Below are 240,344 nucleotides of genomic sequence, written 5' to 3'. Positions count from 1 at the left end.
TGCAATAACGCAAAGTTGTCGCAAAAATTTCCTGTATGATCATACTACATTATGACATACCTGTACATGCTGCATGTGATCAGATAATAATACCATAACTCAAAGGTGTTTGATATACAACTTTATCCCAATTATCAAAGTATTAGATATTCTTCCATTAGGAGGTGTTGATGCCAATTGGAATAGTATCTTTAGAGAGGCATTATATAGGAAAAAATCCTAATATAGCAATCTTATTCAGTGTAATGAGTATTTATTTCAGTGAAAATTGTCATATTCTGATGTGGCTTTAACGTAAAAATAAATTTATTCCCAAAGTTTGAGAATTTAATGTTCAACTTGAACCTATGAAATTTTGTAAAGAAAAATACATGCGAGAGCACAATATTGTTAACAAGAACACTTCAAGTTAACTTGCCCGTCAAAATATATTTATCATTATTGCATGTTGTATTAATGAGAACATTTTTCATGATATCATCACTGTTTGTCACTGTAGCATTTTGGGAAAAAATTAGGCCTGAAAAATGGGTCTCCACATAATCATTTGGTATTGTATACGACATGGCTGGTTTTTATCAGCCAGAATTTTTATGTATTGTATGTACCTTCACAAAGAAACCTATGCTGTCAAAGCCTGTCATTCCTTTTCTGTTATTAAGGATAAATTGCCCATGTATGTCCAGATTATACCTAGCACATGTACACTTGACAGTTTCTAGTATTCCTTCAAAATAATAACAGTGTTCGCGGTGACTTTTTTCTCCTCGCGTACGGCATACGCATTAGTCTGCTAAAATTGCGTAATGGCTGGATTTGAGTGCGTAATTTCACTTCCGCATTCGATTGATGAAAAAACTGACTGCAAAATACAATGTGCCGTTGAATAAACCTACACTACATATTCGGATTGTACGATGTAACATTATTTTAATGAAAACAGTTTAACGAACAACTTGAACAATGTTGAAACGTAACAGCGAAGGGTATACATGCGACCGTCAAAACACATCGGGCAACCCAAAAGTTAGAGTTATGGCAGCTTATCCAGACGGTTTCTGGACGTTTCGGCACCAAGTCGTTTCGGCCCAAGACGTTTCGGCCTTCCAATTTCAGGCCCCAAGTCGTTTCGGCACCGCAACCAAAGACGTTTCGGCACCGCTGAAGGCTACCTGTGGGAACTAGTGCTGGAGCGTAATGTTACAAATCAAAGCACTAAAAAGTATAGTGTCAACTAACATTCACGTACATGCTTTAATCTTTGTGAGAACATGGGAAGAGACCGTAAGAAAAAACTTCATATCATTTTCAGATCTGTGACACAAGTTTATCGATATCAATAGCCGCCGACACGGCAAAAGTTTGAAAGCGGTGACGAAACAGCACGGCAAAATTCACACAAAATGCACATAAAGTACTGGTCAGAACGCAAAGGTCACGCTTACGAATATGACGGATCAGTCAATTACTAAATAGTTTGAAAAAATCGAAACACAGATGCCGAAACGTCTTTTGTTGCGGTGCCGAAGTGACTTGGCCGGAAATTGAGAGGCCGAAACGACTTGGGCCCAAACGACTTGGTGCCTGAACGACCAGTTACCATCCAGACACTTCTGCAGTGTTCAAAATTTATCGGGATTCCGACGAGCTCTACCGATGAATCATTTTTTTCACGGACTCGTAGAGCAAAGTCGAAAGAAAACAGATTTGTCTGCTTCGACGCCATGCTGCATGTGTGCTTGATCAAAATTTGGGAACAGCGAGACGTGATGATCGTGCACGGTTGGCATTTATATAATTTGTCGCAACATTTCTGTCAATCACTCACTTTCAGAAACTATCGCTCTCCTGAAAATTAGCAACGTAATTCATAGGCATAGCTGACATGATAACGTGCCTAACGTGATAACGTGTGGACTACGATGCCGATTTTTCAGACAACGACCGGAGAATCCGAAACTTTCCACACAAAATGAGTGATTGACAGAAATGTGTTGCAACAAATTTCGCCTGGTTGTCGCCTAAGCTCAGTCGTGGGGAGTGCTTCCGATGTTATCCTTTGCGTATAGAAAACGCATAACGATGAAAAAAATGCGTAGAGAGTCAATTTCAATGCGTAAATACGCACGATTTTTGCGTAAACGCGAACTCTGTAATACTTTGTAATTTTAATTACAATTCATTATCAGACATTGGACTGAAAAACACTAACTTTCTGACATATTAATAAAATAAAAATACATGGTTATAATTCAATACATGAAAAAACATCAGGAGCTATGACAGGTTGGAAAATAAAAAAGTATTCCTTCAGACCAATACTTTAATTACAATCATCAGACCCTGATGCATTGGACTGAACACTAGCTTTCTGACGTGTTTTAAAAAAAAACTACAAATACATTGTTGTAATCCAATATATGAACAAATATTCGGAGCTATTAAATGTTGGAGACTAGACATTTGTGCTAAATGTCTGTGTTTGAAGGTCAATCATGAGTTTTATAGGGCCAAATGTGGCTTCAAACCATCTTTCAGTTATCAGTAAAACTTTATAAACGTTCCAGTAAATATTCAAGCTTAAAAGAAACTTAGTAGTGCCAAATCATGGTCCCTCAAAATGATTATTTGAAATAATGGTAAACGAATTAATTTTTACTGGTAATAGTCAATTTCCTAAGAACCGGGGATAGGAATGATTAGTACGGTACGACCACAGGCGTTCTGTTGACTGGGTAGTTTGTAAAAGTGTAGTTTATGCTATGTTCCGATGTTATGTTCTGTTCCGTAGCCTTATCCGTAGCATAAACTACACTTTTTCAAACTACCCAGTCAACAGAGCGCCTGTGGGTACGACAGTCACGGAGATGCGTTTGGTAGATATATATGATGAAGCAGAAGTAACCGTCATAAATAGCGCCCTCTGTCACTCTTTCCCCGAATAAGCTTCTTTTGCACTTCAAAGATGGCAGAACCAGAAGCGAAGAAGACGAAGGTATCGGACAATGGTTGCAATGATAGGTAAGATTGCGTCGTGAAAGGATTGTTTTATCGGTTGCATAAGTTAAATGTACTATCACAGCGTGTCATTACGTCACACTTCACCTGGCATGTTCTGCGCTGTCGCCAATCGGAGGTGACACACACACACGTGGTTCAGAGGTTAGTTGACATTGTGTATGGCTTCGGTATTTGCATCGATTGAATGGCCTGAGAAACACATGTCCAAGGCATGCATCTTTGTCAAACAAAAGGCGCGAAGACGCATACATCCTGTCATAAACGGGTGAAAACGAGCTACTTCCGTTGAGGCAGGTCGCCACAAGATCGCCTGACAGGGCAACTTTTTTTGTAAATTATTTGTGTACAAAGCTTTGCTCGTTTGACACTCGGCGGACGACTCTGCCTTTTGTACGGAACTTGTAAATGGTCCGGTCGACCGTACGTGTTACCTCCGAGGCTCCATGGTCAACGATTAAACGATGGGGTCAGTTTCATAGACATTATTGAATAAGACAAGCGAGCTGCCAACTTTACATGTAAACAATATCAAATCAGTTAGCGTTGTGGACGTACTTTTATTTCAAAGCATTGGATGTACTTCACATTGTCATGTAACAAAGGAAAGGAAGTTGTATCAAAGCCGAAATGGTCAACTTTATTGTGCTGACCTACAAGTACTAGAATCCCAGAATCAATTTACATGTAATAGAAAGTCGGTTTGGCGATTCACAATAAGAAAAGCAGCAATACTTTGACCATTTCCATATGCCATAGGGCTTAGAACTACTAGTTCAAAAAACGGGTATGATTTCTTTGGGTAGTCTATGATTTCTCACGCTTCAGGAAACCCTGCATAAAAACCAAACATCTGCTTTGGTTTTCAACAATAAGTAACAGTATAGGAAGTAGCATATTTTTGTTCAAAACAATTAAGTTCCTACCTGGTTCCTCTGTCACGTCCAAAAACTTTGTATTTTACTACAGCTGATGTTTCTAGTATCTTAGCCAAGATAACCATCTGATCTACAATTAAGTTACAGTGTCATGTGGTACATATCTCTTGTCAAAAGTATAGCCATTATCTTCAACAAATGCTGCTATCACTAGATATTATACTGTACCCAAACATACTATAAATTTCAAAGAAAAGCATTACTATCAAATAATAAACTAAGCTTACAGTAAAATAATTTTGGCATAAGGAATGATAATTGAATAACAAAAGGATATTAATTAATATCTTCACAAAGCAATGACAACAGACCTAGCATGGAACAAAGTACAATTTTAAGTGCAGTCATGTGGTGCAAAAGGGGAAGTAGTAATTTTTTAATTTGGAGGTCTAGCAAAATCTCATAAGAGCTCATAAAAATTTGAGTGTGCACAGGTTTCAGCATACAGTCTCAGTGCAGGGTCAGTTTTTATGTAAGTAACTCATAGTTACACATTTTAAATTGCCAGAGAATAATGGATTTTTATTATGTAGGTTTTCTCTTTGCCTGATACTTTGTTCGATTTTATTTCTTATCAAAATATTTCTAAACACCAAATCAGTATATGCTGTCTGTGTTTTAATCCATCATTTTGTGAAAGCACCTGATTAATATGTAGGTGATATCACAAAAAGATAATGCACTTAAACATATCATTATCAGGATGGATGGATAAAAAAATTGTATGATAGGGAATTCACTGCATGAAACCTATGTAAGATATTTTTCTTGCGCTAAATTTTGATAAAGTTTTCATGAAATATTTAAGGGAAATAGCTGTCAGGCTGGGCCTTATACATACTACAAAAGCAATGTGATCGGATATACACAAGTGTGCGTAGTGTATTGTAGGTTAATGTAGGGACTATATGCAGTCATAGTATCCCTCCAAACTATAAAGCTGGTGTCCCCTTCCATCGTAATGGTTATGCCCACCTGTCATGTGACAGCAGACTGTGCTATAACAATGCAATGCTATCCGTATGACATGTCCATTTGAACATCACACCCAACTCTGCGCCATCACAGGCAGCTGTCTCTCTGCTCGTCAAAGGTCCTTGACGTGGGGTCATAGTTCATCACACACGTGTACTAGACACTCCCCTGTGAATTTATATCCAAATACAGACAATGCCTCTCAGGTAAGCCCATTCCGAGTGTAATAAATCTGCAGCTTTATGTATTTATTAATATATTTATTATCTTACTTGTTTATTGAATCATAAGATGAACAATGAGCAAATGGCTGCCGTGATGAAATGAAGACTGAGATGTTAGTAATTTTGTACAGATATAGCATTGTCAGCCAAAAATACCACCACCCAGTGTAAAATGATAAAATAATCTGTGATTGTGCCGGTACATGTATGATTGCTGCCTGACTCTGTACGAGTCAGTAGAAAGACATACCACAGGGCCAGGACTGTGTCATACTTAGATTATATTTGGAAATTGTTTTACCATAGCTGTGTTGTCTTTTCACTGAGTGCAGGTGCATCGCAAATACAATGTAGGTTTAGTTACAGGTAGTAGTGCTCTGTGAAGGGCTCAGTGTTTGCAGTAAGAATCATGAGAATATATCAGGAAGATCTGGACAAACAGACGAGATAAAATTTGCTTACCCTCTTTGTTATATCCTTGGGTGGTTTTAACTTTGGCCTCTGTCAGTGTATGTAGTGATGCACTTCATGATAACAACACAATCACAGGTATAATAGGCGCGGCTAACTTACCATGTTACACAAAGTATCTTTTTCACATGCAAATTTCCATTTTGAGAATAGTGATGTCAATCTCTGCTTATAACTTTTGTCAACTACTGTGTCGTTTGAATCTTTGAGGGGAATCGGTCACTTTGTGTGCAGGTCATGAATGTAAATATGCAGATGTAAATGTAGGTGCATTAAAAACTATGGTACCAGTAGCTATCTTATTCAGCCTGGTGTGCTGATATGTTCAGACTTGTTACACTATAATCTGAATGTGCTATTGTAGGCTTGTATTGAGAGATATGTTTTCATGCATAAAAGAGTGTTTACAATGATGCACTCTTTCTGATCATGAGAAAAAAATTGTTCAAATTAATGAAAATATTGAAAGCAAAATAGCATTCTGCTTTCAATCGCAAAAATGATGAAGGCAAAGTTCATGTACACTGTATCATGCAGGACTGTGCGTTCATTTCTGATGGAAAAGTTCAAAATTTAGAAAATCAAAAACCTACTGAGATTTTTCAATGTTTGGCCAGTGTCAACATGGGATCAAAGTTTTTTTCTTGTTCTTTTATCAAGATATTATTTCGACCATAGTTTACAATTTTTTTCCAAATCCTCTTTACCACTAACTCTCCCTCCTATTATTCTGCATAAAGATTTTCCAATTTCAGTTTTAATAGTTGGAACCTACCAAAATCTGATATTGAAAGGGTGATATGTTCAATCAAATGTCCCTGTAAACAAGACTACATCCACCATGTATGGCTAGTGTTTCTTGCTAAGGAACCCAGTAACATTTCTACTGTCGCCAAATCTGATTGCATTGATGTACTAAGGCGAGCCCTGGTAAAATGACTGGGAATCTCTGTAATATTATTTGGACTGACTATTGGTTTTGGCCAAACCATGGTTGTGAAAGAGTTAAATTTTAAATGTTCAAATTCAAAGCAGGTGACCCAAACAATTTCAGAATAGCTCCGTTTTGGCACACAAGAAAACCTGTCATTTATGCAGACCCCTCTGCATTAGGGCACCCCTGCAACTAGAGTTCATAAAGCCCAGCACTGTAAATTCCACAGGAGTTATGCTTTGAAATCCACACATAGCTTCAATGGGGACATAAGCAGTGTGTCCAATTGTTTTAGTAGTTGTAGTACTGTAATTGTTACCATAATCTTAATGCAACATTTTACCAATCTTTATGAATTTTCTCCAGTGTTTTTATTGTCTTGAACCAAATAGACCTAATTTTTCAATTGCTAATTTTTATTAAAATTTTTGGAGAACCCTGAAAAAGTTGTCTGGATTTGAAGAAAAAAAAATTGTCTGCATCATATTTTGTAAAGGCGACAAAAATTGACTTTGGCACACAAAGCGTTCATATATATATATATATATATATATATATATATATATATATATATATATATATATATATATATATATATATATATATATATATATATATATATATATATATATAAATTTGATGTAGGAAATTTCATTTTTGATTTGTGTATAACATGAATACATGAATCTTCCTCATTATATGAAGGATTATTTCCAGATGATCAAACCTAGCAGACACAGAAGGGTTGAACGCCCATGATATATAGCCATTCCTAAAATACGCACAATTGCCATTAAATTATCTAGCAGCTTTTCTAATACATGGCTGTGGAACAGTTTACCAATGGAAATGAAGTCTCATGTCAAAACATCTGTTTACCAAAGCTTTAAAAGAATATCTTCTCCATGAAATTAAAATAGTGATTATAATGCACATTCTTGTACAGTTAGCTCGATTTTAATCATATTCTATTCAGTTTAGTATAGCCCCTATTGATGTTAATGTATTGAGTCACTGAATTTGGAACCAAACTTGATTCTTTTGGCCTCCAAATTGCCAATCTTGTACTTTCTCATGTATACACTATCACATACATTGTGATACGATATACCTATTTTGTACTTATAAACTATTAATTATGTACTTAGTTTAAATTGGCAATGATGAACCAGCTTTTTTACAAATATATTTGCTGCCAAAAGTAACCCAACCACTCAGAATATAGCCATGATATCTTTCCACTTTAAATTATTTTGATTTTTCTCCTTTGCAGTGAAGGAATTTTGATGGGACTTGGTAACCCACTCCTAGACATATCAACAACATGTGACCCTGCCTTTCTTGAAAAGTAAGTACCAAGTAAAGCTAAGTTAACAACAATTTATCTCATAACATTTAGAATTGCACCGAGAAATGAAGTAAGAATTGCTCATATTCTGACCACCAGGCATCACTTCAAGTCTTTTCTTTTGACAAATCCTTCGCACTTTGAAGTAGAATAAGAGAGTGTACTCTCAAGCTGATATGGCTTCAAATTTTGAGTTTAGTTATTAGTTTCTGTCAATTTCTTTGCTCCAAGCCCATTACTAGTATGTAAACATGTAAAGTTTTCTTTCATAAAGAAAATTTAGAGAGTAGGGAATCAATTTAGGTTAGAGGGTCTCCTTGTAAGAGATCACTGTTTTAGATGATTTTTCTCACTTCTTTTCTCCAATCTTGAGGAAATAGAAATTTTGTCGTTATGCTTTCAAGCACTCATATTTGTTGTCAAGTATAGTTCTTATAAAAATGTGACATATGTACAGTAGATGAAAATGGTAAAATACTCAGTTTGACTTTTTTTAGTTACGTAAATGTTTAACAAAGTATTTTTCACTTGGCTATTGCTGATGTGCTGTCTGTCTGCTTGTCTGAATATTCTCCAAAAATTTCCCGCTAATGTTCACCTGTCTGTTGCTTTGCTTTCCAAGGTACGGCTTGAAGGCTAATGACGCCATCTTGGCGGAAGACAAACATGTTAAAATGTATGACGAACTTGTAGAAAATTTTGAGGTAGAGTACATCGCAGGTGGTGCGACACAAAACTCAATTCGTGTGGCCCAGGTAAGTCAGTGTCAATGCACCATACAACAAACACATTGGCCCCGTATGTCCACATCAGTTTGGAGTGTTCTTACCCATTGGTAGGAAAGCATTCTGCATCGGAGCACAGTTACATCCTGAAATACTGCATCTGTGTATGGAAAAACTTATAAATCTTTTTGATTTGGCCAAAATGAAAAGCCGTTTAGTTTGTCATGCTTTTCAGTCTATACCAACCATGTCAGCCTTTCTGTTCATGTTGGCGTGAAAAACAATTTCAATGTAAAAATGACAATGTGCTGCACGTGGCACAAAATATTTGTGTACAGTGAGCTACAGTGGCACAAAATGTTAATATCCGTAGTATACATGTAGACACTGTACACTTTTTAACATTGAAAATATAGTTTTCATATCATCTTGCAGTGTGTTAGAAGTACCACTTTGTGCAAACATCAGTGTTTCATCCAGGATGGCATCAACAGGGGCGATTTTCCCCTTTACCAGAAAATTTAGGGGGGATTTCACCAGTTCATGTGTTCTTCTTGTATCTCTAAGGTGTGACTGATACCATTTCATGAGGGGTGGTCCCGCTAGACAAATTACTAGGGGGTGCCGACATGTCAACAGAAAGGGGAATCCTCCCATTCCCCTGTCTAGATGAAACATTGAAACATCCCTGTTTTTGTTACATTCATGGTGGTAGATTGGATCATGTAAGCTCAAAAACATTTTTAATTTAGAAAAAAAAAACTACACTATTTTTAATAGACCTAGGATGAGAAATAGATAAGAATTTCTGCCTTACTGACAAAATGGAAATTTTCTCAGCTCGATACTCAAGTATTGTATGACTTCTAAAGCTACAGTTGATACATTTTAAGCCAGTGTGGCTCCAATAAGTTTCAGCAACATACATCTCTTGAAGTCACTAAATATGGTGCTATCTTCTCTCTTTAGTGGTTGCTTGGTGTTCCTCACTCAACCACCATATTTGGCTGCGCAGGCAAGGATAAATTTGGCAAGATTTTACGGGAGAAGGCTGAGGAGGCCGGAGTGAAAGTGAATTACATGTTAGATGACGAGAAGCCAACAGGGACTTGTGCTGTGCTTTTAACAGATCACAACAGGTGAGTTTTCTATCCAACAACTGTAGTCTTAAGGTAGTTTGCGCCTCGAAAATGAAAGACCTAAACTTTTACTCAAATTTTCCTCAAGCAAACTTCCATCCATTCTCTTTCAAATAAAAGTTGGGGGTCACTATGCAAATTTTGGTACTGAGAGGAACAAATCACCCCAAATGCACTGACATTTGAATTTCAAAATGGCCGCCATCCCTGTGTTATCACTATGAGGAAAAATTAGATTCCTGATTTTCACAAAACTAAGCTGTGAAAAATTTATTTACTCCATAAGCTTCAAAATGACCCCCCCCCCACCCCTACAAGTAATAGGCCAAAAGAATATTGTAAAAGTTTAAGAGTCTGAATATCTGTTACTGAGGCGCATTATACCTTGCTGCAATTTCATTTTAGATTTCTGTTTCAGGGTTATTCTTTCACATTTTCACCAATACTAACTTAATTTAGGTCAATGTCAGAGAAGGACAGGTGAAGATATCAAAGTTAATAATAAATGTTACTCAAAAGGGAGTTCTCAATAGGGTTAGAGATTTTGAATATTTCAAAGTCAATAAAATATGTTACTCACAGGCAAAAGGGGGATTGTTGCTAGGGTTAGGGACTTTAAATTTGGTTAAAGGTATAGGGTATCACCTGTTCCAATTTTGCCACAGTTACCATGGAAAGAGGAAATCTAACCAATCACAGATTTTAAGCGGGTGGCCGCTTTTTAAAACCAGTGCCCTCACTTGGGCTTTTTGAATAACTAGGAACCATATATTTGACCATATATTGGCATATTTAGATTACAGGTAACTGTATACCTTTAATACTATAGTTATATCAACAGGAAACATACACTGTGTTGGCAATGTTGTAGTACCTGGACTCATCTTGTCAACTTGCAGATGCAACAGAAAGCCATGGGTTTCATGGATTTTATATTTTTGGGTTTTTTTTCCTACAGATCTCTCTGTGCATATTTGGCAGCAGCAAATTGTTACAAAAAGGATCATCTTGACATTGCAGAGAACTGGGCCTATGCTGAGAAAGCTAAAGTTTTCTATGTTGCGGTAAGTTGAATGGCAGACCAGCCCTAGCTTCCAATAACCTCAGAACTACCCCAGATGAACCTGAGACATTGCCTTTCAAGTTCACTGTATGGGAAGACACTACATAAACTTATTTCACTCCTTGTTGCAAAATTAAAATTTCATTTAAACACAGACTTAGAGTGAAAAAAAACGGGACAGTGCCCTCATTGTTGTAATTCAAAAAAAGTGTTCTGTAAATATTTTTGCCGTTGTGGATAAATGATGAAGTATTCATCAAAGTGAAGGTTTTCACAGCATACCAATCTGTAATTTTTGCTGAGAATTTCATTTTTTTTCTATTGATTCCTATAACAAACTTAATGTTACTCATCTCCCTTTGGAGCATACAAATATGATGAGTACATGACTGGGTGTCAAATATACAAAATTTAGATATAAAGATCTTATACTTCAGTTTCATCAGCAGTAAGTGATTACCAATTTAAACTCTTTTGGTCCCTGTGTGCCAAAGTCAAACTAGGGGCCAATGAATAACTCTATCAGTCTGTGTGTGTGTCAGTCTGTCGGTCTGTCAATCCGGCAATCAATTTGTTGAGGTCATAATTCAAAAATTACTTCACTGAATTTGACCATATTACACAAAGCAGGTACTTGTGACAGTGAGTTGAGATCATAGTCTCTTTGGACAGCTATACCATCATACAACACAGGAAACTCTGCTTCTTGATTAACAAACACTACATTTTTTTTTTCATTTTGAACAGGGATTTCATCTGACTGTGGCACCTGATGCAATCCTTACCCTAGCAAAGCATGCCCTTGAAAAGAACAAGACATTCTGCATGAATCTGTCAGCTCCGTTTCTATGTCAGTTCTTTAAGGAACCAATGATGGATTGTATGCCCTATGTAGACATCCTCTTCGGAAACGAGACTGTGAGTAAAGCTTTCATTGAGTCAGTCTGGAAATGAAGCCTTGGTCATTGAGTCACAATGAATTGATCAGTGTGAGAAGTTTTGTCATTGATTGAAAATGAAATAGTCAAATGACCTATTTACTGTAAACGCATTAAATATTAGCGGGGATTAAATTACGCGTTTTTAGCGAACAACTTTCATTCGCGTAATTAAATCCACGCGAACAATAAGGCCTGTGAAACTGGCAATGCTATACTACGTCGACGGCCATTGTGACATATATAAAGACAATGATACGGGTACTAACATGCTCATACTCGTAGTACTCACACCCACATAAGTACAGAAATGAAGGACAAGACAGTGTACGATACAAAACTAAAAGATCTTTTATTTTAAAATCCCGACTGTACTCATGTGTTCATTTAAACTTACAAAACTTGAGAAAAAAAATGTCAGCGTTGTAACAAAATGGCGGCCGTTATCGAGTCGATTGTACTCCTTGAGGGTGATGTCTGTAAATACGGTACTAGTTTTATGCAATGTTTAGTTCTGTTCTTGCTATACTACACTTTCCGAAGTGTGTTGTTATGCAATAAAGTGATTGAAAGTGATTGAAAGTAATGTCTCGTTTGAACCATATCGAATATTAAATAAAAAATACAAATTAGTGCATATTATAGAAAAATAAGGACGAAATACATTTAAAGTTGAATACTTGTACACTGTAAATAACGCAAACGGATCACAGTTCATAATGAGTACGGAAAGTCAGAGTTCTACGGGAAACACGACAAGATGCCGGCCTCTCTAAATCCCTCGCAAAGCTGATCTCGGCGACGTGACAACCCTGAACAGCGGAGACGACCCACTTGGCATGGACTGGCTTCAAGTTGGTGAGCTTCATGTCGAAGGTCGGGTCTTCATTGCCATCGGTGATCGCATCACAAACTTTATCCGCGTACCACTGTTGAAACTCTTTCTTCAGCAGATCTTTGAACACCTTGTTAACAGACAAATCGAGGGGCTGAAGTCGATCGGTGCACGATGCTGGAACAAACACTGCACTAATGTTGAGGTCGCGAAGTTTCTGGAGTAATGGTTCGGTGCGATGAGCTTTGTAGACATCGAAGATGGCTATGGCTTGTTGATCAGTCGGAAGTTGAAGCGCGGAGCGAGTTTCTTCGATGTAGGGGGCGATTACTTTGTCAACGTAGCGGAGCATCGACTCTTGCGTAGACCAGTGGCTTTCGGTGTGATAGATATCCCATCCTTCGGGGAAACTGTAAGACGGGTGACATCGCTCTGTCTTGCCTTGGTATAACAACTGCGGCGGTAGGAAGTGACCATCTGCAGAACTCGCGAACACGGCTGTGATCTGACGCTTGTCATCAAGACCGGAAATCGTAACCTGGCTTGACCCCTGCTTCTCCATAGTCCATTCTCCGGCTGGAATGATGGAAATGCCAGTCTGGTCCCAGTTCAGAACTAGTTTTGGTGGAATACGGTGGTCGGTCGTGATGATGGTCTTGATTCTGGTCAGAAAATTCTCTTTTATTGCTTCGAAGTCGTCGCCGATGATTTTTTTCGCTGCCTTGGTGCCTTTGCGCTTCACGTAGCCCATGCGCCGAAGTAACGACCGGGACCATTCACTGTTCAGTGAAATGTGTCCACAAAACTCTGACAGGAGGCTACGGTTGTTGCTTTGAATTACACCCCGAGCGATACCAATGATGACGGATGTGTTGACGACTCCTCCCTTGATTCGTAGCTGCTTGATGTACGACTGAACTTGTGTGTCGAGGTCCTTCCCAAGTAGCAACGGCCGGCCACGCTGGGTAGGTGCGCGATTTTCACAGTTGATAACATTCGCCGTGTACCACTTTTCATACCATGGATCGTGCTCTCATTGATGGGCTTGTCTAGACGTTTCTGGAAATGTCGAACAGCATTAGCGTTGCCGTTTTCGACTGCATACTTGGCGATTTTTGTTTTGAGTTCATCGTCATAATGCTGGTACGTGCCACGTTTTCGTTTCTTGGATGCGTGAGTAACCGCATCATTGACGACAACCATGGCATCAGGAGACATGCCGCACTTCACAAGATCTTCTTGGTTGTTCGGATCGGGTTGACACGGATCTGCTGGTGGCTGATAAGGCTTCTGGGCGAAAAAACGTCGGATATCGAGAGAGGACATGCTTGCTGTTCACTTGTAATAGTGATAGTGATAGAAACGTCAGGAAACTAGCTGTATTTATATGATTTAGTCCTTTCATGTTGCGGCTGTGAAATGTCTCGTCCTTTTCGGCAACATGTCGGTGTTGAATGTTTACAGAGATAAAACCTTTCATCTTGCGGCTGTAAAAACAGCTTTTGTTTTAAAAGTAACACCTCCTTTTGAGGTTGGGCACTCGTTATACCCGTAAAGAAAGGTGTGAATTTGTACCGTTCTCGTGTCAAACAGAGTGGTACGGTGCGGCAGGCTGGTTGATCAAAAGCCTAGCCATAACAATGGATGCAACAATAGGTCATTTGATTTTGCGTTCGTGTATCCGCGTAATTAAAAACCCGCTAATTGGTCTTGAAGATTGAAACCGCGAAATTAAATACGCGCGAAATTAAATGCGTTTACAGTAACTCTTACTCAATCTTTCTAGAAATAAATCCAGGATCATTGAATCATCGTGTTTGAATTGAAGCTGCTAGTGTGGGCAATTTTATCATTGTTGGAGTTTAAACAGAAGAAGATCATGAAATCATTATGGAAATGAAACCAGAGTCATTTAGTCTTTGTGATGGAAGTATACTCTGAGTATCGGTTGTTACCAGATCATTATTGTCCATGAAATGTAACAGTGGATTCAGTTGTCATTTAATTTTTCTTCAAGAAATGAGCAAATAAGGACTGATAAACTACCAATCAATCAATCATTTTGATTGGGTGATATTATAAGGTATTCCTACTAGAGTTTATTACCTCTGGAGGATATAGATAATGTAATTCATCAGAACACAAACAGTCAATGCAGCAGTTTCTAGAAATGAAACTATGAGAGCAGTGATACTATAATAATAGAGCATATGACATCATTTTTTCTCTCGTTAATATGCATAAATAAATATTTGTCTACATTTTCCGCACAAGCTACGAAATTAAAACCTGCTAGTGTTACATTGGCTACTAAAAGTCACATAAATTTATGGTTGAGGCTACAAGCTGCAACAATAGCCGTGCATACAACAAAATTTGTCCGAATTTTAGGCAACATTGTGCGGTGTCGTGAGTGTGCAGATATATTTAGTAACAAACCTAAATTGCAATCAACGCTTTTGTTCAGTTTTGAATATTTTAGTATTCTTGCATACTTTTCAGATAAAATAGGTTCCTGAAAGTAATTTGTGAAAGTCATGTGTCAGCGGCACTCAAGTCTTTCTGTTTGTCTGTGCATGCACTCAAGAGGACATAATTAATAATTATAGGCTCAATTACATCAGCGAAACAAACATCAAGATCATGACAATCTTATTTATTTTTTTTACTTTTGTCGTCTTGTAGGAAGCAGCAATCTTTTCTAAGGAACAAAATCTAGGCGTAAGTATTCCCGTAGACTGTCAAACAAACTAGTACACATTCTTTAAATTTACCATAGAAAACAATGGATTTGGGACAAACCATGGTGGTGAAAGGGTTAAATGAATACTACAGATCTGGTGTCGCATACAAGTTATTATGCGTTGGTTAATAAAATTATGAGTCATTGATGCAGACAATTATATTATAGCTTTGTCAATACCTGTGAATTTTGTGATGTCATACCCTCGGATTATTTCTGATAATGTATCTTATGGTATTATCCTGCATTGTGGCCCAAGATGTTTCTACATCCACAAATTCACTGGCATTGCCAAAACTATAAAATAATAGCAATAATGTACCCCCTCGGGGTCCATAATGGACTCAAGCAAACTTTGCACTCCATAATGTACTCAGCTTCACCTCGTACATTATGTCATGCAAAATTTGCTATCATCCATTATGGGCTGGGAGGGGGTACATTATTGCGTAGATATTGTTTGCATTGATTACTAATAATTTGATCAGGCAAGACCATTTTATAATTTAGATGATGCCCTCTTGATCTCTTAGACATTCACAAAAAATTCATCCAAATTTGGAGGTGGTGGGTGTAACCTCGATCACTCATATTTTCTTCATAGAGTGCCAACTGATGAGTGGAGCTTTTAAGCTACTTTGAATTCCCATGCCCATAGAGGGCCAACTTTGCTATTGAAAGCCCCCACGCCACCTATAAACATCTCTGCCCATAGAGGGCCAACTTTGCTATTGCTGATGAGTGGATCCCCTAGGCCACTTAGAAATGCCTCTGCCCCAAGAGTACTCTCTTTCATGCAAGAAAATTCTTCACAATGCGTGTATTTGTCATGGGCTGACTCAAAAGAAACTTCCAGGCCCACATACTGGTACTATGTTGATAAGCTGAATAGCAGATCTTTTAACATGCTTTTGGGAGCAGAACAAGAACTTTTAGTTGACATACAGAACAAAAAGAGTGAAAAAAATCATTTAAAGTTGCAGCTACTGTCCCTTAAATAAACGTGCACTATGCTTAACCCTTTCACCCCCTGTTCCCTGTGTACAGGTCCAACTTTACCATAGAAAACATTGGATTTGGGACAAACCATGGTGGTGAAAGGCTGCACTATGCTTAAACAACAAGGCTCAACATAGTCATACTTCCATGCAAGTCTTGTGACATTTGAATTGCTGATGCAAAATTTGCGTTAAAGTATGTATAGTGACATTATGGATATTCATGAAAGTCTTTGTTGATTCTGGATCAGACTGAAGACTGTAAGGAAATTGCCATGAAGATGGCAGAACTGCCCAAGGAAAACAAGGAGAGGCCAAGAACAGTGGTCATAACTCAGGGATGTGATCCAGTCATTGTTGTCAAAGGTAAAAACAATCTCACTACTCACGCCATGCTGAAAACATACTGCTCTGTGCTTCTTGTCAAACAAACTCCATTGTCAGAAGAATTTTGACCTAAATTATTAATTTCCCATTTCTCTATTAAATTTATAATGCCGTCAGTCATCAATATACCATGAATTAGCCCATAGCATCGATGATGTCAATATGCTAAACCCACAACTCTAAAGTGTGTGTGTGTATATGATAGATAGATAGATAGATAGATAGATAGATAGATAGAAAATGCATATAGAAGCTAAAATTTCAATTGGCACAACTTTTATAAAAGATATAAGATATTTACTGCGTACACAACATGGCACTAATCAAGAGAGTCAAGAATTGAATTTTTCTGGTATGTCTGTCAATATCATGACATTTTCAAATTATTTGCCAGTCCAGAAGAATATAGTTTGTGCCATTTGGTCAAAAACTTTGTCTTGTTTGATTTTAATGCTGCACTTTTCACTGTCCAGCATATGAGTTCATGTAACCTTCTGATAATTATTATAAGTCAGCACATCACATATTCTGTGTGTTTCAGATGGTAAATTGAAAGAATACAGCATCATTAAACTGTCAGCGGAGGAGATCGTTGACACCAACGGCGCCGGTGATGCATTCGTTGGAGGTTAGTTAACATACACGGTTTCCTTCTTTTAAATGCTTTATTTTATCCACATTGTAAACTTTTCATGGTTAGGAGAAGCTCAACAACATTTTACAACAAAAAAATGATCTACACATCATCATCATGCCATGAAGTTGTTCAGTGGCTCTTTGAATTTCAAGCTGATCATAACATTTTAACCCTTTCACCACCATGGTTTGGCCCAAACCTGGTTAACCCATCGTTATGAGTGGTGATTATGGACCTTTTGACTGGGAATTGGGGATGGACAGGTTAAGGTAATATGCGCCTCAAAAGTGAAAGACTTAGACTTTTGCTGACACTTTCAATGAAGCTTTCAACCGTTGTCTTACCAAAGCAAAAATAAAAATCAGGGGTGACCATGCAAATGTTGGAAACAGAGATAAAAAATACCGATATTTGAAATTCAAAATGGCTGCCATTCAAGTGTTAACTCTATAGTAAAAAAATAAAATTTTTGACTTCAAAAAAACTTTGATGGTGAACATGTTTCTTACTACAAGAGCTCTAAAATATCCCCTTCCCCCACCCCCCAGTGCTAGATCAGAAACAAATTTAAAAGTTAAGAGTCAGAATATCTGTCCCTTAGGCACATTCTAACAAGCAGATATCAACGTAGTGAGTTTTTACATTTCTAAGATTTTCAGTTTGGTATCACCTACCAACGTGAGAGAAGTTTGCGCTGTAAATTTCAAAGGAAGCTTTGTTACTAGCAAGGTTTGTAAATAACGGTCAAATTGAATGAATCATGATCATAGAGAGTAAGCTAGGTCATTCCTACTGAGGGGGGTGTTAACTTTAGTAACTCTAGCAGCCGAGTTAGATGGGATCTTAATTAGTACCCTCCTGTAATGTCCCTCCTCAACACATACTGAATCACCTACTTTGTAGTCAGATAATGTATTCTTCAAAGCCTGGCCAAACCCCCTGAAAGTAGATGGGGAAACTTTTCCTTTGAGGTATGTTGTTATGAGGGGCTTGGAGACACGTCATTCCACTGGGGTGCAACTCATTTGCAATATGGTATGGTGTAATGTAGCCATGTCTTGCAATGATGATCCCACAGCCAGAGTAGTGATGTGTGTTTGATTGGCATCGTGTCAATCACACACAAGTGACCTCAAAATCAATCTGAGCAAGACGGTCAAAAACAAAGTCATACGCACTGCTTTGGTGTTGGTCTGCTTGCCTATCGCTATACAACCATTGCTCTACACTGTGTGTCAAACAGCTCACCGTTATCAGTCACACTGACTATGGTGCTCACCACAGTTGACTGAAAGATCCGTCATTCAATGGATCTCTACATGTAGAAAGCGCCCTCGAGTGACAGATCTTTCAGTCTACAACCTCAGTCGCTTGTAGGGAATTTGGAGAAAAAATGGCTGCAATGCACACATACCGCGAGTTCTGGGACTGATTACCGTCACAAAAAGGCACACTTTATTCAATAAGCTAGCATCGATTGCTCCCATTCCATGCCTAAATTCATACCTGCTATCCTCATTGCCACAAATTTGATCTTCTGTGCATTTTGGGGTGCGATTTCCAAAGCAACCTTTGCTCTCAACATAGAACAACTACTTTCAGGCCACATCTGCCATACACTTGAAAGTAGCAGTGCTTATGATTGGCTATCTACTTGGACATTGGCGCTATGCATCACCCAATGCGATACACTGTGCCAATGTCCTCGTGCGTCCTTTGCAGTATTATGATAATAACCTCATAATGTTCTGATTTCTTTCCAGGTTTCCTTGCTCAGTTTGTGCAGGATAAAGACATTGATGAATGCGTCCGCTGTGGAATCTATGCCTCCAACTACATCATCAAGCAGTCTGGAGTTACACTGAAAGACAAACCCAATTTCCAATAGTCAGATATGCAAAAATGCTGTCTCTGTATCATGTGATAGGAATTTTCCATCATGTCGTATGAGAAGAGGGTGATTTTTTTTCACAAATCCAGACTCTCTGCGACCTGTCTGAAATAATCAGTCAGATAGCATTAAGGTAGTAAGTGCCCCTAAAATGGGCAATGAACGCACACCTATAGTCTGATAAGAAACCATGAAACCATCGTGAATGCAGTATGGTAATTACGCTTGGCAGCCACCCATATAAATTCACGTGTCTTAAATTTCACAGATACAGTGAGAAGAAAATAAGTTGCTTGTTGTCTCTGAACACAAACAGTATATTACCTATTGTTTCTAAAATAATTCCAGTATGGCAAAGAAAAGATCTTGCAAGGATTTTAATATTCTTGAAGTTTATCAGTTTTTGAGGCACCTTCTACCTTAAACAAAATTTGTCAAGTTCACTTTTGAGTTCACAGTATGACAGGATAGAGAAATACATCAATGCAGTCGTTTTTGACAACAATTTAATAAATCAGAATTTTACCAAATCGGTTGGTAACTTGAAATACATCTGTAAATATGGATTCTTCAAAGCATGACATTTCTGTAAAGGTCGACAGGATACAATGAAATATCTGTGAATTTCCTTTTGTCTTTCATTCTTCATTATCTTCAAAATTGATCTTTGATTCTTTGATTCAGCTCTACTTTTTCAATACTCAGTTACAAAGCACCTTCAAGAACAGTATCTTGAAGACAGTAAACTATAAGACACTCACTACAGGGCAACTTAGTGGGCATTGAATTTTTTTCCTGTTACATTTCAAGGCAGGATGGAATATCCCATCATGCCAGTTGGGGTTAAAGGTCACCACAGGCAAAGGGTCATTATGAGGTCAAATTTAGTGCAGAGGCAATGCTGGCAAATGAAAAAGACATTGACACTTCAAATTATGCAAAAGAGTATTGAGAAAAACTGTGAATTAGTTGCAAGAGAATATATTGCAATCACAAACTGTCACACAAAACCGTCTTCCAAACTCTTGTCAGCATCTCTATTTATGAGCAAGAAAATACGTGTACACTATCATTGTATCTAAGAGAGAGGATGGACTCTGAAATGCCAGGATCCATGATGTTTAAACTCAGTCTGTAAACATTATAACTCACTTATTCAGTAACAAAGCAGGGTTTATGTTCCAAAGTTTCTTTTGCAATGGAAAGTCATTGCAGTTGTAGATGTTAAGGTTATTTTTTGAAATAAAAGTGAACATGATGTGAACTGAGAGATGTGTGACAGCGTAATGCTTTCATTCTTCTATTGCCCGGTTCAGAAAATGACCACAGAGGGCGCCAAAAGTGGTACCACTTTTTCTGAGTATTATAGGACACGGTCCCTCCACAAAAGGAGGGACCGTGTATAGGAGGAGTTCAGTGCCGTTAATGGTGGTCAGCTTTATTCACAAGATGTAAGATAATGTTTCGACCTTTCACTTTTTTTGAAGGTGGATTAATTCCAGCATTTCCACATCAAGAAGGGATAAACTGATCATCAAAGAGAAAGATGTCTGAATTTTGTTGTCAGTATTACACAATTATAATAATGATCCCAATATTTTGCTTTACATCTTCTGACCCACTGACCCCAGTAGGAAGCTATTAGTCAGACCACAGTGATTATTGCAGTCCACTTACACATCTTGGGCAAATATTAACCTGATTTGCTCTGCCCACTCATATTGTATCACTATGAAATACACTTATATCTTAAATGTAGTGAGATTATTGACCATGAAAATTCCAAAACCAGCACATTGAAAAGAAAAATTCATGGACAGAAATGAAGTTATTTTTATGAATAAGTTCACTCACTGTTAATAATCTTTAGTTCATTTCCTTCTATCCCAAATCTGGTGAAACTGCTCCAAATATTTATGTTTTGAAATGTTCAACAATTTCGTATGATGGAAAAATTTTTCCAAATTTTGAGCACCAAAGTCAAGGTGGATGGCATAATAGACTGCTTTTAGAAATGTTACACAGCTCCTTTCATAGAAATAGATCAGGAGCTTCTTGCAGAAGTCATTCTCAAGTTTTAACAACACCAGCCATACTGTTAACATTTTCTCGTTTTCCACACACAACCATGGCAGTAGGAATTATATATTTAAATTAAGTGCTGACAGGGAAGTTTAAGTCTTTGCGTGTAGTTATGGTATTGTCTTTCAACCAATACCAATGAGTCAATGCATGAAATATGAAAGTATTTCAATAATTTGTAGAATGTGGGCCAAACTGGTCTGTAAGATTGAAAACTGCACGCCCTGTGATTGTTGTACGTATGCTTGCTATACCTAAAATCTTGCCTGTGGCTATCATGGAGGATGCACCAAGTGTCAGATTGTGAATATGAAATTAATACTGAAGTGAAGATTGCAAGTTTCTTGAGTAAACAAATATTTGCCTGAAATTTCAGAAATAATTAAAGTAATTATTCCATTCTCACTTGTATTAAGTAAAGTGCTCGATGCTATTGTCTTGTGTAAAAATTGTGACTTTGAAAGTACATTAAACTTACAATATTACAGTTCTTTTTAACTCTGGCACAGTGGCTAGCCATGCCCATTGCATTGGGCATTACATATATGCAAACCATAATAGCAAGTGTAACATGACCAAGATTGTGTTGTTTACTCCAAATGTGATGTAGGTCATGTTGGAATTGCTCCCCCCCCCCCAGCTGTATTGATCCATTCCATCAACCTTTGATGGAAACCTTTTTTGTGCAACTTAGTTTGTATGATTATAGCGGAAAAGTTGTATCCCATCATCAGCAGAGGATTGCCCAAATAGCCTTGGTAAATTTATTACCACTCATTTTAGTGTTAATTGACTCCAGGCTCTCACTCAGCATGAGTTGCAACAGTGTCTTATCTCTCAATCAGTGACCTTAAGTTCAAGTGGACTTTGCGTCCTTACAAAATGCAAATCAACTGCTTTCTGGAGTAACAACAGCTAGCAACTGGATCTCACATGTCCTTGACGGCATGCTTTTAAGACTGGAGTCATGAATGTCTCCAACAATGTTCAAATTAGTAAGTACAGTCTTGGTTGAAATATGATCCTTGGGGTCAATAAACCGTTTAATTCCATCATTGGCCGCGGGACTGTATCTCTAGAATAGCCACACGTCCAGTTGATCCAGTTGAGAGAGTATTAAGTTTGGTTCTATCGCTACAGCAAAATCCAATGGAAATCAATCAAATACATATATATCTTAGTACATAATCGCCAATCTTGATTGTATACTTCCAAAATATATTCAAATTTTGTTGTAAATTTTGCCTATATTAAACTTCTACTGCTAGGTAAAGACAAGAGTAACAACCTTAATCACAATGTTTTTAAATCAAAAAATGCTCTTGTAGATGCCTAAGCTTGTGCCCAACTATAACATGTGTAATAATTGTAAAAGTCTAATGAAATCTGATATTGAGCAATTCTCTATGTAATACACAGATTCAATGAAGCATTACAATAATTACTTGTAACTGTGTCTAATCAAAACCACACAGGACCAATCAAAGCCTGTTGCAGTTATCTGGTACGTCTGGGCTCACAAGTGTCATACAAGGATGATATCCCATTTCACTGGCCCAAATGCTAAACAGATGCAAAAATACAAAATTTTATTGCAAAAATGTCATCTGAAAGTAACCATAGGTTGCAAAACTTGCGATAAGACTTGCTGCTTCACCTCTCGTGGTGCAAATAAATCAAGCACAAATGCATGTCTGGCATGTGAGACTATATATATATGTACCTCAGAGACTGCTGTAGATCCAATCTTCATTTTTTCTGATATCATCAACACCATCTCAAATTTATACATAAGAAAATATTTGCCTATTAATGTGAATGACAGAAGTGGAAAAAATATTTTGAAGACATGAAATGAACTCTACAGACAACACTGACCAAAATCATCATCATTTGATCAAATTAGAATTCAGTCCTACCAAGGAACCAATAAGCCAACTTTATCAGCACTTTGATGAGCATTTGAGGGAAAATATGCAAACTATTTGATCATTTGAACCACGGTCCCACTACTGATAGAGGGACCATTGTTAGAACAAACTTTAATGAGACTATCTCGAAAGTTACCGCAGTTCAAAGCCGTCAGATGTGCAGAAATAAGATAGCTTTTACAGGTAAATGCAGAAAAAATGCTCAAAGCTGTTTATATGCAGGTGTTAATTATTAACTCATAGACCCTAAAAAAGAACTACAGTTTCAACAAGTAAATATGAGGCATATTCCCATAGGGGAGCTATCAAATTCAAAAACTATTCAGTGGAGCAGAAGTACTCAGAGAAGAACATATGCTTGACCACGAAATGTTGAAATTGACCCTAATAAATATTTGCAAACAAAAAGAAAAATGAGCAAAAAATTCTTCAAAAATTGCATATGCAGATAGCTGTGCAGAAAAATCTGGAAAAGGCAACTCAGAAGAATATGCATAACAAATTTGAAAGCTATCAGACAAGGATTATCAAAAGAAACGTTTTGCGCAAACATGAAAAAATTTGCCTTCCAAATTGCATGTTAAAATTTGTCATTAATTACTCATCACCCAAATCTATTAGTTATCACTAACATCCTGTACACCAAACATGAACATTTTCCAACCAGGCTGAAGTAGTATGTGTCAGTGAAGAAGTGCAAAGTTCAATGGAGGACATGAATCGTGATTATGAACGGTTAAAAGAATCTGATGTTCCATATGGCAGTGGGGTTTTGTTTTATTGCTTTTAATATGTAGCAAGCAACTTAAACTTTCACTTTTTCATAACTTCCATCAACAGCTAGCTTCTAGGCTTTACAAAGATTCCTATTTTTGAGCAAAAAAAAATATTTCTACATACTTTAGGTTGATTTGGAATCAGTTAGCAAAAGTGTTGTATCATAAGGAGAAAACGAAGAAACACTTCAAAACTGTTAAACATTTACTGTGAGACAACTGAATGGTTGCAAAAAAGAAAAGAAAAGAAAAGAAAACAAAACAAAACAAAACAAAACACAAAACATTAAAATTATGACAACAATATAAAAAAAGTCTGAAATTTTGTGTAGTACTATCTCCAAAGCTGTCGCTCATAGTTTGCTCCAAATCGCTCCCGACAATATGTACATCTTCCACTAGGGCTTCCTCTCTCAGCTGTCGAACAACGATTCCCCGATACTCAAACTATGCCCCGTTTCCCTAGAGCGCCATCAGCAGTTGAAGATATTGTACAAGGGTCGTCGAACTTCCGTCCCGAATGGCGCAACCCAAAGCTTGGCCTCTTGCACGTAAACACGTTCAATCCTTCTTCTTTAGCCCCATTGAGTCTATACATCCCATTCAGTTACATCAGACACAGCTTACTTTAATGTTCACGCTCCCGTAAAAGTGCTCAATAGAAAACAGAACGCAATTAGACAAAGAATGAAGCCCCAGACAAGAATAATTAAATCCCACTTAAGGCGTATATGACTTCAAAGGAACCAATCAAAAGTTTCGTTACGTGTTTCTTGACCAATCAACGTTAAGATTACATCTAATAACTCGCAAATTTTTCTCTGCGTAATATCTGGTATACTGCCAGAAATATTATCTTTCACCCAAATTATTGTGCAAATTAAGCATAACTTTGTAATCACGGTAGAATCTATCTATTGTGTACAGTACTCATACTATAAATTTACTTTTAGAAAAGTAATAAAGTGGTGATTCTTGGTATGAGGGTCATTTCATTTCGAGATCAGACTCTAAATTCTCCTAAGCTAGAGGCCCTCAAAGGTGACGTTGGGAGCTAAACTGTTTGGCGAGTCACTATTGAATCTTTTGTTGAGTAGTCAGAAGAAATTATATATTCATCAACATTTTGAGCTACGTGTTCCCAATATTACCAGAAGAACTTATAATAGGACCTTCAAGAATTTGTGAAGTTTTTTAGGCATTATTTTGTAGCAGTAGAGGAGGACTGGGGCCAATCGAGGGTGCTTTTTATTGCTGGGTCGTGGACCGTTGAACCTCTGTAGTAGAAACGCAGCTTTGTTTTGCAATCTGAGCTGCCAGGATTTGCCTCCTTCCCATCAGACCAGGATTATATATTTGAGCTATTTGCTGAACGAAGACCATGAGCAAGGAGTCTTGAATAACACATGGTGAGTAAAGGCAACGCTAAGTCCACTTTTACTGGAAAAAATCGCCCGGTGCGTGACCTTTGCTTATTTGAAATGTAACTGGACTGCGCCATGTTGTTTCTTGATTTGAATTTGACCTCCAAATACCAGAACCAAACTGAAGCAGGTAGTGCAAATTAATGAAAATTATTACAACATTGTATATTATAATGGACTATGTATAATTTTATCTTGTGATCCGATATCGTATCGTGCGGCTTCGCGCTATTTGGTCACTTATGTTTACGTTTGTTCAACGAAAGCTATCCGGAGCGAGTGTAAACAAAGCTGGGCAGTGAGTTGTTGGGTTTTTGTGGTCTTTGTCCGGGGTCATCACCTCCCCAAAACTCTTTTCAGTGCTTGTAACTGTAATTTTTATTATCCATAAGCGATGTGACAGTGTGTATATATTTGTCCAAAGTCATTTTTACGTCGAAATTCGGGATGTTGTGAAGTTAGACTCGGTTGATACGATGAGTCACGCGCGAGCTCGTACAACCAGACCCAACAGCAGACGCGTAGTACGCGAGCTGCGAGTGACTCACACACAAAAGAAGCCCATCAAGTTCATGTTGGACAAAGACATTTTGGAAACTTGTGGGTAACTTTTTTCTTCACCACCAGATTGTTTATTCTTGTCGCAGATAAATGCTCGAAGTTCAACGAAGGGAAGAAGAGGGGAACGATTTTATTTTCTATTTATACGTCTGTTGTGTTTCGAAAACCCGCCTAATATAAGAGCTGACCAAGAAGAAAATACCCCAATGGTTTTGGAGCCAAACTGTTAAGTATGGAAACCTGTATACACACATAGGCATAATGGTGAAAGAGAGAGAAACATGCCTAGCTAATCCTAATTTCACTGAATGGATTTTGCAAGCGATTAAGAAAATAAAAAAACAGAAGCAGCGACCATCAGAAGAGCGCATCTGCAATGTCGTCAGTTCAAGCCATGGTCTCAGCAAGGACACTATTCTTGAACAACTCGAACTGAGTGTACAAGATGGTAACGTGTTGAGAGTCTATAACAAGGGGGTTGCTTCATACAGGGATCCAGCTCAAGGTGGCACCATGAGGAGTCGTACCGTGCTTATCAAGAAAAGTACGGAACTCTTCAGGTTCATCAAGGCTGCCTTGAAGGATTTACGAGAACCAAAAGGATCTTCTTTTCGGGGTATTGAAAAGTACATACGAGAGAAATGCACAGTAGAACTCGCATCTGGCGTAGACTTGAACGCTCAGTTAAAACTTGCGTTAAAGCGTGCAGTCCAGTCTGGTAACTTGGTGAAACAAGGACGTCACTACAAACTGCCCCTAAACCGTAGCAGCAAAGCAAGCAATGGGCTAGAAGTGGGTAGCTCGCGTTCGTCAAGCCCAATGCCAGGTAGCCACTATGCTGATGATGATTCAGATTTTGGTGACTGGTCTCATAATAAGGTAAGTGGTATCTTACTGTGAACACACAAGTAAAAATAAAAAGCTCAAGAGAAAAAACGAAAAAAATCACCTTCAAGAATAAAATACAATGTGTTTTTCTATTATTTTATGTCTGACTTTAACAAAAATGTTTTGAGACACAAAAAATCAAGGATACCTGAAATTTTATGCATTGGTACATTTATATATTGCTCATCTTACGAATGAAGAAATAAGTATCTTACAAAATAGTTAATTAGTGCATCAGAATGTGAGAATAGTGTATGGAGTTCAATACAGCAGCTTGTGAATGTTTGTATGTGCACGCCATGCATAGTAACTTCGCGTGAGCATGTTGTAGTACATGTGCCTTCATGAATGAGTGTAATCAATATGTTTGGGTCAAAGGCTGGAGTTGAAAGGGTATTCCCAAATCACAATCCTGTCTGCTGGGAGGGGCCTTGCTCAATGAGAACTCATTTGTACCTTAAGTGGCTGCCCGCCAATATTTTATTGAAAGCCATTCATCTGTGCAATGAAGAGGACTCAAGTGTAATAATATTTCAATTCCTCATAGAACTTGACAATGGGGAGGAAAGTCAAGCATGCATTTTGCATGTAAATTCAAATTGAAATCATTCCCAGGGAAACAAAGAAAGCCAATTTGTGTAATGTATACCTTAAATCCAACAGTATCACCTTATTATGTTTTATTTGCCATACAACGTGCACAAATAATGTATTTTACGCGCACCATTTTCTCTCATGTCATCTTGTATTGTAATTATTTTTACGTGATTCAAGAGGTTTCTGGTTTGTGATATGCATGTCTGTCATATTATAGATGAGATTTAATTTCTTCATGACCCTATCTATTGATTGATCACAATTACTTAATCAGTGTTTGTAGCTCTCGCGGGAATCGGATCAAGTGAATAATACCCATGAGGAGAATCCATATCATGGATAGGCAAGCTGCCGCTTTTGTTGGAATAGCAAATCTTGTATCAAATCAAACAGGCAGAGAAGGGTGCATCATTTTGTTAAACACATTCATTGGTGTTCAGAAGTCAGAATGAGTATGTAGTGGTATTTATTGACCCTTCACATGTATTTTCTGCTGTCTTTTCAAGACCAAATGTGCAAAAACAGCAAATTGCAATTTCGCTTTACTTACTGTCTTGCTACTGTGTTTCTTGTGAGTGCTGTCAATGATTTAGTGTTGTTTATGTTGTGTTTTGTCATCTTGATGATTCCAAGCAGTCACTTTGCCACGTCCGATGGACCCACTCACAGCAAGGATGTATTCTAGTGTCAACTGATACCTCCTCTGAAGGCAGCCAATGCCCCAGTGTGTGTGTGTACAGACTTTGTTTTTCTTGGATGTGTTTTGATGGGAATCAGGTAGCATACGGGGATGTCCTTGGATGTCCTCGGGCCATGTACACATCCTGTCTAAGTTTAAAAGTGTTAGGTAACAAAAGCAATTCTTGAGGAAACCACTAAGGAGGGAAATAGAAACCTCAAATCAGGGATCAGCTTCTCTTTTATCACCAGGCTATATCCTTTTGTGGTATTTGAACTGTTGATTCATGAGAAGCCATCAATGGCTTGGTGACATCATGTCACAGCACTTTCTCCATCATCGCAGCGAGACTTTTTTGTGCATCTCTGACATATTATAGAGGGACCTATTCCATTTCATTGCTGCAGTAGTTCATTTGAATACATATCAAGATATGGTAGTCTAGTTTTATTTTGTTAGAATGAATTATTGCTTTTCATATAGAAGTTTATGATTCAAGGAATATGGTAATTCATTTGTATGATTCACTTGTAAATAAATCTGCAGCAAATCCAATATTTTGGTGTGCACAGGTTTACTTACCACCGATAATACAAGAGAATTATTTATCAAATCAAAAACTTCTATGAAAAGCAATAGTTCAAGACTTTGCATTAGAAGACACATACAACTCTATTTGCTGTAAATTGGGAAAAAACCTGATACACTTGTGTCAACTTTCATGTTATATTTACCATGATAATTCAACCATTTCTGCAAGAAATGGCTGAACAGAACACCAGCTTTATTGCAACACACCAATACTTTCAACAAAATTTGACCTGCATTTCTGTTTTCTTATTCTGAACATCATTTATTCTAAACATCATTTATGATTTTATCTATGGAGTTTTTTTTACATAAAATTTTATCAAAGATTTCACAGTGTTTGAATATTTGCTGACAACGAACTTTGCTGTCATCAAAGATTCATGATACACAAATGTTGAGTGGATGTCTGCTTTGAGCTGCTGACTGTTGCTGTCCATACATCTCTTGCATTGGTTGTAATTTTTTACTTTATTATTGAGTTTACACTTTGTTTGGCAAACATTATGAATTGTGCATCCTGAAGTGGACATGGGTTCATGAAGAAGTTTAAACATTTGGTTCCTGCGACCGTAATTGTATGAACATTTGTACCAATTATTGGGATAAAGAAGCCACGACTACACATGGAGGTTGCAACCGCACGCCATAAATCAAAGCTTATAGAAGCATGCAAGTGACTAGAATTACAGCAGAAAGAAAGTTGCCAAACAAAACCTGCCGTGTCAAAGTTCAGAGTTAAAGTCTGCTTCAGAAGATACTGCTGTGGATGGGATTGAAGAGCTGTATCGTTTGAAAGGTGTGAAATGTGATCCTCAGTGAAAGAGAACACCGCAATGTTTGGCTGGGTTTGACATTCCACACAAGGGCTATTTTCTACTGGACAGATACTTGCACAGTCACTACGCAACTGTGTAGTGATGTGCGTGATCTCCAACGTAATAGCCGTTTAGGAGACGGCATTTCAGAAAATATCCACAGGGTGGAACTTAATGATGTGCTGGGATGGTAGGAAAGTACAGGAATTCAATGTATAGGCACATGATGTTTAAAGTGTGGCAGGAATGATACATCTACGAAGAAGAAAAGACCAGAGTAGTCCCTGCAGCTTCTTTGAATGACGTGATTGTTACTGTTAGCAAAAAGCAAAATTCATACCATAACAGTATGTGTGACACTGACTTGTAAGGACAACTTCTCACCATCTGTTTATTGATGTTAAATGACGCATGAGCAGCTGAGCTCGCAAAGTTGCAGGTTGTCTTTTGGATATATTGATGGGAAAGCTGTATGGAATTATCAGGGTTGTTGATTGCCGGCATTGATATTTTCAGAGAATATGAATGTGATCAATGAGCCGTTCTATTGCAAGTTTTGGGGTGAATTGTGTATCATTGCAAATACTGCAGTGACAGGCTACCCACACATTTTTCAGAGCCCTTGTCATTTCCAATGTAAACAGTCCATGTCTTTTTTTACACACTTTGCTTAAAGGATGCCACTTCACCCTGATTGTCGTTTAACAAATCTGTGATCGATAGCTTTTCTGAATACAAGCCACAGCAAAGTTGCCGCGATAAGGGATGATACCATGAATGAAAAGAACACACAGACAGTGCTATTATCTGTTGGATCATCTATCCAATTAATGTATTCCTGAAAACAAGCTGTCAGTTGATTCATTTCATACACAACTATCAGAGATCGAGTACCTTTCTGTAGTTTATCCTCGTGGCTGGACAAATGATTGGCGATGATATATTTATTGGAAGATATTCAGCATAAGGCGATGATTAAGTAAATCTGGATTTAGCCAGCAGATTCAAATTTCAAGCCTTTATTTGAAATGTTCCAGTTGCCCATCCATGTGATAAGAGACAGTTCTGTAGCGTCGAGAGTGCCTCTCTGCACACAAACAGCCAAATGTTTTCGGTTTATGGAGTATGATACAAAGGCTGGTATTCATGTTCAGGCCATATGTTTTTGTGAATTATGTGAAGTTGAAGTACCCGAAAGAGTACAACCAGATGGCATTAGAACTCAATGTACAATGCAGAATAATGCACAAACGTTAAAAGCCCTTTCTGTTGAGTATTTACAGCATATTAGAATCTGCTCAAATCTCTGAAAGGTGAGATGCATTTTGTCACAGTATTTCTACTTTGTTAACAGTGTTATTCCCGTAAAGCCTCCAAAGTAAGCCACTCAATAGGTGTCCAACTCTTCAGCTACTGTGGCTTTGTAGTTGTTCATCCTCCTTGCATGGGATAAACTTCCGTTCTTTTAGCCATCTTCTCCGGTAAAAAGATTTTGCCTCTCAATATATTTCACTCAGCATTTGCTCTCAGATCCATGAGTTGCAGTTCTCACTTTACAAAGTCTTATGCCAAAGAAATGAAAACAATAATACAAACAATATTTTTGCTCTGATTTTTAAAATCAATTGTGGAAATTTTCAAAAAATAACCAAGAAGAAACCTTTTACATTTTATACACTTTTACATCTATTTTAAAATGTGCGAGATGACAAAACTAAATATCTTTGTTTTTGGCAGTGGAATTTCAATTTGATAGATGTGGGAATAGGCCATTTTCATCACAAGGTGGTATGTTCATATCATATATGCGGGGGGGGGGGGGGGGGGGGGGGGGGGGGAAGACACCTTTCATTCACCTGTTTGGTTATTCAGCTGTGAGACTGATAATTTGTTGTCTATGGAAACTACAGCAATAACACACTGTAATTAGCGGAAATGAACCAAGTCAGTGAAATGATCTCTCAGCAGCACTGTGACCAGACTATCAATGTGTCAGTGCCTATAATAAAGCATACTTTTTTTTCGCTTGTCTGTTATCGATCTGTGTAACTTTTAATTTCCCCTAGGTACAGGGTATGTGTCTATCTTTCTCTGGCAGTGAATCAACTCATTGCCTATGCCAGGCCATGCAAGGACACCGTTTATTGACAAAGTGAGCAGTGATTTGCACGGGTTTCATGTGAATGAGGCAGACGAGAACACACAGTGGCACACATGAAAAAAAAACAACAGTTAACAGTTTGAGTGACCTCATGTAGCCCACAGCAGCATAAACATGTGATTGAGGAGACTTGCAAATATCCAGCGTAAACACAGATGTAGGTGTTGTTATCACTTTGCAAGCACCAATGAATCCCAAGACACTCAGTACTTCTAATTGATGCTGTGTTTGTCTTCCTGAAATGCGTTCTTTGACCGATTAAAGAAAACAAGTGTTCATTATCCGCAGTCATGCCCATTTCCCTGCAGACCGGTGTGTATACATATTATTTCTTTCCTCCAGTGAAGAAGCCTAGATGAACCGACATACAAAAGGATAAACCAATTTTACATGCTACTGTTTCATCAGGTGAAAGGTCTCCGCAAGTTATTGCCAAGATTTCATTGGTGTTTTGATATTTTGATGAGAAAAATACTTATATAATGTCTGATATAGTTTCTGTTGCAAAAAACAGCAGGGTGATCATAACATACTGTCAAGGTATACTTTTATATATTTAGGGTGATTGAAAACAGTAATTATGAGATAACCTTGTTTGTAAACAGTTTAAGCAATCATAGTGGTGTCATGTGACTAGTGGATACTGCAACATTCTGTGATTTATATTCTCTGATGTTATTTTTAGCACCTGCCCTGCTATTCAGAAAACCATGGTTGATGTTTTCAAGGCCATTAGCAAATCAAATATGTAGTCTGTTAAGCCCAGGACAGGCCAAGCCATTCCACAATGGACGCTGTGGTACTGAACAGTTCTGGCCATCGGTATGCACAACACGTAGCTCACAGACAAACACTTGTCTGTGGGGCATGTACATAATCCACTGAACTGTTTTGTCAGTGAAGTAGAGCCTCAGAGTTTCCGCTCAGAAACAATCAACACCCATGCCCTTTGTGAAACCCATGCAGTATTGCATCTGTCAACGAGAGCTGGCCGATCTGTGTATGGCAACTGTAATATGCTTAGCCAAACTATTGACATATCGGAATTGCTTTTTGTGTGGCATGTACAGAAAATGCTCCACAAGGATTTCCCCCATTGAAGTAATTTACGTTCTAATATATTCACTGTGTACAGAATCCAATGATTGGGGGTGTCTTTGGTCAGAAGTGTAGCACAGAGCCGATATCCCACTGTGAATGCTTGATCTGATAACACACCATTCAGAAAAACCATTGTTGAAAATGTCAGTCTCCCAACTGCAATGAGAAGAGAGTATTTGACCCATATGGTGAGGTGACCATTTCAATTGATTGCCGCTTACTGAGCAGTACATGTATATTAAAGGTAATCCTATTAGGGGTGTGGGCCATCTTTGTATAGTTAGTTTGTCATTGTGACGAAAATTTTTCAGGTGTATTAACATCAAAGTATGTGAGATGGACATTAGTAAATTACACGATAGTACGGCTGTTCTTACACTATACCTTGTGAGCAGTATTCAAACTATTCACAGTCAAGCATTCGTTTGTTGTAAGGTACAGCGGGCAAGCCTTGAATTGTACTGTAGATTGGCTTTCGAATGTACAAATTTAGTAACATCACTTGTGTATTTATCCAAAGAATTAAGTTCTTAGTGGTGACCCACTACTAGAACCATTTTTCATCATGTCTCCATATACATATGTGCATGTTATACGTATTGAATTACAGCAGGCAGAAAGTATCACTGTTTGGCTATACCAAGTGTAAATACAAACAAGCATATATCAAGCATTGCAGCCACTTGTGTACAAGCAAGCACATGTATGAAGTGTTAAAAAAATCATCCACAATCAGTGGTAGCGGTTTGTAAAGACAGACACAATGGCGTTATTTGTTCATTGGCCAATCTTTACCTTTGTCACATTGTTAATATGGTGTCAGCTTTAGGCGGAGGAATTTGATGTGTTTTGTGTTGTCCACACAAGAGTTATAAATTTTGTGTCAGCTTCATGTCAATGAAAAATTGATGTAACAGGCCTGAAAACAGCTTGTGCACACCAACCATTCAAGTCAATTGTGATGGTGTTTGATTTGCTGGCAACTGCTGTGTGTGATGAAATATCAAAACCTGTGACATTGATAGGAAAATTTACAAAATACATCTAGGTCTCTGTTACATTGGAATGGGTCCACTTGTAGTTGTGAAAGATATAATTTAACAATGAAAGAAAAAAATTGCAGTTGTCTTTGTTGATACTTAGGCTGCAAATCTATAAGTGAAAGAAATCAAATCTGTGCTGATGTATTTTATAATTATAAAAAGTCAACGTGGAAAGAATGCACTATAAATACTTGAGCAATGCTGATTTTTCCATTTCCAAGATTTTGGGAGAGTAGGTTTTAACAGTTACAGTTAGCAATTATTAGGGATGAGCAGTGAAATATAATTGCATATTTGTATGAAATGGATGATGGCTTTTTATGGCCAAGCGTTGCATTGGTATTTATTACAAGTGACTTGTGCGCCAGTGTAACTGATTGATGGCTCTGTGTACAGTACACACAATATTGTATCAATAAATGATTTTGATAGCCGGCAAAGAGCTATCAGTCTAATACCAAATCTGTTCTCTGGTTATTACATTCCCAGATTAGCTGCCAATCACTATTGTACTTGGTAGTTTGCATGTCAGTAAGTTGATATTGTGCGACATTCGCCATTCAGAGTATTTAGTGAATTTTTTTTACAGATTTGTTCTCTATGGAAGTGGTCTTTTCAAATCAAATAATCTCAATGCAGAATAACGCAGCATGTCACCACATGTCTGCAGTCTGAAAAGGTATAATTTTTGTAAAGAGGAAAATACATGTCACCAGGGATGAAGTGGTATTAGTGTCTAACAGTATCGTTTTATTCTTGTATTCACCTAAAGCACAGGAAACCAGTTCATACTTTTCATCAGGGTATTATGTCACCGTACATGTACACGTACGGTTATTGAATTGTTTGCTGCAACAAAAATAGTGAACATATTACAAAAAGTTACAGCAATTGTCCCTTTTCAAATAAAGAGATGTTCATAAGCTTCTTTAACAACAAGGGCTGGGAAAAAAAATGATGCAAGTCTGGCTCCCGCATATTGTTACACATGGACGTGGGTCTTTATCTTGATGGCTGATAAACCTCAGTAAGCAGACAGACACAGAGAATACCAATTAGCTCGTCCAGAGGTGACATCCAGATCGCAACTTCATCTTGGAGTCTGCTAACAAACCGAGTAAATTACTGTCTTCTGATCCGTGCTGTGTGCAGAATTTCAAGCCTCCTTTGGAGACTGTCAGCAGCACTTGTCGGCGACTCCAAGGGTGTCTCGATGATGTTCGGAAAGAACTGTGATTTTCCGTGGATTTTGTCTTGTATCGTCCATGGGGGATGGCAGGCATCTTTAGGCAATTGTAAATTTTGAAAGTCAATAGAAAATTTGCTTCATGCACTTCAGATCTGACAACACCATAGGGTTTCATTTCTCATGCGGTGGTACAAAAATACAGGCTTTCTCTGTCACAACAATGAATAAATCATCTGAATAAAATATCACAGATCAGTGATGGCATTACAACAAGTACATTTATCTTCTTTGCCCCTTATTATCATGTTGAAATATAAAGCACTCGCCTTGAAAACACCACCTTTGTGTACAATAGGCAATGTTACTGTTGACAAATGAATTCTAGTATAGACTGAAATTCAGTGGTCAACAATAACATCAGACATACACACATGCACACAGGCAGTGTTTAACAGCTTTAATGTCAGACGTTACAGCATTGTTCTAGGAACAAAATTATCAGATGAGATTATTTCACAATTATTTAATGAGACTATTTCACAGAACAAAATATTTGAAAAAAACCAAAATTAAAGCTTCCTGCCAGGCAGTATCACTCTCCTTCTGCCAGGTCAGTAAAAAATGGTTTTGAGCCATGTTTTTTTAACCCACTTCACTTGATCTGTTATAGCAGCTTTAGTCCATAAAAAAATAATGTTTACAGTGTCTCTGTTTTCAGGGGCCTTCAAATGTTCAGTTTGTTGTTACAATGCACCATATGGGATATGTTATGCTTCACTAGCTCATGCCAATTTGACCTGATGGTGAAATATGAACTTGGCAGGATAGGGTAGACCAAAATAAGTATAATACAGTCATAGGATACATAACAGGCATATTGAATCCATAGGACATCAATAATGGAGCTTGTATCAATCTCTAAAAAACTGTAGTTTATTTGTGACAAGTATGATATAGATGTATGTGTCACTCAGCAAATAGTTGTTTGCTCAAAGCAGTTAATCTCAGAAAGTATTGTGGGCTTTAGCGTTTGCTCAGGAAATATGTCCTCTAAATCGATTTCCCAGATTGTGTACGTCGTCAGTCTGACTAGGGGGAAGCCATCCACATCGTTTGCATTAGAGTGAAATAATATCAGAATGGATGTTATTCTTCTGTGGGGAAATGACATTCTGTAAGTCCACTTGAATGTCATCATACGATCCTATCTGATAAGGAGAAAATGTAATTACATCTGACAAAAATTGGCGAGATTCAATCAGGAAAGCGGAAAGTGATGTCGTGTCAGATGTATTATCGCTAAAAGGAAAATAATCCCAACTATCGATAATCAGGGCCATTTGTAGTGTTAATAATGTATTTTCTACCCTTCTATGGAAATTACTGTCTTCAGGCGATGGCCAGCGCTGCCCTGAAGAGACAGGGTGTGAAGACAAGTTCCAGCAGATTTTGAAAGTTATTAAATGTAACAGACATTTTCACAAGGGGTGGATTTTGATGATTGTTGCTGGCAGACATTCATGTAATAATTACAAGGGAAATGGGTGTCATCACGTCGTGCTGACAATCAGCAGTTTGATTGCCTGGTGAAGTTGTCCGTGAAGCCAGGAAGAGAACGATAGTTTCTCAGAGCAGTTGAGTACTTGTAACTTGATCTATGGGCCACAACCTTGCTCTTCAGGTTCATTAACACATGAAAGTGGCCACTGTGTAGCCGGTGCAAAGGGCAGTATATATGGGCATAGCCTCAGGCAGGCCATTATGGCAGTATGAACACACAGATTCTCCAGGGTAGTAGGCCTTGATCTGTCAGATGGCCTTCAGCATGAAACTGAAAACAAAGTGTCTTTTAGATGTGGGTCTCTACCCAATTGAACGCTGAAATACTGATTAGCACTGCTTTTCTGGCCAATATACACCGACTTTCATGCGCTTGTTACTAATCTTCACCGTAGACTGATATTATGTGATTCAGGACACAGCGCGAGTTACTTTAACTCGCCCGCTGATTAAATTATCTGGTAATGCTGTTACCTCTATCAATGAGCTGCTTTGAAGACTTTGCAAAGAGGAAAGCTGCCTTTTCAGAACTGTATAAGCTTACCGTCCATGTCTTTTAGCAGGCCATATTGGTATCATTGATGGGTTATGGACTCAATATATAGCATACAAAGTCAATTCTCACTCACCGCAAAAAATACTCAGATTTGTAATATCCTAAACCATCTAAATATTATTCAGAAGGAATAAAAAGAAGTTTTACATTCAACATGCATGTTAGTCAATATTCGCTGAATATATATTATAGGCTATAAAAGCGAAATTAGGTATCATGCATACACAAGGTCTGGCAATAAATAGAGGCAAGACCTTGATGTAAGGGAACCCTATCGTTTTGATAATTCAGTCTGTTATCAAATGCATGACTATCTCAAATCCGTTGTGATCATGCACGCTTTTTCCATATCACCTCTCCTAAGTGTTTTGCAGTCGCACCAAAGAAAGAAATATTAATCCTCTTTCCAGGCAGATGAGAAGACTATTTATAGCGGGTAGTGCAGAATTTGAAGGGACTCGCATTTAATTCACCCCTGAAGATTTCTGTTGACCGGCTGAAGTAATCACACTAGGTTTCTAATCTGTCATCTTAACTGAAACCACTGACAGCTCGTTGATGTTTCATGATGTGCTTTCAGGTCATGGAAGATGCGGTTGCCATGGTGACCGCACCAAGATGTGGCGAGTGTTACATTTGTGTCGTTTGGGCAATGAGAGGATATTTAAACTTCCCCGAGATACTTATCTGGTTAAGAGTGCATGTTCAATTTAGAAAGAAATAGGCAACCTCTTCATTAGTTGGCGTCGGGTTTCAATTTGCTACAGATCCTGATCTCAATGCAAGTGTTGCCGTCGTCGCTCATGAAAGCCCCGGGAAGACTTTGCCCATATTCGCAGGCTGTGTTTTAAATTTCAATGACATTTAAGGGAGCCAGCTTTTCAGTTTGTATAATTGACTCGCTACCATTGCCATTTGGCCATATCGAACTGCCTTGAGGGAATTTGATGATTGCGTGTATTTGTATCGGAGCACATATATGTATATATAACATTTAGAATCACCACTTATCCCGGATAATCATCTAACCTTTTCAAAACCCGACTCCCTGAGAGTTTGTTCCTAAATTATTTACCAGCTCATTAGTGTGTAAATTTTTTCTGTCCGCAGTTTTCCTTCCCTTCTGTTTAACCTGTAGTATAAAATCAAGACCTGCGTTCGTTGTAGCATTTTTAACATTAATACAGCCAATCTAAATAATGCAAGGGAATGATAAACCATTGATTATTCATCGAAACCAATTAACTCAGACATGAACTGAAGGAGCTATACTTTTGCCTCTCCTGCAGTCTAGGATCAACTTAACAATAAATTGTGTAAACTCGTCAAACTTGATAAAGACGGCCTCTCGCATACCTGTCGAGATATCACAGTCAGACGGTGTATGTCGTTGCAATGAAATTGGTTTGGCGCATTGCTGCATCATTTGGTCAGGATATTTTATTAAGCTGCTGTATTCATTACGGTGGTTTGGTCTTTGTGTGTCGGCATTATCACTGCCTCGCAGCGTTGGCAGGTTAGCTCCCCCGCAATAATCTAAAGGTCTGAAAATTTTCTGTGCCAATTTTCACATCTGTGAAGGCAGTTTAGCGCCGATTCTCAAAAGTAAATGAAGTAAATGAAGGCGAGGTCGGGGCAGGTTGCCATGGTAACAAGATTTGCGCGGGCTGCGCACACACAAGGGCATGTTAATTTGAGGCGAACTGTCAGTAATGATACCCACTTTTCACTTCATTCTACAAGAACTGATCCCCGAGTAATTGAGATTGAGAAGGCAATGGCAATAGCGACATCCATCTTGCCAAGGTTGTATTGACATAAAATATCGCTAATGGTGTCATAAGGTCGCACGTCAGATAAGTTAAAAAGGAGACTCCAAAAATAAAAAAATCTATAAACTGCAAGACTTGTTACCATTTTAACAGATTTTCTATTCCGACTTTATAGTGGATGATAAATTTTAAGTGCTGTTTTACTCGTACAATTTCCTTCTTGGAAGTTGGAATGAAAAACAATATTCATTATAAGGTTGACCTCACATTTAATGTAAATGCTCTTTTTCTTGTCAGAGTAACATGGTTAAAGGATTATCTAAATGGGATATGAAATGTAATTAAAAAAAAAGAAAAACTTGAAACGCTTAATTAAGATCCAATTAGTGGATGCAAATTCATAATTAGATTAGTCTACGTGAATTTCAAAAAGTGTAAAGTAGACAATTAAAGAAATGAAGTGATAAGGAACATAAAAACAAGTGGAGCAATGAAGGGTTTTATATTCAGGAGGGGATCAATTTATTTGAAGAAATCCACACGTCAGTGAAATGCACGGTAACACAAACGCGGCTTTTTATTGGAGGAAATATAATCCCCAAGATTATGGCTAGTAATAAAACTCCATGTCAACATGTCTCCCTATGCGGATGCTCAGTGGGACAAATCAATGGCTAATAGCTGAAACAGTATGGCCAATTTGCCGGCTATTTCATACCAATTGCACACTCAGTAAAGGAGAAGTCTAGCTCTAGGGTATAAACACTTGTTTTTTTTCGCCTCCTGTCGTTTTTGAAATCCAGTGGGCAGAAGCACAACAGGAGCTGACATGCCGATTTTTTTGTGAAATTGATTCAACGCATTTCGATTATTGCCATGAATTTTGCCGTCGCTGACACAGTATATAAGGAAGTAGGATTATGATTTCTGGCGTTATGACTCAGGTGCCATGTCTATTACATTGTACATTTCAATATCGTGACTCAAGTGGGGCATGGGAGGTTTGAAACACGAGGGGAAATGCAAGACATATTAAATGTGTAAATAATTCTTGAGGAGTTAGGGAGGATGATAGAGCATCAGTATCATGACGTTATAATGTTACCAAGGAGGCAGTTAGCAAGAACATATTACCTGTGTTTGCCTAGATGTCATAGGGTCATTGTCTGCATTAACTGTATACACCAATAACTCACGGTTTCCTTATCTGTGATTATGTACTACTGAGGCCAATAAAGGGGGAAATAATTTTTTTTTCTCTCGCTTCTTGGAAATATCTGCGTGAAATATGCCGGGTAGGCAGCAATTTTTTGTAAATTATATTGCCACCATCCGTGTATGTAAGATGGACAACAATGAATAACAATACGGCTATCAATCAAGCTTTTGTTTCACTGCTGTCCTTTGAATTTTATACTTAACATGTCCGCCCACACCTCAAATAAAACTAGTGTGATGTGCTGGGGGCTAAGGGAAGACATGAATAATTGAGCAACGATTTCATTCCATTAATTCAGATCTACTTTGTATGTATATCCCTGCAACATGATACTACCCACATTTATAGATGTATTTATTTATAAATTTTATAGCTTTCTATAAAGGGATTACAACGTCAATGAAATCGCGTAGATTTTAAAGTTTATTATTGTGAGTTTGATGTCAAAAGTAAATGTGTCGTTTTGTCAATTTTGTGGTGCAGACACTTCATTAATTTACTGATTTCTGTATCAATATTTTTTTTTTCAAAAGTGCAGAATGACTCAATAAAATGAAACAATATTGTTTCATTAGCCCATGGCCTTACTATTGTTGTAGTATTTACACTAAAATCCTGTTCAGAAATCAAAATATTTTCTTATGATAAGCTATTTTCACTCATTGGTTTATCATTGATGAGAAGAGAGCATCAGGAAAAATTGGTGATCATTAATTTTATTTTCACTTGCTGGTTTCTACTTCTCTTTCTAATTTCTGATTTGCAATAAGACACTCTGTATTCTACACTAATGTTGGTATTATTATTATTACAGGAAAATATAGCCTATTGAGGTCCACAGCAATTTCCACTGCCTCTCAGTTTCTTTGTACTCTGGAAATGCCTGTTGTAAAATTCATTTATTTCAAAAGTGGAAGCAGGGATGTTGTCAAAATGTGTAATCAACTGTCATGGATATTGGCAATTCTGAAACTTAATGTCCTGCACAAATAAAGTCCCAATTGGTGATACAGCAAAGGCTGCTGTGATAAGGATAATGGATGAGTTGAGGACATCAGGCTTGTCAGCTAATTGAATCTGTGATATCTGTACTCTCTAGCTGATACCTACATTGATGTAATGAAATATACTACAATGCGGCCATGATTTCAATATTGCCATTGCCCTAAGAGTAATTATATTGTTGGCGCAATCAATAAACAGTCAGGCAATCTAGCTTGTCAGTCACTTTTCCCTACATCACCTCACAAGAAAAAAAAGAAAATGTTGGAATTGAAAAGGAAAGAAAGAAAAGTGGCATCTGTTTGTTACCTCTGCTTGAGTACACTGTGACTCAGTTTGACATCCACAAACACTGTAAAATATTTGATTGACACTTCATGAGACTCATGTTGTGTTGTTAACTAAGCGGAACCAGAAGTGATACATTCTTTGTAAAGTCTCATTTCACTCAGGGATGTGTATGTAATATAAATAACCAGAGCTCGACATATTTTGCCCTTCATTCAAGAGCCAAGCATTCTTGCATATCATCTTGTTCTCATAGTTGACTCTCGAAAGAATCCTCCGCTGAGTTTTAGGAGATATTTGGTATTTGTCCAAAGATCATTAGATATTACGGTAGTTAAAGTAAGTTTCACCACTCATTCAAAATGGGAATATTTTATTACCATGAGGAAAAAATCAGATTGCAAAAGCAAGCACACATGGTATGCAAGAGAGGGCCCTCCTAAACATCCCATCATGAAAGTTAATCCTCTTTCTACCAGGCTCCATAGACAAACCATAGATCTGAAATAAATACAACTTGGGAGAAAGGATTAATGAATTAGATAAAAAAAGTTACATTACTTGTTAATGAGAGAGTAATCCATGAACCTGTGCTGTCATACTGCGAAATACTTTGAATAAGCATCATACTTTTCCAAGGTGTTCAGATTTTCATTGCAGTCATCAGGTTTTTGAGTTTATTGTAGATGATCATAACCATTGTTAATAATTTAGGGAAAAGCTTAAATTGGGATCATCTCAAATTAGCTGATTGACAGAGTTCAGTGAACTGTGCAAAAAACAATGCTAGCTAAAACTGTGTTTTACTGTATGATGAATTATAAGGTAAGACAAAGTATTACATTTATGAGATTACAACTTCATCATGTTTGCATGATATTACCATCATTTGTAATCATTTGAGGCATCGTAATAAGGGCAACACAGTTGTGAAAGTGTGGTACATTTGCATAACTCCAAGTTCCAATAGGTGTAAACTGCAAAGCTAATCAGCGTATGCATAGGTGATGCTGTGCCGCTTGACTGAATAAACTGTCATCCGCATGCTTGAGGATTCCATGGAAACAGACCGTGTGCCGCGGATCAGTTCGGGATGATTGGAGTATCACAAGTCTGGATCGGCAAAGTGACGGCTTCTGGAGCATCGCCCAGGGCGCTGCGGCAGCAACACCCATAGAATGATGATGCATTCTGAAGTCAATTTGTGAAACGGTGCCAAATGCACGAATTATACAGAATGATATATTCGACCTCTCATAGAAATTTGCAGTTTCTTGAGATACGCAGATAGCGAAACAAACTTTCAAGAGCTTTTTTTATTGGCTTAAACTGGAGGATGTGATAAGTTTTAAGGAGTAGAAGTGCCCAATAGATTGGGAAAGATTACATGTAATATCGTCTAAACAGAATATGTTCTTCTGCATGATAAATACAAGATCAAAGGTAGCTTGGCATCTTTCCATCCAAAGGTGAGGACCCCTGATATCAGTGCACACTGAATAAAATGTAACATGTCTCTATGATCAAGTGAGAGAGATAGATAAATTGTTCAGTTAGTCAGATAAGAAACTCCTTGGCTGTTCCCAACCAGGCAGTAAGGTTCAGCATACCAACAGTGTTTGCTCAAGTGCAATGTAACCATGGCAACTGAAACTGCATCCATTTTATCTATCTTATCACAGTTCCACATCTACAAGAGAAACTTTCTCAAATGCAACTGCATGTTGTGGATTTTTTTTCATTGCTGTCATTTACTGGGGAGTAACAGTCAATATGTTCCTGAAAGCATGCAGTGTGTTATTCTATAAATCCTGGTTTAAATTCCCTTTGAGTTCAGGATTTTATGGTCAAAAATGTCACATGAAATCTTCAAAGTAATCTTTTGAAGAAAAAAAATGTTTTCATATACATTTGTAGGATCATATAGACTGAGCCGGTGTCTCTCTGTAGGTCTCCCTCCCTCCCTCTCTTCCCCCTTTTCCTTTTAATACCCCCAATAACTCTCTGCCAGATGTTTGACGCGATACGAAATGCACACACATATCACCATGAATTATTACATATGTTGTGCTGTCATGCCATGACAGCCATCTCGAAAATTAATCTCACCAACTCCGGTAAAACCCAGGGATAATGCATTTTCAAGTATTCCGCTGTGATGTGCATGCACAGACAATGTAGTGTGAGCACACACCTGATGTCTTTGTTTGCCTGGAAGGCCGCAAACTATTCCTCCTAATAATAGATGTGTAAGAAGACCTTTAAAACATCATCAAACAAATGCTTCTGTCATTTATAATGGTATCTTGTATTACCATTACATAAACATACATGTGTCTGTTAGCATTTACAGTTTATGAGCACAATAAATGTCAAGCAAAATGCCAACCCCCTGGGCACCCCAGACATTATATTAGCAATGCTTCTAATTTCATAGTGAAATTCGCTGCTGCAGTCCAGTAATTTTCCTTCTTTTACAGAGTGATTTATTATATTTAAATGTTAGCAGTCGGCTGTTTTCTCTCCATACCTGATCACTGACCGGGAATTGTTCAAAAATTAATTTCTTTTGAATGGCCCTACCATATTGCTATAGTTAAGGCATTCTGTGGCTATCGATGACGGTGATGATAATTTATGAATCTGAAGATGATGTTTCGTGGCTGCCTCCTCCGCACAGTTCTGAAATCATCATCATAATGTGAGTGTGTGTGTTGGCATTCAACAACAAGGCATTCAAGTCAGCCCGCTGTCATTTCTTTGGATATTACATTACCGTGGCGGGTGTCGTTTTCAAATTGCATGCATTGCAAATGCCAAATGAAAGCAGCCCCACTGAATTATGCATGACAGCAACATACCAACAAACTGATAGGATTGCTGGTTTGATATCTCCTCAGTACAATCATAGTGAAGTGGCTTTTCTACCCTCTATAACAATATATAGACCTTGAAATACAGCTGCTTAGGTCTTTTCACTGCTAGCAGATACAATCTGAAATAATTTCTAGAATTAGAAATGAATTGTATCGTAAGTTTTCCCTCTAATATTGAACTAACCTTTTACATACATATATGATTGCTCAGATACATTCTGTAATAAATCAAGATCACCTAAAAAAACATATTACATATGGAAGCCCCATGAGAAAATTATAAGAAATTTAATTCATCTGATTGTTGCTGCAGAAAGCAAGACCCATGTCGTGTGCACACTGTGTTTGTTCATCACAGTCAGATTTCCGACAGTCTGAGATGCAACATTTATGGAATACAGAACTTCAAATGAATAAATACACGAAAAAAAATTGGCAAGTGTATCAAAAGTACTGGAGTTAGACACGGTTTATTTGGCATGTTTTGTCATAAATGATAATGAAAAGTATTAAATGCTATGCTTTAGCAGTAATTACTGCTGTATTAGATTGTACATTTGACATGCTTGACTTGTACCTTTTAGCTGTGCTATTGATTAAATGATTAAGCCTGTTAGTTCAAAAGTCATCAACAACAATACAGAATTTTTTTGCTAATTGATTTTGCACATGTCAACTCCAGTTCCTCCTTCACAGTGTTTGATGAAATTTACCCTTTTAGTCAAAGGCACTTTTTTTTTAATTTTTAACTTTATTTCTGATTAAACTGTTGGATCGAAATATGCCCACAGTAACAGACTTGCAATTTTATGTGTTCAATTGGTTAAAATATAATTCTCTTCAAAGCAAGTTCATCAACACTTCACAGCTGATAAAATCAGCGTGATAATGAAATTAGCCTGATGATAACAGCAGTGCAGCACCTAATTAAAAAAAAAACAACCTTGGCTTTCACCTGTACCGGCTGAAAAATTTGGATGACTTAAGTATCGGGCCAGAGCACATGTATTCTAATCACCTAGAAATGGCTGGGTATTTTGTGCTCCCATTACTGCTAATACATGTGCTGTACTTGGGAAGTGGTTGGTGACTTAGCTTTGCTTCCGTGATTAATGCAAGCAGGACATGTAAATATAGTGGAGATAGCAGCGTATCCCAGGAGAGGTGTTCTTTTATCTCCAATACAGTTTCCTCCAGCACACAATAATTGAAATGGGTTCAGTAAATTGCTGATACAGGCATTGCCTGTCCATATTTTTATTAAAACAGCGATTTTGAGAAAACGTAACAAAAAGATGAAAGGTTTGGCGGCACCTTTAGTGGTATCAATAACTGCAATAGCTGGACAAATTACTATCATCAAAACTGTCAATTTAAAATATGTAATCAATGAAAAATCATTATATGAACATCTCCAATATTTATCCCTATTGAATGAAATTTCTTTTTGAAAAATTGTTTTCTTTTTAAATGCATTCGATTCCTAATTGTTGCTCACATATATCTGTTACGGCTGCATGGCAATATAATGTCAAAGGGATAATGGATTTATGGCTGCAAATAGCCGTCAGCCAAAGTAATGGAAAGGCTAATGTAATTTAAATGTCCTGACAGCTCACACTGATCGCGTGTGAGGGGGCGGTTTGTAAGTGGAAGCCATCTTGCACCATGTACGCTATTTGAGTATTTTGAGAAGCCTTAATGAGAAATATCTCACCTTGTATGCCATTAGAAATAGAGGGGAGAAACATCATAGAGTCATTAATCATTGGACTCTAGTAGCCAGTATACTAAATTTGATGGCCCAGGGTTTTATCAGTTAATTGAGAAGTCAACCTCTTTTTTTTATCAATGGCTGTGGGTAGTTATCGGTTGACCTTGTCTAGGGTTATTGCCTTGTTCATGCTATTTAATCAACTTGTTGTGGCTCCTGGTGGCACTAATTGCCTAATGAACTGATGTCAACGTAGTGTATCAGTCCGGACTGCGTGTAGCCTCAGTGCAAATTTTAGACAACAGCAAACTGTCACAAGTTGAACAAATTAATTTTGTATAATTTGATGTAAATGACTTGATATCATATTATAGGAAATTCCCAAGATTGTGAAATATAAAATACAGTATGAAGTAACCAGATTATTTGTCCTCACGTGTAATTTGAGCATATGTATGTGATAATACTGAATTTTAAAAGAGCGATTCTATTTTGGTAATTCGTTAGCTCAGTGACATTACATTGAACTGTGACATCATAAGAATACCAATAGTTCTGTGTTATTCCAAGAAATTGAGTCGTGGTTGGCTTTCCTTGATTCAATTTAAGTAACAGATTCTGAGAAGATGTGGTTTACAATTGCTTCAATGGAAGTCTATTAAAAAAACTATATTTGCTTTTCCCGCTGTGTGTCTGTCTAGGAATCAGTAGAAAGCTAATAGTCAGTATTATGTAAAGATCGGGGGTACATGCATGGAAAGTGCTCAACCAAAGCCGAGTGCACACTATTTATGCTTGGCTAATTGGCAACTGTGGTCTCACTAATCACGACGTCCCCATAGGTAATAATGATCACAGGAGGCGTATTTGCGCCTTCTCAGTTCAGAGGACTAGCCTCCTCGCCTTTCAAGAGGCGGTCATGCTTTTTAAAGCGAGCATTTAATTTGCCAAGCATGATTCATGCCCCGATACGGGCTATGCAGCACCAGGGGTGAAACTCCCAGGGCGATGGCAGCTAACTGATTGCACAAATTGATATTCATTGTGATGTAGATATATGCCGACTTCCACCCTCAAATAAAACCACAGTCTGTCCTCTTTAGATATCATTTACAGACAATAAAAAAACATCTATCTTGTTATGTTTGTGCCGATTTATCCTCCCTCGTGCACATGAATGAATTGGTTTCTTCAAATATTGGCAGCCTATATCCCCCTACTCAGTAGAACTTAAATACTCCAGTTCCTATGTGTAATTTATCAGAAAGAATTGCTAGGGTCTGTATTGGGATACATGTATGTATGTGTAACTCAGACAGTACATGGGTATTTGTATTTATTTGGTTTGTGGTTGTGCATGTATTGTGTGTGTTTGAACGCGTGTAAATATACATGGATTGAGGGCATCCTCGTGTTTGATTGATTGTGAACTTCTGAGTGTCTGTGATGCCATGTATGTGGTTTGTAAGTGCAAATGCAATTTTCCAGTTTACAAGCAATGTTTCGTGTCACATCAGCTGACAACATGACTGCCTGGTTGTTTATTTGCAGGATTTGCAATTCTATGGTTCAAGTGGCCGTAACTTCCATGTGCAATCATCGAAGGGTAAGTACCGCTCCATCATCACAGTTGACACGCAATTTGCAATAATCACCGACCTGTTTTCACAAGGCCGTCGGAATAATTGAAGAAAGAGCCTTTTTTTTCTCTCCCTAACCTGCAAGGACAGAGCCAGGCTATCAAATCACCCAAAGCTCATTCCCTTTGCCCTTTCAGTGTAGTGTAGATTGACACTGTGAAATGTGAGCAGCTGTTTATGAAGTTTTGATGAGAAGAGCATGCTGTCTGGATGTGGCTGTCTGTGTGATGTTGCATTTTATTTGCAGTGCGTGAATTCCATCGCCTGTCAGACTGGAAAGAGTACAACAGTGATCAGATCTCATGTAAATGTGACTGACCTGTACTTGAGAGAATTCAATGCTAATTCTTTGATACCTCATACATGTGGCCTGTTTTGTCAGATTGGCAATAGCCTTATCTCAAATGACTTGTCAAGAAGGGTAGACATATCTAAGCTATAGCAGCTCTGATTGACTCATATGAACATGTAAAACATCAGGTCATTCAACACTCTAAGGATCTAGTTCTAATCTGGAACTCAAAACTAAAGAATTTTTTCAGTTGAAAATGAGAGCTAGACACTTGACAAGTCAATTCAAGATACGACTTGTCATCTCAAGTCAACTTATTTAAATTTTTCTCGTGATTTGACTGCTCCTTGTCCGTGTAAGCTCATCTTTGCTGTTAGCGGATTTCCAGTGACAAATCAATGAATGCAGTTATTAGCTGTAGGCTGTGTAATATGAATGCCCTCCAGTTAGTTTGTATGACACATACTTCGCCTGATGTACTTTGGTGGGCAGAGTGTATGTGCAGCGTCAATCTCAGTTCCTAGCAATCTCATAATTGCTCAGTTGTTTGTGAGAACATACTGGCATGCATGTTTCTACACCCGCCCGTCTCTTTTCGCCAGGTTCTAAAATAAAGAAAGCAGGTAGAAGGCATGTGCTCACAGCCGCCGCCAACGTCAAGAAGAGGTACCAGAGCAAACTGGGGAAAAACAGTAAACTCAAAATCAAGGCAATACAGGATGACAGCAAGTAAGTTTCAGATCATCGAAGCAGTGAATTTCAATAGTGCCTCCAGTGACTGTAGGTTTATCCCATCAAAAAACCCACACGGCTGGTTCTTGTAAGGAGAGATATCTCACTTGTTAATGGCAGCAGTGACACAGAGGTTTAATCTGCAACCATTCTGCAAACAGATTACAAGTGGTTATTTTTCACTTCTATGGATACTTCTGATAGTCAGTGACACTCCACTCAATAGTGGATCATTTAACTCGTTGTCAGCTCTTTTTACACCCATTAGTCTCATTACATTCAGTGGGTCCCACTGTCATCAGAATGCCTGATGGAGTCATCTGGGATTTGAACAGGGAAGGGTTTCCCCCAAATTGAGAAGGACTTTCACTGATGTTATCTGCCCTTGTGGAAAATGATAAAATAAACAGGCAAATCCTTAATGTGTAACATGTGGACGTATTCTGTTCCAATTTTGCAGGAGTTTCTCATGTCCGTATCCAGGCTGTGATGGTTCAGGCAATCTTAATGATAAGTTCAAGTCACACAAAATGTGAGTAGTATGTTCTTGTACTGAAGGATTGATATTCCGCCAGAATTTCTATAATGCAAAAGTTCCAGTTTGAAAATTAGAGGCAATGCTTGCATATTGACAAACAGCAGTGTGTTATTTGATGTACAAAGCAATCGTCAAAAATTCTCTTTATTTTAGTGTGTAGTCGTGTCCCAACAGTATTCACTCTCTCAGTAAGTATAATAGTTATACCTAGAATTTAATGTCTCAACTTTGATATGAGGAAATATTGTATGACCATGAAATAAGTCCTAGAGACTGAGTAAATTCTTCTTTCCAATTTTAGGTTATATGCATGTCCCAAGTGCCCACCCGAAGAGAGGCCGCCACGTCCAAACAGCCGGAGGTCATCGCTCTCCAACCTTCAGTCACCTGGTAGGGGTCACAAGCAAAAGCAGTCCTCATCCCCAGGGAGGAAGGGGTCTGTGTCAGAACCTGTGACAATCAGCAGTTCAGATGAATCCTCAGGGGATGAGACACAACCCGCATCATCCCAGCCAAAAGAGGACAATCTCTATAACCCTAAAAAGAAACCGAAAGGCCTCATTGATGGCCTCACAAAATTCTTTACACCCACAAACAAACGGAAACCCCGTATTTATGTTTCTCCGTTTAGTGTGAGAAAAAGATGTAAAAAACCCAAAGTTGAAAAAGAAAGTGATAAAGACAGGGACAGGGATAGTAACAATAAGAGTACTGATAGTTATAAATCTAGTTCTAATGCTAGTTCACTGTCATCGACATCTTCAATATTATCACATCCACCACAAATGTTGAAGTCTGGTAGCGGACAGTTAAAGGGACTCTTTGATGGGCTTTCACATCTTTACACTACTCCGACCGACACTCGAACACGAGGGGCTCCTAGCTATGTACCACCAAAACGTGGAAGGCGATCATACTCAGCCTCTCTGTCAGCATTGGCGACAGCACCAATACAGCCTGCCAAATTGTCAAGTGCCTCAGGACAGGAGCATGAACCCACGGCCGCAAAATCAGAGTCCACACAGAGTGCAATGGTCAATAAATCAACCCCGTCAACAGCTTCATCCTCAGCGGCACGGGGCAGGGTTGAAACTGCACTGCTCGGGCGCAGGCCCGCAACCCCAACCCAGCAGTCGACAGGCAACAAGCTGGGTGCCAGATCCAGTGGTACATCAACAACCTTTGCAACCTCTGCCGGTCGGGGGTCTGCTGTTCGTGGAAGGGGTCAAAAACTCTCTGGTAAGCTGCTGAGTTTGCTGATTGACTGACTGACTGACCCCCCAAGTAGAAAATTAACTCCTTGTATTGATAGTCATCATGTAGTTCTTAGTTTTAGTCCTTTTTTTTTTCTTTTTTTCTTCCACCTGTTTGGTGCCTTGGCCATCTTTTTGTCCTCCTATCCTCTGCCTGCCTCCATGTACCTGTTGTCGCTATTCCACTCCTCTGCAAAACTGAGTTTGAATGTCTTCAGCGGTTTGGTCGAAGTACAAAGCTTGGAGTTCGTCAAGTAAAAAGACATAAAGTACCATCCACCCTGGAAGCAGTGGAACACACATGGAGGCAAGACCCACTAGAATTCGGGACAGGACAGAGTGAAGACTCCACTGTTATGACCACGATGCCAAACTTGTCAAAAGAACCATAGATCTTATTTCAAGTGCACATGCGCTCATACTGAATACAAGCCAATATACCCAGAACATTGCAGATCTCAGGATCCCCTTTAGAAGTGCCATTGTTTCGGGGTGGATGTGTTTTTTGCTCCAGAATCCTTGAAGAACTCAAAACCAGGACGGAGTCCTCCTGACGGCATTTGAGCTCAGTTTCTGTCATTGTAAAAAAAGGCCTTGTGGGTGTGCACCTTGGCTTTCCTTAACTTCCGCGGTAGTAAGGAGCACGACGGTGGCTGCATACGCATGTCACATCATCTTCTCACTTTTTGAGTCTCTTTGTTGTTGCTATCCCCTGTTCATATATATATATGTGTCGTGTAACTATGGACATTCCAACCTAGGTCATTTCATGGTGCATGGAAAACTAGACTTCTCGTGCATGCATCAAATAAACAAATATAAAAAAGGAAAAAACAACACATCTCCCTCCAAAAATCTCCCTCCAATAGTTTCTAGATTTTCAATTAACAAGCCATAATGCATGATTAAAATAAAAACCAACATCAACAACAAAAACACATCGTGATCACCGTGTGCTAGGGAAGAGGCGTGTGTGGACCCGTGTTGGTTGCACTGAATGGAGAGCAATATCGTGGATGGTAAAGTTCAAGAGCGTTAGAAGACGTGTGAAGAAAGAGCTCAAACATTTACGTGAATGTAGTGCAGACTTTAGCCACATACAGAGTATAATGTAGTGGTGGATGACCCTATGAGAAACGCAATCTCTGAAACTCTACGATCAGGACACCAAATTCTTTTAAATGCTTTTTTTTGAGTTATCGACGCCATGCTCAAAAAAGCTAACGCCATCTTATTATCAAATTATTTAGTTTATTTATGAAATGGTTGTTGATAGTTGTAAAATCACCAGGAAAGTTCGAAGTCCATCATTTGTCCATGAAGAACATGGTAGAATTGGAAAAGGGGTCAGCCATTAGTTTCATTAACCCCTGTATGGTGCTATTGTGGATTTTTTGGAATAGATGGGCACTCTCATGACATTTCTGTAGTACTGTACAGTCCAACTTTGGTGATCTGAAATTCTCTGCGTGTTGCAACCCACCCATAAGCTGTAATCTGGCCAGTTTAATGTTATTTAGTGAGCGTGGATGTTTGCCATCATTTAGGAAACCATGCAGGGCGTCAGGTTGTCATTTTGACGTTCTCGTAAATGATGATGTTTTTGCCACGTGACGTACATGACACACGCACACATTTTCTGATTGTTTGTGGTAGCATGCAGTCAATTGTAGAGTGCTTGCAGCAATTTTACAAGGCACTTTCTGATTGGCTGACCCAATCCCTAACCCTTAACACACAGCTCAGTGAATTAGCCAATCAGCAAACGCCTTCTAGCTCTGCACAGGTGTGCTTGACCTCTTCCAAAGAGCCTGTGGATAGCGTATGACAAACAAAATTCAAATCACCGAGTGCACAGACACATTGTATCCCAGAGGCATTTGGATGATCAATCTTGGACTGTGTATTTCATGTTAGCGACAACTTTCTTTCCTCCAGCAGATATTCACCACGAGGAAAATCAATAATACGTAATCTCTGTACATTTCTAAAGGTTCGCCCGGATCTCTGCCGGTGAAGTCCACGTTACCCCGGGGTGTAACAGAGCACGACGTCAACCTATTCAAGAAAGCGCAGGAGAAAGCCTTAGCGGTAATTATGCCACAGTATAAGCTTGGTGTAAGTGCCCATTTCGAGACCCTCTCATGCATGTCAGAATAAAAAAAAATGACAAATAATTGCATGTAACAGTAGATTAGATGCATGGTATCTCTCTCAGTGAGCCAGTTCAAAAACCATGTCAGAATGGTCTCTGCCAGCTGCGTTCTCTGAGATGTTTCAAACCTATATTTCTTGGGAGACCTTCGGGACATGTGTCCTTTCTGACTATGTGGAGTGTTGGAAAACAGTCTGCCAGCAGAAATAATAGGGAGCTCTTTTCAATCAGATTTCATTCCCCAACAGAGAGCATTCTCATTATAACTAAAGGCCAACAGAATTGTTACTTTACAGTCGCCGTTTAGGGTTATGTTTAATACAAATGTCTTCTCCAGTGGTGATTTTATTTTGTCAAAATTATGAATTGCAAAACAAATGAGAAAGAAACATATGCAAGAAATTAGGGTTGCAGTCTGCCGGGTATAAAGCACATATTGTTGGCTATCCCAGTTCTGTTAAAACTGATAGCAGTACAGTAGCAGGCCCGCAGGTTATTGTATCTCCTACCCAGTGTTGCATGTGTAGTTTCAACTGTTGTTGCCCAGATAGCCTGTTTTGATGCCCTCTGCCTACTCCCTGACCTCTGTCAAGAAATCTGATTGGAAAGAACTCCCGGAGTACAGAGTTTTGGTCTCACTGAGAAAAGGGGGAAAAATATCCAGCGCAGTGACTGTAGCTACCGTGCATGATAACTACACAGCTGTGAGGGTCAGCATGTGGTCCCTTCTTAAAAGATTAAAAGACTCCTCCAGTCCTTCTACACTTACACCATCCCGTTGCCCGCCAAAAACAAGAGTCCCTCCTTCCTGTAATGTTGAAGGAATTTGGCATACAGAATTATTCTACTTTTTTCACATTTTGAAAGGAGAATTTATTTTGTGCAATTGTAGCCATTTTGGCTGAAAATAATGAAGTTAAAGTTGGTCTGATAAAGCTGTAATGACCCCAAGAACGGGAGACAAAAACAAAAATGCAGTTTAGACAGACAAATTCTGCTGCCTTTTGTAGCTGCCTTTTTGACGGTAATTGTTGGAGACAGGTATCTGTCAGAGTGCACATCATTAACTATAAAGACTGATAACTGGAACTCCTCTTCCTCCCTCCCTCCTCTTCCCTTCCTTTCCCGCGACAGAAAACTGGTGCCCAAAGTGTGCAGACAGTGGAGCCACAGGCCAGGTCACCAGGAGCAATTGAGTTTGGCTGTTATGAGATCCAGACGTGGTATTCATCACCCTACCCTCAAGAGTATGCAAGGTAAATCTAGACACTCAGCTCATACTGAAACACAGACAGACAGACAGACAGACAGACACACACACACACACACACACACACACACACACGTGCGTACATGCATGCACACATATATACAGACACACAGACAAACATACATGTGCGTACATATGCCCACATATTCTGATACACAGACATACACACGCATGTGCCTACGTGCACACACATACTGACACACAGCCATTTTACCATCACATACCATGTTGAAAACAGTATCATTTTCAATATTTACAAGAATACAGACATAAGTTTGACGCAGCCACATGTTTGCAAAAGGTACTCATATTACAGCAAACTGACATTGAATACATCAATTCTGAGTGAATCAACTTCAAAGAGTCCCTGTTTCAACTATTGTGACTTGTGTAAATCTCTGTGGCTCATTCAGCAGTTTTGAGTGGCATTCCATGTGAGATTTAGATATTTTAGCCCAGTGTAGCCAACATGAATATTTCACTACTGCTTTACATAAGTGACAACTAAAATATGATACAAACAAAACAGAATTTTATTTCTACAGCATAGATTTTTCCAGTGATCAGTTTAATACACAGAATGTAAATTCCATTACTAAAAGCTAAACCTTGACCATTTTAGTCATGTTACAATCATGTAAAACTGAAGGTATTTGTATTGGTTTCATTTCATCTTTGAACTATTTGTAGAAGATACCAGAAATATCAACTTCCTCATTTGTTTGTAGTCCATCAGTCATGTAAATAACCATTTACAATCATGAAGTGATAGTATATGTGGCATGATGGCATATTTATGAAATACGAAAATGAGATAAAATGTTTAAAAAAATATGAGTAATGACATCGAGTATAAAAAGATATTTTTATATACGATGTTAAGATAAAACCATTTAGAGCCCCAGAAACTTTAACCTAAATAAAACAACAATAGTACGATAAATGGAATTTTTAGTGTATTCTGATTATACGAGAGCATCTTGTCCTAGTCCCTACGGCATGCTCATATATCTAGAATTTATGTTATCAGTGTACTATGTTGCATGTGTAGCCAGCATTAATATTTTATCTAAAGTTTGTTACTTGGGCTTTCATACTTGCAAGCAATTTGAAGCCCCTGATATATTCGATCTTAATCTTGCCGATTTCTGTAACATCTTTAGTTGATAAGGTGTATCATTACATTGATTTTCTGTGCTAGGTTACCCAAGCTGTACCTATGTGAATTCTGCTTGAAGTACATGAAGAGCCGGAGTATCCTTCAGAGACATATGGTAGGAATGATCACACCATTGTACTGTCTGTACGGCAGTATTGGTTTAACATTTGAAAGCAAACAAGCTCCCTGTGTAAATTGACAAATGCCAACAACTGTGGTAATATTTGTGACCAATTGTAATTGAAAAGGACAGCCAAACAAAACTACCAGCAGTGTTGCTAGATGACAGTCATAGTCAACTACTTTTGTATTAGCCCCCATGTGTAAATCTTATTGAAAGACCGCCCTCATGTTTTTTAGTCCCCACGGACACCGTCCGGGGGGACTTATAGGTTTGGTCATGTCCGTGCGTGCGTGCGTGTGTGCGTCCGTGCGTCCGTCCGTTCACGCAGATATCTCAGAGATGCCCAGGTCAATTTCTTTCAAACTTTGCACAAGGATAGTACCCTACCCCATACAGATGCACGTCGATTTGTTTCACAATGCGATCAAATTTGGCCGTGTTAGAGGACTTTTTAGTTTTCACCTCCATAGACTCCCATGTATAAGGCAGTCTCCATAGACTCCCATGTATAAGGCAGTCCATAGACTCCCATGTATAAGGCCGAGAAAAATAAAAATTTAGTTTCTCATCGTATTCATATTGCAAAAAGGATGCAGTGACACAGTTTTTAGTCCCAACGGATGAAGTCCAGGGGGCTAATAGATTGGGTCATGTCTGTCCATGAGTCCATCCATGAGTCCATCCTTTCACGCAGATATCTCAGATATTTTGACAAAATGTCACGTGACCTCGGTGACCTTTGACCTCAAATATACATATTTGTCCATAACTCAGGAACCACAAGTGGTACACCCTTCATATATGGTATGATGGCACAGCTTATGACGCCACATATTGTACCTCATTAATTATGCGCATATCTAATTTTGAGCAAGCCAATAGAGCTAGAGGTCTGATTTTTGGTATGTAGGGATAACTTAGCAATACAATTTTTTTGACAAAATGTCATGTGACCTTGGTGACCTTTGACCTCAAATATGCATATTTGTCCATAACTCAGTAACCACAAGTGCTACACCCTTCATATATGGTATGATGGGACACCTTATGACGCCACATATTGTACCTCATTAATTATGTGCATATCTAATTTTGAGCGAGCCAATAGAGCTAGAGGTCTGATTTTTGGTATATAGGGATAACTTAGCAATACAATTTTTTTGACAAAATGTCATGTGACCTCGGTGACCTTTGACCTCAAATATACATATTTGTCCATAACTCAGTAACCACAAGTGCTACACCCTTCATATATGGTATGATGGGACACCTTATGACGCCACATATTGTACATCATTAATTATGTGCATATCTAATTTTGAGCGAGCCAATAGAGCTAGAGGTCTGATTTTTGGTATATAGGGATAACTTAGCAATACAATTTTTTTGACAAAATGTCATGTGACCTCGGTGACCTTTGACCTCAAATATACATATTTGTCCATAACTCAGTAACCACAAGTGCTACACCCTTCATATATGGTATGATGGGACACCTTATGACGCCACATATTGTACCTCATTAGTTATGTGCATATCTAATTTTGAGCGAGTCAATAGAGCTAGAGGTCTGATTTTTTGTATATAGGGATAACTTAGCAATACAATTATTTTGACAAAATGTCACATGACCTCGATGACCTCAATATACATATTTGTCCATAACTCAGGAACCACAAGTGGTGCACCCTTCATATATGGTATGATGGGAGACCTTATGATGCTTCATACTGTACCTCATTAATTATGCATATATCTAATTCTGAGCAAACCCATAGAGCTGGATGTCTGTCATACATATGCACATAGATTTGTTCTGTGATACGATCCAATAAGGCCGCCATGTGGCCATTTTATTACGATTCTTTCATGTCCTGAACTACAGCTCAGACATGTATCAAGCGAATTTATTCAAAAGTATTTTTATCACAGACCTAATGAAGAGGACTCTATCCTCTCTGAGGACCTGTAATCAAAGTACCCATTAACAAGTGGGGACTGTGTCATCAACGATGACTTGTCTGGCGTAGGTCCTGACCCTATTTTGCAAAACAGAATGACTGCATAAAAAAACTGAAGTTCTGTCCCGCTTGTCGGTAGATGCATTTCTGCGTGTTGGAATTTTTTTCTGAATAAAGCAAAGCCAGCATTGTATAGGGGAGTTTTTGTAAGTCGATAGGGTGATGAAAGCTTTGACAGTGAAATGTAAATTTTGCGGCTGAATTTGCTCCATGGCCTCGTGAGAGAAGACACTTCTAATATATGACATTGTTCCATAGACAATATGTCTGGATTATAAACATTGCATGTAATGGCAATCAACAACATCATATTGCCACATTTTCAGAACGTATCACCAGCCAGTAAGGTTAATATACCAATCAGCATCGCTGTAGTACTGCAAATCAGATGCCCCCGCTCAGATTGTGAACAAATCATTGTTACATGTAGTTACCACTGTACAGGGCAATAGATACTCCCGAGTGCAATAATCGGATTCTGTAAAAGCAATGAGTGCCAGCCAACAGGGCCATGATATTGTGAACTTCAAGTCAGTAATGTAATTAGGCTAGGTAATAACGCAGCCAAGCTGAACACTATTGCCACTCTGTTTGAGCAATAGTGAAATATTGAATTTGAACAAAACATTGCATTGGAGGAAATAGGCAATGAACAGCAATTGTACTTGACTAGAAGAATTTATCACTTCAGTGGTCTGCTTTCTATATCGATGTAGAGCAGATATTTTTTTTATTAAACATTTTCTTGTCCTCATTCAAAATGTCTGTGTAATATTTACTCCCTAGGCTAAATGTGGTCTGTTTCATCCACCTGCAAATGAAATCTACCGAAAGGGAGATATATCAGTGTTTGAAGTGGACGGCAATGTAAATAAGATTTATTGTCAGAATCTGTGTCTGCTGGCCAAGCTGTTCCTGGATCATAAGACCCTCTACTATGATGTGGAGCCATTCCTTTTCTATGTACTTACTGTCAACGATAACAAGGGATGCCATCTTGTGGGATACTTTTCCAAGGTAGTAGTAAGTCCAGCGTTCGTGTGTTCATTTTGTCAAACATCACTGCTCAGATCTGCCATTTTCATCTTGCCTTTAGCCATCAGTCTTCCAGCTTTTGCCGGTAAACGGTCGGAAATATTCCTATGCCATATCAAGGATGTTTCAAAAAAGATTTGAATATGTCTAAAAAAGGATATTTTGCTGAGTATGAAATTTAGGAAGACAAACTTCAACGAAGGCTACACTCAGTTTGGTGTGTGAAAGCATCTGTGTTTCCAAATTACACTTGCCTTACTGTTTATCAAGATGACTCTGAATACGGTGCACAAACTGGTAAGATGCATACACATATCTGATACTACACTCAACGAAGTGGTTGCACAGGTTGCTCCAAGTTCAAAGCTCAGGAACATCTCACATGTAATCAAAATCTGATGTTATTCAAATCCCGCTGTTTCTGCTGTCTGTACAAATCTGCTGTCACAAATTTGGCTCTTTGCAATGCTTTCTCAATTTCTGCTTCACTCAGTAATCCTAGCATCTCTTCATCTCCAAAAAATAAACATCTGTGTCACTCTGCTAAACAAAGTTACATCCACATGCACAGTTGTAAAAAGTGTCAGCATAACCCCGTCATAAGATAAATATAACATCCAGCGATCCTCCTCAGTGTATTTATTGTATGGAATCACAACTGAAGAGCCGAGGACGAGTTCAAGTGTGTTTGCTGTGGTCATCAAGGAGTTTAAAGTAGCCATATGAAACCATTGTTGTACAAGGAAGCATTCATGAACATATTGTTTTCTGTGCATTCTGTATTTCAGGAGAAACACTGCCAACAGAGGTACAACGTTTCCTGTATCATGACACTGCCACCCTACCAAAGGAGGGGATTCGGAAGGTTTCTCATAGATTTCAGTGAGTACTTCACCCAACACCTTCTGCCAAGCAATGAACAGAACAGTCAGTTCATAGGTTCACCGGGTCCCTCATGACAAAGTTAATGACCAGACACAACATTATTAAAATGTTTTATTTGCAGATACATCTTGTCTGCTCAAATGGTGTGCTTATAAATTTAAAAGGGTACCCCATCCATCAGATTTTAATCCACAGCTGTTACCTGTAACATGGCGACATAATTTTCACTGAGAAAAGCAGAATGCCACCCTCGGTATAAAGTATATTTGATCAATTATTCTATGCCTTCTTCAATAATCCAGAGATTGCTGTTCAATTTTACAGTGGTATTTAGCATCCCAATAATCTGTAAGGTCCATTGCATTGATATTTAACATACCACCATTGCAAAGTACATGTTTCTCATAATTGTCAGACAAACACGTCCCACCAGTGAACCAAGTCAATATATTCCAAAGGTGTTGCTCAACATTCTGATGTTTCTCAGCAAACTCCATGTTACTGAGACAGACCATGAATTTCACATTTTGCCACTTATGTGTGTGTGTGTTTGCACACGTTGTAGTAACTGCCGTTTACTTGTCTGATCAGGCTATCTATTATCAAGGCGAGAAGGACAACCAGGGTCACCGGAGAAGCCTTTATCGGATTTGGGAAGGGTCACATACAACTCCTACTGGAGAAGTGTCATACTAGAGTACCTACACAAAAATCACAATTCCACCATAACAATCAAAGGTGAGGAAGCAAAAAAAATAAATCCCAAGTTATCATGTGGTAATATAATATCAGTATGTAATTTAGTGCACATTATGATAAAGTATTATGATTGACAACCGAGTATTTAGAGTCTGTATCAGATGGTGGGAATGCTGCCATCACGCAGACGGCCGTCTCTGTGTGAAAGGTCATGATCTCATGAGGGCGCTGTAACTGGCTACATACTCTTCCAATGCCAGTGTTTTCTGTACAAGTTGTAACCCAGTGAGGTTTTGGCATTGGTTATTGGTACTCAGAAATGTTAAGTTGTAATGAGGGTAGATACATTAAATGCAACGCTAAATTTTAAATGAGGGTGAATTTCTTGACTAATTTCTAAATTTCTCTATTGCCTCCAAGTTACAGTGTGTCCATGATGGAACTTTTCGTAACAAGATTACATACATCTAAAACAGACTAGTTGTGAATATAATTCCATCTGTTAGATCTATGTTTATCATACAGCAAGTATCCTTTTAAATCCTATATTTTGTGTTTCAATATCAATAATCAAGAAGTACGCCAACCTACAGATATGTTGTGTATATCTTGTTGTTTTTAGGGATAAGCCGAGCCACGGGCATGTGTCCGCATGACATTGCTGCAACATTACAAAATCTCAACATGGTTGCAAGAGTCAATGGAAAGTAAGTAGACCTGTTGAATTTATAACTGTTAGTGTAGGTAAATTTCAGATGCAAAGCTGTTTATGATGTTGAATGTACCCGCATCGAATCAACTATGTAACTCAGAGTAATAAAGAGAGGTCTCAGTATCATGCATTCCAAAATTTGGAAGAAATCTTGTTTTGTCAGGTCCAGTTATTAAGTCCGGTCAATATTATTTAAGGTTTATTTCACCAGGAAAAGGAACACTACAATCTGTCTGTGCAAACTAACAAGTCTCCAATTGTGCTAATGGGTGAAATGCGAACTTAGAATGGACCACAGTAAAAAAGAAAATGCACTTAAAATATATGTATTTCAATACACATTTGTACACATGGGGTTTTTTGTACTGTTCATCCTTTTTTAATAAATTTTAAATTTCATTCCAGAGAAGAATTAATTGCAGTTTTAGGTTATTAGCTAAATATAGGAACGCCCACATGACAGCTGCTACTGCCAACAAAATTTCAGACAAATTTGTCTTTTTGTACTGGTTGTTACAACAGATTATGGTTGAATACTTTAATTTATCAATTTTTTTCAATTTGAACATTGGTAAAAACAAAACGGTGCTTTCAAGATTCCCTAAAGATAGAATACCTTTGTGACAGATATTCAGAATTCCAACATTTTACAGTAGCTATTTTGGTCTACCATTTGTTGGAGCTTATTTCAAAGCTCATTGAATAAATAGTTTTCATTGGCTTATTTTTGTTAAAATCAAAAATTTGATTTTTCCCTTTAGTGTTAACATTGAATGGTAATTATTGGGTAATTTGTTTTTCTAGTGCCAAATTTTGCATGGTAACCCCTTATCCCTTTTCCTCCCAGACAGTATCACTTCCCCATCAGCCAAGTCAGTAAAAAGTGGTATTGAGCCAAAACATGACGTATTTTCACCCACTTGGCTTGGTCTGTTATAGCATCTTTAGTCCAAAAAAATCAAGTTTACAGTATTTATCTTTTCAACAACTTTCAAATGTACAGTATTATGTTAAAATACACCATATGGAATATGTTGTGTTTCATTAATTTTTAACCATCTTGACCTTGTGGTGAAATATGGACTTGGCAGGAAAAGGGTTATTATATTATTCATAATCTTGAATTGTTTAAAGTTTAACAATATTCTTTATTTTGAATGGGAATGGTTTGAAGGTAAATTACAGGAATATATATATATATATATATATATATATATATATATATATATATATATATATATATATATATTTTTTGTGTTTGTCTCCCACTGTGATAGGATTGTGCTGAGTATACGGAGAAGTGTCATCAATGAACACGTAGCTAAACTGAAAAAGAACAAAGAGAGGAGAATAGATGTGGATTCGGATTCTCTGAGATGGTCACCGTTAGTTGTCAGTGGCTCAGCAGTCATTGAGGAAGAGAAAGAAGCAGAGAGGGAGGTGAGTGTACAGGGCTTCTTATCAAGCTCTGTTTTACACCAGATTCAGTCAAGCCTGGCAGTTTGAAAATAAGTGACACACATCCATCTATGCATACCTACATTCATATTTTTTTGGTACACCTCAAGTACCATCTCTCTCATGCAGCCATTCGCTCATACATACAAACGTAGATACAAACCTATATATATATATATATATATATATATATATATAATATATATATATATATATATATATATATATATATATATATGTGTGTGTGCACAGGTACACACATTTGTATTATTCTGTCTTGCACTGATGATACCAAAGCCAGAGTAATGATGTGTTGTTTAATTGACATCTTGTTGATTGAATATACACGAGAGATCTCAGCAGATAATGTATCTGAGCAAGAAGTTAAGTGTGACCGTTTCTTTCTTTTACCAGACATACAGCTCAGGGATTGTTAGATATGTCGTTTACTTCGAGATTGGCACTACAACAGTTTTCCATTCTTCCGATTGTATTGTGATCTGACATGCCTTTCTTGACTGGTTTGATTTTCTATCAGGTGGAAAAGATGGGAGAGTTGGTGGATGGCCTCAACGAGGACCGAGATGCAGCTGTGGCACAGGAAACAAAGGAAAACAAAGACGAGGTCAAAGGTGAAGGGGTCCCTGGAGAAAAGAACACGAACAAACAATCAGATCAGTCAGCAACACCACAAGGCCAGGGAGACACTCTGGAACTACAGAAAAAGGTAATCTTTTAACCCTTCCACAACAGCATTGTGCCTAAACCTATCGTTCTCAATGGTAATTGTGGACCTGAGAGAATTGGGTTGGACAGGCTAATGTAAGCTTGTTTTGTTCAAACTTTCAACACCACACTTTGGTATGCTCTGCAGTTCAAATTAGGTCGCTGGACTGGTATATACTAGGAAATGGAGGAACAAATTATAAACAGTAATAGTACCTCTTACATTCTTCACTGAGTGGAATATTTTTTAAATTTAAGCTCACATTTGCAATACCTATGTATAACATGGGGAGTTATTGAGATCAGTTACTTCATACTGTTACAAAATGTTTAGTCTATATATTGTCACAAGATCACCTTGACATCCTTAGTTCCATGGTTTTACTTTTTGATCAGAAATAATTTTTTGACCAATTGATTTTCAATTCTGTGAATTGCAGATGACAGATAAAGTGAGCACTCAAAAGTGAACCATAATTGATATGTTCAGCTGTTGCTGATAGACATGAATTTTTTTCTGAACTAAAGAACAATTTTCAACTTAACTAAATATTAGGACTGATTACTCCTGTGAAGATTTTAATCACATACTTTCAAGTGGAGTTGAGCCATCTTGTAATAACCATGGGCATACTCTTTCAGGTAATGCCCAAAAAACGAGGTCGGAAGAGGCGTCGACGGCCAACAGGATGGGGCCCTGAGACAAAGCGGCCTAAGAAAAGCAAACCGAAGCCCCCTCCACCACCCCCACCACCAGTGGAGCCTGTTGCCAGCCCAACCAATGACAAAGCAGAGGAGAAACAAGAGGAACCAGGTACTTGACAAAGATAATTTTCCCTCATCCAACTGTTTTCTCTGTAATTCATCCTCCATGGTTATTTCATTGACACAATGGCATGTCAAAAAAGGTTCATAGTTAGATGCTTGCAGTCTAATGATTGGAACAACTCCTCCGTAACACATTCAATATCATTGAATCACTGTGAATTTTAGGGCGTGAGATTCTCAATGTATGAACACTTCTATAATCTTCAGTTGCACTAAAAATCAGCAATTTGTTTACTGACATATGTTTATCTGTTGGATTGGAAGTCATTCTTGTGCTAAACAGTGACTGGCCAAACCATAGAGAGTAGACCCCCCTCTACTATCTATGGCAAAGTTACAACTGTTATTCAAATGGATCTAATATTCCTTTGTTTACTTTTCAGCCAAAAGCGATGACAAAATCGTGAACGGAGACGTTGCAGAGGATGATAAAGTAGAGGAGAGTGAAGTCAAGGAAGACAAAGAGGAGGACACCACTGAGGAAAAGACACAGTCATCCACAGAAGCCTCTCAAGAGGAACCCAAAGAGAGCTCTGAAAATCCACCAGCTGATGACGAGTGTGAGGAGTCGAAGGATGAGACAAAGTTGCCAAAAAACGAGGAGCCCGTGATCCCTGTTAAACGAAAACGCGGATGGCCAAAGGGGGTCAAGAGGGGCTCTATCACAAAGCGGTCATCCAGGAAATTGGGACGTCCCCCGAAGCGCAAACCATCGGCTGAGCAAGAAGACAAGGTGTACGATGAGCAGAAGTCGCCAGAGGAGCAGGAGACGGAACCCACAACTGATGATGTCACAGAAGAGGCAGCTTCCGAGGAGACCTCTAAGGATGTGTGCCCGGACTTGACAGCGGAGAAGGAGTGTGAGGGAGATGATCCCAAAGAGATGGCAGAAGAAGAAGCTCAACTTGAAGAGACGTCTTGCTCCAAGGAGAATGACTGTGGTGATGAAGATGAGCAAGAGGAGGGAAAAGACGTCACCAAGGACAACAAAGAAGAAGAGAATGATAAGGAAGAGGCAGAGAAAGAGGATGATGATAGCAAGGAAGAGAAAGAGGAAGATGAGAAAGAAGATGACAACAATGAGTCAAAAAACGAGGAAGGGGAGGAGGAGGCGGGGAAGGACGAAATGTCCGAAAACATCGATCAAGAAGATCAGGATCAAGGAGATAGACTAGAAGATGTGAGCTTTGAAGAAGGAGATCAGGTCGATCATAATGATGGGGATAAAGATGAGCAAAAAGAGAAAGATCAGACTGTGGTTCGGAATGAGGATAAGGATTTAGAAATGCCTCAGTTAGAACAGGAGGTTGAGGCTTTGTCCAAAGAGGACGAGAATGCGCAAGGTGGGAATTTTCGTGGCTTTCGTGAGCCATCTGTGGAAGAGAGTCAGGAGACTGGTGAAGCAGTGAGCAACTTACAGGCAGCAGAGGGACTTGATGAGGACGCGGACCAAGAGGAGTTGGCAAATGAGGAGGGCGATGATGAGACAGACGACGCTTTTCATGATACAGCTGAAGAGAACAGCTTCCATGCAGAAGCTGAAAGTCATCTCGAGGATGAACTGGCAGCGGATTGTGACCTGATGACCACACATTTTCTGTCATGTAGTAATCCCACTCAAAGCCCAGTGAAGACTTGTATGGAGATCGCGCACAGCCCCGTGAAAAGTTGCATGGAAATTGCGGATATCACCTTGCCTGTGGAAAATGAGAGTGGTCCGGTCAACCCTACACAGGTAAATCTCGGAAGCACTCAGATGCACGGACCAAGGGGGCCGGCTCCGCCACCTCCGCTACATCACAGCAGTAGCCCACAGTTCAGCGCAAGTTCACCTCAGGTTCCCATGAGCCCACAAGTGCAGATGAGCAGCCCTCATGCGCAGAGTCCTCAAGTGCAGATGAACAGCCCGCATGCTACTAGTCCACAGTTGGCCATGCACAGTCCACACGCCAGCAGCCCGCAGATGCCCATGCACAGCCCTCACGGTGGTTCTCAGGTGCAAATGCCCAGCCCTATGTCCACAACCACCATGCCGAGTCCCATGCCTGCGACAAATATGCAGAGTCCCATGACAACCACCAACATGCAGAATATGATATCAAATACGACGATGCCGAGCCCAATGCCAGCGTCAAATATGCAGAGCCCAATGCCCAACTCATCCATACAGAGCCCCATGCCTGCTTCCAGCATGCAGAACATGATGACCAACTCCAACATGCAGAGTCCAATGTCAAGTTCATCGATACAGAGCCCAATGCAGAACTCGGCCATGCCCAGTCCAATGCCCAATGCAAGCATGCACAGTCCCATGCCAAGCAGCCCACAGATTTCAATGCAGAGTCCCCACTCAAACAGCCAGCAGGTTCAAGTGAACAGTCCCCAAGTGGTGTACTCGGAAGCACTGCCAATGCCCCAGAATGACAACAATTCAAACAACACAATGATGTACAGTACTAGTTCATGTACAGCGCCTGCAGAACCGCCCACTAGTACTAGCTGCAGTCTTGCCAAGCTTCAACAGCTGACCAACGGCATCATGCAAGACTCAGAGTTGAAAGTGCCCCGGTCACCGCACGGCCACCCGAACCTGACGCCGCCGCCAAACCTGACGCCGCCACCCAACATGACGCCGCCGCCAGCTTTGCAGAGGAACATGACGCCCCCGATGACCCAGACACCACCTCTGCAGCAGAGACCCCCTCATTTACAACCACAAATGCAAAACAACGTGCATGGTATGGTGATGCATGCGCCCAACATGCCGCCCAACATGCCATCTGGTCAGTCAATGCAAGTGGGAATGCAGCATCCGAAACCGTCGCTCACCCCACAGCCAATCATGAATCAACAGCACCAGTCACAACTCGGTATGCAACAGCGCGTTGGAAGTGCTCCCCCACAGTTCACCACTATGCAGGCACCAAGCCGCCCTCACTCTCAGCCGCCGCAGTATCCCCAGAGATCGACAAGCTCACACACCATCCACCATCACTACAAGCACCCTCAATCAAGACCAGGGCCCCCTCCTCCTCCCCCAGTACAGCACAGACAGCAAGGAAACCGAAATCAGAACACTTACAGCTATCTCCAGAACTACAATCACATGAACTCAGTCAACGGCTACCAGATGCACCACCAGCCTATGATGAATAACAGCTACCATGGCAACACGGGCTACATGGAGCAACCTCCTGTCGCCATGCCAGCAATGAACGTCGTGAACATGCATCCTCAGCAGCCTCTCCAAAACACAAATCGCTATGGAAACAGGACAGTGTATCCAAATTACATCATGAACCATCAAATGGGCAGTCAAGCAGTCATGAGACGGTGAAGAAAGGAAAAAAAATTATTATAAATAATAGTGCAAAAGATTATAATGAATAATAGATATTGAACTGTTCCAAATCCTATTTATTTCTCTTTTCATAAAGAATGAACTGAAACACGTTGACCTGATGAAAAGTAGAGTCAAACAGTTTTGCTTGACTCTGCAAAGAATGTGTTTTACTTGATGTAAATTTTCTTTTTTCCTTTTGTGTTTCTCATTCTGACGGATCAGAATTTTTTTCTCAACAAATAGGAAAAAAAAGTGAGAATTTAAAAGCTGTAAAAGAGCTACTTGCAGATTATATAAGTAGTCGCATCATCAGCATCAAAAACAAAAAAATATTCCAAAAACATTTAAAAAAGATTATTCTGCCTTTTCTCAGAAACATGTAGATAAATTTTGCAGAATATTCGAATGTTTTGTGTGGTTTCATTACATACTTCTAGCCTTATTGCTGTATATAATGTGTTGTAACTGTGATGTTGATAACAAAATATGAGCATTTTTCCCCAGTGCGTCTGTAGTATAATTTCTATAAAAAAAAGACACCAAAAAAAAATTTTTTTTAAATTCCTGTAGATTTGTGAATGTGGATCTATTGTGTTATGTATTTTTGTGAAGTTGGCTTTTTTTTCTCTCAGAATCTTTTTATGTGTACTCCAGTTTGGTTTTATCTGATGGCACTATAATTACAGCAGAGCTGTTTTCTTGCTATTTAGTAACTTCTCTATTTTCTTACCACAGTATTGCCTCAGCGCTCTTCAAATGCCCAAACTGTTCCTGTCTGTTTTGCATGCATAGCTCTCTGCCAACCCAGGCGTAAAAAATTACCAATTAGGCTGACAACATTGTAAATTTTTTTCTGTACTTTTTATTTTCAGTCCTCATTTCACACAAAGCTTTTTTAGATCAGAAGTTGTCCGCTTCTGATGGAGGTAAATAGGGAATTTTGTTGAGTTCTGTTGGTTTGTTGGGCGCTTTCACCTCAATGACAAATAGATCTGTAAACTGCCATATAAATAAAAGTGAGTACACAATAATTTAGAGATGGGAACACATAAAAAAATTGTTTCATGCAATTTGCATGTCGGTGAATCACACCTGGGATAAAGAGTAAGGAAGCATTTGCAAGGAAATTTGCCCATTTGTTGTCAGGATTACCATTTTATGAATAATTTGAATATTATTTGCATAAATTAGGTCACCACAAGCTGATGTGCTCAGCTATGTGTGTACGGTGTATGCACAGAGTCTCTCCATCAAAATTCATCCATTGAGAGTTGGTTGTGATGGTAAAGTTTTCAATGCTGCAAAGAGAACAATGTTTCTTCCCATGACACACCCTACCATTCAAAGTCCAGCATCTTAAAGTTGTTTTTAAAATCTGTCAAAATCACCAAAATAGTTGTTTTAGAAAGTTATTATCACAACAACGTAGAGAAGACTTGTTTTATTACCGTACTTACCAAATCTGAGCGGTGTAGGGTTATAATTTATGTGACTCGACCTCAAGCTGACCCTCTTAGATTGTTCATTTTCATGTGGAAAGTTTTGTTGCGAATGCAGTCACAAGGTTGATTTCCTGACCAGAAAAACTGAATCCAGTGTATATTACCGCAGTATCTCTTAACAGTTTATTAAAAGCAGTTTAGGTCCTAACTGGCTGACAAGGCCCATTCCACACCAACCGTTTTGCCGGATCTACTTTATATGCAGCTAATAGACACCTGGTAAGCACCATATCGACCACGCACCCACATGGATATGAATGATCAAACCATCACTCAAGTTCAACACATATTATGCATTATGTTCTTCAGTGAATTATTTACAACAAAGATATGGTATTCTTGAATTAGTGTTCTGGGCTCTGATGGATTCCCGACTGAGACAGGTTTTTTTCTTTCTTTATAGATGAATCAATCTTCATAGAAAATATCAGTGCTGTCATCTGCCTTGTACACATATTGTTTATTGAAATAAATTATATACATTCTTAATATGCAATATATGTTGTTTCTTTCTCACATTGTCATTCCCCAAACAGAATTATATATTTAGACTCGTTGGAGGGACGTATTTGTTGGTATTTAACAACATGTGAATATGTTTATTTCGAACCCGAGTTTGTGAAATAACTTGCAACAGGAACACATACTTGGTATAATATCTTCCATCCATGCTAGTTCTCGACAGAATATGGAAGTGCAAGTGATGCTTGCAGGTATGACAAGTTTATGAGGACTTTGGGGAGAGGCTGCCCTGATGATTGGCTTCAATAAAGCGCCCTCTTGTGGTCAATGTATTGTCTTGGCCGGAGTTTATGAGATTTAGTTTGTCAGAATCTTGTTTTGTCCAGGGCTTTATTGATATTTTAGTAACTTTACTGGAGAGAAGCACTGAACGCATTCTTACCCAACAGAAATTCAGAATGACCTAATTATGCATGCATATGGCACTCTCGAGCACTTGAGGGAGTGTATGTTCCTATTTTTTTTTTTAAAAGATGCGTTGAGGATTCCGTCTAGTTTCATTGCTCATATGGTAAATTATCCAAAATCTGACAAGTAGTTATCCTCCTTAAAGGAATAGAATATCTCAGTTTTTAGAAATGAAAAATTCGTAAGCTTAAGACTTCCATCAGAAGAATATTTTGGATCAGCATGAGTCTCGTTTAATTTTTGATTTTCTCCCAGATTAATTTACAGGAATGGTGCTTTTCGAGGGAAAGTTAAAAAAAAATCATTACTTATCTCGCGTAAGTTAACTTCGCGAAGAACTCGTCAAAGAGAGGCAATATTTATACTCTTGAGTGCCACCATCGCTGTTTCCTGTGTCCCGAACTGAGAAACGACTGAAGCAAAAACACGATTGGAACAAATTTGTTGGGACAATTGGATCTTCATATTTTTCTAATTTCTCAAAAGTGTTGGGTGCCATACAGCTGAATTTTGCGATAGTACAAATTACTCATAGAAACAAGTGTATAACTTAAAAAGAAAACAGATGAACTACATATGCAGATTAAACAGACACTACTTCTCTATCCAATCATCTGACAATTTAGTTCCAATCGTGTTCAAAGTAGACTCCGAAGGTCCTTCAAATGAAGATAACAAATTGACAAGATGGCGCAAAACATTGTAATCACTTTCAGTTGCAATACACCGGGCAGATACAGAGGATAATTCATAACACGCATAGCAGTCGAAATGAAGGGAAGACGTGTGTAACCTCGCATGGCCTGATGAACACCTTAATAGGCGGCCTGTGTGTTGGGGAGGAGGGGAAGCGGGTGCGACAGTATCTTACAACTCTTGTGACACGTTTACAATAATGCTATGCTCCTTTGATGGCAGGTGGTGAACAATCGACCAGATGTAGATGTTCTGTCGTTGCCGCTCCAAATTCGACCCGACCGCTTGGTACCCACCCACCCATGCTTGCATTCGTTGACTGTTCACTTGAACGCGCCCGGCGAAACGTAAACAGATAAATCTGAGAAAATCAGTGTAATGGGATCGTATTTCGAAAGTCATTTTTGAGACTACCCCTTTTTTCCTTATTTTCTTTGATATATATGATGAGATTTAAAACACCGCCTTTTTGCCAGAAATTTGGAAATTCAAATTATATAGAAGATATGTCGGATTGTCCATTTTCCCCTGAAGTGCCATCCCAAAATAGCTATCAGCTTAAGGTAGTATGCACCTCGAAAGTGAAAGACTTAAACTTTTGCTCTAACTTTCCTCAAGGGATCTTTCAATTATTCTCTTTCAAAATCAAGAATAAAAATAAGGGGTCACCGTGCAAATTTTTGTACTAGAGAAACAAATAACCCGAGATTTACCTATATTAGAAATTCAAAATGGCCGCCATCCCTGTGTTAACTCTATGGAGAAAATTAAAAATTTTTGAATTTCGAAAAACTAAGCCGGTGAAAAGTTTTCTTTCACCAAGAGCTTTAAAATGAACCCCCACATGTGGTGCATTAGAAGAGAATTGTAAAAGTTTGAGAGTCCGAATGTCTGTCCCGAGGTGCGTTCTACCTTAAAGGGTGCTCGATTTCATCGTCTGTAACTTCAAAGGATAAGAAATGCTATTAAGATTTAGCCCTGCATGGAAGTCAGACCATAGGGAACTCAGTCTCCGATGTTCTTTTGTCTATATTTGTTTTAGCTTCGTGAACACCAACGTTCAACCACAGTCACCATAAAACTGTTGATGTTTATAATGTTCTACACTGTGACATCGACCACCTCTTACTATCACCACTTCTCTAGTAAGCAGAGATTTATCAGTATTTTACATGTTCAGAAGGTTGTCGGCAAGGGCACAAAGAAAATACGCTCTAAAGGGAAAAACCCATCAGGAAGAAACAAATTAAGAAAAGACAATCTTGAAGAATTGTTAAACAAGCTAAATTTGTCTTGATATTGAAACAAACATAAAAAACCCTACTGGAACAAAATCAGTGATTTGAGGAATGCAGATGCGTGTTTTTTATCGTGAATGAATGTCTTGCTGTATCACGGATGTATCTGACTCATTAAACTTTCTTTAGTGAGTCTTACAGAGCAGGGTACTGTATTTCATTTTTGAATCATTCTCCGACATCAAATTGTGCTTGATAAATACAACGCACACTTTTGTGGCTGAAACTGACAGTGGCAGTAGCAGTGTCCATGGCAGTGATATATCGACAGTGATGATGAAAGTGACAGTCGATAATGAGAGTGATAAATGAAGTGAATCATGTGATATGAAAGGGAGATGTCTTCCAGCAAAGTTGATGCATGTGCGATATTCATTTAAGGTTCATGAATGTTTATCAATGACCAAAATATCCATACACAAAAGTATTTGAGCAGGTAAAAATTACTCCTTGATCGGTATACCAGGCCTAATGGAATCAAACCGTGTATAAAATACCAATAGATAAAGTGCCCCTGAATTTGTTGTTTTCATTGAAAAAAATGACATGAGTTATTTGATATTTTACAGTGACAACGCCACTTGTGAAGGTAACTCCGAAAATGCTTCGCACACTGCCCTCAGACTGAATAACGAGCAAATAAACAAACACGCTAAACGACAAGTAACGTATAGACAATAGTAAAGAGAAAAATATGAAAATGACAACAAATAGACGATTAAACAAACAAGTGAGATAAACAAAGAGATAAATAATGACGCACAAACTTAACGAATAGACTAACTGACTGAAAAAAAGAACTATATGAAAAAATACAACAGAGCAGTTACGAGACTGCTGATCGACGCCACAGTCACCTGTGGTCGGTCTATTCCGCTCGGCGTCTATGCCCCCATAGACGTGTGTACATATGCCTGAGAAGTAGAAGCAAAATTAAGTATCATGTATGAGTTTTGAAGACGATAGGGAACGATCGACGGTTACATAATAGATGAACTTGCTAATTTTCACAGTAAAATCGAACGTCGAAGATGACATGTTGGCATAATCCCTATACGAAATAGCCATTTGGTTTCCTGACTTTCTTTTTCTCCGGCATATGTACACACGTCTATGGGGGCATAGACGCCGAGCGGAATAGACCGACCACAGGTGATTGTGATCGACGCACACATATTATCATCCCGCTTCGGAATGATCCGTCTCTCTCTAGAGTAGGATCATTCCGAAGGAGGGAGACAACTTTTTTATGAGTTTATTGGAGGACATAATTGCTCTATAGTATTACATGTAAAGCTTACTTGTTTTATGTTTTTTTGCAGTCAGAATGTCTGTTTTGTATGTGTTCGTTTTTTTCGTTCGTTGTTTTTTTCTGTCTTGTATCTTTTATTTATTTTTCTTTTCTTTTGACAGTAAGCTTATGTTGTTTATCCGTCTTTTCTACGGTAGATGTTGTGAAGAAATACGACTTTTCTATCACTAAAATGATGAATGACAAACTACTTTTTCATCACTGATAGAGTTATTAATTGGCTAGTAAACTTATTAAAACTTTGACAAAATATGGCATGCAAGCAGGTACCGGGTACTCTTACCTATTCCGGATAACCGTTGCCACCACTCACTAAGCTTATTACTCGTTTAGGATGGCCAATGTCGTAAATAATGTCTCGTGGACCTGGACCAATTTTTATGTCGTAATCCCGAGATTACCGCCCCCAGTCGGTTGAAAATGATCGTCAACAAGTCAACTGAAGTCTTCTCTTGCATGCTAGACTTCGAACCTCCGTTTGTGCGTGATTTGCGCCGCGAGTGGCGAAATGAACCGCAATGCGCGCACACGTTTCATACGTTTTGCTCGTGCGATGCTCTACGTCGCTCGCAGCTCGCAGTTCGCGGCTTTGCCGCTCATGGCGCAAATCATGCGAGGTTCGAATTCTTACATGCGAGAAAACGGAGTTTTGGCCGTCGGTGAACCGAATTAAAATGTAAAAGTTCAGAGAAGAGTTCTTTCATAGCGGGCAATTTCCGATCGATATGATCACCATCGTATCCGATTCCACTCTGTAATAGTACTCAGATTACTGCCAAATGACATTTTCAACCATTAAAACCTTCTAAACGAGCGAAACGTGTGAAACTAACAAATTACAGAATTTTATGTTCAACCAAAGTTCATCTCTGAAGCTTCCGATTGTGTCGAGGAGAACACCACATACCAGTAAATCCTTAATAAACCCGTTTCCGGTCCTGTTGGCAACGATCAGTCGTTAGGATATCTGAAAGATTTCTCATCTTGTGACAACATTATGTTCGATTCTTCAGGCGTTTTATATTTTATTCGCTGAGTCGTAATTATATCCGACTGTACTAGTAACTTTTATTCTTGATGGTGTTCATACAATATAGAACGTGTTCTTGTCTTTTTCGTACGAATATTTTCTGTGCGGCAGGGGTAGTGTTGTAGGATCTCTCTGGCGCTTAGGTACCCAATGAATCCCGAAAATTCGAAGTACTGAAACACCTGGGCTAGAAATCAGAGCTTCGATTGTCAATTCTGAACTTTCACATGCATGTACTCAGACTGCATGACAAGCGCTCGTTCGCTGGGTAGTCTGCTAGATCGATCGATTTTCGGCTCGACCCATCAATCATGCCTAAGTATTTCTAAATAGATTGCAATGGCGGGCAGATCGAGTACGGGATCGATAGATCGAGCAGAAAATCGATCGATCTAGCAGTCTACCCAGCGAACGAGCGCCTGGGACTAAGGGAGCGTTCAGTTTTTACGGCCTGGGGGGGGGGCCGGCAAAATCTTGTCGCAGGTGTTCAAAAAAATGTAGACCCCCCTGCATTTTTTGTGAAAAAAAGATGACCCCCCCTTTGTCAGACGAAAAAAATTGATGACCCCCCCCCCCTGAAAAATAACCAAAACCCATATGTCAAATTTACCCGCATGGTTTGGATTTGAACTCCGGTACGCGGCGCACTTTATTCGATGCCAGTGCACAAACTTCTCAGCCACATTCATTGACATTGTATAAAGTAAACTTTATTGGAGTGGTTCGCCAAAGGCAGCCCTTTGGTTAAGAGGGTCATGGGCCATTACGTAAAGTCAACTTTATTCTACTGGGCCACCAAAGGTGGCACGCCGGTAAAGAGGGTCAATCATGGCTATTGCATAAAGTAGACTTTACTGGACAGGGCCGCTGAAGGCGCACGGCCATTACCATTATTCAGTGCGTGATCCCAGAGGTCCCTCAAAAATGTTTCTAATACAAGCCGCGGCTTCAATTGGGAATTTTACGGTAAGATTGCTGTGGGGTATTACATAAAGTCAATGTATTGTAGTGGGCCGCCGCAGGCGGCCCGCCGGTAAAGAGGGTCAATCATGGCCATTGCATGAAGTAAACCTAATTGGAGTGGGCTGCCAAAGGCGTCTGCCCGTTAAGAGGGTCATGGGTAATACATAATGTATATTTATTGTAGTGGGCCGCCGAAGGCGGCCCGCCGGTAAAGAGGGTCAATCATGGCCATTTCATGAAGTAAACCTAATTGAAGTGGGCCGCCAAAGGCGTCTGCCCGTTAAGAGGGTCATGGGTAATACATAATGTATATTTATTGTAGTGGGCCGCCGAAGGCGGCCCGCCTGTAAAGAGGGTCGATCATGGCCATGGCATAAAGTGAACTTTATTGTTGGTATTATGTTTTTGAAAATGTGGTGACCCCCCCTTTCCTACCAGTGAAAAAGCGATGACCCCCCCTTTGCGGATTCCAAAATTATGATGACCCCCCCCCCCCCTGGATTTTGCCGGCCCCCCCCCCCCGGCCGAAAAACTGAACGGTACCTAAGACTGCATGTACTACTACGTCACTGGCAAATCAGTCTCATATATCTGAGCAAAGCGTATAGTTCCTAACAAAGATATAGCCGCTGTGGGCTTATTAAACATAATAGTTTTCAAAAGTGTGATTTTAATTTCTCATCAAATTTATATTCGTATGTTTAATTGATTGCGTTAAATTTTTACTACGTACTTATGCCAGTGGCCCGTATTTAACCTGATACATGGCTTGTGCAATATTATTGTCCAGAACACAGTTTCTCCACACGTGTGGATGGACTGTGTCCAGAACTACCCCGTAGTTTTGGTATCAATTCTAACTTTTGATGATTTGTTCATTATCTTTATTTTATATGTCGATGGCAAATCGTTATTTTACCCCCGAAAGAGTGCTGAAACTCACTATTTAGCTTGTCAACATAGCATCTAATTTTTTTGTGTAAAATGTACTGTTATTGTTTACATTTGGATTCTTGTCCGGGCCAGAATTCACCCATCAACAATAACAACACAGTTAACAGCACGCCCAGGCTGAATTCCTGAGTTCCGAGTTGTTGAAAAGAGCACTTTTGTCGCTTGAGGGCGCTGCAATGACGTCATCATTTTTACAAACCGTTGGGGGTAATGGGACCAAAATTCAACATGGCGGCTATTTTGAGTTGATGAAACACTGTCTGCCTGGAACTCGATGTCATACTTCCTGTGAAACGAAATTGCCTGAAAATGGTGAACTGGTTTTGCGCTGCCCCTAACTGTACTATTAGTTTGCGCAAAAAGAAGAACGTTGCTAAGTATCCTGGATTGCGTGACGTAACTTTTCATGCTTTCCCAACTGAAAAGCATCGTCGACTTCGCCAGCAATGGATTTCTATGATGCGCCGTAAGGATGACTGGTCACCCAACAACTATTCCCGCGTCTCTTCTAGACATTTTCTAAGTAATAAGGGGCCGACCAACGAGTTCCCAGTTCCAGTGCTCTTTGACTATAACAACTGGAAACAACCTATCACGGTGCGTTCCACTGGTGTGATCACGAAGCTCTCACAACATCGCGATCGGCAAGATCGATCAGAGTCTGCCGATGAGGATGTCTGCGATATACCGATAACGGAAGTGGACATGGTCGTAGACGATCTCTACGATGGCGTTGGTTATGAAATTCAGTTAGGATCAGACGATACTCCTTCCAGTAAGTGTGGAAATAAGCATGCTTAATTCAAATTAGCGTACACAATCATTGTGTCAATCCATGGACTCTTCTCTGTACGTCCATGGTCAAGGTACAATGTTTGATTTCGTATGGTATTGTATGTGTGCCAAGAAAAATAACATCCTAGCGTTCTGAGCTCCATTTGACATAGGTTTAGCCTGTAGGGATGATTTATACATACCGTAACCAGAGTGATACCTAGCTGTCATGACATCTTCCATATTTAAATATTTGTGAAACAAAGGCTAATCTTTTTGCAGCCAAAATAAATGATTGACAGAAAACCTTATCATTACAATTTGCAGGGCAAGCCAAACCTGAAATTCATATTCCATTCAATTTTTATTCTGAGGAAATAAATTGAATTGCATTATGAACAATTGCATTAACAAATATTGCTGTCATTTTTAGTATAAATAGAAATTCACATAAAGATAAGTTGGCCTGTTACATACCTTAGATGTATAATATTGTTGGTGTTATGATGTAGCTGGTAAAAATCACATCATATATAGATAGTTGCCAGTTACATGTGAACCATGTTATGAATAAGCAGTGAGCCCAGTGATACAATTTGTATTCTTGGAAATCTGAGATTATCTGTGAATGTGTAATTTTCTGTAGTTAAGTCTTGCAGCACTGCTTGTTACGTAAAATTATTCTTGAGACAATGGGTATACTGAGCTAGTTGCACATCATACAAGGTTAGAGGGCACACCGGTATATTTTGGAATGGGTTATGAATTTGTTTCAACAAATTATAGCTAATGTCTTTTGAGTTTGGCTTTCTGACATTTTTTCAAAAAATTTTGGATGTTTATATGTTAAATTGTTCACAGTGTCCAGGTTTTCCAACAATACTTAATTTTAAACTCTGCCATATGTGTTTTTGAGTCATGAAGAGTTCAGTCTTTTTATGTATGAGAAACTTGTAAAATATGACTTTCCATTAAATATTTCTTGTCAAGTATTGTGATCTTATTTATCAAATATTTGTGTGTTTATTATTTACAGAAATGTACTCTGCTGTAAAATGTGCTGATGTGTGTGAATCACCCAGCAGTGAACATGACTACATCTGTGTGGTTGGTGATACAACAGTTAAAGCAAACTTGAGTGGCGTTTCAAGGACTAGAGTGATGCCCATGTCAGGAGGAACACATAAACGACATGCTGTGCCATGTGAAGATAACAAGTATTCTATGGGCGTACCTAAACACTGTAAAATGACAGTAACTTGTGATCGTGAAACACAGACAGATTTGACAGGAGAACAAATCAGTGATATGTCTGAAGTTGCAAGTAGATTTAATGACAAAGATGTACTACGGCGGGATTTGCTCCTTGAGAAAGTGTTTGAATCGGACAAATCAGTACAAAACTATACAGGATTTCCAAATCGAAAGTCACTGGATGGTTTCTTTGGTATTCTAGATAAGGCTGAAACGTATTTGAAATACTGGAGTAGTAGCAACAGTTCTGAGAACAAAAAGTATCAAAGGCAGGGCAAAAAACCAGGGCCAAAACGAAAACTAACAAAATATCAGGAATATATTTTAACTTTAATACGGTTACGCTTAGGGTTGGTGGCTTTCTTTGTAGCTGATCTGTTTGGTGTTTCAAAAACACGTATATCTCAAATATTTACAACATGGATTTCATATATGGCAGCAGTATTTGAAAATCTTCCTTGGCCGAGTCGATCACAAATTGATAAATATATGCCCCCATCATTTAAACGAGATTTCCCTAGGACTAGAACTGTTATTGATTGTACAGAATTTTTTATTGATAAGCCACGAACACCCAAAGCCCAAATTACAACATATAGTAGCTATAAGTCTCACAATACATACAAGTGTCTTGTTGGTGTTACACCTGATGGTGGTTTTAATTTTATTTCCAGGTTGTGGGGGGGCAATGTTTCTGATAAGTACATAACTGAAAAGAGTGGCATTCTAGATTTAATTGAACCTGGTGACTGTATAATGGCCGACAGGGGATTTAATATCCATGAAATGCTTCTTGATCGTGGAGCAAAGTTAATAATCCCACCTTTCACTCGTAAGTGTTTCAGGGGAAAGGGAAAGCGACTGAATGTTAAGGAGATCATTGCATCTAGGAAAATTGCTAGATTGAGGATCCACGTTGAGAGGGCCATTGGGCGAATGAAAAATTTCCATATGCTTTCACAAATATTACCCTTGTCTATGAAAAGTATAACAAATCAAATGGTCCAAGTTGCTGGTGGGATATGTAATTTTCTTCCCCCTCTTTTGCGCAAATAGGGTTGGTATATCAATAGAATAATAATCTTGGAGGGGCAATGGACTTTAATCCACTCTTCAAACAGTCAATGCAGGTGCTCACACTATCATTTCTACTTTAACCATTGCCACAGGTGGTGATTTACATTGATGTTAATTTGTGAGGAATGAAAACTTGTACTTTCCTGTATAGAATGGATGTATTTGCTTCCAATAATTATAATAGTGTAAGAGTATGACTTGACCTAGCCTAACCTTCATGTGCTTTTGTTATGGTAATTCATCTGTGGAAGTGATGAAAGGGGGGATAACAGTGCGGGTGCCACATCACTTTAGAGTATGATTCCAACGCTTCTACCGTTGAACTGGTTATAGTAAAACTACATTTTATACAGGGTGGGGGGGGGGGTGTGATTTTGAGACTTGAAATGACACTTTTCCATTCTGTAGGGGCTTTTGAAATTGTTGTATGCATACAGATAGTTGGTGTACAGATGACTATGCTAAGAGTAATTTGTAGATAAATGTTACCGGGGTTCACAAGTCATTTTACTTTGGTTCTACATGATACCTCATTGCAATCATATCAGGGGACATGAGAAATATCACTAGAATTCCCAAAACTATTTACAAATGTTCCACAAAGTGCCATTCATTATTAAATTCATTTAAATTTGTTCACTTTTATTGTAGGAATAATGTGACTCACTTTTTGCTTCTCTTGTGAAATCAAAGAGGTTATGACTGTACAGAGGTCAATACAAAATGTGTTGTAAGGGAAGAAATCATTTTATGTGTTTACTTACTAATACTGATTTACTTACTAACCAACTAACCCATGCAAGTATTCCACTGAACTAACCTACTAATTCACTAACTACCAGTACAAAATTTCTCTTACAACATATTTTATATTTGATACCTCTTTACAGCCATTCCCTCTCTGATGTCACAAGTGAAGCAGAAAGGGAGTCATTGTACTCCTACAATAAAAGTGAACAAATCTAGTTGCATTATAATCCTTTCACACCACAATGTAATTAAGCATGTTTTTCATGATAAGAGTGAACCTTTGTACAGAGCAAAAGAAAAGATTAAGACAATAGACAAACAATTCAAGTTTCAATAATGTACATCCTGATACATGGAAAATTTATTCAACCAATAAAATATGACTGTACACTTTCTTTTTGTATTTTTCTTATACAATGTCAAAATAATTAAAGGCTATTGAGTCTATCTCATGATAGATCAACATTTACTCAGCTGGCGTATGTTAGCAAACTGGTTTGCTTCAGAAATTTTCCAATCAGAACTTTAGAACAGTACAAGTATGCTCTGGGTTCAGTCACATCTAATTACCTTTACACATTGTAATGACCAGAACCAATACCTTTATGATATCATCTTTTCACTGAACTAGAAACCGTATGCAGTATACTAGATTACAAAACATGGGCTTTGGTTTAGAATAAAATTTTAAAACAAGAAACAAACTCTGCCAACTGCTGACTTTTTTACTGTTTTTGCCCTCAAGCCTTACATAGAGCAAGCCCATCAGCCCCCCCCGATCATTCTCCTCCCCTACCTTTGCTCCTGTTGCACCATGGTTATTTTGCCCCTCCCACCAATTTCAATTTCAAGATTTCCTGATGAAGAAGTGACTGCCTTTACACTGCTTTCACAACTACAATCTTATGTTTAACTGAGAACATTAGGTACAATGAAATTCTTATAAAAGGTGGTAAGTTTTACTTCAGTGGTTTTCCAGAAAGTTTCATCAAAATGAATTCTCTCTATTGAAATAGATTTTCTCGTAAACAGTACAAAGTCACACCATTGTAGTTTACATGTAGCAAGCTGCACTTGTATCTGGGTATACCACTTTGATGACTTCCTCAAACATACTTTACCATCTACATCCAAATATACATGGTATTTAGGATCAATGTTTGGTATATCACATGGAAATATATTTCGATGTTTACTGGAGCATTTGATTTCACACAGACCTGTCCCACAGCATGCACATGACACTCTCCCATCAGGACTTGAACTGAGATATGGCTTGTCAGAACTTATGATTAAACCAACATCTTCAAAGTTTACTTTTTTGTGCAACGCTTTGTATTGTTCATAGTACAAATGCTTAGCAACAGGCTCATGTTTAATACCAAAATCAATGTGGGTTGATGGTATAGCCCTGTGACTTCCAGACATGATTTTTTGGACTATGTAATTATTCAAATCTTGGGTTTCTTTCATGTGAAGAATGTCATGTGCAATGCTAGCTGTAATTCGCCCTTGTCTGTACAAAAACCAATCCTCACAATCTCTCTGATCAGATGTCAGTGTTGAAATGAAATCAATATCAGCTTTTGTCACAGATTCACTCAAATAGCTAATGAAATTGCCATCATTGTAAGCATTAAATGAGTTGCCTATCTGAAGAACTGTTTTTGGTTTTTGTACATCAACTGCTGGAAGTGGATCTAGCATCCTCTTCCAGCATGAATCATCATCTGCTATTTCATACATTTCTTTTGCTAACTTCATGTCAAAGATTTTTTTTTCCTCGTCATCTCGAATAGCACCTGGATAATAGTTTGACATGGTTGGTTTTGGTTTATCAAGTTCTGACTTATTCTTTCTGATATCAATGTCATCAATTTCCATAGGCTTTGACTCTTTTCTGGGTTTATCCCATTTACAAGGAACATCTGTACCAACTTGAGTACTTCTGTCTTTGTGGCGTGTGTCGAAGTCATTGATGCTGAACAATAACGCAACACAATGTTTGCATGTTCCATGCTCACTGTAAAAGAAAACAAATAAACAATTTGGTAAATGTTAGTTATCATTTAATCTTTTCAATAGTTGAGGCATGTTTAATCAATGCACAAGAGTTTACATAGCAAAATTCTCAAACAATTGCCATGTTCACATTGAGCAAATGTTTCAAAAGCATGTGTCTAAACCCTGTTAATGTTTTGCTCTGTGATGTGTTCTACTGTTGGACAACACTATATGCTCCGGTGAACAGATGTTTTTCTGTTTTCATGTTAAGGTTTCCAAGCTGATAGAATCTCTGATGTCAAGTGGGAGTTCAAAAGTTTAGAGGCACTGTAGGAAAAGATGCATCCTTCATATGTGATGCTTTAATAAGTAGCGACTGTAAAAATTTGAATCTATCAGAAGTCATTTTACTCGGTTTTATTTGTCATTTGAGAAGCGTGAACGCAAGATTGTAGTGTACGTGTTGACGCATATACACAGACTGGTATATCGAAATCAGTTTGCGTTGCTATAAATAACTCATATATGACATCATCTTTAAGATGACAATGAATATTTGCATAGTCATAAGCTATGTATAACCTCTTGATCTCGCATAATACTCACATGGCTTTTGTTGACAAATTGGGACGAGACGCGGCACACAGAGTTAGTGAGGTAATGTAATGTTAAAAGCGATTACATCGAGAAAAAAAGCACAAAAAATAAAATCTGCATTTGTCTGTCGGAAACTGAATAAGTCGGAAAATCGTGCGACAGTGAATTACGCTGATCACGTACGCGCTTTCACGTCAATTTACGGATTCCCCCACTGAAGTACAACTACTGATTGAAACTGAACACATTTATACGTACATGCAATAAAGAATATGAAGTAAAACCATTGACTTACGCTACGCAATTGCAGCCACCAGAGATGATTTTGGAGTTCGTCTTCATAAGAAACCATGTACGATATGGTTGTTCACGCTGTGATGTTTCGCGTACACAGTCTGACATAACATAGATGTATTCCGTGTTTGCGATCCGGTGGATTTTCAAATCAATGATGTGTCCATCCCTGAACAGCAGAAATCCATTATCGTTCCGATAATTACTGAGCCTTTCCCGTGTCCAGTCACATTTGTCCAATAAATAAATCAAAATATCGGCAATTTCTACCGCTGGAAGAGAATGAAGGTCACTCGACCACCTCGTAATCGCCATCGGGTCCGGCAAAGTGACAGCATTGGCGGGATCTCGATCGTCTGCTACTGTCCGGCGCCTTTTGCTCGAAATTTCGTGATCGTCAGGCTCTAAAGGGCGAACATCTAGTTCTGTTGCTAGCAGTACTAGCTGAATAAGTCTGTCTTTCCGGGTGTTACTGCATGTTATTCCTCGCTCAGACAAAAATTGTCTGAGTTCAGGAACTCGCTTCCGATGAACGTTGTCCATGACGCAATGTAAACATTGCCCAAACATACCGGAAATACAGTGGTCCCAAGTCGTACGCCCTCATTGACAAAAGTCATGTGAACTTTCTTCTTCAAAAAGATCTCGGAACAATGGAATTGTCAAGTGAATAAGCTTACTATGTACTCAACATGCTTTTTGGAGTAGTAAGAAATTATGGTTGACATATAGTGGAAAAAAATCATCAAAACTTAACATCACTGGTCCTGAAGATAAGTTTTTAGAGTATTAAACCACAACTACTGAGAGATTGTAGAAAACTTGTGCCATTAAAGCTCTGTAATCAGCAACCTTTGATGCATTTGAAAGAGATAGCTTAGACGGCGCAAATAGCATATAAAATCAAGAACCTTTAATGGGCCTTTAAACTTCTTAACTTTTCAAAACTGAGAGAGAGAGAGAGAGAGAGAGAGAGAGAGAGAGAGAGAGAATTAGAGATTATAGGCCTACTGCACTGTGACTTGGAATGAAGTTGTCCGACAAGAAATGAAAGCATATTGCAATATAATTTTCCAGTTTAAAATTCTGTTGTACTTTGACCAAAGAGAAATTCAATAGGCCTTCCGGAATGTACAGATGACCAACTTATCATTTGAATTACACCGGCAGCTGCCTTCCGTGTTCAGCACAGTGTTACATATAATGACAGCTGGATGGATAATTTCGAGCACATTTTTATGTAGGAGTTAGTCCAACTCTACGATTGCTTTCTGACGAAACCTCGAAATAACAAGTAAGTTCATAAATTAATGAAACAATAATATGATAATTAGCAGTGCAAGATGTGGCCGCACATCACTAGTAACTGTGGGTTATGAATTATTCATAATTTATGGGACCTCGAGGGGCCTTGTTCTCCGCGTTGATTGGCTTATTACGTGTTCACTGAGGATACGTTGTCAAGAGCGTGTGTGGGCGCTATTTCATCTGTGCAACTGTATACACATGCATCTACGAGAGGAGTGCAGCGCAAAATTTCATCTACCCGCGTTATTGCATGCCGTTATTTCATCGCATTGTTTTGGATTTAATTGAAGTGACCCGTCCGGGTAGCAAGTAGGATGGTTGAGTGACATTTCAGCGAGCCTTTGATCAACTGACGAGTTTTCACAACGATAGGTGAGTGAAATATTGAACGAAGAAGATAGCTTGTACCATCACAGGATACAGTGAAAGGGCCCCGCTTCATTATTGCCTACTGTCTTTTGTATGCTCCTGTCTTCCATGAACGCACATCCCCATTGCTAAGCAACAACACAAGTCCTCTGAATATTTTGCAGTACGGCTGTGTGTGATCGTTTTATCTCACAGCTCGCCCGATTTATGACATGAAACAGACGTCACAGATTCCGTTCTAACCAGTAGTGGACAAATCTGTACTCACATCGATAACGTAGCCTCCGAGTGTTTATTCCGGAGTCGTACGCCAGATGCACCATACGATCAAGGTTACTCCACAGGCAGGACATTTCATGGGCCCGTACATGTACCATATTTAAGTCTTGCCTCGTGTAAATGTACCGTGCTTTCGACCTTGCCAACACACAACAAGTATTCGCAGTGTAGAAATACTCAGTTGAATGTTGAGCTTCCAAAACATTAACTCGTTATATTATGAAATACTGTCTGTCACACCGATGTCAACAAACAAAGTAATTCGTGTGTAAAATTACCTCCTTCATAGCTTCTGTACTGTAGCTTGGCTTATCATAATGAATATCTCGAACTAGAGTTTCATTCATTTATTTGAAATGACGTAGATAATATCCCGGCGAACAATTTACATATTCCTCATGTAATCCAACAAACAACTTGCAATATGCATTGAGAGCACAGTCAATAAAGTGTTCACTGCCGATATCATCACTGTTCATAATAAATAGAAAGGTGTGCGATTCATGACGGAAGACGAGACTATCGAATACAAACAAGTGGATATGCGCGACCAGAAATTTGGTTTATCGCCACATCATGCACGTCGGTACGCGTACGGTCAATAACTCAATTTTAGGATTACGATCAGTCAGCGTTCTGCAATCTGTGTTCGCTGTTAATTACGAGTCCTGCCATGTTGTGCCAGCCCAATATTTGTTTTTTGCAGAATTTAATTTCGGACGGCCAGTGCGCAGTTTTGATTATAAATACGTAAAATTAACAGAAAACGTCCAATATTTGACGAGTCGATAGCAAAAAACGCCTCAGTGCATGTGATGTGTAACGATTGTTTAGTCTCGATAGCAAGCTTTTCAGTTCGTTGATCCAGTTCAACTCGCTGAACCCTCCGTCTTTATACGTGTCAACGACAAAGTCGATAAATTACATAAATAAGTGTGTTATTAAAACGGCGTAAATCTAGCAAAATGTCGAATAATGAATAACGAATGACCCGCCCACTCATCAGTTGCCATGGTTTCTCATCTAGCCATGTGTACGTTCTCATGTTCAAGTATTGCAAAAAAACGTCACATATAATCGTAAAAATTCTATCCTCAGACAGCGAGTTCTTGCCCTCTTAATTTACTGGACGATTTATGAAAGGTTTGTGGTAGCTATCAGCAGTATAGCTGCTTCGATATAAATCACTATTATAAAACGCTTGCCTTTGTTTACAAATTGCGGTGATTGCGTTTATACACCGAGTTCAGCATGCGATCACCCGAAATCACAGGAGATTTTTTTTTCTGTCAAACATATCATACAACCAGACGGGGCCTTTATCAACGAATTTGAGCAACTAATGTCGGTTTTTCGGCAGAAAAGTAATATTTTTGTCGAAGACTAAACAAATATCACAAGATTACATTTTGTAACATAGCTATTTGTTTGTGGAATTTGGAAAGAATAACTACATAGTTTGAATGGGATTTCGTGGTTTTCTGTTTGCAAAGAAAACAAATGTAATATTGACTACTCCTGTACTTGTAAAGAAATATCAGCTGGTACAGAAAGGTTGTTTACCCTCTAATTATTTTACTGGTATTAAAAAGGAGAATTCAAAATCCTTGAATATTTTATACAGTCCTGCTGATTTGAATATTGCCTGGAAGGGGAATGGAGACACGACATTTATCCTACTGAGAAAAAAGGTCGCTTTTTTGGGTCCGTGCCCTTTTGAAAGTCTCAAATGGATTATTTTTCCAGTCCAGTATGTAAGGTACCTGTTATTAATAAAATGTCTGTGTAAGAGTTCTAATTACAAATTATTAGTGTTGGTAATGCAAATCATTGTGTACAATCCATATGCTATGCCATTATTGATAAATGAATTCTAGTCCTTACTTAAGGTAGTATGGGCCTTGAAAGTGAAAGACTTACACTTTTGCTCAAACTTTCCTCAAAGAATGTTTCAATCTTTCTCTTTCAAAATCAAGAATAAAATTTGCGGGTCACTGTTTGAATTTTGGTACTAGAGTAACAAATTAACAAAGATTTATTGATAGTTGAAATTCAAAATGGCTGCCATCCCTGTGTTAACTCTACGGAGAAAAATAAAATTTTTGATTTTCAATAAACTAAGACAATGAAAATATTTCTTACATGAAGAACTTAAATTTGAAATGAGCCCCCCAAAAGTGGTAGATCAGAAAAGAATTGCAAAAGTTTGAGAGTCCGAATATCTGTCCCCAAGTTGCATTCTGCCTTAAATTCAGAAATGACCAAGAACATTTTGACATTGCACACATACGGTACTAGTTGTGGTGAACGCCAGGTATTTGATGGGATTTTGGAGTAGAATAAGTATACATATAAACCCTACAAATCAAAAGTTACACAGGTAATGGGAGGGGAGGTTGATGTTTTCTCCTCATAAATAGAATATTACACAAATAAAGTGATCCAATAAGGTCCAATGTAATACTCCAGCACACTAAAACTGTGTCGTTTTTTTTTTATGACACTGTTCTTGATTAGTGCTGTTAAAGCCAAAGTCCTCAATCCCAACGTTGTTCTCACATGATGAGTGGTTAGTGACATCGACTGTTTATGTACTTTGTAATCCTTTGTACTTCTTTTGAAGTTGCGTACGGTTAGTCTATTTGAGATAATACTGATTAACAGAACCAAACCCTTCAAACGTATACTGCAATTTTATTTCACAACTTTCTTTGGAAAAAAGTCAACATAATTATATGATCTGAACAAAAGAGTATAAATTTGTTTTTGATGCAATTTGCATATAATTTACATATGAATTAAAGGATTTCCAGTGGTGATCAGTCAAAAAGAGGGGGTTTGTTATAAGGAATAAACCAACACTTTGAATGTGACCACTTTGTTTCTGTTTCAAGGTTCAAATATTCTGAAGCAAATGGGATTGGGTAAACCCTGATTGTAAAAGAGCTAAGAAATGCAATTTGATTTTAGACAGAAGTTGCTTGCAGATTCATTTAGAGGTTATAAACGGCAAGCGAGGGTATTTGGTTGCGGATATAAGACCTCTGAGGTGAAAATTAGCATATTTGGCGGGAAATAATCACCGAGCGAATAATCACTGAGCGAAGCGAGGTGATTATTTCACCCCAGAGGTCTTATATCCGCAACCAAATATCAGAGCGCACCGTTTATAACCTCATTATAATATGCTAAAGTTAAAAACAAGTGGGCAATTTCGTTATTTAGGGCTGAAGTTGGAACGAGAGTTCAGGAGCGCCCAGCCTCATACAAACTCTAAAAAAGAACGTTTCAGAACGCGTGCGCAGGCACAGTTGAATTCATAACATACGGTTACGCAACGCATCGATATCGCGATTAGACATCAAACTTGAAGAATTTTACTTAAAAAAACTCAAAAAACTTTAAACAATCACAGAAACTCTTCATTTGTTGGTTCGTCAAGCTGCATTAGACTAAAATTTAACAATCACGATCAATCTGAAGCCATAGACTTGTTCGACATTATGGCGCGTTGAGCTCTCAAGTTGGCGTTCGAAATTTGCGCGAGCTCAAAAATGTTACGCGGCGCGCAGGTCTTCTTGTTGAGAATATAATCCCCGGCTCCAGCCAATCAGATTGCCGGATTCCAGCTAAGCATATTATAATTAAAAGAACAAAACAAATCATATTTTCCACAAAATCGTTTACTATGAATCTTATTCCGATGAAATGATCAGCAGTGGGAGTTATATAAATTTATGATCAAAGAAATTTGCAGTGATGAAGTGGCAGGGTTTAAAGGCACAGTAGTGGGTTACATTAATGTGTGTACGTATGTAGAAAAATTGTTAACACTGACAGCGAGCATGATTTCATCAGGCAAAAACTTCTTGTAACTTTGTTCAATAATTTTTTTACAACAGGGCTATGTAAACATCAGTTGATATTAAAGTTTGATCATAGACCCCAGAATTAGCTGGACTGTTATGGTTTGACAAATTTCTTGCCAACATTTAGTTAAAAACGGTATGTCCTGATAAATCTGTGATTTATGAAGAGCAAATAATTGCACAGTTGACTTGCAAACATGACCCACATCTGATGTACAAGTACGGTGAACCCAATCAATATTTCTTTTCTTTCCTTCTAACTTGAAGTGATAGATTTATGATAGAGAGGGCAACTTCAAGAAACCAAAGTTTTGACAATACCTTAAATTTGCTCGTCGCAGCATCAACCAATATTCAGTCTCATTATATTTTTTCACATTATGTATTGGCATATCTTCGCACAAGTTCTGAGTTCAGCCTATTGTGAGTAAAAACACTGAACAGCAAGTGAGAAGCTATTCAGTCCAGGGTGCTGTTGGTTGAAGGCGTTAGAAGGTGGTCAGGTTTTATTTAACACACAAGTTCATGTAGTAGAACATCTTTGGTCAAATTCGTAGGTCACATGTTAGTTTCCAGCTGTATAAAGCTCGGTCGGGAGGGACAAGTTTGAGGGACTTGGTAACGTGGGGTGAAAAGACTGTTGTGAATATTGAAGGAGTTGTTGACAGTAGATTTGATGTTTGTTACTGTATCAGAATTATAATAATATTGATTCACAGCAGAATGGTTGAGGGATTATATCAGTTATAAGTTAAACTTTGTTTTTGGTCTATGGCATTTTAATGAACTCCACCTAGCTTATGATATTAAGTCAGTTAACTTTGCTGAGGAGATAAAACCCACTCATTGACTGCGGTGAACTGACATTGAAGGTCAGACAGACATCATAAACATGTACAAAACAGAATTTATAAGGAATCTCACCGGGTACCCAGGTTTTATAACCCCAGGTTTTATAACCCCAATTCTGTCAAACTTGCTAGGGTGCAGTTCCCTATGGAGTGTGGCAAGGATGTTTCATATTTTGCAGGGTTGAAATTTTGTATCTCCTCAGGTCAAAAGAGCACTGGTTGATCTTCTGTGTGTTGTGGGTTTGCACTGTGCTTCAGCCTTGCCATTCCAATTGTACTCACACACTGATAAAACACCTGCATGTGAGACTTACATTGTGAATTTAAAAGTTGTTTGAAAACTTCAAAGTATGGCATTACATCTGGCTATATGGCTGTGACTATTCTTTTGGAAACGTTTGAAATAATTTTATTTGTTGTCAGTTTAAATGCCATATAGTATAGGTGCAACTTTTAAAGCAGAAAGATATTTCAGCGAACCATGTGCAGTAACACAGAAATTTGATTATGCATGGCCTATGCTTCTCTTTGTAGGGAAGTCATGGCATAACTTTGGCCACCCAGATCAAACTTTGCGGTGAAAATTTTCTGACTGGCATGACGCTGCTGAGCTATTTAAAATTCAAGCCTACATGATAAAGTTTACCTGGTACCCTTGATGGCAATGTTTTTAGATCATTAGCGCTTTCCTCTTGCGAGAAAACTGATCAGGACGTTAATCAAAGAAAGAATTGAGAAAGCTAAGCTTTGAATACTATGCGTTGAAGATTATCCTAAGCAGTTTTGATCTTTTTGGCTATTTTTCCTAAAATTACAGGGAAATTTAACCACATTTGAAATCTAATTTGATTCTACAGCTTTGCTTAAAAAACAATACATGGATATATACACCGCAATTATTGCAATATAACCGAAGACATTATGTTCCTTGGTGTAAAATATTGAGGTGCATGGAAACCTGTAGTTCCTCAAGTTTGAATGATTTTGAAGTGATACAGTTGTGTCAGTTTGCCTGATTTTGCTGTTCCAACCCTTTCACCACAATGGTTTGGCCCAAATCCATTGTTATTGGTTGTTACTTTCTAGTCTGTTTACAGGGAACCATGAGTGAAATTGGGTTAAGCAACTTAAAAAAGCATCGACCAATCACAGGATCCAAGATAAGTTCCAATTATTGAACAGGCACACAGTGAATTTTAATCTAAATGGATATGAGGCAGATATAAAAATAGTAAATTTAATCTCTAAGAATATGAATGCATTCTACAATGCACGAAATCTGATGATTCACGAATATAAAAAGTGCGCAGATGTGTTTGGAATCTGGCACCTTTATCGTGAACCCAAGCTCATGGACTGTATAATATTGCAATAACTGTTTCTCATGAAGTATGAATGTGGAACCTCAGAAAGAGCAGACACTGTGCAAGACTGTGTATTTTAAATGAGTGGTTTGTTAAGAGCTTGTTGTCCATGTCATTAAAAGCTCTATTGACTTTATTTACTGATGTTTTTTCCAGTATTTGTCTCCTGTTTGCGACGTCTCGTTGAATGCAAAGAAACGTGTTGAATTGCATCGTCTTCAACTTGTCAACTCAGCCCCTTTGTGTGCCATGTTCAATGTTGTTTTTGACATCTACAGTTTAGTCCAGACTAGAATTCGTTTTCTGATGAGACGGTGTATGGCACACAGTACGTCGTGTTTTCATCGGAAATAGTCCGCGGTTCACTATAGTGTAGGCAGAAGGGTAAGAAAATGTACTCATTTTCAAATTGTAATAACGAAAATGAAAGTATTATCAAAAGTAAGTTTTAATCCCTTTTTTGTAGAAAAAATTAGTACTACCATAAAAACCTTACCAATTGGACCAGAAAAAAAATAATTATGATTTTAAATAGTTGAATTATTAGAAAATTAACAAAGGCAAAATAATTTTAGTGGTCGAATTATTAGGTATTTGAACTATTTTGACAGTTCATAAGTGATATACTTACCATGTTGGATGATGAAGTCTTGACGTAGACATTCTGTGCTGTAGATTATTTGTTTTGTGTATTTTCTAAAAAATGTTCAAAATAGTTTGTCATGATAGGTTGGTTGAATTAAAAAAGAGATTGAGAAAGTCCCAATCTCCATGAGAAAGTCCCAATCTCCATCTGTGGTTGAATTGATAAGGGTAAAATAAAATTACGTTTTGAGAAAAAAATAGGGTGGACGAATTAATAGGGTTTTTATGGTAGTTGAAAAATCTCATTGATGAACACTACCATGTTATTAAGTATCTGATTGCAAAAACTCATCAAATGTATACGGCTATAAAACAACATTAGGTAATTGCTCAATTGTGAGCAATATTGTTTTTCATGTGAGTGATTTTATTGGATTTTTCTCATTAAGCTAACAGAAAACATTAAAATGGTTTAATTAAATTTTTCTCATTTTAGTGAAATGGGGTCAACCATTTTGGAACAATTGTTGGATATATATTGATTGTCACGTAAAGCGGACTTTGTTTTAGCCAGATATTATAATATTTTGGTATGAATGGAAGGAAAAATAAGTTTAAAATGAATTTAATTATTGTGCTTGTTTATCTATACAATGGTGATAGAAATATTATATGTTGATGTCGATGGTATAAGATTTTTTTTGTCTTGACAATGATGAAGTTGCGGTGTGTAAATTGCCTCTGAGGGGGGATTGAGGAGGTTGGGAGGGAGACAAAACACAGTTTACACTGACAGGTCATTATAGTCAATGATAGGGAGTGAAGTGTGCAGGTGAACATTGTGTTTATCCAACATCTGTAGCGGATTAAAACCCATTCCATTATGCCGCGTAATGAAACCTCAGCCGGATCAGACCTTGACTTGATACACTAGAACACCTACTTGTGTGGTCAATAACCGAGGGTAAACAAGACTACTTGTCTACAAACTATGAAGCTTTTGGAAATGGTGAGATATTTCTAGAGGTGATATCAATTGTGGAGGCATTTGCCATGAATGTCAATCCCATCCAAAAATTCTCCTTACAAGTACAAACTCCTTCCTCAAAGCAAAATAAAGTGTTATTTTTATGCCATAAAGTGCTGCATCCCTGTTAAAGTAGACTCTCTGTTTTGACTGAAGAAATGTGATTCAATGGGATAAATAGATCTGTCATTGGTGACAATTTGTTGACAATAATCAATGGTTTCTCAAGTTGCATTGTGTGTATTGAACCATTTGAATACATACTTTGGACAATCATAATTTTGATATGATTCTGTATGTCTTCATCATCATTATATCATGATCATCATCGTTATCATTATCATTATCATCACCAACAACATCATTATCATCATCAACATCATCATCATCATCATCCATATCATTGTTATCATCATCATTATCATCATCATCATCATCATCATCATCATCATCATCAACAACATCATCATCATTATCATCATCATCATCATCATCATCATCATCATCATCATCATCATCATCATCATCATCCTCCTTATCAATGTTATCATCATCATCATTATCATCATCATCAACATCATTATCATCATCATCATCATCATCATCATCATCATCACCGCTAACAGCAGTTGGTTAGTTTAGAATTCATAGACCCCATATGACACAACAGAATTACCAAATGTAAAATACACACAGAGTCCCTACGTAGGAAAATTTTAATATAAGCAGTTTGCTAAAACCCTAGCTATTCTTTGTATATTGAAACTAAAGTGGTGTGCATTTTTTGGAAAAGTGCAAATGATATTATCTGAAAGAAGGTATTTAAACGTAGATATAGTGTGATTGGTGTTGTGAATGCATTAAGAGAATGATATAGTCAGCTCACATAATTACAATGTACACTTCTTGTGAAAAAAGAGTGAGGTAAGCCGTATTGTAAAGGGATTTATGAGTAATGCATTACAATTCATACAGGACTTTGAACTTCTCTGTCTTTGGACACAAGGTCATTTTGATGTGTGAAAGGGGCAATATCCAGCTGTAACCCCTCACAAATATTTGTTGTTGTAAACAAATTTTGTTGTTGTTTTTCCTGAAGCATGTTGAAGTAAAAGTATCGCTTTGATGCAATGCGTTGTATACAATATGCAAATTTTTTTGCTTGTTGGTTTTTGAAATGAAGTCTAGTCTGGACTATAACTGAATCACAAAAAATGATATTGGAAATTACATATATATGGACTTATATAATGGCCTTATATCACCAAACGTGTTTAACTCCTTAAATTTTCATCAACTGTTTGCTTACATGTATATACAGATTAAAAGCACTTGAATACATGTCTCAAAATATACAGCTATGATTAGGAGCTGCAAGCGCTATAAAAATGTAAATTTTTTACGATACGAGTAGAATTACACCTTTTTCTCAGAAAGCATCAATTCATTGCCGTTAAAGATACCTTATTTTCACAAGGGCACCCAGTGTGTCTGCAGCTATAATTTTATTGTTTTCCATAGTTACAGAGACATAGCTTGAAGAAAATTAGTTCAAAAGATTCACTCTGCTCCAATTGATGACACTCAAAGAAGCTGTTCTGTATTTAATAATGAAGTTATTCATATTTGATGGACAAGGCTACATCCGTTAAATTCTCAATTTTTTTCACTTTCAATAATTCAATGCCATGAAAAATTCACATCTTTCAGGAAGTGTCCAGAGGTTGTAAACCCATTCAACAAAAAATGTCCCCAGCAAAAGATCTAGGCAAGAATTTGTCCCTGTTATCTTCAAGGTGTTATACTCTGCATCTCTGACATCACGCCAAGAAATATTCTTCAGTTGACAGTCTTCGCAGTCTTGTCCATGACATCTTTTCTGTCAAGATTTTCTTTTTAAAGAGATGTATTTGGAATAGGGATTAATCCAAATTTTTTATAGTTTTGAAACAGTTAGGATCATTTAAAGGGAAACAGTTGTCAGAAGTGCACCTCTGTGAGTTTCTTGTTTATAAACAGTGTATTTCGTGCACGATATCGATGCACTTCATCATCATAGCTGCATCATTTGGATTATACGATGTAGATAATGACAGACATGTTTTAACTTTCATCAATCACCATCGTACCTTGGATACAGTGTTTACATTGGTCGTATGGGTCCCATACGACCTTTGAGCGCAGTTCCGACGACTGCATCCCTGTAATTAGGGAGTCTTGTTCTGTGTTAAAAATGATCATAGTATGAAATGAAATCCAGTCTGATATGACCAAATTGTTTCTGGTATTATATTTAGCAATATGTTTCCAGAAATTCCATTTTATATTGTGTGGGCAATTTACCTTAAAGTTTGTATTGTCTTTTTCAACGAGCAGAGTTTTAGATTTTGAGGCTATAGGGGACAACCTAGTGAGTTTGTGTTCATGACTGATTCTTTAAGTTAGTAAATGGGAGCAGTCTTTTTGATCAATCAATAACCAGTGGAAGAATATTCAAAATAACTGCTACCAATGAATACCATTCTCTCAATTAATTCATCTTTTTTTGAATACCAAATATAACTATCGCTGAGTTTGTTTTCATGATTTTACTGAGATCGTAAGTGAGAGCAGTTTTACCGACCGATTGATAAGCTGTTGAATTTTCAAACTGACAACTATCAATGAACATCATACTCTCCGACTCAATTCGTCATTTTTTGGAGTATGAAAGCTACATGATACATGACTCGCTCAATGCCTATCAAAATTCATTTCATCTTCATAATTGACATCCAAAGGACATATCTGCTCAGGGCAACAAAAAATACAAAAGTTGTGCATGCGTCATCGCTCTTCTGGGTAACGTGATGATGTTTTACGTCTGTCAGATAGACAAAAATTGATCCTTTCGAAAAGCGCAGGTATGGTGACAAAGCGGTTTCATTTAAATGTATAATTACCATATTGCAAGTGGCGCATTCTTGTTAAATTGGAGTCAGCGAAAGTCATATTAAAAGACACAAGCTGATGGAAAATAAGGAATTGATAGTAGAAAATGAAATATTCACTTCACCGTTTTGCTTACAGTCATTAAATTGTCATCCAAACACCAAAATTATCCATGGACAAAAAATACATCAAATTGCTCTGTCACGATGAGTGAGTTTGTTACTTTTGCAAGATGAACAGACAGACTATCCAGGATGTAAATCAGTGCCCACAGTGCTAATCTGAGATCCTATCACCGTTAAACTAACCTCACAAAAGATTGTTTTGTTTGGTAGCCATGCAACATGTGTCGCCATGGAAACAGCTCTTATCTGGCGATTGACAAAGGGAATTGTACAGTGCCATGAATAATGGATAACAGAAGGAAGCCCTGGCACGTATGACAAGGGATTGTTTCAGGTTGCATGTCCTTTCAAATGTTGCCATGGTGACATCACCTAGGTGTGTCAGTTACTTGTCATTTCAACGATTCTTGTTGATGAACAGGACTTCCTTTCAGAGGAATAGTGAAGTGATGTACCATTATGGGTGTAGTCTGTAAGATACTCGTCTAACAGACAATGGCACAGACACATGTATATACCATACATATATATTTTATACATGCATGTTCACAGTTTCCAATTTTGTGAATCCTACAAGTTGTTGTCACTAAATTTGTCATATCAAAGTTCTATAAGCATTATCAGATGTATGACAAGCCACACGATTCTTTCAAAATGAAGAGAAGATTTTATGAATTATGAATCTTTGGAATAAGGTAAAGTGCATGCTATCAAAGATCAAACTATACAGGAATTAACAAAAATGTTGATATAGTATTACAAATGTTTTTCTCTTTACAGTAGTATAAGTTACATTCAGTAATTTTGTCACTTGAATACTCTGCAGCTCAGTATCCTAAAATTTTAACCTGTTCACCCCAATTCCCTGTAAACAGGTCCACAATCACCATTGATAACAATGGGTTTGGGCCAAACCATGGTGGTGAAAGGGTTAAAGTCATAATGTGTTGAGGATGGGGTTTCTCTCTTGGTAAAAACCAGTCACTTTGTCACTACTGTTTGCATGTAAGAAAAGACGAACCCATCCATTGAGAGATAATCAGTATTGTGGTTTCTATCAACGTCAGATCAGATTATGGCATGTTTGCTTGTGCTTTGGATTCTAAATAAAGAGGATAATCTGTAGCCAAAATCAATCTAATCAGACTAGATGTTTCTCAGCCGACTGGAACTGTGATGATAGCTTTGTTAAGTTTTCACCACCAAACCATAAATGCTATGATCTTGAAGTCATAATATTTCAGTACAGTCTATGATTCTGTACTTGTTTATATCCTGGCACCTTTAAATTCAAAAAATATGGTTACAAACTTTTTTTTGTTGGCATTGCATATGAACATGATTAAGTCGGATGTTTTAGACAATCACAACATTTTGACAACCTGTGAATTCTATCACATGCATCAGTGGTGCTATGTGGTCTTCTATGAAAAGATTTTAATCAGACATGAAGACTTGGTAGAACATTTCAGGCTGAGTAATCACCATGCAAGCAACAAGTAAACCTAAGTTGTAAGTCGGTTCATTACATAGGTCATTGTCGATGATACAGTCCCAACATAATCAAATTGTGTGTTGTTGGTTCATCAGATGTAAAGCAGCTGTGACTAGCAGTCAAGTTTATGTCATGTACTTATTGAACTTGAAGGGTTGATTTTACAGAATAATGGATTTTTATCATATTGGTATGTGTTATATCCTGTTTTGTACTGTAGTGTATTAACATGTAGTGTACAGTAGCACTTTGTGAGAAAGTTTGTGGTTGATACATTTTGTAGAGGATATATAGTGGAGGTGTGATCTGAGAAGTGATGGATGGTATGGGAGAGGAAAGAAGAAGTGAAGAAAGCAGTTATGGAAATAACAGCAGTGTAATTCTTAATTTGCTCCAGAATGCAGAATGTATGTACTTGTAAGGTGGTGAGCATTGTGGTGTTATTTTGCAGGTTAACTGTGGTAACATTAAAGCCCCTGTAGCTGTAACTCTTGAAATTTGTCGACCTGAAAAAGGCTTTCTTTTTTCTCTGGTTTTCTTTAAATTCTACATATTTCAAGGATATAGTCTTTCACCACTGAAATATTGGAAAGTAAATTTAAATTTTAACCGTTATTTTGATTTCCCGCCATTTTTAAAAATTGGTAATATTACAAAGAAAACATAGCATATGGTGTCCTAGTGGAAAACATTCAGCACTATGCATCATCTTGGACTTCTCTGTTGTTTCTGTGAAGATTCCAATGCATATATGCACTGAGTACTGTGTTTTTGCTTTATTTGCATGAGGGTGCCATTTTATGTTTGGGCAAACATTTATTATTTATCTTGCTCAAAATTGCACATTTAGTCTCAGTGGATAGTTTGTTCTACCTGTATAAACAACCCTCAATGAGTACATTCCCATGAACTAATTAGTTTGAAAGTAAAATCACAAAAATAATGTGAAAAAGATACAGGTATTGGGCCTTTAAGCAGGTACATGTATAGTTGTAACTTGCGTCGCATTGATTTTTGTAAAACGATACAGGATTCAGATTCGTGCCTAGATTCATGAAGTTTCTTCATCGAATTCTGAGAATTTCACATTGGCTCATATCATAGAATGCATAGTCATAGTGTATTTTCCTTGTGCTAAGCTTCAAAGAATTGAATCAGCAAGGCTTGTCAGAATAATAACCCTGGCTGTAAAAATTCACAGTAAAGTGGCCTCATGGTGGCCAGATGCACGTATGTGTATGTCATAGTGTGTTGTCCTTATGCCAACTTTGAATGAAATCAGTCCAGGTACATCCGCATGATGCCTTTAGACATGAAGAAAATGGAAACAAAATGGCTGCCAGCTGGCCATATTGGATTATATAACAAAACCAATCAACATGCATATGTATGCCAGAGTGTAATATTCTTGTACCAAGTTTAAAAGAAATCGACCCAGGCATGTCTGAGATATCTGCGTGAAAGCGTGCACAGATGCACGTACAGAACCCAATCTACAAGTCCCCCAGACAACTAAAACGTCAATGCTGAAAAAGAAGGTATATGATAGAATTTTTTATCGGATATTGCATTTCTGTTGAATATACTCTACATTGCTGGAAAGCAATCCGCTATAGTTCCAGACATTTAATATCGGTTTGCTATATATAGAAGGGGATTAAACCAACAAAGAGTCATCATGTTGCCATAGCAACTGGTATGGAAATGTCATTGTAAACTTTCACAGAATAGGCAACCAGATGTTGCTTGGCGGGTTGCCAGGGCAACGGGAAGATCACTGGCTTATTGTGTGTGCACCGGTTATCATATTGTGGAGATAGTTGTATTGACGTGACTATACTGACATTTATTTAAGAGAGAAAACTAAAATAACTGCTTTGAATTCGCACGCACTTCAATACCGGCTTGAAAAACTCATCCATGCATAGGATGCGACTTTCGGTTGGTAGATGATGGAAAATAGAAATGAAAATTTTAATCACAGATGACTGAACTATGTATTACTAGGGACATGGCTATCAAAATTGTTTGGTGGTGCGTAAAAAATGTCAAAAGAGTCAGTCTTTCGTGTGCATGAATTAACAAATGTTCATAATAAATAATATTAATTTTTGATAAATGCATGAATAAATCGTGGCAAAATTCGTGAAATAAAACAAAAACCACCTCTGTGTACAAACTATTTTAAAATAAGCGTCATGTGAAAACTCATTAACAAGATGTTTGCCATACAGTGTCAAATAAGTTTACTGTCACGACCATCCCGTCATCAATTATGAAAAACACAGAATAATAAGAATATCCTTTGTCAGTTTGTGAACATACCCCCAGTATACAGGTCTACTAATGTATGCAACACATCGTAAAACATCCTTTCAAAACATAAAGTTGATCAGCAGCAGGTACAAGAAAATGTCGCGAGTAATCTGGTTTGTCAGCTGTGAGACAGATCTTCCTGCTCTCACCTTTTTTGACCAACCAGTTTCATTTTGACCAGAGGTGGCTCACCTCAAAGTGAATCACTAACATCTTTTATTGAAATGCAAAGAAACTCTGGATTCAGTGACACACCGCTAGAAACACATTTCCACATATTTAGGTCCTTCCATTAAATTGCTTTAGCAGGTGGAAACATTGCTTTTCTAAGGCAAAAAAGGAATAATGCGTGTCGTGCCACAGGTGGCCAGGATTGCTTTCACTGAACGAGAGAGTCAAGTTTCTACAGCCAGCAGACATACACAGAGGCAGCAAAGGGTGGAAAAGATGTCTAACTGACGTGATTTTGGCATTTGAACAAGATTATGTTTGCATGCAGGTAGCAAACCGTGCAAATTTTCAATTGAATTTTGAACCACAGCACACAACACCTAGAATTGTCAAGTAGTGGATCACAGCCAAAACCATCTAGACCTTTGTGAAGAGGGGTTCAACAACCGAACTAAGTCGTTACAAATTCTCTGACCTCCACACGTTGTGGATATCATGAAGCACTTGCATGCACACATACTCGCTATTGTTCATATCACACACCAAAAAAATATATCTGCAAAAAATATATCTGCGAGGAAAGTCTTGAAACTAGAAACAGCAAATCACTTTTTCCTCAACCATCCTTCTCCTCCACCTCATTATCATCAATCTATCACCAATATCATCATCATCATCATCATCTTTGTCATTGTCATCATCATTATAATCATCATCATCATCATTATCATCATCATCATCATTGTTATCATCCTTATCATCATCATCAACAGCATCATCATCATCATCGTCGTCATTGTCATCAACATCATTCACATCATCATCATCATCATCATCGTCACAATCAAGCAGTAGAACGGTCACATTGATTTGAAATGTAGAGTGCTATCAAAGGCTTGTCAGTGTGAACACAAAGACAATTTCTGAAACTTCTGGATATCTCTTTTAAAAACAACATCAGACAGCTGTCACGGTACTAGGGTGAAGGGGATGAGAGGGCAATGTTTGGGAGGGAAAAGTGTGAAAACAAAAATAACTTTCATCAAGATACATTAAAACAAGTTTATAATTGTTTCATTGGCAAGCATGATTCAAAGTGATTTGTGCAGCATATTGGAGAGAAGCATATGAGTCAATATTTCACAGACAAAATGACAGCATATGAGAAAAATCTACAGAAATGCTATGGGAACAGCAAAAGATTTCTCATCATTTATGTGGATGACTACTGAGAAAGATCTCGGGCATTACTCACGTCGAATAAGTTCATATTTATGAATGATTAAAATGATGCAGAATTCAATTCAGTCCTAGTTTCAAATTGTGGCATTTTATTTTGTCATATAATATTGTCTGTTTTTCGCTAGAGACTTTAGTGTATAGTACTACACGATGCCAGATATTGTGAAACATATTATGTACAACAGTTGATGTGTTACTGAAGTAAGACCATGGCAACGTAAGCTATAGTGCAATTTTATAGTCTTGTTTTAGTGTGTCTTATATTCCTGACTTTTTGACTGAAGATATTTCGGAATTTTGGAAATCAGATTTTTTTTTTGATAAATCCGTTTTATGAGGTCTCTCAAAATGTGCAGTGATTCCCCAGTGATCCCTAGCTTATATGAGAGATTTACAGGTACATGTGATATATGTGCCGTCAAGCCTAACTTTAATTTTTACTGTTTGGAAGTGAATAGAATCGTGACGTCAATGTACAGCTGTAAACTTTGCAGATACTCATATTCGTAGGTTATTTTAAGAATTAATCGCAGTAAATTTCCCATAATTATTTTACTTTAAACATTCAGCTCTTTCTGAAACACTGATATCAATAAGGTAAATGTATTAATGATGTTAGCGTATGGAGTTGTGTTGCTGCATGCGTGTGTTGTGTTTACATTATCACAAACCACGCTATGTATATTTGAATATAACTCTTTAAATTGAGATTGTAAATGAATAGATAAGGTCAAAGCATGTCAGAAATGAGGAGAGAATTTAAAAACGTTCAGCGCTAGATTGTTATTTCCTAGAGGCACTGAGAGAATCTAGCATTCATTGATGCAGAGATAGAAAATAAGCCCCCTGTCATATCGAGTCAAAAATTGCCACATTTTACTTTCGGTTTGCAGATAGTTTCAAGGCATTCTTAGATCCAATAATAGGTGGATTTATTAATAATATTTTGTGACTTTGTCTTTATTGTACATATCTATCTGGTAAATTGATATGTAATGTTCATCAGTGAGATGAAAACTTGATATGCAAAAAAATTTACAAACATAGATTGCATTTATAAACAAATGATCATAAAGTATACGTAATATTCTCAACAGTCTCGGTCATCTGGGTACTTGCGGGTTCTTATGTTATTTTTATGTCACAGTGCGGTGAAAACAAATAATTGAAGTTCAGATTTTTCAATCACCAAACCAATATTCAAAGTTTTAATATACATAAATGACATAGCTTTTAGTTCTGCTTTTTCCACACAATTTCTGTATCATTCGCTCTAGCTTCTGTATCGTCTGATTTCTCATTCGCCTCGCTCACGGGCGTTTCACCCACTGACGTCACTCTGCGGTCAAGAATAATGTGAAGGGAGACAGTGGACAGCCACGTGCCAGTTTGCCAGGTGTTACAACTTACATAGGAAATTCATTCAACACCTATGTACCACATTACCCTCGCCAGATATTTCACATTATGTCAGTGCCACTTTAACCCTTTCACCACCATGGTTTGTCCCAAATCCATTGTTTTCCATGGTAAAGTTGGACCTGTATACAGGGAACTGGGGGTGAAAGGGTTAAAGTGATCCTCCAAGGTAGATAATGCCCCCAAGTTGGCACAGATGAGCTGTTGAAACCATCAATGCAAAATTATCTCAGCTGCCAGAAACAAATTGTGTGCAGATAATTTACCAAGTGTAAACTTGTTTCATGGCCAGTGTTTACCATACCTGTTGACCTGTTTACCTCAATGCCTTCTAAACAGGTCCCTCAGTGACGTCATCGTCAATAAAAAATGGGTTTGGGACGTACCATGATGGTGAAAGGTAACTTGTAACAGGGAATATACAGCCAGGAAGTCGATGTACAAATACCTCTGATTCAGTACTATATAACATTCACGAAAACTTCCCACTCAATGCATTTTCTCTGTTTTCAAAGAGAACAAACCCGGCATCAAACAGTGTTAAAATATTTCAACAGTGGAAGAAGGCACACTAGTTGCAAATTCTAAAACTAAATTTTAGCATTGTTGTCATAACTAAAATATATTGTTGGACACACAAAAAATCAATTTTAGAGCCCCCAGCTGCAATTATTTTAGTTTATGATTGATAATTCTGAGTTTTCCCACTGAGTTATTTGTCATCCAACTATATATTAATGACATTAGTGGCATACAATATTTGGCTCCCATGGAGCTAGAAAATGTGTTTTACGGACACTCGTGAATCAACAGATTTTGTCTTTTCAAAAGGTCTTTTACATCCTGTTTTCTTATCATTGCAATCTTTTTCAGATTTAAAAGAACAGCAGGGGGTAGAATGTTTCATGTAGCAAATGTTTGATCAGATCGGAATGTAATCATCCTAGATTTCTCATTTCATAATGCGATGCTCCTGATGCTTCTCCAGCCATGAGGCTGCAGTGTTTTCATTAAAAGATTTATGGACTACCTTGAAAAGCAAAACCTATTAAGTGATTGTTTTCCAGATTTTTCAGCTTTTACTAATTTTTTTGTTGTTGAATGCATCTACTTTGTATTCACCAAACCACAATTTTCATTATTTCAAATTTCTCATTATGACAAAGCATATAGCATATACCCTGGAAAGAAGGACTCATGCAAACGCTTTTTAAGTCAGCAATTTAGTTCTTATGTTATCACTCCTTTTCTTCCCTGCATTGTATTAGGTTGTCACCATGGGGACTGGAGCAAGCTCCTCAACTCCTGTGATATCTCCAGAGCCGGTGGCTTCAAGAAAATTCTCACCAAGGATTCAGGAGCAGAACTCGAAAAATTCCTTTGAAAGCAGAAAACACGACAAAGGGAAAAACGTGATAATGAACGAAGTTGCTCCAATTATCATCAAGGACAATCTTGAGGAATACCAGTGTAACACAAAACAGAACTCTCATGCAGTCAAAGGAAGGATAAAAGAAGGAATGCCAGAGCACAATCTAGTACAGGTAAGATTTTCATTTGGCGATATATGCATATTATATATTTTATTTGCATATTCATAAATTATGCAAATTACACCATATGAAAACTTGTGGTATTTTTAAGTATGGACTGGATAACATCAGTACAAATAAGGATCTGGTACATAGTAATTGCTACTACAGTAAACAAATAATGAATCATAAAAACTTGAGAGTATTCCTAAACACCGTAGCTGTTGTTGATTCTCAATTTGAGAATCTTCGCTAAATTGTATGAAATTGGTTTCTGTAATTCCAGTTTTAGTATTTGCTCAGAGAGTCTGATAGCTGTAATTTAAAAAATATATTCATAATTTCTGTTCTGGAAAACAAGTATGTTTTCTTTTTCCGTACACCTTATTTAAATATAAAGTATGTAATAGCCCAGCCTGTACAAGGAACTCTGCGAACGCATTAATTCAAGTGTAGACTTACAGAAATTTCACTCATAACATTGGACAATGAACTCCTACTAGGCTCTGTGGCCTGTTAAACACACCTTTGCATTTCAACATTATGGGTGGAGTAGATAAACAAACTGTATTACTCAAACAGAACACAAATGTCGGATAGTACATCACAATGTACGGCTAATGGAGCTTTAAGTGAGTGCTTTATTCAACCTTCTGAACTCAACTTTTAATACTTGCAGAATTTTTACGCTGATGATTCAGAGCAACAGCTGTCTTGTCGGGAGTGGCAGGTTATGTTTTATAGACAGACATTGGTGACCTCTCTTCATTACCTCAAATTAAATAAACATTGCAACACAAATAATTTATGTTTTCATGCTGATAAGACTGACCAAATTGTCAAAGCCATTGTATAAATCCTATAGGTTGACTAGGTCTTCTAGTTGGTAGCTTAAATTTTTAACTGTCAGATTTCTGACGCCAGTGTTCTCCCACGAGATATGGTGATTTTACCTCTGTAATTCTGTTTATTTTTGTATTTTTTCATCATCGATAGTTAGATACTGCTTCCTTTCTTGTGAAGGGGTGTGTACTTTAGGACGATGTGGATTTTAATGGAGTGTACATATAATCTGCCTGCTGTACTTTCCGTATAGTTGTATAACCCCAGCATTCAGAAATGCAGATATTTGATAATCATGTAAATTAATCTCATTTGGAAATATTCACATACAAAATGTTCTCTTTGCCTCTGATGTGATGTAAATTTATTTTTGCCAAGCATGGACTTAATTCAGGTTTTAAACTGCACCAAAGGTTTGATGCCCTGCTATTAATAATTAGTTTTTAACTACACTCTAAGTGTGTTATATTATTGACTTGCAGCAATTCACCTAAGTAATGATGTAATTTATCATTCATCATTGTCATTTGCTGGTATGCATAGAACAGAGGCATCAGATGTTTTTACATTGGAGAAAAAAAACTGGCAATATGGTATTTAGGGGAGGATACTGTCATGTGACAGGTCGGCTTTGACAGAGCTCTGTGTGACCTTCATGTGATCTTGGCATTGTCAACATCAAATGCCAATGTAGAATGTGGCAAATCTCACGTCTGTTTTGACAGAAGAAGGACAGGCCCACTTAACCTACTACCCCCCCTCCCCCTTCCCAGTTGTCTGTCGGTGCTCAACATTGAAAACAACCGTGTTTTTTGGCCAAACCAAGGTGGTGAACTGAACTTATAAGCACAGGATACCAACCCAAGCTGTGATTGATTTGATGTAAAGGTCAGAGTTCATGACACAGTCACAAAGCCTCCTTCATGGGCTGTCATTTCTCAATCAATTTGTGACAAATAATTCAATATCTCCATGGTAGCTTTCTCGACCTCGATCCCATACTTGGTGAAGAATATCATGCTACAATGTTATTAGTCCTTGACAGAATCAAACTGTTATTGAAAGCCATGGAATATGCAACTTTATGAAGATCTACCCTTTGAGTGCTGCAATCTTCCCACCAAAATTTTTGTGCAACATTTAAGCACTTTTTATGATTTCTCTCTGTAATGTTCTTGATAATTTTGGACCAAATGGACAGCACTTTTCATAGGCTACAGTTTTTGACCAAGATTTTTTGAAAAATTTCAAAAAACAATGTTTGGACCTAAAAAAAATCCACCTAGGTTGTATTTTAAAAAGGTGACAAAATTTGACTTTGGCACTCACAGAGTTAATGATTTAGGTTAATGATTCAGAATACTGACATAAAAAGATACTGTAACATTATATTGAAATGATTTTTGTTTTACAATACAATGTGGCCAGTGTGTCTCAATGTGTAATGAATAAGGAAAGTTTTCCGGATGTTTCAAATATCATATCTATAGTATTACTGGGTGTAAAAATATCTCTGATTAAAAACGAAACGTAGATCAGTGTGCATTTCCTAAATACAATTCTATGGCAATTTAAAAAGGAATAAAATAAGTACAGAAATAAATGCAAGGCACTTTTACCGTTCTCAAATGTAACTGATGTATAAAATAGTTTTCTAGATTTACATAATTATAGACCTGAGTGGCTTGAATGGGTCAGAAACAACAAAACTTTTGAATTTCTGCAGCTAAATTTAGTTCCCTATAGAAGAATATGTTAGAGAGATAGGAAACTCAATTTCATTGAATATAGTGATAAGATATCCGGAAACAATATTTATACATTATCCTTTCTTTATGAATACTTTTTATGGGTATAAAGATCAAATGAAGAGGTAGATAAGCAAAAAAGTGCCTAGGATAAGAGTAATTACAAAATTTGTCGTCAGTACACTGTGCAAAGCGTAACTGTGGCTTATCGGTTGTGGTTTTGCTTTGAGGAAATATTACACTGTAACTGTGGATCACATTGTCTTATCTTTCTTCCACAATATGTTAAGGTAGTATGGGCCTCGAAAGCAAAGGGCCTTAACATTTGCTGAAACTTACTGCAAGAAATCTTTCAACTAGGCTCTTTCAAAGTCAAGAATGAAAATTGGTGGTCACCATGCAAATTTTAGTACTAGCAAAACAAATAACCAAATTTAAGCTTTGATTTGAAATTCAAAATGGCCGCCATCCTTGTGTTAACTCAATGGAAAAAAATAAAATTTCTGATTTTCAAAAAACCAAGATAATAAAACTTTTTCTTATACCAAGAGCTTTAAAATGAGCCCCCACAAGTGGTAGATCAGAAAAGAATTTGAAAAGTTTGAGAGTACGAATAGCTGTCCCCAAGGCGTGTTCTACTTTAAATACGGCAAATACTAAGTATTTGTCTTGCAAACTCAAGACGTTGTGCACAACATGGAGTGTTGTTTTTGACAAATGAATTTCTAGTCCAGACTAAAATTCAATCATCATCGATCACATTGCACAGTATACATACTATAAGGCTGTAGTTGACAAGCTGAGTACCCAACATTTAGACATAATTGGGGGAAGAGAATAAGTAAATTTATTTTAAAAGCAGAATTAAAATTAGTGAAAAATATGTCAAAAGGTAGAGCCAATGCAGCCAAGTAATAATTCTCAGATGCACTGAAGTGAAAGTATTATGGTTTAAATTTTTGTGAAGTTTGTTGACTTTTTCTTTGGAAAAAAACCAAAGTTAGACTTAAATAGAAAGTTCTGTAACCCCAAAAAAGTACAATTAGACTGAGGTGAAGTTTAAATTCTTGGCTGTAGCTATCGCAGCTTCAGTTGTCTCAAGCATTGTACCTTGTTTAACTTAAGATACTGCCCATCGGATTGTTTTTGCCATATGTGAAATCAGCCAAGATTTGATAGTGGCCATGGTGCCATCAAGATTTCTGTAGAAACACGAGATAGCAATGTTAAACATGATACTGTAGATTTAATTGAAATTGTGACCCCTAACAAACAAGATTTGTGATAGCCAAATTTTTTCTGGAGGGAATGCACACAGTCAGTAAGTTCATTGGCTAAAGGAGAGAGAACATCATATTGTGTATCATTTTTGGTTTGATCACGAATTCAATGGAAAGGCACTCCTCATGGACTATTTTTGGTAACTGTGAGCGAAGGTCAAAATATATTAATTACAATCAGTGATATTATCATTAATAATGATTAGCTGTTTATCAGTGAATGCAATCTGCAAACCAGCCTATCACAGTTGGCCAAAGTTTGTCATCTTGCGTACAGTGTACATATCCAGCAATAAGGAAGGAAAGAAATATGCTTATCATAATATTTCTCTGAAACACATCAAAGTAATAAAACTTAAATTTTCAAAGCAATTTCTTGTAAACGATTTAAAACACATCCACAATTCCCACAATTATCTTTGTGAAAGTTCAAAGTCTCAGAGTATAGAAAGATAGTTACACAACTGTTTATTTAAGATTTAGATTGAAGACACAGCCACTAGTGTTATATTATGCAATTTAACTTTGTCTCTTCTTGTCAACTTTTGTGTCTGACTGACGGCTGACACAAATCAGTTCTGTTAACAATGGCAATCAACATGAATCATCGTAGTCAACAGACGAGGTATTATCAAGCCATCAACAAGGACTTTTTGAAAGCAAATTGAGGTCAAAGGTCAGAGTATAGGTATTCTTCAAACGTATACCAAAGAAATCAGCTTGATATGTTTCTATGGTAGCAAGGTAGTTGGGGGGAAAGCTATGGAACAGTGCAGCTGCATTTTTCTCAAAACACTGTAGCATGAGAAAGACACTTAAGAGCTCTAGTCAAGCCCGGCACACAGCATTTAATGTGTACGTACCACCTGGTGTGAATGTATGATATCCCACCGAATGCAAACTTTGAACATTCTCTCCTTGAAGAGCAGATCACAAGAAACTTTTCAAATCATGTGTCACAGGATTTACAACTCATGCAAACTCAACAAAGAAATCTGTACTAGTCCTCAAACTGACTCAACCTAGTATATCTGTCTGCTGAGTTTCAGATCTCAAAGACCACAGTACACTTTGAATTCTCATGAAAGACTCTCCTAGCTTTGAATTTTATTGTCACCTGTGATCACAATACACTGTATCAGAGTCTCTTGAGGCAGATAACATCACTTTGAAAGGCAGAGCTTAATTGTCAGCTTTCTTGGTGACAGAACTTTGCAATTTGAAATCAAGAATAATAATCACCTAGCAAAATTTAGTACTAGAGAAACAATTTTACCGATAATTACCATCACTTGAAATTCAAAATGGCCACCATCCCAGTGTTAAGTGTGAAAGGGGAAAATCAATTCTTGATTTTCACAAAAATTATCCAGTAAAAATGTTGTTACTCCTTCAGCTTCAAAGTGATCCCCTACAAGTTGCAGATCAAAAAGTGTTATTTGATTCGAAACTTTCAGAGTCGAATTGTCTGTTCTTGAGGCGCATTCTGCCCTTAAAGCATGATCCAACAGAGTGTGGCATTCAGCATGGCATACGATTAATCATATTTTAGTAATTGCGATGACTCATCGTTCCTTAATTGCAACAATTCATTACAAGGGATTCACTTTTTATTCCCATTATACATCTTAGGCTTTCTTCAGATTGTTGTCATGGCAACTCCGTAGACAACATCAAGCTTATAAAGCTTTCCCTTTAAATTAATGAGGGCATGACTAAAGCTGAATGAAAAATTTCTTTAGAAACTGTAAATTTTCTTCTCAATAGTTTCAAGTGATGGGATCTGAACACTGTCAAGGCCCTGGGTCAATTTAATCAGGCCATGTTTTTGGAAACAATTAATATGAAGTTAATAAAATGAAAGAAATATGCTGGCTTTACGTGTCACATGGTTTAATATCAATGAACAATGTAGTGATGTAATTTACCCCCATCTGCAATAAAAATACATCAATTACTGATTCATAATGGATATACTGACATGTTTCCAGGCAAATTGGCTATTGCACACTGGGACAACAAAATGTTATATGCAGTCACTGTTACATAGACAGTGATATACCCTCTGAGATATAGTATAAGACATACACAGACAGTCATCAGAACAGTGACTGATTGTATCTGTCACTGCTATAGGCTATTACAAACAATTTTTTTTATCAAAAACATTGCATTATGTGTAATGCATTGAGGACAGAGGTAACGGACGATGGCATGATCCCTAGCATTGGCTCCACTGGACTTGAGCATCAGGCATAGACTCCGGATACCAAACAATAGACGTGTAATTTTTTCACAAACCCTGTGAAAAACTCTCTGAAAAAATTGGCAGTGCGCGTGTGGAAGCAGTGATTGCCCTGTACAATAGGACATGGAATAGCCAAGATTGATGTGGCAATTGGACGGCGGATTTCTACGGAGAGATTGTCAGCAGACCGTGGAATGTCTTGCATAAGTGCAAACGTAATTACTGATATCCAACATTGATTGCCACGCAATTTGGCTTTCAGAATATTGCATGGAAAATTGATTCTGTGTCCATGTTCACACCCTGATAAATTATCCATCACAGTACCATTCCTGTTTGTATAGACTTGATTTAATTCTATGTAAATTAGGGTAAAGAGCAGTATATGCTACTACCAATTGATGAATCCATACAACAGTATTTTTTATTGCATCAGGACTAATTTGTCTAACAGAATCGATGCAGACATTACTGCATGAAAAATTTCTTTTTTAATGGTATTGATGCAGACGTCTGTCACAGAGTGTTCATATTACGCCACCAATATACAGTGAATTTTCACAGTCACGATGGTACCACACTGCTGTGACAAAGTTGCATGATGTGAAAGTTGTCAATGCCGAAGTGTAATTAATTCTCAAATGTATAAAAACAAGTCATCGTTGATGACACAGTCTCCACTTGTTAATGGGTACTTTGATTACAAGTCCTTGGAGAGGATAGAGTCTGGTTTATTAATTGGATCTGTGATAATACATGGTGGTAAAACATAAACCCAATGTGGGCTGCCACCCTAATTACAAAAGGTCTTTAATAAGTCAATTAATACTTAATCGACAGGATGCTGCCAAACATTTTTGCATTCTATTATAACGCTGACAGATTATCACGTGGGCCACATTTCATAAGCGATACCACAAATATTCAAATAAACTGCGAGGTCATTTTAGCGAAAAGCAACATGTTTTTGAGAAATCTGCACTCAGGGTTTTGGTCGATTGAAACAGTATGTCTTTTTAACAATAAACATGCATAGACTTGGCCAGGTCATAGGTCAACTCCGACAACATGAAACTCAGCTCATCCAAACCATCAAATGGGAATAACTGCAACTTCTAAACTGACACAAAAGTTGCTTTTCTTTTTTTTTCCAGAACAAATATTTCATGGTGAAGGATCATTTTAATGGTATAGATGAGTTGAACACGTGGAAAGCTTTTGGAGCACCCAATTTACGTCGCGCACACGGCGGCTACCCTGTGTATGGCATGGGACAGCCAACTCTTGAAGGCCTTAGACAGATTCTGGAGTCTCTTTTGGATGATGGATATGTCGTAAGTTTTCCATTTAGATTTTATACATGAAAAGTCGTTTGTCAGCTCAGCACATGATGTGAAAGCAAACTGCGAAGTTTTTATTGAAGAGCAAGAAACATATTCAATGGATAATCGCAGTATGACAGGAAAGTGTTTAAGATACATATATTGGTGTGCTTTATCAGGCAAACTTTATAACTCAATAGAAATAATGGTTTTATGGTACACAAGATTATTACAAAAAATACAGCATTTTTTTAACGACACTACTTTGAAGGTGTTACTGAGTCAGAATGAGGTTTTTGTAAACGGTTAATATAATCAAGATGTTGGAAGAAATTGATATAAACTTAAAAATAGTTTATAGCCATTGGGACCAGAGAACAAATTTATCGTTCTTTTAACTTTCTTGGCCACAGAGCAAAGAAAGCTTATTTTACCAGACTGCAGAATAGTATGCCACAGTACAATTCATCATGATCTTAGGGGGCATATTTGTACGTAAACGGCTTCCTAAAACAAGCACAGATTTCAACCATGAGGTGGACGTGGATTGGTGTCTTTCTGGCGTGCCCATTATTAGCGACGAAGTTACGTAACTGAGGAAGCTTATAGGGTTGGGAGAGGCAAAGTTGATGTCATTTCCGTCAACAACTTCCGTAAAACTATTTTGTCACACCACGTGATCAGTGTTATCTAACGACTACAGCATACCATTCACGCTGCACACTCATTATCAGCAAAAATAGTATCGTGTTGGATTGACATTATAATTGAACTTAGAGCGTACGTTTACATGGCTTACATGAAAATGCGATAGACAATGATGCATTTACGTTAGAACGTCCATGCTCGATCAAATTGTTTTTGTTCAGTCGGTGTAAATTACGAGATTGGTTGATGTGGATGGACATCTTGCGTGCGTTTGGTCTTTGTCTGACATGCATGTCGTTTCGATCTCCTTTTTACTGTGCAGGGGAGAATGAATTACGTTCCTCATGGGTTTCAACTATGTAAAAAAATACGAAGTTTTGAGTGGATTTACGATTTCGTTTGCAAAATTACGAGCGAAAATTTCAGCTTCCCATTTCATCGGCGCGACCGTGCAAGAAACCTCAGTCTCCTGCTACCTCCATGATCACATGTTGTACCACACGAAAGGCCTCTGAAACACTCAGTGTGTAGCTAAGCGTGTGGAAATTTTCGTAGTGTTTTTTCTCATTTAATTTGGCAAATTATCAGCAAAAAACTCAATAATTCAAGGTAACCCTTTCTTCTCAATCGCTTCCTGGAGTTTCAAAGTCATACCAACGAAAATGAGTGAAAAATTTCGGTGCAAAAATTGTGCATCGGCGAGAGTAGAGACTGAGAGTATTCATACAGAAATAGCCCATGATTCGAGCTTGGTTTTCGTGTTTTTCGTTTGAATTTTGGCCAAATAGTCGCTTTTTAGCGGGTTTTGAAATTTTTAAAGCATCTAAAAACATTAAAATGACTTTTCATTAACAAACGAAATAAAAAACTGAGAAATTCAATTATTTATCTACAAAATAAAAATATTTTTGGCAAGTGAATCATGCAGCTAAAAAGTGAACAATCAATGTTTTGGATGAGTACGTAGTGTGAGCGATTTTCGTGGGGATTCCCCGACCGTTCTTTCATTGCTGTGGCGCTAGAATACACAGTCAGTTTCTGTGAAACGGGATGAAATTTTCTTTCAGGCGAGGCGTTTCAAGTTACTCTTGAGAAAAGTTACTTATTTATCAGTTGTTGTTTTACTGTTTCATGACACATGTTTTTGATTCAATCACTTGTTGACCTGAAAAACAACGATATTTAGTACTCTTTTTCAACAGACTTTTTATAGTAAGTAGCCGCGGTAACAGCTGTCAAAATACTATCGTTTTCAAAAAAACATTTTGAGTGAACTTTGTAAATGAACATTCTGAACCATCGTGTAATGTTATGCTTGTCACAGTATCTGCAATTGGAGAATTACTTCACATAGAATAATTTGTAAAATTGTAAATCAGTGCTGTTGAAGATTATTTAAGTGTCAGGGTGTTGCCAAATCTTGTGTGTATATAAGTATGTCCGGTTCTGAGATGAGCTGTATTGGCATCGAAAGGAATTTGTTAATAACTGACAATTTAATTAATACAATCAATTTTGAAATTTACTCAAAACTTTTGAGACTGAATTTGTAAATTTACCAAGAATTTTCGGAAGCTAGAGGGGAAACAGACATAACAGTGTGATGGGCGGACCAGAAAGTCCATGGAAATCAAGCAGGTTGTTCTTACATGAACATTGCTGTTTGGTGTGTTGATTTGTAACACTTACACTATGCTAACATGTTTCAACACCCAAGGAAACATTTGCAACTTTATAGTCAATGCGACATATTAATAAAATTATTTTAATTTTGTATCGGAATATCACAAAACAATGTTGTGATCATCGCAGTCCAGCTGTTATGAGTAAGCATGTGTACTTGGCTGGACCGATCAAGTTTCTGCAAAAAATCATTTCACTGTCAATGACAAGCTAAAGTGACGTCTTTAATAAATGTGTCCATTCAATATCCAAGGCCATCAATGACAGGAAGAAAGTTTGTCAGTCCCCACGGACGAAGTCTGGGGGGACTTATAGATTGGGTCATGTCCGTCTGTCCGTGCGTGCGTGCGTGCGTACGTCCGTCCGTCCGTTCACGCAGACATGCCCTGGTCAATTTCTTTCAAACTTTGCACAAGGATAGTACCCTACCCCATACAGATGCACGTCGATTTGTTTCACAATGCGATCAAATTTGGCCGTGTTAGACTTGGAGGACTTTTTAGTTTACACCTCCATAGACTCCCATGTATAAGGCAGTTCTCCATAGACTCCGATGTATAAGGCAGTCCTCCATAGACTCCCATGTAAAGGCAGTTCTCCATAGACTCCCATGTATAAGTCAGTTCTCCGTAGACGCCCATGTATAAGGCCAAGAAAATAAAAATTTAGTTTCTCATCGTATTCTAGTGCAAAAAGGATGCATTGACACAGTTTTTAGTCCCCATGGATGAAGTCCAGGGGGCTTATAGATTGGGTCATGGTGTCCGGGGTTATTGTGTCCGTTCGTCCATCCGTTCGTCCATCCTTTCACACAGATATCTCAGACATTTTGACAAAATGTCACGTGACCTTGGTGACCTTTGACCTCAAATATACATATTTGTCCATAACTCAGTAACCACAAGTGCTACACCCTTCATATATGGTATGATGGGATGACGCCACATATTATACCTCATTAATTATGCACATATCTAATTTTGAGCGAGCCAATAGAGCTAGAGGTCTGATTTTTGGTATATAGGGATAACTTAGCAATACAATTTTTTTGATAAAATGTCACGTGACCTCAATGACCTTTGACCTTAAATATACATATTTGTCCATAACTCAGTAACCACAAGTGCCACACCCTTCATATCTGGTATGATGGGAGACCTTATGACGCCACATACTGTACCTCATTAATTATGTGCATATCTAATTCTGAGCAAGCCAATAGAGCTGGATGTCTGATTTTTCGTATATAGCGATAACTATAGGATAGAAATTTTTTGACAAAATGTCATGTGAACTTGATTTTTTACCTAAAATATACGTTTATGTCAATAAATAAGTCCGACAAGTGCTATGTCCTTTATATTTAGTAGGATGGGAGACCTTATGACAACACGCGCTTTACCTCATTTATTATGCACATATCTAATTCTGGGCAAGCGAATAGAGGTAGAGGTCTGATTTTTGGCATATAGGGATTTATTAGCAATACATTTTTTTTTTCAAAATGTCACGTGACCTCAATGACCTTTGACCTTGATTATACATATATATGCATATCTCAGTAACCACAAGTTCTATACCCTTCAATTTTGATAGGATATTAGACCTTAAGATGTCACATCTTGTACCTCATTTATTATGCGCATATGTATTTTTTGGCTGGCCAATACAGCTACAGGTCTGATCTTTTTTCCCAATTTAGAACCATAACTTAGACATGCCTCATGTGTTTCAAATTGGGAACAACGACATAGACCTATGTGCCCATAGATCTCAACATATACACTCCAGTGATACTTCTTAATGACCACATTTCCCTGCCCCATCAAGAATAATACTCCTATTACTATGTCATTGTCAATGACTTGTTTAGAACTATATTTTCGTTTTAAACTACAGTTCTTTGATGCAGTGTGGTCGTCTGGCAATCCATCATCATGGCAGATGGAGTGCATCCAATACACAGTCCACACTGTCCGATCATGCGTGCATGTTTTCCTGTTATAATTCAATTGGGTCAGAATTTTGTAGCAAGGAACATACAAAATCTTGCAGATAAATCAATTTGGATGATCTATGTACATCTATGCAAATTCCAAGTTTTGTGGACATGTGAAAATTATGTTTTTTGCCTTCATGTACAAGATGGCGTGTTTACCAAGCTGGACGCTCACTGCTAAAAAAACAGGTTTTATTACAGTTTCACATTTCAACCCTTTCTTTGCATCTTTCTCAGCAACATTTCCCAAACCTCTCTCCTTGCATCCCTACCGCTAAATGCACTGAGGAGCACAGTGTCATCATTGACGCTATTTTATATATTAACGTTCTGTTTCACAAATAAATTTCTTGAATTATTATTGTGATGTAGGATATCTAGTCCCCACCAATTACACACAATGTGAATAGAAATAAACTTTTAACGTTATTTCCAACATGGAGTGTCAGGTAACGAAGCAATGATAACATAATGACAAAGTAAGCACAAACAATTTCAAACAATACCTCTTTGTATGTCTTCGCTATGTCAATTCAGATGGCAGGACTCATAAATTATCACCCTGGATGTGTTAGTGAGACCCACAAAAGCTACCGCAAAAGCAAAAGCTGGAGTAATTAACTTCCATTAGATTTTTTTAAATGTCACATTTAGCAAGATCGTAAAAAAGTACCTCGGCAGTGTTATTCTCTTACAGTATATACAGATGGAAGATCAATATTGTAACGTACTAATACAGTGTATCAAAGTACAAATTTAAAGTCGATGTCATATTCATAACACAGTTTATTCACCGGCTGAACACCATCCAAGTCTATTTTACGAGGCAGAGATGAAGTTTCAAATGATTTTCTGAAGGATTGAAATCTGATGTGTTGTCTTTTGATGAGGACAGATAGCATCATTCATATTCATTCTTTTCAACTTTACTGTTGTGAAATTTGCAAAAGGGTTATTTTCGGCGGCTTTACGGATTGAAACTTGTTTAAATCAATCTTTCTGCAGAGAGTCACAAATTTTCAATTGGTGTGAAATCAGCAGAGTGGTCATATTTAAAATCTCATAGAGTTCCACAAGAAAAATTCCTTTTGATAACAAGGAAGAGCAATGTGTGATTTTGCAACAGTAAGATCGAAAAAAGCTTTTCTTTCTCATCTTCATGTGTGTTCACTAGACTAGCCACGTCAGCCCTTTTCCCAATTAATGGAAGTGTAAACAAATTACCGCGAGTGCTACACACAGTTGGAAATATCTGTAGGATTCAATATACACAATGTGCAGTAAACTGTTATGAACAATGAACAAGTTATCATGTCATCTCGCTGCAGGTCACAATCACCGATGCACAATATGCCAAAGTTTTATGATTCTAGTAAACATTCCTGTTTCACTGTCCACACATCAGTTGTGGTATCTTATAAGCTCAAAAAAAATAAATAAATAAAAAAGTTAAATATAAATTCCTGTGCCTCTACATCACATTGCAATAGACTATGGATGAGAAACACACAATTTTTGGACCTAAAAAAATTTTAAAAGTAGCTCATAATATTGCCTTGCAATTGAGAGTTTTAAACTGTAGATCATACTTTGCTCAAGGAAACATTGAACTGTCATCAATCTTTTATAATCAAAAAATAAAAGTAAGGGGTCAAATTCAATGGCTACAACCAGAGAAACAAATCAGATAAACTTTACTGATATTTGAAATTCAAAATGGCTGCCAACCCTGTGTGTTAACTCTATTGAGAAAAATAAAATTTTGATTTTCACAAGAAAAGATCGTAAAAACTTCATTGATTGCATCAAGGAATCAATTGAAAGTCAGTCCGTAGAAGAAACAGAGGAGAAAAGTTTTGTGAAAATTTGGAGTCTCTAAAATCGTTGTAAAGGTACATTTTACTTTAAAATGTGCCGTAAATTCCTGAAAGTAGACAAAATTTTAATTTCAGTGATTTGTAGACAGATTCAAAGCCATAATTCTTTTGCTCTCTGATTTGCCTTGAATTCTACAATCATGCATGGAATGGTTGGACCTGTTAATTAGAAAACAGGGGTGGAAGGATTACCAGACACGTAATCATTCTGTCATTTGATTTCAGGACATTATCATATGCAATATGCGAGAAGAACCTGTCATTTTTGTGAAAAACAGAAATGATATTATTCCGTACACCCCTAGGGAAGCTGATAACTTGGGTGAGAACATTTCAACCAATGGAAAGACAGTTGATGAACTGAGGGAGCTTGAAGTCCAGATAAGGAAAGAGGTAAGCTTTGGGGGAAAAAAATGTGATTTGATTCAGAAATGATGGCTGTTGTAAATCTGAGATCAGTCTGAGCTCGAAAGATGATGCTGGTTATTTCGTATTTGTTGATTGTAACTTCATGATTTAAAGGGAGGTGGTCATCGGAACTGCTCATGTGCGACTTTCTTGTTTGCAAACAATGCAATCTCATGCATCCTGTACAGATGCATCATGTCAACATGGCTGTAACATTTGAATTTTACGATGTACCATATATGACAAACATGTTTTAACTTTCATAAATTGTACCTTTGATACGGTATTTACATTGATTGTAGGGTCCCTAGTGACCTTTGAGCACAGTTCCGATGACGGCCCACTTTTAATTGATGTAACGTGGACACAGGTAAAGCTGTATGAAGAAAGTTAAAAGATAATTGTTCTATGAAGCTGTAGTGTAAGGATTGCACCTCTTGTTCTCATTGTTTGTAAAGAAAATTTGTACATCATGTAGTTGACAAGAATCCGTCTTAGGAGATTCACAAACAAAACACCGTATCAGTAATTTTGGGATTGCATGAATTTGTACTACATTTTAATTGAGTTTCTGTCATTGAAAGAACCTTTTTTCAGTCCCCACGGACAAAGTCCAGAGGGACTTATAGATTTTGTTGTGTACGTGCATCTGTGCCGTGACTTTTGGTGAACTTTTTCACTTTGTGTTTGATATATATCAACTGCCATTCAACTATCTTGTACCAAAAGCACAGTATTGAGTTTTTCAACTTAGCCTAGATATGTATTGACTGCATTATTATATTGTTCAAGCAAATTCTGGTCCAGACTAGTGCATTTTACACGTACAGACGTTGTGTCAAGAAACTAAATAGTACGTGGTACATTTCAACATGCCTTTGAAAGAACAACAAGAAACTTGTAGACATACAAAACAAAAATAATGCCAAAAAAAATCATCAAAGTTAGAGCTACAGGCCCTAATTAACACCTAGGGAAAAATTGAGTTTTTGAAATAAGACAGTTGAAACTTTGAGGTGAGTCTACAAGTAGCAGATCAACAAAGTATTGTATTGTATCCCTGAGGTGCACTGTCAAGTTCAAGTTTGTAATTTTAGTGATTATCAGCCTGTAAACTAGTGTGCAGCTTGTGTGCACATAGCTTTATTGAAAACAAGGCTTCATTGGTGACGCCTTGGATCCAAAGGCTAATAGGATAATTGATGAAACATGTAAATAAATGTGAATTTTGTGTCAGAGGTGGTCAAATCAGTTGTACAGTGTATGGTTTCTCCAGAAATTGGTTGCATCTAAGGAAATTGATACCATCATGAAATATCCTGACACGTGCTTGCCCAGTGGTACGTATATCTTAACAAAGTCTTGGCCAGATACGGTTTCCATGTTGTTACATGTAAATAGCACATCACATCTACAACTTATCTGAGCTGTCTATCAGTATCTTGACTCTGATACCACTGGTGAAGTTCTTCCCCTAGACCTGGGTCCATGACCACTTCCATTTGCGGTGTGGCTGCAGCTGGAATTATTCCCACATGCGGAATAAACTGACCCAGTTCTTCTGTACTTTACACAATAAATGGTTATACCCAGATAGTAAAAATCATACTAAATTCTTGAAGCTGCAGTTTCTGATACACCAGTCTGGTTTTAGTCGCATGTCATTTTGTGTTTTATCGCCCTGGCTGTTTCATGGTAGCATATACGGTAGTGCATAAAACTTTGAAATGATAATAGACTTGGGGAAGTTGTTACTTTTTTTCACCGCTCACTGAACATGATAACAAAGGTTAGCTTTAATTTGATAATTTCTGTTTCGACGGGTATGTCTAGAATGCAATGTACCCATTATTTTATGTGGTGATACAATGCGTTATTTTTGTGTGGAATGAATCTTTTGAATAAATAAATAAATCTTTTAAAATGTTATCTTTTTCAGATATTTTCTCTTCATGTAGCTTTTTTGATTGATTACTGTGATGCTTTCATTCACATTTTTTTCCCACTTTTCGCCAATTTTACCAGTATGTGTAACACTTTTTTTATGTGTTTACTTATATTACGAAATATCTTGAGAAATCGCTCATCTGATCACTGTAATGCTTGATTTGAAGGTCTCTAGAAATTTTCCAAATCAAGGTTGAACATAGTGGTCAACTTGTGACAAGATGATACAATTTGCTGGTGCCATTTATTAATAGCGTTATTGCCATATTTAGAGCGTTTTCATCAATGATTTGTGAAATAAGTGACCAGAATGAGTCACATGATTTTTAATTATGATTATCATTAAAGGTTACATAACACATTGACAGGGTACAGTAGATCACGTGTGGAGTGGAGACACGTGAATCTTTCCTGGACACTTTCACAGCCTGGTTCTTGTTAGCTATACATGTGTGATGTCTGTTCTGCCTGTACATATATATATCCAAAATAAAATTAGGGCCAGTATTTTAGCTGTAAATTTTGGATGATTTTGTGACTAGTTTTATTTTTAATGTCAACCACAGGTTCTTACTCTACTTCCCAAGTTTGTTGAGATACACAGTATTCAGCTTGTCAACTCAGCCTGCACATGTGTTATTGTTATTGTTGACAAGTGTAATAGAATTGAAACATAAACAATAACTGTGCATTTTGCATTTATACTAAGGCGCCATGTTGACAAGCTAAATAGTAGGATTTCAATATGCTTTTGGCAGTAGAACAAGGAATTGAAGTTGACTTTAATAGTGGAAAAAAACAATAAAAGTTATAGCTGCTGGCCCCGTAAAGCTGAGAAAATTGAACCCAACTCAGTAAGACTGTGGCAACAAGTCTATGGTACCCAAGCGTGAGTTCTTGCCCGCTTTGTGAACACAATTTGACCAGACCTTTCATCGCCTATTAGACTGTTACAGCAGAAAATATTGAGCTGTGAACAGTGAGTCAGGGAGCAGGACAGAGAGTAAATAACAGGCCTTGTGTCCATTTTTGGATTTAGAATCCAGAGAGCAATTAGAAGCGATTATTCTGCAGGTCCCTGATGTGAAAATGTCAACCTTGTGCCAGTGTTACAATATGTAATTCATTCCCAATGCGATGGAAATGAAAATTCAATCAAGATGTTGATTGTAAACCTTCTAAAGAAATAGAATGGTATTTACTTAGCGTTTTTATCTAATCTGTCACCTTCATTTTAATTTTGGAACATCAAGAATAAACACCTTGTCGCCAATCTTGTTGAAGATGATTGTGCTGTAGGGTATCAATCTGTCTATGTTGTGGTCGTTGCCATGGGAGATGTGACCTTGCTCCACTCTGTAAAGCACGGGAATTTAGGTATACTGGTTTGCGGCTGGACAGTTTGAAAATCAGATGAAAACGTTTGAACAACTACAATTGTAGCTTTATATCTTTATTTCAACTCAAAGTTGTAAAAAATATTTTGTTAGATATCACATTGACATTAATGATACACATTGTGTATGATGATAAAAATTGTTATCTCACTGGATGTAAGGTGATATAGTCTGTCACATGCATGGTGCCGTATAGATCATTACAAGGGCTGGTATTTGTAACTTTTGATGATTTTTCAATTTTCTTTTGCTTTTAAATATCAACTACAGTTTCTTGTTCTAACCCCCAAAGCATGTTGAAATATGAAGTATTCAGCTTGTCAACTCTGCTTGTACATGTGTCAACTGCATTGTTACCACTGACAAGTGAATTCTAGTCCGGACTAGAATTAGCATTTGAAGATGCTGTGTTGACAATCTAAATAATGAGTGCTTCAACATGCTTTTCGGAGAAGAAAATAACTTGCAATTAGCAAAGCAAGAGAGAAAAATGTCATCAAAAGTCGCAGCGTACAGGCTTTAAAAAAATTGCCTTGTTCAGTAGCTAGGCATAGATATAGCTGCCTAGCAGGACAATAAAATAGTTCAATCCGAGATGTACCAAAAATTCTGAAGAAAAGCAAGCTTGTCCCATCGATCAAATGCTCAGATTTGTTGACAAAGAATTTGAGTGGTCGCAAGGTGACAGAAATCTTTCACATTTTATTTAGGAGATGAAAGAAAGGAAAGAAAAACAGTAGCTCTTACTGTGTCTATAGCCATGTCTCAGATATAATACTAGTTGATATCTGAATATCTGAAAGGGGGAGATCCCAAGATTAGGAACAGAACATTAAGACTCGTGAGTAGGGGTGGTCAGGATGCTGAAATGCAAAATTTTTGTTGCCAAAATTTGAGAAGCGATTTTTTTGCATTTTGCATGCTATGTATGATATTATATTTCCAAATGTAAACAGTCACTCATTTTTTCCACTGACCATCACTTTATTTGTAGTTTAATCTAACCATACGCGTGGAGCATTGATATTGCACATATGTTTCTCAATATTATTTATGAGCACTGTTGCTGCACCGACCATCAAAAACGGTTAATTGCCAAACACCACAAATGTAATTTTAAATGACCTGCTGCGTGGCAGACGACATAAAGAAATGGTTGTTAATTATGGCATCTTAATAACAGGAGTTAATGGATTGTTAAATTAAACTGTGATATATTTGTTCTGTTTTCTTGTTACCATGCAACATCAATTCCCTACAGATCAGATCACTGGGTTAAAACCACATGTTGTACCCGGTATGCTTCCTGTCGTGTGCATAGAATAATTCTCATATTCTGAATGCTGGTATTTGAAAATGTGAAACAATTTCACTGTAACGTGTACGCTTGTCAAGTTTCATAGGGAGGGATTTTAGTGCAAGTTTTATAAGTAGACGTCATAATTGTAGAAGGCTATCCATTTAATATTTTTGGCTTTTCTGGCAGACTTTTTCCTAATCAGGTGGCAATTAACTTCTGTTTGAATTCCCTTGACAACCCATGTTACAAATGAATAAGTCGTGGTGCTATAATTATCATTAACCCATTCACTGGAACGGTTTAGCCCAAGCCCATTGCTATCGATGGTGATATGTGGACCTGTTCACAGGGAATATGGGGGTAACAGATTACAGCTGTGTTTTTCGTTACATATGTTGATAGGGGAAACTTTATAAAGAAATGATGATGATAAAAGTTTGATGATGGTGATGATGATAATGATGATGAAGATCGTGACGGTGGTAATGATAATAATAATTCATATTGCAATTGTAATAATAGTAATAAGCTATTCTGTGGAATGAATGGTTGTTTTATCAAAAGATATAAAAAGTATGGGTGGTGAAAACCCTGTACTTGAGGCGGAGTGATGGGCCAAGTGATAGGCGACAAGGCATGTTTACTTTATCTTTCAAAAAAGCAGGGATCATCAGTTACCCACATAGACTGATGTTGCCAGCTTGGGAATTCACTGTCACCACTCCCCCCACCCACCGCCTCCCATGGTACAGAATGAGGCTTCAGTGAGTGTACATTATGTTTTAAGTGCCTACTTTTGATTACTTTATAGACATTTAGTAACTTTTGAGAAAGAGCGGATTATTCAAAGGTACAATAGGATATAACTGACTCTGCAGATTTCACTGTGAAACCGCTTACCTCCACAGGGTACGATTTAAAAAGTTGTAAAAGGTTTTGTTAATTTTTGATATGCCACAGGACACACAGAGGGAAGATGATCACTCATTTGTAAATGACTGGGTTTCAAATTTTCTGGACTTTCAAAAATGTTCTGATTGTATTGACAAGGTATAACTTTCTGATTCTAAGTCTTGAAAGGACTTTGTGATCGTTTTGGAGTCAAATGTCGGTTCTGGCGATTACGTTGAAGACATTTTTCAGATGAATAGTGTAAAAGTGAACAGAATTCAAATTTTTTTTCGTTTTTCGTAAGACCTTTATCATTGAGCATTTGATGAGATCAAAGGATCCAAATATGGTCGTCAGATTGAATGGAGCATTATTCCGAGCAACTATGTAACGACTGCTTTACCCCCAAGGGTTCTTGGATTCTGCCAAGACTTTAAGAAATTTTCGAAAGAGATGTGAGAATTCTTCACTCAGCAGTTTTGTCAGGATTAAACTGTTCCAATATGATACATGCAAGTATTGTCCATCCTCTTATTCTCTGCGGGCAATACGTATATCTAAATTTCACAAAAATCTTTAGAAGTATGTATGAAGTCATAGCATGGGAAACGCTCCAATGTTTTTTTTCTGGAATTCAGGTACGGATTTTAAAAAAGTGATGTCATTCATTTTAAAAGTCTGGTCTGCAGTGGTTTTTAAGGCTGAATTTTAAAAAGATTCTAGAAACATTATCTATTAAATTTCATTTTCAGGAAACTTGTTGCCAAAAATTTTTTTAGTTCCAAGTCTGTTCACAGACAAGGAGCTAGTAGATTTAATATGTAGAGTGGCTTTCACCGCCGTCCATTTACATCCCAGTGGTGCATGTCATAGAGGTGAATCAAAGCATATTGTTCACCTGTAAGTTGTTCAAGGTATGGGTTGAATTGTTTGAGAATGATTTTGAGTGCATGGGAGGGGCGTGAGGATGATTTTGAGTGTTTGGAGAGCATTTTAACTGTTCCAAAAATCCACTTGTCTGGTTTGTGACCATCATTCAAACCGTTCACTCCAAATTCACTGTGAACAGGCCCACATTGACCACTGATAACAATTGGTTGGGCAAAACCATTGTGGTTATGAGGGGGTTACGTTTGGAAATTTTGGACTGTCAGGTATAGGGGTTGTGGTTTGTATATTTTTGTTGCCATTGAATGTAAGGTATGGTATGTCCGTGTTGTCACCCCTTTGCCCTTGGTATTGGTCCTTCTTTGCCATACAAAACAATAGGACTGTACCAAAATTCAGAAGTGAAAAGGTTGAACCCTTTATGTTGAGGAGCTTGCTTTGAGATGGTTAGTGCGTGAGCAAAACATACTGCCTACGTGACTTCATGAAATACAAATTCATCAACAATTTTTTCCAACTGTCAGTGTCATTGAATCTATAGTAATATGGCTTTGCCATGACAGATTGGAGGCAAAAGAATGTTGGTTATTGTTAGTCTTCTACGGAAATAATACAAATTGCAAGGCTAGCCCATAATAAGTCTGTCAATGATACAACTTTGGTTTTATTTTCATTGTCTGTTGAGAGCCATCACTGTAAGTGTTTCCATGGCAGAATGTGGAAATCACACTGTCTAATGATGAATGTTGTTTCTAGGAAACAGCTCCATCTACTAACAGTGTAGTTTCCATGGCAGCCAGTGTAAACAGTGGCATATGTGTAAATCGGTGTTGCCTAAAGTGTGTGGCTGACAGGTTGCCATGGAAACATGCTCCGCCAAGAGTTGACACTGACAATCAAATGAGGAGATTTTTGAGAAAGTGTATTCTGAATGTCTAAATGCTGTGAATTTTTACATTAAATGTCTTCTGAAGTTAGTGAGTTTCTGAATGTAACACTTTTGTCATTAGAACACATTCACCACTGACTCCACGAACAGTAGGTAATATTAATTGGCAGTGCGGCAGAAAAACTAATTTAGGTTTTCAGAGGGCTGTTTTGGAGCGTATGTTCCCCTTGTGTATTGTGATATAGTTTTTTACCTACGTAGGATTTAATATAGTGTAAATATATAGTAATTTAGCATGAACAAATTGATACTGTTTATCAAGGTAGGACATACCTATTTTGAACCATTTAGTTCGTTTGTTCTCTCTTTGCTCAAACAATTAGAAGCGCCCTTCAGTGCTGGCAGTGTTTGTGATTTTCACATATCAAAATCTGTAGCTGTCAGTCTCTTTCTCCTTGATAGAAAAGAATTCGCAGTAAATAACATAAATGACAGGAGAGCTGTCAGTGCATTAAAGTGCGCAGCATTATTGACATCTTGAGAGTGAAGTATATTTTTGATGTAGTGCTGTTTCCTTGACAACTGATCCTAGGTAGGATCCGATGTTCTACGATTGAATGAATTATGACAAATATCTCGTCATGTACACCAAACATCCCCACTCTTCCAGCTAAGGCTTTGTGTGCTTGTTTTTCATCTGCGTAACAAAATTTCTCGGGACTTACAAAATGTTGGATTGAATTCGAGGAAGTGACTTTTGGGTGTGTGAATTAATTTATTTGTTGCTGTAACGTGTTTGTGACTTGTACAAAAAAATAATTTTGGGTTTTCGTGTTGTATAAATTTCACAAAACGCCCAACATGACCCACAGGCAATTCACTGATCTCTTTAACGCTTTGAGTGCTTCAGCTGTAACTTTTCCAACAAAATTTTAGTGCAAAATTTTACCCAACGTTTATGAATTTTTCCGTTATTCTTTTGATACTTTTGTACAAAATGGACAGCACTTTTCTGATTTTCACGTCTCAACCAATCAGATTGCAGTATTTTCACCAGCAATATACTGGTATGATAAAATTTCAGATAACACTCAAGTGCAATAAATTAATGTGATTCAGGATAAGTTTACTGTTATCGTCATTTTGTATTTGGTCCTTTGACCAAGTAAATTATTTATTTACCTTAAATGATACTGATTATTTGACCTGTTTTGATGTCTTATTACCAATGAATTTCAAATATAGTAATTATGTCAGATTCTTACCAAATAATGTAAAATGATACAAGCAGCTTCCACAAAACTTATTAGACTACAAGAATGCTAAAAGATTATTTTTAAATACAATACTTTATTAGAGATTATCAAATAAATTTGATAGATGTCATGCTTTGATTTTCATAATGCTGACATATTTTGCATATTTTAGTGCTTTAATGCTCATAGTATCCAAATGAATATGCCTCCCAGGTTTTGATTGTATCAATCCTATACATTTCAACACTGGCATTTGTGCTTTCCAAATAATCAGATTTTTACCCAAAATAATTGTGCAAAAATTGTGTTTTGCCTTAATACCAGATGTTTCTGCATTGAATGTTAAATTGTGTTGGATTGTAACCAAATGCCTTTCATTTTGACTGGCTTCATAGAGCATATTTAACCCTTTGAGTGTAGCAGCTGTAATTTTTCCCACCAAAACTTTAGTATAACATTTTACTTTTATGAATTTTTCTGACATTTGTTTGACAATTTTAGACCCGATGAACATCACATCTTATTGGCTACTGTTTGTTATCAAAATTTTGGCAAAAATCTAAAAAAGGTGTGACAGCTTGTATATTTTATAGAAGCAACAAAAATGGACTTAGGCGCTCAAAAAGTTAATACAGAAGTCTGAGTGATGATTGTGATATCTTCTTAAAATGAATTTGTCACATCTAGCCATCATGTATGCAAGAGATTTCACGAGCGAAATTGTCAGTTATGGTTATTTTTGGTTCAATACAAGTATCTATGTTTAATCACAGAACTGTAACAATTTAATCAATGTCACATTACAACAGCACAGGGCACTCTAAATGTCATAAAATTCACTCATAATTAATGTCGTGTCATTTTTTGCATCGGTGAAATATTTAAGTACGTGCAGCGCCAACAGAGACAAGGATCAGGGAAGTTCTTTCTCACCGGGGATCAACTTTTCCATTTGGCTAAACTGCATAACTTGTCAATATCACTTATGCTCAAAAATGAGAAAACTTTCAAGATGGCAACTTGAAATTTGCATGTAGAGTCAAGTTTGACATTGATGAAATATAGGCATTATGAATTTTCTTGTGGATTATTCTAAGCAGTCGTTATGGTAATGTATTATGTTTTTGTCTTCCTGGGATCATTTGGTCCACACCTGGGAAAAAAAAATGAAAAACAGACATTTTACGAGGAAAATAATGTACTGGTTTTTGAAAGACTTAGGTTTTGTGTGTTGTAATATGCATGTATAAATGTGTTCTTTGTGTGTGTGTGTGCCCCATATTAGAGTAATATTTATTGATGTCAGAAACTTGCATTGAGAGTAAAATGCTAAAACTCCATGTTAACAAAATAAACAAAGGCTTCTATCAGAGACGGAATCAATATATTTGCACTGCAAACACGCAGCACAGTGAAATGTATTTTTAATGTTAAAATGTTCAGATTATGACATATTTGAGAAATTAATGTCAAAGGTATCCATAGCAACCTACGATAGCAGTCCTAATATTGACCGCGCTGTAATTTACGCGAGAAATTTATCTGTGATTTATATCTAAAATTGCGATTTGTGACTTGTCAGTTTATGAAAAACGATGTCGGACTTACGCCGTGTAAATTGTTTCTGGGGCAAGAGTATGAACAGTCTTTGACATTTGAGAAGATCCATCCTTTAAAGATCGCAAAAATGTCAATAAAGTTGAAACCTGATGAAAATTTCAGTAGCTGTGGACTAAAAGGGAAATATAATCTGGATCACTGTGTCTCTGTCGCAGTTTGAACCGCGTAGCAATTGTGTCAACCAAATTGGAGCTGTACTCTTTCTCATGTAAGGTTACAGCAGCGTTTTGAAAAAAGTTGTCTTTGCACACCCTGTCTCCATGGTAACTGCCCCCCCCCCCTCACCAGCCCAGCTTTGCAGACTGTAAACTGTTGAATGGCGGTGTTAACATTTCTAAGATAGTTGCTCTGATAAAAAAAATACCAGAAAAGCTAACCACTGTCCATTTCGATAGAACACGCACGCACTTTTTAATAGGTGAATGACACAGATTTATCGGTGACCCAGATAACTAGCGAAAGTTAAGTCTCCACCTATTAACGACACGACTATGCAGATTGCTATCCGGTGTTAACATTTTATGATCAGTGGGATATTTTACCTTGCATCGGCACATTCAATACTTTATGACAAGATGATCTGGGGATTACAATTCCTCCAGGTTTTGAGACATCAGAAATGTTAAAATAGACTTAACGATGAAATGTGAGCTTTTAGCGACCATTTCTTGGTAGAAACAATTCTGTCTTGTGTAGCTTTTATGTTACTATGAGAAAACTGAACATCAAAAGCAAAAATGTTGAAATGCTGTGAAATGTGGCAAAAAGTGCTTGGAGGACAAAATATTAAATGGAGAATCAAACAGTTTTAATGAATGTCTTTTGTGAAATATCGTGTTAAAGTTGTCATATGCAGATCATTTTGACAGGATAATTGTAACAAGGGTGATTTTGTTTCACTCATGATGAGGGGGATGTGTTCACTTCATTCAAGGGAAAGTCATGATCTTGTTCATATCCCATGGAGCTGTAGTATTTTTTTTTCACTGCTCTTATTAAATCACAGTTGACTTTCCCGGTTTCATGGTCATTCCCAGGGTCTGTGTTTGGTGCCTTGAAATGTTGATTTCACTGTGTTGATATATACATGACCTGATTAGACTCCGAAAAATCCAAGATCGTAAAACATTTTCAGTTAATCACCTCAGCCCCTTCATAATCAGATAATGGTTCAGCCCCATTGTCCTCTACAATATGGATGCACCCATGTCCAGGGTAAGTAGGTTGTGAAGGACGTGGGCACCAAATTTACCACCGGAAGAAATCCTTTGTGTGTATATATATGTGCCCTGATCCGCGTAGATGTTTATACGCTGGTATGTATTTGGAGTCAAACAGTGGATCTGCATGATAAACATAACTGACATTAGTTTACATTGGTCTGGATCAAGTGATGTTTGCAAAGTTCAGAGCAACATTTTAATAGCTTTAGAAGAAAATATATGCCTTCTCAGTGTGTGCTGTACTGTGCCAATCTAGTGTATCGCTGACTCATGAATTTCATTTTGACTTAAAAAAAATTTTACATGATGTACGCTGATGAACAATATGGTAGTGCGCTGACTCATTGAAATTTCAAATTATTTTGTTCAAGTCCTCCCTTCAGAAGATATGCTACCACTGATTTCTTTATGTAAATATACAATCAAATAACTTGCTTTACTATAATTGGCATAGCTCTCACAGTATTCGCTGTAGGCACTTAAATGTGATGAATCGTACCAAATTCCACAGTCATTTTAGGGAATTTTCCCGTCACATATCAACGTGATTTAATAATGGGAGACAGCAGACATATCATATATTACTACAGACATCATTTGCATATGTTCTCCAACCTATACGCAAGCAATGAATTAACTTTCCTCAAAAATTTGTTCTCTATGTTCAAACTAAGGATTTAATGGTAATTTAACCCAGTGTGTTTATAATAAACACCTATTACTTGGTCATGAGGGCTATAGGGCCTGTTTATTAATCTGAAGGACCATGCGTTACCAGAAGCATATTCCCAGAGGCTCGTAGGCTGAAGGGTATAGCGATGTGTTTCTGGTAAGGCCACTAGGGGTAATAAACAGGCATTATAGCCCGAATAGCGGCCAGGTTGTAGGTGTTTTATAATACACCACATGCTCATGCTCAATGTTATTATTTTAAATGTGCTTTGATGTGTGGGTACTGAAACAAAACATGATGATAAGTTTACTTGGTGATTCTCCACCAGGGGAACAATAGTGCCAATTTCTTTGCACGAAGAAGCAAATACGTCCGTAGTATACCGTATAACGTCCTTGGCTATATTTGAATCTTTGTTGTCAATGAACTCTTCAAGTTCCTACACTTTGAAATAGAAAATCTGGCTGTTTTAGTCAGAGGCTAGTTACTCATCCCAGGCACTCATACTGTAATTATACCTGCCATATTGTTTGAAAGCTGCAGACGACACAAAATGTATGGTCACATGACTGGACATTTTTTCAAAAACTTTGGAAAAATACCCTCCAACATCACTTTTTTCAAACCAGTAGGTACGAGTCATATCTATTTTCTCATCACGTGACATGTTTTGGCAAATTGCAACACGGAATAAGCATGTATATGTGGCGTGTTATAAAATAAATTATGTAAGAGTAGCTTAAGTATCATGGTAGTTCATTGAATAATTATAGATTTTCCTTTACATCTTGAAAAAGTGGGGATAGCCGTGCATTGTGAATGCATAACATCAATGGATTATAATGTCACGGTATCTCATCATTAGAGAAACGTGACCTTGCACAATTGATGGTAGATCAATATTAGTAACATTAATTGCATATTTACAATAATAGAAAAAAAATTGCATGAATGGATGATGTAATTTTGCTCTCAAGCATCCAAAAGATTTCTGATTTGGGTACATCCTCCCTTTCATTATGTTTTGAGCTGTGCTGCATAATATCTCAGGATTTTTTCCCCTTCTTCTGCATGAATTCAACTCATTCAATTCTTTAAAAAATGCCAATTTGAGATGCCAGACAAGTGGCATATCCATGTTGAACAGAAAATTATAAAAATATAAAAACTCAATTAGGTCTGTAAAGTGCAAAATGAATGTAATTTTGACAAGACTTTAATTCTTTCATTCAGCAGTGTTGATTTATCAAACAGTCCTATACACTGTATTGTTATTAATGTCAGCGGCTATTCAGATGATAACTGTTTAATAACTGGACGGTCTTTTTATTGCCTGCCAACCCATCTATTGAAAGTTTGACCTATTAATGCACATGCGGTCAGTATCATGTGACAAGGACCCTTACTAATGATGCAGCTTTGTGGCAGATATAAACACTTACAAACAAGTGACTGCCACAAACACTACAAGGACAGTGTTTAAGTTGAGTGTAGCATTATTTGCTACCTTGACATCCACTTTTCCAAATCAGTTAAAGAAGTAAATCGTGACAGGCGAGTATCTAGTTGAGTTGCTGTGGAGTATATTAAAACCACCCTGATTTGATTCAAGCATATTTGCCGTATGTCTTCCAATCAGGGCATTGTTAGAGTGGTTTAAGTGGTCTTCAAATTTGCAACTCACAAAAGAGTGTGCGTGACATTTTCACAAAATATATTGTTATGAGTGCTGTCTTGTCAATAAACATGAACCCGTACAAATTTGTCTTTGGGCTATTTTTGTTTGAAGGTTCTTGATAGTAAAGAGTTGCGAAGCAGTGTCCAAGGTGAGGGGGTTGACTTTACTGTGCTTTTCAGGGTCTCTAGGCCAGTTTATTGTGTTATTTCAACTCTACCTTGGTTGTTTAGTCAATGCCATGAGAATTTCTGTATGAAAACACACCTGCAATAATAAGTAATGACAGTGCAATTGAGAATCACAGAATTACTGTTCGTAATTCTGCAGTTGAAATCCTGGGTGTTAACTACCATAGAAAAGCCTAGTGTATTGATGGTACAGTGCAACCATTTCATAGGAATTTTATGATTTGGTCCACTATTATTCATAACTTTGGTCTAGAATTGAATCTATTATTATGAAGCTGTTGTAGTGATTCCAATACGATAGCTTTTCTTGAAATAAATTCATCTGTAACTCAGATCTGTATGGTGTAATGATGGGCGATAAGCATTGCATAGTTTCAAATTGATCAGACTTTTGGTTTAAATGAGAAATTCTGATTTTGTTGTCTTGGTGGAAGTCCTACACATTCATGCCATATTTTACGTATGATAAATATCCTATATGTATCATATGTGTGATATATATCATACAATATTCGTATCGTCTGTATATAAATAATTATAATGCACACACACATGTACCCCGGTACACCTGCATCTAATCCCCATGCACCATGCTGCAGAGGGCCATGCATTCTCCTGTAAAGTTAAGAAGCAATTTATATAGTGTGGTCTGAATCACTACGCCCGCCCAAGCTTTTCATCCAGATTTGATATTCAAAATGGCTGGCTACTGAACAGTTTTTGAGTCAGTGGGCAGTTGACCATCCTAAATAGTTGATTATAGCCTGTGTAGCAATTGTAATGTGAGTTCAGCCTTTGCACAGTATCAAGAAATATAGCTTTGATTTCCTGCAAATCTGACCCTTTGGCGCCTTTCCATCCTATCAAAGATATATACAAAATATTTTACATAAAATAGCAAGGTTGAATGGAATTGCAGTACTTTTCATGTAGAGATTTCATTGGAGGGGATATTTTCTCAACAGGAGTCCCTTGTGTCCAACACCTAATTTCCTCACAGCTAGGAAAACTGCCTCAATTCAAGCATCTAGCAATTACAGTGCAGAGCGCATGTACCGTACTATTGTGTTTAAGATCTTAAAGCCCCAGATGCTAGAATTTTATGCATTATTCTCATGATTATATTTTCAAACCAAAGTTGATTCATGTAAATGTGCTAACTGAAGTACAAGTTATGGAAGTATCACTGCTTGCTTATTTGGACCATGTCTAGGCGTTTGAACAGGTTGAATAAGAAACGGTCGCTGCACTCATAAAATAGTGCCCCCATGGAAATTTTAAAGTACAAAAAATGCAGTATTTCCTGCACATACACATGGTGATTATAAATTTGATAAAAGAAACAAGCATGATGTCATTTACTTGCATGCATAACACACTATGGCTAAAATTTTGTTGTTGTAATATTTATTTTCTCTGTCAAATGATTAGTTCTTGAAAATAACGGTAAATCTTAAATGATGTTCAACAGTTGAATTTACATGCCACTTTCAATACTTATGACAGTTTTATACATTTTTTTAGTCTTTCAAAGAAAAGTCTTGGAAAACTTGGGGTATTTTAGATCGGTTTATTACACATTCGCAACCAAGTTGGGGCTTTAAGGGGTGTGTTCATATGTGTCACTGTTTCCAAGATCGCAGATTTTGTTTAAAAATGTGCAGCCAGACGAGAGTTGAATTCAGTAAGTGCCACCATATGTTCATGTTTGTTCATATACTTGTGTTTTACACAGCCGGCCGTGTATGCCGAATGCAAACACTCTCTTGCTGTCGTGAGACAGTTTCTATGCTTCTGTTGTTTGACTAGGATGAAAGCAAACATACTCACGGCTTTCCGTGGCAGCAAATCATAAAATACGTGGTCAAATGACATTGATCTGACATTGCATTCTTGAAAAGGTCATGCTCTGGCTCCATAGTGTACATTCACCTTTCCTCAACCTTTTTGGAGTTTTTCCTGGTGTTTTTTTAGCTACTATAGACTATAGTCTATAGAAGCTATTGGGATGGGTATCTGTCCGGCGTCCGGCGTCAGTCTGTATGTATGTATGTATGTACCGGTATGTCCGTTTGTGAGGCGTCCGTCCACTCAAATATCTTGAGAACCGCAGTACTTACTGATTTGATATTTGCTGTGTAGATGAAAAATATGATTTTGAGAAACTGTTTTTTTTAATTTTTTGATATTGTTGAAAATAGGCAAATTAATGCCAAAAAAGGTGTTTTGGTAAAAAAATCTTCTTCTTCATAACCGCTGGTCAGACAGCTTTGTTATTTGGTATACAGGTCGCTAGGGGTAACCCAACTCAGATTTGTTCAAATTGTGATGAAATATGCAAATGTGTATTTTTAAGGAATTTTTTGTCATTTTTGGTCAAAATTTGACTTACATTGTATGTAATTCTTGTACTGTATAAACCCTATCAATTCACCCAGGAAAAATAATTAATATGATTTTAAATAATTGAATTAATTAGGAAATCATCAAAGCCAAAATAATTTTAGTGTAGAATTATCAGAAAGTTCAACTTTTTTTGACAGTTCATAGTGAAATGCTTACCATCTTGGAGGATTAAAACATGTAAAGGCAACTTTCCTGAATCCCAACTTTGACATATTCTGAACCGTCATTTATTGTGCCCTGTATGTTATCTAAAAGAAATTGCTCAAAATAGTCAATAGTCAATAGAGATAGAGATAGAGAAAGTTCTAATTTCCATTTATGGTTGACTTGGTAAGGATAAAATAAAATTACTTTTTGAGGAAAAAAAATAGAGTGGTCAATTAAAAGAGTGGTCAAAGTGATAGGGTTTTTATGGTAAAGCTGGGCTGTAAGATTCCTCATGTGCTATTTATAGCAATTATGCAATCTGTGTATACAGTGCAATGAAAGTTACATGATTCCTTATAATGCTTTTGATGACCTTGAACTTCTTAAGTTTCAAACATTTGTCTCTTCAGTGTGCTTTCTCTGAGTATGTACAGTCTCAGCTTATTCAACAGAACTCACTTACAATGTTAATCAACGATATATCCACCTTCTTCATCAATACATGTGTCACAAAATGTTATTCTCTACATAACACAGCAGAGCTCTGTCAACTGTTGAGTTGCTTGTTCTTTCAAAACCGCTGGTCAGACAGCTTTAATATTTGGTTTACAAGTCCCTAGGATGACCTAAGTGAGATAATTTCATACAGTCAGGAAATACTTAATTTTGTATCCATGTCTATAGTAGCTTCAGGGACTTTGGCCCTATGTTTTTAATACAAAATATCAAGCAACACAAGAAATAGTTTAGGATCTCCCTTACTTTTAGCAGTTTTAGGAGAAATCCTAGGCTATACGATAAACGGTGACTGCATCATAATTCTCAAAATAAGTAGTTTCATACACAAAACTTTGAATATTTAGATTTCCATGAAATTTCTGACTGATTTTGTGTAGTATATCTGCTGTTATTACCACCTGGCTTTTTTCAACTCTATTTAAAAACTACCCAGATTTGTATAGGGCGCTAAAAACGATGAACATCAGAGACTTGTCTGTTTGTTATAATGTGCTTACTTCCCCACTCTGAAGTTATAGCCTTTCTCCCCTACATGTGGACAAACTTATTCCAGTAGTCATAGAAACCAAAGGCATCTACCTAAAAATGTTTTGTTTGGAGGGTTGATATCTCATGTGAATGCCCAGTGGATGGGCTAATGTTTTATTCCATATTCGTTACTCACTTGTGTATATACTTTTGAGTTTCTGATATTTGTTTTGTTTTGATTTTGGCTTGTGTATTTGTATTTCTCAAAGAACAGAGTTAATCTATTGTGGAAAACAAAACTACATGTATTAAGACGCAAAATTTACATATTCACAAATTGTTTCTACATGTAGATTCTTGACTTTGCAACAAGAGAAGAAAACAACCAGTTTTATTTCTACGACGACGTCGATGACTTCGCCGACGATCCACACGTCTATCACCTTGAATTTGAGGAAGAGCTCTCTGTAGTGGAAGAGGTCTATTCAAGATACACAGTGTCAGTGCCTGGAGCGCAATATCTCCGTTTACCAATGCCATTTGAGGGTTTCTTGGAAGAAAGAGACATTGACACGTTTGTCAATACTCTGAAGGTACAATTTTTGTGTATTCTTCAATAGAATGTATGAACTGCGTGCTGGGAATTGAACAGAGGGATTCTGGGTGTAAAATTCAAACATGAAAAATTTATGACAAAGATTAATTATTTCATTGTTGAACATCTGTCTTTTAGAAACTTTTTGTTTGCTAAAATGTCAGAAGACACGTAAACTGTTACCAGGTAACCATGAATTGCCTTGTATATTTTGTTTTCAAATGCATGATCCATTTGACCATTGCAAAGATTTGCCTCATGCTCAGTATACGGTGTCAAAGCTGTCAGATTCAAATCCTCAATTGTGCTCCATATTGGTCTTTGAAATATGATGCAAAATTGTTCTAACCTAGTGTGAAAATAGGCAAAACATGGCTCATTTGATGGCAAAACACAGTTGATTTGATGGCAAAATATGGGTGATTTGACACCCTGTAAGTCAGGAATGTATAGTTACAAGGGTATTACTAAATACAACAAAGTATTCACTCAGACTTGTGCTGTTCATCACCTCCACTGTGCAATAAGAAGCTCTTTATGCTAATTATCCTCATGTAATCATACGTTGTAGTGTTTTGGTCATTACCTCACAAGACCTTATGATATAAAATACTGTACAGGGTTGATATAATGGTAGGCATGGTGATTTTATAAAATGATTCAATGGAGAATAAGTTATCTTTGTGTCATGGGGTAAATGTACCATGTGATGGCCTGGATGAAATACCCAGCTGCTACAGCTGCAGTGTTGACTCAGTGCAGACAGTCTTCAACTTTCAGTCAGGTACCACACTCTCCAAGGGCATCTTTGTGTTATGGTGGAAAGGAATTCTAGACAAACCAAATCATCTTTATTTGGAAGTACACTGTATGCAATCTGTAGGAAGGATTCCAACCAAACCAAGAATGGAAAGATTGAATTCTCAGAACAAATCTTAAATGATTTACAAGTTGTTTTACCTGATAACAGTATATCTTAGGGCCCTGGGGAAGATAAGCATCTTTACTGAAGCTTACCAGGCTACCCTCCTTAAACAAGGTTTAAAAAAATAAAATAATAAAATAAGATAAAATATCATGGATACAGTTCATACAGAGCAGCAAAGGAGAAGATTCTTGCTTTGTTTGCTATTGTATACCGTACATGAAGGGATAGAGTCACAAAGGGTCTACATGATTTTGATATTTGATACATATTTTATAAGTGTCTGTGATAGAGGATTATTTAAAAATTTTATTTAGACTTATTTTCTGGAATATTTAGATATTGCATTTGTTTGGGATCCAAATCCAAGTTGTAAACTGTTATTAATGAAAAGTATAGAGGATGAACAATACTGTTTGGAAAATATTCATTGCATTGTCATAGGATGAAGGAGAATTATATAGACGTAGACATTAATCGTAGAAAATATAGTAACATGTGGGAAAATATTGAGCTCTTGGTATTTCTTGTTGTTGAAGATTTTGCCCGACTTTAATAGAGTAGATGATGATTTTCTTGGGGAGAATGATGTGAAGAATGGGCTACGTGCTGAAGAGTGGGTAAAGTGACTTTGGTTGAGAGAGGTCAATAAACTGAGTTATATTTAAGGGTATCTGGTTCAATGAGATCGAGATCACGTACAGCAGTCTTTAGTTTGTCAAGGTTGCATGTACAAATTACATTTTATAGGGAGAGAGGTGTTTCATTGCTTGAGGAGTTGAGCAATTTATTTGGGAAGATAACACCTGCATGACACGGTGTGTGACAGCTAACAGAGTCAACATTTTATCGCCACAATTTTCCATAGAAGTACTGTTGATCATGGCCATATTCATGTTGAGACTCATCCGCTGTTCAGCTTTGCTGCATCAAGCTCCATTGTATGTCTGAGAGTTGCTCTGAATTTTCACAGTTTTTGAAAAATAATTGCCAAAGCGGATGTTGCAATCCTCAACTTGTTCACGAGCTAAAATTCATACCCAGGCAGATTTTTGTTTCATCAAGACAATTATAATAACATAGACAGAACTGTTTGTTATATGTTGACTTACCGTGAGAATCAGTGAAGTCTTTCCTCAAACTGAGAATAGCTGTTTGTTTTAGCATATGTATTGTACGTATTGTGATATCGATCAATTGTATTATCTTTAAAGCATTCCTGAGATATTTCGCGTGTGCATTATCAATTTCTCACAGAAGAAAAATCATTCTTGAATATACAGCCTGACTTATTTCATTTTTTAAAACAAATCTCCAATATCCATGTCCGTATGCGTGTAAGCTTTGTGTGAGCTTTGATTGAATGACAAAATAAAACCAACAGTTGTTCACTTCCCATTTGTGGGAGAATTCGGCAACTTTTCTCTCATTCCTGAAGGAGTTCTCTTATTTGTTCTTATTACCCGGAATCAAGAAAAAACAATAATCCTCAATGCCGGACAATGCAAGCCCAGATGGCATGTCACGACAGCAGATTGTATGTGGGCAGGACTACATTTCCTTTCACTTGTCCAATTAAATCAGATGGGCAATGGGCAGTTTTCAAGATATCACCAACAAGGACATAATGCATCAGAAAAATTGTATTTATTTTACTGGTACCTGGGAATAATCCTTTTAGACGGATAAAAAAAACCATAGAAATCAGTCACTTGAACCAAATTGAAGCGGCTATCCAATTGATGGGAGAACTTATATCGGTATGCTGCTTCTTGAATGTTTCAAGTGATCATGAAGAGTTGGGTTAACGTGTCGAGGTTAAGGTGATCATGGTGTGAACCTGCTTGTTACCTTCTCGTGTCTATTTATAGACAGAGAAGGTATTAGAGTTGAAAACCAATATGCTGCTGTCAAGAACTTCCGTCTGTCAAGACTTCCGTCTGTCAGATCCGTTGACGTCATGCCATTGTGATGGGTCATATCATAAACTGGTGGGGGTGTTCATGGCTCAGGTTGAGGTGTGGGAGAACGATTTTGAGCTATGACAAAAATCAAAAGGGACTTAGCGGCATAGCCACAGTGTTAAGCCTTTCTCCAAGGTTTCTTAGTTGACTACAATCTATTACAGACTACTGAGCTGACGTTAGGGGTACTCACTTTGTGTTTGCTCACTCTGTGAGCGCTAGTTTTGGTACTGAGTTGCGTGGATATCCCTCATGGCCTCACGTGATCTGGGCCTGTTGCATAATCTGCAGAGATGATCATATGCCTCCGAGTCTGAAAACTGTCATTGTGTAAGCCTGTCGGCATTTCCTTGCATTTTTTCTCATTTAATTTTGCAAATTATCGGCGAGTACCTCCATATTTCAAGATAACCCTTTCGTCCCAATCGTTTCCGTGAGTTTCAGAGTCATATGAACGAAAATGAGTGAAAGTTTTAGACAGGTACACTATGAGAACCTGTGGTTGAAACATAAAACCCTCATTAAATATGTTAATAGATCCTGACGTCATCCCGCCAGCGCCCTCTCGCAACAACCGTTAGCAAGATCATTTTGCTTTGCCCTGGAAAAACATGCAATAGCGTGGGGTCAACTGACTACGCATGCGCAGTCGAAACATCAATGTCCAGAGCTATTTTCGAGGCTTCTTTTGCCGAAAACCGCTTGAAAATCGACCGATTCTACCGTAAGCAATCGACTTTTTCCCAATCAGTGTAATTTTTAACGTCCAGTTTGGAATTTTGGGCCGAAAATTTAGGGTATTTTCAAGATTATGCTGTATTTAGGGCTGATTTTATTCGTGACCTCCAATGTTTTTTCCGGGTCAAGCATTGCATGATCTATCGTTTTGGCAAAGTTTGAGAGCCGAGTTCGCCCATTATACCATCGAGTTCGGTTTTTATTCATGACCAGTTTTCTGATTATTTAAATTTCCAGTTTATGGTGTTTGTCGAATGCACTGGTGAAATAAAGTGTTTTTACGATAATTTTGTAATTACTCACGATCGTTCATGCCACAGGCTCTTGACCCAAAGTACAATATAACAGGCGAACCGCCAGCCGTCACCGATACAACAAAAATCAAACTTGATTTTTATTGTATCAGCGACGGCCAGCGGACCGCCTGCACCGAGTCAAGAGCCGTGTTTCATGCTAACGTGCATGTGTCCCTCAGCAGGATAATATTCTCCGAGCTCAAAAAAGCGTTTTCTGGTCATTTTTCTGTGATCGCCTGTGCCTTCAATCAGTGGAATGAATCGAAATTCATCGCACGGCCACGATTTTGCAGCTTCCACGGCCGATCGTAAACTTTTTAGCGAGCGTTGTGATTGGCGAGATGAGTGACCTTTAAAACTTTACACAATTAAAAGTCGTATTTTTGACATTTACGTCAAATTCTCGCGAAATCTGCTCACGGGACTCGACGAGAACAGTGACTGAGTGTGCGTGGCGTTGCTCTCTTGTTTGTTTTATGATTCCCTGGAGCCTACGGGCGACTTTTCATAGTGGCAGGAAAATCGGAGTCGGCCATGTTCAATGTTTACAGTACAATCAGAAGTTTACGTGGAGGAATTAACCAACAAACACAGGAGTGTTCATGATGCCCGCCCTCTAGTGGCAGACCCTCCTATATGAAGTACCACATTTGATGCTTGTGGAAAGCTTGACCACACGATGGAGCATTTAAACTTTTAGAAAATGACAAACTGAATAAGAAGGTATTCAGAAAATGTCAAATACTGAGGAAAAATGCGCAAATATTCAAAATAAACAGGTTAACTGATTGGTCAGCTATAAAAAACTGAAAATGTTTATGATCAAAAGTTTTTGAGATGCGCACATTTTAACAAATACAGAAATTATTAACATTATAAATATAAGACCAAACTTTTTTCAGGGATGGGACAGGTTGGAAATGAGGGGTGAGAGACAAAGGCCTCCTATTGCTGCATGTGGATGCAGCCACACCATTTCATTTACAGCATACTTATTCACTGTGTTGTGTTCAAGTTCCATATTGTACTGACTATCATACAAGGATAACATAAGCAAATCAAATCAAATTAGAAAAGGATCAATGCTGTTGTGTGGATTTTGCTGAACATGGCTGATATTTCGCCCTATATATTTGGTATCCAGCAAAGGCATATTTTGATGTAAAGTCAAAATTAACACTACATTGCTGACAATATATTTACCGTTTCTGCATGAATTTTTCTTTTTTAAATTATAGTATATTTTAGTACTTCAAACAGATTAACAGTTATCGTGATGTCAACCCATAATTTTACATCACAAAGACTGTAATTCTGCCAATTTTTTTTTGTTTTTCAGTCATTTTATAAATTTTGCACTGCACAAGATGATTGAACAAATTGCAATGTTGAATTTGTAAACTCAAAGAATAAAAATCCTTTGGTCACAAATTAAATTATTTTTGAAAAGAAATTTACTCTTAAACACTTTTAGCATATGTTCTTTACACGGTCATGTATTTCAAGGAAAATATGCCTATTAAAAACAGTAATTTCTTCACTCTCAATTTTTTTTCATACTATGACAATTATCAGCCATGAGGTTATACAAACACAAGACCAGATAAGCGTTTTTCATCATTTCCACAGGACTCTTTGGAAAATCCATTAAAAACAGTTAAAAGTGACTGGAAATGATCACTTGGTATACATTTAATTTACAGATGCCAGGTTGTGTATTTCACATGCACTCAGGTCAGTAAGGAAGTGCGTCATTACTATTTTGGACTGTTAATTCTTATTTCTGAATTGTTTAACTTTTTTACACTTTGAACTATCTTTAGGCAGTTTATACTGTAGCTTAGAATTTTTTTGATTGATGTATTTAATCATCTTTTGGGTTCTTTGGGTCCATATCCCACCTCATGCCCCTACATCATCAACTATTTACCAACAACTCCATGCCAACAACCAATTACCTGACCTGGCCACACATTAGAGAAGGTACAGCGTCATTGACGGTATTTTACATGAGTTTCCGAGCAACTTTTGTTCAGTCACCCATTCCCATAATCCTCCATTTCAGTAACTTGGCATTTTCAAACTTATTCAGCAAACCAAGTAGCAGGATGTAACCTTCAAATTTATGAAGTTGTCCCAAATATCATTCGATGCATTTGTGTTTCACAAAGGCAAAAACAGTGAACAGACTTTCAAACCTTGTGCTGAAATTAATGTCTTGTTTACTCCGAATTCCAGGAATATCCGCGGCTGTTTGAAAAAGATGACACATCATTACCAGCATTTGTCTTCAATGGACATGTTGGCATCACCAGGACGACTGTTGGCATGGTGATGGGATGTCTCGTGCTCTCTCACAAGCGTGGATTTCCTCAGGAAGCACAGTAAGCTTTGTGTGATATTTTCCTTACACAACCTAAGGGATCCAAACCAAGAGTTTTCTTGGCTAGGGGGTCATAACTAAAAGTTTGTTTTGGCGACCTGTTTGTCTAACCATATTTGGGGCACCACAATTGCAATGATTACCAAATCCTACCGTAACAAATATCTGTTGTATTGTTTCTATGTATTTTCTCAACATTTTTTACTCAAACACGACGTGTCTACTGTCTGTAAATACAGTAGTTTATGAAACTCTACATCATCAAAAGTTAAGGTAATTAGCATAGATTTACAATGAGAATGTTGTGATTTTACGGGTTTCAAAACTTGTAACACAACATGATGATACCACTACCTGTTGAAGGAATCTACACCTAAATTCACCAAAGACTCTGAAAACCCACCTCCGAAACAGACAGTTCAGTGACTGAGCTGAGCCATTGCAATCTCAGTATCTACCCAAAGACGCATACATAGATCTGAATTGAAAGCAAAGTGTGTTAACGTCCAAATACTAAATGTTATTTCATAGCATTGTCTTTACCTCGATTTCAGTAAAGTGCCGTACCCTGTCAATGACAGAAACCCTAACTTTGAAAGGGGAGAATTTCACATCATTCGATTGCTGTTAGAGTACCTGCCAAATGGACCTAAAGTCAAGCAAGAGGTATGTTCACTAAAAGTGCATTTTGTGGTTGTTTACATTATCATTGCACTGTAGTCTTTGATCTGCCATCAGTGAGTTTTGTTCACCTTTCTCTTTGTAGATTCTGCGAAATTGTCCATTGCATAATTTATCCATCAGTCGATTTATTCATCTGATCTGTCCATCCACCAGTTCGTCTGGTGGTCAATCCAAATCCATCCATTGAACTGTCCATCTTCCCATGAATCCATCCATCCTTTCATCAATCCGGTCACATATGTACTTATCCATCAATCACTCTATCAATCCATGCAGCTATCTATCCATTCTTCCCTCCATTTATCTAACATATCCAACATCTATCAGCATCCGTCCAGCCTTCTGCATCCATCCATTGAATTGTCCATCTTCCTCTTCATTCATTCATTCCTTCACCAATCCAGTCACCAATATCCTACTTACAGTATCCATCGATGCAGTCCATCCATCTGTCCATCCATCCCTGGTTCCCTCCCTTCCATCCATTCCTCTATCATCCATCTGTGTCTGTACGTATTCAGCGCTCATGCCATCCATAGACTTTCCCATAAATCATGTATTCCCACCTCCTATAAAATGAATTGTGCAATTATTTACGCTACATAAAAATCTCTTCCTGTTAATGCTATCTCCTCTTATGGCACAATTTATACATAATCGCATTTGTTTCTCATTTTCCCAATAGGTTGACGTGATCATTGATCTGTGTGGGGATCTTGAAAATGTACGCTGTGAAATATTGGAATGCAAGAAAAAATTAGAAGGAATAAAAGAAGACTATGAAATAGATGTAAGTAATATATGATTGCCATATAATATATATAATATAATATATAATATATGATTGACATATGATTACTCAGCATTGCATGATTAAGGAAATACATAATTCCTTCGTATGTATCAAAATACGTATTGTTTCTTCCTGACCAAATGGACAATGTAGAAGTTTGGTTACACAAGTTGTTTTACGGTAGAATTCCTCTAGGATGGATATTTGGACTTTTACAATTCTTTTCTGATGTACCACTTGTTGCGACTTATTTTACAAAAAATGATGATACGACTACCTGTTGAAGGAATCCATAAAAAAACGTTTCTTTTCACCATCCTGTTGACATCAATCTTAGTTTCGTTTGCATATATTGAGATGATATCCTTGTCAACATGCTACAGTAGTCATCAGGTGTGGAATTAGACTTTTGAAAAAACTTATTATGTTTTCAGTTGTATTGATGTAGAGGTAGTGTTTAAGGTATTGAGAAAAATCTAGCAATTGGAGAACACTAACCATTTACACTTTTTATCCACTTGTAGGGTTACAGTGCCAAGGAATACTTCCAGAAGAAAGCTCTCAAACATTTGGAAAGATATTTCTTTCTGATTGTCTTCAACTCCTACCTTCACGAACAGGTAAAAATCAGAATTTGTTTATCTCTCTCCCTCTTTGACTGGTGTTGAACTTTTCTGTACCAAGGTTACAGGGATTTTCCCAAGAATGATGATGTACCAGTCTGACCTTGTCTCTTGAAGTCACGTCTGTTGACAAACTCATTATTTTGCAAATCACTCTTACCCACAATAAATTAATCCTTTAAGGTAGAATGCTCCTCAGGGACAAATATTCGGACTTTCAAATTTCCACAATTCTTTCTGATCTACCACTTGCTTTCGCTCATATGAAATTGGTTGGTAAGAAAAAGTTGTCTTAATTTTTCGAAAATTAACAACTTAATTTCCCCATAGAGTTTACTCAGGGATGGCGACCATTTTGAATTTCAAATATCGGTAAATGTCAGGTACATGTAATTTGTTTCTCTTGTACCAAACTTTGCACGGCGACCCCTGATTTTTATTCTTTATTTGGTAATTAAGAGTATGGTAAAAAGTTTCATTGAGGAAAGTTTGAACAAAAGTTTGAGCCTTTTACTTTCGCGGCCCATACTGCCTTCAATTTTTTTTTATCTCAACGCAGTAATATTGATTTTTCAGTCTTTTGTGTGAAAGATAATTTTTTTAATTTCATCCGTTTAAATACTTATGAACACATGTTGATGTCACATAATCATTCATTTCTTTCCCATAAACTCATCTGATTGTTCCACTTCAAGTGTAAAAATTGTAAGATCGATCACAGGTGTAGTCAATCATCAGTCAGATTCCTTGTAGGTAGTAAAACACGACAGTTGTATACACCTTGAATTTTTCTACAAAATACGTATCTTGGCATTAGAAGAGAAATATCAGCTTTATTGTGATATCATAAAAGAAATCAAAGTTAAATTAGAACATCAAAATTTTAGCAGTTCTTGATTTTTTGAATTATAGTCAAAGAGAAAATAGCTGCAACATTTGATAATATTTTACTTGATATATACAGGCTCTGTGGTCAGGTTGAACATTTGGGAATTTCTGCATATTAAACAAGAAAATGTATCTTACAAATTGAACGAAAAATATGGAAAGTACATTAAAAGTTGCGGGGAAAAAAATGAAACTTCAGCCTTTGAAAGCAATGCTGAAAATACCTTGACGTTCACTGTTCAGCAAAGAACAGACGTATTACTTTCAGACAAATGACCGCATTTATAGCGGGATGTAAAGGCCATTACATTCCACCGGTTTGCCGGAAGACATGTGACCGTTCTCTTATTGAGTATTGGAACATTCATCAATGACAAGTCCAGGGCTAGCTAACAAGGCTGTTCATACAAAATAACTGTTTGTAAACAATTTCTTGTGGGTATTCTGGCAATTTTTCTTCTGTGTAAGGAGGAAAAGGTTGAATGGGCAATGTCATTCTCTAGGCAATACCGAGAAGGCCAAGCAGACAGACAATGTCATGTAATTTGCCTGTTTTGGGGAGTTTGCTAACAAGGAGGGAAAACGCATGTTGCGAAGAGATGGCAGGAAGTTTATCAGTAGGAAGAAGGGGAAGGATGAAATTTTATGAGGGGAGGAAAGTTATGAACAGCTATTATTTATCCTCTTCAGATTTTTAGCTCACATTTAGTATATGTATAGATCTTATCTGATGTCTGTGGCACCTGCATGCATGTATGTATGTATGTATGTATGTATGTATGTCTGTGTGTCCATATGTCCGTCCACATCAAAAACTAAAAAACCACAGCACCTACCACCTTACAACTTGGTGTACATATGCACCAGAGGTGGAGATGTGAATTTCTTCAAGAGCATGTTAGTGTGAAAAATATGCAACTGAGGTGGAAAAGGCAATATCCTGCAACTTGCTAAAGTTCTGTAACCACAGGCCTGATTTTGTTTAAACTTAGTTTGCAGGTTTCTTAAGATTACTTAAGATAGATTTGATAGAATTGTGGTGAAAGTTTCACATTTGCATTTTAAAAGCAATTTTTCTTGTTTTTGGTCGGAAGTGGTCGGAAAATCTTCTACTCTAAAACTACTGGGCCATTTGTTTTGAAATTTGGTATGTATGATTCTAGGGTTGATCTCTGTTAGCTGTGTATAAATTATGGAGGCATTTTCATATTTTTTATTTTTGTGGCAATTTTCCGCATATTTGGTCAAAAATTCATTTTATAATTCTCTTAAACCATGTGTCCAGGGGCAACCTTAGTTACAGAGTGTCTTCAAATTTTGGTGAAATTTTCATTTTGTATTTTTTGGCAAATATTTTTCCAGTTTTGGTCAATAAATCATGTTCTCTGAAACTGCTCGTCAGATTGCTTTGTAACTTGGTATGCATGTTCCTAGGGGTTAACTTAGTTGAGGTTTGTTCAAACTGTCTTGAACTTCGCATATTTGTACTTTGGGTCATTTATTTTTTTTTTTTTTTTTTTTTGGTGGGGGAAGGGTAAAAAATCTCTTAAATTGCTGCTCCAATTGTGAAATTTGATATTAAGGTTCTCAGGGGTGATTTATATCAGTTTTGTTCAAATTGTGACAAAACGTGCAATATTATATTTTTGGGACTATGTTTGCTGTTTTTGGTAAAATAAATGTTAAATAATTCATTCTTGAATTCCCTTGTCCAATTGCAAAATCTTTAGAATTGCTGCCCATTTTACCTTTATATTTGGTCTGTAGATGCATGCTCAACTGTATATGGGAATTTATTCAAATGAGGTTATCAGGTACCAAAAGTATGCTAATGAGCAGCAAAAGTGTAAACTTGGTGAAAATCTCAATATCTGTAAGTCAAAATTTTACATGTTGGTGATGATTTGTACAGAAACAACCAAAATCCTCCAAGCCAATAATGAGTTATTTTCTTAAATATTATTGTTTGATGAATTACAAAATATTGGTTACATGAATTCCATGTGTAAAATATTACAAAAGGACATCTTCACTTTTGTTATGTAGATTGTATCAATAATTTTGATGTATCAGGCTGTATGGTGTTGTATATATGTTTGTCCATTGCAACAGTTACCAACCATTACGTACATTGCCTTGGTATTTGATCGACGGTGCATCAAAATGTGTCCAGATGCACTTGACATTATGAATATTACAAGCAAAGGCCCACAAAAGAGTGTCAAAGTCAATTTTAGTTGCCTTTATAAAATATACTCAGTCAATTTTTTATCAGATTTTTGCCCAAATTTTGATAAAAAAGTGTAGACAATGAAATATGATGTCCATTTGGTAAAAAGTTATCGAAAAGTTACAGAAAAATTTATAAAAATTTGCAAAATTTTGCTCTAAATCTTTTGAGGGAAAAATTACAGCACTCAAAGGGTTAAATATTGTATGTACACTCACTCCGGCCTGCAACAGCTAACAAAATGTGAGCGAAGTGTCATTGGCGCTATTTTTAAAATTGTAGCGGGAAGGGCAGTGACCAATAAACTTCCCTGTGGAGATGCCATTTTGTTCAAAATATTTGGAAAAGAGCATAACAATTATGCAAATATATAAAACCAAATATGAGCTAAAAATCACCTCTGCTCTGGCCACCCTTGTTTGATAAAAAACTAATCAGTGCAGCATGACTTTGCAAGCGACCATTTTTTCAAGGTCATTACCATTGAAAATATGTGGTAACTTCAGAGAATAGAAAATGCCTCAATCAACTTCTCTTTCACCCTTTCCTGATAATCACCATTTTCATAATTACTCATTCAAGACTTAGTGTAATTATCCTTACAAATTGTTCAATTGATGCAGTTACATCATCACCATTCAATCCAAGATAGGCACTTTATAATGAAAGATTTACGCACTTTAAATGGTTAGATACGCATTTCCTCCAAAAGCAGAAGGTCAGGTAAACAGTTACATGATGTAATGTCAACCTACTTTTTTGTGAGTTCACGTCAACATTGTCCCTCAGAATTCCTTGACAACAAATGAATGAGGAATGACAAATGCACTTGATTCTAATTACGATGAAATAAAGCAATTAAATCATTCAAAAGAAACTTTTAATGATATACAAGACTGCTCTCTACTCTTGATCAACTTCCTGTGAACTATTTTCCCGTTTTTTTAATGATTTTTTTCCCAATTTTTGTTTTCACTGTTAACTACTTCTATTACTTCCCAATATGTATACATTTCTCCCTTTTGGGAAGTCATTTAGCAGCTTGGTCTCAAAATGAAGGTATAAATTTCATTGTAATCAGGGGTCTAAAGTGGTGTCGGGTTTCTTCCACCAAAATTAAGATGGCGTTTAAAATGATCTTTCACCCCAATTTTTAGTTTTTCCATAAATGTTTTTGGCATATCATGGCTTGGCCCGGACCAACAATAGATTTGTCATAGTCTTTGATTATGCCCCTGCTGTGTTAGGGTAGTGCTCTAAGTTTTTGCTCCATAATTCACTGTATAATAATTTCAACGATATGACTTGCGATCAGGGTCAGAGGTTATAGAGGTCTAAAATTAGGGTCCTAGAATAACAAGGTTTTAGGTAAAACATGGGGTATGGGTTTTTTGTGCCGCTACACACCCTTACAATTTTTCGAAACATGTACTGTCCTCCTGATTAAAGGATTCTTTGGGATTTGGAATGAAAGAATTCACAGATTTTTTAATTCCAACATTTTCAAAAAGAAAATCAGGTAACCGAGAGGAGGAGCTTCTACATTTTTAAAACGTACATTCTAGCTGTGCCTTTCCAGCCAACAGAAAATGTTCAAATGATGAAGTGAAATGCCTCGGTGTTCATTTTAGAGGGAAAATTAGTCAGAAAGTTTGATGAAACTATCAAAATTGTTGTGTAATATTTGATGACATCAAAATATTGAATCAGTCATAATATTTGATAATATTATGACAACTGTTATACCATAAATGCATTCTCATCTTTGTCTTTTATGAATGTTGAAATGCAGATGCCAAGCAGATGCTGATGCCAAAACAGTTCATTTGTGTTTGACAAAGATCTTAAACAAATGAATTCTTGTAGTCTGCACTGAAATTTAGTTTCAAACAACATAATATATGTCATACACATACAGGCTGTACTTACAAGTTGTACACTGGGCGTTTCAACATGATTTCAAAAGTAGGACAAGTATTTTACAAACAGAGCAAAAATAATGAAAAACGCATCAAAAGTTACACAGCTAATTGAGCTCTAATTTTTGGAAAAACTGAGGGTTTTTCTTATTTTGATGTGTTTCAGTTTCATCTCACCTTTACGCTGTCCTTCACGGACTGGATGTACAGGCGACCCTACTTGTACCGACTGTTAAGCAATATTGACATCTCCGAGAGAAAGACAGGATCAGATCTCATCACCAAAGGAACCAGATACCTGGTGAGTTGACATCGCCCTCTTGTGGCAGAGATCATAAGTCACCATACACAGGACAAATAATGGTGAAAAGTAACCCTCAGTGAGTGACAAAATTAGGCTCTGATTTCAGTGACGTCACCATATGTTAGACTTGAATTACAAAAAGCACTTATTGTACGGCTTTGGGCCGATATTCAAAGGTTATTGATTTTTATTCCTTCCTGACCGGAAGCAGTACATACAGCAAATGCGTCCGGCCAACTTGATATATACATGTGCATCCTTCAAATGATCAGAAAATTTGTAATTATCCCCAATGTTCCATTGTTGTAATAGGGTTTCCCTTGAGGACACTTGCTCCAGTTGTCTTCCTGTGCCAGTTCTTTGTTCAACATGTCATTGAGCAGTTGCCTTTGCCAATATTCTTTGACCTGTTTAACACATAATGGAGACTTAGACTTAAATGAAATCATTTTTCTTTTGGTTTCATTTTGAGGTGTTATCAGAGCTGAAATGTTAATCTAGTGCATGATTGTAGGCTATTCATACTCTCAATAGACAATTATTCAATATCATTTCATCAAACATTAAGACTACATTGTGTTTTGCAAAACTGAAACTATTAATATGTGTTGATTTGAACAAAAATTGGCTATTCTCCTTGCAGGTTGCAGACGATTTCATCGGTCTTGATGTCCTAAGTTCATTCCGCGAAGTTAAAGTGGCAAATTTCAGGAAAGTGCCTGGACTGAATGTGTACGGCATGGCCCAGCCGTGTAGAGAGGTTAGTAACTCGGAGTTGTCCATTGTGGTCAGCATTGATGGCCATAATGTGGCCAGCAAGACTGAAAAAGACATGGCTCGAATTGTATAAGTTTGCTAATCAACATTATCTTAGGGTCCAGTTGCTTCACAAAAGCACAAACTTTAAGGATGACCCCGAAGGGAACATCCATTGTTTTCACAATGGTAATTGGGCTCTCTGTTTTTTTCATACACACCATGATTTGCATCTTGAATCATACAGTTCAGTAAACAGAGATTCTAATCTGAATCTGAATCCAAAAATTTTATGCATTGAATGGCTTACTGGGGTGGAGAGCTAGATCACTCTAGGTAATGATTCACAGAAGTTTATTTTCTACCATTTTGAAACTTATCACAGTAACATTCAAGGCGAAACCAGATGAAATTTATGCAAAAGTGATGTACAACTTGCATGTCATGCATGTGTATGATATACTGTAAAATAGCTGCAGGCGTTCTCAGCATTTGCAGATTATCATTGGAATCAGAAAGTTTTTAATTTAGCTGTACATACATCTCACCATTGGTAATGTAGGGAAAAGTTTAAAGAAGTGACCTGTCAGACCTAGCTTAATTTTCTAAAGAAGGATGCTTGCTAAAAAGAGCTGTTTTACAGCATAAAAAAAGATTTCTTAAACGTATATATGTAAATCTTTTACTGTGCATACCAAGGATACAAAGCCTGTATTCCATATTCCCTATGTAAATCAGATATTTTGCATATGTATGATATGTAAATTGTATTTCATGGATAATTATAACATGTTGTAATGATATATGTTCCGTCTACAATCATATATCTCTCATATCATGTTTTTAAGAATCATATGTCTGAGCATTTATCTAATCGTCTCAAAACGGACGAACTACGAGCAGACCTACGAGCTCGTACGAGCTCGTACGAGTGACGTAATGTGCCGTACTTTCAAAGTACGAGTGACGTAATGCAGGTCCCAAAATCGACAAAGTGAGCGTCAAGCTGAGCGTGGAAAAACAAAAACAGCGTGGATATGAGCGTTGAAAAAAAAAGACAAAATAGGATTCGAAATGAACGTAGAAACATGCCAAACAGAATGTCAAAGAGGGGTTCTGAGTACGGGTGCTAAAATATAGCAAATATGCGAAATAAACACGTAATGACTTGACTGATTTCAGCTTGAATATAGCAAGTACGGGAACGAGTTCAAAACGTCTTTCACGTGGGTAGGCCCTACTACTGACTTTGCAGCACTATATTTATAACACTGTTGACAAAATCTCAACAACAATAAATTATGGGCTCATCGTAATTGGTATTGCATGCATAAGTGAATTTTCAAAAATGACATTCATAATTGCATATATTTCAACTCTGAGTGACTGGCATTGGGCGTTCGTTCGTGTGCAAACATCGCGTGCAAGTTACAGACGATGGGCGGTACGGTGGGAGTAGGCAATAATAGCGATAAACAAAACGGCCAGTTTAGCCTACCCACGATATTGTAATACATACGTCATCCACCCTCTGATGTGATTTTCCTCTAATTAACGCCAAATAAATAAATATATTTGTAAAAATACATTATTACGTCGACGCCGACTTCATTGACGTCGACAAATCGACGTCAGCATTTATACTGCGACTGATTCCTGGAACTTATCTACCGAACTGAGTGTAGCTAGGTAAGTTTGGAATGTGATGAGTTGGTTTTGAGTGATTTTTTTGTTGTGTTCAGGAGCGCGAACGAACGAATTGAATATAGAAGTATCGAGCATCGATATCTTGTATGGCTTCTGCAAGTTCCGCGATGACAAACAGGAATATTGACCCCACAGTGACCTGACTATACCATTATTCAATAGGCGGGGCGTATTCTCAACAATACACACCAATAATAGTGTGGTTCCGATAATGTGCTTTTTCAAAACTTGAAGTTGAATGCGAGGTCAAAAAAATGTTAGTCTTTAAAATCATTGTTGAGTAGAGGTCATTTTCAAATAGACTGTACACATGAGGTACACACGAGTGCCACAAAAACACCCGCCAACTCATAAAATCCTTCATATTATTCATTGTACACTGTGATGAACATAATGTGGGATCAGATTATTTCGAGGTCATAAGCTGACTCGCGAGCCACGCAGGTTTTATGTCTGTGAAATCATTGCACTTTCAAATTCGAGAAAGTAAAAAAGATTTACAACGGCGGTAGGTTCAAGTGCATTACAACCAATCGAGGTCTCTTCCTTGATGTTCGGACATTGCAACCTCTTCTTTGGTTCTTCTTTAACAGCTTAATGTTACAATCGACGTCTGCAAAAAAGTCTACCATCGTGGCGTATAATAAGTCAGAGAGTGTCGCGTCGTCTCCAGTCTTGACCCGTACGTACAGACTCGTCCGAAAGTCAAAGCCTAAAAGTATTCCTCCGCACTGCACTGAACCCGCTCTCACGACCAAAAAAATAATCATACGAAGTTCACACCCGCTCCTACTTCCGAGTTTCGAATATACACAGAAAATGTGTCTAAGCGTTCGTTTGTCATAAAAACCTTTCACATAAACAAAAATCTTTCATCCATGGAATACAACATAGTCCTAGGCGTATTCATAAAAAATTAGGTCAAAAGGCATGTGTGACTTACAGCTTGCATACGTCACTCGTAATATGAAAGTAGGAGCCAGTACTTTTGCTCGTACAATGTCAGTTTCGAGACAATTACATACCTCGTCTGAGATAATGTCAAGGTAAACAGTTTGAAAAAAACTGTTGAAGAAAACAGCTGCATTATCATAATGGTTACATATAATTCTAAACAAATGGAAAGGGACATTAGCTTGTTCATTGAATGATATAGACTTTGTCTAACAATCTAAGCACCCAGAATCACTCTGAAACTTTCAAAAATTGGAGCTTGCAGTCAAAGACTTGGCAGTTCTTATTCCCTGTAAACCCATTATCTATTAGTCATCATGTAGGCCCTGAAACATGTATTCTATCATGCATTGATCAAATCTACGCTCAAATTATTGTGCCATGCACATTCCAGGGCTTGTAATCAAGTATATTTGCATTTTTTTCACACCTTGCCAAGGATTCATAAAAATAGAACCATTTTCTCAATAGTCAAGGTTTGTTGTCAAGTTTTGTTGAGAAAGTCTCAGCCCGAACTTGACATGTCCGGTAATAGTAATTGTTTGACAGGATATTATCATGCCTTGAAAAAATTTAGCAACAAGGGAATGAGAGCACTATTTTCAGCTCACATAGTGGTCATTAGTGAAGACCCTCTTCACACTTTCGTCCTATAAAGCATTTTTAATAGCTCTCAGGAGAATGTGATTGTTCAGTGGAAATAATGGTTCCCTTTCAATGATTTTTTCCCTTGACAATGATATTTTTCCTTGAAGTTTATTGCAAAATTGACCAGAATAGACCACTTCAAAATGTATTGTTTGTGTATTATGATTCGGGTTTGCATTCTAGAGCAAGGATTTCTGCAGTTGACCATAATGAGGATTTTATATCAGGAATCAGGAAAAAAAGGTGGAAAAAACCTTACTTTTGATGGAGGCTTCTTTGAGACTCTGTTGACTTTGTGAAGGGACATTTTAAGCAAGTTTGTGTTAATAACGTCTTATCCCCAAATATTTCTAAAATCTGAGTCAGCGTGTCTGTAGCTGTATCTTTTGATAGTATTTCATTATTTTCATTTCATCAAACGAGTTTTCTTTTTGGTCACCTCCCCAATAATGAAATACACTGACATTGTAAACCTTGCCAAGACAAATGCATCTGCCCAGATAAATGATCGCCTTGGTCTTCATGTTAATACTATTTTAATAACTGAATCCTTCAAATTCTGCAGGGACTGTCCAAGGTGGTGCAGACCCTAATGGACAAGAAACATGGCCACCCTATCGTGGTGTCTTTTAACCTCAGAGAGGATGTTGTCATCGACTGTGATAGGGAGACCTACACGCCGAGGGAGCCCTCTAACCTGTCAGAAAATATCAATATGCCGGGGATTGAAGCCAAAGAGATTGAGGCAAGTGTCCACATGCAATAATTACTCAGCATATTCTCAAGAAATTATGACCTGTTCACTCCCTAATCTCAAGTAAACAAGTCCAAAATTACTGTTGATAACAATCTATTAGGACTAAACCACGGTGGTGAAAAGGTTAACCCTTTGAGAGCCAAAGACAATTTTTGTCGTCTGTACAAGATATACCCCAGTCAATTTTTTCAGATATTTGCCAAACTTTTGATAAAATACTGTAGCCAATTAACTGTTAGGTCCATTTTGTCCAAAATAATAAAAAATTTACAGAAAAATTACATAAAAATTGGTAAAATGTTGCACTAAATTTTTGGTGGGAAAAGTTACCGCTCTCAAAGGGTTAATGTTGACTTTTTCTTCATACAGTAGATATCTATAATACTTGTAGTGCTAAATATTGTCTCTATGCTGAGATCATTACTGTATAGCAAATGATGGTACAGTATGGTTCTCCATTTACTGATGAAAATGCACTGTCCAGTGTCTGATATGTGTTCCCTAACATTGAGAAACAAGAGGAAAAAGATTAGTTCACAAGAACTTTTTGTCTTTTCGAAGACCTTTCTCAGTTTCATCATCTATTTTTTCTCTTTACCAACAGAGAAAAGAGGCTCTTTTGAAAGCTGAAATACAGAAAAATAGAAAACCAATACAGGTAAGGTTTCCTACAGACCATTAGATCCTCATAACATTCTTATGAATTCACCTGAAAGCTGGTAAAAGCTAACTGTTTTGGAAACATTACAAAAAGTCTGCGGACTGTATAAATGTAGATGACCCACTTGCATTTCACAATTTGTCAGTTTTGTAACATCTGTACAAATGAAAGGCATGATTGTGATCTGTGAACCAGTCATACTGACAGTAAATCAAATAGATCTGGGCATACACAGGCATATACATGTACATTGAGCAACAATGTATCATTGGCCTGTACTTGTGTATTGAATGATTTGCATAACCAAACCACTTCTTACATCATTTACATAAATGAAGAAGTGGGAAAGAAAGGAATCCTTGCATTTTACACATCTGTGTTAATTATGTCAATTATGTTAATTAATTATGTTAATTGATTGTTAATTTTTCGACACTTGGAACAACCTAACTTTCTAACTAAGTTCTACAGACTGTACATAAGAGCTCCTTTCATCCAACCAACAACAGTAAACAAAAATGATTTCGGCGGAAAGTATTTTGGTGTCACAGTCTCTCATGTATATTTTTTGTGTGAATCTTCAATGTGGTAAACTGTTTGATATGTTACCTGTTTTTAGGTATATCAAGAGATCAACCAACCTAGGGAGTCCAAGGAGTTGTCTAGTATACTGACAATAAGGGAAATGTATGAACAGCAGATGAAGCAGACCCCTCAGCTAAGGTATTATAGAATGCCCATGCAGGAAGAGTGTTCACCCACTGAAGAGGTAAGCAATGGGATTTGTTTAGGTACGGTCTCTATAGAGGGACTGTGGTTTAGGGTAGTATGCACCTCGAAAGTGAAAAACTTAAAACTTTTGCTCATATTTTCCTCAGCGAAACTTTCAACCATTCTCTTACTAAATCAAGAGTAAAAATCAGGAGTCACCATGCAAAGTTTGGTACTACAGAAACAAATTACCCAATATTTACCAATATTTGAAATCTCAAAATGGAGGACATCCCTGTGTTAACTCTATAAGAAAAAGTGAACTTCTATTTTTGAAAAACTATGACAGTGGAATTTTTTCTGACTCTAAGAGTTTTAAAATGAGCACCACAAGTGGTAGATCAGAAAAGGATAATTGTCAAACTTTGAGAGTCCAAATATTTGTCCCCAAGGCGCACTGTGCCTTATAGTGAGACGATGTGGTACTTTTGGGCAAAGTCGCTCTTATTTGAGATTTTTGTGAATTTTATTTTGATATGGAAAGTAGTTTGTATTGTTTGACTTCTTGAAACATGCTTAAATACAGGTTACATGTGGACAACCTCAACTCAACTTGCAGCCAGACAAGATTAAACACTTAGTGAAACATTTTATGGGCAGCTGTACTAAAAACTCAAGTTCAAAAATTCAAGTTTGCAACATTCACCATGCATGGCTGAGCGTACACTGTTACATGATGTTTCACCTCTTACATTGTGGCAATGTTTATTGGTCATAGGAAAACAATTAAGTTAGAATATGAAAATCCAGTTTGTCTGGAGATCACAATTGAAATCATTTGTTTGCTTTCAGCAAAGGGGTAATTTTTGACACTTGTGCAGTTATGTACCGTCATCATTTGTACACTGAGTGACGTTATGCAAGTATAATGTTTTCTTGATATCACAAAAACGTCAAAAAAGAGTGACTTTGTCCCATTAAGTTTTAATGTGAAGATCAAATAAAGGTGTGGGGGAAAGTCACAGAGGAGTGTCACATGATTATCACATGACTATAGATATCATTATAAGGGTGTGAAAAGGTCAAATAAGAGTCATATGATGATCACATGACTAGGAATGTAACTATAACTGAGTATTACATTTTTCTGATGCAGCAATTTGATTTGCTGGTGACGGTGATCAAAGATCTCGATGAAATCAACACTGATGAAGACGGACCAGCACTTTTGTTTAATTGCCATGACGGTAAAGACAGGACGACGACGGCCATGGCGATTGCTGGACTTGTCATGTGGCATAAAAGGGTGAGGAAACATACAAGTATTTAAAGGTGTTGCTTCTTGAAGGCATGTGTTGTCATCCCTGTGAACAATTTATTCACCATGAAATATCTTTGCCATTGTTCAGCATACCTACAAAGGATAGATCAAATGTAATCCTTGATGAATATATTATAGAAATAAATGGCGACACCCTCCAAAATGCAAAAGAAGCAGCTAATGGGATTTTATGCATTTTGTGTAAACCAAATTGGCAAAGTGAAATATCTTGTTTGAACCAGAACTGCCACATAACGTAATACTAAAACTCATTATTTAAATGTAAGTTGTGATTTGCACGGCTTCACTTACGATCTGTCTGTATATTCTAAAAATGGAAAAAAAGTCAGTTTGTAAAGTTGTCATCAGTTCTCCAGTTGACGTAAACTTTTCATGAAAGACTCCTTGAGAAGTAAATTTTTCTTAGTTTTGAAGTTCATGCTCAAGAAATCATCTGTTTTAAAACTTGCAAAAGTATGATTTAACATCAGCGGTAATTCTAAGCTTTTATAAAAATCTTCTAGTGTATGTACAAGAAGAGTTAAAACTATGCATGTCTATTGAAAATGTTTTCTGACAGTTTTTGACAACTTCCACACTGATACCTTGGTTGTATTGTCGATTTGACAGGGTTTCCCAGTGGGTTGTAAGTTGGGTGAACAGGAACATGTGAGTTTACCCAATGCAGAGTACACCAAAGGAGAATTCATCGTAAGTAACAACAAACAGGTTGCAATATTATAGAAAATCCCATTTTGAACATTTATAGACTTTATTGTGCAGACTTCATTGACATTTAAGGCCCAACACACTGGATGTGGTTGACTAGACTACCTCAAATGATTAGCTGAGACCTATTTGTTAACCATTTTGTCATATGAAACCTTGGTACCAAATGCTTTGTTTTCTACAAGTCCTGCGAACTTTTGAAAAACAATTTACAGAAATCTCACCAATTTCAAAATAAAATTTCATCTTTGGTATTTTGTTGTAAGTAACGAATCATGCACTCTGACAATTAGAAACTTTCAATGTGTTTGCATGCTTGTTGGTAATAAAGACATATCGGGTAATTTTATCTATGATTGATCTGTGCTTTGTAGTGCGTAGAAAAGTTGGTAAGGCGTTTACCCAATGGCAATCAAATCAAGAGAGAGGTTGATTTCATTCTGGACAAGTGTTCAGAGACCATGACACCGATGCACTATCATGCCAGAGAAGTCATATTTTCAACGTTCAATAAGGTGAGATTTTTTGGGGGATGCTGACAGTGGTGCATCATGGGTAGTGTAAAGTCATGTGACTATATCATCTGATCTTGTAACCACAAGATGTAGAGAGAAATATCTCATGTTTCATAAGCCTATGTTCACTTATCAGTTTTACAATGGTGAAAGTAATATCTCTTTTTTGGTGTGATCAAGACTTTCACTTTGACTGACAGCACTATTAATTTTATTTTGTTCGCAAAGAGTTGCACATTTTGACTTACAATCCTCGAGTCAACAAATTGAATGTTGTTGTAAGATCACTAACAAGCATCTATTTACAAGTTCTTGGTTCCCGATGCTTGTCACTTCATGAAAACCATGCAGTCATTTGAGAAACTAAAAATTTTGACTTGAGAACACTATTTGTTTTCATTGTGTTTGGACACCAGTGTATAGTTGTAAGAAAATATCTTGAGAGCCTTTCAGTAATTACCATATGTAGTATGCTCAGAACTTGAATGTCATTGTCTGTCTGTCTGTACATATGTACATATCTACTGGTATGTATAAAATTAATTTGTTGTGACATGTGCGTTGTGTTTACATGCATTTGTAATTATGTTTGTGTAATTTGCATGTCTGTTCGTCTATCCACCACAAACATAAGAACCACTGCATTGCACTGTATTTTACAGATCAAAACAGCCAAGACAGAAGAAGATGCCGCCTTGTACCGCAGACAGAGTATCAACTACCTGGAGAGATACATCTATCTCATACTCTTCAATACATATTTGCATATGGAGAGGGTTGATAACTGGGAGAAACCATTCACACAGTGGGTGGAGGAGGTGAGTACTTAGGCGGGACTTTGAGTATTAGATTATGCAATTCCGTGCCTAGCACCATGCAATCCTGATTTTCCTAGTTTGAACTTTTAAAGTGAAAAGCTTACAGATACTGAGTTACTGTGTACAATAAAACTCAATATAATATATTTGATCTAAATAAAGGACAGTAAAAAGTGGGTCTCAGTGCACTTTTGTTTGCAAAGGAATGGGTTTATATTCAAATTTTATAAATGCAATTCAAAATGACCTTTAAATCTATATAACTTGAAATCAAAAACCTGAATTCCTTTTAGTTTTGGAAATTTAACTTACATTTTCATACAAAATTATACTTCTAGTGTATATATCTTCTATTAGTTGGAAATGAAATATTAATGACAGAGGGGCTTTTCTCAAGTCTATACTTTGAGAAATTTCCTCATTTAAAAGAGGTATGCCCAGCTGGTTATTTATCTTTCTTTTCTCAAACAGATGTCTTGTACTCTGAAATTTCATCTGTGTTTATAGATCTTATCAAATCTATTGTCCTATAGGGTTAGCTATTTGGTGCTTCTTTATTTTCCACAGTTTGGTCGTAAAGTGAGGGCATATGAAGTCCTGGACAACCTAGACTTCAAACAGGACTTTCCGGAAGATGATGGCGCCGGTCGCTACAGTCGTATCAGGTGGAGGTGGATTCTAAAACGCCCAAAACAGATATTCCGAGGACAGTTTGTATAACATTACCACACGAAATCTTCCGTTCTCTGCTACATTTCTCACTTTTTTTGAAGAAGAAAATGGGACAGTTTTTTCATCTGTATACACATGTATATTAATCACAGAAGATTAATTGTTAAATTGTCCAATCTCAGTCATAATGACAAATCATGTGTTATTTTTATTCTTCCCAATATATCTGTGAACACCACCAGCATGCCTACTGAGCAAGTCTGTTGACCTTTGAGGTCAAAGGTTAAGTCTTGTACAGCCGCAATTGAGATGCATTTGCAGTCTGCAATGCATGCATCATGTACTTGTACATTTACAAAGGATGACATAAACACTACCAAAATCAAAAAGATAAGAAATATTTTGTATAGTTTGTAAGAAAATTATTGGTTTAGAGTTTCTTGTGGAGTAAACTGGATCACAATGTCATGGTAAGGATGGATATGATGTGGAAGAGACCATTTGTAGAAAATAAGCACTTTTTCGAAGGGTTTGCAAGAAAAGTGTCTTACACCTGGATTGAGCAAAAATTTTATATTCAGTGACTGGGCAGTTGCAATAAGAAGATTTGTTTGCTTCAGCTATACTAGACTCCATCCTACTCAAAAATGTTACACATATTAAGTTTTCTGGCAAAATTGACCAGAAATTGGTGTGAAGAGAATTCACACGACAAAAAAACAATCAGATTGTCTGAGCAGATGAAATGTATCGCAATTCAAATGTTATTGATAGACTGCTGTGTGTATTGTATACACAGTAGCTTAACATTTCACAGTCTCAGATTCATCTATTTCAGAATTCTATGAGCATTGCTGTTTTACCAATTGGATTTTGGTGAGAATAGATAATGTTTTTTTTCTAAATTTATCAAGATGAACTTTGAAAAATATATTTTAAGAAATTTTACCCAGTGATCTGTAAAGATAGTGTAGCTTTTATTACAATATGTTGTAAAGATTTTTCTTTCACGTTTGTGCAATATTGACAAATTATTGATTTTAAATTATGCTTAATGTATTTTTCACAGTCGTTATTCCTGTAGGTTAGATGGGGTTGCTGTTGGATGCCAAATTTTCATTGTGAAATTTTGAAAATAGAAAAAATTGTTTGTTTCTCCCAGTTTGGATCAAAGTTATGAGTAACTTATGCATTTCTCGTAGTCTTTTTTGGGGCAAGATGTAAGATATGGTTTTATAAGTGAAAATGACTACAAATTACAAAAAATTTCTGAAATTACATGAAAAAGTGTAAAAGATACAGCACAATTGAAATTTGAGCAGAAAAGAAGATACCAACATTAAATGTTATAATGCCTTTAAGTTCTTTTGAAACATCTTTAAAAAGGTGTGTATTTTGACAATATATACAAGAATGAAAAATTCAAATGAGTTTGCCAGACGAAACTGAGGAATAGGGAAGTGTTTGTTGATTTTACTGTACTCCTCAGCCTGTCTGTAATTTTTCAGGGCTCCCTAGCCTGTCTAGAATTTTTCAGGAGTCCCTGGCATGTCTTTAGTTTGTCAGGATTCCCTAGCATGTCAGTAATTTGTGATATGATGTGTTCAAGGACAGTACACCCATTGACATATTGGAAAGTGTAGCTTATAGAAAGTAATATTTGACCCTCTTGGGGTTTTTTGAATAATAATGATCGTCTACTGTAAATAGGCATTTTTATCACAGGAAGACATTCTGAAGGCTTCATTTATTTGAGCATAAAAGCAAAAAAATGGCTAATATTTCTAGTCTATATTCAAGAGATGATTGCTTTTTTGCATGTGGCCTTTCTGTCAGTTTTTCAAAATACACCAACAGTTTATCACATTCCCAGGTTTGCTTATCAAGAAAATAATCTTCCACTCATCTGATTGGTCAATACAGGAAAGGTCACCATAGATTTACATATTCAAATATCTTTCCGAAATCAGTCCAGTTATTTTTTCTCTCAAAGGAAATCACTTTGAGTGTAATTTATATATTTAAAGCGTTGTTTTTTTCTGACATAAATGCTGGGTGACTGGATTTCAAAATACATTTAGAATTGTGAACATAAATCAGAAGTATTTACAAATGAACTGAATATAGATCACATTTGTTGCAATTTTCTTCTTCAGCGTCCAAAATAGTTGAACTTCTGTCAACTGAAATGAATGTTTTAAATTAACTACATAAATATAGTGTCTCTCTCACTGAGAGTGAAACATTGTAGCTTTTCTCATTTGTAAATTAATAGTTGTCAGTATCGTGTTCTGTGTTTCTTCTTGCTGTCCATATTTGTTTAAATATTGATAGATGAAAGACGGATGTATATATTATTATCACTAAAAATAGCCCTAAGCTCAGGGATCTTTGCTGGGGGAGTCAGTACCATAGATAGTGAGTTTTGATTCCCGCAAAGTAAATTCTTTATTCAATAATTTATTGTTCAATTGCCAAAGGAAGTGTTGATGAAGCGTGCTGGATGCAGTTGACCTATTTCTGATTCTACGTATAATCTTGTGTCCCTTTGAAAATCTTTTTTGAAATGCTGATTTGGTGAAGTTTTGTTCAGAAAACATACTGTCATATTTGATGCGGCAGGCAGTTTTGAAGTCACCAGGAGATTTCTGACAAAAATATCCAATAGGAATCCTATGGGAGAACCTCTGTTGTAATTATCCATTGGGAATCTTCTTGGAAGTTCGCTTGATTTCCTTGGTGACTTTGAACAGCATCCTGTGTGTCCTGTTTGTTGGTACCATTGCCATGGCAATCTGACAGGGAATTTTTAAGTTCCATGGTTTGTAATCCACAGGATGTGGGGAATATTTTTTGCGAGACATGAATGTATGTCAAAGTAGGCGCCATTTTCATATTACTTTGCATAGCAACCCTAGTATAAAGTTATATACACGCTACGGTTTGGACTATTGAAGATTATGTTTATGTCTCTTATAGCAATATGTTACTATCTGGCATTTTGATAAAAATGAAAGGTTGTTTGTAAAAATGGCATTGGTCAATTTGTATACACTAGGATTCGCAGTCACCCTAGTCAGATGTGTACAAGCTGCAGTTCTGCAGCACACAGTTTTCTGTCTTTTCCGCTTTGATAAGCTTGTCATCAGGGAAACCAGGGGTTATGCACTCCTGCAGCTAGGATATCTAACCTGTTGCAACATGGGATATGGCTAACATGCCGTATTTATCCGCATATGCACCCAAGGCCCAAAGCCAGGATGGAATTTTCTGTAGAAGCTGGGGTTAGGCACTTACCCTGCCACACACCACTCTAATATCGCAAGTCATGAACTGACAAACTGAAACAATTTTAAGGAAAGCCAAACCAAGCTGCTTTTCCCCATTCTTCATTCTTACAGTCAGTGTTTTGCAACATATTGCACAAGAATAAGGCAGACTTATACAACATTGTTCAAAATTTGTCATCAAATATGTTCAATGTCAAACACATAACAAACTGCTATTTTAAGGGCCACCAGATATGAACAGAGAACTACCACTGCTACTCAAAGTGTAGAATGAATGAAACTCTAAGACAATGATTTTAAAATTTTTATATTTCCCGTTTCCAAAAACATTGAGAAATCGTGGTACATGTAAGTGCTTGCCCAAACATTACTCAAACTTTCATGGAAAGTTGGGGGTGGATGCTTGCCAGGGCATCAGGGTTTATGTAGACAGGTGTGGTAATTCTCAAAGTCACTCAGAACACAGCTGAAATAGTTGTTGTTGGGTACATTTTCACATAAAATGACTTCCCTCCGGTTTTATCAGTAAAAGTATGCCTTAATTCTGTGCAACGTGCTTTTTATGCACCTGCAGTGATGAAAACATGTCACCATTATTAGTAATTTAAGACAGAATTTAACATGTACTTATGGAAAGGAAGGCTTCTGCTGGTGTTGCTATGAATTGTGGGTAAACTGCTCACCACCAATCACAATCATGTTGTTTTCAATGGATGTGCAACCTTGCCACCCCTGCTTTCCTGTGCAAAGGTCTATACCATGTTATTGACAACCACAGACATTGTACCAAATCTTGCAGGGAAGGAAAGAATGGGGTATTGTTTTAGGCATGTACCAGGATTGCTGCCAACCCTGGTGACTTAATCAGTCCACTCTCTGACCCCAAGCAAAAAACAAATCAATATGTAAATTTATAATTTTGAACACCATCTCATGACAGTTTGTGATTTGCTGGAGCCATACAAATACTTTGTAAATGCACTGGCTGGCTTTCAACGTGCAATGAAAGCAGATATGTAACTATATGCTTCTCATCCATGAAATTTTTGACATTGATTCCAAATTATTAAGGAAATAATTCTGAAAATTATCAGATGTTCCAAAGGAGAAAGTACAGAACACAGAATGTGAATGAATGTAGTTTCAAGTCTTTATACTTCTAGCTCTTTACTCTGACATTTTTGGTTGTTTTTCTTATATTGAACAAGACTTTTTCTAGGTCGTTGATTTTTGGTTTTATATTATAAATTGTTATGTATAAATATTTTCATGTTCAGATATTAATGTCATTGTACCCAAGTAAATCTGTGTACATGCAGACAGCACCTAGAATAGACCATTTACAATCCTTTGATATGCACAAATCATGGGGAAAGTACACACACCTGTTCTCGGTCCACAGCTTGGAAAAAACAGGGGTCAGCCAATTTACATAACAATGCATAATTTGCATGTTCTTTTTGTTGCAAAAATGTATTCTTTTGTATGTTTATTAACATGTAAAAAGATAATTTGCAGACTGAGGGGTAGCCTGTTGCGCAAAGTCCCCATGTGGAGAACCCTGATCTGATACTCATTATTTCCCTATCCTGCACAAATTAAATATGTTCCCCAAATCACACACTACAGGTGCGATGTATTAAGTCACAATATTCAATTTGTTAACTGCATAGACCACAGATCTACAGTGCCTACCTCCCTGCATACACAGGCCTGTTCACAAATTATTGCCATATTTTTTTAGAGCTTTCCATTCACTTATGCCATCCAAGCTGTTTCCTGTTGATTTTTAGCTACTATAGACTATAGTCTATAGAAGCTATTGGGATGGGTATCCGTCCGGCGTCCGTCGTCAGTCTGTATGTATGTATGTATGTATGTATGTATGTATGTATGTATGTCCATTTGTGAGGCGTCCGTCCACTCAAATATCTTGAGAACCGCGTGTACTTACTGATTTGATATTTGTTGTGTAGATGAAAAATATGATTTTGAGAAACTATTTTTTTAATTTTTTGATATTGTTGAAAATAGGCAAATAATGCCAAAAAAGGTGTTTTTGGTAAAAAATCTTCTTCTTCATAACCGCTGGTCAGACAGCTTTGTTATTTGGTATACAGGTCCCTAGGGATAACCCAACTTAGATTTGTTCAAATTGTGATGAAATATGCAAATGTGTATTTTAAGGAATTTTTTTGTCATTTTTGGTCAAAGTTTGACTTACATGTATGTAATTCTTGTACTGTAGAAACCCTATCAATTCACCCAGAAAAAAAATAATTAATATGATTTTAAATAATTGAATTAATTAGGAAATCATCAAAGCCAAAATAATTTTAGTGTGGAATTATCAGAAAGTTCAACGTTTTTTGACAGTTCATAGTGAATTGAGGATTAAAACATGTAAAGGCAACTTTCCTGAATCCCAACTTGATGTTATCTAAAAGAAATTGTTCATAATAGTTTGTCATGATAGGGTGGTCAAATAAATAGAGATAGAGAAAGTTCTAATTTCCATTTATGGTTGACTTGGTAAGGATAAAATAAGATTACTTTTTGAGGAAAAAATAGAGTGGTCAATTAAAAGAGTGGTCAAAGTGATAAGAGTTTTTATGGTAAAGCTGGGCTGTAAGATTCCTCATGTGCTATTTATAGCAATTATGCAATCTGTGTAAACAGTGCAATGAAAGTGTAACATGATTCCTTATAATGCTTTTGATGACCTTGAACTTCTTAAGTTTCAAACATTTGTCTCTTCAGTGTGCTTTCTCTGAGTACGTACAGTCTCAACTTATTCAACAGAACTAACTTACAATGTTAATTTGAAAGTTAAAATGTGCTTGGTTAATAGGATGAAAATACTGATATTACCAAAAGATAACCAGCTCAAGATTCTTTATAACCTGACAGATATGCTGTTTTTTTATGACGTAAATCTTGATTTAAGCAAGTCTTGTTTACTTTGATTAGAATGTAATTAACTCTCGTTTATTTGCTATTATACACTAATATAGTCTGATGAAATATGCAAATCTGTATTTTTATGGAATTTTTTCCATTTTTGGTCAGGCAATCCTGAAATGAGCTATCAAAGATATCCACCTTCTTCATCAATACATGTGTCACAAAAGGTATTCTCTACATAACACAGCAGAGCTCTGTCAACTGTTGAGTCGCTTGTTTTTTCAAAACCGCTGGTCAGACAGCTTCAATATTTGGTTTACATGTCCCTAGGATGACCTTAGTGAGATAATTTCATACAGTCAGGAAATACTTAATTTTGTATCCATGTCTATAGTAGCTTCAGGGACTTTGGCCCTATGTTTTAATACTTTGGATTTTCTATGGTGGTGGTTTTGTCATCTGTTTGATTTTAGTGAGCCGCCTATTTTCTCCAGTATACTATTTGAGCACACAGTTATTCATGAACCTACCCAATAGATTTGTAGTTCGTATATTGTACAACACAGGGTGAGGTTTGTTTTTTATGGCATGTATGTCAATTTTACTGCAGCTATCCCATCCACTGCTGAAACTTCACAAGTAGTGTCGACTCTTTGCTCTTTTGGGGCATGTTGGTCAAATTGACATGCAGCTTTCAAAAGCGAAAAAAATAGTAAAATGACAGAAACTGTCATCAAATACATTTACAAGTCTGCAAGGTTTCTCACTGAGTAGTGCTACCAACTATTTCTTATACAGTGAAATTTCTAAAGTTAAGGTAGAAGAATGATGCTCTGAAACAGATATTTGGATTCACAAATGTTTATAGCACTCTGCTCATCTACCAATTGTATGGGCTCATTTGGAAGCTCTTGGAGTAAATGAAATTTCCACCAACTCATTTTTTAAAAATCAGAAATTTAATTTTTTTCCCATGGATTTAACAAAGGGAATATGGTCACTGTGGCAATTTTGAATTTCAAATATCAGTAAATTTACAGTAATTTGTTTCTCTAGTACCAACATTTGAACAGTGACCCTGGTTTTTTATTTTTGATTTGTGAGAGAAAATGGTTGAAAGTTTCCTTTGGGAAAGTTTGAGCGTAATGTAAATTCTTTTCATTTTTGAGGTGCATACTACCTTCTCAACATTTTTATTGTTCAGATTTGTTCCAATTCTGACAAAACTCCCACATTTTAATCATGCATGTCTTATTAATGCGCAAATCTTATGCATGGAGACACATTATTATTCTATTCAAAACTGACATGTGGGAGCAGCGCCAACTTGAAACATGATTGCCTAATTGGCATTCTGATATGCATGCATCAATTCCGATCCAAATAGAAACACTGTGTTATTGACATTGCTTTTGTCATTTTTATGTTTGGTTGTTAACTGACAATGTTAAGATGACGGCAAGCACCAAGACGTACACAACCAGCCACTTGTGTGAAAGTACTTAACTAGAAGATGCAGAATTTCTCGACCAACTGGTTTATCCTCTACATGTTAATGATCCTTGTAAATTTTCTACTATTCATGTATCTTATTGTTCTTAATTTAATCTGAATCGTTGATGAGTTTCTTGATAACTGAACAGATGTCTCTGTTTGAATATTTTTGGGGCATTTTTTCATCTGCATTATCATGGAATGTAGATCTTAACTTGTGATGTATCAGTAGATTTATTTTGTTGCCGATGAAAATTACTTTGTAAATCAAATGATACTTTTTCTATTTCTGCTGTACTAGTAATTCAGAATAAAAATCAAATCAAATCAAGGGATATATAGAACTTTGCAGATTGGTTTTCATTTCTTCAAAAAAACCCAGGCATGCATGTTCACTTTGCACTGTCTGTCAGCACACTCCCAAGACTCCCCCTCCAGTAGGAATTTGACTGCAAGGTAGAAGTTTGTGAAATAGCGCCACCACAGGCGAAACTGCACTATCCATTTCGCCATATGACACAGTGTTAAACCATACTCCCTCCATCACCCGTCTTGAAATGTTGGTTGTTTAACCCTTTTCTCCCCCCAGTTCCCTGTATACAGGTCCAACTTTACCATGGAAAACAATGGATTTGGGACAAACCATGGTGGTGAAAGGGTAAAGGTGTGATTTACCCCAGCTGCATGGACAAGGTGTGACATTGATTGGTCTAGGAGTTTGTCATCCTGTTTTCTCATCATCGAGAAGTGCACAGCTTGCTAAACATGGAGAACTTGGTGTCATAAAGTACTAAGTATTCTTTAATCTGCCAAGTCAAAAAATGTCACCTTTAAAAATGGGGAAACCGTTGAATACACTCAGTTCCTGTTTGATTTCACATCCTTCGTAGGGTGATTAGAAAACGGCAATTTTGTCATCCCTTATACTTGTTACATGTAAGTGCAGTATAGACAAGACTAAATAAAATATTCAAAGTTTGAAGTCTGTTGAAGATAACATTCCCTCCAGTTTTGCCATATTTCATACCAATGTCATGGAAAACACAAGGGGCAAAAATGACATGTATTAGTAACATGCACAACATCAACTAATGTGTTAGTTGTTTATTCATATCATGCTATGTCACAAAGAAACCAGTTACATTTTCCAGATCCATGATGGACTGTGGTTAAACCAAATTGGGAATAACAAATTTTAATTTGTTTTTCATCCGTAATATCTTACAAAAATGACACAGCCTTTTTTCAGATTTTTCCTTCATTTACCTTAAAAGACATCCAACTGTACTGACATAAAAGTGACAAAACAGGAATGTTGGCATTCAGCAGCAATGATGACATGCACCAACATGACGGCAATGACTTCACTGTTCAGAAATGTACAGTAGGTACATGTGATCTTACAGATATCGACATTTTCTGTCATGTTTGAACATTTTAAATTTTTCAGGGAATCGTGAAAAAGAAGGCTGGCTTAGCTAGTCTGGATCAACACATGCAAGAATGAGGAACAAAATCTTTTCTTATCGTTGTCTAATTTGTGATGCACCATCAATTTTGTAGAGCACAGTCAACGAGGACTGAAAAATGACAAGCAACAGAATGCCCTCCACAAAATGTTGAACTTTTAATGTCTGATATTGCAGTTGCTTCATCAAACTGCATTCACACTTGACCTTACAATTCATTCAGTATTGATATGTCTGTGACCTTTTGAGAAATGTATGGCATGTCTTTGGCAAAGGCATAAACAGTTTTGAAATTGGTTGGCTTCAGTTCCTTGGCAGGTACACAAGTAAATTCGTCACTTACTCAAAGGGGAAAACTCACTGCCTAGCCCCAAGTATACAGAAAAAAATGACAAAATGTACTATTGACTTGAAAAAAAACAATACACCAAATTCAATCCTTTGTATCACACAAATCTTAATACATTGTAGACAGTGACACAACCCCCATTTGCCATCAAGGAATGGTAAAACCCTACTGTTTTCTGCTACAAAGTTGGACTCCTACATTGACAAGAGGGATGAAAGGAGCAATATTCGAATTCAACACATCACTTGAAGATTCAGTGGCAAAATATACTGGATGAAAATTTCTGTAACTGAATATTGATATGTAAGAAAGATCTGCAATTCTGATATAATTTTTTTTCAGTTTGCAAACTTTGAGAATTCAGTGACCTTGTTCGGCATCTTGAAATATGCAGCCCCACTTTAAAAGTGCAACAGTCCTATTACACTATTTTCAACTATGTGGTTCAAACAAATTGATGTCTTGATAGGAGGCAACACATATACAAAACAGCATCAATGGCAAGAAAGCTACTTATTGAATCAAACAAACACAGCCCCTGCAATATATACATTGCTTAAATAAAACTGAATAAATTTCACCATATTTCAATATTGACATATCATCTTACCAAACCAATATACACATACCCTGTGGAGACCCTGTGTGTCCACACACATCAATATATAAATATTAAATACAAACATCCAACCATATCAATAAATCTGAACCAGTTTGAATCACTGAAATACTGATATATATTGCTGTCATTGCACTGATACACTTTCTAACCTGGCAAGCTTTCACGAAAACAAAAGTGCTGAGAGTCAATTACACAGAGGGCGCTGCCACAGAATGAAATGCCATTTTGAAACTGAGAGAGGCCATATCAACTTGTCAAATTATCCAGTTATTCTAAGAATGTGCTTATTTTTAAACCCCAAAACCACTTCTAAGTAAGCTAATTACACCTAACTACTTCCTGAAAGTAATTACTTCATGCTTTTTTCATTAACACAAGTTTAACTATTGAGAAACTTTTTCAGATTTTTTGTTGCTTACATCAGTTACAGTTTCTAGTGTGTTGAAATACCCAGTACTCAGCTTGTCAACATTGACTGTATATGTGTGTCCTACATAAGTATTGATAATCATGTTCAGGTCTGGACTTGAATTCAACCGTCAACCATAAAAAATGCACCACATACACTGAAACGCTGCATTCACGTGCCAAATACAGGGTATTTCAAAATAATGTCAAAAGACGACAAAGAAACTCCTGTTGATTCATGGAAAAAATGCTGAAAATGTTGCCACAACTTAGAGTTACCAAAGCTTTAATTAGGAAGTGATTTTTCACTATGCAGACACTAAATAAGACAGAAAGATTTATCCATGTGTGCATGCTCCTGCACTCTGCGACCTCCTATCATACGCCAGGGTGTAGGGTCAGAGGTCGTGAGGTTGCAGGGCACCTGCACAAAGCCAAATCTTTCAGTCTATTAAACACTGACTGTCATCTATTAGATAAGACACATCACATAGAAACTTCATGTGTGAATAACAGAATTTGATTTTGCCATTTTTTCTTGGTACTTAATCCAAGAGTACCAGACACCTCCGACTGTGTTCATGATGATTCCCGTGAGAATCATAAGCGTGGGTTCTACGCCCCAGAAGGTGAACATTCCAATTGCAGTTGTTATGATACCCTTGATAACGCCAACAAGGCTCGTGGTCAACGCAGAATTCAACGTGGTGCACAAAAACAGCGAATAGTTTAGCACGCAGCCCATCACGATGACGAGAAGGAACGCAGCTAGGAAGAGAGGGTTGGTGATTTCTGGGAATGTGAATGCTCTAAAGAGCTCTAGAGAGAGGAGATTGTACCCTAAGAGTAATGGAACACAGTTGACGCTGTTTACGAAGAGAACACCGAGCGCTGAAATCTCTCTTTCCATTCCTGTCTTCTGAATGAATAACAGATACAAGGCTTGTGAGAATACACTGGCCCCTCCGTAGATGTACGAGGCCAAGCTGAATTGGATGTCACCCATGCCTGTAAATTTGTGTAAACAAAAGTAAAATTATTTTCACTTCTCAAGTGTTTGTAAGACAAGTGTTTCTAAAACATTGATAATTTGTCAGTTGAGCGAATTTACATAGAAATCACTGGCAAATCAAAATTAAGTCCTGAACATTTGTAATTACACTTTCACAATAAATTGTTTCTTACATACACAGTTTCAAGAAAAAACTAATTCAGGGTACCTCAAAGCTTCATTATTGCATTAAATGCAAACTTCAGGGTACGTTTTTGAAAATTAAAAAGGAGTTACAAAGTTGACCTATCTAGTTTGGCATACCGGTATTTCATGAAAGATCGAAAAGCTTTGTTAAAATTACACCTATCTACCCAAATTTCAACTGAACTGCAACCCATAATGTTACAGCACTCATTGGCCCGAGTAACGATAAGTGGACTCAAACTTTTGGATGCAAAATGGATTTCCTAGGGTCTCTGGTCGGTACTTTAATATTAGCCCTACCACTAACCTTAATAACTCTCTAGGTCACTAGTGATTATGTAAAACCCTTCAGGCTGTGCATATAAAGATGGATTTTGTGTAAAAAAACCCCAGAAATATTGCTATAATTTACCTGCAATAATGCATCCAACTGTTATTAGCGTCACGGAGCAGGCGATAGCGACCGTAGGTGGACCTTTTTTGAGAATGAACGGCGCTATGAACAAATTTACCAGCGGCACGCACCGCTTGATGACGTTGTACATGGGAATGTTCATCGTGCCGAGTGCGCTCAAGGCAAACACCGAGTGGAAGGTGTAGAATACGGATGGAATCAGCAAGACTTTCCCGAGCTCCAGTGTATAGGCTGGAACGTTGACAATTTTGTTCCTTCGGAGGATTTCCAGAAGAGAAGCCGTGAACATCATCTGGCATAATATGATGAAGTTCGGGAACTGGAAGCTGTAGGTGCTGACGACCAGTTTATTGATGAAGGCCATCGAGCCCGAACACAAACCGTAGAATACTGCCGCGGTGACACTCATTTTGGCTGACTCAAGGTCAATGTTGCTTTCACATTCACTAGTGCTCATGAACAGAAGGGGCCGGGAAGATACCTGCACCGCTCAGCGTGTAGGTTCGTGGACGGTGGAGTGTTGCTAGGTCGTAAAGCCTGTCGGTTGAACGCACAGCGACCAAGCCAGAACCACACAAGCAAAGTGGTATCGTGGATTTGATATTGCAAATACTTACACGTGTACAGCTGAATGGGATTTACACATTATAACGACATGGCATCACCTGGTGTTTTACAAAAGGTCGCAATGGTGGCATATGACGGGCAGGCGGGTACCCGGCGGCACGGAGGCGTGGCGAGCTCACGACACGGCAGCCATATTTGAAGTTTACCCGGAAGTGGGGAGAAAGTGGGCGTGGCACTGGTTGCGGGCTTATCAATCTTCGGGACCTCGCGTGTAGAATTTGCAAGACTTGTACTGTCGCCTTGCAACACGTATATTAAGATTACTTACTGAAAAGCGAGAAAATTTATTAAATTTATATTGTTTAATTACTATCGGAAAAATCGTGCGTTAATGTTAGCACGAGGTATGCTTTCGTTAAGGTATATAGTCTGTTTTGTATAATTAGGCCCATGGGGTTTTTTATCCGATTGAAAACTTGAGAAACCCATGGAGTTGCCGTGTTTGAAGCAAACCAAACGAACAAGCACAGAATGTTGATTGATGAATTCGGCTGTGTAATTAAATACAGATTTAACTGGACATGAAAAACCGTAATCCGTTTTACAGTATACATTAGCTATTATAGGAAACGAGGTAGCAACGTTATTATTACGTTTATGGATGCTTCTAAAGCATTCGATCGAGTTAATCACTGGACACTCTTTAAAAAGCTGATCTCTAGAAATGTACCAATTCTTTTCGTAAGGTTTCTCCTTGTCTGGTACAGAACTCAGAATATTTTCATTCGTTGGGCCAATTGCCTATCTGACAGTTTTACAGTAGTCAATGGTGTTAAGCAGGGAGGAGTTTTATCTCCGAAGCTTTTCAATGTCTATGTTGATCATCTGAGTACAAGACTAGTTAATTCAAAAGTGGGATGTAACATAGGTGGTGTTTTCATAAATCACTTAATGTACGCTGATGATATCTGCTTGATCAGCCCTTCTGTCAAGGGAACTCAAAAACTGGTTGACATATGTAGCCACTATGGCGACCTGCATGACATTACTTTTAATACGAAGAAAACACAATGCATGTGTGTCATTTCAAAACGCACTCAGATTGTATACACTCCATCTGTTTATCTTAATGGTATGAAAATTACATTTGTAGCAAAGAAAAAGCATCTTGGGTATTTGGTGACGGACCAGTTTAGTGATAATGAGGACATTGAGCGTCAAAAGAGAGCATTATATGTATCTGCAAATATGCTTTTGAGAAAATTTTCATTATGTTCATTGAATGTAAAGTGTAATCTTTTCAAAGCATATTGTTACCAATTATATGGTGGTAATCTGTGGGTTAATTATACTGCTGGTGTCTTGAAAAAAGTGAAAGTTGGTTACAATAATGCAGCTCGCATTTTTTCTTGGCTATGAGAGACGCAGTAGTGCAAGCTCTATGTTTGTTTCTAATAGGATTGATAGTTTTGATGCTCTTTTACGAAAGCAAATGTATAGTCTGATGAAAAGAATATCTTACAGTGAAAATACAATTGTAAGAATGGTTAATGATGTACTGTTTTACAGTTCTGACTTGCGTAACCTGTGGAGAAAGTCGATCTTTCATGGTTAGTGAATGAATTTATATATGGATAGTATATCCAACACCATTTTTTTTGTATCACAGTATCTGTATTTCCTCTGTGTAATTTATATGGACTAATGTTGTCCGAAATAAACAAATGATAATAATGATAATGATAATAATAATCAATAATAACTATTAGTTAGTCAGCTGTGACTACTATACTGCTATTTCCGTTTCTAGCACGTACGTGCTAATATCTTGGACTGTCTATGGGCGCTGATTAGGGAGTCTTCAGTAATTACAGGGAGTTGCCTGGGGGAATGGGGTGTCGCTTTTTAAAAACCTGTGTTCGGGAGGAAGCTGATTTTAAAAACTTACCTTGAATCATCCATGTGATATTCCTGAATAGAAAAATTCCAGCAATATATACCAACTCTTTACAATACATGTACATAATTAACAAGCTGAATGAGATAATATACATCTTTCAGAGAAAGATTCTATGTTACATTTTCACGCTGTGAAAAATGTAAAAGAAAGCATGTGACTGCATTATGGAAATCAGCTTTCAGTATTGAATGATAAGTTTGATCTGAAACCACAGGGGACTCTTGCTTGTTGTTTATTTGTGTCTGTTTGTTTGTGTGTATGTGTTTGTGTTTGTTTATTTATTTTTAATAAAATAACAGCGAAAAGCTGTTTTGTTAATATTTGTCAATAAAGAGCAGTTTATTTATTTGTTTGTTTGTTTATATGTTTGTTTGTTTGTTTGTTTGTTTGTTGATACGTATTTCCGATGGTTAGGGTTAGGGTTAGGCTTAAGTTAGGGTTAGGGTTAGGGTTAGGCTTAAGTTAGGGTTAGGGTTAGGCTTAAGTTACGGTTAGGGTTAGACTTATTCACTCCCTCTATATATGTCTCAATATATAGAGGGAGTGAATAAGTCTAACCCTAACCCTAACCCTAACTTAAGCCTAACCCTAACCCTAACCATCGGAAATACGTATCAACAAACAAACAAACAAACAAATAAACAAACAAACAAATAAATAAACTGCTCTTTATTGACAAATATTAACAAAACAGCTTTTCGCTGTTATTTTATAAAAATAACAAATAAACAAACACAAACACATACACACAAACAAACAGACACAAATAAACAACAAGCACGAGTCCCCTGTGCTGAAACAAGAGAAAATAGTAGAAGAGCTTTGTTGTAATCTTTTTGCTATAAGCTTATGACTGACTATGACAGTCACTAAAAGGTGGACTAGAAAGCCATCGCTGGTGGCGGGATTGTCCTTTATCCTTCATATTCAAGTCTTAACAAGATACTTTAAAGGTATACAGTCACCTGTAAGTTAAATATGCCAATATAATGGTCAAAGGGGCGTTCCTTGGTATTCAAAATGCCCATGTGAGGGCGCTGTTTTTAATAAGCGGCCACTCTCTTAAAATCTGTGATTGGTTAGATTTCCTCTCTCCATGGTAACTGTGGCAAAGTTGGAACAGGTGACAGTATACCTTTAAAGGGAGGATGTCATCGGAACTGCGCGTGTACGACTTTCTTGTTTACAACGTATTTCATGCATGATACCTTGATGCATCACGTCAACAGAGCTGCAACATTTAAATTTCACGATATTCATTGTTAACAAACATGTTTTAACTTTCATCAGTCGCAGGCCCTGGCAACCTTTGAGCAGAGTTCCGACGACACCCTCCCTTTAAAGAGGTCTCGTGAAGAGTAAAACTGAAATTTTTATTGCTTGTTTATTAGTCCCCGCGGACACAGTCCGGCTGGGACTTATAGATTGGGTCCCGTCCGTCCGTCAGCAGCCGTTTCTCTGTCACCCCCGAGCCTATTTTTTCAATATGACATTAAACTGGTCCAATAATCAAATTATGTGCAAGGATTAACAGATTAAGTACTGTGGTATACATATGCACGTCAATTTCGCGATACGATCCAATATGGTCGCCGGGTGGCCATTTTGTTGCTAATTTTTCATGTTTTTGAACCATAACTCAACTATCCCTGACCCGATTTCGTTCAATGTTGGTACACGGATTAAGTACTGTGGCATATATATGCATGTCAATATAATTCATGCTACGATCCAATCTGGCCACCGGACGGCCATTTTGTTGTGATTTTTCATGTTTTTCAAAATGGCCAATAAATGAAGATCTTCCCAGAAAGTGGACCAAGTTTTTGAAAGCAAAGCGGGTTAATTTTACTCCCATAGCCACGAGCATACTTTGCTACAAAAATTTCACAGACGATTGTTTTGCCAACAGCATGGAATACGATCACGGATTTTCCAGAAAGTAAGCGTAGTGATTGGCTTGATTAGTTTGGTGGTGTACTTTTAGCCCACGAGTTCTACGAAACCGAAGCATTTCTATGTGGCTAAACCATGTGTTGCGCAACATCGTATAATGATGTACTTCGCAGCAAACGATATCAGACCGTTCACACTTGACGACCTATTCAGGGCACAAGTTCCAACTACAGACCTAAGCCTTCATTGCTGAAGAAATTCATCAGCTAAAATTATCTTAAACAGTCGCATTTAAAAACGTGAGCGATAGAATGTTTCATTAAAAAAAAATATGTGCTTTTGCTCGTCATGCGTGGCATGGCGGTAACTAGTCGTTTCGGCCTCTCAATTTCCAACCCGAAGTCATTTGGCACTGAAACCCAAGACGTTTTGGCATCTCTGTTTCAATATTTTTTTCAAACCGATTAGTAATTGACTGACCCGTCATATTCGTAAGTGTGACTTTGGCCAGTACTTTTATGTGTATTTTGCATGACTTTTGCCGTACCTTTTCCGCACCGTTTTCAAACTTTTGCAGAATCGGCCGTTACTGCTATTAATAAAGTAGTTTCACAATTTTTTTTTCTTATGGTTTGTTACCATGTTCTCACAAAGATTAAAGCATGTCCATGAAGAAAACATACATAGTTAACGGCACATTAACTGTATAGTTTTTAATTATTGTTGATACCATGATTTCAAAGAAACAAGTCATTGTTGATGACACGTTAGTCCCCACTTGTTAATGAGTACTTTGATTACAAGTCCTTAGACAGCATAGAGTCAAGTTCATTAATTGGGTCTAAGACTGAGAATGAGTTCCATTGTGGTGAAAACGTAAAACCGACGTGAGCTGCCACCCTAATTACAAAAAGTCATTAAATAAGTCAATAAGTAATTAATCGACAGGATATTGCCAAACATTTTTGCATTCTATAATAACTCTGACTGATTTTCACGTGTACCACAATCTCATAAATGATACCGCCAAGTGTCAATGTGTTGTATTGCAACACTGTGAGATCAACACCTGTAATTGGATGAAGTGTTTCTGGACAAATCACTCTAATTTCATTACATATGTAAATTAAATATTGATTAACATGATACTGCATTGTCTTTATTCAATACTAAAGCAATGTGAGCTCAACATCTGTACCAAGTTTCATGAAATTTGATGAACCATTTCTCGCCATATCAGCTTAATTATCAAAATTCATTAAATATGCAAATCAGCAGTTAATTGACATGATACTTCCACATACCTTTACATGCCATAACACTACTGGAAGATCAACATCTGAACCATATTTCATCAAATTTGATACAGCATTTAGCAAATTAGCAATCATTTGACATGATACTGCTTAATGTCTTCGCACAGTATCACAGTACTGAAAGATAAACATCTGAACCAAGTGTCATCAAATTTGATGCCGTATTTCTGCACATAGCCCACTAATTAGAAAAGTTCATTAAATATGCAAATTAGCAATTAATGTGAATGACACTGATAAATGTCTTCATTCAAATGTTAAAGCAATGTGAGCTCAACATTTGTATTAAGTTTCATGAAATTTGATGAATAATTTCTTAACATATCAGTCTAATTAAGAAAATTTATTAAATATGCATATCAGCAGTTAATTGAAATGATACTACAACATATCAATGCACACCATTACATCACCAAAAGATCAACATCTGTGCCACGTTTTATCAAATTTGATGCAACATTTCTAAACATATCACTCTTACTTCAAAAATCCATCAAATATGCAAATTAGCAATTAATTGACATGATACAGTTTAATGTCTTCATACAGCATTACAGTACAGAGTGATCAAGATCTGTAAGATGTTTCATCAAGTTTCATGCAGTAGCTCTGGAGATAGCCCACTAATTACGAAAGTTCATTAAATATGCAAATTAGCACTTAACTTGCATGACAGAGCTCTGTGTGACAAACATCTCTACAGAATTTCATGAAATTTAGTGCAGCCACTCTAGAAACAGAGCTCAATAAAATGACTGTCACAGGGCCATATTGGATTGGATTGCAAAACAAATTGACGTGCAAATGAATGACATGAGTAATCCTTGTACTAAGTTTGAATTAAATCGCTCCAGGCATCTCTGAGATATCTATGTGAATGGACAGACGCACGCACGGACGCACAGACATGACCAAACCGATAAGTCCCCCTGGATGGTGTCCGTTGGGACTAAAAAACTCATTTCAAGATTCTTTCCACCATGTAGGCACATAGAGTTTTCAAATACTGGTGAAGAAAATACAGCTTAGATTTTTAGAATAAAATTAAATTTTTAATAATCAATTCAAAACCACGTGAAATTAAGTGATCATCTTATTTTGCAAGCAAAAAATTTTCTAATTTGTATAGGTTATGTGAATGACTTATTTTCTGAGGCTTTGAAATTGGCCCAAAACCCGAAGAAACACAGGACTGATGTTCTGAGGGTTGAAGACCCACCGTTCCTTGCTGCAGCTATTTTCAGACCTGACAAAGAAACAGTCATTGCCGAACACTGTCGACACGTTTTTGTGAAAATTACATGTAATTAAACTTAAAAGACGGAGTTTGATACACAACTGTTGTATAAAACTCTTTTATTCAAGCATTAAAATTGCATTATTTTTACAAAGCTGACAATAAACAGCTGTCTCATAATAACGCAGGCTACCTTGTTGTTCAATTGACGTTACATGACCATTCTGTGGGTACAATCAGTGGTTTCCCCATTTCTTTGTCGACTGAAACTCAGTGTTCACAGAAAAGGTCAATGAAGTTTAAAAATACCGAGTTATTCAATAACAAAACAGATTCACCTTGAGTATGATTTAACACTACTACTTATGCAGAATGTATCAATGTAGTTCTGGAAGATTTTTCTCAGCAACGAGAAACCCTTTAAAAACAAAATTATCTTCTTCACCTGGTGGTGGAAAGTGTGCCCTGATACAAGACATAGCACAGGCTGGTAGTACAGGCCCGTTGTCTTTACCAAGGAACTTCCAGCACCAACGGACAAACTGTCTGTACGCAATGTGTCTGTATTTGGCATCCTGGGGTCCATTGAATGCCTCCCCTTTGTACTGGTACTTGTATGTTAGCCACGCCACCTCCAATGCATCTGGATAAAGGCACACTGCATGCATTCCAGGATGGTCTGTAATACAGGTCAATGCTCCACTACATTGCCCCTCCCCTTTCATCCTTCTATCCACCACTTGCGGAATTTCAGCACAGCAAACACACTCTACAGCTGTGGGCATTGTTTGGCAGTGGTTGCACATGCACCTGTGAAAATAGCACGAGACTGGGCTTCAGAACTTCAGTTTCATCATTTACAGTATAGAGAAGATGAGCAAACCTGAAGGATGTTGCCATGGCAATCCCTATTGGTATGTGTGCACAGTAGCCATTGTACAAACAACAGCACAATTATTAAAGAACTGGAAACCTGTGTACTACGTTTTGAAAGTCCCATGAGCTGCAACTTTTCACATTTTGGTCATGATTTTCATTTCAGCACAAATTAGCACAAATAACAAGCACGTGCTGGATCAAGTATGGGTGGCCCATACGCCTACATGTATATGATTTAAAAAATACTGAGCCAGGATTATTCCCACGAAATGTGCAACGCCAAGTACTTTGGCAAACCCCTCTTTCACAACTGACAATTTTTGACAAGGATCTACGACAATACACGAAAAGTTATGTGAATGGTGCAGCGGGGGAATATATAGCAAGATATAGAGTTCAACACACTATGGCTTACGTAACCATGGACGCATGTGGAGGTTGCCAGGAAATACAATTTTACTGATGGCGCGCTGGACGCTGATTGGCTTATGATAGGAAAATATCATGGTATAGCGTCGCCAATTTTGGAAATGACCCGGACTGCACATACACGTACACGTGTCCCAACAACACGAAGACATCGGCCACACAGTAATCAGTATGGTACACCGTGTTACTTCCCAGGTTTTTAGGGTGGGACCCCTTCGCGTTGTTTTCTTAATGTTCCAATTAAACCACAAAAAACATAAACTATGGTACCAAAAAGTTGAAATTGACATGCGTATAACATGTATACAAGCATATACCGATTAAGTATTTGACTGTGAAGAGTATGTATGCAATGGCATATGCTTTGTTGCAACTGGCCGACTTCTCCTGGCCGATCTCTCCTAGAGGCCGCGTTGGTTGACGAGGAAACTGGCCGACTCTCTGGTTTACCGTGAAAATTACCGGAAGAAACCCACAAGTGCCAAGACAACTTGTTCCCCGTACAAATATAAAGACGAAAAACAACTGACGGTGACTTTCCTCATCGCCCCTTTTTATCCCTCATGTGTTCCTGACTATGAACAATTTGTTAAAATGCGAAGAATCCATGTTTCTTTGAGAGAGAGTTTTACACAGCATCTTACCATTCTGGTAGCCTTGCTGGGTCAAGCCGCCATACTAGATCGGGTCGTTGTGGTGCAATGCTTTGGGGATCTTCTACGGCATCTGGTTCATACATGTACGGACCGACGTACATGACTTCTTCTACTTCTTCTTCTTCTTCATCTCCTGGCATTTGTTCGTCCTCAGAGCTCGAATAAACACTGCCTTGGTCGTGGTACTTGACAGAAGCCACCATCATGTTTCAGGCAAGCACAGATAGGCTGATCTGTAACAGAGGTCACACATCCGGGTTTGATTTTTTCGCGGGAAAATGTGACTAAGCTTCTGGAAAATGCACTTTTTTCAGTAAATACACACTTAAACCAATTATCTATGGGTTGAGAACACCACCAAAATTATCTTGAAATCTTTATTACAACTTAGCTCATCATTATTATACAATTATTTGGTAATTTAGTGATAATTATATCAGTATTTGGCCTTTATTATGCAATTATTTGATCATTATTTGGATATTATTATCACATGATAATGAACGTATTTGGTAATTTGGTTGTTATGACATTATTCGGCATTGACGTCTTGACTTGGAACATATCTCATAATTATTATGATGCCATTATTTGGTGATTTGGCAATTTTCATGTCATTATTTGGTCTTTATTATGAGATTATATGGTTATGATTACATTGTCTTGATATTATCTCGACGTTATTATGAAATTATTAGGTAAATTCAATTGTTTTGCCATTATTCGGCATTGATGTCTTCATTTGAAACTTATTTCATCATTATCATGCCATTATTTGGTGATTTGGTCATTTTAATGATGAAATAAGTTTAAAGAAAGATTTAAAGATAATTTTGGCGGTGTTAATGTTCTCCCCCCATAATTATCCGCTGTAAATTTTTTGCTTGTGCCTTTCCATGCATTATAAACAAGTGAAAATCACCTTTTCAGCGATTTTATTTTTACTCTTCACAAGACCTTTCCACTGGTATTAAAACAACATTGACATGTAAGCTTATAGCCTACGTATATCGTGGCGCCATCTGATTAAAATCAGATGTAGAGTAAGGCGACGTCTACTTACGCGTACGCGATATTCTCTTGCTGTCGCCTCTCTACATTTGACTATGACAGCAAGAGAATACCGCGTACGCGTAAGTAGACGTCGCCGTATTCTACATTTGATTTTAATCAGATTGATCGTGGTGCAAAATGTCTGAACCCACAGTGACGTAAGGTGGATCAAGTTTAGAAGATTGGACAGAGGGGAGGGTCACGTTCTAGAGGGTATGAGAGTGACAGGGTAGCTGCGGTAATTGCAGCCCACGGGCCTTCGTTTGCGGCCTGGGCTGATTAGCCAACGCGGCAAACAAAGGCCCGTGGGCTGCAATTATTGCAGCTTGTGACAGGGTTTATATTTTACAGAACAGGTTTGACCTGAATTTCCCCGGTGTACCTCCCCACACCAGCTACCAGACAGCATATGTGTGACGTTCTTGTTTTTTAGACCACAGTTACTGCATAGTTCACAACTTGCCCTAGACATCTTGCAAGTGAAATTGATACATCTTTGATTTGCCTTCTTAACTGTCACCACTATTCATTACCCTACTTCAGATTGCTTACAGAAATCCGCAAACAAAATTTCAAAAAAAATCCATCAGGTCCTTCAAAAAGTCCTCTGATAATGAAATCTTTCATGAAGACAAGAGATGTAAAAGATGGATCATTTCATCAAATCAGACGTTACTTAGATAAGTGATGTAATCCATCATCGGCGACAAACAAATACAGTATTCTAAAATCTTATTCGCAGAAAAACACGACAAATTCCCATTTTAGCGGAGAAAATCCAGTACATCGGACGCCAATATACATGGTTACAAACTTCACCACTCTAAATGAAGAGTAACTTACCCGCACTCCATCATGCAAGTATTTAATCAACGTTCTGCAGACAGAACACCTCCAACATTACTCTCCTCTCGTCTAGTCAAAAGAATGGTATTTGTAGACACTTGTACGTGGCCCACAAGCAGCATGTTACAACCCTCTACCCTGCAGTAGTGGTAGTTAGACTTATCACGATAATGAACTCCTAAAGTCTCATCTTTTTAATAATGAACACGCCGCTATTCCTCTGCCATTGGCTGATTTCAAGTTCTCTGCCGGCACGATTATTAAGTAGTTACCCTAACAACAATCAGACCGTCTCTTTGTATGCATACGCTCATCGGAATGCGACAAAGTCATTCATAAACATGTGCTTTTTTCGAGAACTACTCCATATAGGACTACTAAAACAACTATTAACTAATCCTTAATATTTTACCACACCTATTGCATCACACGTCTACTACCTGTATACTTGCTTAGAGCAACCACAGACAGGGAGGGGAGCAGCTCACTGCTCATCCGCTAAGCTTAACCTTTCGCCTGTCCAACTTGCTCACACAATACATGTCCATGATTCATATGCTAGAAGGTATCGTGATTTGCCAAATGCTACTTCTTCCAGTATTAGCAACCAGCACAAATGTAATATCAAACACTGAAACAGGCTATTAAGGGACTGGTCAGTTTCTTCAGCCTGGGGGGGGCGGTGGATTCATGGGGGGGGGTCACCCTGTTTTTGACTTTGGTGATAGGGGGGTCACCATGTTTTGAAATGCCCAATAGGGGGGGTCAGTGTGTTTTTGAATTTTGACACAGGCTCATCATTGCCTAAAATGCTAGTGTCAGCCACAAAATTTATCATTCAGTTGTATTTTTCGGCGCGCCCTTCGGGTGCGTAACTTTAATAATCAGTCATATTTTTCAGCACGCCCAACTTTAACATATCAAGCATACATACATCAGAGATATCTGTATGTTCAATATTTTTCAGCGTGCTCTTCAAGCTCATTACTTTAATATATCATACATGTTTCTGCATGCCCTTCAGGTGCATGACTTTAATATAAGGCATATATATCAGAGATATCAGGATGTTTCATATTTTTTGGCGCGCCCTTCGGGCGCCATACTTTCAGAGATATCTTGATGTTTGCTAAGTGAAAGTGTACCATTATGAAATCTACATTTCATATGGAAAGGATGACAAATTCCTGATACTTTTCTGTTCTCTCTGTGAGAATTCAGTATGAGAAAGCAACATGCACAAATATTTCACAATATATATTTGATACAGTGACTTATTTTAGAGATAGAAAAATGACAAGATATCTTTCCTTCTCATTGATGCAATTATTTCCTTTGTTTCATAGGTTTTCTGTAGAAAGATGCTTTTTTATGAACAAAATAACAGTTAAAAAAGGCAGTTTTTGTCATTATTAGCTGTGCTTTTATGGTTTCAATGTTACACAAGAAAAGGTCCTCTCAGACACTGTACATATCAGATTTGGCTAAAAAAGCTCTCTATGGCTCCTCAGTAGATTTAATTGGATGGTTGGCAAGTCTTAACACCCATCAAAGTTTTTGATTCACTGCTTTTTCCTCTTTGATATTAATGATTGACATCCATTTCTGTACAACAGTTCAGGACATCTGGTTAAGCAGAGAAAGTGTGAAATACATTCACAGCTCATTCAAAATACAGCTCATTCAAAATGTACTGTATTTAAACTTTAAGATTGACACTTTGAAATTCCTATCTTACATGTACAACTGACATGTCAACAATTTCACTAAACATAGAATGACTATTTAAAATATAAATATATGTAAAATGTAAAATATAATATATATATATATATATATATATATATATATATATATATATATATAATTTATGTCCATCTTTTGTTTACCTTTGTCGCGCCCGGGGGGGGGGTCACCCTGTTTTAGAAATTTGGAATAGGGGGGTCACCCTGTTTTCAAAATTTGGAATAGGGGGGGGTCAGCCACTTTTTGACGTCGGCAAAAAATAATCCACCGGCCCCCCCCCCCCAGGCCGAAGAAACTGACCAGTCTATTAAATTAACCCAGAATCCTTGTATTTAATAAAGGATCATTTCCACAAAATGCTTTGCTGCCCTCTACCGACATGCTGTATTTTGAATCAGGGATTATCAGTCACCTAAATCTAGCAAGCATTCAAAGGTGTGCAATCCAATACAGTAGAGGGCGCCACATGTCTCTTTTCACGATCACAATAACCACGTTGGACCTGTTCGGTTACAGGACATTGTACGGGAATTTTTGAAAGGAAATGAAAAGGAATAAATCGGGGGGATACCGTTTCTTCAGATTTTAATGACTTTATTTACTTCAAACATGACAAGCTCAAGCTCAGGTGAAGTTTTGAGCATGTCTATCACAAGGTGTCTTCCACTAATGAGTCGATATATCCTCTCTCTCTCTCTCTCTCTCTCTCTCTCCCTCCTCTCTCTCTCTCTCTCTCTCTCTCTCTCTCTCTCTCTCTCTCTCTCTCTCTCTCATACCGAATCTTTTCTTGGCGTATTACTAGAATACATGGAAATCGAAATAACTGCACATCACAAAATGGGGAGTTTGCATGAATAATTTTTAAACTTTAATGGTAAAATATTAGTAAATGCCACGAAAAACTATATGAAATATGATTTCCTGATGTCATCATAACATGTCAGATTTTAAACAACTTCAATCGTTAGTCTTTAAACGTTGAGATAAATGAAGCAACACTCAGGTCACAGATAGATTTCCTAATCCATTTTATCGTAGTGGCCACCACTTGGTTGGTTTTTTTTACAAAATGATGTCCTCGTCAAGAAGCTGGGCTGGCATGTCTTTGCCGATGACTTCTTCCAAGATTTTGTCCTGGTTGGCTGTGCAGGCGCCGATTGAAGTACACAGTGTGTCCGGACTCAGGATTGTTAACTCCAGCAGTTCAATAATCTCGTCAAAGTTCTGGTCAATTTCATCCTTGCACTGGAAATTCAATTCAAGTATTATCATGACACGCTATAATTTTATTAAAAACTTTGCAAAACATTTTATTCGTACATTTAAAGATTTCATTCGTGATAGAACGTGCAAGTTGTCGTTGTGATGGTCACCAACGACAACAGCCAACAACATATTCTGCATAACCAGTGATAACTAACACCGAAAAATCTATAGTATGCTGCTATGTTGACGTGATGTATCTGGGTATACATTGTTTGTAGACAAGAAAGTCGCCGCACAGGCGCAGTTCCGACCGCCCCCACATTTCGCAGAATGAAACATGCTTAGGATAAAAATCACCAGGTCTCGTTTCACACAAAAACTTTGGCAAAATGTGAATTGAAAAGTGGCTTTTAACAACCATTTGACTTTCGGTATACCCGCATACTTAGAAGCCATTAGAGTCATGTGACCAAAATGGCCGCTTCATGTTCACGAGGTTCAATACGCATTCAATATTTCAAGAACGACGTAACGAATTGTGCTGAAACTAGCCTGTATAGAGGCAGAGGAATATTTGTATTGTGGCTTTGATTGACAAAATTAGGTTAGTTATTCGTTAATTATTACTAAAACCACTCAAAACTGGTCTAGATTTAGCATTTTAAACTGAATTTAATGTATAAATTATGTAAATATATACTTTCATTTCAATCAATGCATTATATTCCTCATTTCCTGTTATTATCTGGGCATCCTAATACAAGTCAAACTCGTAGCAGGCCATCTTGTTCATCTGACATGTAACCTCATTATTAAATTGGATAGCAATATGCAAATCATGCTATAATCACTTTTCTGATAAGCCCACATATCAAATATTACCCTATCACAACTCACTTTTGCGGTGAAATTATTCACGGTTTTCTTTCACAAAAGTATTTAAGAATATGGAATTTACAAAGTTGATCCTGGTTTTAAGCGTCATGTGCATTTTAATAACGGCAAATTTGGTACACATTCGTAACGACACTAGAAATGACAGCTTCACTGGACCATTTCAAAGTGATAATATCTCACCTGTTGTCCGTATGGAGCTGGCAAGCGACTGCAGAGAGTATCGAGCAAGTTCTTTATTTTATCCTGCAGGAAAAGATTTTAACTCGTCTTTTTAGATAATAATGTTGTTAGTATAAAGCCTATATGTATATACAAACCGCGACACCTACACAACCACACAGACACATAATTCAAATCAACAAACCGACACACAGAGACACATCTATACAAACCTACACAATATACACACACAGACATCCATGCAAACCTACACATACACACAGACAGTTGCGTACAAACCTACACATGCGGACAGATACATGCATACAAAACATTTACTGGAACATACAGATAATTGATGTACAGACACACAAACTTACGCGCTCTGTGATTAATCTTCCTCCTCAGTAACTATGACAACGAGAGAGTCTCACCTTGTTGTCTTCAAGCAACTGGTCCATTTCTTTCACCATGGTTTTGCAGAACTCGCAATATTCCGGATTCTGGAAGTTCAAAAACACGAGCGATGTTCTCTTTTATCGACGTTTCTTTAGAAAATGGGGCTTTTAGGGAGAGCAAAGGAGCGTACGTGCAAAAATTAAAACATTGTCTGTGATACTTGAGTACATTTTCAAAACGTTAAATTGACAAAGTTATTTGTAACTACCGTGTAGAGTTGGATGAAGACGTGTACAACATTTACATGTGGATTAATGCTTTTTGAAGGCTTTATCCTAGATATTTAGCGCTGCCAGATCATGTTAGGTGTGCGAACTTTTAAATGGCATTATCCTTTTGGTGTGATCAATTAAAAAAAAAAATCACATTATTTTTATCACTAACGACCAATATTTGATCATCAATTTTGCACGAATTTAGCATAATCGATGAAGAATTGACGGATAATCGGATCGCCCTCTAAAGTTAACGTTTCGCAGATCTTTCGAACGTTCATTATGTGCGATGCTTTCGAGTTAAATTATCGATGGAATTGACAATACCTCCGTGTCCTCTGGTCTGATCATTTCAACCTGGCGCTGGGGTTCTTTAATCTCTTCTGATGACGACTTTGATTCTGACGATTTGGATTCCGATGACTTGGATTCCGATGACTTGGATTCCGATGACTTGGATTCCGATGACTTGGATTTTGATGACTTGGATTCCGATGACTTGGATTCCGATGACTTGGATTCTGTAGCAAATAGGAAAGAAGAATTGAACGTTTGTTCTATGCTGTCTGTACGATCCTCGCCTAAATAGGGCCAGTTAAACTTCGCATATGAACAATATTAACAATCTATGTTTCTGTGGAAAATAAAAAAAATGTAAGGCAAAAATGCGAAATTGACAAAAGTTAAGATCTAAACAGGCGTCTCTTGGTCACAAAGGGACTTCTATTGCAAGGTCTTGTACAATGAAACGCTATTAAACTTAATGGTTTTGTGTGTTCAAACATTAAAACTAGCGCTCCCGCCACTACGCAGTGGGATTGAAGCCCCGAAATACAGTTGTCATCACGTATATTAAAATCATTTCAAGCATTATATGTTAAGTCATTAACGAAACGTATTAAATGTAGAGTCTTCTGTTCAGATACAACTAATTTCCGGATTGCCACTAGGGGTCAGACATGTTATTTTACTTCCACTACTATGGGTACCTTTCTTCGGAAACACCTTTAAAATCATTTAGCCTACGTACTTGAAGAAAATCCAGATCTACACGTCATCATCAATATGCAAAATCATGGAAATTATCAAATCTATGGTCATTTTAATCACGCTTCATTGCAGAAGATACAAAACCCGCTTTGATCAAAAGGCACAAATTACTTATGGAGGGCGCCCTCTATGCTTAATCGAAGAAAGTGATTGCAAGCATATGATGTACCATAAAACCAATTCATCATTCATTCAGTACAGACCTATAGTGGCTGATGTAAACATAATCGTAACACCCTACCCTCTTTGCTTTTCAACGTTTTCTCACAGAACCCGATCTTCTGACAGACAACGTCTGGTTTCAATCCTTGCTTGACGATCATGTCAATTATGGTATCGGCATACCTGTCAACCAACGTCTGGCACTTTAGGAGAGAAATAACAAACAGGTGCACTTATATGCAAACTTTAAGTCTAGCTGATTAGTTCGACATGAAGATAACTTTTCGCACTTTTCGCAGTTTCTAAGATAAAGGAAAAGCCATGATGAAATGCAGAATGAAGCCAGACAAAAGTAAAGTTGGCAAAACAAAACAAAACATACTGACTAAATCAACAAACAAATAAAAATAAACAATGGTTTATTTACGTCCAAGGACTGTGTGTTTGAGTGTATGAGAGTGTATCCTTTGCGTCACGATTGGATTGATGCTCGAGATCCCAGTTGTTTGCAAGAGTACATTTTGCCGAAATAGTGTAACTCTCATTTACAGCAAAACAAACCCTGCCAACACCTGGAACAACGCCAAGCTCAAGGAGTGAACCCGAAGAACGATCGGTGACAGAATTCCTTGCGCACCGTAGAGGGCGCTGCGTGCAGTCAACGGCAATGCATTCAACAGCTGTTATCCCAACTTGTCGGCATCGTGTGATGATACTGAAGCATAAGTGGCAGCGTCTTTTAACTTTTTTCATGATTTGGGTTTCGAAGTGACATTATGTCATCACATTTTACTAAGCAAATGATGTGTGCGTGCTTGTTAGTAAAGAAATACAGGAAAATGCCATGTTTTAGCAAACTATCATCTTTAACAGCACAGTAATTCCGGTATTCAAGTAATTGCAGTGACGTATATAAATCGCAGTTAATTTGAATATTCTGATCTGCACTCCTAAGTAACTGTCGGGTGTGCTTGGCAATAAGTTGTGTAAGAGGAAATGAAAGTAAAATTAAAAATGAACTATTTTGAAAGCCAAAATACGATGGAGCTTTATAAGCTTAATATATTCAACTTGTTATCCGGGTATGAGACTTGTAGTATCCTGGAGGAAGTACTAACAAGGTCCTAGATGTTCTGAATGTATGTTCCCACAGCTGTGTACGTATTTTTCAATGCCTAAATAGCTTTCTTCTGCTTCTCCCTGTTGAGAATCATGTATCTATCTTTCATCAATCTTTGAACATAAAAGCATAAAGAAATCGCGTGCTTCGATGAGCTGCAGCGTGCTAAATCCAAACAAACGACACGGTACTTTTGTCAAATGTGACACACACACATGTCATACCTCATCTCTGTAGCTACCCTCTGGTGCGTACTGACAAGCCGCCTCAAGCTTTTCTTTGATTTCGTCCTCAGTTTTCTTCTGAGTTATCCACTGGTCCACCTCTCCGACCAGCCAATCACATACTACACACGATACGTCACTCTGTAACATGCAAATAAAGAGAATTTGTGACCTCATCGTCATGTTTTTTTACTTTTCTACAAACACCGTTCTACACTTTTATAAGAATTCTGTCATCTTAAATCGCACAAGTCAATCGGTGATTTTCACTAGGGGGTCACGAAAAAAAGTACGCCGCCAAAACTGTGCGGTGTTGCTGATGTAAAACAAGTATGGCTGACACACCTCTTTTTGCAATATATGTACATATGCAAATTTCCATGACAGGGTATTAATGTGGTTGGCTGTCACGACCCGAGAGTATCTTCTAAAACCGTCTACAAACAGCTCTATATTTTGATTTCAGACATATCAGTGAATATATAAATAGCCTGACGTGAACTTTCTTTGCGTCAAGTTGCTAGTAGAGGCTAATGAAAAATATATCTTTTGATATATAGGTCGTGGCAGACAGCATACTAGGCTGCAAAATTTCGAATGGATTCAAAAATCGGTAGACAGGTCAAAGAAGATGATGACTCAACAGAAATAGCGCTTTCATACTTCAGCAATATTTCAGCAATAATTTTTGTTATACGCGATCCATGAGCGCGCCTGGAAAGACCAATCAGTGAGCGCAGCGTCGCGCCGTTCTGATTGTAACCCGGGTGATTTTCTTTTACCTCAACGTCAGTTTCCGTCATCACATCGTCAATAAGTCTCTTCCGTTTCAACAGGTACCTCTCAACGTCGTCATCGACAAAATCGTCAACGCTTCGCTTTTTGACGACATACTCGGGGTTTTCCATCATCGGGTATTCGTCATCGTACATGATTGGCTCAGGCAAGTAACAAGCTCCGAGACTCGGGCAAACGTCATTACGGTCCTGCAAAATTAAAACCAACACCATAGTATCGGTAACCCATTGGACTGTGTTTATAATTTTAGTCGCGATTTTAACATGTTTATGTAAAAGCTAATTTAAGCTTTTCTTCACAGAAATCACACTTTAAACAAGCGAGAAACATGATGTCAAAGTATCGCGTTATTTGCGATTATCCGTAATCAACTATGACTATATTATGCATACTGTTGCTCTATGAAGTTAAGAAATATCCTATGTGTACAGGAATTACAGTGGTTTGCTTTGAAGCATTGGCATTACATGAAGTAGACATATTGTCTAAATTGAGGTGTTGCCAACACTGTCAGGTGTAATTATCAGTAATTCAAGTCGATCACAGTGAAATCAACTCTGTCATAGTTATACATTGTCTTACAGCAGGTCAGATGAGTTATATTTATATTGAGAAATTTCATTTAAGAGCATCATTGCATTTTTTAAAAATCTGACAACGATGACTATTTGATGGAGGAGACAACAATTCTGTATAAGTTATAGGGGAGGAAGCCAGAAGGTGACGTAGTTTGATCGAAAATGGGAAAGCAGATACTACACGTGTCATTGTAAAGGGCGGTCTTCATATTAGCTTCTCACAGTAAACGATACCTAAAGTTGATTATTTCAATCGCGCAAGGTTCTTGAATTTTCAACAGCATTATGATTACGAAAACACCCTGTTTTTGAGTATTATCTGATGTATATGTCGAGATTTTGATCCATGTATAGTGTAGAAAAAGTCATTGTGAACGAAATTGCCATTTGTACAAATCACGGAGGCATGGGCAATTTAGAGAAGTTGAAGTAGCTACCGTAAAGAGGTGAGCTCTTTTCGCGACGATGTACTCAGTGTGATATACACTATTTTGATAAGCAAAACTTACAGATCCTTCGTCCAGGTAATCGAGAACGTAATCGAGATACATGTAGACGAAGTTGGAGCATCTCTCAGCGAGCTCGCCCTTCATGACGTCACACAAATCCAGCGCGCTCTCATAGGCGTCGTACCGCGCCGTCGTCATAGACCTCGTTTGTACCGTTACGTCAACCACGGTATCACAAAGCATACAATTCAGAGCTATGACAAAAAATAAGACAAAACATAGTATATATATATATATATATATATATATATATATATATATATATATATATATATATATATATATATATATATATATATATTGAGAATCAAGGAACTTGTAGTTGTCACTCTACAGGCTGTTTCATGCGCTAAGCAATCATCAGGATGATTGCTTAGCGCATGAAACAGCCTGTAGAGTGACAACTACAAGTTCCTTGATTCTCAGTATTACCGCCCTGCAGAAATGCATTGAGCACTATACTTTGCCTGCATTGACAAGCAAACCATTTTCGTATATATATATATATATATATATATATATATATATATATATATATATATATATATATATATATATATACATATATATATATATACATAAATATATATTGGGAAGAGAGACAGAGATAGAGGCAGAGACAGACAGAATCAGAGACAGACGGACAGAGAGACAGAGAGAGACTGAGAGACAGAAAACTAAGGCTTAAATGTGACACCTTCCGTACTACTTTCATAGAATTTTAATTTCGCTTCGCTTCCGTTCTCGTTCTGTGTATATATTTTTAGACTCAAAATGATACTTCCTGTGCGATCTTAACCTCTCACCATTTATCTTTCTATGCCTGTCTTAAACACTTCTCATTTCCATGTAAGATATCCAAGTCATACTTATATATCAAACCTTAGACATATTGGATAAGCCTGTGTTACTTCTACAGATGTGTAAATGGCTGCATCATATAAAATGTATCAGACACTCGCTGTCGCCAATCGGGGTCAGCAACGCGCAAACAGTACAGCAGTCTAAAAAAGACTTGTACAAGACAGCGTCTGATTGTGCTAGTTATTCGTCCATGTATTAGTATATCGAATATTATCATCTGTTCACCGGTTTCATATTTCTATGGAGTTCTGCTCATAGTTATTCAGTTTCATTTCAGTGTCGTTGAAGTAAAACTTAATCTTAGTTTTCTAAAGATAAGCTTAAAGCGGGAAAGAACAATAATGGCATCAAAATAACATTTTTAGTTTAAGTCAGAAAAGTAAGCTGCAGTTAACCCATGTCGAAATCTGGCTCTGAAAATTGTATATAAAACATTACTTACTTGGTTCTTCATCGAACTGATGGACGATTTCCATGGCAGTGAGGATTTCCTGCAGTGCCTTCAAATCGTTGATGGCGCCCTTCTCGTGTCGTGTGCCGGGCTTGGCGACCTCGTTATCGAGCCTGGCGAGCTCTTCATTGATACGGGCGTACTTGTCGCGGCAGAGTCTAATCGTGAAACAGAAAGTCTCGGGGTCCTGTGAGACAAAAAATATATGAAATAGTAAACCAAGGGACTACTTTTAGTGGCATTTTCATTATTGTTTCCCTTGGCTCAAAATAAATCCAGTTTTCTTAAAACAAATCCGTTGCCAATCTGATTATATATCAGCTATAGAGAACCGCGGGATAAAAGACCATAGAACGATTGCCAAAAGACCGACAAATCTCTTTAGACTGATTTGTAATCAGAATTATGCCTCGCTAAGGCAATGCATTATGTACAATAATAATCCTTTGATATGTGAATCTCGTCCTGACTAAAATTTCGTCGTCAACAACGACATTTATTTATAGGAAAATGAGAACAACAGAGAACAACAGTACTGGAAGCTGTAGACTGTCCGGGTTCAGTGGGCGTTCACTGGCACTTTTGAGTAAACATATCGCCAGACACGAATGGCAACAAACGAACTAAACATCAGGAAATACCCTTATTTTGTATCATATATAGTTTCCTCTCATGTACGTGTTTAACCCTCTAAACAGAAGCTCTCGAGAAATAAAGCACATGAAAGGTATACATGGTATAGTCTGTGTACTGCTCGACGATCCGCTTCAGTCAAAACTTCAACTGATGCTGCAGTTACGTTATCCCAGTCTACGGCGGTTACCGTTGCTACTTTGGGCGAACTCGTTTCTCAAACACTGAGTTCATTACGTAGTTGAGATATATGGAATTCAAAATGGCCGCCATATCTGTGTTAACTCTATGGGGGAAAATTGAATTTTGCATTTTCGAAAATGTGAAGCCGGTGAAAGTTTTTCTTTCTCTAAGAGTTTTAGAATGAGCCCTCTCAAGTGGTAGATCAGAAAAATTGTAGAAACCTGAGAGTCCGACTATCTGTCCTCATGGTGCGTTCTACATTGTAAATTAGACACTTCTGTGTACACATGGAAACGACTGGTCAACGACAAACCAAATAAATGAATACAAGTGTACCATTGTCATACATGACTTACCAATGCTCGTTCAATGTAAGCGAATATCTCATCCAATCGAGTGTCGACAAATCTGCGGCATCGGGCGCTACGATTCCGTCCTGGAATCTTGGCACACACTCCTTCCAAAACACCACGAATAAAACCCTATGCGGAAACAAAAAAATGGACGGTTGTTTTGAAATTTTAGTTTATGGAAAGTGAGCATGTAGCTTCAAAGATATTGACCCATATTATGTCTACAGAATTTCGCTGGACGTTCAATAAAATACAATTTTGCACAAACAACAGCTGAAGTCAGAGATAACCCCAGCGGCTAAAGCGCTCGCAGTGTGTGCCTCGGAAGTGAAAGACTTAAACTTTTGCTAAAACTTCCCTAATGGAACTTTCAACCATTCTCTTAACAAACCAAGAATAAAACTCAGGTATAACTTTTCCATGTTCGGTACTAGAAAAACAAATCACCTATGACATACGATATTTGAAATTCAAAATGGCCGCCATTCCTGTGTTAACTCTATGGGGAAAAATAAAACTTTCGATTTTCGAAAAACTAAAACGGTGAGAACTTTTGTTACTCCTTGAGTTTTGTAAGCCCTCACGAGCGGTAGATCAGAAAAGTATTTAAAAAGTTTGAGAGTCTGAATATATGTCCCCGGCCCAAGGCGCGTTCCACTTTAATAAAACCCCTTGAACATTCTTGTGCATTGCTTTAACAATTGCTTCATCACGACATTTCCATGAAAATTGCACCTACCTATCTCTTGTGTGTGCATATAGTCACACATATCATAACCATTTTTGAAAACTCACCATATCATCACACTCGCTCCCTCATATTATGTCTACATAATTTGGCTAGACCTATCGATACAATACAGTTGCACAAACAAAAGTTGAAGTCAGACTTCATCGAAGCGCTTATTTTTCAAAACTTCTTTATTCTTGCGCATTGCTTTAACCGTTTCTCCGCCCAAACATTTAATGTCCCATGAAAATAATACCGACCTAACTATACATACACAACATCTTATGTGCACATCATATGGTCGCACAAATTATACCATTTTTGAAAACCCTTCATAGGCACCGTCTAACTTACCTCAGTTTGATTATTGGTAACCCGATTGTAGACGAGTTGAACCACTTGCAAACACGTGTCGCAGAGAACACCCTCTTCTTTCTCCAAAGTTTCGGCGGGAACTGCAGGTCCAGCGGCCGCTGTGGATTCAAATAAAGACAGACGTGACGGAATATCTGCTCTGCAATTTTCAAGCTACTGTCGCGAATTTCTCGTTAAGAAATACATATGCATTGTTTCTTTTCTATTTCCTGTTGTTTTCAAATTCTTGGACAAAGGTGGAACAGTTTATCCTAAATCAGCCAGCTAATCTGGGTCATTTTTGTTACAAATGAAAAATGTGAATACAAATTTCAGGAAAGACATATTCCGGAAAACCGGACCACAGGGAAGTAACCAATGTCCGGCCGAAAAGTTTCCTTTAGAAATGTCTCGGCGTCGGATTTCAGATTAATTTTGTCTTTCTGAACTCATGGTAGCAGTATCGTCATTTCTCTCGCTCACGGAAATATCCGATCGCTGATTTATGTAAGTGTGAATAAATTATGTAAATTGTAGTCGATAAGGAGATAATTAATCCGAGGTAATTTACTGAACTAGACAAGCATGCTTTATGTTTTTATTACAAGATTGTTCGCGCCTCGAAAGTGATAGTCTCCAACTTTTGCTCAAACACTCCCAAGAAAACTTTCAACCACTCTCTTTCAAAATCAAGGATACAAATCGGGGTTTACAGCGCAAAATTTGGTACAAAACAAAGAGATTTCGTTACATTTGCTGACATTTGAAATTCAAAATGGCCGCCATCCATGTGTTGACTTTATATGAAAAAAATCAAAATTTCTATTTTTACGAAAATTAAGCAGGCGGAAACTTTAATTACTCCACGAGCTTCAAAATGAATCCCACAAGGCGTAGACATCAAGAAAATATTGTAAAAAGTTTTAGAGTCAACGAAGGCGCGTTCTACCTTAATCAAAACAGAGTGACACATGTTCTGGCAACTAGTTCAGAGAATAACTCCAAAGCGACTTCCGTTGGGACAGTATTACATAAAAGGTTAACCATGTTCAAAAGTATGGCATTGCATGAATTACATTTCTTATCAAAGAAAACAATTTCCTTTTTAGTATTGCAATCAAAAATGAAAATAAATAAAAGTCCCATGGAACCATTCTCACAAGAGAAAACACCATTCGAAAATATTCAATGTTTTGCGAATTCAAATCTGGTAGCAAATGTAAACTTTCATTTTGAAGTTTACCTGACATTGAATCCAAACGAGAACACGCTTTTAAATATAGAGTGTAACATTTCTTTTAACACGTATGGCTATGCTCAGGTTCTGTATTTCAAGGAGTACCCAAAGAGCGTCATTACGTGCACGTACGTGCACATGCGCCCCAAAAACTAAAACAAAATGGCTGCCTGGTTGGCCATATCGACCAGATATCATGTGCCAACTCAAGGCCAATTTGCCGAAAGTGTAAAATTGTATATCTTTGTGCCAGTCAATCAATGTCACTCATTTTGAACCTAATTTCAATTTGAAGGGCGGGGGCTCAAGGTATTTGCAGCATCCATCGTAATAGAATCAGTTGGAAAATCTCAAGCTCAGCTGAGCGAATCCCAATCCTCGTACTCCAACCAACTCTACAATTAGACTCTTTTCCAGCACTAATTAACCATGTAAATTATCTAGTTGCTCTAAAACCGTCCTAATGAAAGAACCCTCGGTGCTAGACCCGGGAGATAGACGGTCAGTCTTGGAAATAAGCTGTATAATTATCCAACTTACATGCAGTGCCAACCACGTGCACATGTGCGTTCTTGACAAACTTGAAATGCTTCAACATGAATGGGTTTAAAGTACTCATTTCCTCGAACCAAAACCCTAGTTTTGCCCTGTTATGATTGATGCCCGAATCGAAAATGCCCCTCCTTCCTCAGCGAGCAAATTTCGTACACGAGCATCTATATCGTATGTAAAAGCAAACTGTTACTGAAAAAACATGATATGCAACTCATATCCTACATGCATAGCACGTGGTTGGGAAGGACGAACGTGTTCATGGCACGCAGCATATGCATTACCGAACGCCCCAGCGCCTTTACTGAGCTGTCATATAGACAGAGGAAAGAATGAGCACATCTCAGATATTTCTTACCAGTTAACACTTCACCAGGAGTCAGTATACCAGTCACTCGAGGCAATCATGAAGAGAGTCACTATTTTTCCTTTAAAAAGTCTTATAACAGTCAGTCAAAACACGCCCTACTCACCATGGAGAGACAAAGCAAAACTTGTAGGGAGATTTCAGCGTTTTCTTTGGCTACCTTTTTTCAAGTCACTTAGGAATCACAAATGGTATGAAGAGGCAATAGACTGCTGCCGGCGTGGTCATTAAGAAATCAGTTGAAGTCTAACTCCCGCCCTTTCCGTCCTTGTGCCCCCTCGCGCTGCCAACGACGGCTCCGCATCATTTGCCGAGGCATATGCATTCGTGTGAATTTCTAACGTGAAATAAACAGCGGGTCCTTGGACCTTGTTCATGGTTCTTCTAGTTCATCAGCAAACACTGCATCGTCCAATAAAAGACGAGATGGTTGGTGGTTAGGAGGGCAAGTGACCTCCCAAACCTCCCAGTCGCCTGCAAATAGCTTTGATTCAAATTTATAGAGATATTTCTGATTTATGACAAGGATAAAGCGCTGTGTCTTTAACAGTTCATATGAAAATTTGAATTTCTCATGAATTGACGAATTTGATTGATTAAATACCATTCAATTCATAGTTACAGTCGGAATTTTTGGGAAGTACGCCCATATTTTGCTAAGTCACACTTGGTGAGTCAAATTCTCATGTATGTCTCGTGATCTTTTATTGAAATCTATACGCCTTACTTGTTTCGAATCTAACGACTGAGGCTTCTTAGTGTATGTATGTTGCCATAAGAAATATCAGAGTCTCGCTTTAAGATACGGCATTTGACGCTATAGTATGAATGGTTGTTTCAATATGATAGGGGAGAGGTTTACTCTGGATGAAAAAGCAGTGTCACCGTCCGGAGTCAGCATTATTGGGCTCGAAAGGTGATTGTTATCTTTGAAGAATGGGAGTCGCCAGAGAACTGGTGCCCATGAAAGCAAAGTCCTCACAAGTATACGTGTTTCTGTTTCTTCATCTTCACCGTGACGTGCAAGATCACGTGAGTTGAAAAGCTCCATCACGAGCAGCGTCCGAGGCATAAGCCAAAACAAGCAAAATTAGTTCGAATACACTCTTTTTTCAAAACAAATCTTCTGAATGTAAATACAATATTTTTGTGTCAAGTGCTATCGAAGTGACCAGCGATGGCGATGGCGGAGTCTATCTTGAGCATGCGCAGCGTGGGCTTCAAAAGGTGTCATATTGTTTGTGAAATATTTATGCGATATTGATAAGGAGGCTAATCTGAGTTTGTACCGAGCAGGTCACCCGATAAGATTGGAGTCTGGAAGGGCATGGGCAGGGATTGTTTCCGATAACCATTTTTATGTTTAGTTTTAAATCTCCAGTACACGTGACGACAATGGGACAGCACTGAATGAAACGATTTTAAAAGCAATTAAAAAGAGCAAAATAAGTAGGAAATTATTGAACGATGATAAATATCTTAGCAAAATAAGTTTTCTTAGAAAGTCGGATTAATGTCTCTGCAGAGAGACTGCTTTTGGATTAATGATTGTGAAGGGACCCTTTTTTCGTCGCCATGTTTTCCCGCCAAAATTCTGACTACGTACTAGTTATCGTTCATAAACGCCAAATATGACTTTTTGTCTCACCGCAGCTACATTCATAGAAACTGTCACAAAAGCAGTTTGAGCATGATGTGAAAACTTTCTTAAGGTGAAAAGTCAAGCCAAGAAATGATAAATAAAAGTAAAGATATGTTTAGGCATTTTTGTGTAGCTTTATCATGTTTTTGTGAGATTCACGTGCCGTAAATATAAAAATGAATGACCGTTTTATTGGTAAGCAAGAATGGTTATCTGTAGAGGGAAGAAGAAAATGGGTGTAGGGAGTATGAAAACACTTAGAGGTACAATTAAAGTTATTTGAGAAGCAGTGCGAAATATTACAGCTAAATTTGATTCAACTTGGAAAACATGATCAAATCAGTAATTCTGACAAACACAGTATGCGGCTGCTCAGTGGTAGATGGTCTGATCTGGCGTTTCGCCAGCCGCCAGATTGTAATGCGAGATTGTTGTGCACGGCAGCCATTTTTTCTGTGTATATTTTATTATTTCAAACTGTAAAGACACGAACCTGGTTTCCTATTTATAGTTGGCAACGAGAAATATAAGAATCTTATGGCGATATTTCAACTTCTTGTTTGTTTAGCGCAAATATTAATTATATCATTTGTCACTGAGCAATTGTAGTCAATGACCTGGGCTTTTTGGATATTGATTTAATACTCAGAGACTGAGAAAACGCGCACGGGTGTCGAACGATCGTTATCTCTGGTAAACTTTGGTAACGTATCACACAACGGTAGACTGGTTTGCAAGACGCTGTGCAGATTCGGAGGTCAAAGCGAGGTCACAGAGTTGATAAGGTTCATTCCCCTTTGCTTTGGAGGGAGGTTGGTAGCATTTCTATATCACCAAATCCGACTAAAATCTTGTGACCTTCACCTCGTACTCGCACGGTCTAGACCTTATACACTGACCGCTATGTTAACTCGACCAAGAACATGATTTATTTTGAATCGTTACTTTTGGGGAATACGGGGGTCAATATTTTAGATCGCAAGGGCAGGAAATGGAAAAGAAAATCACATGAATACTTCAAATATATCGTTTACTGTTCTAAACCCTAAACTGCAGTAACTGTACACGAAATGTAGCCACTGAATGACATATGCAGATACGCACATGATCACCATACAATCAGCGACCCCTGACCCTGTGTATCATTTATATCTGCTCTAGGTCGTTCTCCCCAATCACACCGATTGTCTGAAACCGTGACGCAGTTCGAAATCAAATGATGATGCAAGCTGCCAAAAATTTGTCCTCTATCTGCTCTAGGGCGAAATGATATCCAATGAACTCTAATTAAAATGAACAGAGAAAGCACGGCCAGGTTGTCTGTTTTTCGATTCATTTGGTACGACTACGAGGATCGGGTTGGATTTGGGGAAATTGCTAATAAGAAAAGAAAACTCGGAAAGGGGTAAAATAGTCAAAAAAGTATTAGTAAGTGGTTAAATTTGCGCATTTAGTCACCCTCTTCACATCGAAAGTGAGGATGATTGCGCCGCTGACTGGTCATCCAAACGCTGACCGTCCGTGGGGAAAAACTGCACTCTCGCGTGATTATCGCGTAATCACGTTATTGTCGGGAACAGAACTTTCCGTTGATGAGCTCAGTAATAATCAGTGGATAAAAGTTGATGAATCTTACCTAGACCGAAGCAAACCGCCGCGAAAAGAGACAGTCGGAGAAGCATGTTGTTCACTCAAGCGATTACACCGGAATGGACCTTGGTCAGCGACTTGAAGAATCGCGCGACGGAAACAATAACTGTAAACAAGTTTTATCAGACTCAGCTGATTGTACCCTTTAACTTGAAATAGTTTGACTCAGACCCACAACACAATAGCTTTCTAGCTGTCGGAGTCCCTAGCACAGCAGGAAATATCTTCAAGTAGTTGGGACGGATTCATTTTATTACTTTGAACAATTCGTTTGCTGAAACAACCCGATAAACGCCGACCTTACATATAAAATACCATTTAGACGGGAGGGTTTCAGACTACTGTCGCAGAAAACCGACTGTCTTTTTTCTACAAATTTAAAGGTATAAGTAAAAGTACAGATGTACGAAACCAGAGCATAATACAAAGTCACTGTTTATCAATGGTTTTCTCATTTCCTGTCCTTTTTTGTTCTGACACAATATTATAATCGGAAATGACATCCATGTTTGTAAGTGATTACAGCTCTGTAAATTCTTTTCAATGAGTCAACCATATTTGTATTGATTTGTTAAAAAGTGGAATATTTTGGCTACCACATTGAGGACTTTCTTCCCCTTCTTGTTGATAAACATTGTCTCTTCCCAGAAATTAGTGATGATTGTCGCGCAAATGTGAAGCAAATTCAGCATTTGATGAATGTTTATAGTTCTCTAGTTTTATGGCTTTCCGATCACTGCAAGACTTTGCAAAATTCACTTTGGTTGCGCCCCTTCGTTTGTATGAAGCTGCGCGCTTCGGCGGCTGTTACCAGTTTCGACAAAGTCGCCATAAGCACAAGGGGTGCTGGGATATGTTGTGACTAGCATATCTCTTCGCTTTGCTTTGCTAATTTTATTACGAGTAACAACAAGTGTTTCTGTACAAACGTGCTGTAGTTTATGTTCATAAAATACCAAATTAATAAAAAATGAAAGTTTACATGCTCCCATGGTTTGGCCGAGGAAAATTAAAACTGTTCTCCTTTATGATCAAGAGACATTATCAGTTATCAAAACATTTTTAATCAGTTGAGCAAATCACATCATATATTAGTATTTGAATTGCATAATTTTTTCGTGTCGCTTTCAATTGCCTACAATCATCAAACAGGGTTGAACCCCAATTACAGACACTTTCATTTTGTTCTTGAAGAAATTTTATAACTGTAACTATATCCCTGTCATATTACCAAAGATTACGTGGTATATGATATATTCATATAGATAAACATACATACATACATACATACATACATACATACATACATACATACATACATTCATACATACATACATACGTACGTACGTACATACGTACATACGTACATATAACCACTTAGTAATGATTATGAGCTACTAGTGTGAATTAATTACATGTAAAGGATTGCATCATTTATGATTTATAATTTTGTCAGCCATTCCATGAAAGGAAGACAGTCCAGTGCTGATTTATATCTGTCACTCACTTGAGTAGATTGGCTTGCGACACACAGAGCACTGAACATAATACTCCTTAACTTGTCAGTGTACAGTCACACGTTATGCACATATGTACCATTAGATCTCGGGAGTGGCAGTCGGGATATATTTTTTGCGATCCATTGTATACGGGATACTAAAGATACTAGAGGGGGAAAATGAAGGGGATATTATATATAGCTCTGTTTAGTGATACACAATGGTTGCCTGGACTTTTACTATCACGGCAGAAGGGCTTTTGCATATGTCTGTGCCTGTTTGACTGATTCCTATAAAGCGGAAAGTACTACTGAAGGATGAAAGTTAACAAAAGCTTGGTGTTTTTCTTGTGGGAGGGGGGAGGGCAGTATAATCCTTCCTCTACGCACGCTCTCTCCTTGAGGGATCGTCCTCTAATGCCCTTAGAAGTAATTTTTCAGGTTGCCCCGTCGATGAGTTAAAACCGAACCCTCTTCCCGTCTTTTTGTAAACTTGAATTTAACCTTCTTAGGATGGGCTTGTCTCATAAACAGTAAGGGAATTGTTTATTAAAAATCAAGCAAAATTCTCTTAGAAATTTTAAAGATATTGACAATGTCGATGCACCTACATCACATGCCCTGTCAACAACACCGTGTAATGATTATCTCGAAACAAAATGTCTCGTTTGAGTACGCTGAACTTTGCAGTCATTGGACACCGATCCTTTACTCAAAGTCACGACAGGTAAAGTTTATATCTCATTTCTATGAGCACCAACGTAGGGAGGACGACGTAGTCTTTAAAGAGATGACAGTCACAATTCTACTTTGGCCCTTTTTTTAGGTATGTAGTTTTACCTTATGCTCACGGTGTTTGAATCTTCATCGTTAACTCTGCTCCGGGTGTTCCGGTGCTAAAACTATCAGGGATTTCAATCTGCGTATCATCATCATCAACACGCTTTTTTTTTCTAAACTCTCAACAAACATATTTTTTCAAAGAAGTTAAGGTATCCAGTTGCCATGATCGATCAACATACGCACTAGTTTTGGAAGGGCGTATCTTTCTGACTTTCTTGGATCAAGCGATCAGAGTAGGATATGACAACAATTAAATAACTTTACAAATAACTTTTCCTTGGAAAAATGAACTAATCAATGAGTGTGGAGGGATGTTTTCCGTAATATGCCTATTCCCCCGCCTAGAGTAAAACAGAGGAACTGAAAATACCACGAATAAGCAAAGGATTTAAAAAGTTTGAATAATTTTATCAAAAGAACTTTAAAATACAGCAATGTTAAAACGTACGATTCATATTCTTAAAATGTGAAAAAATAATGCTATTTGAGGAAATATTTAAATAGATAGTGAACAGGGGACAAAATAAACTAATTGTTCATTGGATGAAAAACCGCAAGTATTGTCGATGAAGTACTTCAGATCGGATATGTTTTCATTTTTGTCCTTGAGGGCGCACATCTCTGACCATACTGAACTCTTTCTCAAGTTCTGTAAGTTTGCATTTCAGTTCTTTATTCTCCTTCTCTGCATTGACAAGCGCCCTCTCCAAATGCCTTTTATTTTTCCTTAGAGAGAAAGCCTCCATGTCGACTTTCTTGTATTTCGCAAGTTTTTCTTCCAGTTCTTTTCTCTTCTCTTCCAGAATCTCCACTTTGAGTTCGAACTCAAATTTCTCCTTCTCGATGGTGTCTGCACTTTCTTCGGTGAACTTTAACTCACTTTTGACGTCACTCAGTTCACGTGACATCTCCTCTTTGAGTGCTTTCAGCTGATGGATATTTTTAAGGTGCTCTTCACTTTCCTTTTCCAAGGAAACGATCTCTTCTTGAAGTTTGTGCCTCTCCTCACTCAGTGAATTCAACTGATCAATGTGGTGGTTTTCCGATTGCTCCAACTGTTCATTCAGTTCGTTGTTTTCTTGGACGATTTCTTGTACTCGTGTCGTCATTTCACGGAACATCATCCTCAGTTCGTCCATTTCACTACGACCGTAAACACTCTGCTTCTTCGATTGTGGCCGTTTCTTTCGAAACAAACAGCGAGTCGCTTTCTTTTTCAGGCGTGTGTTTTCGGTCAAAATTTCCTCGAAACGGAAGGCAACGTCGTTCAAAGCTTTGTGGAACATGTCCACATCCCAATCATCGGTTCTGAAAAAGGATTAAAAAAATTTAATAGGAAATAAACACCATAATATATGAATGCTTAGAGAAAGTAAATGTGGTATGAATGCAGGACTAATTGCGTTTTTCGCTGATTCGGAACTAGATTGCCGGCTTTACTTTTCGCAATTGCATCTCTCGACCAAATAATGTTGGAAAAGTATCAGTGATGTATTCACTCACCCATCGTGGATATTTTCGTTTCTGCGTCCTTTTTGCGGGCAGCGCCGCTCTCTGACATTAGATGTAGCATTACCCATAGTCGTAAGAAGTAGTGTTCGCAATAAATAGTGAAATTGCACGAGTACAGAACGATGACAGGAGGTTTGGCACAAGACGTACTTATGGTGTAAGCGTGTTCTGTAAACAGCAACGCAACGCTGGTCGTTTGGCAACAGGCGGCGGTTCGATTTCGGAATCAGTGCGTCACGTGACTTATACTTTGACCCAATCACAAGCAAGCTTACTGTTCTATCTTTATCAGGACACATATTACCAAGGAGGAAGCCGCGTTTACTGTCTTCGAATTCCAGGTTTAAATTTTAGTATGGTCTTTCTGTGAAGAGCATTTATTTTGTAAAACACACCAAGAATAGAAAGGAATCTTACCAAATCTCCTGTATATGGCATAATACGAATAGTCGTTGATAGTTACGTCACACTTCTAGAGTTTCCCGGATGTGTTGTAACTCTGCTTTCCACTCCAACATATTTCGTTATGCCGGCCAATGCCGTTATTCCCACTTACGGTTTAAAATTTTGTTTTCAACAACGATTGTTAAATCTCGCCAATCTTGCAATGAATACAAAATCTGCTACACTTTCATGTATATTGTCTTTAAAAACCGCAAAATGTACTACACGGAGACTAATAAAATAGATTATTTGCTGTCCGATGCGGAGAACTAATATCGGCTGAGGTGTTTTTCGACGTCCTGTGTGTACGCATGCGTACATACAAAAAAGTTTGCAAATCCATACATTTGCATGCAAGTTCAAGAGAACATTTAAACGATAAGACTTTTGTCACTACTTTTCACAGCACCGTCTCATGCAAGGAGATTTTGAACGCTGCTTGTCGATATACTTACGCACAAAATACTCAGCATATATAGTCAGTTGTCGGTGTCCCTTTGCACGATTCTTGGTGTGAATGGCTGTGTGTGCGCGCGTATGATGATGTGTGCCACCTTCTACTAATATTCAGTCGTCCCCAGTATTTTCATGTAACGATGGTGCGGTGTTCGTAACAGATTCATTTTGTATGATCATTCAACAATAGTGTAGTTATTTGTAATTCCATCGATGTTGTATGTGCACAAGCAGCATTGGATTCTAAATGACGTCCGATGATATTAACTGTGTATTTGATGAACTGACCGCAAAGCCAGTGACACTTTTTTGCTATCATGGTCATTTTGAAAGACAGCGAATGTACGAGAGATCAAAATTTACGCACTCTCATAATATTTCCGTCGATCGGTCTAGGGTCATCATGACCTTATGTGACCCTTAATACAACATTTTTGAGTAGCTTCACGCCTACGTAGAGGGACTGTCATAGAAGTACTATCAGAGGTGTTGTTCTTTTTATACATCAGATTCCTAAAGTTTTGACCATTTCGAATCGCGAGATTTGATAACGCGGTATAGAGTAGTGTTATTTCTTTGACGTGGAAAATCTTGGCTTGATGGTCTTGCAAGGTCAAACGCCACTTTTCAAATGATTAGCAGATCAGCGACATATTGAAAATGTTTGGTTTGGAACTGAATTGATCTTCTATCTACGAGGATACGATCCTGTATCAAAACCTCACTACTAAAAAAGTTTGAAATGGGTAAAAACGGGAGACCTCATAACGTCACTAATGTGTTGCTACACAAACGCTTGACACAGAAAATCGATGGGACAAGAAGCGTGACAATGATACCGCCTGAAACATGATGGAAAATGATTAAATTGACATATACAATCAACTTTGACCTTGAAAAGCCTGTTGGTCGCGGACAGTCGAACATAAAGGAAATTAATGTTCATAATCTAATAACTGCATGAGACAGTCTTTAACAAAATTTAGAATGGCTAGATTATGAAACTTAAAGAGGCACTCACACTTGGTTACATTTTTAAAACACATTTTTTTAATGCCAACGGTCGATATTTGACGTGGCGACTGCGCGCGGATCGCGAGATATCGATAAAAACATGTCTTCAAAAAAGTAAAAGTTTGAATTACCGGTGGCCCACCTAAATTCAGCTTCCGAACATCGAACGCTCGGCACTGGGGCCATTGTCAACTAAGCTATGGAGTACGAGTCTACGCTGACGCTGCTGTACGCCACAGTACCACTCGCGTCGGTGATCGGTCATGCCCCGTGGGAGAAAGCTGAGTCTTACTGACTTGGCGAAAAAACGACAAACAATTTTTGCTGATTCCACCAGAATTCGCATCGGTGACTAGGACAGTTACGTGCGGTTGATACATAACTATAGCGGCCGCCGCGTGGTATGCATAGACGCATACCACGCGCGCGGCGCGCCACACGTACTGTGTGGCAGACGACAAAATGTAGTCATCGGAGGCGGTTAATATTTAACACGTAAAAACTGATGTTTATGTGGTATTGGTTAAAAATATAATACAACTGATTTAGAATAATGAAAACGACAAAAACTTTAGGAGTAGTTTTAAAAAACTTATCTTAGGTAAAGGCATAATGCTGTATATAAAGTCTTTGCAGTGGGAAGTAAATTAATTGCGTCGTTCGAACTTATTGTAGACTCCCTAGAATATCGTCAATCAGCACAACAACAAATATTCGCGGGATTACGGGTCAAACTCATAAAAGGATCGTAAAACTTTGGGATGTGAAATATTCGCTCGGGAAATGACATGTTTTTATTGATATCTCGCGATCCGCGCGCAGTCGCCACGTCAAATATTGACCGTTGGCATTAAAAAAATGTGTTTTAGAAATGTTACCAAGTGGGAGTGCCTCTTTAAAGCCGCAATTTTCAATCCCAGGTTCTCGCATTAGTGGAGTTCTCCTCCCAGTCAAACACTTGGCCAGTACGATGTTTGATTTCTATAACATTAATTACATAAACTGATCTCAACCTTTTGGCACCTTTTGCTAATCCTGCAAACAGAGTTTATACAAGCGTTTGATTGACGGTCGGTTCAAATCGCCAACGGTCATTGATTCCCCACCACCAACGCTCAAATTTCCTAAAAATCGTCTTCCAGTCGAGTTAGAATTTGAATATAACCACAAAGTTCGATCGGCAGCAGCTTCGCGCTGACTGCTTTGCAGTCTGTCTGCGTTTTCGCGGCCTGAAAAAAACCCTAAAAAGTGGCATTTTCTGGAGCGTGTGCCCGCGTGTTGCCTGTTCGGTGTCCACTTACATAATGAACGCCGCCATAGCTTCGCACCCTTTTAAAGGGAGACTCCGCCTTTAAGTAACAGATATAACTACTCCGTACTTAAAATATAAACAATTTATGGTATTATTTATAACGCTCTGCTTCTTTTAGCATCGATTACTGTAATTAATTTCCCACGAGGACTTCTGTATACTTTTCTGTATACTTGTGTACACACACAAATATAATATAATATAATATATTATATATATATATATATATATATATATATATATATATATATATATATATATATATATATATATATATATATATATATACACCGTACACTCTGTGCCCAAGTTCAGAGGTTGCCATAAAGCCATTATGGTGATAACCGGGAGGGCACATTGTATACATTTTGTGCATTTTGTATATATATATATATATATATATATATATATAATATATATATATTATATATATATATATATATATATATATATATATATATATATATTAATTGTGTGCTGGCCGCGCGAGTTAATTAAATGTAAAGGATTGCACCATCATTCATTTATAATTCATAAATCATGCCAATCATTCCATGAAAGGAAAAGTCTGATGAAGATATATTTCTGTTACTCACGTGAGTAGACTGGCCTGCAACACAGAGAGCACATACTCGTTAACTTATCATTGTACAGGCACACATTATGTACATACGTCTTAAGGGATAGACTATTATATCTTGGGAGGGGCGTTCAGTGTAGTTATATGGATATCGTTTGGGATCCATAATGGACGGGATGTCGACGATACCCTGTTAGTTCAAAAAATTAAAAAATATTTGTTCAGAAATTTCAAGATATCGACACTATCGATGCATCTATGTTTCATACCTGCGTACAACGTCGTGTTATGTTCAACTCTAGACAAAATGTCTCGTTTGTATTCGTTGAATTTTGCAGTCACTTAAAATAATAATTTCTCCCAAGTCACGACAGGTAAACTTCATGTCTCATTTCCATGCACACCAACGTAGGGAAGCCGACGTAGTCTATAGAGAGGTGAGAGTCACAATTCTACAATTTCCCAATTTTGCAGGTGAGTCGTTTCACCTGATGTTCATCATGATGTTTGAATCTAAGAAGTGACATTTTCACAAGGGATATTTATTCATCGATAACTCTGCTCCGGATGTCTATGTGGTACAACTTCAGGGATTTCAATCTGCGTATCATCATTAATACGATTTTTTTCTAAACTCTCAGCAAACATACATTTTCTTAGAAGTTTAGGTGCCCAGTCGCCATGGTCGATCAACATACGCACTAGTTTTGGAAGGCGTGTCTTCGGACTTCACTTAGATACCTAACAATTTCTTTGGAAAAATGAAATGATTCATGGGTGTGGAGGGAGCACCACAGCTGGAGACGACTACAACAATGTTTCCCAGATTATTATGCCTATTCCCCCCTCAACAGTAAAACATAGGAATTGAAAAAACCACAAATACAAAAAGAATTTAAAATTTTCAATTATTTTATTAAAAGAACTTTAAAATACAGCAATCTTAAAACGTACGATTCATTTTCTTTAAATGTGACAATAATGCTATCTGAGGAAATGTTTAAATAGACAGTGAACAGGGGACAAAATAAATTAATTATTCATTTGATGAAAAACCGCAAATATTGTCGATGAAGTAGTTCAGATCCGATATGGTTTCATTTTTGCCCTTGAGGGCGCACATCTCTGACTGGACTCAACTCTTTTTCAAGTTCTGCAAGTTTGCATTTCAGTTCTTTATTCTCCTTCTGTGCATCGACAAGCGCCCTCTCCAACTGCCTTTTATTTTTCCTCAGAGAGAAAGCCTCCATGTCGACTTTCTTATATTTTGCAAGTTTTTCTTCTAGTTCTTTTCTCTTCTCTTCCAGAATCTCCACTTTGAGTTCGAACTCAAATTTCTCCTTCTCGATGGTGTCTGCACTTTCTTCAGTGAACTTCAATTCACTTTTGACGTCACTCAGTTCACGTGACATCTCCTCCTTGATTGCTTCCAGCTGATGGATATTTTTAAGGTGCTCTTCACTTTCCGTTTCCAAGGAAACGATCTTTTCTTGAAGTTTGTGCCTTTCCTCACTCAGTGAATTCAACTGATCAATGTGGTGGTTTTCCGATTGCTCCAACTGTTCATTTAGTTCGTTGTTTTCTTGGACGATTTCTTGTACTCGTGTCGTCATTTCACGGAACATCATCCTCAGTTCGTCCATTTCACTGCGACCGTAAACACCCTGCTTCTTTGATTGCGTCCGTTTTTTTCGAAACAAACAGCGAGTAGCTTTCTTTTTCAAGCGTGTGTTTTCGGTCAAAATTTCCTCGAAACGGAAGGCAACGTCGTTCAAAGCTTTGTGGAACATGTCCACATCCCAATCGTCGGTTCTGAAAAAAGGAGAAAAAAAATATAAATGGGAAATAAAGACTATAATATATGAATGCTTAGAGAAAGTAAATGTGGTAAGACTGCAGGACTGATTGCGTTTTTCGGATATTCGGAACTGTATGGGCGACTTTACTTTTTGCAATTGCATCACTCGACCAAACAACGTTGGAAAAGAATCCGTGATGTATATTCACTCACCCATCATGGATATTTTCGTTTCTGCGTCCTTTTTGCGGGCAGCGTCGCTCTCTGATATTAGATGTAGCATTACCCATAGTCGCAAGAAGTAATGTTCGCAATAAATAGCGAAATTGCAAGTGGACAAAACGATGACAGGAGGTTCGGCACAAGACGTACTTATGGTGTAAGCGTGTTCTGTAAACAGTCACGCAACGCTGGTTGTTTGGCAACAGGCGGCGTTCGATTTCGGAATCAGTGCGTCACGTGACTTATACTTTGACCCAATCACAAGCAAGCTTGCTGTTCTATCTTTATCAGGGCACACATCACCAAGGAGGAAGATGCGCTTACTGTCTTCTAATTCCAGGTTTAAATTTGAGGACGATTTTTCTGTGAAGAGCATTTAATTTGGAAAACACACCAAGAACAGAAGAAAATCTTACCAAAAGCTCCTGTATATGGCATAACAAGAATAGCTGTTGATAGTTACGTCACACTTTTAGATATGCTGTGAGTGTGTTTTTTAGTCCACTTTATCTCTTTTTCCCATGCCGTTGTTTCTACTTATGACTTAAAATTTTGCTGTCAACTACGATTGTAAAGTATCGCTAATCGTGCAAGGATTACAAATCTGCTATGTACACGCCTTCATGTACATTGTCATAAAAGGCAAAACCCGCATAATGAACTACATGGAGATTTATAAAATAGATTATTTGCTGTTCGATGTAGAGAAGTAATATATCAGCTGAGATCTTTATAAACGTCCTGTGTATGCGTATGAGTAAATACACAAACGTTTGCAAATCCACACATTTGCATGCTAGTTCAAGAGATAGATTTAAACTAGTCTAAGTCTTGTGACAAAGTCTTTTGTCCTCGCTCTTCACAGGACCATCTCCGTACAAGGAGATATCGAACGCTGTTTGTCGATTTACTCAGACATACAAAATAGGCCTACTCAGTATTTATCGTGAATTATCGAGGTGCCGTTGCGCGTTTCTCGGTATGAATGGCTGTGTGTGTGCGCGTATGCAAATGTGCCAAAGTGTGATACGTCCGTGTGTGCAGGAAATGTCACTTTTGATTCAAACAGACATTTTCGTGCCTTTGTCACAGTGTTTGCAAGACTGATGATTAGTGGACACAAAGAAATTTCATTTGAATTTTTTTTTAATTGTTAGTAACCTAGGGTTAGGTTTACGGGTTAAGGTTATTTACAGCCCCCTCAGAAAATCCCTTTTAGATCGCGACCTAAGGTGTGTCAACTAATCTTCAGTCGTTTCCAGTATATTTATATAACTATGGTGCGGTGTTTGTAACAAATTCAACAAAGTATTTTGTATGATCATTCAACGATGGTGTAGATATTTGAAATCCATCGGTGTTGTATGTGCACAAGCAGGACTAGATTTCAAACTACGTCTGATGACATGAATTCTGCATTTGATGAATGGATTACAGAGCAAATGGTACTTTTTGCTGTAGCCATTTTGAATGGCAACGAATGTTGTCAAGGAAACTGAGTGCCTTTAAAAAATGAATTAAAGTTCACCGGAGACCAGACATGAACTGAAAATGCTCACGTGTTTTATTATATATTGGATTCATATGCAAATTTAAACCTTTGCCACATGTTTGTAACTTAATTAATTTTTTTATATTTGGCGCCTGGTACACGTTCTCTTCGTCTTACGATTACTAATTTGCTTTCTACAGCACATCTGATTCTGGCAGCTGCTGATATGACTTCTACAGCACATCTGATTCTGGCAGCTGCTGATATGACTCGTCTTTCAAATAGAATATTGATATGGCGTTCTGGTTCGAAAAATGTTTAAAGATTTAACATAATTATAAAGTAATTTTTCATTACGTATGTTCGTATGCCACGTTTGCAGAGAAACCTCAACGAATTTTGGTATAAATAAAGACAAAAAAAGATAATCAGAATTATCTCTTAGCCAACAACGTATAATGAAAACTAAAATTTTGCAGTAATATAGTGCTTGACAAGACTGAAAGATCGCTCAAGGGCACTCTGTACGCAACCCCCCTTACCCAACGCTCATGCCAGCAGTCTCAGGAGTTGCCAGCAACGCTCGCGGCGTCCCTTTGTCACGAGAACAGATTTTCGGGACGAATTCAGTCATGGGACCTTGTGGCGCTCTCCTCTACCCTTAAGTCGGCCATTATGCAGGTGCAGCCAACGGAGCTATTCATTGAAAAAGCTATTCCGGAAGCAATTTTTGAGGGCAGGGGAAATTTTAATTTTTACTAGGGCAGGGGACATATTTTTAGGTGGCAGGGGAGGAAATTTTAGTTTTTTTTGTCGGGCAGGGCAGATATTGGTTGATTGTCCTGGGGACAGGGCTTGGCGAAAAACGAGGAGAGGGGAAGCTACTTTTAAAACGGGGACAGGGGAATTTCAGCCATGGTGTTTCCGGGGATGGGGACACAGGGCAAGTACTTATACCTTTTAAAGGTTACCTAGACTACTTAGCCTATCGATTGACCCCACATCTCACTCTATGTACTGCGAGATGGAAACCAAATACAAGGCCACTGCAGTATGTGTCTGCATGGGAATGTTAAATTTTTTCTCAGGGCAGGGGAAAATCGACAGTTTTTTTTTCATCACAGGGTAGGGTAGCTTCATGTCTGCAGGGGAAATGGAATGACAAAATTTTAAAGGAATTTTTTCCACGGTAGAGGAAATCGGCAAGTTTTTTTCGCTACAGGGCAGGGGAGCTTTAAACATTCACAGTGGGGAGAGAAACAGGCAAAATGTGTGGGGAGCGGGTAAAAATGAAGTTTGAGTGCTGTAGGGTAATTCGAAAATTTTTTATAGGGAGGGCATATTATGCACAGCTAATTAATTACCCTCTTGATTTAAAATTAGTCAGTTCACATTTCTTGTCATGCACAATATATCTTATCATAGTAAGGACCCCTTTAAAAGTGCATTGTTCGTTGGCTGCACCTGATTATGTGCTAATCGTTGGATACACAGTGATTAATTGAGGGCTTGGTGATTTTACGCAATCAATGCAATTTACTGTATTTTTAACTATTATATGGCATTTTGTGATGTTTGTGATTTTGGACTGCTCTAATTACGATTTTTTGTGTGCTTTGACAGGCGAAGTATTGTATGGGGACTACTTTCCACAAATGAGTTGGGTTACAAGCAGTAATTACTCGTTTTTGTCAGATAATGACGTTTCGTCAGATAGTCGCCGTACATACGTAAGATTGGGGAGCGTCGAGAACGCCCTCGAATCTTTCAGTCTGGTACTTGACTTGCCAGGGTAATTTCCCCACTGTCATCTAATCTTTGAAGCATTTTATAAACTTTGAAGGGAGTCTGTAGTTTTCCATTTGACTCAATTTTAACCAATACTTTATACATTTCTTAATACAAGTAACAAATATATTTGTAGTCTGCCACATTCCCCAAAACGCATATCTAGATGTATTTGACCTTACACAGGGATTATTTTTATAAACATTTTGTTGAACCCTTCCAATATTGCCATACCCAAATTTCAGACCCATACGTCAAAATAGGAGTAACCGTAGCGTCAAATTATTAGAAATACAATGATAAAGGCAGATTTTTGATTTCGTAATGAAACTTTTTTCATTTTACTCTTTTGTTGGGTCAAGGTATTTATTGCCATACCACAACTACACCTACGGGAAAATAACAAACCCAGATATTTAGGGAGCAGCCAAGTAGACATCAAAACAGTTACAATAATTAGTGTTATTCGAGGTCATATATGATTTTCCAGGTCTCAAGAACAAATAGAAAATGACAATGACAATGGGATCATCTCTATGGTGTAGTACGAAGATACAGCTATACGTTCTATCTATCAATAGCCGCAGCATTTCGACCGTCGACTGTGTTTTATTAGCTTCGGCCATGCTGAGTAAAGTTCATTGTTACAGCTCAGTCATATGTCCAAACACTGCACAGAGATCAATGAACGTGAGTGATGCATCCACACTTGATCGTTGAACAGGTCAGTTCCTGAAGCAGACCTTGACAGGTCTTCACAAACCATGATGATCTATTCTCAAAAGGTGTTGAGTTATGGCTGGCATACTGTAGTATTTGGGAGCCCTCATCGGTGGAAGTTACTAAGGATGTAATCTACTGATTGGTTGTATTTGTCAGCTGACCTATAGCTATGTTTTGGTATTATCAACGGCCCCTTACGGATCCCGGACTGTGACATCTCAAGGACGCCATACTGAAGATTTCCATAGTATATAGTAATCATTGTGATAGCTGTGGGTCCATAGCTGTGGTGTTTTCGGACGGGATTCCTGCCTTTTTACGGGCTGGTTTTGACATTTTACGATTTTAACCCCGCAGTGGGACTGCCTCCCTAAAGGTTCAAACACATCTCTGCAGACTTGCATAGCCGCAGAGTGCCTTGTACATATATTATCAACTCTTTTGTTGTGTACAGCGGAGTTTCCTGCGGAGCTTAACTACGAGTTTGACAGGCCGACTTTTTTTAGGTATTCGGTAAGTTCAAGCTTGGTATTCACAGTGTGTGCCGTGTGCGTCATACCATGGACATAGGTACGTCTAGCTGTGATATCGCAGCGGTACTTGTGGCGTATATCGAACGCCATCGGGTCACTGGGGACATCGCCACTGACTGTGGCGATGACCTCAATGACCCGAGCGCGTTCGATGCACGCCACAAGTACCGCTGCGATATCACAGCTAAGGGACTGGTCTGTTTCTTCGGCCGGGGGGGGGGGGGGGGCGATGGATTATTTTTTGCCGACGTCAAAAAGTGGCTGACCCCCCTATTCCAAATTTTTAAAACAGGGTGACCCCCCTATTCCAAATTTTGAAAACAGGGTGACCCCCCGCACGCGACAACTGTAATATGTAATAATATAATACTGTAATATATATATATATATATATATATATATATATATATATATATATATATATTATATTTTACAGACATTTATATTTTAACTGTCATTCTGTGTGTTAATGAAATTGTTGGCATGTCAGTTGTAAGATAGGAATTTCAAAGTGTCAATCTTAAAGTTTGAATACACTACATTTTGAATGAGCTGTGAATGTATTTCACACTTTCTATGCTTAACCAGATGTCCTGAACTGTTGTACAGAAATGGATGTCAATCATTAATATCAAACAGGAAAAAGCAGTAAATCAAAAACTTTGATGGGTGTTAAGACTTGCCAGCCATCCAATTAAATCTCCTGAGGAACCATAGAGAGGCGTTTTAGCCAAATCTGATGTGTGCAGAGTCTGAGATGACCATTTCTTGTAACATTGATATTTGTGCATGTTGCTTTCTCATACTGAATTCTCAAAGAGAGAACAGAAAAGTATCAGGAATTTGTCATGCTGTTCATATGAAATGCAGATTTCATAATTGTACACTTTCACTTAGCAAACATCAAGATATCTCTGGCATAGATCTCTGATTTATTAAAGTATGGCGCCCGAAGGGCGCGGAGAAAAATATGAAACATCCTGATATCTCTGATATATATGTCTTGTATATTAAAGTAATGCACAGGAAGGGCGTGCTGAAAAATGTCTGATATATTAAAGAGTAATGCGCTCGAAGAGCATGCTGAAAAATATTGAACATACATATATCTCTGATATATGTATGCCTGATATGTTAAAGTTGGGCATGCTGAAAAATATGTCTGATTATGAAAGTTACGCGCCCGAAGGGCGCACCGGAAAATGCAACTGGATGAAATTTGTGGCTGACACGATGCATTTTAGGCAATGATGAGCCTGTGTCGACATTCAAAAACACACTGACCCCACCCCCCTATTGGGCATTTCAAAAACATGGTGACCCCCCTATCACCAAAGTCAAAAACAGGGTGACCCCCCCCATAAATCCACCGCCCCCCCAGGCCGAAGAAACTGACCAGTCCCTAAGGTACGTCCATGGTCATGGTGAGTCCCATGCTGTACACTCAGTGTGACAGTTTTCGGACAGGGTAGTGAATTTCGCCCAAAGTCGTTTCGTAAATGACCAGCAATACGAAATCTTATTACCATACCTTTCGAAACTTTATTGTGGTTATCCTCAAACTCAGTTGACACGACGGGAGTGGTATTTCCATTTCGGGGTCAAAGTTGCCAAAGTTTTGACCCCATGCATGTTGAGGGCGTAATCGGACTGCAATCCCAGAAATCGGACGTCGTGTTTGGAATGTGATTAGGAGCTAAGTATTGATAATTTGAAACATCAAACCACCGATTTTTAATTTCGATGTGTTTAGAAAGCTGTATATAAGAATATTTCATGATAATTAGTTATGTTTAATCCACAGACCATATTTCAACGTGTGTGGCGCTTATTACTTTACCGCACATGGCCTGTCTGTGTGTTGCTTTCGGCACCTTGTATCGTACGGTGTGGCTAACTTCGCAAAGTTTGTTCAGTGAGTATTACTTATAATTGTTTCCATGGCATATTTTGTCTGTATTGGAATCGCACAGGCATTATTTAATAAAAATAGCGAGTATATTTCATAACTTATTCTATAGTATTTTTGAACTTTTACAATTTTTGGAGGGGAGGGTCAGAGCTGTTTGTATCTCCCCTCTCTAGTATCTCCAGAAACATGTCCTCTCACTGAAATGCTTGTGCTCACTTACTTGCTGCCCACGAGGACCTCCGACAGTCTCTCCTCTGAGCTCCCCTGGGCATGGCATGCAGCAACTAAAAGCAATGTTAAGTTGACAAAATAAAAAATTTATCATTTCAATCATATAAACTGTGGTAGTTCGCCTCCCGCGAGTGGTGATGACTGAAATGCTCCCCTTCCGCTTCTTCATTTTCCTGTAGCCATGCAGTCAATGTTGTCCACTGTCTGTCTGTCTGTCTGTCTGTCTGTCTGTCTGTCTGTCTGTCTGTCTGTCTCTCTTTCTCTCGCTCTCTCTCTCAGTGTGATTACATGGTTTAAAAAAGTTTGAATGTTGCTTGCTGCCTCACACACAGTTTTGCCTTACAAAACTGAGAAATACATTTTTTTCACTCAAACCTTAGTGAAAAACGTTTAAAAATACAATGTCATAAAAACTTCAAACGAGATTATTAAATTTATGTTATTATTGTTATTGTTGTTGTTGATTTTTTTATCAAGGCTAATAAAAGAAAATAAATCAGTGACACCCTGTTGAATAAAATAATGTTGTGGAAAAAATATATTTCAAAACTGTCCTCAATGTAACTATGCAGTAGTTTTAAACTACATGAATAAAAAGAAGGCTTGACCGATCGACTACAGTTAAAATAAACAAAAAATGTTTGTTTAGGAAGCTCGGCTTACGCGGTAAATCACTTACTACGTTCACACAATTATGCTAAATATTGTCTGTCCGAAAACTTGTACACTTCTTACGTTCATTAAATGTACTATTTTTCTCGAAACAACTGCGCAGTTTTATGCAATCGTAGTGAACAATGGAAAGAATATTTTCAAAATCATTATCCTCCCCCACATTCAAAATTCAATGCTAAATCAGGACTTAAGTCAAAATTTCAGTTACTTTGACCTGACAGCAGTATGTTGACAGTATCACTGACGCGGTGTCAGACGACAATTTGTGATCGCCGCTCGTAGCGAACTCAATAGCTTCTACCAAAAAAAATATCGAAAACGGGACAACAGTGTCACTTGACTTAATATGAGGTCACCTGACCTGTAAAACGCTATCGATACGGAGCGAAGTGAGTGTAACTAACAGCATGTCACTAAATGTCTTTAAACTGAGGTCGTCCGAAAACTGAGTGTACCTGGGAAAACAATAATTGCTTCATCTTTGTTAACTTCTTTTTTCTCATGCTACAATGCATAATAACTCGCCGCTGAAACTTTTGCATGCAATGTGATGGCTACGGGTATACATGAATGTCGTGACACAGCATTTAATATCAACTTCTTTTGCAAAAAATATCATTCAAGGTCGGAATTCGGTAAACTTAACATTTTAGCGCGCCAATTACGCGTAAGATAGCTGACATTGAAATGCAAATTTATGCAAACATCTCAAAAAATATTTCAAAAGAGTATAACTCCTCTCTTGGTGGCCCGAATCGTGTGAAATGTTTGCATATGATTCTTGAAATACCATACAACAAAACGGCTATTTTATTTGGCAATGAAGTTCTAACATTTGGAATAAGAGTTTATTTCGTTCACAATGATTTTAATCACTCTTTCCAGTGTTTCCATTTCAATCCCTACCATTTTAAAAGGAGAACAGACAATGCAAAACAAATACTACTGTTTTATCGGCATAAACTCTAGTTTCAAATGAAGTGTTGAATTTCATAAAGAATCAAGGTTTTGACTTCATTTTAGATCACGTGTTCACACACGTTAGCTAATGTCGCAGCGAAGTCCGTCTGTCTGTCTGACTGTTGGCCCGATATCTCTAAAATGACCGGTAAGATCAGAATCAAATCTGGTAAGCTTACATAGGTTCAGTTTGCAAATGGCAAGAACTGATCAGTTTTTGGAGGGCGTGGCTCGCATACTTTTTGCTCATTTGCATAATTAATGATATTAGAAAAACGGATATACATTGAGCGACTGCACACAAATGTTCATCACACCAGGATATATCAGCTGTGAAAGATATTAAGCGATGACATGAAGATAATTGGTAATTTGCATATTTAATGAACTTTCCTAATTAGGGATATATATCTGGATTGACTCAATCAAAGATGACGAAACTTGCTATATACATTAAAGATACAATGATCTAAATTATGAAAGTTGCTAGCGTTTTTACTTTAGCTAATTTCTAATTTGCGTATTTAACCATAGACAGTAGTTTCTCTACTGTCTCTGATTTAACGAACTTTCCAAATTAAGGAGCTAACTTTCCTAATTAAGAAGCTATATCTGAATCGACTTCAAAGTTGACGAAACTTGTTATACACACAGAAAATACTGTGATTTAACATTACTGAAAGTCATTTAGCAGTTATACTTAGGCTAATTACTAATTTGCATATTTAACAAACTTTCGTAATTAGGGATGTATATCTGGATTGGCTTGTTTAAAGATAACAAAACTTGCTATGTAGATTGAAGATACTATGATCTAACATTATTGTAAATCATTTAACATTTTGATTCAGCTATATACTAATTTGCATTTAACAAACTTTCATAATAATGGATGTATATCTGAATTGACTTGATCAAAGTTAACGTTGACGAAAGTCCTATATACTTGGAGATACTGTGATATAACTTTATGAAAGTTGTTAAGCATTTTTACTTTAGCTTATTACTAATGTGCATATTTATTTGACCTTCCCTAATTATAGATATATATTTGAATTGACTAGATCAAAGTTGACGAAACGTGCTATATACATAACAGATACAATCATCTAACATTTATGAAAGTTGTTTTAGCATTTTTAGATCAGCTAATTGCTAATTTGCATATTTAACGAACTTTCGTAATTAAGAATCTTTATCTGGATTGACTCTTTTAAAGCTTACAAAACTTACATTGACAATACTATGATCTCACATTATTGTAAATCATTTAACATTTTTAATTAAGTTATTTACCAATTTGCATATTTAACAATCTTTCATTATAAAGGATGTATATCTGGATTGATCAAAGTTGACGAAACGTTCTATGTACATTGGAGATACTGTGATATAACATTATGAATTTGTTAGGCATTTTTACTTTAGCTTATTACTAATTTGCATATTTAATGAACTTTCCTAATTAGTGATAGATATCCGAATGATCAAAGTTGACGAAACTTATATATTGAAGCAAGGGAGCATTTTCAGTTCATATCTGGCTATTATTAATACCAAAATTAAAGATTTTACCTCAAATTTGCACTCCTGTCATCCTCGTAGTAAACTTATTCGCATTCCTAAGTTTGAGTTTTCACCTTTTGAAAATGTAAAGTATATATGAGGAGGTGTCCATGTGATCTTTGATGGGTAATATTCCATTGAAAAAAAAGCGTGTTGGTTACATGGAACAGTTCTCAGCCGCGGGTTTTGTTTTTTACGCAAAGTTACAACTGTGCAAAAAAAGATGTTATTGCTAATGTGATATGACAAAAAATTTCCCATGCAGAGGGTAGGTTATGATGTGAGAGTTGAAATGAAAGAAAAAACATGCATGACTTATTGTGATATTCAGCTATTTCTCATGCTGTAAAAAGGAAGAACAAATTTTGCAAGTTATAAAAACTGAACCCTTAAGATCAAACAGACAATTTTCTTGGCATTTTAAAAATATCTAATAGTGTATATTATAAGGTATATGAATAGAAGTCAAGTACATTGCATATTCAAAAATTAACCTTTTGTTTCAAGGAAGTTTCAAGAAATCCCGATTTACAATTAAATGCAGTAAAACAAAAATGCAGTCCTGTTTCAGTAAATATTGGATAGTTTATAAGTGTTAATTTAATGTCTGTTCTATGTCATACAATTGTCTATTCAGTCGAGGTCATGGTGCAGTAGAGTAACCATTTGATTTTTGAATAAATACTGATTGAAAAAACATTTCCAGTCATGATCTTCAACCGAACAGCAAATGTCCTTACCTGGATCACGTGATAATCTCACCATGCTCCTTGCTCATGATTTAATTTCCTCTGCAGGTAAATCTCTAGGCAACAACATTCCCATGGTCTTAAGAAGAAAAAGGTTGTATACTTTGTCAAATATCAAACCTGATGAGTTCAAGAGTGTCCAGTACACCACCAAAGACAAAGTGGCTTACGTTACCTTGAATAGACCTCATGTACTCAATGGTGGGTTTGAAATCAAATATGATTTATTCTGGATAAAAGTTTAGAGTTAAGATCTTGATTAAGTCAACCTTTCTATGCTTTATCTGAAAACTTCGACGCAATGTATGCAATAAAAAATATGACAGATAACATATATTGCATATATTGTACAAGAATCAATGTCACACTCTGATCTTATAATATCCCAAATATTTCAAAGAGACCAAACCCTTCTTCTTCATTGGGTCCACTGCAATCAGTGATCTCGAAGTGTCCACTGTAACGTTCGGAACTCCTTAAATCCGTGCATGCAAGGATAGTGCTTCATTTAAGGACTGTGATCAGGGTATATGCTGAGAAAGAGACATGGGTCGTATCTGTAGCAGTGTTTCTGTAATGAAGATTTTGAGATATACTGATGCGGTTTCTTCATTTACAGCTGTTGATGAAGATATGATCATTGAACTGCATCAGTCAGTAATCTTGGCTAATGATGATGATGAGGTGAAGGTGATTGTGCTCGCTGGAAACGGAAAGGCATTCTCATCTGGTTTCGATTTGAAGAAGATTTCAGAACTAGAAAGATCTGGCAAAGTTCTCCCAGGTAAGTACCGCTAATGATTTTAGATCAGTTTAAAACTTGGCACCATGACAAGGCTTCTTTTCAATAGGTCTTTCCCACAGCGATACACGTGTTTAGGTAATGGTATATCCTTGCGATTATGTCGCTACCCATAGATAACAACTCTGTAATGATGTAAAGTGTTACTCTCACTGGATTACCAAGTAAATGTATCATCAAATTGTTGACAATCACACATTTTAAATTATGCAACGCTACTATTTTATGCAGAATCTGTAAACGGGAGACTTTTTGAAAAGATGGCAAATTTAGACGAGAATTATAATTTTCAGTCGGGCTGCGGAAGAAAACAGAAACTCAGGGTTATTTAATGGTTTTAAAATAGCCCCTTTTCTAGTTTTTGTCTTTCTGTCTGTGACCTCACTCTATGTAGTCTGTGTTTCGAGGACCCTACTGACTGTGTACCCCAATACTAAACCTACTATATAGTTATTTTTGTTTGTCACTGTCCGTTAACCAAGAAAGAGATGTTAATGTTGGATAAGTTAGTATGCTAGCCAGTCTAGACAGAATGCGTGTACATGTAACATATATTTGCATTATATATATATATATATATATATATATATATATATATATATATATATATATATATATATATATATATATATATATATATATATATATATATATGTATGTATGTATGTATGTATGTATGTATGTATGTATGTATGTATGTATATAAATATGTGCATACCAGGTGTAATCAAGGATATTTTAAGATTTTGTGTGTCATTGTATTGAGAAGAGACTATTATTTTATAGCCGTATTGCAGCCTGATTAAACCCCATGTTTAGACACGTCAGTCATTCATACTACCGTACTGTGGTTCAATTCCGCGGTCCTCCCTCTTCTTAATGATGGAAAGAAAGACCACAGTGCGGTAGAAGAAAAGACTGACATATCGGGTTTTAATCAGGTTGGAGGTATTAGCAAGTTGCTTTAATTGCTTAGGTGGTGCATATGCTTTATATGTCAATCTAAAGGAAACCAGAAAATGCCCTGGGATCCATACATTGCATACAAGTCTAATGAAGCTCTCAGGGAAGTATTTATGTCATTTTGGAAGAGCTACAAACCCACCATCTGTAAACTTCATGGCTATGCTGGCACTAATAGTCTTGCACTGTGTTGCGATATGGTCATTATGGGCGAGAATGCACGGATTGGATACAGTTCTGCAAGGTTTGTGAATAAGTTTATTAATTAAATATGCTATGTATACATATAACAAAGGAAGATATATATATATATATATATATATATATATATATATATATATATATATATATATATATATATATATATATATATATATGTAAGTAGTAAAATATTATTCCCTTCTGTGACAAATAAGAATTTTTACACCATTTTATTCATTTATCTAAAGGAAGTGAAGGAAAAATTAACCATCCATGTAACTAAAGTATGACCCTGACCTATATACGAACTCACGCGCAGCAGTGCATTGTCCTGAACTAAGCGGGGAAATTCCCTGCTGAGTCAGGTCCTGGACTTGCGCAATACAGTAGCTATGACTCACTATCAGTACATCTGTCGGATCATTTGTTAGATAGATTCCGACTGTGCTGCAGCTCTGTACAGCTCCTTAAGGGTTCCAGTGCTGATTTTTGTCTTCTGGATGTAAGTATATACTCGTTTTCTAGTTGTGTGAATTTACTATGTTTTTCCTACGCCTATCGGAGCGAGATTTTCACCTATTTTAATCCCTCCAATACAGTAACCGTTCCGATCTTGAACACTGTTGCGCAATACCCCTATCGGGACGTTTCCAGCAGGGACTTTCGCAATACCGCTTTCGCAATACCCTTCCAGTTGCTTAGCAACTTGTCATGTGATTTCAGAGGTCTGAAAGTCTACAGTTTTCAGAAACATTTTCTGCAGAATTTTTTCTTAACGATTCTAGTTAACTTGTTCACCCGATAGATAAAATTTTAGTAATTTCCTCTGAACTTAAAATATGTCGGAAGACCATTACTTCAAATAATATGAGACGTTTCAGATGAATAACACTGATATCTAAAGTGTTCACTCTTTTATCTCTACGTACAAATGTAGTTCCTAAGTCGTTCTCTACTCTATTCCCACCAACAAAACATTCAATACTCATTTCATTGCGATCTTTATCGATACTTATAATAATATCACAAGTTGTTCTGTTATCTGTTTTCATAGCGTAATATCCAACCAAATCATCAAACTCGTCTCCTGTAGCTAACTTTACACATCTAATGAGAACTGTACCATGTTGAAGTATTTTCATATTATCAGTCATCTGTTTGATTTACAGTCTGTAAAGTGAGAACAGCTGCCTCATCACCGACACTTTTAAGACCCAGTTTCTTTAAAGTTGTGTCCCAAAATAATCTAACTGGAACTCCGCTAGCTGTATACGAGCAATAATTCTCCCCCTCGTTTATCCACCTTCTTAGTGTATTATCTGCCTTCATTATTGTATTAAGAGGACTAATTTTAAGGTGAATCGGTATACCAAGAAGTGCAATGTATGGATTCGTAGGAGTAAGCCAACTACGAAAATCTAGCAACTTGTATTTGTTAACATTGCTATCAAAATAAATCACATTCGGAGTCCCAGGAAGTTCAGCCACACCTCCTGCAATTTCACTATCCAATATATCTAAGATGTTACGCGGTACATTATAAGGCATGAATTTCTGACTATCTCCATCCCACGTCAGTGCAAAGGTGTAGGATCATTCGAAGCCTTTGTGGCGTCAATTACGGTTTCATCAATGTCTGTAAGTTCAGAAAATTCTACAGCATGCTCGTGGGGCGCCGCGGCTAAAACGAAATATTTTTCGCGGTCCTTGTAACGAAGGACATAATCCTTATTATGATTAGTAGCTATCTTAGTATTATTGTTCACTTTAACATCACTTAAATCTTCAAGCTCAAGATTTTGTACACGAATTACACCTAGACCGGAGTTACTTGGACCAGACATGATTAACCTATATACAGTGAAAAATAAATAATACCTTGTAATAATATACAACGTACAACGATGATCATTGAGATTGAAAGCAAAACAGGCAAACCGGTTACTATGTATTTTAACCCTTGCATTGACATATCACAGTTTACGAAGATAAGGCTGCTAGAGTGTGGACTGTACAATTCATGGCATAACATAACATCAACGAATAATGTATTAAAATACCAAGAAGGTGACCAAGCGAAGAAGACTAAATCAATACGTCCAGGTAACTACAATATCGATACGTTAAACAAGCAATCGGGTTGAAGCAAAAAATTAATTTTGAAAAACATCTGCCGACAGGCCACGTTCTTCTAACTTTGGCTAAAGATATTAAAGTCTATTTCAATGCCACAGGTAGCTTCGCCAACGTAGTCGGCTTTTCAGATAAACCTGAGAACAACCCCGTGACAAAAAGTACTATGAGTCCAGGTCGAGCAGATTTCTTAACAGTCACTAAATACATAGTTCATTCAGATGTCATTGATGTTACTGGAAGTTATGTTGGCTTGGGCTCTGACGAATACATACAGGGAGTAGTATCAGACTCTTTACGAACACTTCCCATTCAGGATACAAAAGAAATAGGTGAAAAGGTCACCTATAATTTTAAAGACGGCTCAATTTCCATGCCATTGAGAAAAGGCTCAGACTGGATGGATTCAATGCGTATCTGGATAACGGATCAGGATGGAAAGATGATCGATTTCAATAACTGGCCAACTAGCTTTTGTATTGAATTATTGTAGTCGTTCCGCCTACCGGTGCGTTCCGAAGGAACCCTATCGGAAGATAAACCATCCCACGACCAATCCTCCAGCAATATAGATCATCTCATATTTTTTTTGCTCTTGACTTGGCTGATAATAATCTGAGAATTGAACTGCCCCTTCGGAACGGCTTTGCACCGCTTCTGCTTCTTCCAAGATTTCTGCATCTGTATCTCTTAATTCTGCTGCAGCATGCGCATCCTTTGCTTGATTTTCTCTTTCCCAGTCAGCCTGGAGTAATCTTTTTTCTGACCAGACGTTGCGATCATGTTCAAATTTTTCTAATGCTTTATCATGTCTAATTTTCTCTTCAATAAGAGCCTCACCATTCCCAGAAAGCTTTTGTCCGATAATATTTCCTCCTGTGAATGCCGTTGCATTTAATACAGCACCGAGAACTGTCATTCCTATAGCTGAAGCCATAGCTAACTGTATGTTGATATATATTACTAAGTATAAGTTTCTGTAGGAATAATAATATTATTATTTTGTGACTCTCCGAAGGTCCGTTCAGAAGGTCTATATACATTACAAAGTATAAGGTTCTGCAGGAATAATATTTTTCTGTTCAAGAAGATCTTTGGTCGCAACCGCGGCAGCAGTCGCACCGCCTAATTTTGCCAAGCGAGTCAAATTTGGACGACTTGGATCGCCCATATCCATCTTCAAAAATTTGCTGGAGATCATAAGATATCCCATCGCAAGTCCTGCGATTACAATACCATCGTACATTGTGTTTACAACTGTTTTAGTATCCATGATTGCTGACTAGTATATAAAATAGAAAAATAAAAATAAAAAATATGGAGTAGTTGGAGATTAGCTATGGATATTTTTAACAGGTTTAACATTAGTCATAATAAATAAAATTATGTATTACTCCATCTCATACAATGTAGAGGAGCTGGGTCCCCCTCCCCCTCCCCTCCCCTCGGAACCCCTGTCGGAACTGTTCTGGAGGGAGCCGCTACGGGCTCTGTTTTTTTCGCTTTCTGAAGCGGTTCATCTTTCCGGAGGGGACAAATATGTCGAGCACGCCCCCAATATAGCCCTAATGCAGTCAATGAAACTCCCACAATTCCTAAAACAAGATAACATTTATTATACCATTTATTATCGCGTGAGCTATCACACTGTTCTTTCATTGTAGGCGGTAGGCTTATACAGTTTGTCGCTACCGCATCGCTATCATTCCCCTTCATTGCTTTTAGTTTCTTCTCCTTGTTTTGCCTGTTCCATTCCGCTAATTTCTTGCCCGCAGCAACTCTCCCTGGATGCTTCGTCGGTAACGTAATTTTCTCTATGTTGCGCTGTGTCGGAGTCGTTTCCGTTTGCGGTGTGGGCCCCGTCGTCGTTTCCGTTTGCTGAGTCGGAACCGTTTGCGAAGTTGAATCCATTTATTTCAGGTACTATATTAAACCCGATTTTTTTAAAATTTAAATGTTTACCCGTAATTAAACCGGTGGAAACTAGAGCAAGTATGGGTCCCCATGTGTAGGCTATCCGTCCTGATAATCGTTTTATTTCACTGTTTAAAATAAAATCCTTTTTAAGATCAGTGGCATAGTTATCTCGATCATCGATTGGAACTACCTGACTTATTGCGCGGGCTCCTAGATCTATGAAACTTTGAGTGATGGTATCACTTATAAGAGAACTGTATTTCGCTTCGTACATTTTGAAGGCTTTAATTACTGTTTCATCTCCCCATTTTTCTACGTCCACAACTGAAATCTCCTTACCAAAAAATAACTTACTTTGACCACTTGCGATGACACAGAGTATTTTTTCACGTTTCGTCTCTATTATGGATCGAGCGTCCGACGCTGCGGTTGGTCCTTCGGAATGCGCTGTCGTATTTGCCGCTGCCGATGACTTTATTAAATTCTCCATTGTTTGCAGTATGTTATCTATTCTTAGTAAAAAATAAAAAATTCGTTTAAACCTGAATCCGAAATAAAGTATTAACATAGTCTGGAATGTTAGTACCCCTAACGTACCGACAGGGATTCCGGGAAAATTCTCCTCCATTTAAATCTATATGTATATAGAAACACAAATAATGAGTACAGACTTATTCCCAGTTGCTTTTCAATTGAATAAGACGAGCGTACCGACAGTACAGCATGCTGATATTCCTACCAAACCGAACGGGGGAATAAAACCTATTCTCATGGACTTAGAAATATATGTAACGCCGACAGAAAAATTTACTTTTCATCCTCGGGATGTGTTCAAAGATAACGTAATCACTCATCGATCAGCTAAAGAAAGTAATGTCTGGCTTGGCGGGCCAAACATGAAATACTGGGACCAGCAACTGAATTTCGCTGTATGGTGCAGCACTACTGGTTGTGGTATATCATTCGCCCATCTCTTTGATAAGAAATTTCCGCCCCAAATACGATCATTCTGCCGTTTCCATGTATACTTTACAATACGTAGGATCCTTCACGAAATGGGCGTTGCACTTCCAGACGATACCCCCACCTTCAAAGCGGGCGACAATCCGTACAATCTCGTCCAATATGAACTTCTATGTACTGAATTTGGTAATATAAGTCCAACGAAGTCCGACTATCGATATCGAAAAGGTCAAAATAAGGGTCTTGGTTATGGATATGAATATTACACTAATCGTGGCCCTGTTCGACAGCCAAAAGCGATATACAACGGTCATGACTTTTTCCTCTCCGCCGACGGAGGCGTTTTCTATACACATACAATTTTTGGAAAGAAAAAACATGTACTGTCCGACAAAGAACGACCACACTATTATTTCTTCCGAAATGATGGATCGGAGGGACAATATAATAGTTTCATTCCTCTGAAGGGAGACTCTGGATTGACAAAGGCTGGCCTAGCCCGCCTAAACGAAAGCCTTGAAGCCTACGTATATTGTATACTCGGCGCACAAGCAAATATTCGTAGTACCATTGTGGGCGATACTGGCAGTGCAGAGCAAGTCCGAAAAGAATTCGGCGTTCTCCTCGAAGATGAAATTCGCAATACCGACAAAGTAATCAGTTATAGGCGATATCAAGACACAATAATGAATACTGGTGTCAAACTTGATATGGCAGTTTCGCCCAATTTACTTCTCTTGCCGTCTGAGATGGTTATTCTTTCGGGCCCGGCAATCTCAGGTTATAATAATGAATTGCAATACGCAACAGAATCTATGGCCTTCGGGGTGAATGGTGATATAAACACGGAAGTTCGAGAAAGTGCTGTACACGAGATGGAAGGAGGGGAGGATCCTGTGAAGTGGCAGGACGAGCGTAAGGTCGGAGGAGCGACTGATACGAGTCGGGATCCCCTCCCCTCCCCTCCCCTCCCCTCCCCCCGGAACGGGCAGCATCTGCAGACCCTATTCACGAATTCGGCAAAATTGGTTTGTTATCTTTAGCAATATTTATTACTATTGTGTACAATATATAGATCCGGAGGAAATGTCAATATACGCTACCCCACCATTCAACATGATTATAACTGGACCGATAGGTTCTGGCAAAACAGAATTTGTAATGGACCTCCTCACCGGTCCGTACTTAAGGAAATTTGAATATGTAGTTTTCATTTGTCCGACATTCATGAACAATGAAACGTACAATAAAAGATTCATTTTCACAGATGACAACGTATTTGTGTTTCCGGTCGGACTCGATGCTGTGGATGATACACTAGCCTACGTACGGAACGAATGGGCTGGTACAAACACTTTAATAGTACTCGACGACTGCGCCGCGTCCAAAGATATAAAGAAGCGCAGTGACAATTTAGTCAAAATTGCTTTCAGCTCAAGACACGACAGATTATCTGTCTGGGTTCTGACTCAACAATATACTAGTATTAGTAAACCATTCAGGGAAAACATACAGATGTTAGTACTATTCACACCGAGCAAGATAGACAACAACACTATTATAAAACAATATGGAATGAGGATGTCAAAACAGAAGGCAGATTCACTAATCAGTCGATTGCAAAATACACAATTCAGTAAACTAGTATTTCGTTTACAGCATCCGTACGGCATAAAATTTTTCGTATAATATAGCAATTATGGAAGCTGAAGGAACTCTTAGAGATTATATTACAACCCGAAAACTGGTTTTGGAGGTGTACAAAAATTGTATGATGCAGCACGGGCCAGCGGACTCCACGTCACTAAGAAAGAGGTGCAGGACTGGTTAAAAACTCAGCTAACCTATAATCTACATAAACCGGTCCCTCGTACTCGTGCTACGGGCCGGCGCGTTTTCGTAACATCGATAGACTCTCAATGGCAAGCGGATCTCGTGGAATTCCCTCCCCCGTTCGCAAAAGAGAACCGTAACATTCGATACATGCTAACAGTAATCGATGTGCTAAGCAAATATGCATGGGCCAGGCCGATACAGTCAAAAACGGCTGATGATACGTTACAGGCGCTACAAGACGTGATTAAGAAATCTGGGAGAAGGCCGACAAACTTCAGACAGATGAGGGACGGGAATTTACTAATCGAAAAATGCAGGGGTGGCTCCAGGAGGCGGGAATTCACTGGTTTCACACCTACAGTGACAAAAAAGCTAGCGTTGTTGAACGTTTTAATCGGACCCTCAAGACGATGATGTGGAAATACTTTACATATAAACAGACACGTTCCTGGCTCCCCATTCTACCCCACCTTCTTGAGAATTACAATAACACCGTTCACGGAAGTATCAAAATGAAACCCAGGGACGTAACAGAGGAGAACGATTGGCAGGCATTTTATACACTATTCGGTCCTGAGTTGGCAGCCGGGGGAGTTAACCCTGAATTCAAGCCGGGAGAACGGGTTCGAATTACAAAATACAAGACCACTTTTAAGAAAGGATATTTACCAAATTGGACAGAGGAGATTTTCGTGGTTTCAAAAGTTGTGTATGCGGCTGGACTGGGAACGCCACCAGTTTACAAAATAAAAGATCTGAATGGAGAGGAAATACTCGGCACTTTCTACTCCGATGAACTTCAGAGCGCCCTTTCGGAACGGGGAGCCGACGAGCTGTACAGAGTAGAACGAATTTTGAAGACGAAAAAAATTAGAGGAAAGAAATATTATCTGATAAAATGGAAAGGTTATCCAGAAAGTTTCAATAGTTGGGAACCAGAGGAAAATGTTATTAGAACTTCGTAACGTTCCGAAGGAGTACTTCGTAAGTTCCTGTGTTGGTACTTGTCAAGTACTAACGTAAGTACTACGTAAGTACTAACGCAAGTACTAACGTAAGTATTTACGAAAGTTACTCAATAAGTACCATGGAAAAAGTCTTAATTTCTTGAAAGCTGAAAGTGACAGCTTACCATTATTCTTCCAACCACCTGGCCAAGTATTTATCATGTACTGTCGTAAGTAATGTTCACTTATTGCATCTTTTTCGGCAGTATGTGGATGAGGTGGTATCTCAGTTCCTGAACATATTAAGTTTGCAAGATCTTCAAAACGACTTCTCATGTTACCACAGTCCGTTCTCTCGAGTCCCCCTTTTTCAGCTTTATCGATAAGTTCTGGTTGAAGTATAATGTACACAACTGACATGAGCCATAGACAAGTAACTTCAAAGTCCACCCTTTTCATCATATCAAGTGCCCGTAAGTCAAAAGAAGCATTATAAGCGTGCACAGATTCACAAGCGTTAAGAAGTTTGCGTAGGTTCTTTAGTGAGACTCGAGGTTGTTTTAGTTGTTCTTCACAAGGTGGGAAGTACGCTTTTTCAAGTTCCTCCTTGCTGAAACCGTCTATTAAAAATCCCTGGCTGCCGCCGCTCCATGCAATTCCAAAGTCAAAAGCTCGTGGATATTCTACTGGTCCGACTGTCTCGGTATCAATTGTTGGATTAAGTATATTATTGAGAACGAGGGGCGTAAGAGCGTTCCGAATTACCAAACATGGAAGCCTGTAGTCGTGGCAAATTTCTAAGAAAGTCTGTTTGAACTTGTTGTGAATCTCTTCTAGTTCTTTTAGGCGGTTATTTCGTACGACCTGGCTCGAGTCAACACATTCCGCCTGCAATAATCCCAAGGCATATCTTTGAATATGATAATGAAACTATGTAAATGGTCAAATGCTCTAGAAACAATCTTTTTTTCTTCCGCTGCCACGCCCGGATTCTAGAAAAAGTCAGATGTTGAATTATGGAAGAGTCACAAATAATGTAGCGTTCCGAAGGGAGGGAGATCCTCCTCCTCCCAGCCTGACATTGTAAACTAAGCGTATGTTCTATAAACTGGTTCTGAAAATCGGCAATCGAAACGTGGCGCCCATTATAAAAGTCGGCAATGTTGCTGGAAAAACTAGTGTCAAATTCTGGTACGTGAGTCTCCGCCAAATTTATTGCATCGTAACTCTTACCACTTCCAGTTGGTCCATTTATGAATATGTATGACATTTTGGGATACTATATCATAGAAAAAAATTTTTTTTAAATTATTTTTATTAAGATATATACGATAAGACAATGACAATCCTTTCTATTTCAACTGCAATAAAAATACTTGAAACCGGAGAAGGCGTCCGAATCAGTGACGGCAAACTCATATTTGAAGAATATTTGGTAGATCCTTTCATATACGTAGACAGTGAGCTAGAAGTAGTTTTCCCCATCGGACCTAAGTACGGTTCTAAAGATCCTGCTACATGCGATGAAATGTGTGTCAGTTGGCAACCGAGTCTTCAAAAGTTTACCGATTTAATAATATTCCGTACCCTAGGTGAAAGTTTCGATGCATCTACTGCTAAAAGTTATGCTGCAAGCCTGGCCGCTCACTCCAAGAATACTACTGGATTTTACAATCCATCTAAAGTGTATCAGAAGCGAGGGAGCGAGGCACAGATAAAGTATTTTAAATTTCGGTTTAAAAGAGGGGACGATTTCGCTACATGTATTGATATGGTTCAAGAAATTGACTGTGCTTTTAAAACAGTGAGCCCATTGCCAGTCCGAGAAAATCCTGCTATTGTACCTCGTAATATCCGGAAAGGTAGTAAGATAGAATTCTTAGCATTTAAACCGCGCTTAAGTAAGCGTGCTCTTTCTTTCACTGTTGAGAGGTTATTTTGTGCTGCGCCTAATAAACCAGAAATTCAAGATGCGGAAGAACTAGTCGACTTAGAAAGATTAGGTGAGATATATAAACAAATAAATGCTGACAAAAATATTATAGTGGATTTTGATGACTATCATAGAATAATTATTTTTCATTTTAAAAATTTTAGGATAGTATATATCATAAAGATTATTATGGCCCGTCGATTACATACAGCATTCAAGGGAGCAGTTTTACGAAAAGAATTTCCTGAAGTCAAGCGAGTCAAGGATATCGGGGAGCTGGTGGATATTGAAGGTATGGTCAAAGAAAGAAAGATGTACTCTGTTTATACTGAAATGGAAGTCAAATTATCGGATCCGAAAACTGGTAATACACAAAATCGTACATTGCATGTTAAATTAAAAGATACATACACAAAAGATGTAAGAGGGGCGGATGTGGGGCAACAATTAATAGATCGCTACGACCTTATGCTTGAAACAATTGAAAATGTTGAGGGTTCTGGCCTCGTTCTCGAGGAGATACTTAATTTGAAGTAATTCTAGTAGAAGTTTTACTCGGTGCGGGCTGGCGCAGTCAAACTTCCGGATGGTTAAAAAATAAGCATTGTGTTAGCGATCTTATTCTACCGGTGGGGGCTGAGAATTGTTTTCAGTATGCCGTCGTAGCAAGTATAAAGTTGAGCGATCCCGAGTTTCGTGAAAAGAGGGGTGGTCAGGTAAGGAGAAAATGGAATACGTACGCCCCATTTATGGCTGACTACTGTTGGGAAGGTATTCCCTTTCCTACGCCCGCCGATCTGACTGTATTCAGGCGCTTCGAGCAGCAAAATCCGGGAGTCCAACTTCAAGTGTTTCAGATCTATGAGTCCGATCCCGACCCGTCAGACATAACTGTGTTATATAGCAGAGCCGAGGGGGGAGCGGGACGGGTAGCAAATATATTACTGATAGTTGGTGGGGAGGGAAGAGACGGTCACTTCGTGCCAATTACTTCGTTAAATCGTCTTCTTAATTCTCATACTAATCGTAAGAATAAGCACAGAAGGAAGTGTATTTGCCTGGTTTGTAAAAGAGGTTTTAAGTCAACAGAAGAATTAGAAGAACATCAGGTATACTGTGGAACAGACGACGCCCAGCCAGGTTTTCCTAAGGAAGTATGTCAATTCGAAGGACATCGGAAGAAGGTTCCTTCTCCCTACGTCGTCTATGCAGATACTGAGGCAATTATTGAGAAGGGGACCGGTCGACATATTCCAATTTGTCTTTCGTATGTTATGGTGGAACGGTGGGGCGCCTTCGGAACGAGGCCAAAAGTTTATGGTAAAAGAACATTCACAGGTCTCTCCTGTGTTACAGAATTTCTAAAAGATATGAAAGAACGGGCCGAGTATTATTCGAAATCGTATTATTGGAAAATTGTAAAGATAAAAGATCCTTCTAATTACGACAATCCAGTCTGTATTGCATGTGGAGAGCCGGCAGGATACCGAGTAGCGAGGGAGGGGGCAACCTTCTATTGCGAGGGATGCCGGCCGTCGAGAACCATTCCTATCTACTTTCACAACCTCAAGGGATACGATGGTTCTTTTATTTTGAAAGAATTACATGAAATAGATGATGATGGTTCCGGACCAGAGCCTAAAATCATAGCTAAGACGAGCAATGGAGGAATTATGGGTCTCTCGAAAACATTTATTTTTAGTGCCTCAATTGTTGTCGATGGGGAGAGGGAGATAAAGAAACGTTTCTTTTCTATAAAGTTTATGGATAGTGCTCAGTTGATGATGGGGTCATTGGCGAAGTTGGCAACGACTGTGCCGGAGGATGGGTGGACGGTACCACTTTCGTACCCGAACATTCAAAGGGCGAAAGGTTTCTTCCCCTACGAATATTTAGACTCTGTTGACAGACTAGAAGAGGAGGAGCTCCCGGAGAGGGGCAAATTTTATAGCGAATTGACGGAAGAGGGGATTTCAGAGGTCGATTACGAACATGCTTTGCGAGTATGGGATGAAGTTGGATGTAAGACGATTCGTGATTATATGGAATTCTATTGTGAGACTGACGTTCTACTTCTTGCAAATATATTCGAAAATTTCCGCGACACATGTTTAAGGGCATATAAGTTAGATCCGGCCCATTACATGTCAGCGCCCGGCTTGACATGGGATGCTATGTTACTTTACACAGGTAATAAATTTAAACTCATTCAAGATGCTGAGCAGATGACTTTCATTCAAAGGGGAATTAGAGGCGGTATCAGCCAGTGTAATATTCATTATTTACAGACAAATCATCCAGCTTATGCAACAGATGAGCCTGATGGGGCCGCTGGTGGGAACTGGGATCCAGAGAAGCCGGTGACCGAAATAAAATATCTCGATGCTAATAATCTTTACGGATGGGCAATGAGTCAGGCAATGCCTACGGGCGGACTTCATTGGATGACGATGGAAGAGTGGGAGGAATGGGAAGAAGGGGGCGGAGCTGGCGGAGCGTGGGGACCTGGCGCCACCTTTCCACCAAGTTTTCTAGAAGTAGACTTAGAATATCCCGCCGAATTACATAAAGAACACAGCGATTTGCCATTAGCACCGCATCACTATGAATTTCCTGATAGGCAGGGCACTCGACTGATTACAAGTGTGTTGGACAGAGAGAGATACATCTTACACTACAAGTTGCTGGAATTCTATCTTCGGATGGGAATGAGATTAAAAAAGATTTATCGGGTGCTTGCTTTCGATGAAGCTCCATGTCTCAAACATATATTGACTTTAACACTGAAATGAGGACAAAGGGGACGACAGATTTTGAAAAGAATTTCTATAAGCTGATGAATAACGCGATGTTCGGTAAGATGATAGAGGATGTTCGAAAGTACAGAGACTTTAATTTGTTTCGGACCGGAACGGTACGGATAGTGGTCGTAAAAAGATTGAGAAGTATAATCCAAAGACGAAACATACAACTTTCATAACTTCCAAAAGGATGGACGATTCCTGCGACAGTGTCCCTACTGGAACTGAAAACGGATGAGCATAGATATGTAAAACCAGTTTTCATCGGCGCCGCAGTACTGGAACTTTCTAAGCTGCTTATGTATGAGACGCATTACAATTACTTTCGAAAGCGGTTCCCTGGAATACGATTAGCCTACATGGATACTGACAGTTTTGTTTACAGTGTGCCCCTCCCGGACCCGGACGTAACTTTCAATGATATAGTTCGGGAAGATGTGGAAAAGAATGGTAAGGAGTCGATCTACGATACTAGTGGGATGAGTGGGCCCAACTTTCCGAAGATTAATAAAAAGTGATAGGTAAATTTAAAGATGAGTTGAATGGTGTACCTATTCTTGATTTTGTCGGCATACGCTCGAAAGTGTATGCTTTTCGAACTCAACTTCCGAGACGAAAAAAAATAAAGGGTGAAAGATGTTTGTGTTAGAAAACATTTGAACTTTGAAGACTATAAGGATCTGTTTAAAACTAGGAAGGAGCCCGAGCAGGCACAATTTGTACAGTTTGTACGGAAAAAGGCTGGAGAAATCCGTAGTGAAAAGCGTAGTAAAATCATGATGGCGCCAAATGATATCAAGCGTGTGCAGTTATACGATCTGGACACGGGCGAATGGTTGGCAGAAACAGATCCGATAGGAATGACCTACGTTACGGTTTAATATTGTAAAGACTTTAATCTACTATTTTCAACAGATACCTGGGCATCACTGATAACATAAACGTGGGCAAATATATTATCATTCGTGAGCGTCGTCGCCACCCCAACGAGGCATCTTTCTTCAGAATCTTCAAGTTGTAATTCCGTCCTTTGTGTTCATTACTCTAAGACCATTTCCATGAAATTCAATATCTTTAAAACTACGCAGATCGATAAACAGACAGAATTTATTCTTCAAATAATCGACCTCATCTATATCAATTTCACACCAATCTTTATCTTCAGCAAAATACCGTCGTGTTTCTTTCCAAAATTGTCTGGTATCATCTTCTGAGCGTACACTTTATTTGCAATACCTTCGATTGATACAGACACAGATTCAATGGAGGGGTTAAAGAAAAGTTCACTGTTCAGTTCTGTCTGATTCTGATTTTTAGTGAAGAGTAATAACGATACCTCTAATGCTACGTCGTGGCACATTTATATTTTCATTGATAACCGTGTCCGATTCTTTGAATGGTATTATTCTAGAATAATGTATATGCTCGTAAAGGAAAACTTTTCCCACGTTGTAATAACCAGCAGTTGACCCTGCGAGTTCGGGGTCAGTTATTGTTTCGTATTCCATTTGAATGTTTTTTATTATTTATAATTGGCTGTAACAACCTGATTACTGACAAGTAATTGGGAGGCGGGTGCCAACGTAATTCCCATTCAATATGACTCCCTAACGCTTTTGGATATGCAACTCCATGACCTGTTATTAGGGGGTGAGTGAGACGAATAGCATATTTTGTTTTATATGTGTCGAAAAGTAACATATCGTTCACGACGGCGGCATCTGCATCGGTCGCACCACTTCTTAATTTTCTTAGATTTTCGTTCTGAATTCCGTACAGTGTCATGTTCGTTCTCTCCTTTTTATGTTTGAAGAGATCGCGATAACATTCAATAAGGTTATATTTATTCAAATTGAAAAGTGCCTGACCCTCAAATTTGAGAACCATACGCTCCACCAAATTTTTTGCAACATTTTGTACTACTCGGTTATATTCATGTCCCGTTACTTCGAGATCAAAACCAGGTCGAAAGTATCTGGAACTAGTACTACTCCGCTTTCTAACTTTGGACATCGTATGATAAGTGTCTGGCCTGGATCTGCCACAGTTGGATTATGAGCAATCACATGATGAGTTCTTTCTGACTTCGTTCCCTTCGGTATTCGGTTGCTGAAAGTCGGTAATAATGATCTATCGTACCCCATTTTGTGTAATGTATATAGTAGAAGAAAAAAAGAAATTACAGTTGAAAAGAAAATTAAGTTTCACTTCGTGTATATAATGACTTAGAAGAAAAAATCACATCTTTACGTAAATATTTCCGTCTGCCTGAAAGATAAATCGATTGCCTGTGTCGCGAATCAATCGAAGAACCCAATATTCTTGGAGATGTTGGACTTCCATTTCATCATTGTCAATCTCCTGAAAGACGTTTATGAATTCTAGTCGCTTAAAGAAGTTAGTCTTTTGACATTCCTTCACGAAGCTAAAATGTTATGATATAGATTATCATCTTTGAGTCGGACACCTGGATTTGCTCGAAGGATATGGCGATTTACCCGCACGAAGTTTGCACCATTCCAATTCGACAGAGAAACCAAACAGGTCTTTATTTTTAGAAAGAAACTTTGCAATATTCTTTTCACCAAACATGCGGGGCCATATATTAGTACATAATTTTATTTATAATGACTAATGTTAATCCAGTCAAAAATATCCATAGCTGTTCTCCAACAAATCCAACCACCGATCCTGCTGTTTTTAATAGAAACTGCTGTTTTTAATAGAAAACTGACAGGGAGCCGATTAAACCTGGTATTGCAGCAGCACTTTTTGCGGCCAATGTTTTTAACCATTCGCCAAATTGCTTTACAATTTCTTTCGCTTTTGTATATACTTTGGGCGGACCTGAACCTCCTGCGTTTGCTCCAGTTCCTGCTCCCCCTCCTCCTACTTTAGTTACAGCCAGGGCAATTGTTGATATTATCATTCCAAGGGCAGTCAGTATTGCAGCGTATTGTTATACCATTTCGTTTAAATAACTCTGTTAGCTTCAGCAATTCTGGATCGGAAATTACATCACGAAGAGACCTAGTCGTAGCCAGACTTTCACGTGCCCCGCTAATCTTTACCATTTTGTATTCAATTCGATTGTCAATTTTAGCTTCTCTTGTTATGAGTTCAGCTAGTAGTTTTCAGCTTTTTCTTTTGCTTGGGTGTGTTCTACAGGAATTTCCTTTAATTGTTTTTCAACTTCTCTTTTCTCTAGCCTTATTTTAACTTTTTCATTGTTAAGCTCGCCAAGACGCATATTCGCAATCCTTAATTCATCATTAATAGCTCTATATTCTGGGTTTAGATTGTTCCATTGTTCGATTTTATTTTCAAAAGCTTGTATTTTATCTGCATTACCAGAAGCATCTTGTCGTAAGAATGTCAGTTCATCTTTGTATACACCCATGTCTTCTGGCGTCATCTTCTCAGCCGGTATTTTATCGTTTTTCACATCTTCAGAATACAATGTTGATCTAACAAATTCGGGCTCTGCGCTGCTCCCCCTCAAACTGTATACTTTACTTACAAATTCATATCCTCCCGCTTCTCTTTTTACTGTCTCGAGTGATCTAAATCCACGTCCTATAGTTTTTGATAGCTTGAGGTTTTTATAATACAGCTTTCCATTCTTAATATTTGCATTCAAAATTAATTCGTTTCGTGCTGCTTCATCAGTAATATTATTCTCATCTAAGAATTGTTCAGCCATATCTATTTCAAGTTCTACTCTCTGTCCAATCACACGATCTACCTGCGGGCTCCGCGCGCTTGAGCTAGCAAGGAAAGGATCAGCTTCTGCAAGGGCATTATCTTCTATATAGAATGTTTCAGTAGCGTCATCATCATCATCATTTAAATTTGCATCATCGAAATCCTGGAGTGGTATATCTTCTCCTCCTTCTGCCATATTGTATTTCTATATTACTACAATTATTTTTTATCCCCCCTTACATATACAGTAAAAAAATGCACATCTCAGTTGTTGAAAGCGTTGAACAATTGGCCGACTATATCGAAAGAACTAGCGCTGCATATCGACGAAGTTACAAATTAATGGGTCGAATTGATATGGCTCTCAATATTACTAAGGGAATTCTTGTAAGTTCTGCTGTCATAGCAGCAATTCCGACAGTTCCAGTTCTTTTAGCTTTAACTCCTATACCAGGTGTTATTATTGATGTGATACAAGGGAAAACGGGTGTAGCAAAGAGACGAGAGAAAGTATAAACATTATTATGTGCAATATAAACAGCTGCTTACACAAATACAAGAAAAAGGTGCAACAACAGAAAACGGGTCAGAACTTATTCAGGACATATTTCATCAGGCGCTAGAAATTCAAAAACAAGAAGGATTTAGTCCACCTCTGGAAAGATACCTAAGACATTATGGATTGAATGGATATGAAAGTTAGATTCAGAAAAAATTCTGTAGAAAATGTTTCTGAAAACTGTAGACTTTCAGACCTCTGAAACCACGTGACAAGTTGCTAAGCAACTGGAAGGGTATTGCGAAAGTGGTATTGCGAAAGTCCCTACTGGAAACGTCCCGATAGGGGTATTGCGCAACAGTGTTCAAGATCGGAACGGTTACTGTATGGGAGGGAATAAAATAGGTGAAAATCTCGCTCCGATAGGTGTAGGAAAAACATAGTAAATTCACACAACCAGAAAACGAGTATATACTTACATCCAGAAGACAAAAATCAGCACTGGAACCCTTAAGGAGCTGTACAGAGCTGCAGCACAGTCGGAATCTATCTAACAAATGATCCGACAGATGTACTGATAGTGAGTCATAGCTACTGTATTGCGCAAGTCCAGGACCTGACTCAGCAGGGAATTTCCCCGCTTAGTTCAGGACAATGCACTGCTGCGCGTGAGTTCGTATATAGGTCAGGGTCATACTTTAGTTACATGGATGGTTAATTTTTCCTTCACTTCCTTTAGATAAATGAATAAAATGGTGTAAAAATTCTTATTTGTCACAGAAGGGAATAATATTT

General features: G+C 37.7%; 11 protein-coding genes across 27 annotated transcripts in view; 5 read left to right on the top strand and 6 right to left on the bottom strand.

Annotated features, from left to right (window-relative positions):
• Positions 1–2,891: 2,891 nt before the first annotated feature.
• LOC139122790 (adenosine kinase-like) lies at positions 2,892–20,532 on the top strand. Of its 2 annotated transcripts, none has more exons than XM_070688516.1 (10): positions 2,892–3,021; positions 7,834–7,908; positions 8,531–8,663; positions 9,603–9,772; positions 10,731–10,836; positions 11,583–11,753; positions 15,294–15,329; positions 16,601–16,715; positions 17,278–17,364; positions 19,137–20,532. In XM_070688516.1, the coding sequence occupies exons 1-10, from the start codon at positions 2,966–2,968 to the stop codon at positions 19,259–19,261; spliced, it is 1,074 nt and encodes a 357-aa protein (XP_070544617.1). In that variant the 5' UTR covers positions 2,892–2,965; the 3' UTR covers positions 19,262–20,532. The 2 variants fall into 2 exon arrangements, with proteins under 2 accessions (XP_070544617.1, XP_070544618.1); XM_070688517.1 differs by lacking the exon at positions 2,892–3,021 and adding an exon at positions 4,986–5,137.
• Positions 20,533–25,096: 4,564 nt separating this feature from the next.
• LOC139122786 (histone acetyltransferase KAT6B-like) lies at positions 25,097–68,957 on the top strand. Of its 15 annotated transcripts, none has more exons than XM_070688508.1 (17): positions 25,097–25,462; positions 26,125–26,917; positions 47,641–47,695; positions 48,624–48,750; positions 49,214–49,285; positions 49,593–49,681; positions 52,538–52,635; positions 53,834–53,955; positions 55,171–55,243; positions 58,060–58,290; positions 59,097–59,190; positions 59,785–59,931; positions 60,515–60,599; positions 61,882–62,044; positions 62,601–62,789; positions 63,431–63,602; positions 64,000–68,957. In XM_070688508.1, the coding sequence occupies exons 2-17, from the start codon at positions 26,300–26,302 to the stop codon at positions 66,951–66,953; spliced, it is 5,289 nt and encodes a 1,762-aa protein (XP_070544609.1). In that variant the 5' UTR covers positions 25,097–25,462; positions 26,125–26,299; the 3' UTR covers positions 66,954–68,957. The 15 variants fall into 15 exon arrangements, with proteins under 15 accessions (XP_070544609.1, XP_070544605.1, XP_070544601.1 ...); XM_070688504.1 differs by having other exon boundaries at positions 25,110–25,462; positions 52,538–52,662; XM_070688500.1 differs by having other exon boundaries at positions 25,110–25,462; positions 49,593–50,530.
• Positions 68,958–75,822: 6,865 nt separating this feature from the next.
• Positions 75,823–79,892, top strand: LOC139122785 (uncharacterized). Its single transcript, XM_070688491.1, has 2 exons — positions 75,823–76,419; positions 77,455–79,892. Exons 1-2 carry the CDS (start codon positions 75,954–75,956, stop codon positions 78,726–78,728), a joined length of 1,740 nt encoding a protein of 579 aa, XP_070544592.1. The 5' UTR covers positions 75,823–75,953; the 3' UTR covers positions 78,729–79,892.
• Positions 79,893–80,277: 385 nt separating this feature from the next.
• On the bottom strand, positions 80,278–82,952 carry LOC139122784 (uncharacterized). Its single transcript, XM_070688490.1, has 2 exons — positions 82,396–82,952; positions 80,278–81,522 (listed from the first exon to the last, which is right to left on the bottom strand). The coding sequence occupies exons 1-2, from the start codon at positions 82,935–82,937 to the stop codon at positions 80,409–80,411; spliced, it is 1,656 nt and encodes a 551-aa protein (XP_070544591.1). The 5' UTR covers positions 82,938–82,952; the 3' UTR covers positions 80,278–80,408.
• A 921-nt stretch (positions 82,953–83,873) lies between these two features.
• LOC139122783 (paladin-like) lies at positions 83,874–159,602 on the top strand. The gene is made up of 19 exons (XM_070688489.1): positions 83,874–84,074; positions 103,014–103,289; positions 110,551–110,730; positions 117,151–117,318; positions 135,177–135,416; positions 141,580–141,725; positions 142,279–142,390; positions 143,094–143,198; positions 143,726–143,821; positions 149,028–149,162; positions 149,809–149,925; positions 153,796–153,975; positions 154,592–154,645; positions 155,268–155,417; positions 156,516–156,665; positions 157,311–157,391; positions 157,784–157,924; positions 158,587–158,742; positions 159,310–159,602. The coding sequence occupies exons 2-19, from the start codon at positions 103,023–103,025 to the stop codon at positions 159,460–159,462; spliced, it is 2,631 nt and encodes an 876-aa protein (XP_070544590.1). The 5' UTR covers positions 83,874–84,074; positions 103,014–103,022; the 3' UTR covers positions 159,463–159,602.
• Positions 159,603–168,189: 8,587 nt separating this feature from the next.
• LOC139122782 (uncharacterized) lies at positions 168,190–172,344 on the bottom strand. The gene is made up of 2 exons (XM_070688488.1): positions 171,561–172,344; positions 168,190–170,958 (listed from the first exon to the last, which is right to left on the bottom strand). The coding sequence occupies exons 1-2, from the start codon at positions 172,018–172,020 to the stop codon at positions 170,450–170,452; spliced, it is 969 nt and encodes a 322-aa protein (XP_070544589.1). The 5' UTR covers positions 172,021–172,344; the 3' UTR covers positions 168,190–170,449.
• A 6,297-nt stretch (positions 172,345–178,641) lies between these two features.
• Positions 178,642–180,724, bottom strand: LOC139122780 (uncharacterized). Its single transcript, XM_070688487.1, has 2 exons — positions 180,492–180,724; positions 178,642–179,349 (listed from the first exon to the last, which is right to left on the bottom strand). The coding sequence occupies exons 1-2, from the start codon at positions 180,707–180,709 to the stop codon at positions 178,917–178,919; spliced, it is 651 nt and encodes a 216-aa protein (XP_070544588.1). The 5' UTR covers positions 180,710–180,724; the 3' UTR covers positions 178,642–178,916.
• Positions 180,725–184,993: 4,269 nt separating this feature from the next.
• Positions 184,994–200,734, bottom strand: LOC139122779 (prosaposin-like). The gene is made up of 12 exons (XM_070688486.1): positions 200,528–200,734; positions 195,094–195,212; positions 194,013–194,138; positions 192,832–193,027; positions 191,526–191,719; positions 190,423–190,626; positions 189,641–189,781; positions 188,376–188,499; positions 187,412–187,605; positions 186,845–186,913; positions 186,432–186,494; positions 184,994–185,393 (listed from the first exon to the last, which is right to left on the bottom strand). Exons 1-12 carry the CDS (start codon positions 200,571–200,573, stop codon positions 185,211–185,213), a joined length of 1,659 nt encoding a protein of 552 aa, XP_070544587.1. The 5' UTR covers positions 200,574–200,734; the 3' UTR covers positions 184,994–185,210.
• Positions 200,735–203,475: 2,741 nt separating this feature from the next.
• LOC139123358 (probable DNA double-strand break repair Rad50 ATPase) lies at positions 203,476–204,462 on the bottom strand. The gene is made up of 2 exons (XM_070689509.1): positions 204,386–204,462; positions 203,476–204,190 (listed from the first exon to the last, which is right to left on the bottom strand). The coding sequence occupies exons 1-2, from the start codon at positions 204,460–204,462 to the stop codon at positions 203,476–203,478; spliced, it is 792 nt and encodes a 263-aa protein (XP_070545610.1).
• A 4,835-nt stretch (positions 204,463–209,297) lies between these two features.
• On the bottom strand, positions 209,298–210,288 carry LOC139123357 (uncharacterized). The gene is made up of 2 exons (XM_070689508.1): positions 210,212–210,288; positions 209,298–210,012 (listed from the first exon to the last, which is right to left on the bottom strand). Exons 1-2 carry the CDS (start codon positions 210,286–210,288, stop codon positions 209,298–209,300), a joined length of 792 nt encoding a protein of 263 aa, XP_070545609.1.
• A 4,082-nt stretch (positions 210,289–214,370) lies between these two features.
• LOC139122778 (putative enoyl-CoA hydratase) overlaps positions 214,371–240,344 on the top strand; it is a 30,038-nt gene continuing 4,064 nt past the window's right edge. Inside the window, exons 1-5 of one of the 2 annotated variants that reach the window (XM_070688484.1) lie at positions 214,371–214,736; positions 216,561–216,671; positions 220,898–221,050; positions 221,469–221,633; positions 222,660–222,858. In XM_070688484.1, coding sequence (XP_070544585.1) covers positions 216,602–216,671; positions 220,898–221,050; positions 221,469–221,633; positions 222,660–222,858 — 587 coding nt within the window. In that variant the 5' untranslated portion in view covers positions 214,371–214,736; positions 216,561–216,601. The remainder of the gene's footprint in view (positions 214,737–216,560; positions 216,672–220,897; positions 221,051–221,468; positions 221,634–222,659; positions 222,859–240,344) is intronic. The other variant, XM_070688485.1, reaches the window with a different exon arrangement.

This window comes from Ptychodera flava, chromosome 22, assembly GCF_041260155.1.
Source record: "Ptychodera flava strain L36383 chromosome 22, AS_Pfla_20210202, whole genome shotgun sequence".
Classification (NCBI taxonomy): domain Eukaryota; kingdom Metazoa; phylum Hemichordata; class Enteropneusta; family Ptychoderidae; genus Ptychodera; species Ptychodera flava.
The sequence above is the reverse complement of the archived record's forward strand: the minus strand, read 5'-3'. Positions and strand labels throughout refer to the sequence as shown.

Bases quoted from the DNA above. Each gene is read 5' to 3' on its own strand.
- LOC139122790 (XM_070688516.1), top strand. From the start codon at position 2,966: ATGGCAGAACCAGAAGCGAAGAAGACGAAGGTATCGGACAATGGTTGC. The intron at 8,664-9,602 runs GTAAGTCAGTGT...TTCTCTCTTTAG, and splicing joins ACTCAATTCGTGTGGCCCAG to TGGTTGCTTGGTGTTCCTCA. The intron at 10,837-11,582 runs GTAAGTTGAATG...CATTTTGAACAG, and splicing joins CTAAAGTTTTCTATGTTGCG to GGATTTCATCTGACTGTGGC.
- LOC139122786 (XM_070688493.1), top strand. From the start codon at position 26,300: ATGGTGAAAGAGAGAGAAACATGCCTAGCTAATCCTAATTTCACTGAA. The intron at 52,663-53,833 runs GTAAGTGCCCAT...TTCCCGCGACAG, and splicing joins TGCCACAGTATAAGCTTGGT to AAAACTGGTGCCCAAAGTGT. The intron at 59,932-60,514 runs GTGAGGAAGCAA...TGTTGTTTTTAG, and splicing joins TTCCACCATAACAATCAAAG to GGATAAGCCGAGCCACGGGC.
- LOC139122785 (XM_070688491.1), top strand. From the start codon at position 75,954: ATGGTGAACTGGTTTTGCGCTGCCCCTAACTGTACTATTAGTTTGCGC. The intron at 76,420-77,454 runs GTAAGTGTGGAA...TATTATTTACAG, and splicing joins ATCAGACGATACTCCTTCCA to AAATGTACTCTGCTGTAAAA.
- LOC139122784 (XM_070688490.1), bottom strand. From the start codon at position 82,937: ATGGACAACGTTCATCGGAAGCGAGTTCCTGAACTCAGACAATTTTTG. The intron at 81,523-82,395 runs GTAAGTCAATGG...TTTCTTTTACAG, and splicing joins GGTGGCTGCAATTGCGTAGC to TGAGCATGGAACATGCAAAC.
- LOC139122783 (XM_070688489.1), top strand. From the start codon at position 103,023: ATGGGGACTGGAGCAAGCTCCTCAACTCCTGTGATATCTCCAGAGCCG. The intron at 155,418-156,515 runs GTAAGCAATGGG...TTTCTGATGCAG, and splicing joins AGTGTTCACCCACTGAAGAG to CAATTTGATTTGCTGGTGAC. The intron at 157,925-158,586 runs GTGAGATTTTTT...TGTATTTTACAG, and splicing joins TATTTTCAACGTTCAATAAG to ATCAAAACAGCCAAGACAGA.
- LOC139122782 (XM_070688488.1), bottom strand. From the start codon at position 172,020: ATGAGCACTAGTGAATGTGAAAGCAACATTGACCTTGAGTCAGCCAAA. The intron at 170,959-171,560 runs GTAAATTATAGC...ACAAATTTACAG, and splicing joins AGTTGGATGCATTATTGCAG to GCATGGGTGACATCCAATTC.
- LOC139122780 (XM_070688487.1), bottom strand. From the start codon at position 180,709: ATGATGGTGGCTTCTGTCAAGTACCACGACCAAGGCAGTGTTTATTCG. The intron at 179,350-180,491 runs GTAAGATGCTGT...CTATTTTCACAG, and splicing joins CCAGCAAGGCTACCAGAATG to GTGCATGTGCAACCACTGCC.
- LOC139122779 (XM_070688486.1), bottom strand. From the start codon at position 200,573: ATGCTTCTCCGACTGTCTCTTTTCGCGGCGGTTTGCTTCGGTCTAG. The intron at 195,213-200,527 runs GTAAGATTCATC...TTGAATCCACAG, and splicing joins GGCGGTTTGCTTCGGTCTAG to CGGCCGCTGGACCTGCAGTT. The intron at 187,606-188,375 runs GTAGGGTGTTAC...TATTTGCTACAG, and splicing joins AACGTTGAAAAGCAAAGAGG to AATCCAAGTCATCGGAATCC.
- LOC139123358 (XM_070689509.1), bottom strand. From the start codon at position 204,462: ATGGGTAATGCTACATCTAATGTCAGAGAGCGGCGCTGCCCGCAAAAA. The intron at 204,191-204,385 runs GTGAGTGAATAC...ATCCTTTTTCAG, and splicing joins AACGAAAATATCCACGATGG to AACCGATGATTGGGATGTGG.
- LOC139123357 (XM_070689508.1), bottom strand. From the start codon at position 210,288: ATGGGTAATGCTACATCTAATATCAGAGAGCGACGCTGCCCGCAAAAA. The intron at 210,013-210,211 runs GTGAGTGAATAT...TCCTTTTTTCAG, and splicing joins AACGAAAATATCCATGATGG to AACCGACGATTGGGATGTGG.